Source organism: Entelurus aequoreus, linkage group LG11, assembly GCF_033978785.1.
Source record: "Entelurus aequoreus isolate RoL-2023_Sb linkage group LG11, RoL_Eaeq_v1.1, whole genome shotgun sequence".
Taxonomy (NCBI): domain Eukaryota; kingdom Metazoa; phylum Chordata; class Actinopteri; order Syngnathiformes; family Syngnathidae; genus Entelurus; species Entelurus aequoreus.
The window spans coordinates 45,653,015-45,906,657 of NC_084741.1; the positions used below are offsets into that span (position 1 = coordinate 45,653,015).

A 253,643-nucleotide genomic window follows, 5' to 3' on the forward strand; every position below is an offset into this window, starting at 1 on the left:
TATTTGCACAAACTCTCACTCCACAACAACACGTCATTTCTCCGTCGTTGCACCGGAAGTTCTGCCATTGGCTGGAACCTTGTAGCCAGCGGCTACACATGGAAAAAAAACTTGAATTGATCAATATGCATTGTTTAATCAGTTTTATACTGACATTAAAAAAATTACCACTTTGGCTCGAAAACAAAAACGGAATTCTGCTAAATAGCGGGCATGTATATATGTATATGTATATATATATATATATATATATATATATATATATATATATATATATATACGTACTTGCAGTGTGTATATAACATATTGAAGGAGGGTTTTGAAGTTGTTTTAGAGGGCTTCGAAGGCTTCAGTGGTGACTTCCATTAGCCGCATCTCACAAGCGTTTTTTGTCATCTTTAGAATCCTAAAAAAAAGATATGTGTTTTTCTGACAACAGGTTGCTTCCTCTGTAAGATAATGATTTAATTCCAAGACAATGCAAAACAGTTGTGAATAGCAAATAACAAAACCCGCGCCAAGTGAAGGGCGACACAGGTATTTGAAGGGGCGTGATTAGCGGCAAAAAACAGCTAGTGGGGACACTATTTACTAAACCAGTGTTTTTCAACCACTGTGCCGCGGCACACTAGCATGAGTGGGAAATTATGTATTTTCACCTAATTGGGTTTGAAATATTTTTTGCAAACCAGTAATTATAATCCACAAATAAAGTGCCGTTGTTGAGTGTCAGTGCTGTCGAGAGCTCGGCAGAGTAGCCATGTAATACTCTTCCATATCAGTAGGTGGCAGCAGGTAGCTAATTGCTTTGTAGATGTCAGGAACACGTCAGATGACAGCGGGAGGCAGTGTGCAGGTAAAAAGGTATCTAATGCTTAAACCAGAAATAAACAAAAGGCATTGAAGCTTAGGGATGGCTAGGCAAAACTAAACTAAAACTAAACTGGCTGTAAAGTAAACGAAAACAGAATGCTGGACGGCAGCAAATATTTACAGCGTGTGGAGCAGACGGCGTCCACAAAGTACATCCGTACATGACATGACAATCAACAACAAAATAGGACCGCAAGACAAGGCCTAAAACACTACACACAGGAAAACACCAAAAAACTCCAAATAAGTCAGGGCGTGATGTGACAGGTTGTGACAGTACACCTACTTTGAGACAAGAGCTATAGTGATGCATGGTTGGTTATGGTTTAAATTAATTATATTCTCGTTTTACTGTCAATATCGGCTGCTGAGTTTCATTTTTTAATGTTTTCTGTTGGTGGTGTGCCTCGAGATTTTTTCAATGAAAAAAAATGTGCCTTGGCTCAAAAAAGGTTGAAAAACATTGCACTGAAGGCAGGTGTGTCAAATCAACACACCTAGTAACAAGAAGGTAAACAAAACCAGCCAAATTGTGCTAGAAAAAAACTACTCTAAAACATAGGAAAAGGTTACCAAACATAAACTAAAACATGACCTGGGAAACGAATCATGACAGAGAAGAACACACGTCAGGAAGCAACCTGTTGTCCTCTGCATCTTTGGAAGCACAAGCATCATCACACCATGCCGAAACGTAACACTTGAATGACAGGCAAAAATCCCCAAAAAAGTGCAGTTGCCTTTTAAGCACATGTGCCTCACTTACCCGATGTGGGTGTGTCTGTAGGCTGCATGGGAGAATGTGAATAAGAGAAATATGCATTACTTCAAGCATGTAAAAAAAACAATTTTGAGCCCTAACTGCCATGATGCTATTGCCTTTTAATGTTATTTTTTCATACATAATTCATCATGTCCAAGGTGTACCTTAGGGGATGCTTAACTCAGCTGGGACAGGCTCTTGCATGTCTGACACAGCACAGGGTAAGCGATATATCCTCCTGAGAATCAGCATCCTTGCAGTGGACATTTGTTTTTGTTTTTTATTTCATCAGAGTTACAGATTTTGAGAACAATAGCCCAATTATCGCAAAACACAAATGTCCACTGCAGATGATGGTGGGGAAACATTTAAATGGAAACTGTGCATAATGTATGTATTTTGTATTAAAAGACAGTAACATAATTGACACACATATAATTACAGTAAAAGTACTACCGTATTTTCCGGACCATAGGGCACACCGGATTAAAAGGTGCACTGCCGATAAGCGGGTCTAGTCAGGTTTATTTTCATACAAAAGGTGCACGGGATTATAGGGCGCATAAAAGGATTCATATTATTGTTTTTTTTTCCAAATTGAAAACACCTCCTTGTGGTCTACATAACATGTAATGGTGGTTCTTTGGTCAACATGTTGCATAGATTATGTTTTACAGATCATCATCAAGCCACTTTCTGACAGTCGCTTCAGGATGCGGCGTTTTGCGGGCGGTCTTATTTATGTGGCTCACCTTCGGCAGCGTCTTTTCTCCGTCATCTTTGTTGTAGCGGTGTAGCGTGCAAGGACGGGCGTGAAGAAGTGTTAAAGATGGCGCTAACTGTTTTAATGATATTTAGACTTGACTTAAATCAATAACAGAGCAGCATCTCCTTATCTGAGGCTCACTAGTGCAATAACGTCGGAAATGTGTTTCGTGAAAAACCGACCGACCGGAACTCTAATAACTAATGTTCCTTGGGTGAGTAATGTAAACTCACTACACCGGTATGTTTTAACGCGTTCATGGTGAGTTTACTGCATACTTGCCAACCTTGAGACCTCCAAAATCGGGAGGTGGGGGGGGGGGGGGTGTTTGGGGGCGGGGGGCGTGGTTGGGGGCGTGGTTATTTACAGCTAGAATTCACCAACTCGAGTATTTCATATATATTTCATATATATATATATATATATATATATATATATATATATATATATATATATATATATATATATATATATATATATATGTATGAAATACTTGACTTTCAGTGAATTCTAGCTATAGATATATATTTAATTTTTTATTTTATTTACATAGATTTAATTTCAGTGTTCCAGTGGCTATCCATTAGATGGCAGTATTGTCCTGTTTAACTCTCCGTTCATGATGAGTATATCATTTCGGCCACCATCTGGGTGGCTCGGCCGTGCGAGGTCGCTGCTCCAGGGGTGTCCCCTCCGCGGCGCGAGTCGTCTGCGGGGTGCTGGGGTGGGCCTTTTGGCCGTCCTTGCGGTCGCCTATCGCTGGACCGCCAGGTGATCTTCCGCCAGATTTACTGCCGTCTTCACGTCCTGAAGACAGTGGTACCTCACCCATGCGGAGGTCCTGGCCGAGATAGCGTCAATAATCTGTTGGAGTACCATGTACTCCAACATCTTCGGGTCCAGTCCATTTGGTTGGAGCCACCTTGTTGCCGCGTCCCTCAGCTGCTGCGCCAACATGAAGGGCCGGTCATCCGGCCCCAACTTCATGGCTCGGAATTTTCGGCGGTGTTCTTCTGGGCTGCTGCCGACCCGATCCAGGATGGCGCGGCGTAGGTTGGGGTACTTCATCCGGGCGGCTGCCGGGAGACTCAACGACGCCCCATTCTTCTTCTGGCCACTTGCATGAAGTCCCACCACTCTGGCCTCAAAGACGTCCAGGAATGCATGGGGGTCCTCCGCCACCGCCATGCGGTGAATGGAGGCCGTCGCCCCCGCTCCCGATGTCTCTGCTCTGTCCATCATCATTTGCAGCACCTGGGTCTGCTGCTGGCTCGCTGCTGACACCTCGGCCAGAACTCGACCGAGCGCCTCCAGAGGGGTTGGGCCGACATTTCTTTTGTGGTCCTGCTTTTTTTTGGGCGCCACTTGTGAAGGTCTTCTTCACCCCGGGTTCTTTTGGACCGACAGTATCACGTCACCCCTCTGATGTGGAGTTACAATAGTCTTTTTATTTTGTTCTTCCTTTATTAAGTCCTTTTGCTCCTTTCTCTCCTGGTGCTTTTCAGCCGTCACTTAGCTCCTCTCACTCCCGGTCAGTCTCCCCCTCATGGTCTCCGACGCTGCTAATAAAGGAACAGGTGATTAGATAAATCGTTCCAGCTGAGATATCCACTCACCTTTCTGCTGCTTCATGGCCGGCACCTGCACACACCCTGCCCGTAGGGAACGCGTGGACCACGCCCCTTCCACAATACACTTTTGGTGTTGTTTACTTGAGTCATATTGCAGTCTACACATATCTCCTACGTGTGACTGCCATCATATGGCAGTCTACACGTATCTCTTATGTGTGACTACTGGTCACACTTATCATTTCACCCTGTACCAAATAAAATATATTTGAGGTCGGTAAGCACAACCAAAATTATTCCGTACATTAGGCGCATTGGGTTATAAGCCGCACTCTAGAGTTATGAGAAAATGAAAGGATTTTAAGTGCGCCTTATAGTCTGAAAAATATGTTAATAAAATTGGTTGGCAGGTGCTGGCTTTTTATGCTTTAATATGTAATTTTCTTCACAATAATTTTTATGGCATATTTGGGCATACCCACAGTCACCAAATTTGGCCAGAATATTGCAACGTTGGCCTTAAACATATTGTAATGTACTTATAATTGACTTATGATACACATTTCACATACAGTAGAGACGGTATTCATATGGCCCCATTCTTGGGTGGATCTTGCGTGAGAGGAAGGTGGTGTTTGTAATAATTTTGCAATGCAGTCTGCTGAAAATGTGCCACTATACATAGCAATTGATCCTGTGGCCAAAGTTGGAATTGCTACAAAACACATTTTAAGATATTCAACACTCTCCTGCCGTCTGGCGGCTAAAGTGGATAGTGCACCCCACAATTTGTCCCGTTTCATGTGTCAGGTAAACCGCGATGAATGGGGTCATATAAATCCCCTTCCTATTGTACATTTTATTAACTGCTGTATTCAGAGGGGGATGGCAGTACTGTTGCAAGTAATAGACAAGGACAAAACAGTGCTCTGATGCTTTAAGCTTCTACCCATATTCCACATAGCAGGCTCCAAAATAATTTTTAGTTTTCTTGGAAGAGAGCCTCCACCAGTGCGGAAATCCATAAATTCATGAGCATCCAGGATGCGCCCAAAACAGAATAGATTGATACCAGTGGAGAAAGAGAGAGATAGGTAGGAAGGCAAAATAGGTAAAAAAGAGGAGGAGAGAGGAGGAAAATGAATGGCGAGCAGCAGAGTGAGTGCTTGGAGGGACGCAGCATGAGTCTTACCCCTGAAAAACACAGATAGAAACGCAGTCGTGACAATATTATTTGTAACATGTGTGTATACAAACATAAACACACAGACTTCGCAACCATATGGGAAGTGTTTTTTTTAAAAAAATTTTAAACATTGGTCATTTAAGAGCTGAAGGATAGAACAAAACACCCAAGCCATGTCAATGACTCGTCCTTACATCATGTTTTGCAGTTTGGTCTGCCCAGATAAAAAAAAAAGAATCCATTTCCAAGAAGAATACATTAAATCAAATTGACTCAAATGATACTGTCTGGAAAAAGTGGAATAAAGGGCATTTTCTTGATATGGTTGTAACTGTAAATATTTATGTATGCCATGGCACAATATAAATCACATTTTATGTGTCTGATGGAAATCATTATTTAATTTGTATTCTAAGAATTATGGATGACCAAAACTGGGAATTGTGTCATTTTTTAAAGTACCATGCTGTGTATCAATATTAACATACTTGCATGAACATGGACAACATGTTTTTGAGGAGTGTACATTTTGGTACTTGTTGCCCTATTAGGTCTGGTAAATCAAAAAATGTTCTTCTGCCGTCCAGCCATCCATCCATTTTCTACCGCTTATTCCCTTCGGGGTCGGGGGGGGGCGCTGGAGCCTATCTCAGCTACAATCGGGCAGAAGGCGGGGTACATGTTAAATGATGACATGATGGTTTTACTGTAGCCATTCTCACAAAGGCCTTGCCTGCCTCCCTTAGGCTGGCAAGGAAATTACACTCCTCTTTGAAGTTAAATAGTTAGAAATCTTGTCTATTGTCTTGGTTTTAGGGGCACTGTCATCACAAATCACTGGTAGTTGGACAGGGGAGATTAATTCACTGTGTATCTCGTTCGATGACGTTGTTCTCCTGAGGGCTATTGTTGTCTTTTCGTGGTGGCTGAGATTTACAGAAAATATAAGGCGGCAGAACATTTTGTAAGTCGTAGAACTCCTCTGTATGTGTCTAGTACTTTTGACAAACTAAGACAATGTTTTTTAATTTTGTATCTGGTCTTGCGGAGGCACAGTTTTATTTGGTATTGTCTTGGGTAAAAACTAAAATGTTAACTTGTTTGTGACTGATGTCACAGAGATTCAAGATGGATGCTGGTTGATGATAAAACAGAAATCAAATCGATGCTAACGTAACCACATACTGATTGACTTCAGGCCAATGGTGTAAAATAACACTGGAAAATGAATGCTTACTAATGGGGAGGGGGAACCAAATTATGCAAATTAGCATTTCAACCATCAGTGTTACATTGTACAGTATTTTAATACATTAGGATTTATCTTTTGTATCAAGGCCATTTTGTCAAGAGTCTTAAATCTATAGGGGCAGTGAATGTATTTAGGTCAATTGCCCCACACTGTTATGTTTGGGCCCCAATGAGAAACTGTATACTGCAAACTCATAACAAAGATATTAGCGTCTTATGGGAGGACAAAGGAGTACATTGGGGACCCAGAGCATGATGTGACTGTGTAATTAGTTAATGTTATATGAAGGGCTTGTCTTGAAGTGCGGCCTACACTTTAATTTATAGAAAGACCATGTGGGGCCATACTGCTAGGCTCTGGTGGATTGGACAATGGATGGCTTGCAAATACCTTTTTTGTTTCAGTTTCACTTTAAAATAACCTAAAATATTGCCATTATAAAGTGTCAAATTGTAATATGGAGACATGGATATCAGCTGTTGAACACAAATGCATCAAACTGACAGAATCATTACAATGCACCATCCACAACATATGATGCACATTCAAATGAATGTGTCAAGCAATAAGTGACAAAATTTGCACATTTCCAGATTTGTTCGCTTTATTCCCTCCATCCTACTCACATCTGCCTCAATAGCATTTGGGCTCTTTGCACACATGGAGGAATATTCTGTTGACATGGGTTGGATTCAGCCTTTGCTACTGCAGACAGGCAGATAATCGGTCCATGGCACAACCAACCCTATTGGACTGTGGGAGGCAGAACATAAGCATCTGTAATCCTCCATCTAGCTGACAATCAATGCCTCCACTAACCTCTGGCTGACTCCCCTGAGAGCTCCCTCACCTTCTTTGTTGTTTGCAGTTTGTGCAAATTGGATATCCTAAGCAGATTTGTCAGGATATCTGTTTTGTGAGCTACATTTGTGTGAATTTAATATCTGCCATTGCAGTCAGTAAAATGCACAAAACACAGATATCCGTATGGTTACGAGAACCTCAAATACCTATAACACATCAATCTTAGCTTTTGAGACAATGTCATAGGTATGAATAGCTTACAAACCTTACGGGAAAGCAGTGTCAAGTTTTGAACTGTCTTCATCATCAATTATTCAGTAACAATTACAACATTTGCGGGTAAAGTGTTGTTAAAAGCTTTTAAACATGCAAAAAACTTTGTTAAGAAGGCCTCAACACCAGTGTTTGGTAAATTACTTTTAAACAAGTAATTAATTAGTTACTTTCCCAAAAACTAATTGAATTACTAACATAATTGCTCTTTAACAAATGTCATCAATTACTTGGGAAAGTATTGTTGCGTTGCCGTTGGTAAATGTTTCATGAGATTAGAGTGTATGCCTTTTTAAAAGCGGTGCCTGTTGTCAATTGATCAGCATTAGTTGTGTTAGCTCAGCCCTGGCAGTCTGCTGGGAGTGACTGGTACGAGATGTTGCCGGCGCCAGCTCCTGGTGAATGTGTTCACTGCACATTAGCGCTAGTTACCATTGATGGGCAAGCTACTTGGAAAAAATAGTAAGCTAAACTAAAAGTTACTCTAAATGTAGCTAAGCAACAGGGTAAGTTATCCTTAGAGAATTGTAGCAAGCTACACTCCAAGCTACACGGCAAAAGTAGCCTGCTACATCAAAGCTACATTATATAAATACATAACTTAATGCACAAGTTTCAAACAAATAAACATTAGCTAGAAATATGCTCTTCGTCTGGCTTTTCAACATTTATTTAATTTGCATACCATGTACAAAATGAGGGAAAAACACAGGAAAAAAATTCAATTAAAGACAGTAAAACAATAATAATAACAATAAGTAAACACCATAATTATTACTCTAATGGAGACTTTTCAGGACAGGATAAATTATTGCTTTAACAGAAACCACAGTGGCAAAGTGACAATAACCTGGCCAAAGGAACAAAACGTTGGTCTCACAAAAGAGACATAAAGGGTGAACTGCACTTTTTTTGGAATTTTGCCTATCGTTTACAATCATTATGTAAGACATGATGACTGATTGATTTTTTTCATTGCATTCTAACTCTTAAACCTAAATAAAGGTCTGCTTACAACGGAGCCAATGGGAGGTTCTCTATTCCGCCCATAAAACCCAATAAATAACCATCCAAAACGCGCCAAAAATACTGTATTTACATTACGTGAATTGAATGTTAACCAAGTATTAGTGATAGTGGTATAATAAGCGCTAACACAGACAAACTATTTATAGCGACAATTTGATCACCAGTTTATGCTGCTATGTTAACATCATCGAGTGGTCTACTGTTTCCTCACTTCCTTGCTTGTGGAAGTTTATTCTAGATCTTAAATCATGCATCTCACCTGGATAGAAGAAGGCTGAGGACATATTCCGACATGTTGGTACACTTTGGCATCCAATTTAGACTCGGAAATGGCGAGAAAGACACGGAAAGATGCTTGGCTCCCCACCCTGTTTCTGTGCAAAGATTAGATAGCTAGATAGATAGATAGTACTTTATTGACTCCTTCAGCAGAGGTGGGTAGTAACGCCATACATTTACTCTGTTACATCTACTTGAGTAACTTTTGGGATGAATTGTATTTCTAAGAGTAGTTTTAATACAACATACTTTTACTTTTACTTGAGTATATTTATATAGAAGAAATGCTACTTTTACTACGCTCCATTTATCTACATTCAGCTCACTACTCGCTACTGATTTTTATCGATCTGTTAGTGCACGCTTTGTTTGTTTTGGTTTGTCAGACAGACCTTCAAAGTAGGATCTATCGCATGCCTGCGTTTCACCAATCAAATGCAGTCACTGGTGACATTTGACTCCGTTTCCCCAATCAAACAGAGCCAGGCGGTCACATGATTAACTGCACATCAAGTTTCAGCTGCAAACAACAACAACAAGCTTAAGCTTACATGAACTCAACATCACATTTGAGGAAGCACATCGCGGTAAGTAACGTTAGTAGATATTTTGGCTGTCACCGTAGGCTGATGTTAGCTTCCCTGCTACGAATCACTGTCAAATGTACATCGTGTGGGGACATTTATTAACGCACTGCCGCCTCATAGACAGACAAAGACACACACACACACATGCACAGTCTCACACACACACTCACACGTGCATAGAAACACCAATTTGAAGTGCACAGTGTGTTCTCAGGTGCAGCCCACACCTATCAGTTTATGGTTTGTGTAAAGGCTAACTTGTTATTTTCCTTTGTAATCTCTGCCTACTGAGCCTATGGTGCTGTTAAGTTATTGTGGCTCAATTTGCCTTAATTTTTTTTTTATGTTAATGTATTATTATTTAATATATATTATTGTTTTTGTTGCTTAAGAGATATTCCTGGCTCTGAATTTGCTCATTGCTATTTTTATGTTTTTGTGCATTATTAAACGAACAGGTTACTCATCAGTTACTGAGTACTTGAGTAGTTTTTTTCACAACATACTTTTTACGTTTACTCAAGTAAATATTTGGGTGACTACTCCTTACTTTTACTTGAGTAATAAATCTCTAAAGTAACAGTACTCTTACTTTAGTACAATTTCTGGCTACTCTACCCACGTCTGTCCTTCAGTAGAGTTCCCTCAGGAAAATTTAAATTCCAGCAGCAGTGTACAGAATTGAGATAGAATTTTAAATATTTAAAAAAGTAAATAATGGAGGTATAAATGGAAATACAATAGAAAATATAACAATAAGAATGAAAATAGAAAGTAACAATAAGAATAAAAATTTAACAGTAAAAATAAAAATATAACAAGAGAAACTGTAATAATGTCGATTATATGAAATATGTGATGTATATATTGCACCGTTAAAATGAATTGCACTGTTATTGCTGTTTATTGCACTGTTAATTGCACTGTTTTTTGTTGCAGTTTATTTCAGTATTGTTATTGCCTTGCATCCCCTGTCATCCTAGTACCCCCTCCCCCCAGAGAGGAGTTGTACAGTCTGATAGCGTGTTGGATAAATTACTTTTTGAGTCATTCTTAATCTAAATGGGAATATAACAAGATTCTAGCAGCCGGTTTCCTAATGACAGTAGACATTGTACAGTAAGTGATCCATTGATCCAATCCAACACTTTGGCACTGTTATTAGATTATGGAACTGAAAATGTTTTTAGCAATTAAGTAAACTTTTATTTTTGTGCAATAGAAATGAATATGAATTTAATTGTTTTTTAAGTAAGCAAACTTTTATTGTTGTAAAATAAAATAAAGAGCGCTCCAAGATGCACTTTTAAGTGATAAGCATCATACATATTTAATAAAAGTCAATTGCACCTAGAAATTAAAAATGCCCTTGCTCAACTCAAAAGTGGTGTAAACAGCTTCACCCAAGTAGTGACAATACAAAATAATTTAATAAATCAACTTGAAAAATCGGGCACGACGGTGTAACAGGGGTTAGTGCATGTATCTCACAATAGGAAGGTCTGGGTTCAATCCCCGGGCTCGGAGTCTTTCTGTGGGGAATTTGCATGTTCTGCATGACTGCGTGGGCTCCCTCTGGCTTCCTCCCACTCCAAAGACATGCACCTGGGGATAGGTTGATTGACATCACTAAATTGGCCCGAGTGTGTGAATGTGAGTGTGAATGTTGTCTGTCTATCTGTCTTGGACCTGTGACTTGTCCAGGGTGTACTCTGCCTTCTGCCGAAATGCGGCTGGGATAGGCTCCGGCCAACACCGCAACCCCGAAAAGGACACGCGCTAGAAAATGGATGGATGGATGGAACTTGAAAAATGTCCATCCAACTCAAAAACAGTTGTAACAGGCTTCACTAAAACTGTAAAACAACAGAAGTTTACAAACATGTTTTAAAAAGGCCATTATGCGGCCCAAATCGTCCAGTGTCTTTTTCATGTTGATATTTCGCAAAAAGACATGTAGAAGTTGTGTATTCACCAAGTATCCAACATCTCTGCAATGGAATATTCACGTCTTCTGCTGTATGAGAGCCACGAGCATTCAAAACAACACGCTTTAAATTATAGCCTTAGGCATCAACCCAGTGTGCAGTGGGGCGCAGTAGCGACAGGGGCAAAACGCCAAAACGACCTCGGATAAGCGGAAGAAGATGGATGGATGGATGGATGGTGGCCCATAGCACAGAAAACCACACGACACCTCCGCTCCAAACAGGCTAACCTCCTCCAACCTCCAAGGACAAAGCTACGAACTATGGGGAACTATCGGGCTTTCTGCTCCGCTGCTCCCAGTCTGTGGAACGCTCTCCCTGACCACCTGAGGGCACCTCAGACTGTGGATGCTTTTAAAAAAGGCTTAAAAACCCATCTTTTTAAAAAAGCCTTTGTATAGATTTTTACAGATATGCATGCTGGTTCTAGCTATTGGGCTGTTTCTAGTTTTATATTTTATTTATTTTTATTATCTTTTATTATTATTATTATTATTACTATTTTCTTTTTCTTTTTACACTGTGGCACTTTGAGGTTGTTTGCTCAACGTAAAGTGCTTTTTACAAATAAAATCTATTTTTATTAAAACAAATAAATATGGCCCAATTTATGCAGGTGTCAGTCCTGGCGCATTTGTGGCAATTTCAAGGATTTAGTGCCGCCAGAGTCAATATTTTCTAACCACGTAGGGCATTAAGAAGGAAGAAGGCAAGATTTTTGGCAATGTTTGTGCTGCAATTGCTGCAACATCTGTGTCGAGGAGCGTGTGATGAGTAGTCATTGACGTGACTCAGTTCCAAAACATGTTTTTTGCCACTGATTGTTTTCTGCTCATTCATCCTTCACTGTTCTTGTAACATTTTTAGTGAAATATGGGTTGGATGAACACAACCTTCAAACTGTAGTCACATCAGACAGATATATCAGATTAATGACCACATACGAAAAAACCCTGGGTCAGATTTGAAGAAAATCGGTATCGTACTGTTGTACTAAAAAAAACAGATAGAGGTCTCAAATGTGCACAAATGTACCCGGAGTGTGACCATAGCCTTTGTGTAATATCTAATTATAAATCTCATTATTAATGAATGTTTTATTTTCAGAATATGCCGAGGGCCATTAAAAACCAAGCTGCAGGCTGAAAACTTTAGACACACAGGATTTACAGCATTTCTGTTTTTAGTTTTTGGTTACGAATAGATGGACTGTTACCCTTTCTTGGTGTAGTAGTTAGTACGGTAGCATTTAACTTGATGGATGTGGGAAATCCTGTCGCCTTTCGAATTATGTTTTGATGATGTAACATTTCTGTCATACTATGGATGTAGCTCAAATGATCAAATATACTGTACTTCTTCAGATGAAAACTACTTAAAGGCCTACTGAAATGAGATTTTCTTATTTAAACAGGGATAGCAGGTCCATTCTGTGTCATAATTGATCATTTTGCGATATTGCCATATTTTAGCTGAAAGGATTTAGTAGAGAACATCGACGATAAAGTTCGCAACTTTTGGTCGCTGATAAAAAAGCATTGCCTGTACCGGAAGTAGCGTGACGTCACAGGTTGTGGAGCTCCTCACATCTGCACATTGTTTACAATCATGGCCATCAGCAGCGAGAGCGATTCGGACCGAGAAAGCGACGATTACCCCATTAATTTGAGCGAGGATGAAAGATTTGTGGATGAGGAAAGTCAGAGTGAAGGATTAGAGGGCAGTGGAAGCGATTCAGATAGGGAAGATGCTGTGAGAGGCTGGTGGGACCTGATATTCAGCTGGGAATGACTAAAACAGCAAATAAACACAAGACATATACAGTATATACTCTATTAGCCACAACACAACCAGGTTTATATTTAATATGCCGCAAATTAATCCCGCATAACAAACACCTCCCCCCTCCCGTCCATATAACCCGCCAATACAAATCAAACACCCGCACAACACACTCAATCCCACAGCCCAAAGTACCGTTCACCTCCGCAAAGTTCATACAGCACATATATTTCCCCAAAGTTACATACGTGACATGCACATAGCGCCACGCACGTACGGGCAAGCGATCAAATGTGTGGAAGCCGCAGCTGCGTACTCACGGTAGTGCGTATCCAACTCAAAGTCCTCCTGGTAAGAGTCCTTGTTGTCCCAGTTCTCCACAGGCCAATGTGTATCCAACTCAAAGTCCTCCTGGTAAGAGTCTATGTTGTCCCAGTTCTCCACAGGCCAATGGTAAACTTGACTGTCATATTTCGGGAATGTAAACAATGCAACACCGGCTACGTGTTTGTGTTGCTGCAGCCGCTCGCTAATACACCGCTTCCCACCTACAGCTTTCTTTTTTGCTGTCTTCATTGTTCATTAAACAAATTGCAAAAGATTCACCAACACAGATGTCCAGAATACTGTGGAATTTTACGATGAAAACAGACGACTTAATAGCTGGCCACAATGCTGTCCCAAAATGTCCGCTACAATCCGTGATGTCACGCGCAAACGTCATCATACCGAGACGTTTTCAGCAGGATATTACGCGGGAAATTTAAAATTGCACTTTACTAATCTAACCCGGCCGTATTGGCATGTGTTGCAATGTTAAGATTTCATCATTGATTTATAAACTATCAGACTGCGTGGTCGGTAGTAGTGGGTTTCAGTAGGCCTTTAAGACACAATCAACAGCAACTCTACTCATTGCACCCTAGTAGTGTATCATATTCATATTGTATTATTTGTCACCTATCATCATAATCATCATCTATCAAGAAAGAGTGTGTGGCAGTTCTAAAGAGTGGAAGCTAACGGATAGTCAATTTCCCGCATCACTACAGCAGCAACAAATTCAAACAAATAGTTTCCATGTTCCAAGCATGTCAATAGTTAATTGTATTTTTCTTTCTTGAATCAAATTAGGCCAAGTACTAATTGATTGTAATGGAAATTAGTTGACCACTCTTGTTATAAAATGCCACTATTCTGTGGCCCCAATCTCACTGTCTTTATACTGATGGCTAATTGTTGGTCTGATTTGCTTGGCCCTGCGGTGCTGTGGTTCTCAATGCTAATAAGCTCATTATTGAGCAACAATGTAAGCCCGGATAATTCAATCACTGTAGACATAAATGAACACACTGTCCAATAATGACCGCTTGGTATTTTAATTGTGTTGCTTCTGTATGTGACAGAATTGAAGTCCAATACTAGGTTTGTACAGTCACCAACATTGCTTTTAAGGTGGAGGTTGCATGAATGTTTCACATTTTTTCTTTTGTTAAATGTGTAAGTTGAAGAAAAATGTTGTAGTATGTAACCTTTGTCTATGGGAGACACAAACTCAACAACACACAATAGGTTTTGTTCGTAAATGTTTTTCTTTTTATGTTGGCAGTACTCGTGACATTATGGAACCGAGTCTTGGTATCCATCCCAAATTGTCTCACAATAAATATAATATTTTTTTACTGAATCACCACAGGGCACAACCTTAAAATATAAAAGTCAATTTATTTATTTTGTCTCAATGTTGTTGGCTAACTTTACACATAACAGCAATTATAACCTCCGTCATCCGCCTCCTATATTTTCTCCATTGTCACTTCCATTATGTCGGCCGTGTCTTCTGTGGTTTAAAGTTGTGTTGCGGCTTTATCATTGTGTTGTTGTTGTAATTATTGAGGCTTTTGCAATCGTGTTGTAGCTGAAAGTTATGATATTGCCTGGCAGTTGAAAAGGATAGACGGTTAGAGATACACTCTCAGACGCTTTCTTAACAAGCGGTAACAACATTTTGAAGTTGTTTTAGAAGGCTTTGAAGGTTACTACGGTGACTTCCATTAGTCACATCTTCCAAGCAATTTGTATCATCTTTAAAATAAAAATTTAACAAAAGACATGTGCGTTCATGTCTGTCATAATGATTATAAACAATAGGCAAAATTCTAAAAAGCAGTTCAGTTTTCCCTCTAATGCAGATGGGGTATTGCTGTGAAAGGACAACGCAAAGTTCTAGTATGTAGTGTTCCATAATGTAACATGAAACATTGTGCTTGTGCAAAGGCATGTTTCATTGAAAAAAAAGACAACCATCTTGACAAAAAATACAAACATCCCATTGGAGTGCGCTTAAAACATATTCAAAACTGGATGTTCTGCAATGCTATTATGAATGAGTGTTTTGCCTACTGACTCAAAGGACAAATATCAACCGTAAATAAACATTTTCTTATAAATGGCATGATTCCATATTGTCATTATTGTGTAAAAAGCTCTCAAAATTCAGCATAACTAAAGCCACATTTCCAATAAAGATGATTAAATGTGCCAAATGTTCATTAGTGCCCATCCTTTTATCTATTTTTTTTTCCAATTCTTTACCGTTTTCTTTTTACTTTTCAAATGTGCTTGAATGTCTGTTCTTGCATCAGCTCTTCAAATTATGCATTGTACTGTCAAAAATGAAACATTAGAACTTTAGAAAACCATGTACACATATATCAGATCATCAACATAACACTATCCTTGGTTTAATATCACTGTTACCTTATTTAAATGTTTGCATTTTAGTGTTCATGTATCATTCAGATTATTTCTTAAATCATTTGCATGCATAAAATATTCTCTATTTTATAGGGCATTGGGGATGTTTGAAAAATGAGTTTTTATTACACCCATAGTCACATTTTGATTAACTCATAAAAAACATGTCTTACATAATGCTAACAAAGCTCAGGATGATAAACAGCATTGGAAGGTTATTAATCTTTGCATTAGACAAAAGTGATAAATATTACAGCAACAACAAAACAGAATGACATGGATGGCATACAGTGATGTGAATAACAAACAGTATTTTTAGAGCAGAGTACAATTATTAGCCCCAACAAGCAAGATTCAAATTGAAGATTCCCACTGTTTTGCTGTGCAAAGCAATATCAACACTACAAAACATATAAAGATTCGCTTGGGATGACCTAATAGAGGTCAATTCAATCTTCCGTTACCTCTCATTTTAACAAAATGCCAGATAACATTGCAAGATACCACCATCTGTGAGAACTCTGCCAATATGTGATCAGCACCAACGGAAAGATATGAAAAAAAATTGGAAGAGTGGAAATCATAAAAAAAAAATGACATACACGTACACACACTCACGCACACACACCAACACACACAGTCACACACAGTCGAACACGTTAAAAAAGACCTTCCTGACGATGCCATCATGGTTGTAGTGAGAGTCCACTACAGGTTTAAGGTTATCATTTTAAATGTCTTACATTTAACTCCAAAACCTTGGAAATTTGATTTCTCTGTTTATCTATTTTGGACGATGTTGAAAATATGTCACTGTCATATTATAAAGAAGTGCACCCATTGTTATTCTTCAGGATACGTGATGCAACCTGCAAGTTTTTGACATCCAATAGGAAATGGTTACTTGAAGAATGATTAATTAAATCAGGAGCTTTTTTTTGTTTGTTTTTGTTAGAACTTTGCAAAAAGACAAAGACATTGTGGAGGAAGATGCACCAATTTCAATTCACCAATTTATCTCGAACACAACAAATCAGCTACACAATTCATACAATTAAGCATCTCCAATACAACATGTTCATCTGCAAAACACTATACTAAACAATAGTACAATTAAAAGTAAAAAATAAACAAAGAAACATGGTGTGTGTCTGAAAAGGAGCAAGAAGAAGCAAAAATGTATATTCTCCTGCCCCATCACTCAGATAACCGGATTATTAATCACCAATACAACACAGTACTAAGTATATCAATACATATCATTCATCCCACATACAACACTGTCCTATCAACCATTCCTAAAATATTATGCAATTTAGACTCCAACAAATAACAGAAGTTAGAAACATTCTGGTCATAGAAGGTAACCAGAATGCCATTTGTGCCATTTTTTTTTTACAACTGAATGGAATGCTTACGTGGGGAATTCCGACTATGTTGGACTGTTCATTGTCGATCTACAGCGATCGTTCTGCCACACAATACCTCAATTCTAACGAGGGGAAATTACACTTCAACGACTGCCGTTGGGTTTGACAGTAGGATTGCTTGTTTGCATCTTAGCAGTCATTTTTCTCACTACGATAGGGCGAAACTATCCTTGCCCAGGCACACCCTCCTGGTTTTGGTGTATACCTATTTGGGGTTTTGGCACCAGTCGCTAGACTAGATCTGAACAGTCTAAGTCTACGAACATGAACTGATGAAGCCTACTGAAGTATTGGCTCTAGCCGCTGGACTAGATCTGACCAATCTAAGTCTATGAGCATGAACTGATGACACCTACTCGAATGAGAGGCGAAACGTCTTCTGAGACAAACCAAACAGTCCAGTTGCGATCTATTGAATGCCCTGAGATTGCACATGTTTCCCACTGTGTAAAGCTTTGAACCGGAAGTAGAAGTGACGTTCTGTCTTTTAATTGTCCATAGCGTTTTTACTCCTGTGGATTCTCAATCCACAGCAACGTTTGTAAGTTCCTACAGTATAACTAAAAAAGTTCTCACTTACTAAACTGTTCCATGTGTGATGTCTGTAGGCATGTTTTCATGCATATTTGTCTGTGCTATCGTAATATAATGAAGCTGGAGTTGTTAGCATTAGCTAATATGCTAACACATTTACAAGTGTCTGTGTTAGTATTTAAAGCTTACAATGGCATTATTTTTTTTTTTGTTTCAGTTTCACAAATTCATCAGCAATTTCACCAAGACGTGATCGGAGAACTAGCTTCCGCAGCTAGTGGGTCCATGACGATGACATCGGTTTTATTGGATCAGCTGTTTTACTGCCATGTTACAGACACCGCTTGGAAACAATTAAAGTATGTAAATAAACATTTATGAAATTGTTCTGTACAAATACCTAATTTCACGATGTATATATCTGCAGCTTATACTTAGGTGTGACTAATATATTGAAAATACATATTTTTTTCTAAAATTTAGTGCTGCTTATACCGGTGCGCTCTATAGTCCGGAAAATACAGTTCAGTGTACCACCAACTTCAGATATACATTAAAAGAACAACTGGACATAATGCATAATTGCCAACCCTCCCAATTTTCCCGGAAGACTCACGAATTTCAGTGCCCCTCCCGAAACCATTCTCCTGAATTTTTCCCGATTTCCACCCGAACAACAATATTGGGGGCGTGCCTTAAAGGCACTGCCTTTAGCGTCCTCTACAACATGTTGTCACGTCCTAATATGCCTTTACATATTCAGAGTTAATCCTCAAAATGATCCCGGACAAGAATTAATCCTGCTTTGTAGTACAAGCCTGTGGTCAAGATACAAGATGTGGTCTGACAAAAAACAATTTCAGTTCCTGGTTTTGTTTGTTTTACTTGTGTTTAGAGTTACTACTGAGCTGTTCTTGTTACCTCTTTTCCAAACTTAAAGGGGACCTATGATTCATTTAAATTACATCTAGAACACCTCTTTGTGGTCGAGATTAGTGATTCTCAAACTGATGTAGGCGGGCTGCATGTAGTGGTTTCACCAAATGATTACTTAATTAAATATTCAAACATAGTGTTACTGTTCAAACTTTATGTAATGTTACAGTGATGACAAATATATTTGTTTTAATGCATTTTAAATATAAAATAAACATAAATAAAAGTCTGCTTATAGCAGAGCCAACGGGAGCTCTTTTATTTCGACCATAAAATCCAATAAATAACTATTCAAAAATTGCCAACAATACTCCATTTACATTTTGTGATTTCAATATTAATCAAGTATTAGTAATATTGTTACCAGAAGCGCTAACGCACACAATCTATTTATAGCATCGTCGTGATTACTACCGTGTGTGCCTATGTTTACATCATCGAGTGGTCTGCTAGGTCCTTCCTTCCCTGCTTCCTGTAAGTTAATTGTAGTTCATAAATCATGCATCTCACCTGGACAAAAGAAGTCTGAGTAGGTATTCCGACAAGTGGGGACATTTTGACAGCCATTTTGAACTCGGAAATGGCCAGAACGACACGAAAGACAATTGCCCCCACCCTCGCTCTCCCACCCCGTTTCTTTACAGAGATTATGTAACATTCTTCATCTAAATGGGAATTATATGAAGATCCTAGCAGTCGGCATACTAATGAAAGCAGACAATGCACATTAAGTGATGTCTTAGTATGTTTATAGCAGTGGTTCTTAACCTGGGTTCGATCGAACCCTAGGGGTTCGGTGAGTCGGGCTCAGGGGTCCGGCGGAGGTCAAAACACACCTGACTCATCGTGTAAATAAAAACTTTTCCCTATCGGCGTATTACGGATATGGCAACAGCAGAAGTCACACTGATTTGCAAGTGTGTAATTTGTTGTGAGTTTATGCACTGTGTTGGTTTTGTTCTTTGAACAAGGTGATGTTCATACACGGTTCATTTTGTGCACCAGTAAAAAAACATGGTAACACTTTAGAATGGGGAACATATTCACCATTAATTAGTTGCTTATTAACATGCAAATTAGTAACATATTGGCTCGTAACTAGTCATTATTAAGTCCTTATTAATGCATTATTCTGCATGGCCTTATTATAACCCTAACCCTCTAATTCTGGCCCTAACCCTCTAACCCAGGGGTGGGCAATTAATTTTTACCGGGGGCCGCATGAGCAACCCGAGCACTGCTGGAGGGCCATATCGACAATATTTCAATAAAATTTTGCTCAATATTATTTTTGATATATACCGTAAGATAAATAATAATAATAATAATTATAATTAATAATAATAGTAATACTTCAACATAGTGTGTGTAACAGCATTCCATGACTAATATAAATAAATTAACATTAATAATAAATGACAGTAAAATAAGCACACGTATGACTGAGGAGTCATAGTGTAACTTTGTGTGGTGTTTGAGTTGTCCGACTTTTTGTGTGGCCATAAACGCACCAGTGGTTTAGTGCTATGCGTGTTGGTGACAGATGACAAGTTGGTTTTGGCCTGGTTTGTACGGCAGAAAATGACTAGTTTTTCGAGATAGAATTGTTTTACTCATGTTTTTGGTGTGGTTATGTCCGAATATAAACAGTTTTGCTCAATAAAGTGATTGATATAATTCCTGTCCTCGAAGCATCTCGATAGACGTTACAATAATTGAACGGTGTTCAATTGAACGGTGTTGACGAACACCGTTAGGGCCGCTTTTTGTCACTGTCACTCAAAGTTGCATTGCAAAATTACATAGAATAAATATGTTTATTTTGTTTAGAATTCAGATGGGATTTGATTTGGTGCGCGGCATGATTGGTACTTTAATCTTTAATATTTGCTGCGTGCAGCAGACGCTTGAGCAGTGCGCAATTGCGCAGGCACGCACCTTAGAGGGAACGTTGCTTTGCAGTCCATGTCTTGTTGGAAACACGCCATTCTTCATCAACTTTTCTCTTTTTAGCGTCTCGGGTGTAAACCGTGCATCACTTGTCGCTGCATGTGCACCTTCACTCGCAGGTTACACACGGACACACGGCCATAAATAATACTTTTCAAAATAAAAGCAGCACAGTTGTATTGCGCGCACGACATAGATGTTTTTTCAACTTTATTTTGTAACTAGTGATTGCAGCTGTTCACATTCACTCACAATCACGCACGTACACGCATACGTCCACACAGAAGTAATACAAATAACGATTTTCAAAACAAAAGCAGCACCGTTGTATTGCACACTCGACATAGATACTTTTTAAAATTTATTTTGTAATTTATAATTGGCCTCACGCGGGCCGGACAGGGACGCACAAAGGGCCGGAAGCGGCCTGCAGAATGCCCAGGTCTGCTCTAACCCTTACCCTAACCAAATAACTCTAAATTAAGTCTTTGTTACTTAGAATATGTTCCCCTAGTGTCCAAAAAACTCTAAATGAAGTATTTGTTACTTACAATATGTTCCTCATACTAAAATGCTACCAAAAACATATAACTTTGTCTTGAATTTGAAAAAAAAACATTTTATTTTTCACTAAAGAAGGGTTCGGTGAATGCGCATACACTGAAAAAAAAACCCATAAGATTTAATTAAAAAAATTATTGTAAGTATTTGCACGCAAATTATTTAAGTAAAATTTAATGCTGCAATATCAAGTAACACTCACTTGCCAGTATCAAGTAAATTCTACTTACCATATAACATAACAGTTGTGAAGATATTAAGTAACAGTTACTTAATTACATCCAAGTTTTAAGTTGTATTTATTTAAACAAATTAAGTAAAGTCTACTTGTTTTTCATCGGCAGGAACATCATTTTACTCAAAATTTTAAGTAAATTTTATATATCTGTATTATTTGCTGTTATGAAGTAATTCAGTAGATTTTAATTATGTTCTTGTGCTTGACATTTTAATTTACTTGGTTGCATTACGTTACATTACTCACTAAAATTAGGTAATCATTGCCAGTTTTCTTTTGATAAATGTTACCAAATAAATTTAACCAATACTCTATGCATTTAATATATATGTATCACATATCACACAACTAAATTACAATGCAATTAAACAGTTTATTTTTAATTCAATCTTACAACCCTCTGAAACAGAGTTTCTACATTCATTGCAGAAATATAATACTCAACAACTTCTGGGAGAGGGTCAGGACAGAAACCGCCTCTTAAACTTTGAGCAGTGGTGTATGGATTATGTATACCCCTATTTAAATGGGGGGAAAAACAGAATGTACAGTACAAGTACTGCGTTAATAGTAAAAGTGCATTATATTGTACTGCATTAGAATTTGTACTAACAGTAAATTAAAGATGTATCTCCAGCAAAAGGTATTCAAAGTAAATAGTAGTAATAGTATATTTTTTAAAGAAAATATCCAAAGGTTGGTATGACTGGTAAACAACAAATACACAGTATTACACATTATACACCAAATCCAACATAGATCTGGTAACATAGTCACTTCTCAAATATGCAATTAAAATCTTACAAACCTGCACACTGAAAAAGTGCAATTTCAACATTTAAACCAGTCTTCTGACTAGTGCACTTTTAAGTATGCAATTAAAACATTCATGAAATAAAATCAACAGAATCAACTAAAAATAAACAGCTTAAGGTGTCTAACCATTCTTGTTGAAGAATACAATCTTTACTGTCATTAACAGATACCTTATTTGACAAAAAATGAAAAACATTTATGACAGGCAACCCACTAGTAAGGATGGAGACATCGACTGGATCCTCATCAGTACCGTGGACGACGAGTATTTTGAGGATGTGGTTACTGACATCACTCCGGCTGTCCTCCTGCATACAATATACAACAAAAAAGAAGAATGTTATTGAGAAACAAATAATAGAACTGCATGAATCATTGAAAGTGACTTCATTATCAGGGAAGAATGAACACAAGAATATATGTTTCTTTGTCTGCTTTCCTCTTAACTTTAACATTAAACTAACCTGCGTCATTAAAAAATATTTTTAAATGATTAAAATAATGTATACCAAGCAGTCTTCAAAAAGTTCCTCTTCCTTCTCGCCAAGGTACAGTATAAGGCTGCGGATAATGGTTTCACGCCTCATCTCAATGCTCTGTTTCTGTGAACAGATTAAGAACATGAACATAACCATTATACATACACAATGAACTGTCAAGTGAAAACACAAGTGCATATATTTGCTCGTGTTTTAAGTGTATGGACCCAGAGCGTGCAAGGGCATGGAATCTACAGAGTGTGAGGCTTGTCCTGTATGTGTATACTGTATGTGTCTGTGAGTGAGAAAAAAAGTAGGACCAGCTCCCTGTAAAACATACTGTATGAACAAGCAAAACAAGCACACCTGATTTAGTCTGTCCAGGAGCGGCCTCATCTTGATCCCCACGGCACCTCCCTTGGCTTTCATCAGGGTAATACGTTTTGGTGTGTGTTCGTCCAGTTTGTGCATGAAGGTTCGCTCCAGGGGAATGGTAGTTATTCTCCTGAATTCCTCCTTGATCTGAATGGACAAAATATTCACAAGTACATCAATATTATTTTTATATAGATGTACATGTTTGAAAAGAAAATTCATTCATTAATTATTGTTACAGCTCAATAAAGCAAATTGTTAGGTTATCGGCAATCACAGAAAAAACAGTGCCCTTTATTATTTTTCCTAAACAGGGCACAAAAAGACCATCTTCCTCAAGTCTTTTCAAATCACTTAACCATGGACCAAATTTCTTAATGTCGTCTGCCTTGCACAAAACAGATAAGTAAATAGATGATAATGTAGACCTCAATACAGACGGAATATCAGCAAACACCCAGTAAACACCTGTTACCCTGTGCTTCTTACGAGATGTTCCTAATGGATTGCATATTTCAAAGTTATCACAGTAAAGTAGGAGTGAAAGCCTTAACTCTTCTCCACAAAGAAATGTGTTTTCCTTGAAGTGGGTACCATCATGAAAACTAGTGTACTGACATGAAGAACTACAATGTCTTACACTTTTCAAAACCTTCTCCTGGATGTCACTATTTTTCAGAACTTGTGACAAGGATTGCAAAATAGGTATATACTGAAAGGTCTTTCCTTCTTTCGCATCTAGTATATACTCAACAGGTTCAACAATAGAGAAATGTTCTTTTAAATAACTATTTCTCTTGTATGCCGTGCCAAGAGGGCCTTCTCCACTAAAGGCTACACTAAGAGGATTTAACTGGCAAAGGCTTTTTACTAAATCTGTGATCACCACTTCTTCAACAGTGCAGTTATGGTTTTGTAATGTACTATGGACAATATTTTTAATAACAGGTGCAGATGCTGAACAAGTAATAAATTGAAGCTCCTCTACAATCTCATCTATACATCTTCTAGGCACATTGAATATACAGTCTAGTTTAAGCAATAAGGAACCAAGCTCATCAACAATAGCCTGGACTAAATCTTCACCCTCTTGGACAAATGTTTCATCAGCAGTAACTTCACTTTCAATCAAACTACTACCCTCTGTTACCTCACTTGCCTGATTTAAATGTGTCTGGAATACAGCATTTTTAAAATCTTCAATGCAGTGAGGATTGTGCTTCCTACTTTTATGTGAAGCAAAAGTTGAATATATATTTGTACTGTAGTCACAATCTTTAAAAACACAATTAACAGTTTCGTGCTTTTTCAGATGAGTCCCAAGGTGTTCAAAATATTGTTTCTCTGTGTTAAAACTACATGAATTACATACAAGACACAAAAATTAAACTATCTGCCCTAACTGCTGAGTCTGTGTATGATTTCTAGACAAATGTGCATGAAGTGCCCCCCAACTTTTAAATAAACAAGGACAATCTGAGTACAAGCAGGATAGTGATCGCCCTTGACTAGTGTGTGGATGCTTCAATCTATAATGTTTTATAAGCTCTAAACGTTTTGATGACCTAAAATTGCATCGTTTGCACGACCATCTCATACCACAAGAGGTCTACTCTTTCTCCCTGATGAATTTCTCCTCGACCTCCTCTCCCTAGCCCTCAACTCCAACTGTCCACAAAGTCCACTGGCTCCTCCAAAGGGCACCCTGAAAAGGAAGAGACACAATTTGTGGTATTAAAACAATGGTCTAAAATAGTCAGCCACAATTTTAATATTACATTATGATGGATGAATAAGGGAAAATAACAAAGCAATATAATGCATACATTATTTTCTACTTGCCTGAATTATGAGAATAATGTTCTGTTCTGATTTGCTTCCTTAAAAATATTTTAATAAGAAATAAACTACATCATAAACATTAATGAACATTTTGTTTTGTCTAGCTAAATAAAACAATTAACACATGACAGATTTATTTGCGAGTAGAAGTTGTAATGAACAATCCATTCTTTCATTGAATTACAAAAACATGTTGCTGTGGGCTTCACACTGATAACTAGCTTCTTGTCAAAAAAAAAGAAAAGAAAGAAAACTGCCAGCGAAGTCTCTTTGTATAATTGCAAGCTGATGCTCTCAAAGACCTCTGGCGCTTCTGTCAGTAAATGTGTGTTTTAAAAACCTATTCTGGGGCATTTCTCCCAAACATTCAGCAGTATCGCCCCCTCATTCCCAATGCACATTAATTAACATGAATTCACTAACGTTAACGTTACTTCAGTGTCGCCGCCAAAAGTTTTACAGAGAACAATACCATGTTCTACTATGTTGACGTCAGTTGATAAAAGTTATACCGTTAGGTTGGTTGTTTTTTAATATCCTAACTTTATATTAGTTAACTTTAGTTTTTATCAGGAAAAACTGCAGCCCTCCCACTACAGGCCAGCACGGACCAATGTATACATTTGTATGTATTTGTATACAAATATGTATGTATTTGTATGTATACAAAAGTTAGCATAACGCTACAGCGTTATGCTAACTTTTTTACTTAACTTACTTACTTACTTACTTAACTTAACTTAATTAACTTATGAGCAGTTACATATCTTGCGTCAAACTACATGCAGACGTATATTATCACAAATTTAAAACATAACGTAATAACTTACCTGTGGAATGACTTGCGCGCGCTACACCTTGCAGTGCTCTGTGAAGTAGGGATGTGCGTATCGATCCTGTGGTATCGATATATCGATACTCACACGCTACTCATTTGGCATCACTTTTCTGAAAAAAGTATCGATATAAACCAAAAAACGGCGTGTGGGGGGTGCAAGCATCACTTTCAGATGTTTTTGATGACTTACTTAACTTACTATGTGCTGGGACACCCCTGTACCTGGCAGAGTATAGAGCTGGCCCAGTCACGTGACAGGAAACAGCGAATGAGCGTTGTCAACGTGCAACACACACACAGCCAGCCGACAGCGATCCAGCCAGGCATATCCAGTGTTGTCCAATTGTTGACTTAAAACAGGCATTGTTTTTTTGTTTTTTTAGTAATGTTTACTGAATATTTTTGTTTAAATGATTATCCTAAATTCAAATAATTTCCACACAGGGGAATTTACTGTTAGTTGAAAATTGCTTGAGTATTTAAAACAAGATAAGAAAGAGATACAATTTGGAGATTCTTCATCTTTGCATTACAGTTTTATTTTTTTCCAAGAAAATCTTGAATATATGATTGAATGTGATTTTGGTTTTAATCTGTTACATGATTTCTTACATTTCGAAAACATTAGCCTATTTCATATTTCATTAATTGCTAATTATATCACAAACTTTAAAAAATAACTGCAGCTTCTTGCAATTTGGATTTGACTGTTAATTGGAAAGCCCTAATATTTAATTATTATTATATATAATATATAGTTATTATTATATATAATATTGAATTTATTTTTCATATTTATGTTTTTTATTTTAATTTTACTTTTATTATATATTGACCATAGTAAATGTGGTATAAATGGTCTGTATTTGTCTTGTGATTTGTCTTAAATAATAACAATAGTAATAATATTTTTGACTGACAAAAAATTGCCAATAAGAAATTATTGGTATCGGTATCGATGAAAATGCAAGAAAAAGTATCGGTATCGTATCGAATCCTAAAAGTGTGGTATCGCCCATCCCTACTGTGAAGTCATCCTAACGGCCGGAGCAGAGCCAGTCGGCCAGAGCCTGTTGTGCTGTGCGCATGCGTCGTCGTGCATGCGTTTCAAAACACTAGATTTTCAGAGTAAATTTTATGTAATATTTTTAGGTTTATGTACGTACAACTATTAAACATTTAAACAATATGAGGAAACATAAGTAAAACTTACTCTTCCCCCATAATTCATGTATTACGTTAATTAAAAGGTTTAATTTTACTTAAAAAACTCTAGTTCTTACTGAATGTTAAAAATATTAGGTAAACATTATGACAGTTACTCTAATAGAGTTTACAGCACCAAAAAGTCACTTTTTTCAGTGTATGATGGATTAGATTTTATATAGTGCTTTTCTATTATTAGATACTCAAAGCACTCAGAGAAGTGGGAACCCATCATTCATTCAGACCTGGTGGTGGTACGCTACATTTGTAGCCACAGCTGCCCTGGGGTAGACTGACAGAAGTGAGGCTGCCAGTTTGCGCCTACGGCCCCTCCGACCACCACCTATCATTCATTCATCATTCATTCACCAGTTTAAGCGGCACCAGGGGCAAGGGTGAAGTGTCCTGCCCAAGGACACAACGGCAGCGATTTGGATGTCAAGAGGTGGGGAGCGAACCTGCAACCCTCAGGTTTATGGCACAGCCGCTCTACCCACTACGCCATAGTGCCGCATATGAAACTGATGGGGTTCGGTACCTCCAACAAGGTTAAGAACCACTGGTTTATAGGCTCTCATAAAGTCTGCAATGAGTAATAATAAGTGATGATAAAAAAAAAAAAATAAGCGAAGGTCGTACTGCGTTTTTAAAATCAATAAATATTATATGTTATTATAAATGTGCCCGTTACTACATTACATATATACTTACCGTTTTTTCCGGACCATAGGGCGCACTGCCAATGAGCGGGTCTATTAAGGTATTTTTTTCATACAAAAGGCGCACCAGATTATAAGGCGCAATAAAAGGGTCATATTATGATTTTTTTCTAAATTGAAAACCCTTCCTTGTGGTCTACATAACATGTAATGGTGGTTCTTTCGTCAAAATGTAGCATAGATTATGTTTTACAGACCATCTTCAAGTCGCTTTCTGACAGTCGCTTAAGGATGCGCCTTTTTGTGGGCGGTCTTATTTACGTGGCTCGTCTTCACCCCGTCATCTTTGTTGTAGCGGTGTAGCGTGCAAGGACGGGAGTGTAAGAAATGTCAAAAGATGGAGCTAACTGTTTTAATGACATTCAGACTTTACTTAAATCAACAACGGACCAGCATCTTCTCATCCATGGCTCAGTAGTGCAACAACGCCGGAAATGTGTCCCGTGAAAAAACATCCGACCGGAACTCTCTAATAACTAAAGTTCCATGGGTGACTTATGTAAACCCACTACACTGGTAGTTTTTATCGCTTCCATAGGAAGATATAAATTAGAACTTTACACTACTTTATATTAGAAATGGCAGAGGGTGAATGCCCCATAACAAGAAGATAGTGAAAAAGAAGAAGCTTATCGACTACAGTGTCTGCACGGACTACAGTGGCGGACGTGCGCAAATTTTCAGGACTTATGCAGATCTCAAATACACTTCAGCAGGTACCAGAAGGTAAGAAAAGATGGTTTTGCAAAATATTGTGAAACAAAACGCCAGATTAAATGGGTGCCATTTTGCGGTCCTTATACACACACCATAGTAATACTTGTATTTCTGACTACGGTAGCAGTAATGGGCCGGCAATCCATCAAGTGGTGCGGCTTCAAAGTCATACTAAAACATTTTGACACATTTTTGAGTGTCGTGTGTAATGTTCTTTATTTTCAATGGAACATTTAAAGTTTTGGTGTTGTTTACTGGCGTCATATTGCAGTCTACACATACCTCTTATGTCTGACTACCATCTACTGGTAACACTTATCATTACATCATGTACCAAATAAAATTGCTTCAAGGTCGGTAAGCACAACCAGAATTATTCCGTACATTAGGCGCACCGGGTTATAAGCTTTACTGTCGATTTTTGAGAAAATAAAATAATTTTAAGTCTGCCTTATAGTCTGAAAAATTACGGTACACCATGTACACTATATTGCCAAAAGTATTTGGACACCCATTCAAATGATGAGAATCAGGTGTCCTAATCACTTGGCCTGGTGTATAAAATCAAGCACTTAGGAATGGAGACTGTTTCTACAAACATTTGTGAAAGAATGGGCCTCTCTCAGTGATTTCCAGCTTGGAACTGTCATAGGATGCCACCTGTGCAACAAATCCAGTCGTGAAATTTCCTCGCTCCTAAATATTCAAAAGTCAATTTTATTATTTAAAAAAAAGTGAAGAGTTTGGGAACAGCAAGTCAGCCACCAAGTGGTAGGCCACGTAAACTGACAGAGAGGGGTCAGCAGATGCTGAAGCGCATAGTGCGAAGACTTTCTGCACAGTCAGTTGCTAAAGAGCTCTAAACTTCATGTGACCTTCCAATTAGCCCACGTACAGTACGCAGAGAACTTCATTGAATGGGTTTTCATGGCTGAGGAGCTGCATGTAAGCCATACATCACCAAGTCCAATGCAAAGCGTGGGATGCAGTGGTGTAAAGCACATCGCTACTGGACTCTAGAGCAGTGGAGACACGTTCTTTGGAGTAATGAATCACGCTTTTCCATCTGCCAATCTAATGAACGAGTCTGGGTTTGGAGGTTGCCAGGAGAACGTTACATTTTGGACTGCATTGTGCCGAGTGTGAAATTTGGTGGAGGAGGAATTATGGTGTGGGGTTGTTTTTCAGGAGGGCTTGGCCCCTGAGTTTCAGTGAAAGGAACTTTGAATGCTCCAGGATACCAAAACATTTTGGAAAATTCCATGGGATGGCACTTCAAGTTCATATGTGAGTAAAGGCAGGTGGCCAAATACGTTTGGCAATATAGTGTATATAAAACCTCAATGGAGGTGGTTGGATGTTTTTATAAGGACTTTGTAGGAGGAATTGCGCGGCTCCCATAGCCTCCATTGTAAGCAGACTTTTAAACGCATGTATTTCATATTCCATCCATCCATCCATCTTCTACCGCTTGTCCCTTTAATGCAAAAAAACCCCCAAAAAACATCGATTGTCATGTCTTTCATAATGATTGTGAAGGATAGGCAAAATTCCCTAAAAAGTGCAGTTCTCCTAAACTCCCTAAAAAGTGCAGTTCTCCTCTCAATTAAAAACCTCTATATATGTACGCCTACTCTGCTACTGTATTTTTTTGTTGGTCATTATGGTGGTACTTCGTCAAGTGTTTCCTTTGGTGGTACTTGGTGAAAAAAGTTTGAGAACCACTGTCTAGATACAAATGCAGTCGCTGCTCCCAGCCATTTTGTTTACACATCTAGAACATACCTAAAAGACATTGACACCATCTTAATTTGGTGCAAAGAACTGTCAGCCAAACTACATATTTTTCAGGATTCCAGGTCCCTGCACACCATTACAGGTGTGTAATGGTGTTGCTGAGAACGACACACAATATTTTTACCGTCCTGTGCCACAAGAAGAAGTTCGCAGTTGGATATCCTCCCACACACACTTTCATCTACTGTACATACACATACTCTCTTGAAATCACCCCACCTTTCCCCCAAACTACCCTGAAACACAATTTATTCATTCATTTATTCAGTCATCCAATCATTTTGGCCTCTTCACCGTATGAGAGGGGGTGAATAGACCCATTGTGCTGCAACCTGTGTACCCCAACCCCTCAAGCACTCTGGCCAATTTTTGCCTCCTTGCTGTCCCCTTCAGAGAGAAGAGCTAAAATGAAAAAGCCTTGTCTCCCCCTCCACCATCATCCTCCTCTCAACAAAACAACCCATAATGGGGGACTGGAGGCTGACTATCCATTTTTCTGCCAGAAGAGGAGGGAGCAAGAGAGAGAGAGAAAGTGAGAGATGGAGCGAGAGAGCGACCAACGGTGAGCTCATCATCCTTGATTAGGCCTGTCACCACCAGGTAGGAGGCAGCAATTAGCCTTGGCCGGGCCTGTTCCAGCGAGACACGCACATTGCACACATGCCCTCGCACACACATGCATAATTACGCCGACACAACTGACACTCGCACAGACACACACCCGTACTCTTGGGAGGCCGACTGAATGAGGCCGGCATCTGTTAGAGAGCGATTTGGCTGGTGAATTTAAGGAAAAAAAATGTCTGGATGGATGCGTGGTGAGCAATAGTGTGGCACCATGGCAGGGAGGGATGAGGAAGAGGAGGGAAAGTCATGGTGAAGGACAGACACAGAGGAAGGTGGGGAAAGTTTATCGTAAAAGGTGCAGACGAAGGGACATTTTGATTAATATGTGTTAATGAGTTAAAATAGTACTGAACATTGAGAAATGAGGAATGCTGCAACGGTAGATTTAATTGAATTGGGACAAAAAAGGAAATGATGAAGAAAGACAGGGTGGGGAATGAGTGATGAAGTGGTCGTTGAGAGAAAAATGCTGTTGAGCGATAACGGCATTTGAAAGGAGAATTTGAGAGGACAGATGGAGTAGGGAAAACAGTTTGGATTAAAAAAAAAAAAAAAGAAGAATCCAGGAGGCGAGGAGTGGGTGAAAGGGGGGAAAGAGCAGGGTGCTGAGATGGACAGCGGAGAGGAGATTGGTTGTTTGGTTTTGATAGCATGTGCCAAATCGATTGTAGCTGACTAATCCAGTTAGTTATGGCAGAGGCATGCAAAAGAGGCGCTTATGGGGGTGTTCGGTTTGGGGTGTGTGTGTGTGTCGGTTTGCCTGTCTTTGATTGTGTTATGTCTTCTGCCTGGAAGCGTTTGCATGTGTGTTTGCATGAAGCATGGCTAAAGCTGACATGAAGCAAACCTGCTGCCATGCTGCCATGTTTCTCTCATCTGTCATTGCAATCATTGCAGCCAGGGCCCGTAACTACGATTTGACTGATAAGGAGGTCAAAAATTGGTGGTTCAAGGGAAGGTTTGAACGGCTGAAACCATGTGTATCCCAGCACCATATAAATTGTATTACCTTGAGGAACACAATTCATTTCCAGGATAACAAAAGCTTTCAGTTAAGGTAGAACTATCAGTGCCTCAGACTGGAAGTCTCTGCAGAGAGTAGTGAGGACGGCGGAAAAGATCATCAGGACTCCTCTTCCTCCTATTCAGGAGATCGCAAAAAGCCGCTGCCTGACCAGGGCTCAGAAAATCTGCAGAGACTCCTCCCACCCCCACCAAGGACTGTTTTCACTGCTGGACTCTAGGAAGAGGTTCCGCAGCCTCCGTAGCAGAACCTCCAGGTTCTGTAACAGCTTCTTCCCTCAGGCCATAAGACTCTTGAATGCATCATTGTAATCCCCTCAATTCCCCCCCAAAAGGATTAACTCTCTAGAATATAAAGACAATATAACATACATCCATAAACATGGATGCATATGCAAAAGTGCAATATATTTATCCGAACAGTAATCTATTTATTTATATCTGCACCTTATTGCTATTTTATCCTGCACTACCATGAGCTAATGCAACACAACTGTGTTCTTATCTGTACTGTAAAGTTCAAATTTAAATAATAAAAAGGAAATCTAAGTCTAATTCTAAGTCTGTTATATTATCTACCATCTTTAACAATCAGCATGATTTTGTAACTGAAGTTCTGCGTAGTAAACATTTTTAACATCATTAAAAAAAACATGTAAAACCTTTCCATAGTTTCAACTATGACCGAGGATGGAACCCAGGACCTTTTGTTTTAGCAACTGGGTATTAATGACATGCGCCACGAAAGCTACCGGAAGTTTGAGAGGGTCAAATGTCCTCATTGTTGCGCATTCGCATGGCTGCGGTAGTAGTGACCCCAAGATGCATGAACCAGGAGAGTGACGATCAGGTAAAAGGATTTTAATATATTCAAACAAGGAGGAAGCAGTCATGCATAAAGAGGTTCTCAAACAATAATCAATCCTCGAGCACTGAGGAGCAGGCGAGGCAGGCATAAATAGCGGCCTGATTGGCAAACGCAGCCAGGTGTGCTAGGCTGCCAATCAGGGACAGGTGAGGGAAACGAGCGCCCAGGGAGAAAAGCAGGAAATGGAAAACAGCTGGCAGGAACTAAACACAAAACAAGTAAACACAAAACATAAGTGAAGTGCCAGATCGTCACACTCATATTATTATCAGTGACAGAGCATGACGTGCCCAAGAGTACATTTGGGCTAAAATGTTATATGAAGGGCCTTGTCATTCAATAATTCACATTTGACATGTGCTGTGTTTCTTTAGGCCAGGGGTGTCCAAAGTGCGGCCCGGGGGCCATTTGCGGCACGCAGGTAATTTTTTAACGGCCCCAGGGCACATTCTAAAAATACGATGAAAAAAAAATAAAAAACATAAAAACTGGTATAAAAGAGCAAACAGGTGAAATGTAACAAGAAAATGTTGCATAATTTACTCTAATAACACAAAGCTGCCATGCAGGCTTTTTTCTTTCTTTAAAAAATAATAATGAATCAAAATCAATGTCATTATGAATTAGTGACCTATTCAAGGCTCCATTTACTTCACATTAAATATTCCACTTTGAAATATTTTGGGGGGAAAATGTTGCATATTTTTTGGTTGCCATTTAAAAAACAACGTTTTTTAAAGAAGGGCCTAAAACAAACAAACAAAAAATATAAACAACAATACAACTTATAATTGACGGATAGATCTGAAGTTGATCTTGAGACTATTATGGTAAAAGTTTAAAAAAATGTTGGATTTATTTTTTTAAACTTTACTGAGCAGTACCCTTTTGGATCCCCAATAATTTTGGTGGGACTTTTTTTTTTTTTAAATGTCATTGCTCAAAAAAATAATGAATTAAATGGAATGTTGTTATGAGTTATTGACCTTTTTAAGACTCCAATTATTATATAATGTCAAATATTCCACTTTAAAATTTTATTGGGGGAAAATATTGCATATTTTGTGTTTTTTTCCATAAAAAAACACGATTTTCCTTGACAAAAATGGCATACAACTTAAATCTTTAAAAGCGTTTTATTGACAGATAGACCTAATGTTGATCTAGAGATTTAAACCTTGAATAATAATAATAATACTAAATAATGACACATTTGTAATATTTTTTTTGACCAAAACCTTTTGGGGTCCCCAGGATCAAGTCTGAGTGGAGGCCTAAATCTATCTTTTTTATACATATATTGTATTGGTTTTTAAAATAAAAAATATCAAAATGACCCCCGCTTGCTTTGATTTTTCAATGTGCGGCCCTCAGTGGAAAAAGTTTGGACACCCCTGCTTTAGGCAAAACGGGGCCCCCCCCCACAGATCGCGAAGACCTACGCGCAGCTAAGTTTAGGCCGGTTGGGATTGATTTCTGTGAACAGAACCTGGCTGACATAACAACGGTATTTACCCGACAGCATTTCACATTAATTTCATTTAGATGAAACCAACATTAGTTATGTCATAATAATTTCATGGTAATGTTTTGTTGACAGCACATTTCGGATCGGATGATGTTTATAGTAAAAGTGGATGTCATTGTGTTACGTTGCTGGAATTGCAGCCGGCAGTGCATGACCAAAGATTGAATATTGTAAGAAGATGATTGCATAATAATAATAATAATGGATTTTATTTGTAAAATGATGCTGTACAAGCGCGGTACAGTACAGCGCGCACAATGTCCTATGCCAAGTACATTTTGCGTCAGTCATATCGTCTTATTTTTGTTACTTAAAAAAATATAGAGGACAAGACCTCGGTGTCCTCAATTGTAGTTACGGTCCTTCTGACCACGGCGCAACCATTTGTGCGTTACTGTACCAGTTTGTGTGTACATTCCAAATGTGGTAAATACAGACGCTAAACAGTTTCAGCCTTGATAAATCACATTGTGAGCCCTAAATGATTATATTTGCATCTCCTCCTGCTACTATTGTGGGCATTTTAATAATCAGCATATATTCTGCATATTCATGAATACAGACACTAAATGGATTGCACTCTCTATTTTGCTAAATTTAGAGATGCAATCCTCTGCGCACAAGTTCAGTAAATCACTTTCAACAGACACAAACCCTTAGTAGAGCAGGCCCTTAGTGTTGTATTTTTCACGAAGCTTGTATTATGTATAATGTTGTATTTGAACTAAATGGCAGAATAACATAACACAATGGAAAACAATTTGTAAGGAACAAAAAAAAGTATGTGTTTTAGTGTAACCTGTAAAGGTGTACAGACTTGGAATAAAAAAAAACACCATCTCTATCGGTTTTCAAAATGCGATCAAATTTCAGAAAATGTTATCATCATTAGACTTTGAAATGTATCTGTATTTTGTTTTGTAAATAAATAAAAAATACATTATTGTTGGCAAGATGAAAAAGAGGTAGTACATGTGTGATGATGTGATCATTTCTGTGTCTTCTGATTGGTACATTACAAAAACAAAAGCTTGCATATGTCACGTTTAGGTTGAAGCTAAAATATTAAGGGCCTGATCTACTACACGTGCGAACTTGATGGCACAAGCAAAGCTGATCTGCTAAACTTGTGTGCAGAAGATTGCGTCTCTTAAATGAGCAAAATGAGGAGCACAATACATTGAGCGTTTTTGTCTCCGTGTGTATGCAGAATAAATGCTGATTATCAGAATGCCAACAACACTGAGAGGTGAAAATGCAAATCTAATAATTTAGCACGCACATTGTGATTCATCAAGACTAAAAACAGTTCTGCGACCACTGTTTTGCATCTTTATTTGGTATGTCTAGAAAGGACATGCAAACTGCCGGTCGCGCTGAAATGTCTGTGAGATGTAGCGATGTGATGTTCTTGAACGAATCCAGTCTTTTGAACAGCTTTTTTTAATGAACGATCAGAACCGATTCGCAGTTGCAAGCCCTTCTTGTTTTATGCACATGCAGATACAGCATCACGGACTGGCAATTCAGTCATCGTAAAAAAAGAACATAGCAACATTGGGGTTCACTTTTTTATCTTATTTTTACCTGTAATTGTTTGTATTTATTAATTTTTTATCCATTTTTCTGGTTCATTGCTGTGATATGTAAAGTAGTTCAAGCGTACACACATCTGGTAGGGTAGTACTGTACAGCTTTGTATTCACATTTTTTATTATGTCTTAATTTTGTATTCTACTGTTTATATCCATCCATCCATCTTCTTCCACTTATCCGAAGTTGGGTCGCAGGGGCATCGTAAGCAGAGAAGCCCAGACTTCCCTCTCCTCAGCCACTCCATCCAGTGAGGCGTTCCCAGGCCAGCTGGTAGACATAGACCCCCCGACGTGTCCTGGGTCTTACCAGTCCGACGTGCCCTAAACACCTCCCTGTGGAGATGTTTTCATTGTAATGAATAATAAAATAATGTTTATTTACATATATTATTTTATTCTCACTCATGTTTTTATGTATTGTTAAAATGATATTGTGCTAAACAAGTTTTTTTTTTTTAGGTGAGAAACAATTTCAGATGTCACTCTCAAATCATGTGTGGATATAACACCACCTCAAAGAATGTTTACAATGAAAAAATAACAACATAAAATTATAGCCAATTTCAGAATACTTTCCACAAATAAAGTAATGTTTGTGTAAATTTAAATTATTCCATATCACATTTTATCATACAACTGCTACTAATGATTGTCGCCTTGATAAAATAAAACATAATATATATATATATATATATATATATATATATATATATATATATATATATATATATATATATATATATATATATATATATATATATATATATATATATATATATATATATATATATATATATCAGTGGCGTGCGGTGAGGTTAATGTCTGGTGAGGCACGACTGCATCATCACAGTCAAATTTAAAAACATATGAACCTAATGTGTAAGGTGTGCCTAATGTTGTGTCCCTGCGGTCGTTCGCGGCTCCTGCAGCGCGAGCATTGTTGTTTTTGCACTTTTTGGCTTCTTGTTAAGTGACTTTTTTGGGTGGATTCGGTCTTGCACGTGGAGGGTTTGGGTGTGGGCTTTGGTTGGTGTGGCCGCGGTGCTCCCGTCGGGCGGTGCATTCTGCGGCGGAGGTGCTTGGCACCAGGAGGCGGGGTTATGATACGAGCCTCACACAGTGTGTCTCCGCAGCAGATTTATGATCTCTCAGCACTAAAAATACGTTACACACATACAGTTGTTGACAAAATACACTGTACATTATATACCTCAGCTAACTAAACTATGGAAATGTATAATATAATTCATATAGCAATACGGTCTCACTGCACAGCAGGCCAGCAGTTAGCCGAGTCGCAATCCATGGTGAGGCACAAGTGCCTCAACTGGCTGCTGATCACCGCACCGTCTCTTCTCAGTATTTGAACGGCAAATGTGAAAATAAAAATAAAAATATTCTAAAACTGGTGAAGTTAAATGGAAAAAAACTTTAGTATAATCACTGGATACATATAACAATTTAATTTTTTTTTTTTTCTTTTTCTTTTTTTTTTTTTCCATGATGGCAGGTGAGGCCCCGCCTCCCCTGCCTCTAGTGACCGCACGCCACTGATATATATATATATATATATATATATATATATATATATATATATATATATATATATATATATATATATATATATATATATATATATATATATATATATATATATATATATAACGAGCCAGTCTTTTGAAACTGTTCTTTCAAAGGAACCGCTCCTCAAGGTCCAACTCTCTTCAAAGAGCCATAAATCCCATCTCTAGTAAGAAAGGAGGGAATCACGTTGCTGCTCCATTATACTTGTGCTTTACAACATATATGGTCTGTCAAAAATAGAAATATTAGACGTATTGTCTATTCAACAAAAAAGATACCTGCTGGATGACTTAAGAGGCTGATTAAACCAAATTCAATTGATGCGTTTTAATTTCTGCTAACATTTACCTTTAGCGCTAGAGCTGAAACGATCCCTCGAGCAACTCGAGTAATTTGATTACAAAATATATTCGAGGAATTTTCGTTGCCCAGAGGCGGCGTTAAGTTTTTTTTTTACGGCATTTTGCCTCGTTTAGTAAACAGTAGTCAAAGCTCACGTTTCACACAGACTGTTTAGGTATTGCACAGCGTGTTTACGTCACAGATCATACACTGCACAACACCGCTCTTTTAAATACGCTTGAGTTTATAAAAATTTTTCGTCGACATAACGCGCAATGGCGAGGTAAGTCATATTATCAAATGTAAATGCAAGAGTTGTGTTAGTAAAATAAATGACATTCATTATGATAACCAGAATGTGTTCTGTCACTCCCGCGAGTGTCATCAAATGCCGCCAAAAGGTGTTAAAAACTAACAATGCTATCCGAGCTGTCGTGTTCAATTAGCCTTTCATTAGTAACCACACGAAAGTAGTCGTGCAAAGTAACTTGGGTTATTCAAGTCATGCAACCACATGCTACTTGGATAGCTCACTCTTGCAGCCACTATAGTCTCTGTAAAATGTAAGAATCCTTAGTCCTTTCGGCTACATGTTTCAAAACATAGCAAAATGGTGCATGGTAGGAGGAACACGATAACATGGATGTGCAGTAACTGAGTCTCTATAGTAAAAGCTGCATAGTACACACAAAAATGTAATTTAAATAAGGGGATCTGCATCACTTTTGCATTTGTTATGAATTGTACACACATTCTTAGTAGATCACACGTAACACACTAACTAATAGTACACACAATTTTACAGTTTGCACACGTTGTTTAGTGCATGGTGTTTGGATTTTAGTAGATCGGGCCCAAAAGGTTTAAGAATGTTTTAACATAATTTTGTTCAATGGCCAATCCTCGCTCAAATGTAACGAGATGTATCAAAAAAAACCTGCAAGTTCAATGTTTTATAGAGAATCATTTGAGGTGTGCTTGGCAGGAGTTTGATAATTGGCGTGGGTTTCACAGGTGGTGTGTATATATTGACGGTTGTGAACTTTCGTGAATATTTTTTTTAAATAGAAATTTGTTTTAATATGTTGTTGGAATGTCGATAAATAAATCCTTTATTTCATCAGAGTGAATTAATTATTGGTTCTCAGTTTTCACTTTTAAGTACTTTGAGTGTCTAGAAAAGTTATATTTGAAATGTATCTGTTATCAATATTAAATGATAATAAATGATAAATGGGTTACTTGTATAGCGCTTTTCTACCTTCAAGGTACTCAAAGCGCTTTGACAGTATTTCCACATTCACCCATTCACACACACATTCACACACTGATGGCGGGAGCTGCCATGCAAGGCGCTAACCAGCAGCCATCAGGAGCAAGGGTGAAGTGTCTTGCCCAAGGACACAACGGACGTGACTAGGATGGTAGAAGGTGGGGATTGAACCCCAGTAACCAGCAACCCTCCGATTGCTGGCACGGCCACTCTACCAACTTCGCCACGCCGTCCCGTTAATAGTAATAGTATTACTATTACTATTACTATTATTTTCCAGCATGAAGCTTATTTAATTTCCTTCATCTAAAGATAAGATTGTGAACATTTTTGGCCCTTACAGTCGTCGGGGTCGAGGGTTGCTGTGTTGCCTGTTCTTTCCGTGCGTGCATGGGTTTGGCTGACGACCAGTCCTGAGTGTACCGCCTCTCGCCCAAAGTCAGCTGGGATAGGCTCCAGCTCACACGTCACCATAATGAGGACCAGTGGTTTAGAAAATGGATGGATAGATGGATGTCCTTAAGAATCTATTACACTAAGGAGTTAGTTGAAGTAAGATCATAAAACAACGCTAATAAGTTATAAGTTTTATTATTGCGAATCAAGATATTTATTGCTATGTTAACATTGCAGTATGAACAGCTGTAGTGATGAAAATGGAAGGGGTACAAATGTGCTGTCTGCTGTAACATGCATGAAACAGAATGATGGTAAATGCATCCTTAGGAGGGTATCTTAAGGTCATCACCATTCCTTGCAGCTCACTGGAGCTATAAGTTGATAAATTCAGAGGGGCATTTGCCCTTCAACTTGTACAATTTGCTAGCAGTCACATACCTCTCTTAGGCCTGCCCTAATCTAATGCCAAATGTCTGCCTGTGAAGAAAAATGGAAAAATTGTTTGTGAAAAATGAGCGTCAAACCTTTTCTTCAGCTCCAAGACCCTAATCAGAAATATGGTCAGTGGTAGCATTTAGTAGGCCACTGAGGATTTCTTATGTTAGCCCTCTGAGGAGAAGTAAATGTAGGCAATTATAGATGAAGTGATTTAACGTGCCAGCATTCTTTGTTGCCACAAGTGGCTCATTGTAAAGAGGATGCTAAAGGAACAAAGCATGCCAGGGCTACTGTAGCAATATTTATGCCAAGAGTGGTTTTTGACAGCACATTTAAAAGTCAAATTAAATACATTAGTAATTATTGTTAACCATAATAATTATTAGTTATTTTTAAACAACATGTTGGGACTTCACTAGATTGCAGATTTTCTTTTCAAAACATTTTTTTTAAAGGTATACTGCACTTTTTTGGAATGTTGTATATCATTCACAATCCTTCTTTAGCGATATAAACACATGTAATGTTCCTTTTTTCATGTATTGTAACTCAAAAATAAACACTAGCCAGAGTCAGCTAACAATGGAGGTAATTGGGATTCGGTCTATTCCGCTTACAACACGCTCTAAAAAGCATCCAAAAACCTCCATCAACGATTTATATATATTCTGTAAATATACATGTAATGTAGTAACAGGCATATTCATAATAACATGTAATATTTACATATTTTGGTCATTTTAAACATTGTAGCAGAGCAATCATTTCAAAGACGCATCACAACGTTCGCTATTTTCTTAACAACATCTACTACTCATGAGAGCCAATGACGACTACTTTGGGACAGATGATCCAGAACCCTATATTTTTGAGCCTGGATATACGGAGGATGAGTTACAAGTTTTAAACAGAGTGATAAACAGATTAAACTTTAGTGAATCATTAAGCATCATGTAGCAGTATTGCTAAGTGCTAAACAAGAAATACAAAAACGATAAAACACTCACTCACTGTACAGTGTCTGCTTTCAGTGGGATGCCAACTGATGGGATGTTCATATCTTCCTGTTTAAATGAAGAATAAATCATAATCCTCACACAGGTAAAAAAAAAAAAAAGTGACTAATGAGCATCTTTTCATGTCTTTTTTTTAATGTCAAAGTTGACCAACTTCTCTGTTTATGGCCACAACTTTTTCCTATATAAGTGTAAGGTTTGCTTTATAATTTAGCACACATTTTCATTACGTCGAAGTGCACCACTAAAAGTAGTTCCTCTGCATTAGACTCTTAAATTCATCCAGCATCTCTAAAATTGAACTGCTAGACAACAAGTCTAATACTTTTTATTGGTAATTTAACTACAGTATGTTGAAACACATAAATGACTGTCTCTACACATTGTCTGTCATGAGCGTTCTAGTAATCAGCCTTTATTCTGCATATACATGAAGACGGATTTGCACTCACTATTTTGTTAATTTAAGAGACGTGATCCTTGGTGAACAAGTTTAGTCGATCAGCTTTGTGTGCGCTATCAAATTTGCATGTGTTTTAATAAACGCAACGCTTTAGCAGAACAGGTCCATAGTCTATATCAGTGGTCCCCAACCTTTTTGTCAAAAATTGTCCCACGGACCGGGGGGGGGCGGTTGTCATAAAAAAAATATCCCTGCAGACTGTATTGATCTGTATTGATGTATAGTGTAGGAACCAGAAATATTAATAACAGAAAGAAACAACCCTTTTGTGCGAATGAGTGTAAATGAGTGTAAATGGGGGAGGGTGGTTTTTTGGGTTGGTGCACTAATTGTAAGTGTATCTTGTGTTTTTTATGTTGATTTAATAAAAAAATACTATTTTTTTGTTTTTTTATTTGTATTTCTTGTGCGGCCCGGTACCAATCGATCCACGGACCGGTACCGGGCCACTGGTTTATATGAACAAAACACACCTTTTTTTTTTTTTTGATAAATGTTTTTATTGAACTTGACAGGCATTACAACATGCAATAGAACAGTAATCACATTTTCCCCCTTTTTTTCCCCACCCACTTCCAAGAACAGCAACCCAACACATACCCCATACACCCCACCCCCCAGGTCCTACATAAGTTAAAGGTACAGTCACAAATGGAAAATAATTAGTACATCACTTTCTTCTCAACATAGGCAGATAGTAAATATACACCCAGAATAAATATAAATACAAAATAAAAAAAGGAAGCTGGTTTATGAAAGGTGAACTTTTCATGTGTCCTATAGCGTCTTTAATTTAGCTATGTAGTCAACCACACCGCCCCAAACAGAATAAAACTTCCCAGGTGCCCCCCTAAGATTGAACTTTATTTTCTCCAGATCTAAATACATCATAAGGTCTTTAAGCCATAAGGAGGCTTTGGGGCAGACTGGTGACTTCCACTCCAGCAAAATTCTCCTACGTGCTAATACGGATGCAAAGGCGATACTATCCTTAAATTTTCTCCTTATTTGGGGATCTGATACCGTCCCAAAAATAGCCATTTATGCACATGGTGTCAGATTTAAATCCAATGCCTTAGCAAGGTGTTTGAAAATAGTTGTCCAATAATCCAGCAAATGGGGACAAGACCAAAACATTTGCGTCATGTTTGCAGGTGACATGTGACATCTGTTACAAGTATCCGAGATATTGGGGTATATTTTGGAGAGTTTGGAATTAGTGAAATAAATACGGTGGACAACCTTAAATTGTATTAAATTAAGCCTTGAACAGGATGTACTGTTGTTAATTCGGGTTAAGGCAGAATCCCAATCTCCATCATCTATAGATCTGCCAAGCTCTTCTTTCCAATTCCCTCTGATTTTATCAAGAGACATTTTACTAAACTGGGATATTAAGATGTAGATTTTGGAGATTAGGCCTTTCTGATTTGTGGGAATATCTCAAATTGAGTCAATTAGCGAATTAGGTGGAGTATTGGGGAAAAAGAGACTATTTCATTTAACAAAATTACGAACCTGAAAGTATCGAAATAGGTGAGATTTTGGTAGGTCAAATTTTTTACACAGTTCACTAAAACTAGCGAAGACATCACCAATATATAAATCCTTTAGCCTGCTAAGGCTTGACTGCTTCCATAGAGAAAACGCTACATCTTTGCTAGGAGGGAGGAAGAGGTGGTTATTATGAATGGGGCTGTGGTTGGATAAGCCCTGCAGGCCGAAAGTATTTCTAAATTGAGACCAGATTCTAAGGGTAGAAATGACGATTGGACTACAAGTAAATTGGGATGGTCGATAAGGTAATTTTGATGTAAGCAGATCCAAGAGAGAGGTAGAACAGGAACTAGCTTCAGACTTGCACCAGATTAATTCAGGTTCTTGGATCCAGAGAGTCACTTTGTGTATGTTAGCTGCCCAATACTAGTATTTTAGATTAGGGAGTGATAAACCACCTACGGACCTATGCCTTTGCAGAACTCTCTTCTAATCCTGGGAGTCTTGCCTTTCCATATAAAAGATGAAATTAGTTAGTTTATTATGCACAAATCACACCTTTTATTGAAAAAAACCCTCAAAACAACAATAACATTTTCCCTACTCAATAAGTACAATACTTATTTTAAATGATCATATATATGCATCAAACTGTTTTATTTCTTATTAGAGTTGCTTTTATTTATTTGTAGCAGGTTTATAGAAATTACATGTTTTATATTATCTATATTTACATGATTTACAGTAAGTCTAATAATTACTGTTATGATTAATGTTACTGTGATTGACATACAATCTAGGCCATTAAAACACAAATGAGATTTTAATATCCTAATAGTACACGAGGAAAAGTAATAACAGTAGGACTGTAAAGAGATTGAAATACTAATCAACATAATCACCCTACAATAATTAATTGTTTCCAAATGTACTCACATTTCCCAAGCTTTAATGCTCTTGTTAGAACTGGAGTGGAGACAAATTAACTTTTTACAGTGTTCTATTCATAACGTTTTAAGACACAGTGTTTGTCTTCAGGTTCAACGTTTCCGAATAAACCATCCCGTCGGATGCTGATTAGGTGATTAAACAGTTATTTTTAATGATTTGATAGAATGTGTTCTACAGTGTATTCAATTTTGGCTTTGATCCATTTTACACTTGTTGCAGCCTGGTGAAACAATCTGCATTCAGGTAGCCAGCATTTACATCCTGAAATCTGTCTTGTGATGGTTTACATGCCCTGATCGACCTACTAAAACCATTCATATATGCAAATGATTAATAACGGACAAGGAAAATCCATCTCTCTTTGTCAGCCTAATTTACCTGTGGTCCTTTTAACTTTTTCTACTGGGTTGGACAAGCTGCCTGTTGTTGTATTTGAGCACTATTACCACAGAGGCTTGTGTAGACCAGTGTTTTTCAACCTTTTTTGAGACAAGGCACATTTTTTGTGTTGAAAAAATCCAGAGGCACACCACCAGCAGAAATCATTAAAAACGAAACAGTAAGAAGTCATTGTCGCAATTGTTGGATACGACTTTATTTTTTTTTTATTTTAATTATTTATTTATTTATTTTTTAAATTTTTTTATTTTTTTTTATAATGTTGGATACGACTTTAAACCACAACCAACCGTGCATCACTACAGCTCTTAGGTAGGTGTACCGTCACGACCTGTCACATCACGCCGTGACTTATTTTGAAGTGTATGGTTGTTAGAATAATTATGTATATATTATCACACAATTCTTATGCTTAAGGGCTGTTGCTATAGTTATTATTAATTGTGCTGAAGTGGTATTTTTCTTCGTCTGTGCAAAGCTGGCAATCCAAAAGATTGCAAGCCAGTCTCGTATCAGTGCCTGTGTCCAGGAACGGCCTGCTGACTGCCAAGGCCGAACACCGCCGTGACGCAGACAGAACAGAGACAAGGCGATATCACCGGTGTCAACACATTTGCATTTCTTGTATAATCATATATTGTGTCTAACTGGAGCTGTCGAGATTACCCCCTTCCCTCAGCGACAGCTTCCGTGATGTAACCAGGAACCTCCCAAATAAATAGAGGAAGCACGTGGGCTAGACTTTAGAGCGAATTGATTGATTGATTGATTGAGACTTTTATTAGTAGGTTGCACAGTGAAGTACATATTCCGTACAATTGACCACTAAATGGTAACACCCGAATAAGTCTGCATGATTCCTTGCTTCTCGTCTGTTTTAATAGATGTTATCAGTGTTTGAACCTGACAATGGTGTTTTCCTTTGTGTAGTGGTTTAGTTCTTGTCTTACGCTACTATTTTGGTGGTTTTTCCTGTTGTGTAGATATTTTCCTGTAGCAGTTTCATGTCTTCCTTAAACGCTATTCCCCGCATCTGCTTTGTTTTAGCAATTAAGACTATTTAAGTTGTTGTTATCCTTCTTTCTGTAGACACTGTTGATTGTCATGTCATGTACGGATGTACTTTGTGGATGCCGTCTTTGCTCCACAGTAAGTATTTGCTGTCGTCCAGCATTCTGTTTTTGTTTACTTTGTAGACGGTTCAGTTTCAGTTTCGTTCTTCATAGCCTTCCCTAAGCTTCAATGCCTTTTCTTAGGGGCACTCACCTTTTGTTTATTTTTGGTTTAAGCATTAGACACGACGACAAACCCTTGTCGTCTCGCAAGACGTGTGCCCGACATCTACAAAGCAATTAGCTACTGGCTGCCACCTACTGATATGGAAGAGTATAACACGGTTACGCTGCCGAGCTCTAGACAGCACCGACACTCAATAACGGCAAATTATTTGCAGACTATAATTACTGGTTATCAAAAAATATTTTACCCCAAAAAGGTTGAAATTACATAATATCCCACGGCACACCAGACTGTATCTCACTGCTAAACTCCTCACTGTTGGTCTGACACCGGCACTCTGTGACTGGGTGCTGAACTTTCTCACAAACCGGCCCCAGTCAGTCACAGTCGGCAACCAGAGATCAGGCACAAAGGTTCTAAGCACAGGGACCCCCAACGCTGTGTGCTGAGCCCCCTGTTGTACACCCTCTTCACACACAACTGTGTGGCCTCCCACAACAACACCGGTATCATCAAGTTTGCAGATGATACTACGGTCGTCGGACTGATCACCGGGGGAGCTGAGGCAGCGTACAGAAGGGAGGTAGCGGAAATGGTGGCCTGTTGTCAGGATAATAATCTCTCCTTGAACACAGACAAGAACAAGGAGATGATTATTGACCCACGGAGAAGGAGTGTACAGTACACACCTCTGTACATAGGGGAGACAGAGGTGGACAGGGTGAAAACTTTTAAATTCCTCGGGACCCACATCAGCGAGGACCTTACCTGGGCTCACAACAAAAAAGCCCAACAGCCTTCCTAAGAAGGCTGAGAAAATTTGGCATGCCACCCAAAATTCTCAGCAACTTCTATGGAAATACGGTTGAGAGTGTCCTTACCAGCTCAATCACGGTCTGGTATGGAAACTGCGCTGCTAAGGACAGGAAGGCACTCCAGCGAGTGATTAAAACTGCTCAGTACATATCAGGAGCAGCCTTCCCCTCACTACAGGACCTGCACTCTACCAGGGCCACCAGGAGAGCACACAACATCATAAAGGACAGTACACACCCCCAGCACAGTCTCTTTAGCCTCCTACCATCAGGCAGACGATACAGGAGCCTGAAAGCCAGGACTACGAGACTGACAAACAGTTTCTACCCACAGGCCATCAGGCTTGTGAACGCTAACTTGTGAATGCTAGCTCCCCCAGCTAACTCCCCCCGCCCCCTTTTACTTTTATCTTTTGAACAAAAGACAGCTACCATGACCACCCCCGAACTGTGAACCATCAGTGTAGACCCTTTTCACCTTTGATCACTAAAGACACTTTAAACTGCTGCTGTGACCCAATGTCACCTCCATATTTATACTGTTGACTGTGAATCAGAATGTGCAATAATTTTATGTTACTCACTGTGCCTTGTATATAGCTTATACTTTTTTTTTATATACCTTATTTTTAAACAGCTAAACGGTACATTTTTAATTTTTATTTTAATTAAGTACCGTGTGACTTGTTGAAGGGTGGACTAGCAAAGTAAGATTTAAATTGTATGGCAAACTGTCTGTTTAACTGTGCATATGACAATAAACAACGCTTTGAGTTTAAACAGTTTCTTAAACTGTTTGAGTACTTAATCCATTTCATAATTGAATTCCACATACATATATATTAACATGTTTTAAGTGTTGTACGTGCACACACATGTTTTAAATTACATTTTTCCTCTAAGGTTATACAGTATTTCTCATCTTTTGTTGAGAAGAATTGTGGTATATATTTGGGTAGCATATTATAGTTTGCTTTGTACATACTTTTAGCTGTTTGCAAATTCACTATATTGTGTAAATAAAAGATTAGAATTTTCTCTATATCCAACATTAAGTATTATTCTAACTGATCTTTTTTGTAACACGGATAGTGACTAAAGCATACTTTTGTAGTTATTTGCCCATACTTCTGCACAATAACTCAGATATGGTAACACAAGCGAGCAGTAAAGGATATGAAGTAATTTTTGGTCCAATACATATTTAGCTTTATTCATTATTGACGTGTGTGGACGTCACTTCCTATCCGTTCCACTATTATACACGGCACAAGAGCCAAGCTTACAGTTTTTAACAATGTTTTAATGTCCATAGAATTGTCTCACACTTTTCTCTCCAGCAGGACGTGACTTTTCAGCCACACCCGTATCCTCCTCTCCTCCTGTTCTCGGCCGCTTACTGTTAAAGACAACAGATGATTAGATTAAAACGTACCACCTGTGAAATCTAATCACCTGCCAGCTGTGTCTCGCCGTCAGCACATGCCCCGCCCCTATCCGATGGTGCTCGTCCTCAGCACCATAGACAGAGGCGGTGACCTTTGCTCCTGCAAGTGCACTGGTCACCTCTCCCTCCACAATGTGTTTCTTGCCAGCTTATGTTGTATATTTTGTATATGAGAGGTGGCGACTTGTCCAGGATGTACCCCGCCTTCCGCCTGTAGCTGAGATAGGCTCCAGCGCCCCCCCGCGACCCCGAAGGGAATAAGCGGTAGAAAATGCATGGATGGATGGATATTTCCAGTTCATTTTATCATCAATCATTACAACTAGACATTTGATTTAATTCACTCTTTCAATTTCTATTCCGTCTATTTATATTTGTGTTTTACTTTCTCTTCTACTGTTACCGAATAGCATTATTTTAGCTTGATTGTATAAATTATGATTTTATTTTCTTATTTTAATTTGAATTATGATTATTTTTAGGAATATTTCATCTTTTCATTTTTTGCCTTCTTGTAATTTTTCTGTAAATCACTTTGACTTGCCTTGTGTACGAAATGTGCTCTATAAATAAACTTTCCTTGCCTTTTTATTGCCTTGCCGTTTATATCGTTCAAGCTAGAATAAAGACACAAAACTATAAGTCTTCCTGCTTCTCACACCCCACTAACACTTCACCAGGTGGACCCGCCCCACTGTTTGAGAAGTACTGGTGTAAGGGAACTCCCCAGGCATCCATTAACTTTATTATCACAGGGTTCCTCCAGAATAATTGCATAGCCATTAGTTTTTTGCATACATCATTAAACACTAGAGCTGAAATTATTATGAAATATTGCGAACGAACCGGACTATATGATATAATTTAAGTATGGATATAGTGCACAGCTGTTACAATGTTAGATTTGCCACAGTTGCACAATTTGCTTTTACATCATGCGTGTTGATGTTTCCGTCGCTGCATAAACATTCTGATTGTGTAAGATCAGGTTATAAATAAGACATTTAGTTATGGTATAATTATGCTCACAGCAAAATAGATACCTTTAAATGATAGCAAGGAAGTTTGCACACGCAGGCAGCTGGAGATGGTACGTAGTTCACAACTAAACAAGCATGCGGTGGCTTTTCAATGCTTCTCACAAGTGTATCTGCAAGTCAAAGCTGCTACAAACATTTTGTTACTGCTGCTGGTATTGAGTAAACCAATCCACCCAATTATGGTGGACAAAATGTGATACCCAAAATGGTGATAGTTTTGTCTGATTTAGTCACAATGATTGAAAGCAACACTAATGAATGGTAAATAAGGAAAAATGTGCTCCGCAGAATCACGCAACGGTGGAACCTCAACTTGTCAACTATTAAAGATATAATTAGGGCATTAGGTCATATTTTACGAGTTAATGAGGCCCTTTTATGTAAAACTTTTCTTACCTTTGATACCTGCTTATGTGTACTTGGGATCTGTATAAGTCTCATTTGAAATCAAACATTTGAAATCAAACCCTGGAGGCATTGCAGAGATATTTATAAAACAATCTTGCCTTCCTCCATACTTCCTCCAAACGGTTCATTTGTAATTTGCTCGGACTTGTGACTTTTTCTGACCTGTGACATCAGCGGATTATCCATTTATGTTAGAAATTTACCCAAACATCCTTGCATGATACAGCCATTTTCAATTTATTTAGGAATGGTTGTAGTCTACAACAGTGGTTCTCAAACTTTTTTCACCAAGTACCACCTCAGAAAAAACATGGCTCTCCAAGTACCACCATAATAACCGACGCGTAGTACGCCCAAGTATTTATCAATAATGATGCAAATGTTTTATTCAACAAGTATATTCAATATTTTTTGGCCACTGTAACATTACACATAGTTTTAACAGTAATACGGTGTGTAGGAAAAGAAAACACTGTACTTTATTCAAGTGATTTTTTTTGCTGTACCACTCGATGGAGCCCGCGTACCACTAGTGGTACACGTACTACAGTTTGAGAATCACTGATCTACAACATTTACACGAAGAAACTGCTCTGTTGTTGGTTGGTTTAACCAGTAAAAGTCACTATACAAACTTTTAGCCTAATCTAAAGTTAAAAAGTGCCTCACTTTTGTGCCATCAACTGTGAATAATTCGCTCAGAGTGTGTGCAAAGAAGAGTCCTGCTTCACCCACAAATCTTCACAAGAAGATGAATTTTCTGAAAAACTACTTTTAATTGCGGTCTCGTGCCTACTATTTATGGCAATAGAGGAGACAATGAAGCATTAAGTAATAACAATAGGTTAGAAATGTGTGAATAATACATTAGCAGGAAATACTACCTACCTGTTCATTAACTAGCAATGTTAGTTCGATTTGATGTGTAGCTAGTTTAGCCTTCTACTCTAAGACAATAGCGTCACCGTTCGCCGGCAAAATAAAGCCTGATTTTCCTAAAAAATAATTGTAATTGCATCACTGCCTACTGTGTTTGGCAGTGGACCAGTTTTTATTATAATCCTTTACGTACGCGATGTAGCTTGTAGTGTCTCTTACTGTATGACGATGTGAGCCTCTTTTCTTTACGAGTGGTCAAAGCAGCAGTGCAGTAAAAGTATTTACATTATATAGAATAGAAAAGCATTATATTGTCAATACACACATATGTATGTCCAGGTTTTAACATTGGAGAGATAAAGACTTGGTAGAAATTTAGCCTTAGCCAGTGTATTGTACCAGATTTGCAGCTAAGCTTCCTTCCTTTTTCCTTCCGCCCGCATAGTCTCCTCCTTGAGCCGACAACAAAACACGTTGAGCCGGCTGCCGGGGCGGGACGAAAGTCCTGCCAGCGCGAAGGGCTTCATTTGAATTGAACAACTATGCCTCTCCAAACGAACAATTTTTAGAGGCAGCCCTAAATATTGTTGTTTACAGCAAAATTGAGACCAAAGAACCTATATTACATAAAGTTAAAGTAACAATGATTGTCACACACACACTAGGTTTGGCAAAATTATTCTCTGCATTTGACCCATCACCCTTGATCACCCCCTGGGAGGTGAGGGGAGCAGTGAGCAGCAGCGGTGGCCACGCTCGGGAATCATTTGGTGATTTAACCCCCAATTCCAACCCTTGATTCTGAGTGCCAAGCAGGGAGGTAATGGGTCCCATTTTTATAGTCTTTGGTATGACTCGGCTGGGGTGTGAACTCACAACCTACCAATCTCAGGGTGGACACTCTAACCACTAGGCCACTGAGTAGGTGGCCTACATGTTATGCAGACCAAAATAAAAGTGTTTTAAAAATGAAAAAAATCATAATATGACCCCTTTAATGCATGCCAATTATTGCATTTATCATATATCAACGCAGATTAAACACTAGGGGTGTGGGAAAAAATCTATTCGAATTTGAATCGCGATTCTCACGTTGTGCAATTCAGAATCAATTCTCATTTTTAAAAAATCAATTTATTTTTTTATTTTTTATTTTTTAAATTAATCAATCCAACAAAACAATACACCGCAATACCATAACAATGCAATCCAATTCCAAAACCAAACCCGACCCAGCAACACTCAGAACTGCAATAAACAGAGCAGTTGAGAGGAGACACAAACACGACACAGAACAAACCAAAAGTAGTGAAACAAAAATGAATATTATCAACAACAGTATCAATATTAGTTACAATTCAACATAGCAGTGATTACAAATCCCTCGTTGACATTATCATTAGACATTTATAAAAAAAATTAAAAAAAAGAACAATAGTGTCCCAGTGGCTTACACTTGCATCACATCTCATAAGCTTGACAACACACTGTGTCCAATATTTTTACAAAGATAAAATAAGTCATATTTTTGGTTCATTTAATAGTTAAAACAAATTTACATTATTGCAATCAGTTGATAAAACATTGTCCTTTACAATTATAAAAGCTTTCTACAAAAATCTACTACTCTGCTTGCATGTCAGCAGCCTGGGGTAGATCCTGCTGAAATCCTATGTATTGAATGAACAGAGAATCGTTTTGAATCGGGAAAATATCATTTTTGAATCGAGAATCGCGTTGAATCGGAAAAAAATTGATTTTGAATCGAATTGTGACCCCAAGAATCGATATTGAATCGAATCGTGGGACACCCAAAGATTCGCAGCCCTACACCCAATGTATTATGACCGTGCATGTTCCTTTACTTTACTGTGAATGGTTATCTGAAAGGCGGTGTGGGTTGTTATATAGTCAGTGATCAGGGCGATGCATACGCCAGTGCAAAGGTGAGTGAGGAGACTGACTGGTGCGCTATGTAACAAATTATGCTTCAAAATACACCCCGATGGGACTTTAGATAATAATCTTACCATGTTTTCAGCAAATAAATTATGTATATTTCGTAACACATTTTAAGAAATGTTTGTGTGTGACATTCTGACAATAAAATTGCATTTGTGTCCAAATATTGTGGTATTCTTTCAAGTTACTTAAAATTTTGCAAGCAAAAAATGAACTTTGATAAATCATGATTACTTACATTTTAAAAGTTATGAATAATCTGATTAAAAATATAGAGTAATAATAAAAATATTATCAATTTAAATAATTTCTTACACTGTAATACCAGTGGAAAAATAAGGTAATCCATGTTAGAACGTAAAAAAAGTACAATAAATAAACCTATATTGTTGATCATTATCCATACATGTTCTACTGTATAACACAGGCGCTCATCCCAGATGATCTCAGGCGAGAGGAAGTCAATCACAGGACACATACAGTAAGAAAGGGATTCAAATGGCCCCATTTGTCACGGTTTACCTGACACACGAAACGTGATGAATTGGGAGGTGCGTGATCCACTTTAGCCGTCAGATGACAGTAGAGTGTTGAATATCTTAAAATGTGTTTTCAAGCAAATACCTACTTTGACAACACATCAGTTGCTATGTAGAGTGGTGCTTTTCATCATTTTCAACAGACTGCATTGCAAAATGATTAACATCCCTTCTTCCTCTCCTGCAAGTTCCACCCAGGAATGGGGCCATATGAATCATTTCCCTACTGTACAGGTGGAGAAAAAAAAAAGAATATCGTGGAAAAGTATATTCTTTTTTAGCAATTCAACTTCAAATGTGAAACTAAGAGGTGATTAAACTTCATTACAATCAAAAGTAAATGTGTCAAGCTTCTATTTGTTATATATATATAATGGACATGGTTTACAGTTTTTAAAAACCCATTTTTCAATTTGAGGTTTTCATAAGCTGTAAACAAGAATGATCACAATTATATGAAATTAAGTCCAGAAATGTCTTGAGTTGCATGTTGCATGAGCCTGTGTCCTATACTGTATTAGTTTCTCCTTGTACATATTATTGCTGGTATAAAGGAACCTTTGCAGAATGTTGTTTTTGTTTTAGTTTCACCTGCATAGCCAAGGAAGGATGTACACTCATATACACCAACACGGACAATTTAGAGTCACCAATTAACCCAACATGAGTGTTTTTGGGACAACGGAGTTAGTCAGAGAAAACCTGTGCATGCATGCAAAGATTCTGTGTAACTTTACATGTGTATCTTTTCTTAATATGTTATTGGAGAATTTACTTTAAAAGGTGAACTGTATCTTTGAGACTCAGTTAACACTTTATTTAAAAGGGGCGTGATAACCGCTATCATGATTGCTCAAGATAGCGGTCAGTGTCACCCCACAATGCAGGGACTGCAGGCAAAGTGCGGAACGTGAGTTATTTTAATTAAGTCTTGCCAAACAAAAATCTAAAGGCTCACCATCAACATTATTCAACATATCAGTATAGCAAGGAAGGCTACCCGAGCAGATAAACTCTCCTGATTAGTGATTAGGTATAGGTGAGCCACCTAATCATGAATCAAGAGTAAATAAGGACATACGTACATTTTATGTATATAGCACTTCTCACAGAGAGACCTCACAAAGTTCTTCGCATGGTTAACATACAAACAGTGCAATTAAAATATATCATATAGCATGATGCAACAACAAATACATTGCAAATAAAAGAATAACAGAGAAGCTGCTCTCACGCCAAAGGAAATATGGCTGAGAAAAGGAACATACAGGAAGTAAAACGAACAATAAGAGAGCTGGACAGACAATAATTGCAAAAAAACAGAGCAACATGAATCATAAATACATGAGCAATCATGACAGACCTATGATTAATTTAATCTTTTTTGCCTTATAAATGTTATTACAATGTTGGATACTTGTGTTAAACAATGCCAAAACGTCACGTCATAAAGTTCATGCATTTTGGTTTGAGCTTTCACAGTTTGTTCGTGGGGTTTTGCAGCCTGGCTACATTGTGAAGTCACAGCGAGGTGGACGTTCTTATATGGGTATTAAGTAAAAGGTCTCTGCTTCTGATGTAATGTAGGGTACTGTAATGTATTATTTTGATATGATCTTTGCATGCGCATGATAACACCGACATACGACATGCAGTAACATACATGCTGCTAAAAGCAGCTTTTTTTTAGTGCACAGGTGTACCTAATGGTGTGACCGAGTGAATCTGTTTAATTGCATTGATGCCTTCAAAATACATATTTAAACAGTGTACATTAAAAAAAAAAAACATTATCCTACTCTTGGAAAGGGTGGAGCGTGGTTTCATTTGCAATCTGGGAATGCCTCCAGAAATGAACAGCTTGCAGACAGAGTCAAAAAAAAGTTATACAAATGACTAAAGCTAACAATACGCATAATTTACTCAAAAACATATCCAATCTGTGTGAGCCAAATGTAAGTCTCGAGCTCACAAGTGCCTTTTGCTGTTGAAGCTGTAATGGCTGCATTAAATTATGAATCTCTCTTCAATAACCACAGGCATCACAAAGGCGAGCAAAGCCATGACTGATTCAATTCACTACATATAAAAACCTGTAACACAGGTCTGTAATCAATGGATACTTTCCACCTTTTCATGTCATGTGGCCTCCTGCGGTGTCAAATGCAATCAAAAGTGTCAAACCCAGTGTGTGTGTGTGTTTCTGTGTGAACGTGTACTTTATCCTGCCACTCAATATCCACACTTGCCGCTCACTCCATTGCACTGCACAACAAATTCAACCAACCACTGTGGTGAGAATCCAATTTTCAACACCCAGTAGGTGTCATTGTGTGCCTTATGTCAACCTCCGCTGAGCACCTTTAATTTGCAATAATATAATTAAAGCACTTTTACGATTTTGTTCATTAAATTGGAGGTTAAAAAGATGTCTTTGTCTCAAAGGGAAATTTTTAGCAATAGATTATTTGTTTATTAGATGTAAAACATTTTGAATGTCAAGTGTGGATATGGAAAACTCGCTTTGGCAGCTTGTTACGTGTCTCTACACTGCTTTACCAAAAAAAAAACAAAAAAAAAAGACAAAATAAGCCACACGTTTAATATTTTCCAGAATTTGTTATTTTTTGTTTTGTCGCTAATGACATGACATGTCTTTGTAATGCCTCGCCCGGGCAGACAGCAGTCCCTCAGTAATTAAGGACAAATGCTAGAGAGAGAAAGCGAGGGGGGGAAAAAGAGAGCGGAGCAGGCTCAGCTGGTTCCCTGAACATGAAAATAGGTCTAATTAACAGCACTGACTTCACACATGAGATTGACTCAAAGGGGAGTGAATTTCAGGCAATTACTTCTACAGCTGAATATCATTTAAAAACAATTCATTTGGAGACTTCTGCCAATTTAATGCCCTTTAGTGCTGGTCTAATTTAAAAACAAATATACATGTCCTACATTTCAGAAACGTTATTGATAAACACATTTTAGGTTATCTCCTGACATGAAATATTCTAAATTGTGGTTAATTTTCTAGTTTAAATCATGTAAAAAGTAGTGCTCTCAAACAATATATATTTTTTCTCATGTTAAGCCGACCATTGAATTTGGATTAATCCATGTTTGTCGCGCTTGCGGAGCCGCATGTTAGTGGTGGTTGTCGTGATTTCGAGATGCAAATGGAATGCACGAATGCAGCTCGCAGGTAAAATAATATTTAATTACACCAGAAGTCAAACTCCAAACAAACACTCCCGTGCAGGGATTTGCACGTAAAACAGAACAACAAAGAGACTATACGGAAACTCAAAACATAGCTACGCTTACGTAACCTGACTCTCGCCAGATGCTTGTAGTTCGCTGAGCTCCACAAAAGGATCTGGGACTTCTCCATAGGAGATGTATTTCAGAAGGCGGAGCCTGTAAAAAAAATCATTGTATGTGATTGGATAAACCACTTGTCCGTTATCTTGAATGACGTGCTACTTCAACCACTCACATTGAAATCAACCCGTGACGCTGATGAGAGCGACGCTGGGAAACAGACGACATATTGGATAACGACAGAGCGAAAAGTTCTCTGTTCATCTTTTAAATAATTAATATTCGATAGATTCGACAAAACAGTTGCAACAGCAGAATCAATGTCAGCACACGACTCCTCGCTGCGTGCCGCCTATTGTTGTTTGAATCAAACAGTCGCTTCGGTGCTACGTCACATCTATGGAATCCCGCCCGGCGATCCTGATTGGTTCATTATTTTTTTGCTATCTTGAATGAGTTTGCATTGCCCTCGAGCCCAGATCCTTGTGTGGAGCTCAGCGAACTACAAGGATCTGGCAAGAGTCAGGTTAACGCTTACGGTGAGGCGTGAATTGACCCAACAGCGTTCCACAGCAGTCCATTCCTGAGCGCTGACTAAAATGCGAGGCTGGCTTAAATAGGCTGTTGATTACTGACTCAACTCGTTAGGGGCTAGGGGCGGCGTGGCGAAGTTGGTAGAGTGGCCGTGCCAGCAATCGGAGGGTTGCTGGTTACTGGGGTTCAATCCCCACCTTCTACCATCCTAGTCACGTCCGTTGTGTCCTTGGGCAAGACACTTCACCCTTGCTCCTGATGGCTGCTGGTTAGCACCTTGCATGGCAGCTCCCGCCATCAGTGTGTGAATGTGTGTGTGAATGGGTGAATGTGGAAATACTGTCAAAGCGCTTTGAGTACCTTGAAGGTAGAAAAGCGCTATACAAGTATAACCCATTTATCATTTATCATTTATAACTCAGGTAGGCCTAACAGCGCTCTGAGGCAGGAGTCAAGTCACTTCAAGAAGGACAAACTAAAACCGGAAAAGGAACCAAAATAAGAGCGCTAGACCGGAACTAAATCCTCAAACTAGTGTTGTCCTGATACTAATATTTTGGTACCGGTACCGGTACCAAAATTATTTCGATACTTTTCTGTACTTTTTGATACTTTTCGATACTTTTCGATACGTTCGTAAATAAAGTATAAATTATTGGCTTTATTTTAACAAAAAATCTTAGGGTACATTAAGCATATGTTTCTTATTGCAAGTTTGTCCTTAAATAAAATAGTGAACATACTAGACAACTTGTCTTTTATTAGTAAGTAAACGAACAAAGTCTGCTGACATATGCAGTAACATATTGTGTCATTTTACATTCTATTATTTTGTCAAAATTATTAAGGACAAGTGGTAGAAAATGAATTATTAATCTGCTTGGTCATTTACTGTTAATATCTGGTTATTTTCTCTTTTAACACGTTCTATCTACACTTCTGTTAAAATGTAATAATAATTTATTATTCTATTGTTTGGATGCTTTACATTAGTTTGGATGATACCACAAATTTGGGTATCAATCTGATACCAAGTACCGGACCGGTAATTTTCACAGGCGGTATAGTACCGAATATGATTCCTTATACTAATACTAATACCGGTATACCATACAACCCTATTTCAAACACAGGAATATGCCATCAAACTCAAAAAAAGGCACGACCTGGTGTGACAAGCCATAACAATGATATTATAGTATATTATAGTATATATTATGTATATATTATTATAGTATATATTATACTATAATGATATTATAGTATATTATAGTATATATTATAGTACTCACTTGCATAACTTATATTGATTTAAAAAGACACCAATATTTGGATGCAAATACAATTTTATTGTCAGAATGTAGTCTACGAACATGCTTGAATGTTTTACTTGAATGCATATCGTTTTTTCGCTCAACACACAAAAGTTTAGTCGGGGTTTGTTTTGAAGTGAAATGTTCCAGTGATCACACTACTTGGAGGCTCCTCACTCATCTTTGTAGTGACGTATGCATTGATCTCATCCCTGAGCTTACAACAACCTGCTCCACCTTTCAGGTAACCCATCCACGGTTAAAGGGGTCCTATCATGCAAAACTTTTCTTACCTATTGGCACCAGTTTTATGTATTTGTGGTCCCCAAAAGTCCTGAAAATATGCAATCAAGCAATAGAGGAATGGTGGAGATATATATAAAACAAGCTTGGCATTTTTCAAACTTGCTCTAAATGAGCCGTTTGAAATTAAAGACTTAAGTGACATATTTAGCCTTCGTTATGTCAGCGTATATCTCCATATATGGTAGTGGTTTACCCGAAGACCTTTCCGCTTGTCTGCTGTATATATTTAGTTGTAGTCCAAAGTGGTAGTTAATAAATTATTTTATTTTTAGCATTTGCTACCGGGCCGAAGAGAAACATTAAATAGTTTATAGAGGACTGCATTTTCTCAGACTTAACTTTGGCCTGTCCCACTAGACCAGGGGTGTCAAACTTGTTTTCAGTGAGGGCCACACCGCAGTCATAGCTGCCAATAGAGGGCCGCTTGTAACAGGAAATAATTAATGAATTTGCCTATGAATTTAAATATTAAAAAAAAAAAGGTACGTAAAGGGTAAAACAAATCTGTGGATTTGACCACTGTTTTTTACAGAAAAAAACTGGCAGCTTAGTTGCCAGACTTTTACTCTAAAATATATGGTGTTATTTTATTATTATTATTATTTTTTACAACATATTACTGTAAATAGAAATACAGTACCACTGTTTAATTTTATTTTGGCAACTCAGCTGCCAGTTTTTTACCATAGTAAAATGTGGTACCATAAAATCATCAACCGTGGATTTAAAAAACAAACAAACTGACAGCTCAGTTGACAGAATTGTACTGTAAAAAAACAAACATTGGTCGTTTGTTTTTTTTCAACTTACAGTAATATGCTGTAAAAAACTCCCTAAATTTTACAGTAAAATCTATTGGTCATTTTTATAGTGTACAATTTGATGGATAACTTGCTTCGAAACCATAAGTTAAGCAGATATTTAAGTATTTATTTGGATTTTGACCAACAAAGTTAGATAATATAATATTTGTTGCAATATTGGACACTATTTTTTTCCCTGTCAAACTTGAAAAAACAACTAATACCTTTAGTAAGAAAATAAGAAAGTAAAAGAAAGAACATATAATATTTTATTGACACATATTATTTCCAAGCTTTTGCGGGCCATATAAAATGGCGTGGAGGGGCAGATCTGGCCCGCGGGCCTTGAGTTTGACACCAGTGCACTAGACACACCAATGATGTACAATAAAACTCCTCATATGAAGTTGCCATTTGTTATAACTTTGTGACATGATACAATGCACATTATTGAACATATAAAATATAAATGTGACAGATTGTATCCAAAGGCTGATTTCCATCAGCATTTCATTGCAAAGAAACAAGCCCAGGGCTCCCACTAATTCAGCGTTACAGTGAGTTGTATTTTTCAAAAGTGGGAAGCCGGTCCCTGAAAATAATGCCTACATTAAACCGGTCTGTGGTGCAAAAAAGGTTGGGGACCACTGGTCTATAAAACATAATGCATGTAAAACTTTGACTAAAGACCTACCATTACAAACAAAAAAATCATAAGCATGGTCAAAATAAATTGTGTGAATATTCTGCGTGTTGTTGTGCTTGTAGCATGAAAGCAAGACAACTTGAAGTATCGTTGACACACAAAAACGTGTGCGTCGTTTATTCATCAAGAACAAGCAAGAATGAACGCTTACATCACACACACTCCAAAATGGCGGGAACAACAAACCCCCACCTTTGTGAGAATCTCCTGACGGCCACTTAAAGGGGCCGCACCGAATTACTTGCTCTTAACTGCATATATGAATGCTAAACAGGAACAACATTGTCATGTGCACAAACGACAGTACAGTGAATGACGATGACAAAGTCAAGTAACAGTGGTGGTGAATTATGTCCTTAAATCAACCGCTACACACATCCCGCCAGAATTCGCCATCACAAAGAAAAATAAATGGTCACCAGACAGGGGCACGGACGGGCTCACCAGTCCGGGTGCGCCGGACTGGTACTAACGCCGGGGAGTCAGCAGGGGGGACCGGTAGGGTATCTGCACTGTCTAAGTTCCCGGGGGCCTGCTTAGAAGGATGCAAAACATTATCATGGGGCCTAGGCAGAGCGGGCGGACGACCCCGGCGCGGGGGTATGGCCGTGGTAACCGGCTGACTAAGATCCAAGTGGGCCGCTTTTAACTGGTCCACCGTGATTTTTTCAGACCGACCCCCGATATCCAATAGAAAATGTTTGTCCCCGCTCTCTAGGACGCAAAATGGCCCATCGTAAGGAGGCTGAAGGGGGCCGCGGTGGGCGTCGTGGCGGACAAAAACAAATGCTGCTCCCCTTAAAGAGGCGGGAACATGACAAGGCGTAAGGCCGTATTGAGAAGTGGGGATGGGGGGAAAAACCCTTGGTGGCATCGAGGAGAGCAGCTCGCTGCTCACCGGCGGACCAAGGTGCCGTTGTGCTAGGAATAAAGTCACCTGGCACTTGCAGGGGCTGGCCATACACCAACTCTGCAGAGGAAGATTGCAGGTCTTCCTTGGGGGCAGTCCGAAGCCCCAGCATCACCCAAGGGAGCTTGTCTGCCCAAGCGCTGTCTTTCAGGGACGCCCTGAGTGCTGCCTTCATGGACCTGTGAAATCGCTTACACATACCATTGGCCTGTTGGTGATACGCCTCTCGGCCACAGCGGCCCAGAGGTCAGAAGTGAACTGAGAGCCCCAGTCGGATGATATGTCCGACGGGGTACAAAAACGGGCAACCCACGTTCCAATGAACGTCCGCGTCAGAAGTACTGCCTCCGGCCAGCGGGTGGTCCTGTCGACCATCGTGAGGAGGTATGTGCAGCTGCGTGAAGATGGGACCAGGTCCACATTGACATTGTCAAAACGGCACTCCGGAACCATAAACGGTGCCAGTGGAGCCCGCGTGTGGCAGTGCACTTTTGAGCGCTGGCATGCCACGCATGTGGAAGCCCAGTCCCTAACGTCTTTTTTCAGTCCATGCCAGACAAATTTTGCAGCTACCAGCCGCTGGGAAGGTTTCCTCCCAGGGTGGGAAAGGCCGTGGATGGAGTCGAACACGAGCCACCTCCAAATGGCGGGCACAAGGGGCCGTGGCCGACCGGTAGCGACGTCACAAAGGAGCATAACCCCTGTGTCCTCAAATGGGACCTCAGACAACCGTAGCCCTGTGGCTGCAGCCTTCAGAGCTTGGATGTCCGGGTCGTCGGCCTGGTCAGCTGCCATTTGTGCAAAATCGAGTCCAACATGGACAGAGCCCGCGACGGCTCGGGAAAGGCAGTCAGCAACAACATTGCTCTTACCAGCAAGGTGCTGGATGTCCGTCGTGAACTCTGAGACGTAGGAGAGGTGCCTCCGTTGCCTAGCCGACCATGGTTCAGCCGTCTTGGCCATCGCGAAAGTGAGGGGTTTGCGGTCCACAAAAGCTGTGAAAGGCCGGCCTTTAAGCAACGAAAGAAAATGGCGTATGGCCAGATAGAGCCCAAGGAGCTCACGGTCAATTGTGCTATATTTCCCCTCGCAGGGGCGCAACTGTCTGCTAAAGAAAGCCAAAGGTTGCCAAGTGCCACCCACCCACTGCGCATGCACAGAATGAGCAGTCAGACTACAGCATAGTCTGACGCGTCCGTGGTGATTGCAATAGGAGCATCGGGTAATGGGTGTGCCAGCAGGGTAGCGTTAGCGAGAGCAGACTTGACCCCCACAAAAGCATTGTGCCGCACGTCAGACCAGTCCACCATGTGCTTGGGAGCAGTTCTTTTAAGAGCATCATACAGCGGCCGCATGAGGTCAGCTGCCCGGGGAATGAAACGATGGTAAAAATTTACCATGCCAAGGAACTCCTGAAGAGCCTTAACCGTGAGTGGGCGGGGTAAGTTTGCGATGGCAGCAACCTCCGCTGGGAGGGGAACTGCTCTGCACTCCGTGACACGATGTCCGATTAAGTTGATTACAGACAACCCGAACTGGCACTTAGCTGGGTTAACAATGAGCCTGTGTTGGCTAAGGCGCTGAAAAAGGGACCTGAGGTGGGTCATATGCCCGGCCTGAGAGGTGCTCACTAACAGGATATCGTCCAAGTAGACAAACAGAAACGGCAAATCACGTAAAACAGAGTACATCAACCGCTGGAAAGTCTGTGCGGCACCCTTAAGGCCAAAAGGCATTCGTAAAAATTCAAACAGTCCAAATGGGGTGATGACCGCTGTTTTCGGGATATCAGAGGGGTGGACCGGCACCTGATGATAGCCCCGGACAAGATCTACCTTAGAAAACACAGTTTTCCCAGCCAGTTTGGCGGAAAAATCTTGTATGTGGGGGACCGAATAACGGTCCGGGGTAGTCGCCTCGTTGAGTCTGCGGTAATCACCGCAAGGCCACCAACCACCTCCGGGCTTCTCCACCTGAGCGGCGAATGATCCCGAGGCGTTCCATGGTCTCGAATTAAGCTCTAGCGATGGAGAACTTAGCAGGGTCCAGGCGCCTGGCTCGTGCGTGCACAGGGGGATCCGTGGTGGCAACGTGGTGTTCCACACCATGCTTGGCGGTAGATGACGAGAGCGTGGGCTGCGCCAGGGTGGGGAACTCAGCGAGGAGGCGCAGAAAAACGTCTGCGGTGGGTAGCATGCTGGAAAGCCTGATTGAGACCGTCGCGCTGAGACTGCACTTGTACGAGCAGAACGTAATCGCATCCATCAAACGCCTGTTTTTTACATCCACAAGGAGGCCGAAAGCACCGAGAAAATCTGCACCGATGAGCAGCACCGTCACTTTAGCAGTCACAAAGTTCCAACTGAAACGCTGTCCATCAAAACATAGCTCCACGTACCGTATTCCGTAAGTGTGGAAATGGCTGCCATTGGCCGCTTCCATGTGAATCAGACAGCATGTCCAACCTTGATGCTGGCAGGACGCTCCTCTGCGCGCCGGTGTCACACAGGAAACGTCGTCCAGAGAGGGAGTCCTGGATTAAGAGTAGCCTGCCAGTACTGCCGACGCTCATGGCCACTGCTGAACGCCGGCCCTGGCATTTCCCGGGTTTAGTCCCGAACTTTGCGTGGAAAAAACATAGTCCAGAATCCGGTTGCCGCCTGGGGGGCGCAGCAGCAGCAGCAGCAGCAGCAGCAGCAGCAGCAGCGAGAGTGGAAGAATCTGCCATGGGTCTTTCTGTCTCAGCCTGCAGGAAAACAGCCACATAGGTCGGTTGGGAGGGTAAAAAGAACTTATCAGCTTCAGCAGCCAGTTCGCGGCAGTCCAAAATGGCGGTGTTGGCTAAAGCAGCCCGCACCTGAGAAGGCAGGAGTCTCAGGAAAAGCTGCACGAAGAGGAATCCTGGTCTGTGCTCACCTAAGAGGCCTAGCATTTTGTCCATTAGTTCAGAGGGCTTGCAATCGCCAAGCCCCTGCAACGAAAAAAGGCGGCTAGCTCTCTCCGCATCGGAAAGTTGAAATGTCTTTAAGAGGTGAGCCTTCAACGTGAGGTACTTGTTCCTCTCCGGTTGGTGCGTAAGGACGCTAACCCATACTTGCCAACCCTCCCAGTTTTACCGGGAGACTCCCGGAATTCAGTGCCTCTCCCGATAACCTCCCGGAAGAAATTTTCTCCCGATAAACTCCCGGAATTCAGCCGGAGCTGGAGGCCACGCCCCCTCCAGTTTAATGCGGACCTGAGTGGCGACAGCGGCGTCTGTTTTCATGTCCGCTTTCCCACGATATAAACAGCGTGCCTGCCCAATGACGTTATAACTGTAGAATGATCGAGGGCGAGTTCTTGGTTTCTTATGTGGGTTTATTGTTAGGCAGTTTCATTAACGTCCTACCAGCGCGGTAACAACACACATCAACAGCAGTCACGTTTTCGTCTACCGTAAAGCAGTTCGTCTGCCGTAAACAGCAATATTGTGACACTGTTAAACAGGACAATACTGCCATCTGCTGGATAGCCTCCGAAACACTGAAATTCAAGTATTTTTTTTTATGTATATGTATAATAAAATAAATATATATGTATATATATGTATATGTATATATATATATATATATATATATATATATATATATATATATATATATATATATATATATATATATATATATATATATATATATATATATATATATATATATATGTATATACTGTATATATATAGCTAGAATTCACTGAAAGTCAAGTATTTCATACACACATATATATATATATATATATATATATATATATATATATATATATATATATATATATATATATATATATATATATATATATATATATATATATATATATTTTATATATGAAATACTCGAGTTTGTGAATTCTAGCTATAAATATACTCCTCCCCTCTTAACCACGCCCCCAACCATGCCCCTCACCCCCAACCACAACCCTGCCCCGCCCCCGCCCCCGCCCCCGCCCCATCCCCGAAAAAAATGCCTGGTTAGGCCTTGTGTATGTCATGTGTGCCTTCCTTAGGTGAAGCCAGGTTTACAGCTATGTTGTTAGTATGCTGTTTGTTACTTATGTATGTTATGTTGCAGCTTTTTTTTAAATAGTTTTGTCAATTTGTTCTGGCCTGAAATAAATTTGCCCTTTGAAACATATCTTTGTGTTTGTGTGTTGTATGTTGTATGTAGACCACATTGCTTAGCAGAGTTCAGTGATTCCATTGCATGCCAAGTTGATCAACAGATTGTATTATTCTCCACTGCAATAACAGTACTGAAATGAAGGCTAAAAGGGCATTAATGGGAGGTTTAAAAAAAAAAAAGTAGAAGAAGTAACTAAATAGTTACTTTTCACAGTAACACATTACTTTTTGGTGTAAGTAACTGAGTTACTTTTGAAATAAAGTAACTAGTATTTGTAACTAGTTACTGTTTTCAGTAACTAATCCAACACTGGTGAGGTGTGATAAATGCATAGTCAGTGTCCCATCAGAGAATAATAGAACTTCAGTTTAGCTGTCTGTCCATGTATTGTCTCTCCATCAGTATATATATATATATATATATATATATATATATATATATATATATATATATATATATATATATATATATATATATATATATATATTTTAACTCTGGAGTCTATTCCTTTGCATTTTACCCCTATCTTCCATCAGTGTTGAACATTGTAGCTCACCTTTTTCCTTCTTCTCTCACACCTTGCATCTCCCTCAAGCCGACATTATTCCAGCAGAGGAAGCGATGAGGGTTAAAAGGCGACTACGGTCTAGTCTTCCAGGAATTAAAAGGAAAGAGCTTGGGGAAGCGGGGTATAAAGACGTGGCCTGTTTAAAATTCTGACACCTCTCCGCTATAAAGTAGGATTTCTGAGCCACTTGGGGCACAGGGAAGAGGAAAGAGACTTAAGCAGATGCAGAGGGTAAATGCAAGGCTTTGTTATTTTTGACAAGCACACAGAATAGAAATGTCATTAACTGACTGTAAATATTCAAACTCTATCGCTCAACCGCTGATGGAGTTTTTTTTTTCTTTCAACCATGTTTTGTCTTTAGGCGTAAGCATGGCAAATCCACGCTGCACGGGGAAGAAAGTCTTTGAGTCTTATATCAATAATTCAGGCATATAGGTAGAAAAAAATGAAAGACGAGTGTAAGCCTACCCACATAGAATTATTTATTCCCATGCTTGTTGTAAGTTTGAGCCTTTTAGAGGTACAGAACTTTCAAATGGGAACTATGTCTCTCATAGTGTAAACGGCACTATTAATGAAACTGCATTATGTTACGCTGAACATGTCGTATGAATGGTTAATATTTAAAATGCTGGTGAGTCGCCTTTAGGGTTTCTGTTAAATAATTTCAGCACGCTGTGGAAGTTATGATTATCAGTGTCTGGATTTTTTTTTGCTCTCTAGTAGTTGTTGCCTATTTCTTTGTTTCGTCCATTGAACAAAGAGAGCACATCCTATTTGGCCAAAAAAGCTGATTCTGATTCGGATGTCTTCCCATAATGATCGATTTTCTCCACAGAGTGTGTGTCTTTATTTTAACGCAATATTAAAGTGGTACCGTAATTTGTTTTTTTGCACTCCCAGTTCAGACTTCACGATGTACCTGAGTGTGAATGTCACAGTTCAGTAATCGACATTTAGGCTTCCAACTAGCTTAAGTCTTTCAACTGTGGTAAAACCATAAAGTTACGTTCTTAGTGAAAGCACCTGCGGCTCAGTCATCCTGATCATCCCCAGGAAGGAACAAGGTGTATTTTCACTATTTTGACATGATGGTATTACAGAATTTCAGGTGGTCTGACATTAGTATTTTTTTTTTACCGGGAAAAGATGATTGATGCACCCACCTCACATATTTTACATTGCATATCAGTGAAGGATTGGAAATGAAAGAGACTTTCTACTTTATTGGGGTATTGTAAGCATAAAAAAGGGTTCTGCATGCTGCTACTGTTTCCTTTTTGTCAGAGCACACACTGCTGATTACAGAAACCGGTGCTTACCACAATTTGATCAAACACTCTTTTTTTGATGAACTGAGTGCAAGTACAACATTGGGCCAAGGTAACTAATTACAAACGCCAAAGCCAGTGAAGTTGGCATGTTGTGTAAATCGTGAATAAACTATTTTGCAATATGTTGCTACCATTAAATTCTAAGTTAATGATTAATTGCACAAAAAATTGTAGTTTCTCAGTTCGGACATTAAATATCTTGTCTTTGCAGTCTATTCAATTGACTATAAGTTGAGTATTTTGTTTTTATTTACGATTTACACAATGTGCCAACTTCACTGGTTTTGGGTTTTGTATAATACGCCAATAACTGTTAGTCTAACCCAGTTCTTCTCAACTAGTGAAGTGGGCCGCCTTGGTGATCCTTCAAATCTTGCTTCGAAAAGCTCTGCACTACAAAACTTGCTCATTGTAGCCATTAATCCTAAATTCCTCATTTTGATAAAAAAAAATCTGCACAAATGGTTTTATTTATTTTTGTTTGGTAGGTTAATGTGTTTTATAGATTGTGCCCCTGAGTTAATGTTGCTAATCAATTTGAAATTATTAATGTTTTTGGAGTTTAATTAATTTCTTTTGTCAGTATCAAATGTTTCAAGTCACTCAAAAAAGGCTTATAGTTTGAATAAGGATGTATTTTTTATTTCGGGCCAATTGATACATTTTAAATATGTTCTGTTACAGATTAAAAACTATGTTACTAAAGTTATTATTTGTTGTAAGTTGATCTATATTTATTTATTTTTTGTTTTCTTTAATGTTATTAAGATTCACCAACAGTTGTATCCCCCCTTTCTGCCATAGGAACACGCAATATAACTTCAGACTAATGACGCTAGATACTAACTGGAAATACTTTCTGTTGTTGTGTGTTGTACGTTTGTTTGTTTGTAGACGTGAGCTATCAAAGCTGTACCGAATGTAAATTCCACCAATTATTTGCTTGGCCATTAATAAATATTCTCATTCTGAATAGGGATACAATGTTATGCAGAGGTGAACTTAGAAACATTTTATAGACAAATAATACTATTTATAGACACAGCAGAGAGTGTGGGATGAGGTGTGTGCCAAATTTTTTTTTTTCCTACAGGGGCCTAACAGAAAATACTTGAGAAGCACTGTTCTAACCATTGTTTAATATTATTTTGCAGACGAATATTTCAGGTGTGAAGTAGGCGATCGCTTAAAATCTATATTGTAATAATACAAACCCCAAAACCAGTGAAGTTGGCACATTGTGTAAATCGTAAATAAAAACAGAATACAATGATATGCAAATCCTTTTCAACCTATATTCAATTGAATAGAATGCAAAAACAAGATACTTAATGTTCGAACTGGAAAACTTTGTTATTTTTTGCAAATATTAGCTCATTTGGAATTTGATGCCTGCAACATGTTTAAAAAAAGCTGGCACAAGTGGCAAAAAGACTGAGAAAGTTGAGGAATGCTCATCAAACACTTATTTGGAACATTCCACAGGTGAACAGGCTAATTGGGAACAGGTGGGTGCCATGATTGGGTATAAAAACAGCTTCCATGAAATGCTCAGTCATTCACAAACAAGGATTGGGCGAAGGTCACTACTTTGGGAACAAATGCGTGAGCAAATTGTCGAACTATTTAAGAACAACATTTCTCAATTGCAAAGAATTTAGGGATTTCCCCATCTAAGGTCTGTAATAACATCAAAAGGTTCAGATAATCTGGAGAAATCACTGCACGTAACATTGAATGCCCATGACCTTGGATCTTGGATGTGATGGTACGGGGGTGTATTAATGCCCAAGGCAAAGGTAACTTCCACATCTGTGAAGGCACCATTAATGCTGAAAGATACATACAGGTTTTGGAGCAACATATGTTGCCATCCAAGCAATGTTACCATGGACGCCCCTGCTTATTTCAGCAAGACAATGCCAAGCCACGTGTTACAACAGCGTGGCTTCATAGTAAAATAATGTGGGTACTAGACTGGCCTGCCTGTAGTTCAGACCTGTCTCCCATTGAAAATGTGTGGCGCATTATGAAGCGTAAAATATGACAACAGAGACCCCAGACTGTTGAACAACTTAAGTTGTACATCAAGCAAGAATGGGAAAGAATTCCACCTGAAAAGCTTAAAAAATTGGTCTCCTCAGTTACCAAACGTTAACTGAGTGTTGTTAAAAGGAAAGGCCATGTAACATGCCCCTGTGCCAACTTTTTTGCAATGTGTTGCTGCCATTAAATTCTAAGTTAATGAATATTTGCAAAAATAAAATTAAGTTTCTCAGTTTGAACATTAAATACATTTTCTTTGTAGTCTATTCAATTGAATATAAGTTGAAAAGGATTTGCAAATCATTGTATTCTGTTTTTTTTTTTTACGATTTACACAACGTGCCAACTTCACTGGTTTTGGGTTTTGTATATATTGCTGCCTCCCCCAAAAATTATATATATGGGGATATATTATTTGCTATGTAATTATTAATATAAATATTTCAAAATGGGTTACAAAGGCATCTGATTTGGCTGCTGATATATGCGGTAACTTATGTGTCATTTCCGGTTGTATTATTTTCTCAAAGGTAATTTACTTGTTAATTTATCTGTTATTAGCTGGCTATTTTCTGTTGTAACATGGCTCCACATACACTTATGTTAAAAACACCTATTCTTCTCTTGTTTTGATACCTTACATTAGTTTTGGGTGATACCACACATTTGGGTATCGATCCAATACCAAATAGTTACAGGCCAGTATGCCAATGTTCATACTTAAAATGTTCAAGGCCATCGAATGTTTACATTTTTTATTTCTATTACAATATTGACAATTTGAACAACATAAATAAAATAATTAAATTATCTCCCTATTCTCTTTTATTACATACATTATTTTGAGCAAAATAAAATCAATAGTCCAACTAAAGATAAGCAAAACAATATTGGCTCTGATTTAAATGTAATTTTTACATGAAGTGGTTTATTCTTTTATTTTTCATGTTATCCCTTCTAATTAGCAATCCGTATTAGCATTGATTAGAGGACAAGAAGGTAAAGTTTGTGTCAAAATGTCAAATTGTGCAATACTGGTAACTAAAACTTCCACATGAACAATTCTTAATGTGAAATGTTCTAGTGCATGTGATCATACACAATCAAAGGTGGGAGCACAAAATACTTTATATGGTCATAAAGAGACAATTCAACAATATGTTGCAAATGCAACAAGAGTAGAGCAATTGGAAATGACTACTGTATACACGATAAACCAGGAACAAAGGAGACGATACGAGCAGATGACAACATTTTCAGCCAACATCTTCAAGGACAAATAGAATGGTGCTGGCAGCCACAGAACACCTGAGGGCAGCCAGCAGAATCACTCTCCACCACCAACAACATATATTTGTCATTTAGCCTGTAGCAATTCGGTTCCCACGAGACATTTGGAATGCCTCATCAAATGATGCCGATGTTCCCTTTCGCTGGCTTTGTGTTGTGTGCCCAAAAGCTGCAAGGCACATTCATCTTTGGAATAACCCAATCCCGTTTTTGCTTCCTCCCCTCTTGGCTACGTTGGGAGGTGTGGTGATGTGGGTTATTTGTCCCCTCATGCTGAACACACAGACTAAGTAAGTATTTGGGCTGTTATTGTGAGCACAAAATGGTAACTGGGATTATTAGATATATCATCATATTACAAATAAAACTCATGGATTAGAGTGGTAAATTAAGATGAAAATAACTCTATATCTAAAATGTGCTTGACAAACACACAATCTGAAAAAATACACTAAATTCTAATCCATTTGATGTGAGACATTTAGAGTACACTCGCCAATGGTATGCAGTCAGCTTGTTACGAAGAAACAAAAGTTACTTAACATCAATAGCATGCATGACTTCCTTTATGATCCTTGCACACAGTTAAATTGGTGACATTTGGCCTTTAATGGGCTTCATGAAAAATCAAATTATTTCTAAGTACTGAATGACGAATTCTAATGAATGTCCAACTAGCAGAGAAAGATAGTAGCCAGTACTCACTGGAGTGAGAAACCCGAAAAGGCAATTATCAAGGTCCCCAAACAGCAAGTGTTTCACATTATGAACTTGATTTTATAAGCATGGTTTTACACAGTAAATATGTTTATGTGTATGATCCATATTATCACATCAGTTCACATTCCAAAAAAAATTACAGTACAGTGGTACCTCAAGTTGCCCTAACTCAAGCCCCTAACTCAAAACGTTAAATATCTCAAATCAGTCCTGCCCATTTAAATGAATAGAAATCAATCTATTCCATGCTTGGCCTTCCCAAAACACCACCATTTTAATATGTAGCATTTCATTAAAAAGAAAAAACTAACTTTTAGATGTAAAACATTGTTTGCTAAAATTACTATAACATGTACTACAAATATTTACAGTCATTTTTTGCACCTATATTCCGGACTATAAGCCGCTACTTTTTTACTACCCTTTGATCCCTTTGCCTTATAATACAGTGCGGCTAATACATGGGTTTTTCTTCGATTACGATCATAAAGCTAACACGTTTCATTAAACGCATGCAAAGATACTTAAATGGTGTTATTTTTTGTGCTATAACGCCATCTTTTAGACAATTTTGTTCAGTGCAGCTGTTGCTGTGTGAATGCCTACAAGTGTTTCCTGCTGTTTAGGCTTTGAGCCGGAAGTAGAAGTGTCGTTTAGTTTTCTAATCGTCCGTAATGTTCCCAATCGTATCGATTCTTCAGTCATCACTCCAAGCAATGTGTGTAAGATTTACAGTATAACTAAAACCATTCATACTTACTAAACTGTCCAATGTGTGATGTGTGTAGAAGTGTTTTCATGCATATTTGTACGCGCTATCGTAATGTAATGAAGCTAACGTCGTTAGCATTAGCCAATATGCTAACACAATTAGGAGTGTCTGTGTTAGTATTATTAACTCACAATGACATTATGTTTCTATTGTTCCAGCTTCAAAAATTACTCAAAAAATTCACCAAGACCGTGGAGTTTTTGAGTCTGTTTAGCTGATTGGAGAGCTAGCTAATGGGTCCATGACGATGACAACTGTCTATAGTCCGGTGAGGCTAATATATGTTTTTTTTTTCCTAAAATTTAGTGGGTTCTATAGTCTATAGTTCGGAAAATATGGTAATAATATTGTTCAGCCTTTACCTTGAAGAGTATACTTTTGTAGGTGTCATTTACAGGCTGCTTCTCCGTCGTGTAACAATAGGAACTAGGACATTGTTGTTTATGTTGCACAAAGACATCTTTAAGTGGTGGTCAGTGTAGATTGACTGCAAGCTGTATTTGTGTACCAAAGGTGATGCTTGACCGTCGAGTTTGTTGAGCCCGGAGACAAAACCAAACGAAAAACATCTAAGACACCATGGTAAATGAGTTATATTTGTATAGCGCTTTTCTACCTTCAAGGTACTCAAAGCGCTTTGACACTATTTCCACATTCACCCATTCACACACACACTGATGGCGGGAGCAAGTGTGAAGTGTCTTGCTCAAGGACAAAACGGACGTGACGTGGTTGGTAGAAGGTGGGGATCGAACCAGGAACCCTCAGGTTGCTGGCACGGCCATTCTCCCAACTTCGCCACGCCATCCCCATAAACAGCTTCTCCATATGTGTATGGAAACATGTTCCGCGTTTAGATTTTTGTGGCTGCATTCCGCAGATGCTGACTGCAGTTTGTGTGATGCGGACTGACTAGCCGGTTTGACTGTTTCTGTGTCTGGAGGGTAGGATTGTGTCGATATCTGGCTGTGGGCTGTGGACAATTATAATTCAACCGGTGGATATACAGTAAAGCCGAGAGAGAGCTTGTATCTAAAATTACATGTAGGTTGAAGTAATCGTAAGTTGAAGTATCACTGTATTTTCTTATAATACAGCAATTCTTATGTACTTTTCATGAATTCCAATAATGATGACATTTAGGGCTTAACCCTAACTGCACCACACCATTTAAGTTGAACAGCAGTCATGTTCAATAAGGACTGATGCCACAGTATGACTGCACAGCGTCTGCAAAAACACAAACACAAAAGTTTGCCCCACTGAGACTTAAACATTAACACCAGTTTCAACTCTTTTAAGGTGTTGCTCATGTGAAACATGTTTTTATATTTTGGCATGACTTTTAATGCCTTCATTTTCTCCAGCATGGGACTTTGCTATTGATCTGGGCACAAACTGATTGAACGTTGCGATTAATGACCTAAGATGAAAAAAGTAATCCTCTGAGGTCCTTCCCCTGAAATGCCATGAGATTACATCCCTCCCTCGACCAGAGCTTTATCATCAGTACAGATGATACAGGGGCAGGAGGGCTGAACAACTGATGGCCCACTGAGTCGCAAGAGAGTTCTGTAAGTATAGATGTAAGGTAATTTTTTAAAAGAGCTAAAGCCCTCGCTCTCTTTTCCTGTCATCTATTCATTTCCTCCATCAGCCTCCATCCGGATCGGACTGTCCTGTGTCCTCACTCTCTCTCTTTACTCAGACCTCGCTCTTCTCCAGCTCAAGTCCTCAATTATTTTCAGAGTGCCAAGAAAGGCACTGCAGGGGGTACTGGGGACCATTTGGACTTAGTACATTAAAGAATTCATGATTTGAAACCACCGTAGCCCACCCTGACAACTTTATGATATGACTTTTTGGTGCCTGAAGCTCCTTCCTGTCCCCCCTTCTTTTTCCACCAGACCGGCTTTCATTCCCCCATGACGACTGACATTGATCTATCCTTGAGTCTGTTAGCTCCGGGACTTCCACATCGTAAACTTCTGACTCTTGACCATTAAAAGAAACAGAAGAGCTGATATTTATGAAACTGTCTGTAATGATTCCCTTGTCCGTTTCTTGTGTCACCGTTTGTAAATTGGCCTGTTGGTATCAGGCACAAATAGTGACATACATGACAACGGACTGCTGGAAAATAGATGGAATGTCCCAGAGTAACACTAAAAAATCAATCATAAAAAGTACAGGTAAGAGAAAAAAGCATTGTGCGCAAAACTGTGCATGTGTGTGTGTGCGTGTGTGTGTGTGTGTGTTTATGAGGTGTTGGGAGGACCAGGCCTATATTGTGTTTTGTTGTTTCGTGGTCAGATATCAGCCTTCCATCAAGGATGCACTAATTCAATTACTTGCTTTGTTAGAAATGATATTCCCCAAATTCATTACTTTGTATGCAGTTAAGCTAAAAAATATTAATATGTAGAGTTGTCCCTTGTCTCATTGCAGATTTTCTTTTTTTTTTGTTTCATTTTTTGGAGCATATTCTACAATTTTTGGGTCCTAAATAAAGCATTTTCAATCATAAACATGGCTAAATAAAGTAAACAGATTAATATTACAGTAGTATCAGCCACTAGAGGAGCTTGGATTAAAAAAGTGTAAAGGTGACTAAAGGGTGTTATTTCATGTCTAGAGGGCTTTCATTAAGTTGAAAAATATATTTAGAAGGTCGTAAACAGTGTTTTATGCTTTAGCTATGAACATATTTGATTTATTGTTAATTATTTCTACTTCGCAGAACTTAATTAATTGCAGTCATGTCCAGAACCAATTATCAGCAATAAACAAGGGATTATGGTACAATACAAGTGAAATTGTATTGGTTAGTGGGTATGTTTTTGCTGAAAATTACATGAAAAACAGGGAAAAGACAGTATCAATCACTCAATCAAAGTTTACTTGTATAGCCCTTAAACACAAATGTCTCAAAAGGCTGCACAAGCCACAACAACCTCGGCTCCCACATCAGGGCAAGAAAAAACTCAACCCAATGTGAAGAACGAGAAACCTTGGAAGTGACCACAGATGTGGGAAGGGACCGCAGATGTGGGGACATCTCAGAGCTCTGTGACAGGAGCCACAGTAAGGAGGCTGAAGAGTCAACGCATGTGGCTTCGTAGCCCTGAGTTGTCAACCTTTTGCAAAAGATCAGGGGTCTTTAATTATTTTTAGGCCAAGGACCCCAAAACTGATATATGTAGGTGTGGAGCAAACCCCTACAGTACTTATATTCATTGTATAAAATTGTGTTTTAAATTAAAATCATCCTACAAGGTGTTTTGTTAACCTTTGGTTTCAGCATGAGGTGGATGGTAGGCTTAGGTCTTTTCTATTTATTTTGTGTTTGTCCTGTCACAAAAAGATACATTTTTCCAAACCAAACACTGGGAACCTGACAGCAGCGATAGGGGTGGGCCCTCTTCGGTGAAGGGACAGGTGAAGAAACAGGTGCCCTATTTCCAAAGTTGGGACTAACGCGTTACAAAGTAACGCGTTACTGTAACGCCGTTATTTTCGGCGGTAACTAGTAGTCTAATGCATTATTCTTTATATTCAGTAACTCAGTTACCGTTACTACATGATGCGTTACAGTGTTATTTTACGTTATTTTTTATGTAGTATCGGCTAGAAACAGAATATCTGAGTGTGTTTAATTGGAGAGTTGCAGTGTCGTCCTTCTGAATCTTCTTGTGTCAAAACGGAGAGAAGAGAAGAGGTGCGCTCTGTGTGTGTCTGGGTGTGGGTGTGGGGAGGGGCGTGTCTGCGTTTACTAACAAGACATCATGGCGGAGCCGCAGTCCAGTTTCTTAACATGGAGATATTCTCACTACTTTTCTTTTGTCGAGCACAAAGAAAATAACATTTTAGTTAAATGTAAGTTGTGTCTTGGATCAAAGATCCCATCTACTGCCCAAAACAGCAATTCAAATCTGCTGAAACAGCTACAAAAGCAACATGCTTCGACGAAGCTAGTAAAAAGAGACACAGACGCCGATGCTACTTCACCTCCACCTAAGGATTTTAACGGAGGCACTGCTAGCCAGGACAACATTAATAGAGCCGTTGCAGCGTATGTGCTAGAACAGTGGTCCCCAACCTTTTTGTAACTGCGGACCGGTCAATGCTTGAAAATGTTTTTCTTTTTTTTTTTGTTATTAAAAAATATAATCATGCATGCTTACGGACTGTATCCCTGCAGACTGTATGGATCTATATTGATATATAATGTAGGAACCAGAAATATTAATAACAGAAAGAAACAACCCTTTTGTGCGAATGAGTGTGAATGAGTGTAAATGGGGGAGGGAGGTTTTTTGGGTTGGTGCACTAATAGTAAGTGTATCTTGTGTTTTTTTTATGTTGATTTAATAAAAAAAAAAATATATATATATTTTTATTTTTTATTTTTATTTTTTTTATTTCTTGTGCGGCCCGGTACCAATCGATCCACGGACAGGTACCGGGCCTCGGCCCGGTGGTTGGGGACCGCTGTGCTAGAAGACATGCAGGCTATTTCTACAGTGGAGTCACCCGCTTTCAGGCAGCTAATTAGCATGATACCGGCGTCAAACAGCAAATGGCACGGAAAACATGTTCCAAGTACCTGGACAGTGAGTACATAAACATGGAAAGCGAGTTAAAGAAAACACTCCAAACTCTGCCTCTGCTCATCATTCATCATTGAAGGTACACACTCTATGTCAATTATCTTATATACTCTTTCATTCTAGACTTCTAGAGTGTTTGATTATCACAACACTCTAAACGTATAGACTATAAAGTTCATAAACATAAAGAGGGATCCTAGTGGGCCAGGGCAATCTTTCCTTATCTCTAAACTAGAACTGGGGAAATGTGTAGAGTGTTCTGGGCATCAGTACAGTGTTGATATCCTGAATACATTTTATTTCCGAATTCCTTGAGAGAGAAAAAATGCCTGGTTAGGCTTTGTGTATGTCATGTATGCCTTCCTTAGGTGAAGCCAGGTTTACAGCTATGTTGTTATTATGCTGTTTGTTACTTATGTATGTTATGTTGCAGCTATTTAAAATAGTTTTGTCAATTTGTTCTGGCCTGAAACAAATTGGCCCTTTGAAACATATCTTTGTGTTTGTGTGTTGTATGTAGACCACATTGCTTAGCAGAGTTCAGTGATGCAAATGCATGTCAAGTTGATCAACTGATTATATTATTCTCCAGTGCTATAACAGTACTGAAATGAAGGCTAAAAGGGCAATAATGGGAGCTTTAAACAAAAAATAAGAAACAAATAAGTAACTAAGTAGTTACTTTTCACAGTAACGCATTAATTTTTGGTGTAAGTTACTGAGTTAGTTACTGAGTTACTTTTGAAATAAAGTAACTAGTAACTGTAACTAGTTACTGGTTTTCAGTAACTAACCCAACACTGCCTATTTCTGACTGATAGACGTCTTCTGCCTGCATTTGTCTGTTCACTACAGTGTCCCTTGGGGGTCGTGGATCCCCTATTGAAGAGGTGAGTGACAAAAAAAAAACTGTTCTTCTTTGTTAGTGTTATTTCACATTATTAGGTCAATAGTAAAACGTATTAATAATAAAATGAAAAACTGCATCAACATAAGGTTAAATAGTTGATGACACATGTTTAGTTCTGCATTACCAGTCAGTAATTTTTGTAAATGGCAACATCATATGGCAAAACAGTATGTCCCTGCTGAGATGCAGATGTCTGTGCTTCTCATGAGAGGAGGACATCATCAGTTCCATATTGATACTACAGTGCTTGCTTTCAGGTGCAGTAAAGTCAGTGCAGGCATGAACTTCATTCATAGGTTTGCATCGGCGTCAATAATGATTATATTATCAAAAAATATGTCCACCCACAGTTAAACTCCTGCTTTTTGCGTATCTTAGAGGAGAACACAACAACCGCACACTATTATTGACATTGTGCAGGGATATTCAACTGGCAGCCAGTTCAGTTCAATACTTGGGAGACGAACATTTTTTGCAGCAGAAAATTCCTCAAACCCCAGACTGCTCCTGTTGTGGAGAGGAACTTGGACCACTGGAAACACATTGGCAGATTATTGCATTGTTATATTTTAACCTTGCTAGCAAACATAGAACACTGGGGTCCAAATGTGTGATTTACATAACTGAGGCGTTCCTCAAGGCCCCCTTTTTTAGTCCTCTAATTTAAGGCCATTACATTGTTTTTTGTAATTTGATTTATTCAACTAAGATGTTGCTGTAGCTTATTTACTTCAGATTCAGTCAGTAGTCATTTGTTCACTTTAATTAGTTATACTTAATGGTGTTCCTCGAGGTTCCATTTTCGGTAGTCTCTTTTTCATCAATTCATCAAGCGAGTACAGGTCATCAAACCTTTTGCAGCAGATTCTTTAAAAAAAACAGCGTGCTTTCATAGAGATGATCTTCGAGCTTTTTGCAGAAAGTTCTCAAAGACGAAAGAGCGCTCATATAATAAATAGACCAAAATCAAATGTGTACTGTAGAGGATGTCGTTCTCAGGAATCTACAAAATAAGACTAATAGTAAAGGGAAAAGTTTGCTACTCCTGAGCTTTCTGGAAATGTGGTCCCTTGTTGAATAACCCTGACATAGTGGAACAGTGCACCGCTTTCCAGCACCTGCCTTGCTTAAGGAAAAAAAGGAATCAAACTATCGCATAAACTCTAAGAACAGTAATAAAAGAGGTAATTTGTTTATAAATGGATTGAATTAGTACAGTATACTATTAATTAAATCAATTCAATCACAAGTGTCTCAAAGGGCTGCACAAGCCACAACGACATCCTCGGCTCAGATCCCACTTCAAGGCAAGACAAAACTCAACCCAGTGGGATACAATGAGAAACCTTGGAGGGGATCGCAGATGTGGGGACAATCCCCCCCCCCCCCGGGCGACCGCTGCAATGGATGTCGAGTGGATCTAGTTGATAGTGTGAGAGTCCAGTCCATAGTAGGGCCAGCAGGGGATCATCTTGAGGGGAGACAAGTCAGCAGCGCAGAGATGTCATCAACTGATGCACAGAGGAGTGGTCCACCCCGGGTCCCGACTTTGGACAGCTAGCGCTTCATCTGTGGTCACCGAATCTCCCCCCCCCCCCTCCATGAAGGAGAGGGGGGCAGAGCAGAAAAGAGACGGCAGATCAACTGGTCTAAAAGGGGGGGTCTATTTAAAGGCTGGTGTATACTAATGAGTTTTAAGATGGGACTTAAATGCTTCTATACAATACAATACAATACAATACAACCAGTATTGTACCATATGTCCCGGCCAGAAATCTGCATTCAAAAACCTACGGCTTATTAGTGATTCCCAGAGCCCAAAAAATGTCTGCGGGTTATAGAGTGTTTTCTATTTGGGCTCCAGTCCTCTGGAATGCCCTCTCGATAACAGTTAGAGATTCTACCTAGCATTTAAGTCCCATCTTAAAACTCATTAGTATACGCTAGCCTTTAAATAGACCCCCCTTTTAGACCAGTTGATCTGCCGTTTCTTTTCTGCTCTGCCCCCCTCTCCTTCAAGGAGGGGGGGGGCACAGATTCGGTGACCACAGATGAGGCGCTAGCTGTCCAAAGTCGGGACCCAGGGTGGACCACTCATCTGTGCATCAGTTGGGGATGTGTCTGCGCTGCTGACCTGTCTCCGCTCGAGATGATCTCCTGCTGGCCCCACTATGGATTGGACTCTCACTATTATGTTATATCCACTATGGACTGGACCCTCAAAATATTATGCTAGATCCACTCGACGTCTATTGCGGTCCCCTCCGAGGTTTCTCATTGTCATCCCATTGGGTTTAGTTTTTTCTTGCCCTGATGTGAGATCTGAGCCGAGGATGTCGTTGTGGCTTGTGCAGCCCTTTGAGACACTCGTGATTTAGGGCTGTATAAGTAAACATTGATTGATTGATTGAATACAATCAGCAAGATAGGATGGAGCAAGACCGTTAAGTATTTTATACGTGAGTAGTAAAACCTTAAAGTCGCATCTTAAGTGCACAGGAAGCCATTGCAGGTGAGCCAGTATAGACGTAATATGATCAAACGTTCTTGTTCTTGTCAAAAGTCTAGCATCTAGAATTAATTGACACATTGTGCCTGTCTACAAACAATATTTATTACCCTAAATTTAAATAAATACACCCACATCCAATTCTAATTGTTTTCAAAGTTACCAATGGGTTTATACAGGTATGTCCAGATGATGGCATTAGAGATTACTGTAAACAGCATATAAATGCCAGAGGGTAAAAAGTGTCACACATTTAGGCAGTCAGTCATTTAGCATTTACCTTTTCATTCAAGTCTTATGGGGCATGTAATTTAAATGCCTCGTTTCTGAGGTTTGCTGCATTTCTATGATTAGGTTAGAACACTTGCTCTTTGCAATAGTATGGTAACATAGTGTCATCTCCTGGCCAAAGTGGGTACTTTCATGTCTATGGTTATAGACAGTCTGCTGCTTGGTGACATTTGGTTGCAGACACATTAAACCTTGGAGTCCTTGTCTATCGTCCAACATGATGTCTCAACTTCCATGTGACTGTGTGGAAAACGGAAGGGAAATTAGACATGCGGCTCAATGTTGTAGATAACATACCAAATTACCTAACATGTGTCTGAAATGTGGCAGACATTCTTTCATGGCTTGGCTGCAACGCCTCATGCAAAAACCAGCTCTCCGCACTGTGGGCGGCGTGCTACTCTCAGTGTGAGTTCCCTAATGGCCATAATGGAGGACAAGACCATTTATTATTACGGGAGGGGGGTGAGGTATGTATACCGCTACAATTAAGGAAAAAAACATTCTGGTGCTTGTAAAGGGCAGTAATGTGACTCTGGGAGTGATGGATGCTTGGGGAATGAGTCTAGCAGGCCAATGGGAGTATCTTATTATCTGAAGCAAGTGGGGGATCAGTCATTGAGGTAAATTAAAAAGGAGAGACAGAAAGAAGAAGGAAGGAGGAAATGGAGTGAAAAAAGAAGAGGATAGATGGATGTTTCAAAATAGAAATAAGCTATAAGAGTGTGAGTGGAAAGAAGTATTTGACATGTGTGTAACTATAAGGGAAAATAAGGCACACTTACTTCTAGGATCACAAATAATTAAATCTAAAACCCTACGGCGCAACGTGTCATTAACATAATGCTTTCCATATTACATTTGTTTTGCTCTATTGGGAATTTGGTGAAATTATTGTAGAAAAATGTCCTTCCAGCAGAGCTTGAGTGCTTGTTTAATACATTATGTACAGGATGTCTAGCCACTCGGGCCACAATCTACCACATAGTTATTAGATTACTATTACAGTATTGTTGTTTGGCTGCATGTGCTTACAGGTGTTTTGTTTATGGATGCATATATTATTCCATTATTTAATGAAATTGCTGGATCACTGCCGAACGTATGTTAATTAATGTGTCCCTGGAAACACATTTATACACATTTGATAGTTTTCCGCTTAAATCACTGCATCCAGCAGTATGTGCTGTCACTACTATACCCCAGGGAAGGGGTCAGATTGACGGTATGGGTGGTCAGTAGCAAGCAAATCTCAATTACCCTGACAGGTGACAGTGGACTGAATAAATTATTGTACCTTCTTGGGAAAACATAGAGGCGTGTGCGTTTGTGTATATGTTGTAAATGTTTGTGTGTGCAAGGATACACTTGCAGCCTGTATGAATTTATTCTGCAGGCCAGCAAATGCCAACGAGCTCCTTAATAGCACCATTAGGCTTTGACAAATGAAAACACTAAGTTACTTCAAAATGGAGATACAGTGCATTATGTTTCATGACTATTTCTACCAGGTCATTCTTATGATTATGTATGTCTGTGACATTCTGATCGGCAGTTGATTCAAATAGGACATTGATGTCTATAGGTCACAGTAATACACATCATACAGGCGGTGAGACTGTGAAATCTAAAATAGCCTGATTTTATTATCTCTATGTCTGCAGGTAGGCCACAGGGCAAAAAAAATAAATGTCTCGCCTTAATTTAACACAATATTTTGATCATAACAGATTACCAACAATTTTTGCTGAGTGTAAATACATGCAATGTTGTAGTCAAAATGTGTGATTTTGTATGAATACAGTATAACTGCACACAGTAATATTGTATACTATGTTATCAAATGTGTTGTTTTATTATTCTAAGTTAATGCATGTTAAGAATACATCCTAGAGGAAAGGAAAGCATGGAAATTATATGCATGAGGTACATCACATTTACACCATGCTGATATGATGTTTAGGCACCATGCAATGTGTTACCTTGATCCTTATCAGGATAATCCGGAATTCCAAAAATGCGAATGAAATGTCACGGTACTCTGGCCTATGTTCAGACCCGTGACATTTCTTGAGCATGAGGTATAATGTTAAACACGGTGCCTGTGTGTGTTAAATGCATGTGTTTGTGTAGATGTGTGTGTATTTACCATCTCGATAAACAAAATATGATTTAAAGCAGTCAGCCTCACATGTTTATTATGTGTTGTGTGTGTTGACTTCTAAATTTACCTGATTGGTAAATGTCCATCATTTGCAGTATCAGTGGAGTGCACTGTCTAGTGCACGGACCGTTTTTTTATGCGCAGATAGATAATCTGCATTCCTGTGGCGGATGCAGTGCGATAAGAAATGCATGGCTACACAATTGTGTTTCCATTTATACTGTTGCCATATTCCATACACAAGATGCTCAGGCAAGGAGACCAGGAGTCATCTGATAAAAACAAAAATCTGTTGCCTCATCGACATGTTTGGAATATCGTTCTTCCTAATGAAGAAGTGTCTAAACCACCACACATACAGTACACGTGAACATCAGATTACAACATGGAAGCAGAACATAATATGGTGGTATGTGTACCAGAGTTTGAAAATCACTGGCCTAGACCGAGGGTCTCGAACTCAATTAACCTGGGTCCCACTGTAGGTTGAGTCTGGGTCAGTCTGGGCCGCACAAAGTATTCACCTCAGAATCCTGTTTCAACCGTTTGTCTAAATCCACGCACTTCCTGTCACGCAGTACACTGATTCTGACTGAATATATTATTTCTGGATTATTACTTGGATTTTTTGGATTACAGACAGTGTTTTTTTTAAAGCCCTTTTTAGAGAACGACTCTTTTTCGTACTGGATTCTGATTTGGACTGGACTTGTATGCTTGTATTTGCCACCACCGGCAAACTAGCCCGGGGCTAGTGGTGCGGGGCCATGCAAACTCTCCTCAATGGACTGGACTGCCCCCCAAAAGAAGCCTTCCAACAGACGAGATCGAAGAGATCAATAAATCTCTTGACTTCTTGGCCGAAGATGTAACAACTGTCCGAACACATCAAAGGCAGCTCCTCGACCTGCTAGTGGAAGTCAAGGTGCTGTGGCTCAAGAACAAGGAGAAAGATCGGGGCATCTCAGATCTGGAGCAGCAAGTGAACGACTTGGAGCAATATTAAATGTGGTCATCACTGGACTGGAGATCAAGCCAATACCGTACGCGCTCGCTGTGGGGGGAACAACTGACAACGAGGACACTGCCATAGAGCTGGAGGAAGGATCAACTGAGAAACAGGTAACGTCCTTTCTGCAAAAAAGGGGAATATACATGGACTTGCAGTGCATTGAGGCATGTCACCCGGTGCCCAAAGGAGCAAATGAAAGACAAGGACATAAACTGAAAGGTACAAATGTATATATCAATGACCCATCCATCCCATCCATTTTCTACCGCTTGTCCCTATCGGGGTTGCTGACAGTGCAAAAAAGGCACAATACTTGAGATAGCAAGGTAAAATTCAGCACACTTGGGTCACACACTGTAAAATATTCATCAAGTTAAATGGCTCTCCAGATGAGGCAAAATTTATGGTTGTGAAAAAAATAGAAGACTCGGACAGATACACTTGAAAAATAACCTGATAAGTTGAAGGAGTTAGAAACTTATCAGCGGACAAAAGGAACTGTACTGTAAAATATAACATCATCCGACACACACCTATGATACACCCCGGCAGCACTCAATCCATTATGGAATTTGAGACCTTAGGTAATATGGAATATAAACATCTGGAATTGGAGAATAACATAGATCATTTTTTTCTCCCACATCAGGAATATATGTTTTTATTATACAGACAAACAATATAATGACAGTATCGAAGGGTGTAACCCGCCTTCCGCCCATGTGCAGCTGAGATAGGCTCTAGCACCCCCCGTGACCTTGAAAGGGACAAGCGGCAGAAAATGGATGGATGGATGGATGAATCCGACAACAAACTGTCAATCATCCATTTCAACAGCAGAAGTTTATAGGCAAACTACACCAACATCAAACAATGTTTTAGATCAATTCAACGATTCACTCACAGTGATCGCTATCTCAGAGACTTGGATTGAAGATAAGAAAGGAATAGACTTTGATCTACAAGAATATGAACTAAATTACTTCAACAAAACCAACAAGAATGTAGGAGGAGTAGCTGTGTATGTGATGAAGGACTTGCAATACCATGTGGTAAAAAACATGTACCCGTAATTTCCGGACTATAAGCCGCTACTTTTTCCCCTCGTTCTGGTCCCTGCTGCTTATACAAGGGTGCGGCTTATTTACGGCCTGTTCTTCTCCGCACCGACGAAGAGGATTTCGGTGGTTTTAGTACGCAGGAGGAAGACGATGACACAATGATTAAAGACTGAATTTTCATATACCGGTAGGCTGGTTATTTTGATAACGTACAGGCGAGCACTTTGTATTACTTTGCACCGTTGTATTATTTGTACTCTGCACGAATGCTGTTCGCCATGTCAAAGATGTGAAAGTTTGATTGAATGATTGAAAGATTTATTGTTAATAAATGGGACGCTTTGCGTTCCCAAACAGTCATCTCTGTCCCGACAATCCCCTCCGTGGTAGCAGGAACCCCTATATACTACGGTAATTACACATCAAAACCCTGCGGCTTATAGTCGGGTGCGGCTTATATATGGAGCAATCTGTATTTTCCCCTAAATTTAGCTGGTGCGGCTTATAGTCAGGTGCGGCTTATAGTTCGGAAATTACAGTAATTTACGATTGATGATATTTTGGAATGTATAACCATTGAAATATGTCATGGAAAGAGCAAAAACTTACCAATCAACTGTATATATAGGACACCTAAGTCAAGCATTGAAATATTTGAGGACTGGATTAAAACATTCACCAAAATCAACCATATTTTTTTTTTATGTGTTGACTTCAACATTGACGTCGTGAACCCCAATAAGAAAACTAACATTGACAATTTCATAGATACCATGTATAGAATGAGTTTCTATCCAAAAATCACAAAGCCAAGCAGAATCGCAATTCACTGTGCCACACTAAGTTATATTGATAATATTTGTATTATTGTTTTTGATAACAACTCTAAAAGTGGTCTGCTAATATTTGATATTAGTGATTATCTACCAGTTTTCACAATCTATGATGGAACCTACAAGAAGAGGAACATGGATGACAAACAAACATTTAAAAGATTGTGTACAGAGGACAGCATGGCCGTTTTAAAGAATGATCTAAAAGAACAACGATGGGACAGTACAGTGAAAATTATGTTAACAAAGCATACGGTCATTTTTTTCAGTACTTTCATGATGCTTTATGATAAACATTGCCCATGGAAACAATTAAGTAGGAAAAAGAAAAAGAACAATCAACCATGGATGACAAAAAGACTGAAAGATGCTTATATGAAAAAAAATCTATTATATAGAACATTTATAACACAAATCTAAGGGGCAGAAAAAGGGTCCAAAAAGTATGAAAAGAAGCTAACCATTTTACAAACAAAAATAAATAATATTACAGTCATTTACTAGACAAGAACAAAAATAACATGAGAGCTACGTGGGGCATACTCAATAGTATCATTAAAAACAGCGCTAAGAATGATTACCCTAAATACTTTATAGACAGAAACGTAACAAACGACAATATGAACAAAGCGGTGGAACTTTGTAAACTTTGTAAATATTGGAACCAACCTAGAGCAAAGGGTTCCAGTTACTGAGTCAGTTGAAGACAGGAATGACTCTATAGATGTAAATCCCAACTTTATGTTCCTCGTTTATGTAACAAAAGAGGACATAATCAAAATTGTAAAGAAATGCAAATCGAAGATTTCAACTGATTGTCATGGAATTGACATGAAAGCGATAAAAATTTATTGAAGAAATTTCAGAACCTTTTATGTATATTAGCTACCGGTATTTGTCATTTCAAACTGGACAATTACAACACACAATGAAAGACTGGAAACAAACTCCAAATCACAAACTATAGACCTGTTTCTTTACTGCCACAGTTTTCTAAAATCATTGAAAAAATATTCAACAGATTGGACAATTTCAAAAATAAAAGTGGAATACTCACAGACAACCACAGAGCTAACATTTCAACATTGATGCCATTTATTGAAATAACAGAGGAAATCACCAACGCAATAGATGGTAAACTGTGTGCAGCAGCAGTATTTATGGATCTAACAAAAGCATTAGACACAATTAATCTTAATTACAAAATTAGAACGATATGGTATCAGAGGCCTGGTCTCAATCTGGATAAGAAGGTACTTAACCAACAGGAAGCAATACGTGAAGCTAGGTGAAAATATATCAACAGAGCTAGAGGTATCTTACGGTGTACCCCAGACATCAATACTGGGACAAAAACTTCAATGTTCAATGTTTACACAAACAACATTTGTAAAGTTACAAAGGACTTAAAGTTAGTATTATTTGCAGACACCGCAACTGTGTTTTGTTCAGGAGAAAACACACAGAAGCTAATATACACAATAACAGAAGAAATTAACAAATTAAAGAGATGGTTTGACAAAAACAGACTATATTTGAATCTCAGTAAAACAAAAATAATGCGATTTGGTAACAGTAGAAGAGAAAGTCAAACAGACATAGTAGATATTGAAAGGGCATAATACATGATGAAATGAACTGGAAATCTCATATAAAAATATACAACATAAAGTGGCAAGAAATATTTCTGTAATGAATAAAGAAAAATATGTTCTGGACCAAAAATCACTTCATATTCTCTACTGCTCGCTAGTGTTACCATATCTGAGTTATTGTGCTGAACTATGGAGAAATAACTACACAAGTACACTTCATTCACTAGCTGTGTTACAAAAAAGACAAGTTAGAATAATACACAATGTTGGATATAGAGAGCATATAAACACTTTATTTATCAAAATCAAGAATATTGAAATTCAATGATTTGATGCATTTGCAAACATCTAAAATTATGCACAGAGCAAACTATAACCTGCTAGCCAAGAATGTACAACAATTATTCTCAACAATACAGGAGAAATATAACCTTACAAAAAAAATCTAACTTAAAACATTGTATGCACGTACAACACTTAAGACCTTTAGCATATCAGTATGTAGAATTAAATTATGGAATGGATTTAAGTAAAGAAATCAAACAATGTACTAACATGATCGAGTTTAAGAAGCTGTTCAAACTAAAAGTGTTTACAAAGTACAAAGGAGAAGAATTATGATAAACATCATGAATTTATTGAAAATTAAATGTTATCCATCTTATCAAGTGAATCATAACTGATTTACCTACTTATGAGAATAACTTTTATTTAGAACACATTGATGAAAATTGAGTACAACTTGACAACAGGAAGCATGTGCTAGTAATTGCTATGAAGAGAAAAAGGGGGAGGATTAGTTAAGCCTTGCTTCTCCCTACTCCTTTTTGGACATGTAATAAAGAAAATAGGTAAATTATGTGATATATCATATTGATACTGTATACATGTTCAAAATAAATTTCAAGCAACCAAATTCAACTAAACTGCACTAAACTACTTCTACCAGCAGCTATAGTGACCCAGAGCTATGGTAAGTCTTAAGTCATTCTAAATGTTAAAAACTTGATACTGTTAAGTTCCACAGGAGATGGTCAGAGACATTTCCGCTTGCTTACAGGAGGTTGTTCTTCGTGTTGCCCAATGTGTGTTTGTTTTGCTGTCATTGTTGTAGTAGTTACAGTTTTAACTGGTGGGGATTTGAGATTGGCACAATATATTTCACTTTAAAATGCCCACTCAATTACACTAAACTTTGAAGTTAAGTAAACGGCCACAAAAATACGGTTGTGCAGAGGTTGAGACTCTCGACCTAGGCCGACCGGTTCGTCTATTTGATTCAAATGTTGGTAAACTCCAATTGACTTCGCTTACCATTGGCAATTGCAATTGTTTTCCCTAGGTAATGGTCTATCCATTCAAACAAACCATATCATACCACATTTCAATGTCTACCGGTATGCTTTCACTGTAGTAATGCTGTACTGCAGACATGTTTTTTTCATATGTGCACAACATTACTTGTGTTGTTTGTTTAGACCTCACTAATAACTGAATTTGATGCCGGCAGGATCACATTGACTGGATAGATGTGGTTTGTCTATTCATACGGCAGTCATCGTAGCAGCTATTCAATTCACACCAAATTTGGATGCACATTTTGTTTGAAGAGACCTTATTTTTTAATTATGCCAACTTTGAAGCAAAACATCGGCTCTGCTGCCTTTCAGACATGTAGTGTGACACATCTCAGACTTGTTACATTAACACATTTAAATTATACAGTAGTACCTCACAGAGGTGTGGACTCGAGTCACATGACTTGGACTCGAGTTATTCAGGATCGCTGCGTATCTTTCATTTTGTACTTGTGTGTCTATCTAGCAGCGTGTGTGAAATTAGATCTACGTTGTTTTCATCCCACAGCTCTCATCCAATCAAATTGCAGGAAAACCAACGAAGAAGAATTGTCAAACAACGCAGCAGTGAGAAAAAAGGATGCCAAAGTTGGTTTCGTACAGGTATAAAAACTACGACTTGGTCAACAAAAAACAAATTGCCGTATGCAAAGCATGCAGTTCGAAGATTACAGACGGAGACGCAACAACTTCCAACTTTGTTCGACATTTGAAGTAGCACAAAGAAGGGTAAGTTTTGAATGTAAGCTAACGTTTATTGGCTAAGTAACGTGACTTTTATTTGCTGTGTAGTTAAATCAGTGAGGCTGTAAACTCACTGCTAACATTATAACCATAGACATCTTATAAGGGTTCGCAACATCGAGCGCTACTGCCTACTGGCGCAGACGAGACGCGGGGCCGCCATCTTGGAGTGGTGATCCGCTCCACTCAGTGCAATTCATTTGGCAGGAGCAATGAACTGTCAGCACGATTTAATTAATCTTACCTCACTGAATACCACTGATTTCCACGCGGTTTTTTGTCATACGTGTAGTTATGATAAAGGACACATGTTTTGGCCTGTTTTATTATTCATAGTTTGCTTAACAGTAATAAAATATTCTTATATGCTATAAGTGACCAGACGTCCGAGATCAAAACTGGGAATATACTGTAATCCCAGAGAAGGGGGAACAAAACGGTCAGCTATTTTTAAATTGAAGAAACAATATGATTAGGTTATATATACATGGGTATATCCTACATAAACAATGTATGAATACATTAGATATCTATATATCTTATAGACTGTATCTCTGTTGCTGCAGCAGCAGAGAGTTTATTCTGTCTTGACACTTTGTATTGGTATTTTGTATTACATTCTTCCCTTAAATCATCATGTTTACAGTGGTTTTTTTATATGTATTTTTTATGTATGTCGCTTTGGATAAAAGCGTCTGCCAAATACGTAAACATAAACATATTAAAACACCGGAAAGTCTTTATATCAGCTAAAACCATCAATCTGTTTCACTGGATTCAGAATAAAAACCAAATTCTGTTTTACCCAACAAGTATTTGAATATTGTTACTTGAAGACATATTCCTGGTTACAATTATACTGTTAAGAAAGTAGTGTTATATTTTGCCTAAAATGAGAATGCATCATAATCAGTGGCTGCTGATGAATGTTGTTTTAGGTGGGGCTGAAAGTTTGTAAACCAAACCCCTGTAGGGGGGTCATCCTCCCCCAGAAGATTTCTTTGTGATTTTCACATAAAAATATTGAATATCTTTGCTCCTTCTCAACTCTGGGCTAATATTCTTTTAAAAAAATACAACCAATAGTACGTTAATGTCAAATCTTACTTGTGAAAAGTAATCCCCCGATTCCTATTTTCAACAGTCCGCTCATTTGAGCAGGAAAACGCTGAAAACCATCTTTGTTTTCTACCGTTCAACTGTCAGTTTAGGCTGCTCGCCGGCTCCTCATCACCACTTCAAGATGGCGGCCAAATTGCTCGCATCACAGAAAAACAAAGTATTAGTTAAGAAATAGTGTTCAAAAAACAATATAATAGAATGTACTACAACAACTACAGTAGTTTTATTAATTAATGTAAGAACAATGCACAGCAGTTACCTTGGGGTGTGGACTTATGCGGTTTCTGCCTTTTGGGTTGCTTCTACATCATGTAACAATATAAATTGTTATTGTTGTTTGTGTTGCACACGAAGGTCTTTAAGTCAGAGTTGACAGCAAGGGATGTGTATGTATGTGTATCGTGATAAACAAAAAGACCCAGTGAGAAAGGGTAATGGCCAAGTTTGTAGAGTCAGAAAACAGATTGAACTGAAAGACACCGGGCACACAATCAGCAGCTTCTCCATAATTTAATGGATGAATGTGCACTGTTTATATGTTGTTTTGGTGCAGAGGCTGGCTTCTGCTTTGATGTGGTGCGGACTAACTGTGCTGTGATCAAGCTGCCTTGCTGGGTGGGCGGCACATTAAGGTTTTTGATGGTTTGTTTCTCTCATTCCGTTGGTGTCGTCTGGTTCTTGCTCTCCCTCACAGTCGCTTTCTTGAGTGGTTCTGTCCTGCTTGTGTCAACCTCTGGCTGTGGGCTGTTGCTGGCTAGTGGGATCGGATGTTTTGGGGCAGATTTTCTGACAATCACAACGCCAACTAGCAATAGGGAGGCGGGTAATGCATTGTTGAAGCAAAACAAAAAACAGTTTGTATCAGAAATACTCGTAAGTTGAGGTTCCTGTAAGTTTAGGTATTACTGTATATGTCTTAAAGACTCATATCTTATCTTGACTTAAAAAAAAAAGGGTCTATCTACACATGCGATGCATTTTTACTGACTGTTCTGTTGGACACAAATAAACATATCTTACAAATAGTCAGATTTGATACAATTCTGCAGGTAAAATTATTACTTCAGGCCCCAAAATGGTTAAAGTGAATTTAGGTCCAATAATTGTATCCGTCTCAATTTTTTCCTTTGCCCCTTGTCAGTGTTTTTTTTCTTTCACTGTTGTTGCCATCTATTCATCTAACTCTCCTGCTCAGCCGCCTCTCTAATATCCCCCCTGCAGCCATGTTTGGGACGCTACGGGGATAGAGGCAATCTTAGATTTATTTTACCTCCAATTTCCAATTTGAGAGGCCCCCCGCTGCTGGAGGCGAATCTTCAGAGGCCCTGATTGAGTGAGTTGTCCTGTTAAATTAAAATCGGTCTTAAAAAATGGCGAACAATTCCGTCGCACCCTATGTTCTCAAACAAATTAATAAGAGTACAACTTGGTCTGTGTAGGGCTAAATAAATCACTTCTTATCTGAAAGTTGGTTAATGACGCGTGGAAGTTAGCGACATATTTAGTTTTCTGTCATATATGCAGACATTCAACAGTTAATGTGGGCTTCATTCACAATACAGTAAAAAAAAAAACACTGTTGGGCTAATGTTACTTATCTGACCCCCTGTTAAACGAAACCCTACCATCTATTCCCCAAATGCCCTTTGATACCACATTACCGCTACAAAGAGTCCAGCCTCCCTTGTCCATATGTCCATTCTCAAATCCTCAAACAAAAGCGTCATACGGTTTGTTTTTTTGATCTTGTAGAAATACAAACTGGGCTGCCCCCACCCTACCCCCCACTCTTAAAAACACACATTTTCCATCTCACTTCATTTCCACATACACACACGCTGCACAGTACACTTGCATTCACAATTCACAAACACGCACTGCTCTCTATTTGCTGAATAAAGCCTGGAGACAGGTGTTGGATTAGCTTTCTGCAAGAAAAAAAAGAACCCAACTCCTTTGATAAGACTACTATGGCTGGCCTGCAGAGTGGGGAGGCAGGTGCACCATGAGAAGGGAGAAGGGAGGGGAGCTAGGCTTGTGTGCATGTGTGTGTGTGTGTGTGTGTGTGTGTGTGTGTGTGTGTGTGTGTGTGTGTGTGTGTGTGTGTGTGTGTGTGTGTGTGTGTGTGTGTGTGTGTGTGTGTGTGTGTGTGTGTGTGTGTGTGTGTGTGTGTGTGTGTGTGTGTCAGAGTCCAGACGTCCCATCTATTGAAAGGCAAAGAGGGGACTCTTGGCATAGTGAGCTTGTGTAATTGGAAGCGCTTTGGTGCGGCTAGAAGTGAAGCATGGTTGGCTGTTGCCACGTGGCGACAGTTGCTTGCCAGCCTGCCTGTCTGTCTACACACATGCACACACATGATATTAACATCCTGTGGACACACAAAAAAACACAAAGTACGGATTACGGTGCTCTCAACAGAACTGAAAGATGACTGTAGAATTAAAAAAACATTATTTTTTAATAAATCATCTGCTTGACATGAGTACAACAACACATGGCGGCTATAACCATAGTAACACACAACCAAAGAGCCCCCCCCATTACCACCCCCTTCCAGATGCTTTTGTTCTATCCCTTAGGGACACATGCATGCAACTCCAATCCCCAGTTTGATGCTTTTTCATTTAAATTACCAATTACAGGAAAGGGAGGAGACAGAGAAAAGAGAAGCAAATGGAACTTCGCAACATAAAAATAACAAAAGTGTGTGATGCTTATTCCGGACAAACACGCAGAACTAACTCCAGAAAAGCTACATTTTGAAAGGTTGTGTGATCTATCGTAGTATGCTAAGGATTTGTTCAGTTACGTTTGATTCATAAAACTTGGTTGAAGTCAAACAATGCTGATGTTTTACCCAGATCTGGCCTAATGTACATGACGGAACAGCAGTCATTTTGCACTAGGGTTGCACGGTATACCGGTATTAGTATAGTGCCGCGATACTCATTTTCGGTGCTATACCGCGTCTGAAAAGTACCGGTCCACCAAATTACACAATATGTTACTGCACTGCAAAAACTGAAATCTAAGTAAGATTAAATATCTCAAATAAGGGTGATATTTGCTAATTTTCTGTCTAATAAGATCATTATTCTCACTACGCAGATTTTATGTTAGAGTTTTTTACTTGTTTTAAGGGTTGTGGTCCTAAATTATCTCAGTAAGATATTACAGCTTGTTGCTGAGATTTTGTGACCTGTATTGATTAAAACATGCTTGAAACTAGAATATCAACTGTTGCAAAGCTGTGTCATCAACACTCACAAGTATAAAACTACTTTTTTAAAGTAATCATTTCTTATCTCAAGCATGAAAAAAAAAAAATCATAATTTTGACACAATTGTGTCTCATAATTAAAACAGATGACAGCCAAATTCACTTTGCTGTTTTATTTTCAATGAAACAAGAGATAATACGTACTCATATAGTAGTACAGTTGGAAATGCACAGTAAACTGACAGTTAATATTTAAACATTTAACAAGTGACATTTCAAACAATTTTGAACAGAAATAGTTCATGCACATTCAGGAAAATTCCTCAAAATTACAATAAAACATTTTTTGGCCGTTCCATTATGAACAATACATTTGTTTTTAGTATAAGTTTGCTGGTTTCAAGAAATGTAATGCCGAGCGCATATCATTATGTCAAAATAAAGGCACTACCATTTACTTAATTAAGAATATTTTTCAACATATTGAGCAAAAAGGTCTCTTTTTTTTCTACCAGGAAAAGTGCACTTGTTATTAGTGAGAATATACTTATTTTAAGGTATTTTTGGGTTCATTGAGGTTAGCTAATTTTATTTGTTTTGGAAAGTCTTGACAAGCCAAATGTTCTTGGCAGATATTTTTGCTTAGTTCAAATAAAATACCCCTAATTTTTTTATTTGTTTTTTCTTGTTTTTGAACACTGACTTTTTGCAGTGTGCATACGTCAGCAGCTAAATTAGGAGCCTTGGTTTGCTTATTTACTACTAAAAGACAAGTTGTCTAGTATGTTTACTATTTTATCTAAGGACAAACTTGCAATAAGAAACATACGTTTGATGTACTGTAAAATGTTTTGTTAAAATAAAGCCAAAAAATTATTATTTAGAAAAGTACCAAAAAATATCGAAATAATTTTGGTACCGGTACCAAAATATTGGTATCGGACAACGCTATTTTGCACTAACGAACCATGTAGCTACTCATGTATAGACACGTTCCCAAAAAACATGCTCGTTTTAAATCTAAAACTATAGTGCACCAAAATGAGTGTATTATTACTTAATATACTTTTGAGACAATTGAGTCTTGTGTGTGTGTATTTGTGAGATACAGAAAAACAATACTACCATATGTACAACAACATATGCACATTTTCCCGTCACTTATGACGTTATAACAGGGTTAATGGTAGCATATGTGCAGCTAAAACATGAAAAAAAAACATATATGACTTACCACAACATGTTTTGTCTAGTTGGAAGTGGAATTCTTATAGGCTGAAATGTGAACATATCTACTGACACAGATGACAGCGTATGATAGTGTGTTTTTTTCCCTACTTTTTTAAGTTAAACATTGAAGAGCCTTGTTTCTTCTGAATGCGAGTCACACACTGTCATGTCACTATTTACAGTCTGGGGCCTGGTAGTCATGTGACTGCCAGGCTACGTCGTTTGATTGGTGAAATGGAGCCAAGTGTCACTAATGCTTACGTTGGATTGATGAAACAGAGTTATGTGACAGAAGTGTGTCTGACGAACCAAAACAATCTGCCTTTACAAACAGAAATCGTAAATTATGAATAAATAAAATGTTGATATAAATGAATGTAGCGATCGGAATGAAGCTTGATGTAACAAAATAAAAGTAACTTTTCTTCTTCACAAAAATTCTCATGTAAAAGTAAAGTATGCTCGAGTAAAAACTACTCTGACAAGTACAGTATATGTAGCCTAAACTTAAGTACATGTAACAGAAGGAACGTAGCACGTTACTACCCACCTCTGGTTTTTGGATATAACAAGAGTACCAGCACTATACGACCAATAATGTGAGAAACATTATCAAATTCAAGAAAGAGGTCATAGAACAGTACGCAGGTATAGGGTTAGTCTGACTCTCCTCCTTTATCTGTACTTAACATGTAGAACTATAAATATTCTCTCTAAGAGTTGTTTTGTTTGTGTCTATAGAACATATTTATTGGATTAGCATTGTTACCTATGGGAAAATTGTGTCAGTTTTCAACGTACCCTTTCAACCGGATTAATATCTAACACCAAGGTACCACTACTAGTGCATACCAAGAGACGACACATCTAATTTAGCTGCAATAACAAGTATAACATCAATATTTTAGCCCAATAAGCAGATAAATTAGACACAATGTCCAAAACGCCCATTCAATAATATCAGTTGATTGATTTTTTTATTTTTTTATTTATGTATTGTACTGTTCTTTAAACAAATTATAATAAAAAAATACACTTTTTGCATAATGTAAGTGGAATTGCAAACTTTAAAAGAAAAACACCTAAGAGTGAGAGACTGGCTATTTCAAATGGTTTGTGGAGGATGTAGAGGGCGTCTGACTTACGTGGTGTGATTTAATGTGATTAATTGCCGTTAAGTGTGTCTCATAAGTAATGTTGTGCCTGGAGAGCAAAGCAGAGAATATTACAGGACTGAGCCATACATCAACTCTACAGGCCTACGAGTGATGACAACTCAGTGCAAATGTTCAAATGATAAGATTAAAACATGGGGGTAGCTGAGCATCACTGTATGTGTGTGAGTGTGTTTGTGTTTGAGTGTACGTGTGTGTGCATGTGCATGGCCTCTGTTATAAACAGTTTACTTGCCTTCAGGTATGAATGATGAATGTTTTTTCATTGTATTTCCTAATAGGCCTGCATGCTGCACAATAATAAAAAAAAGCAATATGTATTATTGTAAATACATTAGATATTGTCATTATAGGATATGTTTCAAAGAAAATAACAATGTACACAATGACCAATTTATACTAGTTGGATTATTTCAAATAAATCATAATAACTACATTACAGCTACTTTTATTTGGCCCATTTTATTTACATTATTTTGTTTTTACATAGCAATTTGTATCTGATGTTTAATTTAACGTGGCTTTAGCACTCCAAATTTAAGTATTTATTATAAACTTCAAAAGCCCAATACTTATCTAAGACCTGTTAAACTAATGTTGTATATTATTGTATGTATAGTTTCAGAAATTATCTTAACTCAGGTCAGTGCTGTCAAAATATTTAAATCCGATTAATCACATGTTTTCATTGTGATTCATTACGATTAATCACAGTTGACAACAATGTTGCAGGTGTACGATACAACAGTACTATTAGTACTAGTAGTACAGTAGTGGCTGCCTCAAAACTGTTTTGTAATAAGATGATATTTTAAACTGGTCTTGCTTCGATGATAAGAGAATTAATTGCTGCTTAATATGCAAGTTATTATTATGTCCTGTCGTGGTGTACATTTTTTTAAGGCAAAATATGCCACATAGCATTGACTTGATCACTAACACAGAATCCCCCGCCGCCATTCAGGTAACTAACAAGGTAAAGGAGCATGTGTACAGTTTGCTCAAAATGAATTGTGTGATTAATCTGCATTTATACATGATTAATGCGATACATTTGTGTAATTAATCACATGCATTAATGCGTTTATTCTGTCAGCCCTACTTTAGATATAATTTATTTCAAATTCTGAACATTTCCGCAGAGGGTGTACATATTGCAACAGCTTGATTACTATAACTTTTGCCAGCATTGTCCCTCATAAAATGATCACTTTCATTGGAGCGGCACAGTTTTGTCCCCTCCAGTCAGTGGAATATAAAATACTAGGGAAGTCTGAGTTTCCTTCTTTGGCAAGATGACAAAGGAATCAATAAGATGAAGAATGGACACCATTGTCAAGGATTAGGTTTTCCAGATGGACAGATAGCTTCGGCCGAGATCACATTTATCACGAGACGACAAGTGATTGGAAGTACTGCAGTGTGCTTAGGTTAACTTTTGTGGCTTTTCGATCTGGAAAGAAATATTCCAAAAACAGTTTAAAAGAAGGTTAAAGGGGAACTACACTTTTATTGGAATTGTGCCTATCATCCACAATCCTTATGTAAGACAAGAAGACATATGTTTTTCTTTTTTTATGCATTCTAACTGGTAAATAAACATTAGCAAAAGTCAGCCAACAATGGATCGATAAAGCACTCTAAAAATATCCAAAAACCTCCATGAACATTTTATCTACATGCTTTAAGTATATATGTATTGTAGTATCAGACACATTCATAATAACATGTAATATTTAAGTAATTTTGGTCATTCTAAGCCAGGGGTCGGCAACCCGCGGCTCCGGAGCCGCATGCGGCTCCTTGACCACTCTGATGCGGCTCAGCTACATGCATGCCGACCCCCTCGATTTTCCCAGGAGACTTATGGATGTCAGTGTCTCTCATAGACTACTCCCAGGGAAAAATAATCCCATTAACACTCTAATTACTAAATAAAGGGTGTGCCCTAATTGCACTGCAGTAATTGTCCTCTATAGCATTTACTTACAGCATGCCAGGCCAGCCACATGTTGTATGTTGTTATTACTTGCTCACACAGGAGACAGCAAAGCATAGTTACTCATCAGCCACACAGCTTACACTGACGGTAGCCGTATCAAACAACTTCAACATTGTTACGTTACAAATATGCGCCACACTGTGAACCCACACCAAAAAAGAATGAAAAACACATTTCTGGAGAACATCCCACTGTAACACAACATAAACACAACACAACCATTACCCAGAATCCCATGCAGTCCTAACTCTTCCGGTCTACATTATACACCCCGCTACCACCAAATCCCCCCACACATCAACCCCCCCCCCCCCCCCCCCCTCTTCGTGGTTGGTTGAGCGGAAGAGTTAGGGCTGCATGGGATTCTGGGTATTGGTACCATCAGTGTAAGATGTGTGGCTGCTGAGTTACTAGCCTTGCTGTCTCTTACGTGAGCAAGCTAAAGCTGCATTCCACTTGTGGCCGAGCAGGTACACTGATTGGGCAGACTGTAGAGGGCTCTGATATTCGGGAGTCTCCCGGGAAAAATGAGAGGGTTGGCAAGTGTGACGCAAGCGACATTCATCCAAAACTCGCGGGCTGCACTAACATCCAATTCCCACATTAAAGTGCGTGCCGGTGCGTGTGTCTGAGACCCCTGGTTAACATAGCACAAAGCATGTAAGCTTTGTATGCGGTGTTTTTCATTTTAAATTTTAAAAACATTTTTGTGGCTCCCATTACTTTCTTTAATGTGTGAAACTTGCCAAAATGGCTCTTTGAGTGGTAAAGGTTGCCGACCCCTGTTCTAAGCACACGGCAGAGTAGTAATTTCACAGATTCATCACAACGTTCACGTTTTCCTTTAACAACAACAACACTAATAACACTACTAATCATGGAGACTTCATGAGAGCCAATAAACATAATAAAACAATCACTTACTGTACAATGTCTGCTCTCACTGGGAATCTGACTAATGGGATGTTCGTATCTTCCAGTTTAGATACAGAATTATTCATAATCATCACAAAGGGTTTTGATTGATTGATTGAAACTTGTATTAGTAGATTGCACAGTACAGTACATATTCCGTACAATTGACCACTAAATGGTAACACCCGAATAATTTTGCAACTTATTTAAGTCGGGGTCCATGTTAATCAATACATGGTAAATTCATGGTTTAAAAAAGGTGTCTCAAACGAGCATCTTTCTGTGTTTTTCTCGCCATCTCTGGGTCTAAGTTGAATGTCCAAGTTGACCAACTTCTTAAGTTTATGGCAACAACCTTCTACTATCCAGGTGAGAAACATGATTTAAAATCTAGAATAACTGTCACCAGCTCAGAGGCGATGCAGCAGCTCACCTGCTCAATATGTCAATATAGCAGCATAAGCTTGTTAGCTTTCTGTGATCATGGCACTGCTAAAAGTAGTTTGTTTGTGTTAGAACTTATAATAACAATGTCAGTAACACTTGGTTAATATTCAGGTCACAAAATTTAGTATTTTTGTCAATTTTTGGATGTTTTGTTAGAGAAATGTATGGGCACAATGGTGGACTCCCAATAGCTTCATTATTAACCAGCTTTTACTTGCTGTATAATACAAATTAGAATGCATAAAAAAGGTATATATGTGCGTTCTTGACATACTTAGTGAGTGATAGGCAAAATTTAAAAAAGGTGCCGTTCCCCTTTAAAGACACACATTGTGTTATGTACGTGAGGGTTGGAAGGAGACGACACCACGAAGAGCTTAAGGTTACCAGGTTTATTGTAACCTTTGATGATTGTGTGGGATGTGTATGCTACTCTAAGTGTTGGTTGCAGGATTAAGTGTAGAATTAACCATGTAAATAATTCAAGAGGATGTTGTACATGCGTGATGGATGAAAAGTTTGTCTGACCAAGAGGGTAGGCACAAGGGAGATCCGGGGACAGGCAGGTGGTCGAAGGCAGGCGGCAAGCAACAATGTCCAAGTCCAAAACGAGTGATCGAGGATTGAGAGAGGCAACTGCAAGGAGAACAAGGGACATAAGTCAACAAGACAAAAAGGGGCAAAAGACAAAAGCAAGGCGAGGACAACGAGAGGTAGTGATGGGTTGATGAGGCCTCATGAAGCGTTTCGACACATTGCAAAACTGTATTGATACTGTGTCGATACTGTGTCACTAAATACTGCCATCTGCTGGACATTAAAAATCCCTACAGGCAACCTATGGACCGACTCAACTGACACTGATATTATGACCTAGTATATACAATAATATAAACCAAGTCATTGTATTTCATTTAGGATTATTTCATATCTTCATTTAAATAAAAATATATTTTTTAGATACAGTCAAATAATGTGAACATGTATCATGACTAGGATGGTAGAAGGTGGGGATTGAACCCCAGTAACCAATTGCTGGCACAGCCACGCTACCAACTTCGCCACGCCGTCATTCCTGTACCTTCTCTAGTAACAGTAGTGATGGGTCCACACAGATGCATCGGCGCATGCGTCGAGCTCATAGAGCGAAACCCTGTGTCGGTGCGCGTACCGCTTTTAGAAAGTCACGTGACCGATCATGAGCTGCTTTGGTCACGTGACCGATACGCGAACTGTATCGCACTGACGCCTCCTCTGTGCCCTGTGAGCAACATTCCCTCTAAGGTGCGCGCCTGCGCAATCAGTGCTCAAGCGTCCTCCGCGCACACCGTGCGCCGCACAGCCAATATATGCCGCGCACCAAATCAAACCCATCTGAATTCTAAACAAAATAAACACATTTATTCTGTGTAATTTTGAAATGCAACTTTGAGTGACAGTGACAACAAGCGGCCCTAATGGTGTTCGTCAACAACACGCATTGCGCCGCTTCCTAATAAACACAGTTTGGCGCGCAGGCGTCAGTGCGATACAGTTCATGAGCGGTCACGTGACCAGAACAGCTCATGAGCGGTCACGTGACCAAAACAGCTCGTGTTCGGTCACGTGACTTTCTAAAAGCGATACGCGCACCGACACAGGGTATCGCTCTATGAGCTCGACGCATGCGCCGATGCATCGGTGTTGCCGGACCCATCACTAACGAGAGGGAAGCCAGAGACGTAATGCTTACTACAAGAGTTAACGACGTTCCGGCGTAGGTCCCAATGAGTGACTGGTTCTTATGCTGTCCTCCTGATTACTGCCAGGTGTGCTGATGACTAACCGCCTGCAGCTGCGGCGAAGAGAGGGCGTGATGCAATCGGTGGGGGCGTGTCCTGACATGCTGCCAGACAGGGAGTGTGATCTTGCTGAGGGAAAATCTTGGGTTCGAATCCGCGCTGCAACACATTGTATTTTATTTTTTTTAACCTGTGTGAGAATTATAATTAATTATTGAACTAAACAGTAAGAAGTTGTTTGTATTTCTTGTTTAGCACTTAGCAATACTGCTACATGCTGGATCTGTTTTTGACTCAGCTTCTAGAACTTGTAGATTATACTACTTATATTGAGGCTCAAAATGATATGGTTCTGGATCATCATCTGTCCCAGAGTAGTCGTTGTTGGCTCCCATGATGTTTGTCATGATTGCTAATTGTTCCTGTAAAGGAAAGGACAAACGTTGTGAAATTAATGCGCCAATGTAATGCTTAAAATGACCCAAAATCATAAATATTATTTATTACTATGAATGTGCTTGTTACTATATTACACATTTATTTACAGCATGTAAATAAAATGTCGATGGAGGTTTTTGCACGTTTCTTAGAGCGCTATAGATCGAATCCCATTACCTCCATTGTTAGCTGACTCTTGCTAGCGTTTATTACCTAGTTATTTATTCATACGAAAAACATACGTCTAAGTGCTTGTCTCACATAAGGATTGTGAATAATAGACAAAATTACGAAAAAAGGCAGTTTCCGTTTAAAGGCACACCTTATCATTTAGGCTTTTTACTGATTATTTTAAACTTGTCTAAGGTTCTTAATTTGTATTCTGTTATGTTCTGTTTATAAATTGCTATTAATACTACTATTTTCTAAATATTGTATGTTTTTTTTAATAATGATTTACTCTATTTTGACATATACTGTATTTTGAAATATATTCTATTTGATATTTTATATTGGGTACATTTTTGTAATTTTCCAGTGTGGACACCTCAAAAGTGGTATTTTTTCTCAGAGCCATGCCATGTTTTGTTATGGTCTACAGTGCTGTGTGTACGTGTGCATGGATGTGTGAGTGTGTGTGTGTGAGTGTGAGTGTGTGTGTGTGTGTGTGTGTGTGTGTGTGTGTGTGTGTGTGTGTGTGTGTGTGTGTGTATGTGTGTGTGTGTGTGTGTGTGTGTGTGTGCGTGTGTGTGTGTGTGTGTGTGTGTGTGTGTGTGTGTGTGTGTGTGTGTGTGTGTGTGTGTGTGTGTGTGTGTGTGTGTGTGTGTGTGTGTGTGTGTGTGTGTGTGTGTGTGTGTGTGTGTGTGTGTGTGTGTGTGCGTGTGTGTTTTCTTCTCTTCTTATTTTTTTTAATTTTCTGGTGAAAAGCACTTTGAGTTGCAACTATCCTGTGCATGACAAGTGCTATAAAAACTAAATTTAAAAATAAGCATGTGGTATTAGAGTCTTCACAAGACACATTGCTTTGCTATGTATTTTGCTATGCTATTGTTTTGATTTAAGTCAAAATTAGTTCAGGAGCTTAATACTTTAATATAACCATTCATTATTCAAAAAGAAACTGTGTAATCAAATCAATAGGTAGCAAAATTACATGATCAGGGGATTTTCTTTTTTCTTGTTTTTCTTCTTCCTACATTTCAAAAACATACATTTTAGGGTAGTGTGAACTATACTGTATGCTCTGTTATTGACTGGCATCCACTCCACTCTCAATTAAAGTGGGATGTGAGGAACTTCAGCTTACCTGCTGTGATCATAATATGGATGCTATAGAACAGTGGTTCTCAACCTTTTTTCAGTGATGTACCCCCTGTGAACATTTTTTTAATTCAAGTACCCCCTAATCAGAGCAAAGCATTTTTGGTTGAGAAAAAGAGATAAAGAAGTAAAATACAGCACTATGTCATCAGTTTCTGATTTATTAAATTGTATAACAGTGCAAAATATTGCTCATTTGTTGTGGTCTTTCTTGAACTATTTGGAAATAAAGATATAAAAATAACTAAAAGCTTGTTGAAAAATAAACAAGTGATTCATTTATAAATAAATATTTCTACACATAGAAGTAATCATCAACTTAAAGTGCCCTCTTTGGGGATTGTAATAGAGATCCATCTGGATTCATGAACTTAATTCTAAACATTTCTTCACAAAAAAAGAAATCTTTAACATCAATATTTATGGAACATGTCCATAAAAAATCTAGCTGTCAACACTGAATATTGCATTGTTGCATTTCTTTTCACAGTTCTTTTTGACAGACATATCCCTTGGCATACCTTCAAGTACCCCCAGGGGTACGCATACCCCCATTTGAGAACCACTGCTATTGAATATAGATGGCTAGATCATATCATTACAGTTGTTTTGCTTGCGCAGTACTTGCGTTTTCCAGTAGATGTCAGCATTGTTACCGAGAAATATATGCTTCAGTTTCCATGTACATTACAATATCCACATGTTTTTAACAAATAGCTGACAAATACATTTTAAGTGCACTAGCTTAAACATTTTAGACACATTTTATTGAAATGGTTGCAATGTTTTTTTTATCAAATGATAAAATATCATTGGAACTATAATTAATTATTTAGTAATTGAGTATAAGGCACATCCTTCAAATAACTACTTTAGGAAACAAGATTATGTTTTATATAAACATACATTTACGACAGAGTGGTAAACAACATGGCAAATTATCTACATCCTCTTAAAATGCATCCAATTAGCAAATTTGTATCATGACTGGCAACCAGATTTGTTTTTCCTCCTTTTGGAAAAAGTAATTCAATAGGTCAGTGTGTTTGTGCTCAGTTGTTTTTTACTACTATACTCGTACAATATTTTTTTCAGTAGAGCATATTTGAAATATTTTGTATTGTTTTCACCACTAGAAGGTGGAGGAAATGTTACAATTGACTGTTTTGAATATTGTTGTTTCTTAGTGATCACTCTAAATCTTAGGAGTTATGTATTTTTGTCCATAACAACATTGTTGACATCTAACAGGTTGTTATATCTAGTGACATAGTGTAACTAATATGCAATTATCAAACCTAACCAAAAGTGTTACATACATGGAATACAAGTGAAAGCATGCCTTTAGAGTAAATTGTTTCTTTGCTCAGATGTTAATATATTTTCTAAAAGCCCTCAGCCATCTATTATTTCCAGTCTCTGTAAAGAGCTGTGGTCTGTTATCAGTCATTACAGGAAGCCTGATTATTCGACTGGCAGTCTGCACACGCTCACAGAGAGCTCCCTGAAGGTGACCTTTTCAAGTCGCCATAGAAACCGCCTCACTCTCCACTGAGATGCTGGCTGTGTACACACAGAGGGAGAGAGAGAGCAGGAGGAGGAAATGAGTTATCAGAATAATTCCTTCCCAACAAAATGGTATTAGTATACTGCAACGTGCACAAATGCCTTTTAAAATGGCAATTCACATTTATTGATTCGAAACGATATGTAAACATGAATCAAACTGTTATTCGTAGCTTCCATTTATTGTCGATTATGAATAAAACCTATGGGGCCTGATTTACCAAAGGTTTGTGTGTCTTAACCACGTGCCGACTTTATAGCACAGGCAAAGCTGACCTACTAAACATATGCAAAGTGGATTGCATCTGTCAAAGGGGAACTGCACTTTTTTTGGAATGTTGCTTATCATTCACAATCCTTATGAGAGGCAAGAATATGTTTTTTTTTGCATTCTAATTTGTAATAATTGGCTCGTTCTAGTTGGCTAGAAATGCCGCTAATGGAAGAAATCCATTCTGCCTCTAAATCATTCAAAAAATGCATCCAAAAACCACCAACTATACTTAATTTATGTTTCGTAACCTGTATAATAACCAAGCTGTAGCGTCTTTGTTATTGTAAGAGCAAACAGTGAGGTACTGTTTGACTAGCGTGGTAACACAGGTATTAGCCATACGCTTACTTCTGCGTCTGAATGGATTTTGAGTTTGTAATGCGATAGGATATGAATCTGTACTAACTGAAAAATATGAACAATCATATTACAGTATCTGTAAAGCATTAGCCCACATTTTTTGCTAGCTCGACAGTGGATGTAGTTGTAATAAGCATGGTGTGCTGCATGTATCGTGATCAATATTATAGTGACTCACTCGTTGGAGCGGCAAGTCACGCCAACCTCACTCTCTCGGCTTCTGTCTGCTCCGACGTTTCACCCTTTCTTTGTGCTCGCTTCTATAAGCAGCAGTTCATAAGGTTGTGAATCTACATTACTCCAAAAATAGCCATCTTTGTCATCTACTACGAGGTCTGCCATGATTAGAACTTTGTTGCCGTAAGTAGGAAGTGTTGCTATGGTCACTGAAATAAATGCGCCCAGGAATTAAAATCACCAAAATATGGTACATATTGTACATATTGCATATTTTTATGAACGCGTCTGTTAGTACATTATATATATATATACTTGCAGTGTGTATAATATACCTTGATGGAGGGTGTTGAAGTTGGGCTTAGAAGGCTACAACGGCCACATCTTGCAAGCATTTTTTTTTTACTTCAGAATCCTAAAAAAAAAGACTTGTGTTTTTGTCTTTCATAATAATGGTAATGGTTTATAATAATAATGGAAAGACACGCTATCTGACTGAGATGCACACAGCTGTGAGAAAAGAGGTGCTCGTGCTGCAAAGACATAGAATGGACAGATGTGTGTGTCAACATTTTTGGACTGACAGAAATAAAACATATTTGATATACCATCCATTCCTATTATAATTGTATAGCTGCTAGATATATTTTGGTGTCTACTGGCGTTTTTGTTTTTTTATGTTGTTAATTTTATTTATTTATTGAGGAAATATATTAGTATAATATATCACCTACATGAAAATACATCTTTCATTATGCATTTTCTTGTGTTTGAGTCATTCCAGACGTACGAATGCGCCAGTGATGCGATCCACTGCCTCGCGCACAGAATTAACTATCAGTGTGCATATGTTTCTGTTGTCTAGATTGCGATTAAGAAAAGGTGTTACATATTATAGATGTGTACTACTGATTCAACATATCGCACACAGGCAGGAGCATGATAATATGAATGTGCAGAAAATTATTGTCTCCATGGTAAAAGTCCTGTATGCACGCAAAATCCTAAAAAAGGCAGTTTGCACCATTTTTCAATTGCACAGGCTTTGTTAGTAGATCACATGCAACAGTACACGCTATTTAATTGTTTGCACACGCTGTTTAGGGTGTGGTATTTGGATCTTAATAAATCAGGCCCATGATGTCCTATTTCTGGCTATACCACTAGAAGACAAGAGAATGCCTTTTATTGTCACTATACACAGGTACAATGAGATTAAAAGCATTGTTTTGTGCAAAGCAAACTTTCACTTCCTACCCAAAAATGTACAATGCTTCTCCTCAACAAAAGAGAAGAAATATAACCTAATGGAAAAATATAACTTACATTTTTTGTACGCACGTACAACACTTAAATCATTTAGCATATCAGTTTGTGGAATTGAATCATGTAATGGATTAAACAAAGAAGTCAAACAAAGTATCCAATATGAGCCACTGTAAGGAACTGATCAAACTCAAAGTGTTTACAAAGTACAAAGAAAAATAATTGTGATAAACATCTTGAACCTTATTGAAAATAAGATAATCTTATTCATCCCACCATGTGAATCATAATTTACTTAACTATTTATTTATGTATTTAATGTTTATTTACTTACTCATTAATTTACTATTTATTTACTCACTCATTTATTTATGTTTTTATTTATTTACTGATGTGTTACAAATTGAGTACAAACAAATGTGTGACAAATTGCGATGACACGAAAAGTGGTAGGATTATAAAAGAATGAAGAATGAAAAATAAATGTATGCATGTTCAAAATGAACTAACCATAACCATAATCATAACCTTAGTAATAAACACATTGTTACATAAATACCTACCTTACAGCATCTCAAGCCAAAACTTTATCGTTATCTATTTTATGTGAATGGATGGGATGGATGTTATATTGTCAATATTCATTGTAAGTCATATTTTACTGTATGTATGATATTGTCTGTAAATGTGTATCTGTTTTCATGATGCCTGCCTTAGGACAACAGATGAAATTTAGTTATTGTAGGTAATTATGGCAAATTTACTGTGATGCTTTGCTCATATGTTGATCAATATGTATTGTCCTAATCAAATAAAGTTATTCAATGTAAATTTGCATTGTATTGGATGGAATAAATATATTGCATACATTGGTAAACCTAATAGAATGTACAGAAAGGGTATACTGTTTACTGTATCTCTATATACTATACCTCTATATTCGGTATGTAACCGATAATACATATAGAAATGATATATACTGCATTTGATTAAAACCACACTTGTTGGTATTACAAATGACAGGTTGCTATGACGCTGACCTATTGATCACAATGAACACGGCACAACATTTGTTCCTATTCTGTTCTATATGTGGGGCTTACTGAATGAGCATCATGCTTTATCAATAAGCGCTTAGCTGAAGCATCAAAAAGACATAAGCAGGTTTCACACATTTCTCCTTAGAGACCCAAATTCCCATGTGAGCAATCACTAAGCAACCGTCTGAGGAACAAAAATAAAAACCTCCCTGTCAACAAATGGGGAAAAAGTCGTCTAACACAATGGATGAGTTAGTAGGAAATGCAGGGAGTCAAATGACACCATATTGTTTCATAAATATTATAGTTGGAGAGGAATTGACTATTTCCTGGTGTAGGAGGCAGGCTTAGAGAGAGAAGACGCTGAGTTATAAAACAACAGACAGGATATGAATGTAAACATAGGCTGCAGTTAAATCAGATTAAGGCCATAGTTTATGACAAGCCTGAGTCAGCTCTTAATATTGAGCTTCAGCCAAAAGGATAATTTAAAGATAGTTCTGGAATAGAGATTGTGCTACCTAGCGTGGTTTGGAGAAAGAAAAAAGAAAAAAGCATTTCAGGTAAAACGCCACCTTTAAGGTGTCCACACTAGAGAATAACTCAAATGTACGCAAATTAATATATATATGTGTAAATATATATATTTATATACATATTTTATTAATTTTATTTAATTTATGTATTTATTTGACAGGGACAATTAAACATTGCTACCCACAGGTAACCGATGTCAAAGTACATAGGACTTTTAGCCACAGGCTAATTTGCAACCCTTGTCCTGGTTAGGCTTTTTTTTTTAAAGATGAGAAAAGTGTAAAACACATACAAAGGGATTAAGACAAGTACAAATATAAAAACACGTTGAAAATAATTGTCCCCATTTGTCCATACTACATCCAGTTCTAGTGCTCACACTTTTGATTTTCCTTAAAACACTTTTTCAGTTTTGTGGAGAAAAGTTTGACTGTGACTTTAACTCCAGTGGCAAAGAGTTCCACAGATGTGAGGCCTTCACTGAGAACGCAGACTGACCCGGAGTCGTCCGGCACCTTTTCACTCTACAGCTCCCCCCGACTGCAGCTCAGTCTGCACACCTTCACTACTGTGTCTTTGTATTTCTTGACACATCACATCAGGGGCTAATCCATTAAGACACTTAAAAATAGCTTTTAAAAAGGAGAAATGTATAAAATTATCTAAAGTCATCATCTTATATTTTTGAGTAATAAGGCAGTAATGATGCTTCATTGGTTTTTGATCAAATGTCTTTAGTGCTTGTTCATATAACGACAACAGAGGCTTCACTACACGTTTCGTGGCCTGTCCCCAAACCATGGCACACTAAGACATATGGGATACAATCATTGCATGCATGTAAACTTGTGCAGCTTGAACAGATAAACACGGTCTAATAAGCCTGAAACAGTTTATATTTGTTTTATTGGTCTTAGTCATTTTAATAATATGGCCATCAAATTTTAGCTTAGGGTCCAAAATAACACCCAGATATTTACATTCCTTTACCTGCTCTATTTTATTCGGATTAATTAATTGACTTAAGTGACTTAATTTACTTAAGTGGGACGGCGTGGCGAAGTTGGTAGAGTGGCTGTGCCAGCAATCGGAGTGTTGCTGGTTACTGGGGTTCAATTCCCACCTTCTACCTTCCTAGTCACGTCCGTTGTGTCCTTGGGCAAGACACTTCACCCTTTGCCTCTGATGGCTGCTGGTTAGCGCCTTGCATGGCAGCTCCCGCCATCAGTGTGTGAATGTGTGTGTGAATGGGTGAATGTGGAAATACTGTCAAAGCGCTTTGAGTACCTTGAAGGTAGAAAAGCGCTATACAAGTACAACCCATTTATCATTTAATTGACAATTAATCAATTGATTGACCTGAATTTCACTTAATGATTGTTTCTTTAAAGAGAAACACATTGAGACTGTGTTGTTATAATTTAGGGTTAAACAGTTATTTTGAAGCCATGTTAATACTTCAGCAAGCTGTCTGTTTAATATCTCTGAAGCCTGTTTTAATTGGTTTTACCCTTTAAAATCGTTTTTAATCATATTTATTTTTTATATTGTTTTTATATTGGTTTTCTGTTCATTTATTTTTTGTTTTTATTCAGTCATTGGTGGAGCATAATATTGTTTTTAATATTGTTTTTGATATTGTTTTTAATATTGTTTTTAACATGGCTGTGCAGCACTTTGGAAACATTCTTGTTGTGTAAATGTGCTATATAAATAAAGTGGATTGGATTGGATTGTTGAGGAGTGTCGGCTGCCACATAAATGATTGTATAATCTGCATACATTTTGCATATGGTATTTGTGCAAATATTGGGGAGGTCATTAATATATATACTGAAAAGCAGCGGGCCCAAAATAGATTCTTGTTTATATAGTATATAGTATAAAACATAATGAAATCTTTGTAAAAATAAAATATGAATAATATAAATATTACATTAATAAGTTAATAAAAACATAACATTCAGAGAATAATAGTAGAAATATTAATGATTAGGATAAAAAACAACACAATAAAATAAAAAACAAATAATTTGTGAAAAGGCTTATTAAAAAGGTGTGTCTTTAGAATTGTTTTTAAATCAACGCTCTCTGCATACCCGAGGCCTCTCTGGCAAGCTGTTCCACAGGTGGGGGCCATAGTGGCTAAATGCCTCACAGTAGGTATTTGTTCTTGTATTTGGTAAAGCTAAAAGGCCAGTGTCAGAGGACCTCAGGATTGGCGAGGGTTGATACGGTAAAAGCAGGTAGGATAGATAAGGCGCAAGGCTAATAAGACATTTAAAAACGAATAATAGAACTCTAAAACTGACCCTGAAGCAGACAGGGAGCTAATGCAGCGACTTTAAAACTGGTGAAATGTGCTCCCTCCCTATGGTCCTTGTCAGCACGAGTTCAGCTGAGTTTTGTAATATTTACATAATTCTTATATTATTTTTGGGGAGGCCAGAGAGCAGGGCATTACAATAGTCCAAACAACAGGAAATGTAAGCATGCATTAGCACCTCTGTGTTGGCCTGAGTAAGAAACGGGCGGACTCTGGATCTTAAGAAGATACAGAATTTTGTAATATTTTTAATATGGAGGATAAAAATCAGCGCAGAGGAAAAAAATCAGGCCCAAATTTTTCATAGACTGTGTTGGTTTAAAATCTTGTAAATTTTGATTAAAGTTCCTTCTTCTGGTCTTCAGAGCCTATAACTAAAACCTCTGTTTAGTCCTGGTTGAGCTGTAGGAAATCCACTGCCATCCATGACTTGATGTCTACAATGCAGTTAAAACGGCTATCTACTGGTCCTGTGTCGTCAGGAGACACGGCGATATACAACTGTGTATCATTAGCGTGTGTCTCCTAAGCCAGCAGGAGCACATCATTTTCAAAAAGCAGAGACCTAATCCTTCAACCACAAAACCGGGTCCCCTCAACACCCTGACCGACCCTATAAATTATGTCCATAAATGTTATGAACAGAATCTGTGACAAAGGGCAGTCGTGGCGGAGTCCAACCCTCTCCTAAAACTATTCAAAACTGGTTTAGAACTGTCCAACAACTTAAAACACCAATACTGTGGACAGTGTGGCTCAGATGGTAAACCCGCCGTGCCAGCAACTTGAGGATTCCAGGTTCGATTCCAGCTTCCACCATCATAGTCACGGCCAATGTGTCCTTGGGCAAGACACTTCACCCACTTTTCTGCCAGTGCCGTTCACACTGTTGTATGAATGTGAACGAATGTTTGTGTTACCTGTACAGGGGAAGGAGATGGCACAGACAGGAGGGACGTTGTTTAAACTGTATTTATTTATATATATGCACAATATATATACTGTATATATAAATAATAAATGAAGTGTGTGTATTTATCCAAGATGTGTATAATGTGCGACTATGTGTAGGAATTAAATGAGTGTTACCGGGAGTGTTGAGCGAGAGGTGCGGAAGTCGAAGGGGGGACAAGACAAGCTTGAAGGTCCGTGAGCAGGCAGTAAGTCGGGGGCTGTAGCGAGGCGTCGAAGGTCCGTGTCCAGGCGGGAGGTCGAGATCCAAGAGGCAGTCAGGGAAGCAGAGTGAACAAGGGGAGACGAGACACACAGCTCGTCACGTGGGAACAGAGGTCTGCTGTTGGAACGACAAGGAGGGCACGAGTCAACACGACGGGGGAGAAAACACAGAGAGAGCAAATTTGCATAGTGTATGATATACGGCTTACTGTACAGGACAGGTAGCTACGTTCTGGCGCGGGATAGCAGGTTGTGCAGGCTTATGAAGGCAGGTCCTCTGATCAGTGACAGGTGCGCTGATTGCAGCTGCTTGCTGCAGCCGGACTGACACGCATCTGGCACGCTCCTTAAGATGCGCCCAGCGCAGCGCACACATGAATGCGCTCGGGCTGTGACAGTTTGGTAGTGGTCTGTGGGGCCATCACACTTCTGTCAGTCTGTGGCTATAAATGTAACTTATCACCATCAACGTGGGAATGTGGAGTAAATGAATGATGGGATCTTAGTTCTCTGTGAAGCACTTTTAATGTTGAGAAAAGTGCTATACAAATTTAATTAATTGTTATTATTTTTATTATCATTAAAACATGGAAGGTCAGTGCAGGGAAACAGTGCAATAGTGAGAATCTGTCATCATTAAACCTCAATATTGGCGAAAAATTAATGCAACGTTGGACAAAAAATAAACATTATGACACAGCAAATGTGTGCCATAATCAAAGTAAAGGCGTTCAAACAAAGTAATATTATGACCTTCTTTCCTCATTGATTGATTGGGTTATCATTACGTATATGTTTACTTTTTCTTTTCTTTTTTTTCTTATACAATTAACCACCTTCAGTTACAAATCATAAAAATGTATTACTCAATATGATACTGGTGAGAAAGCATGAGACCATTTTTTATTGTCTGCCTGACAATTGTACATGTTATTTATAATGTGACTTTGGTGTTACAGGTACTTGCAATCAGTGTTGGGACTAACGCGTTACAAAGTAACTAGTAATCTAACGTTTTATTTTTTATATTCAGTAACTCAGTTATCGTTACTACATAATGCGTTACTGCGTTATTTTACGTTATTTTTTATGTAGTATCGGCTAGAAACAGAAGATCTGAGTGTGCTTTATTGGAGCGCTGCAGTGTCGTCCTTCTGATTCTTCCTGTGTCACAAGCTGGAGGCGCGCTCTGTGTGTGTCTGGGTGTGGGTGTGGGGAGGGGAGGGGAGGGGAGGGTTGTTTTACTAACAACGGAGCCGCAGCTCTCGACACTCGACTCGAGTGTCTTAACATGGAGATATACTCACTTCTTTTTTTTGTCGTGCACAAAGAAAAGAACATTTTAGATAAATGTAAGTTGTGTCTTAGATCAAAGATCCCGTGTACTGCCCAAAACAACAATTCAAATCTGCCTGGTTAGGCTTTGTGTATGTCACATGTGCCTTCCTTAGGTGAAGCCAGGTTTACAACTATGTTGTTATTATGCCGTTTGTTACTTATGGAATTGATGTTGCAGCTATTTAAAATAGTTGTGTCAATTTGTTCTGGCCTGAAACAAATTGGCCCTTTGAAACATATCTTTTTCTTTTTGTGTTGACGAAGATGGTCCTGTGAATTGGAAACACGTGTAATTCAACTTCTGGGCTACAAAGGAAAGAAGTTGGGTGGGATTGTCAACAGGATGGTACACACTAGCCAACAATGCTCAAAAATAGTGCAGGAAGTTCAGTACAGTTCAGTACAGTTTAAGTTTATATCGAACATGCATAGGATACAATGTAATGCATCACACAATTCCAGTTGTTTCATTACAGCACGTTCGAAAAGGAGTAGGAAGAAGCAGAGCTTATTTAATCCTACCTCTTTTCATACCATAGCAGTTTTATCCAATTTCCCTGTTCTCTGTAACAGAACAGTGAACAAATAAATAATAAATAAATAACATACCATAGTAAGCAAAGAAATATTAAATACATAAATAATCGTAATAAAATAAAAAAACAAGGAAAAAAAAAAAGGGTTCAAGATGTTCATCATAATTCTTGTTCTTTGTACTTTGTGAACACTTGTAGTTTGAACAGTCTCTTAATATTGGTGCTTTGTTTGATTTATTTGGTTAATCCGTTCCATAATTTAATTCCACATACTGATATACTAAAGGTTTTAACTGTAGTATGAGCAGACAAATGTTTTAAAATTAGATTTTCCTCTTAGGTTATATTTTTCCTCTTTTGTTGAGAAGAATTGTTGTACATTCTTGGGTAGCAGGGTATAGTTTGCTTTACACATAATTGTAGCTGTTTGCAAATCTTTTTTGTAACACATTTAGTGAATGAAGCACAGTTTTGTAGTTGTTTCCCCATAGTTCTACACTTACAAGTAGTGCAAAAGCCAACTAAATGAGTAAATGTTCCTGGGAATGTAATGAATGGACAAAAAAACCACAATTGACACAATATAGTAATTAAAACATGACGTGTGTTTGATTTTTTCTATCTATCTATCTATCTATCTAAGCCTTATTCATGCACCCTCTTGTTGAATTTTGAATGAGCTCTGCCTGGTTATTTATATACAGCTCTGAATCGTGATGTCATGGAGCTGGCACATGCGCAGTACGAGAGGGACTGTGAATCATCCACAGAGAGAGAGAGAGAGAGAGAGAGAGAGAGAGAGAGAGAGAGAGAGAGAGAGAGAGAGAGACTTCAGAGTGATGGGAGCGGGCTGAGCAAGCAGCAGCGAGTCATCACTCTCCGAGCTGCTAATGACAGGTAAATTGCGGCTTCAGTTTATTTTGTATATATATTTTTAAGCTCATTTGATTGCTAGTCTTGTAAACAACATCGTCGTTTTGTTGTCACGATGTACAATCACGGTTTTCACATATCTCGCGATTATCGTGCATTGAGCGGGAAAGGGAGCAATGGCGGAAGCATTTTTGGATTACAGCGGTGTGCGTGTATTTATGTTATTATGTTAATTATGAAATACACAACCTAAATAAACTACATGAACTGCTGCTAGTTGTTTGAACGGATTGCATTTTGGCCAGGAGGTCACTCGACTGGATTTTGTTCGGATGCAATTAGAGTAAATATAATTTATGAACATATTGTGTGTCTATTTGTGTCTCATGGGGGGTAGGGGATGACTGGTGCTTGCGGTATGACACACGTCACTTGTGACGTAAGCATGTTTTCATGCTGGGGTCGTACACGGTGTTTAGCACCAAGGCCAGCTCGTAGTACTTTATTTAAACATACTTAACAAAGTTACATTAATAGACGTCACATTCCCACACTTGCACAATCCAACATGTCTAAAAAGTAGAAGGAAGAAGCCGAGCTCAATAATCCTTGCCCTTTCACTTGTCAGTAAATGTCTCAACAATTGTTCACTTCATGTCAGGGCTGTCTTCTATCAACCTCACAGTCAAATCATCCCATTTTAAAACCCCCCAAGCCTCTCCGTGGATGTAAGGCAGGTTAAGTTCCCGCTGAGGCCCCCTGCGTACAGCAGGTATGTTGCAGGATAAATCGATTGCATGTCTGCTCTAAATATTAGTAACAGACACTTGCTTGCAGACAAATTGTTTTTCAAAAGTAAGAGGACATTCATATCTGCTTTCAAGGTCGGCTGTCAAAAGAAAGCGATCGAACAAAACTAACATTTTTCAATATGATCAAATGATTTTGTGAGCAGAACACCACTAGAAACACATACAGTTGTGAAAATAAATGCAGAAGAGGACTAATATAGTATTGACGTGCTACTGATATTGCCATTGGTATCGGTACGCTAACAATCAGGATCAATAAGCCCACCCCTAACATTTTGAAAAAATCCTGAACATCCTAAACACTTTCCTATTAATTTGGATTATGTATCGGGGGTTGTTATTTTTCTAAGTTGGCACAGAGTGTTTTGTATCTGTCACAGTTCTCAGGTACAGGGATACATTAGGCAGTAATGTAATTAACGGTGCGGAAGAAACAATGTTCATTGTTTTAACGGGGTCTTTATTATTGTTTTTGCGTACTATAGGACCTGGTTGTTATCCAAACATACAGTTTGCCATTTAATGAAAACATTACTCATCCTACAATAAGAAGCATGTTGGCAAAGTATTGATGTGGCATTCCTGGAACTTGAAAAATGACCATGAAGTATCAGTGAATACATACTCTGTCAAATACTGAATAAATAAAAATCAAGTTTATGAGTGTAATACTGTTGGGGTATATAAACTCTAGTTACAGATCATTACAAAATAGATTATGATATATTGTATATATATATATATCATTTTATTGCTTGTGACTAACATCTGATCATCGTCATTCATATTAACATAAAAAAAAATGCTCTGCCAGTTTGGTCAAATTCTAGCCGCACAATACTTAATTCAGGATGCCAATATGGAATTGGTGTGATATAGTTGTATTGTATTATAATTTACAGAACACATTCATTTGAAGTGTTGGCTCATGTTTAAATTGACAACGACAAGAAGCGGCCATCAAAACTTCCATCATGCCCAATCACTGTGTCTTGCAATTATTGATTACAAATAGACTGACATGCTTAGTGGCCATTCCTTATTTACTTACATTTTGACATGTTGTTTTGTGGTAAGAAATTATGAATGATTTCAAAATAATAAAAGAAAATGATACCATGAAACATTTGTTTTGCTTCTTTTGACGTGACCAATAAAAATATTTCCATATCCATATTTCATTGCATTCAGTTAATATGTTCAGTGGAGACAGCAGATACAATTTTCTTCTAGCTGACAAAAGCATATAACATCATTATGGTCGTTAATACAGGGGCAGTGAGTTATGAACTATATTGAGGTTATGGCTGTGTACTATTGTGTGTGTGTGTGAACTTTATTTTTATATTCACTTCTTGCAGAAATAATAGAAAGATAGACCCTTCTAGTCCCATACTGAGGAAATGTATTATTGTGGCAACTGGCGCTCCTTATTATATTATGCACAGTGAAACCTTTAAAGCTGAATGACCCTAAGTCTTACAATTCGGAATTTGTCCAAAATTTAAAAAAGAAAATGTTTAATGATACCTTAGTGAGCATAAAATGTTTAACTGTGGGCTTGGTTTGCCTTTTGACAACTTTATCCTGTAACAGACTAAATCAATTTACAATATTTCCTATGGGAAATTGTATTTTGAAATACAAAGTGGTCGACCTGCATCTTTAAACAGTCTCAGCAAAGGTTTTACTGTATACAAGGGGAAACCACCTGGAAATATTCAAAGTGAGGGTGTCTTTTTAAAGCAGTTGAATGGTCAGTATTTTGCTCAAAGGTATTCCCATTCCCATTTGTACGCTTAATCCATAGTGAGTCCCAAGCCTGTAAATCTCTACCAACTGAGCTACTGCTACACTTTTTCTTCAAATATATTTCAACTGGTCCAAAGGGATGTGGAAGGTCAAGCCTGCAATATTCCTTCCCTCCCTCTCTCACTCTCTGTAGGAACTGTTACTATCAGGAAGGCACTACAGATCAATCAAAGCAAGAACTAACAAATTAAAAATATATATATTTTAATTGTAATCTCAATCATCTGTAACTATTTAATAATTTGAAAATGACTTTGTTGGAATTTGTAGATTGATTTACAATTATTTTAACTATTTTTATGTCTGGATTTTAGAAATTTTTGAATACATTGTTGAATATGTTTTTGCTGCTCTGAACTTACACACATTGACTGTTTGACACTTTTTCATCTTGTTGTACATGAAACATGTTGCAATGACAACACATACAGCTATTTATTTATCTATCGATCTATCGATCGATCGATTGATTGGTCTGTCTGTCTGTCTATCCTATTTGCTAGAAACCCCACGACACCTGTTAACAACTTTTACTCACACAAAGCTCAATAACACGAACGGTTTTGTTGGTGAATAAACAGAATGTTATATTGCACTGTACTGTGCGTTGATGTAAGAGGGAAGGGTTAATGTGCATCAACAACAATGTTATGATGTTGCTATAAAAACACACACTTCCTAGCACATCATTTATTTTTTATTTTAACAATTGCCTACATTTTTGTCGCTAACAGCATGATTAAAGGGGACCTATGACAATTTAAATCCACATTTAAAACACTTTATTATGGCACAAGAATAAGTCTTTTCCCAAACCTAAAGGTTGTAGGAACGGTATTCTATAGTAATTTAGTCCAACCCCTGACTGCCTTCTTTTGTCATTGGTACAGTTAAATGTTTTTGAATAAAACAAATGAATAGATAAGTGTGTGTCACACCTCTCCTGACAAAAGTGCATCAAATGAGTATAATATTGGTTAATGGGATTTTACAAAACAATAGCAAATACAGAATATTAACAATATATATTATACCCTTTGCCAGTGAGTTGGGGGCAAATGTGTTTCCTGATGCGTTGATATATATGATATAAGGATGCTTATCATGCGATGAGTGCAAATCTGCGTGAGTGGCTTCAGTCATGCGTTACACTCTGTTTGCTCAAGCAGGCAGACAGATGTGAAGGATGGCGTCTTGCTCAGAGATCTGTGGGTCTGAGTACGGCGAGCAAGCCCAAGTCAGCGGGAACTACCAGCAGTATGGTGTCCGCTCCTACTTACACCAGGTAGAACAAAGCCATAAAACTGCACTCCATAGAGCATGAGAGAACAATATAAAAGAATGATAAAATAATAAAATGTCTTTGTTATTCAGTTTTATGAGGAGTGCACAGCTACCATCTGGGAACGTGATGAAGATTTTCAGATTCAGAGATCGCCTAGCAGGTGGAGCTCTTTATTCTGGAAGGTGAGGTTATCCTTCAGCATGCTGAAACAACATTTTAACTGTAAATATTCCAAAACATTTCATTATTTTCCTGCCTCAGGTCTGTCTCGTGTTTGGCACTGTGATCCTTTTTTCTGGCCTGATTGTCATCATGGTGGGCTATGCTACTCCGGCTAGGATTGAAGCATTTGGTGAAGAGGATCTCTTATTTGTGGACAGGTACCTGATAGAGAAAACATTTTTAATTAAAGGGTATTGGAGTAAAGGTAGTATTTGTTACACACACACTTCTGCCACACCATTGGGGACTGTTGTACAAAAAGTTATCAGGACATTTAAGTTATACTGACTTCTTAACAAGATTGTGCAGCGTTAAAGACTCTCATTGACTGACTCTCATTTGTGGTTAATGTTTTTATATTCTTTATGCTGACATGACTCATATCCAAACTGAGCTATTTAGAAACATTAAATTGAATGGTCTCACTTGAGCCATATAGGAATGGATACTTTTCACATTTGAACCAATACGGTACCATTTCCCGGTACCTGGGAATCGGTAGTAGTACTCAACTGTATCAATTTTCAGTACTTTTCTGTGTGTTCATGTGGTAATGAATGTTAATTTGTTCAATAATGAAATATTATTTTTTAAATTTAACATTTACCATCAACCTGATAATGATAATATGTTTTCCTATTGCATTAATTTCATTCATCCATCCATTTTCTACCTCTTGTCCCTCACGGAGTCGCGGGCGGTGCTGGGGCCTATCCCAGCTTCACTCGGGCAAAAGGCAGGGTACACCCTGGACAAGTCGTCACCTCATCGCAGGGCCAACACAGATTGACAGACAACATTCCCACTCACTTTCACACACTAAGGTTGATTTAGTGTTGTCAATTAATCTATCCTCAGGTGCAATTGCATTCTGTTCTATTGTAAGTGTGTTGCCATAGCTCGGAAGTAGTCTGTTGGCATTAAAGTTGTATGTGTCATTCTTGTCTTTTTGTTGAGCACTACAAAGTGTTTGGCTGTGAGCATTGTACAAATTACTCACTAGCTGTTTCATTGTAACATGCATTTTAGTTGTATTTTTCATTGCCAAAATTGAAGGTGTTAAGATTGGCATGTAAAATCGCTAATGCTAATCAGTACTCAACGACGTCGCGGCTCGAATGGTGCAACGGTCGTCCAGAAAATAGAGCCAGTCCAGTATGAATATGCCTGTTGTACCACTAAGGGTTTGAGCTGGTGCAGAGTCTGCAACTGTACGTGATGTCATGTTCAAACTGGGGCTGTCAAACGATTAAAGTATATAATTGTGATTAAGCACATCAAAATTAATTGCGATTAATTGCAGATGAATAAAATTGTTCGTCATTAATAAGTGTACCCTACAGAGATACTTTTTAAGTTCTTACTACCTTGACTGGACAATTAGTTTGCTTTAATTAAAATGTTTTTCAAACATTATACATTTTTAAACAGCTCAACAGAAAATGGACATAAATGTGCTTTTAACGAGAATAATTAAAAAAAAAAAAATTACCTGCAGTGCGTTGGGGTCGTGTCAGATTTGGTATTTTGTAGGAATACATCATTTGTATTCCTGCTGTAGGAGCACTTGCATTCAGAGGAGGAGCGATACCATGTTTAGATACCAAGTTCATGCATTAATAACATAAAATGTGGATTGTTACAATCTTGGTCTGATTGTCAAAGACGTTAGGTAATGTAAAATGTGATATTGCTACCTGAATACATGCTTCTGCTATTCTGTACATTACATTTTGTACATGTTAATGATATTCAAATATCTGCATGACAATGTTTTAACCTTCTCTATTAATAAAATAAAATATTCAGTCTGCTAAACATTCTGTAATTGCGGACTATTAAGCAGAACAGGTTATAAAATAAGGAATAAATTATATTACAAAGCATCTTTGACAAAGCATGATCGTAATGTAAGACAATTTTTCATTTAGTTATGTAGTTAGACCGGATGTGACTCATAGCGCTAGTATTGTGAAGCCGGAAGTATGTGGTTGGTATGACAAGAGGTGTCTTGACATGTTTTGACTAAAGTCTCAGATTTAACAGTGACTTTAGACTTCCTGTCTACTGTATTTTTTTTGCTAAGCTTTTATTCTATCTTACTAAAGCAGTTAGTGTAACATTCTACATTTCATAAAATCAATCTACTCAACTGTAATGTAATGGCGGACGTGAAGCTCCTCCTCTTTACATTCGGCAACGTTCGCCAACAGACGTTCGCTCCATAATGTTGTCTCACTGCGATCAAAGATAAAATTATCTTTTATTGTCAAGTGAACGACTTGCCATGGATGATACAGCTTGTCAGAGCAAACTATGTGTCACAATGGGTGACCACCGGGGACGATCCCTTTCAGGCGATCAGGCGCTTAATTGATACACCTCTCCCACCTAGATGCCTTAATCAAAAGTTAATCAATTATACTAATCTACTAAGACTCAAACTAGCGTCTACTGTGATTGCAGGATCATGATGTACTCTACTCCATCATCCTTAGTTACCCTAATTACAGTACCTTTTTGTTACCCATCAACAACATACCTAATACCTTTCTCTTTTTTCAACAGCCAGGCAGTCAGTTTCAACCATGCACTGGATGTTTGCAAACTGACTGGGGCTGTACTATTCTGTGTGGGAGGCACGTCAATGGCTGTTGGTCTCTTGCTGTCTGCTTTTGCCAAAAGCTACTCCAAAGAGGAATTATATCTACAACAAAAGTTTAAAGAAAGGCTGGCAGATTTGCATTCAACAGTTGGTAGGGTTAAATTATTTACCTGTTAAAAAGGTTCTCCCACTGTTTTGCATGACTAGCAAACACAACACTTGTGTTTTTGTCACAGGTACACCCATAATGAGAGCACCAACTCCCGGGGAAGGAAAGGTGCCAGTTACACTTTCCAAAGTCCAGAACATCCAGCCGGTAACCCCAAAAACAGAGACCTGACAACAGTCTGGCTCAAAGGGGTTTACAATTAGTGTGTGACTTATGAGTAGTGGGATACAGATTATTGGTGAGTGCATACCACAGGTCCATAAATGCAGAGATGCATAAATGCTCCTAAAAGGTCAGCTTACGTGACTGATAATGTCACTTTCCTCATTATGTTTGACGTATTTCAATTTCAGGATTAGAGGCAGAACAGACAAAACAAGGGAAGTTTAATGTGCGCCGGCTCTCAGACATCCTTACACAACACATAAAGGTTGTGAGCACTACCCAGGCAAAAAAAAATAAGAAGACAAACAAAGCAACCCAAGAACAAATCAATAGAACACAGCCGCTGAACAAGCTAACATTTTTCTTTTAAGTGGCGTCACATCGTGTAGAGCTGCTGCTGGGGCGGGGGAGCAGAATAGCAGCAGGCATTATTGACGATTAGCTTTCATTTTAACAATGGTCACTAAACACATAAAAACGTCAGAGCTGCACAACATTCAGTAGAAGACTACCCAGGCATTCGACTCATTAAATCACTGGCATTAAATGTTTTACATTTAAAAAATAAGGTATGCAGGTCTTACTGTATGTTAGCTCATTTAGAACAGGGGTGTCAAACTTGCGGCCCGCAGGCCTTTTGCGGCTGATAGATATATTATGAATATTTCGTAGGTGATTTGAGTTTGAGACCCTTGACTTAGAATCATTGGAGCAAATTAGAAAAGCTAAACATAACATCACCCTTACAGTACAATTCTCACATTTCCATTATTTTCTTCAGTAATACCTGACTGGATTAGTAAAACCAGGCAACCTGATGAAAGACATAGCAGATGAGACCAAACATGCACAGCAGCACAGATTGTCAATAAAAAAAACACAGATTTCAACATATCTCTCTAGATTAAGCAAAAACATTCAATAACATTTTTGAGAAAAGTTTTTATTTAGCATACACTTTGTTGCGCCCGATTGCACACAATTCGGGGGTTAATCAAAACAGCTTTAGGGTTCTAAAATAAAAGCAATAGTCATGGACCACCAACGCAAAATGAATCTCAAGCTGGTAGAAAACATATGTTCCTTTGAAGAGCAGAAAATAAAGTACACCTGGCATGGTGTTGAGTTGTGTGCATTGCTTGAAAACACACACATTCACATGGACAATTGTTTGAGATTTGATGAACAGATTCAGATGAGCAGCTAATTACAATAATCTGTGGCATACATTTTGAATACATTTGTCTTATTAATCATCAAAAAATGTCCAGACATACAAAACCTTTAAAATACAAGTAGAGTGGAAAAATAAATTGCCTCTATATTAAAGCTATTGTCATATATATATCTTATTTTTGACACCAAAAGACTTCTAAGGTTTGCGAATAAATAGATATGATCAAAATAATCTCACAGAGATCCCAGAACCATTTTCAGAGTTAATAAGCAAGCCAGTTACGTGATCCGTGACGTAGCGTTAGGAACTACAGATCCCTTCCCTATCAACAACAATGCTAATCAAGCAGACGTTGTGAGAGCCAACAACAATTACTTTGAGAAATTTTATGATCCAGAATCTTATATTTTTGAGCTCGAACACAAAAAGGATGAGCAATAAGTTTAAGAAGGCAAGTGCTGGACTAATTAAGTTAAAGTTAAAGTACCAATGATTGTCACACACACACTAGGTGTGGTGAGATTATCCTCTGCATTTGACCCATCACTTTTTAGAAACACTTTAGCATCAATAAAATTGCTCTGCGCTAAACATACAAACTAACCATATTAAACCAAAATAAAACAAAACACGTATTGTAATATTTCCACTCTCGCTGGGATGCCGACCGACAGGACGCATGCATAATCCCGTTTGGATGAAGACTTTATCACATTCCTCACAAAAGGTTAAGAAAGTTGCAGTAACTAGCATCTTTTTGTGTCTTTTTTAACATCTCGTGGGCTGTCAAAGTTGTCCAGCCTCTTGGTTCATGGCCATATGTGTCTACTACCAAGTGAGAGATGCATGAAACATAATCTTTGTCACAAACATGCTAAAGGTTTGAGATGAAGCAGAAGCAGCCGCCGGCTCGGTGTGTGAACAATAGCAGCGCAAACTAGCATTAGCTCACTGCTATCAATGCACCGCTAAAATAGGCGGTCTGGATTGACGCTTTTAATGACAACATCACTCATATTTGGTCAATTTTCATGTCGCTATGTATAAATGGAATATTGTTAGCGGTTTCTGGCTGTTTTCTTGAGGGTATAATGGTCGCAAAAGAGGACCCTCGCTCTGTTGACTCACTTATTAGCTATTTATTCATGATTTCAAATGCATTAAAACAAGCCAAACGTATGTGTTCTTGTCTTACATCAGGATTGTGAATGATAAACAGCACATTTCTTTCCAATTTGTGTGTATGTCCAGTATGACTGATCTGATAATATGGTGAGAGTGCAGAAGCGTTTCTATCATCACATAGAATTTACGGAATTTGTCGAAGATATTTGGAGCGGAATATTAAAAATGGCCGACTGAATTTGTGGCATTTTGTAATGTTTATACAGTATTTTCACATTCTTTGCGGGTTGTAAATAACATTGGATATGGTTTAATAGATACAATGAAATATAATTAAGTATATGAAGTCAACTTGTTTTCCCACTCTACTAGTACTTTAAAGTTGAATGCCTCTAAAGTCGTACAATTTAGAAATGACTAAGACTGTCTTGAATTATTTCACACACACCTCTAATATATCATACAAAGAGTCAAATTATACATTGACCATCTTTTGTAAAAAAACATGTGTTTGGCTTTAGAGTTTCCAAATAAGTTGCTCTTAATTATAAGAGGTTCCACTGTTTAATATTGATAGGAAATGCAAGAATATACGTGTTACATGTTTTCTGTGAGTTGTTGGCAAATGCTAAATTACGCTATTTTTAGAACAGATTGAGCAATACTGCTTTATAGTAAAGAAAAACAGTGTTCTCTTTTGCTTGTTTTCATCTTTCGCATCACTGGTGCAGGTCCCTCCAGCAAACCTTCATTAGCAATGAAAATGTCCATGTAAGTTGACCTTTTACTAACAATCCTGCTGCTACTTCCACCCTTTCTTTTTCACTCACTAAACTGCTGCCCACTGCTCCCCAAGGGGATGGGACAAATGCAGAGGACAAATTTCACCACATCTAGTGTGTGTGTGACAATCATTGGTACTTTAATCTTTAAAGATTAAAGATTAATCTTTAATCTTTAAAGTCAATGTTGTTTTCACACAGAACACAAAGCTAATGATATTAAATATGCCAATGTTTAATATTTCAAATGTTACCCAATCACACATAAACTGCAATTCTACTGTTCAAGACCATAAACTAAGGGTTGTTCTAACACCTTCCCATTGTAGTCAAAGTGTTAGCGTGTGATCAATAAATGTGCTCTCTAGTAGTTCCATGCTGTGCATTGTGTTTGGTTTTATCCGTTCATTGACCAAATCTGAATTCCACATTAAACATATTTTTGCTCCTACTATCAACAAATATATTATTCCAGGTTTATTCTTGTAATTTACTTAGACATTCAGAGAGTCTCATGATGTACTATAACTGTGCATTTTCCATTTGGGAATTTAAAATGCATAAATAACAACTGAAATTAAGAAAAGTTTACAAATATCCATAATGCAGTACAGTATGTCTATTTTCAAACATAATAAAGGTGGAATATTTGCTGACCAATACTGTGTGAAGCTTTTGTCAACCTATTAAAAACCGGCTGTATCACACACTCCATATTGTTAGGAATATATTCTGATGAGCAAAGTATTTCAAACTTTGAATTACCGGTATGTTCCAGCACACCCAAGCCTTCATTACAATCCATCAAAAAAGTCATTTAGTAAGGGGAGGTGTAGGAACGATAAGTGTATTATTCGTGGTCTCATTAACACAGCCAAACACACACTTACACAGGCGCACACACACACACATGCACGCACACACACACACACACACACACACACACACACACACACACACACACACACACACACACACACACACACACACACACACACATACACTAAAAGAGACCTCCACACTAGATAAGACAAAATTGATGGCATATCCGGAAATAGCACCCATAGGACTATCACCTTGAGCAGTCAGAAGTGACTCATGGAGACGCACGCATACACACATTCACAGATGATGACTCACAGATACCAAGACTGCATGGATGCCAAGTTAATAAGAAAAGTTGCTGGTGAGAGAAAGTGAGGCAATCACCACATAGAATCTAATAACAGTGGCGGATAGTCCGAAATATGTTTTTTTTCAGAATTACAATTAGAAGGCAACTATCTTTCTATCCCTATTTTATATTATGTTTCTGGTCACAAAAAAAGCAGGAATCTATTCCACAATCCGTGGACAATATTATGGAATCACAAGTCTTGGAAGACGTTTGTTTAGTTGTAGTTGTAAAATTGCAGAAAAAAAGCGGATACAAAAAATTTGAATTTTTAATGGCAACTTTCTGGCCTTAAAAGAAACAGTGAATTAAACCAAGATTAAGATTAATCAATTGTGAATTGTGTTAGCAACAGTTTAATTTTTTGATCAAGCAGAGTGGAAACATTATGGAATCACTCAACTCTGAGGAAAATATTATGGAATCATTGAAAGCAAACATACAAAAAACACTACAACACAGCAGTAGTACTTTGTTACAACGCCTCTGGCTTGTATAAAATCTTGCATTCTCTGAAAAAAAAGATGGTTTGACCAAAACAGACTATCTTTGAATCTCAGTAAAACTAAAATAATGCTATTCGGTAACAATAGAAGAGAAAGTCCAACACAAATCAATCAATCATCAATCAATGTTTATTTATACAGCCTAAATCACAAGTGTCTCAAAGGGCTGCACAAGCCACAATGACATCCTCGGTACAGAGCCCACATACGGGCAAGGAAAAACTCACCCCAGTGGGACGTCGATGTGAATGACTATGAGAAACCTTGGAGAGGACCGCATATGTGGGTAAACCCCCCCCCCCCCCCCCCCCCTCTAGGGGAGACCGATAGCAATGCAAATAATACAAAAAGACGAAGTAGACATCGACAGGGTAAAAAAAAATCACATTTTGGGGTGTAATAACAGATGATAAAATGAACTGGAAACCTCATGTCAAAAATATACAACATAAAGGAGCAAGAAACACGTCAATAAGGAATGACGCAAAATATGTTCTGGACATAAAATCTCTTCATATTCTCTACTGCTCACTAGTGTTACAATATCTGAGTTATTGTGTAGAAATATGGGGAAACAACTACAAATGTGCGCTTCATTCACTAACAGTGTTACAAAAAAGATCAATTACAATAATGCATAATGTTGGATGTAGAGAACATACAAACCCTTTATTTATTGAATACAAAATATTGATATTCAACAATTTGGTGCATTTACAAACAGCTCAAATGGTGTACAAAGCAAACTGTACCCTGCTACCCAAGAATGTTCAACAATTTTTTTCAACAAAAGAGGAGAAATATAACTTTAGAGGAAAATCTAATTTAAAACATTTGTATGCGTGTACAACACTTAAAACCTTTAGCATATCCTTATGTGGAATACAATTATGGAATGGATTAAGCAAAGAAAACAAACAAAGCACCAAAATGATTCAGTTTAAAGTTAAAGTTAAAGTACCACTGATAGTCACACACACACTAGGTGTGGTGAAATTACTCTCTGCGTTTGACCCATCCCCTTGTTCCACCCCCTGGGAGCTGAGGGGAGCAGTGAGCAGCAGCGGTGGCCGCACTCAGGAATCATTTTGGTGATTTGATGATAAGAAACTGTTCAAACTACAAGTGTTCACAAAGTATAAAGAAAAACAATTATGATGAACATCCTGAACCTTTTTTTTTTTAGATACTGATTATTTATGTAATTAATATTTGTTTAGTTACCTACGGTATATTATTTATTTATTCACTGTTCTGTTACAAACAGAGAACAAAATGGAATACAATTGCTATGATATGAAAAGGGTTAGGATTAAATAAGATATTCTTCTTCCTACTCCTTTTTGGACATACTGGAATCAAACAACTGGAAATATGCATACTTGCCAACCTTGAGACCTCCGAATTCAGGAGATTTGAGGTGGGCAGGGTTGGGGGGCGGGGCCAGGGGGCGGTGTTAAGGGGGGAGGAGTCTATTTATAGCTAGAATTCACTGAAATCCAAGTATTTCTTATATGTATGTATATATATATATATACTTGAATTTCAGTGTTCATTTATTTACACATATACACACACACATAACACTCCTCTATTCATTGTTGTATTTGAAAGTGCAATGCTTTGCAGCCAGTAGCACAGCCTTTGAAGGAGCATAGGTAAGGGCAGTGTAATATTCTGGCTTGGAGTCAATAACCAGGCGAGGTGATGAAGTTATGTCTCTTTACTTCATACTTCAGAACCGACTCCCACACTCGCCGTCAGGGTGCGCAATACAACGTAAACCGTTGCCAACCAAAAAGTAACCACAGAACACTATACACAACATTCACCAGGAGATTGCAACAAACAACTTAGATCACTCTATTACAGGCAGCTTCTGTGAAATGTATTTGCAGGAAAGGAGTGAGTTTAGGGTTGAATTGTCCATCCTCGTTCTATTCTCTGTCACTCGTCCTCGCCATGACCGTCTCTTCTTCGTCTCGTTCTTGTTGTATGTGCAGTTGTGCACTCGCCAAAAGCCGTAGATATTATAACGTGACTGGGCCGGCAGCTGTTTATATGAAGAAAATGTGGACGTGACGACAGGCTGTCCTCACTCAGATCTGCACTGACCTGGAGGGGGCGTGCCTTAAGTCCGGCTGAAAATCGGGAGACATTGGGGAGAATGTTTGTCCCAGTAGATTTTCGGGAGAGGCACTGAAATTGAGATCTATACTATTTGCAGGCTATAACTTTGAACTTATGTATCTTTCTTCATCAAAAGTATTCAGTTTTAGCTCTATGGCAAGATGCATCGTCATACTTGCCAACCCTCCCGAATTTTCCGGGAGACTCCCGAAAACTCTCCCGAAAATCTCCCGGGACAAGCATTCTCTCGAAAATCTCCCGATTTCCAGCCGGACAACTCTATTGGGGGCGTGCCTTAAAGGCACTGCCTTTAGCGTCGTTTCTCACCTGAAAAGGAGACTATTATATATGTCTCCGTTATCCATAGGTTTATCTATAACCCATAAAGTAGGCAGGCATGGAACTATTTCTCAGCGTATGTTTATTCCAGCCGGCACGTTAATACTGTAGCGGCTGGCTACGGGGTGTTAGCCAATGACTTTGGCTGGGGGGCGGGACTTCCGGGAGAGATAGGGAAGTGACGTTGTTAATAGGAAGTGGGTGTTCGAGTTTTGCCGGGAAAAGGGATAGACACACATTGGAGCTGTTGTGTGGTTGAATTACATCTTGTGCAATAAAGACAAGACAAACAAAGAAGTCGTATGAGCCTACATTCCTGGGATTATGCCAGTACTCAAATGGTAGAACAAAAGCAACTCAAATAGTAAAATGTAAGTGTTATTTTTTATTTTTTTAAGTAAGCAGCAAGTACAGTACATTTAGTAGAACATATATATATATATATATATATATATATATATATATATATATATATATATATATATATATATATATATATATATATATATATATAAGAAATACTTTAATTTCAGTGAATTCTAGCTATAAATATACCCCTCCCCCATAACCCGCCCCCCGGTACCCCCCCACAATCTCCTGAATTCGGAGGTCTCAAGGTTGGCAAGTATGTGCATTGTCATCTTGAAAAATGATGTCATCTTCCCCAAACATCATTTTGATTGATGGAATAGGAAAAGTGTCCAAAATGTAAACGTAAACTGGTGCATTTATTGAAGATATAATGGCAGCCATCTCCACGATACCATTACTTGACATGCAGCCCCATATGATCAATGACTGTGGAAATGTGCATGAATTCTTCAGGCAGTCGTCTTCATAAATCTCATTGAAACGGCGCCAAAAAAAAAATTGCAGCATCATCATCTTGCCCGATGCAGATTTGTGATTAATCACTGAATATTAATCTAGTCATCCATAGTTCACAATTACTTTTCCTTAGCCCATTTTAACCTTGTTGTTTTCTGTGTTAGATGTTAATTGTTTTTCTGTATTTAAATCACATTTTCTTCAGACAGTTTCTTACAGTTCCATCACAGACGATGACTCCAATTTGCTATTTTGTTTTGCATTTGTTTTGCTGTTAATTTTCTGTCCTGACACTTTGATGTTGTCCTTGGTCTACCAGTATGCTTGGCTTTTACAATCTTCCCATGTTGTTTGCACTTGGTCCAGATTTTAGACACAGCTGACTGTGAACAATCAACATCTTTTGAAACACCGCAATACTTACCGTCTTGAAGAAGTTCTATAATCGCCTCCTTTGTTTCTATTGACATCTCTCATGTTGGAGCCATGATTCATTTCAATCCAGTTCTCCAAGGTGTAAACACTCCTTTTTAGCTGCAGACTAATGAACATATTTAATATGATGCAGGTGTTAGCTTTGGAAATTAACATTTACAGGGTTTCTCCTCATAATTGAGTGATTTCATTTTTTTTTCACTCTGCTTGATCCAACAATTTAACTGTTACTGACTGCCATAATTTGTATTCTTGTTTTCGTTTAATGTATATTAAAGCAAATAAGTCACCATTTGAAATGGCTATAGTTTTGCTTCATGAATGGTATCTACTTTTTTGCAACCAAATGAACATCCGCCAAGACTGGTGATTCCATAATTTAATTTTTTAAGGGATGTAGAATCCAACAGCTGGTAGCTGATAGTCCCAAATATTATTGTTTTCCTAGTTAAAATGAAAAGGAAACTATCCCTATGTTCATATTCCTATATTTTATATCATTTCATTTTTCTTTTTTTTTTCATTTATTTATTTATTTCAGGCAATGACAAAGATGTACAAGTTGACAAAACATAATAATATAAATTAATATAGTGCATTATTGTCCAGTTTTGCCTGAAAGGGAGTGGGAAGAAGATAACTTATTTAATCCCACCCCCAGTTCTCCATTCAGTGATTATTCACATGAGTTTCACTCTCACTTTGTTTAAGGATTATAATACAGATGTTGTATCATAGTGGCATTACCACAGGTAACAATAATTATTACACTGTAACAATCATTTGTATCAACAATGTAGGAATAATGAATATACCAACAATGGTAATAGACATCATAGCAATAATGGTAATAGACAACATAGCAATAATGGTAAGGAAACATTGAGCACATGTTAACACTTTGAGACAGAGTACAGCAGCAGGTCAAATTAAAGACCCTCATCTCTATATTTGAACCAGACCCGATGTTTGTATAATAGTTTAAATTGATTAATAGTTTGGCATTGCTTGTGTTGTAAGTCCAGTTTGTTCCATAGTTTTACTCCGCATACAGACACACAAAAACGTTTACGAGTGGTTTGAGCTCTCGGCAATAAGAAATATCCAAAGCCTCTCAAGTTATGAGCTTGCACTCGTCTTATAAAAAAACGTTGTAGATTAGGTGGCAATAATTTGTTAAAAGCTTTATATAAGATTATTAATGTATTATATTTAACAAAGTCATCAAATTTGAGCAACTTTGATTGCATAAACAGATTATGAGTATGTTCTAAATAACCAACGTTGTGAATGATCCGCACTGCTCTTTTCTGTAATATGATCAGAGGATGAATTGTGTTTTGGTAAGTATTCCCCCATACTTCAACACAGTATGTAAGGTATGGCAGTACCAAGGTGCAGTATAGAGTACAAAGTGCATTTTCATTGAGGTATAGTTTTGCTTTGTTTATAATTGAGAGGCTTTTGGAGATGTTTGTTTTAATGTGTCTGACATGAGGTTTCCATGATAGTTTACTATCAATTATTACTCCCAAAAATGTATTCTCATTTACGATTTCAATTTGGGTACCATCTATACTTATTTTCTGTTCAGACGTTATGTTGCGATTTCCAAACATTACTATCTTAGTTTTATTTATATTCAAAGATAATTTATTTGTGTCCATCCATTTTTTTACTATGTTTAGTTCTGTGTTTACTGTATTTATGAGCTCATTATAGTCATCACTACTGTAGAATAAATGTGTGTCGTCTGCAAAAAGTATGAATTTCAGTATTTTGGATGTATTAAACATATCATTAATATATACATTAAACAGTTTTGGCCCCAACACGGACCCTTGGGGGACACCACAAGCAATGCCAAGAGTATCAGATAAAAATTGACCCATTTTAACAAACTGTACCCTTCCTGTTAAATAACTTTTTAACCAGTCACCAGCCAGCCCCCTAATTCCATATCTTCCCATTTTATCTAGTAGAATTGAATGATTAATGGTATCAAAGGCTTTCTCTAGGTCAATAAAAATACCAACTGCATATCTTTTATGCTCCAGTGCATTAGTAATTTCCTCAACAGCTTCAGTTATTGCCATTGAAGTTGTTCTTTTGGACCTAAAGCCATACTGACCGTCATTGATTATATGATGCTTCTCAAGAAAAGATTCAAGTCGAGAGTTAAATAGTTTCTCTAAGATTTTTGAGAACTGAGGCAAAAGAGAGATTGGTCTGTAATTGGTGAAAGCGTGTTTGCTGTCGCTTTTGAAGAGCGGAGTTACTTTAGCGATTTTCATTTGACTTGGAAAGCAGCCAGTCTGGAATGATAAATTACATATATAAGTTGATGGTTTTACAATATTCAGGATAACCTTTTGAACCAATATCATGTTGATATCATGGCAGTCAGTGGAGCACTTACTTTTACACTTCCGCACAATGTTTGTCACTTCCTGCTCATTTGTAGCTGAGAGGAAGAATGACGAAGAATTCTGTTCAATAGTTGATTTTGTAACTCCATTGTCTGGGATATCAACAGCCAATTTAGGACCAACATTTACAAAAAAACTATTGAACTTGTTTACTACTTTACTCATATTATAATCTTCACCGTTTTCATCAATAAAGTAATCAGGATATGTCAACTTGGAATATCCTTGTTTTATTAGACTATTCAAAACATCCCAAGTTCCTTTTATATTATTTTTGTTTTCATATAGTTTTTTTTGATAATATAACCGTGTTCTTGTTCTTATAATATCAGTTAATTTATTTTTATACTTCTTGTATCGTTGTTCGACTTCTTTTGTTTTTATTTTGATGAAAAGTTTGTAGAGATTGTTTTTCTTTTTACAGGCATTAATTATCCCTTTTGTGATCCAAGGGCTATTTTTATTTTTTCCTTTTATAAAATATTCTTTTACGGGGCAATGTTTATTATGCAGAGAAGTAAAGATGTCTAAAAAATTACAGTAAGCACTGTCCACATTAGGTTCTCTGTATACTGAAGTCCAATCCTGAACTGCTAAACTATTGTTTAGGGCACAGATTGTTTCCTTCGTTGTTATTCGTTTAGAGATTTTTGCCATAGTGTCTTTGGTTTTCTTGAGATGACAGTCATATAAAGTAAAAAACAGGTAAATGGTCAGTGATGTCACATTTAAATAGGCCACTGGTGACTTGATTTCCCATAATGTTTGTAAAAATGTTGTCAATGATTGTGGCACTATGTGTTGTTATTCTGCTTGGTTTGGTTATGGTTGGATATAGAGACAGGCTGTACATTGTGTCAATGAAGTCATCAACATGTTTTTGCTTGGTTGAGTTTAACAAATCAATGTTAAAATCACCACTGATAAATATGGTTTTTTGGTTCACAGAGGAAAATAGTTTACCCATCCACTCATTGAAAGTTTCTATGCTTGAACCAGGTGCCCGGTATACACAGCTCATGAAGATATTTGTCTTTTTGTCATTTAGGATTTCCACTGTTAAACATTCAAATAATCCATCGACTGCTATGGTCATGTTTGTTAAAACTTTAAATGTAACAGATTTATGAATGTACAATGCGACCCCTCCTCCTATTTTATTTATTCTGTTTATGTATGTTAATTCATAGTCATTCAGACTAAAATCAATACCTTTATCATTGTTGAACCAGGTTTCAGTGATTGCAACAATGGTAAATGGATGACTAAATTATTTCAAGTAATCCTTGATAGCCTCAAAGTTAGTGTACATGCTTCAACTATTGAAATGTATTATACATAGACTATCTTCTGATTTTACACTGTTTTCATATTGTTCGCGGGTAAAATAATTACAGTTTTTAACAATCGCAGAGAAAAAATTATTATCAGGGTCTATGTCCATATCAGTCTCTGTTGTGGTGTGCTCTTGATACTCACACATGTCCAGTTCTTTTTGTTGATGTTGGAGGATCTTCTGTAACATGTCCATATTAATACTTGGTGTGGTCTGTGTTCTTGGTGTGGGTAGCATTGAGATTATGTAAAAGTCACAAGCTACATTGATACCAAGTACTGCATCAATGTCAATACTTATCAAGATCTTCTATTTTCCTTATCACCAAGATTTTTGCTTCCTCCGGCATCCCATTTAGTTTGATGAAGATCTTACAGTTCGTTACCCAGGTTTGTTGAATCTTGCTTTGCCTTTTAAGTTGTCGTGCGACCCTCGCGATGTCAGCATTTTTCTTGGTCAAGTGTTCATTGATGAAAACATCTGTTCCTTTGAGTTTGCGTCCTTGCCTTAATAGTGCGATCTTCTTCTTTCTGCTGGCGAATCTCATGATGACAGCGGGTGGTCTCTGGTTCCTCATGGGCAGTGGGTGACACGCCTCGATGTGCTCCAGGTCCATCTCTATCCCCCTGCTTTGGAGATAGGAGCCCACCTGCTGCTCCACCGACTGTGCCTCCTGCACGCTGGGCTCCCCGCTGTCCGCGGCCACCGCACGCGCGTAGTTGCGTGGCTTGATCTTGATCCCGGTGATGACCACATCATTCATGCGGGAGTAGTGCTCCAGCTCGTCCACTCGCTGCTCTAGGTCCACAATGTGCCGGTCTTTTTCCACGTTCTGGAGGCGTAGTTGTTTCACCTCCTCCAGCAGGCCCAAAAGCTGGTCCTGGTGCTCCCTCAACGCAGTCACATCACCGCACAGGGAAAGGAGTGTGAGCCTCATCTCCTCGAACTCCTCCGATGTGGGGCTTTTCCTCGGTGCAGGCATCACGGTCTATCTGCCGACGCATCCAGCAACAGAAGGAAAAATCCCCCTCCGTATCTCAGGCCGGTAATGCTAGCCGGCTCCGGTGTGCCAGCTCTCAGCACCGATCGACACAAGCTACAAAGTGTCACGGCACAGTGACACAGCGAAGGCAAAAAAGCACAAAAAGTACAAAAAAGTAGAAAAAGTTGTACTAGCTTTGCACAAGGCAATTGCCAAACTCGACAGCCCCACTTCGAAAACAGCCAGACGCGCGCAAACTCCAAACCGGAAGTGACATCTATCCTGTTCAGGGTCACAGGAAAGCAGGAGTCTCTTCCAGCAGAAAGCACATGTCTTTCTCTATACAGTAGAGTATGTGCCCTGTGATTAACTAGGGACCCATCCAGGGTATAGTCTTCCTTTTATATAGTCCACTGGAATAGGTTCCACAGTTAGTGATGAGAATCGAAAACCGGTTTCCAGTGTATCAATTCATTGGAATTGCTTGGCATTCATTCAAACAGTTCTTTTACTGATACTTCATGGTGAGGATGACGTCGCGTAGTGACGTCAGATCAAAAAATGGCTACATTTTACAAGAAAAGATAGCAATAGCGCTACTTGTAATACATTTAAGGCTGCTAGTTCTTTAAGAGGAAAACATGCGACCAATATGCTGAATAATTTGAACACACAGCAGGCAATATTTATAAATTAAAGTCAAGTTTTCTCCTATATTATCCCAGCAGCAGTAACGCTAGCACGTCATCTGTCTACAGCAGGTACTAACTAACGCCTCCTATCATGTTAGCGCTATTGTTTGTTAATTTGAAAGAAATGCCCTCTCACACAGATGAGCATGACGAAAGACAGATTCTGACTGGGTCCGAGGCGTGCAGTCCCAGTTCACGTCTACCTCTAGACCATGCAGGGGTGGGCAATTAATTTTTACCAGGGGCCCCATGAGCAACCTGAGCACTGCTGGAGGGCCACACCGACAATATTTCAATTAAATGTTGCTCAAATTATTTTTGATATAACGTAAGATAAATAATAATAATAATAATCATTTCATTTAACATAACTTAACTTTATATAAAAGCAGATTGCTTTTGATGGTTTTATTTTTAACACTGTCTTACACAACACTTCCTGATGTATAATACAATGCAAAAATGTTAATTACTGTCACTTTATCCTGCATCCTCTTTAAAAGTCCAACATTTTTCCCCCTCAGATTTGGACAACCATCTGTTGTCACACGTGCCAGCTTGTCCCATTTCAGTCCTAACATGTCCAAACACGCGTTTACCTATGTGAACAAGTCATTACCTGTGGTTGTCTCTTTAATTGACTGCATGGCTGCCAGCTCCTCCGTGATTTGAAAGTATGCAGTTATCCCACGTGAGAAGACGAGCAGCTGGGCGATGTTACGTACATCGCAGCTTTCATCCAAAGCCAGCCAAAAACAGTCAAAGTCGGCCGTTCTGTTCTTCAGCTGAAGCTCCAAGTTTCCAGCTCAGCATAAGTTTCTGTGTATTTGTATGTTGTATTAATGTTATTAGCTAAAACCTCTACAATTTACCAACAGGAACCATTGTTCAGATAGTCTACTACACTGATGCAGAAGTCCAATTGTTGCATGGCCCATATAGCTACACTATAGGAAAATTGATTTGGTAAGTTTTGTGTAATGCTGCCTATTAACAACTAACATTTAAATTAAATAAACATCAATCCACATATAACTAATTAACTTATAATGATACAAAAAAGAATACTATTAACCTTGATTTTCTTTTGTCCTAACCATTCACACAAGTCATCAAACTTGTAGTTAGTTTGGATCACCAACAATTGTAAGATACTAAAAGTGAGGCATAAAATAAAGGTTTATTTTTACTAATTTAAACAACGGTGATAGAACAACTGCAGTGGTAAATCAAGCAATCAGTCAATTAACCGAACCAAAAGATAATTTAATGTCACCATCAACACATTTATGTAAACAGTGGTTCAACAGTTTTACAAAGAAGACATTAAATTACATTATCATATCCTATCCTATTTTGTAATGTAAATCAAAATGTTTATGCTTACAGTTCATGTCATTAGTGTCTTAAGTTCCCTGAAATAGCACGCATAACCAGATTATAGCTTAATTTACTAAAAGGGGAACTGCACTTTTTTGGATTTTTGCCTAGTGTTCACAATCATGAAATACATGACGATTGATGCTATTTTAATTAATGTTTTTATGCATTCTAAATATTAAATACATGTAATAAAAAATGTGCTCACAATGGAGCCTATGGGAGCAGCGCAATTCCGCCTATAAAGCCCTTAAAAATCCAAACACCTCTCTTAAGGTTTATTTATTATCATTTATAGTAATGAGCACATTATAATAACATGTAATATTTACATTATTTTGATCAGGTAGAGCATTAAATTCACAACGTATGCTTTTTTTCCCCTTCATCACTGATTATTACTCATTGCAGACTTCATGAGAGCCAACAAACATAATAAAACATCACTTACTGTGCAATGTCTGCAGTCATTAGGATGACAACTGCTCGGATGTTCATATATTTTCCCATTTAGTTGAAGATTGACTCATAATCCTCACAAAGAAAAAGGGTGTCTTTTTGTGTTGTTCTTGACAGTTTCGGGTCTTAAATGGCTGTCAAAGTGTACCAACTTGTCGGAGTACCTACTGAGACTTGCATTATTTATGATCTACAATAAACTTCCAGGGAGCAAGAAAGAAAGAAAGCAGCAGACCACTCGATGATGTAAACATAGGCACACACGATAGTGATCACGGCGCCGCTATAAATAGTTTGTCTGCGTTAGCGCTTAAAATAACAATATCACTAATACTTAATAATTCAAATCATGAAATGTAAATGGAGTATTGTTGGCGGTTTTTGAATGGTTATTTATTGGAGTTTATGGGCAAAATGGAGGATAATTTGAACTTTTAACTTTTATTTACAAGTTAGAATTCCTTAAAAAAAAATCCATCTGTTGTCATGTCTTTCGTAATGATTGTGAACGATAGGCAAAATTCCCAAAAGTGCAGTTCCTCTTTTGACACTACCGTGCCGATTTATAGGTAAACATCAGTGACTGTAGTCAGAAGAGGCAGGTGAGGCTCACGGAAATGACAACATGAAATAAACATTGATATTTGTCAATTGAACTGTGTTATATGCATATTGTGCTGTATTTTAATTGTTTAGCACGTTCATCAGTAAGGACTTTTACAACAAAGTAAGAGAGCACAGCCTCATGGACTTTGTACACAAATGAAGGTAAGCCCACAAATGGTTTTCAGTTCTAAATAAAAATAAACAAATAGATGGGAACATTTTAATGTATTAACTAGTTTTACATTGAATATAACTCAATAATTACAAGTTTGAAAAAAGTCCTCACAACCTGTCACTAATTATTGGTTAACATACAGTATTTTAAAATTGGAGTATATCACCAAATGAAATATCAGTAGGAAAGTACTCACTGCAATGAATGCACATTTGCAATAACAAATTATAGGAAGATATAGGAAGATATTGCTGATGGTTATCAAGAATATATTTTTCATGGTATCACACTGAGTTTTTTCCTAACATCAAACATCCAAAATGAAAACAATCTGAACGTAAACCAAGGTTGTCGCGAAGTATTGACTTCCTTTCTATCTATATATATGTGTTTAATTTTACAGTAAAAACTAATATTATTGTTAAGATAATAAGGGCTTATTTTGTCATTATTTCCTACTTTCCAACCTTACTGTTTTGTTTTGATTAAATTATTATTCCACTCTGTATATCTGATCATAATCTTCACTTTTTAGTTGCACTTCTATTTCCAGTATTTTGGTATTCCATGTAGGCCTCGTAGTTATTGATTCTTCTGCTATTGACTCTTTCAATTTTCATTGTGGTGTATGCTCTCTTTCTCATCCTCATCACCATCTTTTCTGACATGATCTTCGGTCTCTTTCTCCTTTTGATTGTCTTTGGTGTTGCTGTTAATATTTGTGTCACACTCATTATTTAGGGCCTCAGCAGATACAACTGACTTATTATCATCTTCAGCCTCATCCTTACTCTCATCTGGTACCTCATCCTTACCCTTATAAGTGACTTCCTCTTTACTCTCATCTACAGCCTCATCCTTACTCTCATCTGGTACCTCATCTTTACCCTTATAAGTGACTTCCTCTTTACTCTCATCTTCAGCCTCATCCTTACTCTCATAAGTGACTTTACTCTCATCTTCAGCCTCATCCTTACTCTCATAAGTGACTTTACTCTTATCTTCAGCCTCATCCTTACTCTCATAAGTGACTTTACTCTCATCTTCAGCCTCATCCTTACTCTCATAAGTGACTTTACTCTCATCTTCAGCCTCATCCTTACTCTCATAAGTGACTTCCTCTTTACTTTCATCTTCAGCTACATCCTTACTCTCAACTGGTACCTCATCCTTACCATTATAAGTGACTCCCTCTTTCCGCTCATCTTCAGCCTCATTTTTACTCTCATAAGTGACCTCCTCTTTACTCTCATCTTTAGCCTCATCCTTACTCTCATCGGGTGCCTCATTCTTACTCTCATAAGTGACTTCTTCTTTACTCTCATATTCAGCCTCATCCTTATTTATCATCCCCTTACTCTCATTATTAGTTTCATCTTTTTTCTCTAAAGTGTCTTCCTCATTGCAGTCATCCGCAAGATCTTCCTTTTTTTTTTTTGCAGCCTCCTCCTTTTTCTCATCTGCACACTCCTGTTTACTCTCATCAGCAATGTCTTGCTTACTCTCACCTGAAATCTTACTTTCATCTGCTACCTCCTCACTGATATCTGCATTATTTTCCTCACTCTCGTGTGCACCCGTCTCCTTACTATCACCTGAGACCTCCTTATTATCATCTGACACATCAATTATCTCAACTGGGGCCTCCGCATTCTCATCCAAAACCTTGTTTTTCCCTTCTGAAACCTCCTTACACTCATCTAAGACATCCCTACCCTCATCCAAAGCCTCTTTACTCTTAGTGTCACCATCCTTCTTCACTTCTTTTACCTTTTCTGCCTGCTCCTCTGACACTTCTCGCTCATTGTTGCTCTTTGCAGATTCATTTTCTTCCTCTGTGTCTCCTTTTCTTTGAAGATTCATCTCCTTATCTGCTTGCTCCTCTTTGCTAACTGAAGTGTTCTTGTCAGTGGTATTTTCGACAAAGTCCTCCTCCTTCTCTTCAGGCTTTTCACCATTGTCCTCTGAGGATTTTGTATCATCTGATGTATGTTCCTGCAACACATTACCACAAAGACTTGTTAATATTTTATGGGAGCATATTGGTTATTTACTGCTGGATACTTGCATTACATAATCTCATAGAATCTCTAATGGAACACAATTCTTCCAAGATACACTAGATCATTGAATAAAAATAAAAGTTCAAGCAGTTATACTGTAATAATACTAATATGAGAAAATATTTACACCCATTCTAAAACTTTGGAAGAAAGGCTACACACATCAGCTGATTACTGCAAAAACAATTGGCACAGATGCCTATATTAACAATTAGGGATGGGTATTAACTGTATTACTTTTAAGGGCACCAACCGAATTCTCTCGGTGCTACCAGGTATCGATTCACTTAAAATCAAACGGTGCCATATTTTAAAACCTTTGTCGCATGTGATGTTGCAGACTAAGCCGGCTCAAACACTTGACGGGCAAACAAGCACTCAGCAGCACTCAGAATGGAATCGGTCGGACTGCCTCTAGGTAATGTTGCAATTTTCCGTGTCAAAAAAGGAAGTATGTGTCAGGGCGTGGACTTTGGCGTGGTTTGTTTTCCCATGGTGCAAAGGATTTGGACCGGCCATGGCGTGAAGATAAATACATTTGTAATTTTAACACTCAAAAAAGGAACAAACAAAAGGCGCTCACAGTGGAGGCACAAAACTTAACGCAGGGAACAAAAACTTGGACTACGCATAACTATGAACATGGCAAAACAAAAGACACTAACTGTGGCATAAATAAACACAACTTACTTGCAGAAGCAAAGAGCAGCATGAACGATGGTATCAAGAGTGTCAGGGGTATATCGAGAGTGTGATGTCGCCAGGCTAATTGCCTGGCAACTACGGGCTTAAATAGTGACTACATTATTAAAGACAGGTGCGTGAGTCGTGAGGACAGGTGAATACTAATGGGTTGCTATGGTGACAAAACAAACAAGTGTGCACAATGAGTCCAAACGTGGAACAGGTGAAACTAATGGGTTACCATGGAAACAAGCAGGAACTAAAAAGAGTCCAAAAACCAAGCAGAACATAACTTAAAGAAAATATGATCCCAGACATGACAGTATGCCTGATAGAAAACACTCTAACGTGCAATAAGGCTCCACTTTTCAAAATCAACTGTCCATGGACATGCTACTGATTAGCAATAAAGATTTTACTAATATGAATTTTATATATATTTGATATGGACATAACAGTTACATTGGACAAACCAGATGCACTGCCTTTAAGTGTTATAGCAAGAACATGCTAATTTTCAACACCTGTCCATAGGATGCTCATAGGATATAGAATGTTAAAATGTAAAATGTTACAAAATATACAATGAATCAAATTTACAATACATAATGTGTACAACAAGAATAATGTGTACAACTTTGATCTGATTTCTGCCACAGTTTCAGACACCTGGTGAAGAGGTTGAGATCGGTTTGCAGTGTTAATTCAGTGGAAAGAATGTTCCACAGTTTGGCTTTGTTAGAGGCAAAGGTGGATTGTCCAAAAAAAATTCTGAATTTAGGAACCACACAGTCCCCACTGACTGAGGATCTGGCGTTAGGTCTGCGAGAGCCTTGACGTTGGACAGCCAGACATGAGACCAGCGGTGGCACGTGATTAGTTAGACATTTAAAAAACATCTTCAGTTTGCTAAAATGTACACCCTTTTTTCAAATGTAAAAAGCTTGTGTTTCTTAATGACATCACAATGATGCCACCTCACAGGTTTTCTGTCAAATACCTTGATTGCCTGGTTGTACAGGGAAATGACTAGCTTCAGGGCTGTAGGTGAAGTTTGCGAACATGAGGTTAGACAATAGGAGAAATGAGAGAATATAACTGCGTGTAAATACAACAGAGCAGCTTGACAAGACAGTTCCCTTCAAATGAAACGAAAGCAGTTCAAATTTGACTTGACCTTTTTACACACACTTTTTATCTGGCTTTGGAATTTTTGGATTATTCTCAAGAATTATTCCTAAGTACTTTGTCTTTTTAACTTCTTGGATAATTTCATCATTTATACATACCTTAAAATAAATTGTTTGAAGGTTGTGCTATAATTGAGAAACAAATTGTGATTGTTTTCTTAGCATTCAGTGTTAATTGAGATTGAAATGTTAACTAGAGATTCTGTCAACTGCTGCACAGCTCGAGTGGAATTATTTGCAGGCACATGAATAACTGTGTCGTATGCATAAAGCTCACAGTTGACACCCTGGCAACAGTTTGGAAGGTCATTTATATACATGGCAAACAACAATGGCCCTAGTACGGAGCTTTGTGGCACTCCCATGTCATTAGAGCGAAGACTAGATTTAATACCATTGACCTTATCATATATGTATTTGATAGTTCATGCACTGAATCAATTAAAAAAAACTGTTCAAGGCATTAGCCATAGACTCATTTTCAATAACTATGCCTTCTTGTACTTTTAAAGAGTGAATGTTTTGGTGTTTGTCTTACTTGGATTAGTTAAGACATTTATATGTTGCCAAAGATTAGAGCTACTTCCCTTTACCTCTTCAATGTTTTAGTAAGATAATTAGTTGCGCTTCTTTGTAGTTGATTAATAACTGGATTTCTGAGGCCAGTATATGCCAAATGATCAATTGCATTTTTTGTTTTTAGGGATTTTTTAAGTGCCTTATAACGTTTTTTCATTGTTTGTTCACATGTCGATTTCAACACCTCCAAATTTGGTAATGAAAACTACATCTGAGATGCCCGTTACAATCAAATGGCTGGCCTTTAATAAGTACAAGACTTACAGTTTAAACACATTTTTAAATACTTTTAAATTTTTTATTTCAGTGAAGTGTACATTAACATAAGTGAGAGGGATCCTAAGACAAAATACGTACAACATAAAACAAGAAACAAAGGCGTACAAGAGGAAAGGGAAAGTGTACATTGTCAAAAAGTATCATATGCATTCTGAAAATGTTTATGTCAGATATTAAAGATGAAAAGTAAAAAATAAGACAGTGATAGTAAATGATACTAGCCGTAACGTTTGTTCAACATTGTTGCTATGTTAAATAGGAAAAGAAAAGAGCCACAGAAAAAAGGGTGTAATATTATGTATTTTTTTAGTGAGGTGGAGTTTATTTACCACTTATCCCTGAACGAGCTCATTCCGTTGTAAGCAGGCAGGGCCCGAGGGTTTACCTAGTGTTTAACACGTGTTAGGGCTCAAAAAAGACTAGATTAAGCCTAATGGCAAAGACTACTTTCTGACTAGGCAACACACCATAGTCTATACACTACTGTAATATAACGTCTTGAAATTGCAACTGAAAGCAGAATCTAGTGTAAAACACTTGCAAATGAGACTCAGAAGTGTACAAAAACAAGATATAACAACTGGACTGCACAGTTATCATTATCAGCTCACGGTCAAACATTAAAGCAGCAATAAGTAACTTTTCAACCTTCATAAAATATTTTCATAACTTTTGGGATGATACATCGACTTTCAACCAGTTGAATGACATCTCTGTCGTGGCCTGAGGGGGTCTGTATCGCTTTCACTAACAGTAAGCAACTTTGAGGAGGGTGGCAGGAACCCTGCCACACACAAAACTACAAATGTACTGACTTGCTTTACAGCATATGTCACTCCCCATTTCACCATTCGTTACAAAGACGAAAGTCGATGCGAACGCCTACGTGCAATTATGGCTATCATGGCCGAAGCTGTAAAACAACAACAAAAAAACCTAATTGTTTTGTCTGAGAAGACAAAAAAAGAAAATTGAGAATACCCAGGTAAAAAAACAATCAAGGATCAGCATTGCCCCTGCTTTTACTCACTCGCATGACCTCAAAGACGAGGAGGGATTTTCGACCGATGCTGCCTTGGCTCTGTTCCTGCTGGACTAGTAAGTGCCTTTCAATGCTCCACTCAAAATGACAATGCTAACGGAAATGTGCGTGTTAGCAATAAATAGCCACCAGCTTGATAATTTGCAGTTCCACACTGAAACGACCAGCCACGCAACAAACTCAAAAGTACTGTATAAAGCACATGTGTCAAACTCAAGGCCCGGGGGCCAAATTTGGCCCGGCACTTAATTTTATGTGGACCGCAAAAGCCTGGAAATAATATGCGTTAATAAATATTTTCTTACTAAATATATTCGTTATTTCCCTTTTGACATTAAAAATCATGTACCACATGCAAGTGCATATCTTTTAAAATTCGATATTATCAAAATCTAAATATTATCATACCATGTATTCCAAAAAATGTTTTTGCTAAAATAAAGATAAATACTGTACTTGAATATATCTGATTGACTTATGGTTTCAAAACAAATTATCAATAAAATTGTAGACTGTAAAATTGACAATAGATTTTATGGTTACATTTTGCTGACTGAGTTTTTTACCTTAAAATCAACTTTGGTACTGTTTTTTTCCATATACAGTAAGATAGCAGAACATTAAAAAATGGGACGGCGTGGCGAAGTTGGTAGAGTGGCTGTGCCAGCAATCGGAGTGTTGCTGGTTACTGGGGTTCAATCCCCACCTTCTACCTTCCTAGTCACGTCCGTTGTGTCCTTGGGCAAGACACTTCACCCTTTGCCTCTGATGGCTGCTGGTTAGCGCCTTGCATGGCAGCTCCCGCCATCAGTGTGTGAATGTGTGTGTGAATGGGTGAATGTGGAAATAGTGTCAAAGCGCTTTGAGTACCTTGAAGGTAGAAAAGCGCTATACAAGTATAAACCATTTATCATTTATTATTTATAAAAAACAAACAAAAAATACATTAAAACAAGATTTTACGGTTACTCTGTAGCATGAATTTTACCGCTAAAAACAGTGGTATTGTTTTTCCATTCCAATCCATTTATTATTATTTTTTTATATACTGTAAAAGACCCACTGCTTTTACTGTAAAATTTTGGTGAGTGAGCTGCCAGTTTTTAAAAGTAAAATTGTATTATATCTTTTGCAGCTTATGTAAAAAAAAAAAAAACGTTAATGTATTTTCTATACATGTATGTTCATATATTACTCATTGTTAAAAGCTGCCCTCAGAGGGCAACCATAACTGCGATGTGCCCCTCATTGAAAACGAGTTTGACACCCCTGGTATAAAGCAATAACAAGGCAATGACTGCAAACAGCAAATATAACGTTTGAGTAAAAGATGTAGGTTCTTACAGTAGAAAGATCATTGTTGTGGTATCATTATGTCAGTTTGTATGTACGTGACAGTAGTTTCTGACGATTTACAACACTATGCGCTTGTCCTCATGGGAAATGTGGTCTTCCTTCAGGCAAAACACTACCGCTTTGGTCTACTAGCCCCGCCAAAATCAAACAAAACTGAAAGTTCTTCCAGTAAATGGGACTTTAAATAATAAAAAATAAGAATTTCCTTTTTTTTAACAAATGAACACACACACAGAAGTACCAACAATTGGTACAGTATCGGTTCAAATGTGAAAGATACTCATCACTATATGACAATATTGCAAAAATATCCTTCCAACAGTCTTTTATGATCACTACTGTACCTCTTCAGTTGTCTGGTTTTCTGGAGATTGACTATCAGCATCATCCGTCTTTGAATCCAAGTTATCTGAGAAAGGAGGAAGAGACAAAATAAGAGAGGGGGTCAGGGGTTAAACCTCATTTGCATTTTGGTTTCTAAGCACAACAAACAAGTGACTTCAGATAAATGTGATTGAAAACCATCATTTACACAAAACTAACTTTCATCTATTTCATTGATCATTCCACGGACTAAACAATCAGCAAACAGCCCAACTGTTGTTTTTAAGTCTCATACCCTTAGTTATCTAATCTGACTGCTGTTCATGATATTAAAACATAATAGCTGAAAGTTCCCCTAAATTGTGACAATTATCTCTTCTCAAGTTGAATGAAACATGGATGTTTTGTCCTCTATTATTTACACAGCTCTCAGGCTTAGATAAACACAGCCCAAGAGGGACGCCTGGTGGTCACAAAGAAAAACACACCCCGACTTCATTGCATGAAAGTAAACAACATGCCCAGACAATGAAATTGTTCCAAAGAGAGCCAGTAGACATTTTAAAAGCTCCCAGGGGAAGGATCACGACAGGAAAGCCAAAAGTCGGAGGCGGATGAAAACAGTAAATGTCATATGAACACTGCCATCATTATATTCACCAATGCGGAATGAGTCAAGAATATTAAATTATAATGTTACGCTTGCTTTTTTAAAGAGGTAATTCACATATCTTTAAAAAAAACAACATATATTTTCTTACATGAAACCAGGGGTCCCGAAACTACGGCCCGCGGGAAGTACCTTGTTTAAAAAAAAAAAAAGTTTTTTCATTAAACTATAATTTTTTAAAATCTGTCCTTTCTATTATTTTTTTTACTGCTTGTTACTCCCTGTGTCTCCTAGCCGCTCAGGCAAATCATATTGTCTAAAAATGAATTTTCCCATCGATAACGTGACATCATCGTGCTCGCAATATATATATATATATATATATATATATATATATATATATATATATATATATATATCCATCCATCCATCCATTTTCTACCGCTTATTCCCTTCGGGGTCGCGGGAGGTGCTGGAGCCTATCTCAACTACAATCGGGCGGAAGGCGGGTTACACCCTGGACAAGTCGCCACCTCATCACAGAGCCAACTCAGGTAGACAGACAACATTCACACTCACATTCACACACTAAGGCCAAATTTAGTGTTGCCAATCAACCTATCCCCAGGTGCATGTCTTTGGAGGTGGGAGGAAGCCGGAATACCCGGAGGGAACCCACGCAGTCACGAGGAGAACATGCAAACTCCACGCAGAAAGATCCCAGGACTAGTCTCTGCAGAGAGTGGGGAGGACGGTGAAAAAGATCTTCAGGACTCCTCTTCCTCCTATCCAGGAAATCGCAAAAAGCCGCTGCCTGACCAGGGCTCAGAAAATCTGCAGAGACTCCTCCCACCCCCACCAAGGACTGTATTCACTGCTAGACTCTAGAAAGAAGTTTTGCAGCCTCTGTAGCAGAACCTCCAGGTTCTGTAACCGCTTCTTCCCTCAGGCCATAAGACTCTTGAACGCATCATAATAATCCCCTCAATTCCCTCCTCAAAAACGGATTAACTCGCTGGTATATAAAGACAATATAACATACATCCATAAACGTGGATGCATATGAAAAACTGCAATATATTTATCTGTACAGTAATCTATTTATTTATATCTGCACCTTATTGCTCTTTTATCCTGCACTACAACGAGCTAATGCGACAAAATTGTGTTCTTATCTGTACTGTAAAGTTCAAATTTGAATGACAATAAAAGGAAGTCTAAGTCTAAGTCTAAAAATTATATATATATATATATATATATATACAGCCCGCCCCGGCCAATTTTTTTTAACCCAATGCGGCCCCCGAGTCAAAAGGTTTAGGGACCCCTGCATTAAACAGACAATATGTAATAGTTCTGCATTGAAATATAACCTCTAAATTCATACTGGCTTGAAAAATGTAAAATCATAATTTGTGTCATTGCCCGAATCATGTCCTTTAGTCAGAGTCTTTTATGTGAATTTGTTACGTCTTGATCATGCAAATTCTACCATCCATCCATCCATTTCCTACCGCTTGTCCCTTTTGGAGTCGCGGGGGGTCGCTGGAGCCTATATCAGCTGCATTTGGGCGGTAGGCGGGGTACACCCTGGACAAGTCGCCACCTCCATCCATCCATCCATTTTCTACCGCTTATTCCCTTTGGGGTCGTGGGGGCGCTGGAGCCTATCTCAGCTACAATCGGGCGGAAGGCGGGGTACACCCTGGACAAGTCACCACGTCATCGCAACAAATTCTACCAATTCTCATAAATTATTGTCCGATGTCCTCGACATTTGAGGCAATCTTCCTCATTTTGGCCCATCCAATGTGTCCCTGCATTGCCCCGTCCACATTCTCATTTCCTTTGTTTACACAGATATGTAGACATGTGAAGAGAATCTCTCATCGTTTCTCATCTATAAACAAAAATCACCTCTTTAGATTGCACTTAACAGTTCCTTATGTCTAAAGCAGGGGTGTCAAACGTACGGCCCGAGGGCCGGATTAGGCCGATGATCAGGTTATATCCGGCCCGCGGGATGAATTTGCTAAGTATAAGAATTAACCTGAAATGTTTTAATTTAAAAAACAGCAGTTCTAAATGTGTTCACTGGATGTCGCAATAGCAATTCTTTGTATCTTTGTAGATGATGCTACATATTTAAAAAAATAGCCACATGACGTTAGTACATCAGTCGAGGAAAATGATCAAACTACATAAATAACATATTGTAATTTGATTTTGATATTTTTTTTTTATTTGATAGATTGAAAATTCACACCAATGAGTTGACTGATGAACATTATCACATAATTTACTCAGAAAATATAAATAACAACAAATAAATAATATATGCTATTATCTATTAAAAAAAATCATGAAAGGAAAGACATGTTGGAACAGTCAAGACAACTCTCATCATATTATCATTAGTCTCTGCAGTAGTATTAATGTTTCTGCTGCACACAAAATGCCAATTTTTGTACATTGTTTTTAATTATCTACTAATGATTTATTAACTGTCCCACCTTCCGTTTATCTCGAAAATCCTCGAAAAAATTGTAGCACAGCAGCTAAATGAACACTTAGCGTCTAACAATCTCTGTGAACCTTTTCAGTCCGGTTTCAGGGCAAATCACTCTACGGAGACAGCCCTCGCAAAAATGACTAATGATCTATTGCTAACGATGGATTCTGATGCGTCATCTATGTTGCTGCTTCTTGATCTTAGCGCCGCTTTCGATACTGTTGATCATAATATTTTATTAGAGCGTATCAAAACGCGTATTGGGATGACAGACTTAGCCTTGTCTTGGTTTAACTCTTATCTTACTGACAGGATGCAGTGTGTCTCCCATAACAATGTGACCTCGGACTATGTTAAGGTAACGTGCGGAGTTCCCTAGGGTTCGGTTCTTGGCCCTGCACTCTTTAGTATTTACATGCTGCCGCTAGGTGACATCATACGCAAATACGGTGTTAGCTTTCACTGTTATGCTGATGACACCCAACTCTACATGCCCCTAAAGCGGACTAACACGCCGGATTGTAGTCAACTGGAGGGGTGTCTTAATGAAATTAAACAATGGATGTCCGCTAACTTTTTGCAACTCAACGCTAAGAAAACGGAAATGCTGATTATCGGTCCTGCTCAACACCGACATCTATTTAATAATACCACCTTAACATTTGACAACCAAACAATTAAACAAGGTGACTCGGTAAAGAATCTGGGTATTATCTTCGACCCAACTCTCTCGTTTGAGTCGCACATTAAGAGTGTTACTAAAATGGCCTTCTTTCATCTCCGTAATATCGCTAAAATTCGTCCCATTTTGTCCACAAGCGATGCTGAGATCATTATCCATGCGTTTGTTACATCTCGTCTCGATTACTGTAACGTTTTATTTTCAGGCCTCCCTATGTCTAGCATTAAAAGATTACAGTTGGTACAAAATGCGGCTGCTAGACTTTTGACAAAAACAAGAAAGTTTGATCATATTACGCCTATACTGGCTCACCTGCACTGGCTTCCTGTGCACCTAAGATGCGACTTTAAGGTTTTACTACTTACGTATAAAATACTACACGGTCAAGCTCCTGCCTATCTTGCAGATTGTATTGTACCATATGTCCCGGCAAGAAATCTGCGTTCAAAGAACTCCGGCTTATTAGTGATTCCCAGAGCCCAAAAAAAGTCTGCGGGCTACAGAGCGTTTTCTATTCGGGCTCCAATACTATGGAATGCCCTCCCGGTAAAAGTTAGAGATGCTACCTCAGTAGAAGCATTTAAGTCTCATCTTAAAACTCATTTGTATACTCTAGCCTTTAAATAGACTCCCTTTTTAGACCAGTTGATCTGCCATTTCTTTTCTTTTCTTTTCTACTCTGCTCCCAACCCGGGGTGGACCGCTAGCCTGTCCATCAGATGGGGACATCTCTACGCTGCTGACCACCGCTTGGCATGGTTCCTGCTGGCCCCACTATGGACTGGACTTTCGCTGATGTGTTGGACTTTCACAATATTATGTCAGACCCACTCGACATCCATTGCTTTCGGTCTCCCCTAGAGGGGGGGGGGGGGGGGGGGGGTTACCCACATATGCGGTCCTCTCCAAGGTTTCTCATAGTCATTCACATTGACGTCCCACTGGGGTGAGTTTTCCTTGACTGTATGTGGGCTCTGTACCGAGGATGTCGTTGTGGCTTGTACAGCCCTTTGAGACACTTGTGATTTAGGACTATATAAATAAACATTGATTGATTGATTGATTGAACTATACATATAAATATTTAGTATTGAACATCTATTATCATTTTGTTTGTTCGAATGGGACAAGCGGTATACAATGGATGGATGGACTTTTTTAAATTCATTTTATATAGTTTACTTTATTCACTTTATTTTATTGTGATACTGTACATGCTTATTCAGCAGAGAAGTCAGCCCATGTTTGCAATAATTGTACTATTTTTTTTTTTTAATCTCTGAATGATGCGACTTAAAATGTTACTGAGCAGTTTTCTTACTTTTTTTTGGTGTGGATTGCTATCATACAAATACTGTAAAATGCTCACCGAAGTACTGTGGGCTAACAGAAGAGCGTTCAACATTGGAGAATACAGAGAAAAAACGTCCTGCAAAGACCTCCAGATAAATCTGTAGTCAATAGTGCATCATTGTGGGTACATCTAGTATAAAAGCAACATTCTACAACACCAGAGCAGTAAATGATTGGCTTGTTCATTTAAAGCAATCAATAAGGGAAGGCAGGTTTGGTGAAGTGCAAAATGAATACACAATATTCAGCTTCTATATAAACATCAAAGACCTGACTGTAATTACACTTAAACACCAGTCAAAGAATGCAACTTTTCGCTCTGATAAACACTGTAATTACACACTTGTTTGGAAACATGAATGTGGAATTTCAAATCCGAAATAAACAACACAAGACTAGAAAGGCAAAAGGGAGTAATTAATGTCGGTAGTTTTGCTTTTTCCATCTAGCTTATAAGGCACACATGTACTCAATGGAGATGAGAAGAGTTTAGGAAGTAATTTAATGCATTTCAATTGCAAAACTGATCAATATAACAAGCTACACTGCAAGATGTAACGTTATGGTAATAACAACAGACCTATTTAAGAATACTTCATTGAAGTAACTCCCACCAAGGTACCCGTGGGGTCTTAAAAAGTCTTAAATTCAACTGTTTGAATTTAAGACCTTAAAATGTCTAAAATGTACCCAACATTTCATAAAAGGACTTGATTACGATTTTGAAAGGTCTCAAAAATCTTATAACGTTACTTATATTTAAAACATGCACAAACTTCAGTCTTGCTTTTAAATGTTTCGATTTATGCGGACGCTATAACATAACTACGAAACGGAACTAAAGTCGGCTTCCTGTGCTGCCAGGTTGGACTTTTATCGGTAACTACCCTCCGGCAACCCCAAAAAAAGAACCAAAAAAACCTTTGATAATATGTACATTTCGTACACTGACGACACATTTTCTGGGCGCACATACACATTGCTGAAATAATGTGTATGTAATATGAAATAGAGGTGTAAAAAAAAAAAGTATTTTCAGATTAATCACAATTCTTATTTGTAACAATTATTAATTGATTAAAGACAAATCAAAAATCCATTTTTTTTTCTTCAATCTGTCCTGTCCAGCCATTCAGGCAAATCATATTGTTGATGTAGATGCCCGTATTTGCTGTACATACTTACATGAGAAAAGAGAAGTGTTGAATACTTCTCTTGTTGCCTTCTTTGAATTAGACTTTATTGAATGTTTGGAAAAACATTTTTATAGGTGATATAGAAATTAACCAGAGCTGTTTATCTATTTTATGGAGGAATATAGTTGATCATAGAACTGGCCTTCAATGTTATTAAAAAAGTATACATTTTGAATAGAGAATCACATTGAATCGAGAATCGATTCTGAATCGAATCGTTACCCCCAAGAACCGAATTTAAATTAATTGTGTGGTGCCTGATTATGTACAAAATAACCACATGTTGTTAGTACATCAGTTGAAGAAAATTACTAAGTTACATTAAAATAATCCTCTAATTTGATATTTATATTATTATTCATTTCACCTTCTGATAGATTAAAAATTAACACCAATGGAAACATTTTACAACTATGCTGGGCTCAGTTCCACCTATTTGACTGATGAACAGTATCAGATCATTTATTCAGGAAGTATAAATAACGACAAATGAAGATAGAAAACTAATAACCCCAACATGTAAGCGTTAAAAAATAGAATAAATAAACATTTTCAGAATGTGCTTGGTCTATTTTTAAACAAAGAAAACAATCTGAAGTTGTTTTTGTTTTTCAAGTTAACATACCACGATTTTACCAGTCCGGCCCACTTGGGGATACATTTTCCTCCATGTGGCCCCTAAGCTAAAATGAGTTTGATGCCCCTTTTCTTGAGTATTTATCAGTAGCCAGCGAGAAGGTATCTTTTTGACATGACAAGGGTAAACAGAGGTCACCACACCGCACGTATATTACATGAGGGGGCGTGGCTATAGGATACAGTTTCCAAATGGGAAACGTTTTCTGAGTTATAGAATTTTACATGGGAAGGGAAAACATCTTTTGTGTTCGATTTATCTTAAGAGTTGAAATGGTGGTTTAAGGTCGCAAAATAGTGCAACATTTTAAGAATTTAGGACATTGTAGAACTATGAATATATCCATTAATTTCAATAGGAATGTCCTGGAAATTTGGAGAATTTCTGGAAAAACAGGAATTTTTGAAAATATTGATACTAGTTCAATTGTCCTAGATCAGGGGTCACCAACATTTTTGAAACCAAGAGCTACTTCTTGGGTACTGATTAATGCAAAGGGCTACCAGTTTGATACACACTTAAATAAATTGCCAGAAATAACCAATTTGCTCAATTTACCTTTAACTCTATGTTATTATTAATAATTAATGATATTTACACTTAATTAATCGATTTAAAAGAGGAGAAAACACGAAAAAAATGACTATTAAATTTTGAAACATAGTTTATCTTCAATTTTGACTCTGTAAAATTCAAAATTCAACCGAAAAAAAGAAGAGAAAAACTAGCTAATTTGAATATTTTGGAAAAAATTAAAAAAAGAATTTATGGAACATCATTAGTAATTTTTCCTGATTAAGATTAATTTTAGAATTTTGATGACATGTTTTAAATACGTTACAATCCAATCTGCATTTTGTTAGAATGTATAACAAATTGGACCAAGCTATATTTCTAACAAAGACAAATCATTATTTCTTCTAGATTTTCCAGAACAAACATTTTAAAAGAAATTCAAAAGACTTTGAAATAAGATTTAAATTTGATTCTACAGATTTTCTAGATTTTCCAGAATAGTTTTTTTGAATTTTAATCATAATAAGTTTGAAGAAATATTTCACAAATATTCTTTGTCGAAAAAACAGAAGCTAAAATGAAGAATTAAATTAAAAAGTATTTATTATTCTTTACAATAAAAAAAAATGTTTTACTTGAACATTGATTTAAATTGTCAGGAAAGAAGAGGAAGGAATTTAAAAGGTAAAAAGGTATATTTGTTTAAAAATCCTAAAATCATTTTTAAGGTTGTATTTTTTCTCTAAAATTGTCTTTATGAAAGTTATAAGAAGCAAAGTAAAACAATTTATGAATTTATTTAAACAAGTGAAGACCAAGTCTTTCAAATATTTTCTTGGATTTTCAAATTCTATTTGAGTTTTGTCTCTCTTAGAATTAAAAATGTCGGGCAAAGCGAGACCAGCTTGCTAGTAAATAAATAAAATTTAAAAAATAGAGGCAGCTCACTGGTAAGTGCTGCTATTTGAGCTATTTTTAGAACAGGCCAGCGGGCTACTCATCTGGTCCTTACGGGCTACCTGGTGCCCGCGGGCACCGCGTTGGTGACCCCTGTCCTAGATAATATGAATGGGTTGGTGTTGGAATTTTTCGAATTGGTTGACAAATGTTGACGTAGTAACAGTTTGAATTGAGAATAGGTATTTCGGAATTCCTGGAATCTCGGGAAAACTGTGAATTTGAAAAAGCGTTTTTTGTCCCAACTAAGAGAAATGTTTTGAAGGCGTAATGGTGAAAAACGGTTGAAAAATGTAGACTGTAAAAACTAAAAAAAAAGAGGTGAAAATAGGACTTTGGAAACCCGGGAATTGTGGGAATTCCTGGCTTTTTTCCAACTTGTTGAGTCGAGTGTGTGGATGATAGAACGGTTCGAATTGGGTGAGAAATGTGGGCGTTGTGCATGTTTGAAAATTGGCCCGTTCATTTTCAATGGGCAAAATGTTCCAGAAAACCGTAAATTCTGGGTAATCTGGCATATTTTATTTTGAGGGGAACTCACCATTCCAGGTCAAGCCGAACGTTTTGATACTCAAACGGTTACGATCGGATGAAAACTGTGAGCTGTGGAGCACTTTAAACTCTTGCGGCGGATTAATCATAAATAGATGATTTTTTTGTGTAGAATCTCATATGTGTGAATGCTTGGACATTCACACATACAGTATATAATGTAGAAATGCACCCAATTGCAGGTAATATAGTCTTGATTATCTAAATATTATTTGTGGGCTGCCGTTGCAGCACTTAGTGCTTGTGTAGAAACGTTCCTTTTTTTTTTCCCGTCTGTTTTCCTAATTTTTCCTCAAAGGGTGCCTGCATTTGATTCTGCTATTGAAGGAACGCCCTGTTTGAAATTTAAGAGACAAAGAAAACAAACACAAAAACATGGCAATATATCAATAGCGGAGTTCATTTTCACTTATCGTTCAATTAATTGACTTATTGGCCCAGGCCTAACCACTGGTTAAAAAAGGGGAACTGTACTTTTGTTTTTGGAATTTTGCAAGTCATTCACAATCATTACATAAGACAATAATTCAGATGTATTTTTTTTTTTAATGCTTTTTAACTCGTAAAAAAATGCGAGCAAAAGTGTGCTTACAATGGAGTCTATGGGAGGTCCTCTGTAAGCCCTCTGAATAGCCACCCAAAAACTGCCAACAATATTCCATTTACATTTGGTGACTATTAATTATATTATTATTATACATACATGATTATTATGTATACTAGTGATATTGTTATTATAAACTCTAAGGCAGACAAACTATTTATTGCGGCGCGGTGATCACAGGGAGCTAACCAGGTTGTGTGGCTATGTTGACATCACCCTGGATTGTTCTTCCAGGGTGCAGACGGAACGACAGGAAACGGCGTGCAGGAAAGAGTATGATTTATTCTCTTAAATCAGGCCAGAACAAACAAACACAAGAAAACAAACAAAACAAGCGTGCATTTTGCACTGGAAGCTAACGGGATAGCTACACAGGAAAAACGGAGGCGGAATTTAACGCAAGAAACACAAGGATTAAACGTAACAGTTGCACGAGAGCAAACAAAAGCACCAAAATGAGTGAGGCGAAAAGGCAGGACTAAATAGCTCTCTGGTTAGTGCCCAGGAACAGGTGAGCGTCCCGAACACTAATCAGAGGCAGGTGAACACAATGAATAACTATAACAACCAAGAAGACACAAAGCCAGGGTGCTGAAACAAAACTTAAACAACAAGGGAATCAAAACGTAAATAAACTATGATCCGGGCAATGGATCATAACAGTTGATTCTAGATCATAAATAATGCCACTCACGTATCAATGTGAAATGGGTCTTAAATTGTATTCCTGATGGTCTTAAAAAAAGTCTTAAGTCTTATTTTAACTTGTTGAAACCTGCAGAGACCCTGTCACACTCAGTTAGCTTATGAGTTTAATTGACTGTGGGCCTGATCAACTAAAGGTTTGCGTGTACTAAAACACTTACAAACTTGAAGCACATGTTTGCAACGCTGATCTACTAAATTCGATTGAGCAAAAATCTTAAATGCGCAAAATAGAAAGTGCAATCCATTTAGCGTGGCTGTCTTTATGAAGATGCAGAATATATGCTGATTATCAGAATGCCCTCAATACTGAGAAGAGGAGATACAAATATTATAATTTAGCACCCACAGTGTGACATATAAAGATGAAAACTGTTCTCTGGGCGGTATTTTCCATCAGTAATTAGCACGTTTGAAATGTGCGTGCAAACTGGCCAGTTACTTACAATTGGCTGTGAGAAAGTAGGGTATCGGGCTGCAAAGACAGACGATTGTGAAAAAAAAAATAGTCCGTCTGTGTATGTGTCAATATATTTGAACAGTCAGGAGAAAAAACATTAAACATATCGTCTATTCAGCAATATCAATATATTATTTATTAGCTGCTGGATGACTTAAGGGGCTGATTAATACAAATTTGAACGATTTGTTTTGGCGTCTCTGACTAATCTTTAAAAATTGTGTTTGTTTTATTATATAGGAAATATATTATTGCAAAAACCTTATCAATCTGGCGGTCTGCACCATTTTTGCACTTGTTATCAATTGTAGATCACTCGCAACATACCCACTAGTAGTACATGCAATTATAGGGGCCGATCCCGTGGGTGCTTTGCGGCCCGAGCACGCACCCACGGACAATACGGAGCACCCACGTGGGATTGATGACAACTTTCTATCTTTAACTTAATTTTTTAACAAACCATTTTGTTATGTTTAATTTTGTGGCAAGTTTGGTCTGTTTTACATGGCAAATTGTCACAAATCATATAATCTTTAATTAAAGAAGTCTAACCAAGATTTCACTGCACCCGATAAAGAACTAATGACACAATCATGTTGAATTTGACCACACTACACACAAGTGAATGAAGGTCATACTTATTCAACAGCCATACATGTCACACTAAGAGTGGGAGTATGAACAATGTCAACACTGTCATAAACATGTGCCATATAGTGAAACCACACTAAACAACAACGACAAACACATTTTGGAAGAATATTTGCACCGTAACACAACATAAACACTACAGAACATATTCCCAGAAGTCCCTGCAGCACCAACTCTTCCGGGACGCTACAATATAAACAAACACCATTGGTGGATTTACACCTAACATCCACTGTAATGATACCACGTACAATAGCATATCTAGGCGATACTACTATGATTACATCACACAATCTTCTTTTGTTTTTTTATTTATTTGTATTATGTTTATAAACTCAGGAATTTAAAGTTAAAGTTAAAGTTAAAAGTTAAAGTTAAAGTTAAAGTTAAAGTTACAGATAAAGTTAAAGTTAAAGTTAAAGTTAAAGTTTAAAGTTAAAGTTAAAGTAAAGTTAAAGTTAAAGTATCGATGATTGTCACACACACAATAGGTGTGGCGAAATTATTCTCTGCATTTGACCCATCACCCTTGATCTCCCCCTGGGAAGTGAGGGGAGACGGGTCAACAGCGCAGAGATGTCCCCAACCGATGCACAGGCTAGCAGTCCACCCCGGGTCCCGACTCTGGACAGCCAGCACTTCATCCATGGCCACCGGACCTGTGTAACTCCCCCTCCACAAGGGAGAGGGGAGCAGAGGAGAAAAGAAAGGAAACGGCAGATCAACTGGTCTAAAAAGGGGGTCTATTTAAAGGCTAGAGTATACAAATGAGTTTTAAGATGGGACTTAAATGCTTCTACTGAGGTAGCATCTCTAACTGTTACCGGGAGGGCATTCCATAGTACTGGAGCCCGAATAGAAAACGCTCTATAGCCCACAGACTTTTTTTGGGCTCTGGGAATCACTAATAAGCCGGAGTTCTTTGAACGCAGATATCTTGCGGGGACATATGGTACAATACAATCGGCAAGATAGGCTGGAGCTAGACCGTGTAGTATTTTATAAGTAAGTAGTAAAACCTTAAAGTCACATCTTAAGTGCACAGGAAGCCAGTGCAGGTGAGCCAGTATATATAATTTATGATCCTGCAACTACTTGGTATCGGATTGATACCCAAATTTGTGGTATCATCCAAAACTAATGTAAAGTATCAAACAACAGAAGATTAAGTGATTATTCCTTTTTAACAGAAGTGTAGATAGAACATGTTGAAACAGAAAATAAGCAGATATTAACAGGAAATGAACAAGTAGATTAATAATTCATTTTCTACCACTTGTCCTTAATAATTTTGACCAAATATTAGAATGATAAATGACACAATATGTTACTGCATATGTTAGCAGCTAAATTAGGAGCCTTTGTTCGTTTACGTACAACTAAAAGACATGTTGTCTTGTATGTTCACTATTTTATTTAAGGACAAAATTGCAATAAAAAACGTATGTTTAATGTACCGTAAGATTTTTTTGTTAAAATAAAGCCAATAATGACATTTTTTGTGGTCCCGAAATACTTTTGGTACCCATACCGGTACCAAAATATTGGTCTCGGGACAACACTAATACACACACACACCGAGCACCCGCTGGCAGAAATGTAGATTGGCGCCTATGCATGCAATAGTTGTTACAATAGTTTATACACATTCTTTAGCACGTGTTATTTGATCATTAGGAGACCAAACCTAATTGTGTTTAAGAGATGCCTCACAGTGCTTTTATTAGCAGTGATGTAACTTTATTGAGAGAAACAAAACCCGCACACACGCAAAAGCCAATTCTACATTTATGACTTTAGTTTACACGGCCATGTCTTCATGTACCACTTAATGAACCTAAATCACTCCGCACAGCCCATCATCATGCGGCACAACGTAGATGTCTTGTTTACACCCGGTTGGATTACTCCACCAAGCACGTGGCTGAGTTATGGTGGTGTGTAAAACAACACGAGCGCTAACTCTGAATGGCAATTAAGAAATGTTGCCACTCAGCAAGTGAGGATCCAATCACTGACCAGGGTCCTGTTAAAACATTTAATGAGAGTATAGCCTGAATCCGCAAGAGACTCTTAGCTTGTTTATGGCAATTTGACACATTAAGAAAAAAACAAATCCATCTGCTGGATATATACCCGGAAGGATTTGCTGCTCCATCTGTTATACTCTATTTACACACACACACACACACACACACACACATAAACGCACACAAACGCGCCCGCATGCACACACTCAATTTTATTACAGTATATGTACTTCATAGGATTGCAGTACATATAATGAGCACAGCGTGTCACTACATTTAGGGTTACACACTCTCTGCATAGATCATTCTTAAACATAAAATTAGCTCTGAAAAATCACAAATCATCATCTTCACAACATATTATTTGCAATGTCTCATGTTAATAATACCTTTGGCATTTCATCTCGTAAACATAGAAGCTGGTCAGAATGGTAATCATTTCTCTTAATTTTAAGTATTTATCGAACATGTTTATTATTGCTACCTCAGCCAAGAGTTAAGGCAGAGGAGTAATGTTTTGATCACCATTTGTTATTGGCAGCTTATGCAAAAGCAACACCATCTTTCTATATACAACTATATACAATGTAGTCAGCAACAACCCGATATATTTCAGTGAGGATCTGAATAAATGTGTGAATACAATACTTTTGTAGGATATCTTTAGGCATGTTCGTAAAGATGGGTACCGGCTAAAAAGAAGCTATCAGTACTTACTAATGTGCTCAATTAATGCAGACTTAGCCACCTGCAACAACATTTTTAAGGCGATATTGTGCAAGAAGCATCTAGGAAGTATTAAAGCATCCTAAAAGAGGCACGCAGAGTCTGATGCTCTTTTTTAAATGTATTGCCGACCTTAACACGCCGACTGCAGTGTTCGGATCCAACATGGCACACACTGTACATTTTGATGTAGCACTCGCCACAATAGCAACACCAGACTTCCTGACCATTCACTAGTCCCGGCGAGCGAAGTGCATTCACATAACCCAAAATGGGTTAACAATAAAATAGGCATTCTTTGTTAAAGGGGACCTATGATGATTTTAATGTACATTTAACACACTGAAAAGTACCAATTTTACACCGTAAACTCATTTTAGATCGGGGGACACATGGAGAAAAATCTACTCCCAAGTGGGCCAGACTGGTAAAATCACGGCACGATAACTTAAAAATAAAGACAACTTCAGATTGTTTTCTTTGTTTGAAAATAGAACAAGCACATTCTGAAAATGTACATATCATGAATTGAATTTAATTGAAGTATGTATTTCAAACCTGCACAGTACAACACATTTCTTCTTCTTTTTTTTTTTTTACATTTTAGCAGAGACATTTATGCAAGGCTTGAAAAGGGGTTGGATGAAGCAGATGCTTATAATATTCCAACCCCTCTCACTCACTCCACATTTAACATAAACCATATAATACAAGAACAATACCATACAAACAAAAACAAGAAAAACTCCTGCACACTAACAATATAGTAGTACCAATGTTGGTATAAGACAAGACAAGACGAGACAAAACACACACACACACACACACACACACATACACACACACACACACACACACACACACACACACACACACACACACACACACACACACACACACACACACAGGTCCAAACACTCTCTGACATACACCTCTCTCCCATCGCTCTGTGCTGAGGGTATCACTCTCTTTCCTCCTCGTACTTCTTCAGTACTTCTTTTTTCATAATGTTGTTTTTTGGGTTTTTTTACACTTACAAGTTGCGATTAATAGTATTCTATCTTTATTTGTCGTTATTCATACTTTCCGAAAACATTATGTAATAATGTTCATCAGTCAACTCATTGGTGTTAATGTTCAATCTATCATGATAAAAAAATTATATCAAAATCAAATTACAAGATGTAGTTTGATCATTTTCCTCGACTGATGTACAAACATTATGTGGTTTATTTTTTTTACACATGTAGCATAATCTACAAAGATACAAAGAATTGCTATTGTGCCATCTCGTGGACACATTTATAACAGCAGTTTCATTCAAAACATTTCGGCTCATTTTTATACTTAGCAAACTCATCCGCGTGCCGGATACATCCTGTTTGCGGGCCTGATTCGGCCCGCGGCTCGTACGTTTGATACCGTTGGTATAAACAATACACATATTTAGTTGTTTGGCCTTTGCGATGGTCTGAGCTCTATCGAATGCTGTTCTAGCTATTGTTCTAGGCGTAGAACTGTTCTGCATCACACAGGTAACATTTTGGTTAGCTTTTATATCAGTCATTACACCTTGTACTCTGTACACATAACATATACCCACAAAATATGGAGCCAAAATTCAGTTACCAGAGCAAAAACCGGTCTGTTCTTGCATTCAAAAAGTTAACTCTTCATTTTGGTTATGCATTTTATGCATTTTAGCTGCTTGAGCATTCTAGACAGATATGAACAAACCTTGTAGAGCCTGTGTGTCTCAGTGCAAAGCAACCAGGCAGATTAAACATGACAGACATGAAGAGAATGTCTGTCAGACCCAACACTCTGCATGTCACAGTTAGCTGAGTTATGTGTCGCATCTGAAACACTTGTTAACAGATTAATGTGGCAGATTAGCGCTGCCACCCCGCACTTTAAACCCCTAATCCTGCATCAAAGGGTCATGAAGAACCTTTTCCCTGCTGCAGTGAAAAGGGGAGATGTAAGAACCAAAAGAAAGGAACAGATTGGGAAAGATGGACATTTTTACTTAAACACTTACACAGATTTTCTAAGAACGATCCGTGCAACAGGACAAATAATCCTGTTCCTCTTTTTAACACAGCCACACCATATTTGTCTTTGTGCACATGCTTCATGTCTGCCAATGCTGTTTTCAACCCTGTTCCTCTCTGTCAGGCATTATAGATACATATGCTAACATGGATAATTCCCTCTGGCAGCATCGCCTTTTATGACACCAGAAGCATTTGGCTGATCTGGCGGGATGACTTAAGCATTAGAGAAGGCACGCACGTACAGTTCATGCATATACAGACTCCCACACAGCGGCTTTCCTTATCTTAGATTTGAATTACCATTACATCCAGAATGATGGATTTTTTGTCAAACTACAACAAATACGCCTGAGGTCTTACCATTCATTCAGAATTCGACCAAAATATTTAGAAACGACATTATTTTACATGCTCCTCAAACACTATCAATTAACAACAATATCAAATTTAAACTTGGATATGCTAAGTAATCAGTGTACAGCTTGTATATAAATGTAGACATACTAGTTATTAAATATAAATTGACACACACACTGGAAAAAATATGTATTTCAGTGGCCCCCGCCTGTTATAAAGCGCCCGCACACCCGTCAAAATGAAACGAGGACTATTACGTAAATAACTTCATGTTCTGGTATCACATAAGGGTTAGAAAACCTGGTATAATGTTGCACTTTTCTTATTACACAAACCAAAAAGTCTTGCTTGTTAAAGGTGTGTCATTAGCTGGAGGCCCGACCAAAATCCAAAAGAAGAAGAGTATTTCAAAAGAACTCGGGACTGTAGCAGAAGCAGCTTGTTTTGACGCGTCTTTTTAAAAATGTGTAGTCCAAGTATCAGTATGTTTATGTTTAAACATACTATATGTCCTATTAATGTGTTATTAAATCCAACTAATCAGTGTTGTCTGTATTTTGGAAATGAGAGTGGACAATTGTGGGGTGCCGAATGTATAAGTCCAGTCACACTTTTCTAGCAGATACTGTATATTTCTCAGATTTAACTCCCTTTTCTCAGATTTAGCTAATTTCCATCACATTTAAGTTTAAATTAATTAGAAGCTAAATCTAAACCTAAATCTTAAATACAAATCTTAATTCTAAAACTAAGTCTTAAATGTAAACCTAAATGTTAAATGTAATAATAATAATAATAATAATAAAACATTTTATTTGGTATAGCGCTTTTCAGGGTACTCAAAGACGCTTTACCGGATACAAATTAAAAGATAAAACAGTTCAAAGTAACAATACATAATACAGGAAATATATAAAGCAGTACATAGTAAAATACATAATAACACTGGACATTGCAAGACGGGACATTACAAGACACAGAACACTAATCACAGGTTAACAGCAGATCTGAAGAGATGTGTTTTGAGAAGGCTTTTGAAGGTAGGAAGGTCTGAGCAGTCACAGATGGGTTTGGGGAGAGAGTTCCAGAGGGTGGGAGCAGCGGTGGAGAAGGTTCTGTCACCGCAGGTCCGGAGCTTGGTTCTGAGTTGTGGGGAGAGGAGGTCGGCGTGGGAGGAGCGGGAAGGGGTATGGCGGTGAAGCAGGTTGGTGAGGTAGCAGGGGGTTGTGGAGGGCTTTGTGGGTGACACAAAGCGCCAAACAATCATCCATGCCACACCCACTTCAAGTCCACTACTTTTTTATAAAGTAGTGGACTTGAGTGTGGCACTCTTCCGCCTGTGGCGGAAGAGTGCCACACTCTTCCGCCTGTGGCACTCTTCCACAGGCGGAAGAGTGCCACAGAAAGGTCACTGCACACATAGTCAAAAGACTGCATCCCTTTTCAGAGGTGGAATCTCCAACATTTAGGTTAGTTAAGCAATAACGTTAGAGCTAAGCTAATTGATACTGGGCTAAACAGTAACAGCAACATTACATGTTTGTTTATGTTTGCAGGGATATGGTGAAAACTCTCAACCCAAAATACCAGTGGCGTGCGGTGAGGTTAATGTCTGGTGAGGCACGACTGCATCATCACAGTCAAATTTAAAAACATATGAACCTGCAGTGCAGGTGTACCTAATGTTGTGTCCCTGCGGTCGTTCGCGGCTCCTGCAGCGCGAGCATTGTTGTTTTTGCACTTTTTGGCTTCTTGTTAAGTGACTTTTTTGGGTGGATTCGGTCTTGCACGTGGAGGGTTTGGGTGTGGGCTTTGGTTGGTTAAATGGAAAATAACTTTAGTATAATCACTGGATACATATAACAATTTAATTATTTTTTTTTTCTTTTTCTTTTTTTTTTCTTTCCATGATGGCAGGTGAGGCCGTGCCTCCCCTGCCTCTACTGACTGCACGCCACTGCAAAATACATACCACCTTCCAGGGACTACCTGTCAAACACATTGATCCCGGCATGGCACAAGAAGAATCTGAATCGAGAATCGTCAGGAATCGGAATCGAAACAAAGAATCGGAATCGGAATCGTTCGAAATCAAACGATACCCAACCCTAGCTTTGAGTCACTAGAGAAAAACGCTATATAAATATAATTCACTTCACTTCACAAATTTGAACCTAAATCTTTAATATAAATCATAAATATAAATGTGAGCGCTAAATGTTAAATCTAAACCTAAATCTTAAATCTAAATAATAAATTCTAAATCTAAATGTGAGCCCTAAATCTCTCTCCAAGTGTAAAGATGAATATTTATAGGGTGTCAGTATTCCACCAATCCGACGCCTCGCAGCTGCAAAACCACGGCCACATCTCTGCCTATCTACACCTTTCTTACTGCGGAAGAAGGAAACATGACATATGCTTAAAGACAAATATTGCCAATAAAGTTGTATATTTAAAAACAAATGTTTGTCTCAAACGTATGAGTGTGCAAGATGTGTTGCATTAAGATAATTAGATACTCAAACATGTCGATGCTGCACTCCTGCGTTTGACAATTAATTGAATTGCTTCTTAATGCACCGACGCATGCAGTGTGCATGAATACATCTATTTCTAATTGAATGTGTCTTTCATCATTTCGCTGTGCTCTTACTTCGTGATGGTGTCACATACAAACTGTACATTGCTGTAAACAACGGGGTCACTATCATATAAGTTTGCTGCAGCAGCCAGCTGACATGCTCGGTTAATAATAATATCTCCTGATGATGAGCTAAGTGGTAAATATATGATATATAGTGAGTTTGAACTAAAGTCATTTTTCAATCATCTAACTTCCTTTTAAATCACGTTTCTCGGCGAGCCGAGGGGCACCCATTAATCAGACAGTGGTGCTGCGAGGAGCAGGAAGATGGAAAATATGCATATTAAAAGGGGCATATCAGCATGCGCCAGATCCGAACCTCTGACCAAATGATGATTCCACACTCACTTTGCACGTCCTTTGTAGGTGTACTAAATAATGACTCAAAACAGCACCCACAGAACAGTTTTAGCCTTGATAAATCATGCTGCGTGTGCTAAATAACAACATGTGCATCTTCTCCTCCATGTATAGTGGGCATTCCTATAATTGACATATATTCTGCATATTTAAAAAGACAGACACGCCATATAGTTTGTGCTCCTCAGTTTGCTCATTTAAGAGACAAAAGGTGATCAAAAGTTTTGTGTGCTATTAGGTTTGCACATGTTTTAATTATGGCTGTCAGCGCTAGTGGATGTGATTTATAAAAATAAATTACCGCGTTATCAAATATGAATGAAGATTCATCACATCCGGTTTCGGGCTTAACCCGGAAGACGCACAAATTGTTACATGGTCTGTGATCGCGATGCGAGGCAGCCAATTTCGCGTCAACACAGAACTTTAGATAAAACTGATGTAACTTGTTGGTATTACAGCGACAAACAATCAATGGCGCACATTAAGTTTAAAATACCATCTTAAAGCAAAACACGTACGTAAAGATGGCACAGATAGCATGAATGCTAGCTACATCAACAACAAGCAGAGGAGAACGCTACACTGGCAGTTTACTTGCGTCACTGTTGTCAACAAAAGCAGCACAGTTAAGTTAAACACATGCCTTTGCTAAACGAACAGCCACCACGTGTAAACCACCTAACATCTGTGAAAACCAAGTTCTGCAAGAAGATGTCCTTCATATCACCACAGCTGATCTGACGGACAATACCTTGCAGAGGCACAATTACAGCAAGGATAAACCAACTGTTCTACACAATAAAAAGCATCAAGTTGCATCTACTGGCTGAATGTGAATGTGAATGTATTTTGCTTACTGGAGAACATTGGACATCTGTAGTCACAACAAACTGGGGTCACATTGTACCAAAAAAATACCAGCATTGTCATCTGAAGAAGTAAAGAAGCTTGTTTGTTTAAAGAACTGGTTAAACTGCCCTATGTTAAGCTGTTTATAAGTGTTTACTACATTATCTATTAGTAGTCGTACCTTGTTTGCAATATTATTGCTAAGACTTTCAAACGTTGCACTTAATTGTTGCTATACTTACTGTCACCAGGTTTTGAGCAAATCAATGACAACCTGTATGACATTCCGACTACCAAATTGAATGTGTATCCAAATATAGTGGTATTTTCTTAAGCAAATGTTATATATGCAAGCAAATAGTAACACGTGAATAATCACGATTAAACACAGTTCTAGAGTGTGATTGATCTGATTAAAAATGTTAATCAATTGACAGCATTAGTTTTAAAACATGCAAACCTTTAGTAAATTGGGCTCATAGTAAATATGCAATAACTGTACTATTACCACCATCATTTACATCATTGGCAGTGTTAAGTGTTTTTTAGATGTGGAAAACACACCAAAAAAAACATTTTACATTTTTAAAAAGAATGTGTTAACGTAAATTTAATCCCACTCGTCTGTCCTTGAAATGGAAAAGGAAACAAGACTACTGGATGCATTGTCTCTCAATCACACAACCTACAGTAAATTGAATTGGGGCCTGTCGCATTAAAAAAAGGAGCCTCGTTCATGAAAAGGAGGTAGAGGCCTTTTCAGAATGGATTTTGTGTAGATTAAATGTCCTTGAGGCTTCAGAACTAGCCCTATACGACTGCCTTTATTTGAAAATCACTCTACACCTCCACTACTTCCAAGAGGTCTGACACAAAAGGGATGTAATCCTTGAGAAACACTTTTGCAGAAAAAGACCTTGGTCCATTAGGGACCAGATTTCCAGCAGCTTTAAATTTATATTAGTAGTGTTGTACACCGATACATCTCTGAATAAAATAGATTTTTACAATGTGAAGAGAAGTGTGTGATAATGGGATTCGTGTTGCTTTTCACTGTGAGCAGGCACAATTTTAGAAAATGTCTCACAAAAGGTAAAGAAGAAGGAAGAAAGACCACAAAAGAGTAAGAACCCTGATTCAAAGGAGTAATGTAATGGATTTTGTGTTGAATTTAGATTAGCCAATGAACTCTGATGGAAAAGACAGTGACATTATGACTTGTTTGAGGAAACACAAGATAAGGTAAGATAAAGTATTATTTTCACCTAATCTTGGCATGAGCATGATAACACCAACGTGCCACATGCAGTGAGACAAATGCTACTAAAATATACATTTGTATGCAGCCCAGTATCAATCCAATTGTGGGCAGGTGTACCTAATGTGATGACTGGCAAATCTATATATAACAATTGTATTTTTGATAATAGAGGTAATTATTATTATTATTCATTATCAATGGTGTTATTTCTATTGTTTTTTTTATTGCTCCATTTTGTAGTGCAATAATGTTTATTGTAATTTCTGTGTTATTACTGTCGACTTCACTAACTGGTTCTTTGATATTATTTTCCGTATCATATTCATACATATCGTATTTGCTGATGTTGATCTGTTGTTGTTGTTTTTGTTGCCAACCAACCTGTCCCCAGGTGCATGTCTTTTGTGTTGGGAGGAAGACTCAGCTATTTATATCTTTTAAATATACAAATAATTTGAGTTAACTACACATCCTTTTGTCAAGAATGTCCCTCATTGATTGATTGGCTTCCATCTCTGTAAACTCGTGTTTCTTCTTTTTACTTTGGCCTCCACCCTCTGGAAGCCATGGACTCTTTGACCAATTGGACTTGTCTGCTCTTCTATTGCAAACGTATAAAGAGAGTGAATAATTCTTGATTGAGCTCACTCCTGGCAGGGAATTGCTTGTGGAGATACCCGCCTAAATACGCAATCGACAGAATTGTGCGGGAGTGAGACCAACGCTGTAATGTTTACCTGTGACCTGTTTTAATACATGCTTGTGAACACTTCCAAAAGACCCGAAACCCGGACGTTGTGACAAGGTCCAGCCGGCGGGATGAACACAGCGTGACAGGTTAAGTTGTCCGCATTTAATTAAGTTGTATTGAATGGTGGGAAAAGAGGGGAAATGACATTACTTGTGTTCCTAAAATAATGGCCTTGACAGCAGGGAAGACGTGCGAGGGAATGAAAGACAAGTGTGGGTGGGTGTGCATGTTTGTGTGTTTGTGTGTATGTGCTGCCGCTCTTCAGGGACGGATGTGCTCTGCGAAAACTAGAAAAAAACATAAATTATCCGCAACATTGTTTAAAGCGCAGGATTTAAAGCGTTGGAAAAAAGTAGCACCTATCTCCCAAAAAAACTGTAACGCTGTTGTTTTCTTCAGAAAAACCTGCATATGAAATGAATGAATTAATTCAAATATATGGTCTATTAGACGTGCTCATATAGATCAATTGCACCAATTTTAAGCCTCTGGAATAGGTCCACTTCAACATACGATCCATTTTCATCCAGTTTATTGCTCCCTCTCTCACAGTACAGCCATGTAAACAAAGGTTTTAGCCATCACAAATGGCGACCGTGACCCCAGAATGCATTGCAAGACCACCTGCACTTTTGGGTCCAATAGTGTAATTGGCATGTGCCATTTTATAAAATAATGACCCATATGACAAACTTTTGCCAATCAACAAGTGGAGGTAAAAACATCAGACCCGACCAGGCCTGTCATGAAATTGCATTTTAACCAATGCATGTCATGTTCGGAACAGACTTCCATTAAGATTACGGTTAAGCCTGTCAAACAATAGACAGCATCCTCGCTTTTATACCTCATTTTGGTCATATCTGCTGGCCTCGCCTTCCTGGACTACCAGGTTCTTTTGCTGATTTTCAGAGCAGCAATTTGAGGTACTGGCAAATTCGCTTCTGCTTTGATGACTCTAAATGGAGAGATTAACCAAATGATTTGCAATTATCCAAACTACTTTAGCATATTCTGGCCTTCTTAATGTCCATGCATTTTCCATTCTGCAACACATCTCAGACTATTCATCATATTTAAATGCACATGCACTCTCTCCCTCCATCTTCCCTCTCCTTTAAGTTCAGTTTACATAACATCCCTTTTTACCTCATCTTGTAATAATAATTATTGAAAACCAGCCACAAAAAATTAAAAAAAACGACATCAAGAGTGCTTTTCTATTTCTGGCATAGGAGTTTGTCTCTAGAATGAAAAAGTGTTTCTAGTTTTTTATTTTTTTGAGAAAGAGAAAAACACACTCAATGACCTTTGCTGCATGAGTTGTTGCACAACCCCCCCCATCATCCCGCTCCCTTGTCTTCACTGTCACTTGCATCTGTGTTCACTCTAATGAAGCAGAAAAGTCTGAAGCTTTACAAGACATCCCGCAGAAACCGCTGGATTTTTTTTTTCTTCTTCCCTTGGCTCCCACCAGCTGATAGACAGTGAATAATGGCGGCACGCACAAAACGTGACCCCGCTGTCACATAGCCAACACAGAACACACATACAGTAATCTTAAAATTCAGGGTCGCTGTATCTTATTTGTCATTTTTCACATTACTATTTTTATGGCGACTCCTTCTTTTTCTTTTGTCACCCATACATTTCTAATGACTTTTACGATGGGAACTTTTGCTTGTCAGGTTCTGTTTTCTGCTGTGTTACTTCTACAATCTCTGCCAGTCAGACATTTTTTTTGGCTTTGTGTTTACATCTGAGAGAGCCAAGGTACGGTTTCTGAAAGAGAAACTATCGCCTCTGAAAAGTTGACATATGTTGCAGCTCACCAAACATCATCGATATTGAACACAATGCTTCCTGGGGAACTAAAATGTACTAGACATAACTGCTAAAGAAATAACAACAAAGTTATTTATTTTGTGTAATCTAATAGTGATATAAAGTCATTTTTTATATGTTGTATAATAATTGTTTTAGTATTTTCTATTTTTTGCTAGTTATTTTACCCAAGTGTGTTTGTGGCACGGACAGAGACAGGAGCGTAGCACTAAAACCTGGGCCCCCATACACAAGACTCCTAAAGGGCCCCTTATAACACCCGAAACCCAACATTGCCGCCCATACACTTGGTATGTTTGCGTGCACTAAAAAATTAAGTATTGCATTGAGTTGTTTAAAACCAGCTTTTTAAAACGCATGTAAAAACTTTATTTAGGTTTTGGACTTTTTTTTAAATGGGATTACCCTATCTAGAAAAAATATCTAGATAAACCCCCTAATAATGTGGTAATACGTAGTAAAGAAAGTGTTTTTTGTCTCTACAAATCCAAATGTAAAGTGGTCGGAATATGATTTTAGATAATCATATACCCTATTATTATTCGCTTAAATATGAAGAAAAATCTGTAAAATTTTCCTTTACTTCAGCGTGTACAATAGAGATTATTTGACACAGGATTATCATCAATTGTTAATACAAACATGATAAAAAAAAAATGGTGATAATGAAATTTGGTTGTACTTGTGCAATGACAAACGCCGAGCTGAAGTCCAGAAACAACATCTGCACGTGTGTGTCCTTTCCTTCCAGATGTTCTAAGCTCAGGTGGAGTGCAGAGGAGATGGCGTCCTCTGTGGAGTGGTTAGGGCGATAAGCAAACTGATATGGGTCGAATGTGGGGGGAAGTCTGGAGACAATGTATTCCTTTACCAGCCTCTCAAAGTACTTCATTATGATGGGGGTGAGTGCCACGGGGCGATAATCATTGAGGGAGGAGATTGTGGGGTTTTTAGGCACTGGAATGATTGTGGCCGTCTTAAAACATGATGGTACCACAGCCTGGGTCAGCGAGGTGTTGAAGATGTCTGTGAGAACCCCAGCCAGCTGGTCTGCACATCCCTTAGGCACCCTGCCTGGAATGTCATCAGGTCCCGCTGCTTTCACTCTCTTCAGGGTTTTCCACTGCTTTACAGGCCGCTGGATGTAGCCGGCGTAGTATTCCCATGCTACCGATGAGGTCCAGCGTATACGCATCTTTTGGTCTGAAACGGTTTGATTTATTTACATCTAAAATTGTCTGGCGGTCGTGGAGTGACTATGCTGGAAGTTAACTTTGAAATTTACAGAATTTACCAATATATTTGCCAAAAAAGTTCCATTACTACCACGAGCCTCTGCAGCCGCCATCTTGAGACATATCATATGCATGTATCACATATGATACATGCATATGTGATACACTAATTCACATTATTATGATACAATCATACATTATTATTATTATGATTGTATAATTATTAGTGCATCTCCGGGGAGCTAGGTCCCCCATCTTTAAAACACGGTGCTGCCTCAGTTTCTAATTTTAATAGAGGGTCTTTGAACGCACCACAGTTATGGGAAATGATTTGCGAAAGTGGAACGTATAACACAACTTTTTTCTATGCACCATAGATTTATTTACTGACTTCTGGAACAACAAGGTGAACTTAATATACTTTCATTTTCTCAAAAATCGACAGTGCGCCTTAAATATGTATTAATTCTGGTTGTACTTACTGACCTCAAACCAATTTTATGTGGTACATGGTGTAATGATAAGTGTGACCAGAAGATGGCAGTCCCACATAACAAATAAGTGTGGTTTGCAGGTGGACGCCTGTTCAATAAGCTACACCAAAGATTTGATGTTTCATTGAGAATATAGACCATTAATAGTGCTCAAAAATCTGTCAAAATGTTTTAGTACGACTTTAGTAAACTACGAAAACACACCGCTTATGGATTGTTGCATGAATGAATGAATTAATTAATTAATTAATGAATGATCTTTATTGTCATTGTGCATGTACAGGTACAGGTCCAACGAAATTTAGATTGCTTCCCTGAGGTGCTTTGCTTTTTTTAAAAAAAAAAAGAAGAAACCACACAATATACAAAAACAACACGGTATACACAATATGCAATATACAATGTGGCCTAAGACCACTCTAAGAGGCAATGTAAAAGAAAACGAGACAGTAAAAAGTATAAAGTGACTAGAGAGGAGTAATGCTGAATCCCAGTGTGCTAAGGGGGTGGGAGTCAGCATTTCCTACCTCCTATGCTGTGCAGGCTTTTTATTGTGGATTAATTGTGTGAATAAATATGATAAATATTGTCCAGTTGGCATGTAATCGCTGATTGCACAGTCCCGGATCGTGATTGACCGGTGGCTTCCTCATGTTGCACGTGAGGGAGTTTTTTTTGTTTGTTTGTTTGTTTTTTTTTACAATTTAGCTGCGTTTAGTGCAGTTATGGCCCAGGGGTAGAAACTGTTCCTGAGTCTAGCTGTGCGGGTTCGCATGGTTCTGAAACGTCTGCCGGAAGGCAGCCGATCGAAGTGGCTGTTGCCGGGGTGGGACGGGTCCTTGAGTATGTTGGCTGCCTTCTTCAGGCAGCGGGAGTTATACAGTTCTTCCAGGGAGGGGAGGGGGCACCCAATGATTTTTTGGGCCGAGTTGACGACCCTCTGGAGAGCTTTCCTCTCTGCTGCTGTGCAGCTGCAGAACCATACACAGATGCAGTATGTGAGGATTCTCTCCACAGAACAGCGGTAGAAGGACACCAGCAGATCCAGATGGAGATTCCTTAGTACTCTCAAGAAGTAGAGCCTCTGCTGTGCCCTCTTGACGATGGCCGTGGTGTTGGTCCTCCAGGACAGGTCCTCATCCAGGTGAACTCCCAGGAAGCGTAGGGATGAGACTCTTTCCACACAGCCCCCGTCAATGTACAGGGGCTGTATGGTAGTTTTTCTCCTCCTGCTGTCCAAGATCACTTCCTGGGTCTTGAGCTGGTTCAGCTTCAGGTTGTTCACCCTGCTCAACACTGCCAGCTGCTCCACCTCGTCCCGGTATGCCGTCTCGTCGACTCCAGAGATGCAGCCCACCACCGTTGTGTCATCGGCAAACTTTATGATGTGGTTGCCGGGGTGGGTGGCTGTGAAGTCGTGGGTGTAGAGTGAGTAGAGCAGGGGGCTCAGCACGCAGCCCTGAGGTGAGCCGGTGCTGAGGCTGAGGGCTGTGGAGGTGTGGGTACCCATCCTCACCCTCTGATGGCGGTCAGTCAGGAAGTCTTTAATCCAGAGACAGGTGGGGTTGGATATTCCGAGGTCTGCTAGCTTGGTCACCAGTCTGTCAGGTAAGATGGTATTAAATGCAGAGCTGAAGTCTACAAAGAGCAGCCGTACATAGCTCCCCCCCCCCCCCTCCATGTGGGACATGGCGGAGTGGAGAGCCGTAGCGATGGCGTCCTCCGTAGACCTGTTGGCTCGGTAGGCAAACTGATGGGGGTCCAATGCGGGCGGTAGGGATGAGAGGATGTGGGTCCGGACCAGTTTCTCGAAACACTTCATTGTGATGGAAGTGAGTGCCACTGGCCGGTAGTCGTTCAGACAGCTGACAGTGTTTTTCTTTTTGGGGACCGGGATGATGGTGGAGGTTTTCAGGCAGGATGGGACGGTGGCCTGGAACAGGGACCGTTTGAAGATGTCGGTGAGGACACCAGCCAGCTGATCAGCGCAGTCTCTCAGCACCCGTCCGGAGACGCCGTCCGGTCCCGCAGCCTTCCTCTGGTTCACGGCTTTCAGTGTGCGTCTGACCTCGTGCTCCGTCACTGAAAGGGTGAGGCTGCTGTGGTCTGCCGAGTGAGGTGTGACTGCTGATTGAGGTGTGGCTGTTGGGTGAGGTGTTGGTACTGAGTGAAGTGTGACTGCTTCCGATGGTGTTACCTCAAAGCGGGCGTAGAAGGAGTTCAGCTCCTCTGCCAGCCGGGGATCTCCCCTGCCGGCCGGGAGGTTGCTGGGCCTGTAGTTGGTCATGTGCTGGACCCCTGCCATACCCTCCTGGAGTCGTTGCTTTGGAAGCAGTCCTCAATCTTCGTTTTGTAGTCCTCCTTAGCCTCCCTGATACCACGCTTCAGGCTGGCTCTGGCAGTGCTGTAGAGCTCCCCGTCGCCAGATCTGAACGCGGTGTCCCTCTCCCTCAGCAGCCTCTGCACCTCTCTCGTCATCCATGGCTTTGTGTTGGAATAGACTCGGACGCGCTTATCCACAGTAACAGAGTCTGTGCAGTGTTTTATGTAGCTCAGTACTCCTGATGTGTATTTCTCCAGGTCCTCGTCTACAAAGACCTCCCACGCAGTGGTGTTAAAGCAGTCTTGCAGCTTTTCAGTGGCACCTTCAGGCCAGGTATTGATGGTCTTTGTTGTGGTGGGAGCACTTATCCAGGTGGGGGTGTATGCTGGGATGAGTAGCAGGGATATGTGGTCTGACTGGCCCATGTGTGCTAAAGGTTTAGCTCTGTAGCCCAGTTTAATATTGGAGTAAACCTTGTCCAGTGTGTTTTTGCCTCTTGTGGCACATTTTACATGCTGGTGTAGTTTGGGGAGCACTACCTTCCGATTAGCATGGTTAAAGTCTCCTGCGATGATATGAGCAGCCTCCGGATACATGCTTTGTTGCTGGTTGATTGTATCATGCAGCTGACCTAGCGCCGTGCTAGCGTTAGCATCTGGCGCTATGTACACTGCGGTTAGCAACACAACATTGTATTCCCTCGGCAGGTAAAAGGGTCGACATTTAATAGTCAGATATTCTAGATTAGGGGAACAGTGGCTACTCACAATGCTTGTGTGTGTTCCCCATGTGTCCTTTGTGAATATTAATAGTCCTCCTCCACGCGATTTCCCTGTAGCCTCTTTTGTCCTGTCCAGGCGGTGTAGAGTGTAGCCTGTTAGCTCGATAGCTAGGTCCGGGATGGATGAATGGAGCCAGGTTTCTGTGACTATTAGCACGCAGCTATTCTTCACGGTGGTGTTCGTTGCTACCTGTAGCCTCAGTTCGTCCATCTTGTTTGCAAGTGATCTTGCATTTGTGAGAAATATACTCGGCAGTGGTGGTCTGTTCGGTCGTTGTCTTAGCCTCTCCAGCAGACCAGCTCTGCAGCCTCGTTTCTGTTTACGTTCTCTACGCCGCCTGCGGCGCTTTGTTCCGGGTATGATGTCCCATGGAGATCCAGGTTGTCTCGCAATTTCTTCCGGGATGTTGTTTACACGGATAAACTCGGCCGTGACGGCGCTTTCTCCGGGAGATCCGACTTCTATGAGATCCTGCCTGGTGTAGACGTTGTTTGCCCGACAGGATGTAAAAAGTAAAATAACAAAGACGTACATAAATAACATAAAAAAGCACCGAACGGGAGAGCGTTGAGCCTCTGCGACTAGTCGCAACGCCATCTTGAACACATACGGGTAATATTATTGTGTGTGTATAAGGACCCCAAAATGGCACCTATTAGGAGAAACATTGTCTGGTGTTTTGATTCGCCCTATGATGCAAAAGCAACTTTTCTTACCTATTGGTACCTGCTGATGTGTATTTGGGATTTGCATAAGTCCTGAAAATGTGTGCCATCCGCCATTGTAGTCCGCGCCGTAGTCAGTAAGTTTCTTCTTTTCCTCTATCCTCTTGTTGTGAGACATTAATGCTCCACTGTTGCCATTTCTAATATAAAGTAGCGTACAGTTCTAAATTGTATCTGTCAGTAGACTCGCGATGGAAATGCTAAAAAACTACAACATGGATGACGGGGAGAAAACGCAGTCAAAGTGGAACCACGTAAATAAGACCGCCCACAAAACTGCCTGAAGAGATGCTCAGAAAGCGACTTAAAAACGGTCTGTAAAACATAATCCATGCTAAATGTTGACCAAGGAACCACTATTACATGTTATGCAGACCACAAGGAAGTGTTTTAAACATAGAAAAAAGATCGTAATATGACCCCTTTAATGCGCCTTATAATCCGGGGGCGTCCTATGGTCTGAAATATACGGTATTACAAAACCCAAAACCAGTGAAGTTGGCACGTTGTGTAATTCATAAATAAAAACAGAATACAATGATTTGCAAATCCTTTTCAACTTATACTCAATTGAATAGACTGCAAAGACAAGATATTTAATGTTTTGTTTTTTTTTTGCAAATAATCAATAACTTAAAATTTAATGGCAGCAACACATTGCAAAAAAGTTGGCACAGGGGTATTTTTACCACTGTGTTACATGGCCTTTCCTTTTAACAACACTCAGTGAACGTTTGGGAGCTGAGGAGGCCAATTTATGAAGCTTTTCGGGTATAATTATTTCCCAATTTTGCTTGATGTACAGCTTAAGTTGTTCAACAGTCCGGGGTCTCTTATTTTAGGCTTCATATTGTGCCACACATTTTCAATAGGAGACAGGTCTGGACTACAGGCCGGCCAGTCTGGTTCCTGCACTATTTTACTATGAAACCACGCTGTTGTAACGCGTGGCTTGGCATTTTCTTGCTGAAATAAGCAGGGGCGTCCATGATAACGTTACTTGGATGGCAAAATATGTTGCTCCAAAACCTGTATGTACCTTTCAGCATTAATGGTGCCTTCACAGATGTTTAAGTTAATAGCACAGATGTTTAAGTTAATAGCACTAATACACCCCTATACCATCACAGATGTTGGCTTTTGAACTTTGCGCCTATAACAATCCGGATGGTTCTTTTCCGCTTTGTTCCAGAGGACACAACGTCCACAGTTTCCAAAAACAATTTGAAATGTGGACTCGTCAGACCACAAAACACTTTTCCACTTTGCATCAGTCCATCTTAGATGAGCTCGGGCTCAGCGAAGCTGGCAGTGTTTCTGGGTGTTGTTGATAAATGGCTTTCGCTTTGTATACTAGAGTTTTAACTTGCATACATAGAAGTAGCGACAAACTGTAGTTACTGACAGTGGTTTTCTGAAGTGTTACTGAGCCCATGTGGTGATATCCCTTACACACTGATGTCACTTTTTGATGCAGTACCGCCTGAGGGATCGAAGGTCCGTAATATCATTGCTTACGTGTAGGGATTTCTCCCGATTATCTGAACCTTTTGATGATATTACCGACCGTAAACAGTGAAATCCCTAAATTCCTTGCAATAGCTTGTTGAGAAATGTTGTTCTTAAACTGTTCGACAATTTGCTCACGCATTTATTCACAAAGTGGTGACCCTTGCCCATCCTTGTTTGTGAATGACTGAGCATTTCACGGACGCTGCTTTTATACCCAATCATAGTACCAACCAATGGCACCCAATTCGCCTGTTCACCTGTGGGATGTCCCAAATAAGTGTTTAATGACCATTACTAAACTTTCTCAGTCTTTTTTGCCACTTGTGCCAGCTTTTTGAAATATGTTGCAGGCATCAAATTCCAAATGAGCTAATAAGTATGCAAAAAAAAACAAAGTTTTCGAACGTTAAGTATCTTGTCTTTGCAGTCTATTCAATTGAATATAATTTGAAAAGGATTTGCAAATCATTGTATTCTTTTTTTATTTATAAATAAATAATGATAAATGGGTTATACTTGTATAGCGCTTTTCTACCTTCAAGGTACTCAAAGCGCTATGACAGTATTTCCACATTCACCCATTCACACACACATTCACACACTGATGGCGGGAGCTGCCATGCAAGGCGCTAACCAGCACCCATCAGGAGCAAGGGTGAAGTGTCTTGCCCAAGGACACAACGTACGTGACTAGGATGGTAGAAGGTGGGGATTGAACCCCAGTAACAAGCAACCCTCCGATTGCTGGCACGGCCACTCTACCAACTTCGCCACGCCATCCCCATTTTTTATTTTTTTTTCATATTTACGAATTACACAACGTGCCAACTTCACAGGTTTTGGGTTTTGTATATGTTTACCTTGCTTATATCACCTCATCCTTGGTCCAAAATGCTGGTGTTGTGAGTGAATGCTTAAAGGTGAGCTTTGATGATGTTATGACGTCCATGTTGAGTGAAATGTTCCATGTTAAGTTGTCCGCTATCCAGGTGGAGTAAACCATTTTTTATAGTGGCTATAGGTAACCATAGACGTTAATTTAATTCAAGCAACCTTGGTATCAAATTTTCATGGTATATTGAAAACATGTTTACAAAAGCTTTGGGGGAAGTGGTAGAACATCCCCACTTCACATGCTGCAGTATATGTAATGCACATTACTTACAGTATATTCAAATCACCATGAGCGCATGAAATATAACTCCCCAAAAAACTGAAAATAATGAAGATATAGGCCTAAATTAAAAAAAAATATATATATAATCTCTTTAGTTTGTGTTGCTTTCTTAGCGGTCTGTTTGTCTTTCTTTGTTGAAACTATGGTCAATATCAACCAAGGAGGGTATTATTAGACACATAATATCAAGATAGGCTGCCTGAGGAAACCCGTGGCGCAACGCACAGGGCCAGTACCTTGTACGGCCCTGATGACACGGAGGAGGACCCAGGCCCGGACACTCCCCACACTGCCTGGAACCTCCAAGCACCACCGGCGCAACCCCGGGGCAGACCGTCGGAGGGGGGACGCGTGGCGTGGAGCGCTACCTGGACACAAGTCGAGGGACTGATCACCCTCGGCTGGGTCGCCCGGGAGAGGGTGTTTGATTAAGACCCGAAACACCCTATGACCCCGGGAGAATCACTGATGATGTGTCCAGGTTGCACCGTAAGGTGTATTTATGAAATGGTTCATGGTTTTCTACAGCTATAATACGACAGGTCTAGCAATCAGGTGCATCAAATGCATTTGTTTTAAAGCTATTTGCACACATTCTTGACAAAAAAAGAAAAAGAAACACGCACACATGCCTTTGTCTAAATGTCAAAAGCCTGATGGAAGTTGAAAACACAGCCAGCGATGATGTCATGCGACTTACGCTGCAAGAGTGGTCACATTGGAGGTCAGCCATAACCTGTCGAGTCCTCTTATCTGTAAACTTCAAATGAGTGCGCTTTAACCGGAAATTGTGGGTATATTTACTATATGGGTGCAAAGTGAAAATGACGTAATGTGTTTCTTGTAAAAGTGGTGAATGTCATCATGCCAGCCAGAACCTACTTTTACAAGGTACCGCAGAGCAACAGCGCCTCTTAGTGGCCCTCTACGAAGGCAGCAGGTTACGTAAGATTGAAAGGTATAAGCATTACGTCATCAGACCGGTGGTTGTTTACACAAAATGTTGAGGTCCATTTAATGCAAGTGGAAGAAAATAAATAAATGACAAATCGATGGACAGGTGGATTGCATCACCTCATTTAGCTACTATATGAAAGAATCAAAGCATTAATATACAAATGTTTTGGTGTATTACCATTGTCACTGAGGCCCAGCGTCATGCTCTGTCCGCTCCTCTTCTTCCTGAGGGATAGGAGTCTGGCCTGCGAGATCTCTCTTACGATGGAGGACAGGTGCTCCTTGTTGTGGTTTGGAGGCGAGGCCTTCCATTCGCTACCTCCACTGTCACTGCACCGGACCATGGACTTACTCTGGTGGGAGATTAGGAATGATCAGATTGTGTGCTGTATGTATGATGATCAGGAGCAACTATGGTCAACAGTGTGCCTGAGATTTCACATTAGGTTTAATTTAATTTAAATGTGAATACAGTATGTTGAAAAGTGCTTTATATTGGTAAGTCAAAAACATTGTTATATTGCTGTAATTAACCGATACAAACAAAGTAAATAATACTTAAATACATAAAGTCTTCACCAAGTATAGGTCAAATAATATCACCTCAAGTTGTGGTGATAGTGGTTGCTAAGAAAAAAAAGAGCTCATTCTTACGTTTCCATTCTGCTTTGAGAATCTGTATATTGGCGGCAGTGTGCACATTTTCATTCTGCACACAAACAAATACATCACTTTAGTGATAGTTCATTAAGATGTAGATTAGTTCTTAGGGCTTCGTTTTTCCCATTTCCCCCCCAAAAATTCCCTACAACTATTTGTGTCGGTTAAGTCTCTACTCTTCAACCACTGCACACTAAAGGGAAAACTATTTGGCAAACCATGCACGCTTACTGGTATATTTTTCAGACAAATACACAGAGTTTATATATAGAGCACACTTTGTACTCAGGGCAATTCAAAGTGCGTAACAGAAATTACAAGAAAGATTATACAATCATGAATGAAAATAAAATCATCATAAAAATGATCATCCATCCATCCATTTTCTACCGCTTGTCCCTTTTGGGGTTGTGGGGGGTGCTGGAGCCTATCTCAGCTGCACTCGGGCGGAAGGCAGGGTACACCCTGGACAAGTCGCCACCTCATCACAGGGCCAACACAGATAGACAGACAACATTCACAGTCACATTCACACACTAGGGCCAATTTAGTGTTGCCAATCAACCTATCCCCAGGTGCATGTTTTTGGAGGTGGGAGGACGCCGGAGTACCCGGAGGGAACCCACACAGTCACAGGGAATCAAAAGATTAAATACTTTTATTTGTCACATCTACAGTTAAATAAAAGTGTTTTCAGCCTGGATTTGAACAATACCAAAATGTTGGCCCCATCAGTCGGTTTGACTTGAAATTCATCAGGTAGCGCAATGATGCCCGACTAAACACCTACAGTAACTTGCAGTAGTGTCAAACTCAAGATGCAATTACATGCATTGTTTTCTGTCAAAATGGATTAAAAACAAATACATTTAGTAACAAAGAAGAAGTACTTTATTGACACACATAATTTCCAGGCTTTAGCAGGCCATATAAAATGATGTGGCTGGCCAGATCTGGTCTCCGGCCTGGAGTTTGACACCTGGGCTTTAGTGTGTTGAAGTTGTAAAATGGCTGCAATAAATCAAGTACTTATAAAACTTCGAGCATGATTCTATCCCAGCTGACTATGGGTGAGAAGTGGGTACATCTGAGGTCAACAGTCAAAAACAGAACACAGACACACAACCGTTCACACTCTTGTTCACACCTATGGACAATTTAAACTCTCCAATTAATTGTGATGCTGACCCTGAAACAGGTTTTTTATAATAATGAGATTCCTTTACTAAAAGGAACACATCCATAGTAAAATTTGGTTTGACTTCTGGCTTTGCGGCGTAGGTTACAGTTCATAGTGTTATATAGTGCGTACCCATTGACCCTCCGTGTCCCTCGGGTTTTGTTGAAGAGGAGGTCACTGTAAGAGAGCTTCTTAAATCTCTCTCTGCCCACGGCCACATAGAGCTGACCGCTTTCCAGCTGAGTGCCATCAGTCACCTGCTGGCCCTCATAAGTGAAAAGACTACAGCAGAGAAAGCGGGAAAAAACAAATATTCCATGTTTGCACCAATAACAACATAAACAATACAAAACTTAGAACATTAACGGGGAACTGCAATTTTGGGGGGATTTTTTTTTCCTATCATTCACAATCATTATGATAGACAAGAAGACAGATGTATTTTTTGAATGCATTCTAACTCGTAAATAAACGTAAATAAAAACATCTAAAAAAAAACATCCAAAAAGCGACACCAACTCTCCAATTACCTGTCGTGACCTAAATATTAATCAAACATTTAGCAATATTGTTGTTATAAGCGCTAACACAGACAAACTAGTGTTGCCATGATCACAGAGAGCCAACTAGCTTGTGCAGCTATATTGACATCATCAGCTGGTGAGCTGCTTTCTCGCCTCGGAGCTCGTGAAAGTTTGTTCTATCCATCCATCCATCCATTTTCTACCGCTTATCCCTTTTGGGGTCGCGGGGGTTCTAGATCATAAATAATGCCTCTCACCTTGACAGTTGAAGGATGAGGACATAATCCGACAAATTGGTAAATTTTGGCATCCAATTTAGACCCGGACGGCGAGAAAGACACAAAAAGACGCTTGGTTCAACCCCCCTTTTTCTTTGTGAGGATATATTCGTCATCTAAACAAGAATATATCAACATTCCATTAGTCGGCATCCAAGTGAAAACAGACATTGTACAGTAAGTGATGTTTTATGTTGTTTGTTGTCTCTCATGTAGTCTGGAGTGAATAATAATCAGTGACGTTGTCAAAGGAAAAAGTGAATGTTGTGATGTGTTTTTGAAATAAATGGGCTCTGTATGCCTAAAATGAACAAAATACATAAATATTAAATGTTTTGATGAATGTGCCTGTTACTATACTACATACATACTTACAGCATGTAAAACAGAGGTATTAGGATGTTTTTTATGGTGCTCTATAGGCCAAATAGAGCGAATACAATTGGCTCAATTGTTATCTGACTTTTGCTAGTGTTTATTTACAAGTCAGAATGCATTAAAAAATGAAAAACATATGTGTCCTTGTCTTGTATAAGAATTGCATACAATAGGCAACATTTTAAGAAAAGTGCAGTTCCCCTTTAATCATACACAATTACAATACATGCTCAACGACAGTGTTCTCCAACTTTTATCAAAAATGCTGTATGAATAACAATATGTAGATACACAGGTTAATTATATATTAACGTTGTATTAATTATGCCCTCAGCAGAGCATTTAATTGTTCTGTCTATATTACTATACGTCGCTGGCACACAAAAGTGAACAAAGACATTATTTGTAATGAATAAGTAATAATAATAATGTGAGATTATGTTGAATTATATGAAAAATTGATCATTTTAGTGGCACACTTGATTATCTCTTACACAGTGGTTGGGTATTACTGCCATAAAGGATACCATATGCAGAAAGTTAACATGAAATAAAATATGAATGCCACATTGACCAAGTAATTGATTTTAAGGTGTGCCCAATGTGTTTGTAATCTTTTTTTATTCAGTTTGAAAACTGAGCATAGTAATAACTGTAAGCTCTCTGTGGTCAGATTTAATAGCAAGTAAAATAAACAGATAAACCTTTGGTGGATGATTGAAAAACAAACAATTTGTATTTAATACCTTCTCACACCGCCGAGGACTCTCAAACCCATCTTCTCTGTGATCATCTCGAGAATTCTTTCAAACTGGCTCAGCATCCTCTGGTGGATCAGCAGCCTTATTGCAGGGTTCAGAGTGTCCCCGTTTGCCACCACGCTGGGTAGGAAGAATACCATAATGGTGAAGAAATGTCATTAGCGGAGACTGGTTCACTCACTCAGCAGTTCATGCAGTGCATTAGCAGTTAGTGACGTTGAAGTCGGCTGCTTGCTGTCATAATACATCTAGAATGAATTAGAATTACTTTTCAATTCAACTGACTCATGCATATCTAACGGCTTACTAACATATGCAAGATATGCATGGATATCTAATTATCTTAAGATATTGCGGCACAAACGTGTCATTTGTATGAGAGAGTCACCAAACTCACAAGATTGGACATGGCTCCTTAATTGGTTTCAGGAATCTGGCTGATACGGATAGCCGATTTGGTGGAAGTGGTTTGACCTGGAAAATTCACAAAAATTTAAATAGTTGTGAACAACCTAACATATTTGCCGATAATGCAAAATTATTGATGTCTTGCTTTTTTTATGTAGTGCAGGGAAGCACCAGCAACTAGACCTGTGACAAAAACATCCAACGGAAACATCAAAATAATGTTGTTGTTGTTGAACTCAATACATGCTATGCATGCAATTTAAAGCTAACGTCAAAATATTGAAATTGGACAAATGGTTTATGGCTTTACTTAATTTTCAGCATGTATACAGTTTGAGTTTGAGTTTGAGTTTGTGTTTATTTCGAACATGCAAGCATACAACATGATACATCACAATTGCCAGTTTGTCTATTCAACATGTTCGAAAAGGAGTAAGAAGAAGCAAAGCTTATTTAATCCTACCCCCTTTTCCTTTACATAACAGTTGCTAAAACTTTTGTTCACTTCCTGTTCTCAATGTATTCACAATATACTCCATAAGTAATAACAATAAAAATAAATACATAAATAAATAATAATTAGTGAAGTAAGTTATATATTTCATATGGTGAGATAAGTAAGATTATCCAGAAAATGAATGGATGGATTAAATAAATTCAGAATATTTGTCATGGTTTTTCTTCTTTGTACTTTGTAAACACTTTAAGTTTGAAGAGTTTTTGAAGTCGATCATATAAGTAGATTGTTTGATTTCTTTGCTTAATCCATTCCATGATTTAATTCCACATACTGATATACTGAAGGTCTTAAGTGTTGTACGTGCGTACAAATGTTTTAAATTAAATTTTTCTCTAAGATTATATTTCTCCTCTTTTGTTGAGAATAATTGTTGTATATCTTGGGGAGCAGGTTATAGTTTGCTTTGTGCATCTTTTTAGCTGTTTGCAAATTCACTATGTCGTGGAATTTTAGTATTTTCGATTCAATGAATAAAGAGTTTGAATGTTCTCTATATCCAACATTATGTATTATTCTAACTGATCTTTTTTGTAACACAGTTAATGAATGAAGTGTACTTTTGTAGTTATTTCCCCGTATTTCTGCACAAGAACTCCAATATAGTAACACTAGCCAGCAGTAGAGAACATGGAGTGTATTTTGGTCTAACATGTTTTGCTTTATTCATTATTGACGTGTTTCTTGCTACTTTATGTTGTGTATTTTTTACATGAGATTTCCAGTTCATTATATCACCAATCATTATACCTAGAAATGTGGTTTCATTTACTCTTTCAATTTCTAGTCCGTCTATTTGTATTTGTGTTTGACTTTCCCTTCTACTGTTGCCAAATAGCATTATTTTGGTTTTACTGAGGTTTAAGGAAAGATAGTCTGTTATTTTCAAACCATCTTTTTAATTTGTTCATATCTTCTGTTATTATTTGTATTAGCTTCTGTGTGTTCAGTTACAATATGATACATCACAAATTTCCAGTTTGTCATTACAACGTGTCTGAAAAGGAGTAGGAAGAAGCAGAGCTTATTTATTCCTACCCCTTTTCCATTTCATAGTGATTACTAACACGTGTTCACTTCCTGTTCTCAATTTGTACAAAATTTAAATCCATAAATAATAAAGTTCTCAATAAATAGTTACAAAAAAATGTAATTCAAATAAGTGATAATTCAGATAATCTAATTGTTCAATAAAGTTTAAAATGTTTATCAGGATTCTTCGTCTTTGTGCTTTGTAAGGACTTTGAGCAGTTTGAACAGTTTCTTAAAATGGATCATACCAGTACTTAATTTGACTTCTCTGCCTAATCCATTCCATAATTTAATTTCACATGCTGATCTTCTAATTGTCTTAAGTGCTGCATGTGCAAACAAATATTTTAAGTTACATTTTTCCCTGAGGTTGTTTTTCTCATAATTTGTTGAGAATACTTGCTGTACATTTTGTACTTATAGTTTGATTTGTACATATTTTTAGCTGTTTGCAAATGTACCAAATCCTTGAATTTCAATATTTTGATTCAATAAATAAATAAAGGTTTTTTTGTAACACAGTAAGTGAATGAAGAATACTTTCGAAGTTATTACCCCATATTTCTACACAATAACTCAGATATGGTAACAATACCAAACAGCAGTTACAATTAAGTGATTTTTGGTCCCGTACATAACTTGTTTTGTTCAATATTGAAGTATTTCTTGCTCTCATATATTGTATGTTTTTACATGAGATTTCCAGTTCAATTTACTGTCTGTTATTACACCCAAACATTCTATTTTTTCACCCTTACAATGTCGAGTCCGTCTTTTTGTGTTTGTGTTTGACTTTCTCTTCCACTCTGACCGAATAGCATTAATTTAGTTTTACTGAGATTCAAAGATAGTGTGTTTTTGTGAAACAATCTTTTTAATTTGTTATTTTCTTATTTTATAAAGATTGAACAATTTTGGTCCCAGTATTGATCCCTGTTGATCAATGAGTTAAAACAATTAGCTGTCACAAGCCTCAAATGTGATCATGGTATTTTGGTCCATGACATCATGGATGTTTTGTATTTCAATTTTATGAACATGTCAGTTGCCAAAGGTTGGCTATTATTTTTGGTGTTGACAAAAAGTATTTAACAAGCTTATTACATGTGCCTGTTGTTTCAATACCTACATACATACTTACTGCATGTATATACAACGGTCTTGGGGTTATTTGTTTATACTTTATAAGCTGAATAAATCATATTGCAGACTCTTAGTAGTAGTTTTTCACTATTTATGATGTACAAAAAATGGAAAGATATGTGTAATATTTTCTCACATAGGGATTGTGGATAATAGCCAAAAATGTACAGTTCTCCTTTAACATGTTAGCCGTCTGTTCTGCCTTCAGCTCGACAGATTTCATCTTGATTTACTGTAATTTGAATTATCATTTCAATCTGTGTCTGTGTGTATGTGGTGGAGCTCACTTTTCATTTGTTCTTCTCCAGAAATTTAAAGAAGAAAAACAATAGAAGTTCAGCAGATCAAGTGTTAAGATTGTTTTTCCTTTCTGAATTTAGAGGATTATTCTGAATTACAGCCAAAGAAAGCAGTCTACTGTAAAATAATGTAGTGGTTGCTTAGAGAAAACACAGCCGGTCCCAAAACACAGAGCCCAGTGTAACGCTACATTTGGCTCTTATGAGGGACACAGATAAGGAAAATGGCATATTAAAAGCCTTTATGAGTCCTCTTGAGTTTCTGAATTCACCATAGAAACATATGTCTACATACTGTAACTTAAACTGTGATTTTTAAGGAAATCTCGCACAAAACCTAATAACAAATGTAAACAGTAATGAACATATGTTATATACACTGTTGATTATTTAGTAGTATAATCTTTACAACAGGTGTCTCTGAGTTATTTGTACTTCACAAGCTATTTGTTACAGATCCCTGCTTAGGATAAAAACAAGTATTTGTCACATAGAGAACATTTTGGATTTATTTGTGGCAAGTGCCTAATGTGAATATCCATTAACTAACAAAAACTATGTCAATGCACTTTTTAAAGTGGCTTCACTCCAGCATGTACAAAAGAAAACAGAAAGAATAAAACATTGCACAGTGATATTTTCATGTTGACCCTATTTTTCTCATAAAAAGTAAGGATAAGAATTATGCTGCCACCTATTCAGGCAGCTAAGAGTTCTTGACACTGATTGAGTCAATCAGCCAGGTTAAAAGGGATGGCGGTCCTTTTAGAGGATTGGCTCCATTAATGTTAACAGGTAATCAAGTACCACAAAAGTCATTTTTGCTGGCTGAGGAAAGACCAAATCAAGAACATGAAGAACATTTTCCTTTCAGTTGCGATGGTAGGTAAACAAATTACTTAGTCGTGGTGCTCAGACCTGAACAAGAACCTGCTCTGACTACGTGTTTCCTCCAATCACCCAATTTGACCACAATGCAAAAACAGTTAATCTAACTTGTCAACACATCATTAATACATTGATAATCATAACCAGGCCTGGGCAATATGGCCTAAAAAAAACAAAAACTCAGATTTTTTCCCAAAAAATTTGATTTACGATTTTGATCTGATTTTTTTTTTAACCTACTTTTTAAAGAACCGGTTTAATACACATTACAAAAATAATTCTAAAAAAGTGTTTTCTTTTATTTGATCAAAAACTGCTAGTTTTAAATTACAGTGCATACACTACATCTAACTTTGAGAACAATTCTAATTTGAATCATGTTGTTCTTCTTAAACCGGATATGAATTGTATTTCTTATGCAATCATTTTTAAATAACTAAATTAAGAGCTTCCTCTGGGAAGCAATATTTATGTATTGAATATAAAGTGCTACGTGTCTGCTGCATGTTTGAAAACATAGCAAAACAATACAGGTAACATATATGTACTTTAAATGATCGAGTGAGAAATCCGCCCGTATAGTACACGCAAAAACTTCATTTAAATAAGGCGGTCTGCACTACCTCTCAATTCTACATGCAGTAATAGAAGATTACAGGCCCACTAATAGTACACACAAGTTTATTGTTTGCACATGCTGTTTAGCGCATGGTATTTGGATCTTAGAATATCAGGCTCTTAGTGTTGGCGTCTCCCGGAAAACAGCTTTTGCATGCCAAACAGTTGGTTCCCTTGTCTGGATCTTACTGAAGGAGCGCCCCTAAATTGCCCAGTAAAAGTTGCATGCTTCATGTCCCACAACATAGCAAACCACCAAAAAGTTAGAACACGACACCTTGGATGTGAGGACATGAGTGTTCCCACGGTTACAGTTAGTAATACGTGCAAAATCCTCTTTTAAAAAGGGCGGGCCATACCACTTTTCCACTTGTTATGAACGGTGCACTTAATAGTACACCCACAACATATTCACTAGTAGTACATGCATTTTAGTTTATATTTGATACTTAACAGTTTTTACTTAGGATCTTAGTATATTAAGCTCTACGTGTTTAAGGACGGTATGGTATGGTTTATTTCCAGCATGATGAATAAGTTACGTTAAGGAACATCACATGGTTACATTTGCATCATTCAACATATTAAAAAAAAAAGTAGGAAGAAGTACATCTTATTCAATCATATGCCTTCTCAATATTTGTTACCCTCAGTTTATACAGACCATATATTTTACAGGTTGACACTTATAATATTTTGTTTGCTTACATTTAACATGATTTTCATTTACTTTCTGTGGTTTTTTTCCCGTTTTTTTTATAATTTGTTTTATAATTAAAGAGAAAAGAACAATGATAGCTTGTGCGGTGATCAAGGATCGACTGCAAAATAAAAAATAAATAAATTTAAAAAAACATTACTCATAGTTGGAAAAGTTACTTTTAGACTTGCAGGTTTGAACAAAACTGATTTGCAGGACGGGCTAAGTTTTTTTAATTTTTTTGGCAGTAGTTGGCTCGTAAGGTGCCAGTTCAAAAGGACTGTCTTACACCAGGAGTAGGCCATTAGAGTAGGAAAGTGAGGCATGATGAACAATATAAAGAAAATAATCACAACATTAAATACAAATTGTTGAATTAACACATTTTTCTGATCAAATACAGACATGCGGCAATTTTTTTCAGCATATCGCAAGTATGTTTAGTTTGCAGAAATGTACAGCCTGTGTAATGTATTTAATGTAATCGTGATATCAATATTCTTGCTAATCAGAGAATAAAATACAGAGAAACCACACAGAGAGAAGTTTCTCTTCCTCAAAGTGCTTGTTGCTGCCATCTTTCTACAATGAAGCACACAGCTGCAATGGGCGGGGACTTTGAGCATAACAATATGACAAGCAACTGACAGTTTTAAAACTAAAAGAAAATAAGGAGGACTTTTACAACGTATCAGCTGATTCCCGGAGAAGGATATAGCTGCATGGACTTCTTATACAAATAAAGGTAGAACCACATATAATGTTCAGTATTATTAAAAAATATATATATATATATATATTTTTTTTAACCTGTGGGGAAGTATTCTCTTCTTGTTGTCGTTCTCTTCAAAATTACCAGACTTTGTTAAAACTGATTACCATACAATAAATTAAAATGACAAATAATAAAAAATGCAGTGGAAACTCAAGGGAGAAACATATGTGAGGTTGTACAATTTGAGAGCTGAACAACCTGAATTTGAACGTCATGTGTGATGTCAGGTGACACCTTAGTGAGCATCAAAAGATTAACTATGTAACCAACTCCAGTCTTTTGTCATCACTTGCCAATGCTAAGGTGTTAATTAATGTTTAATATCATAATGTTGCTGATTGTTTCAGTTCAACCCTGGAACTGATCATTTCCTATTTATAATTCCATTTAGACCTTATTCTTTTATTGAAGGATGTACTTGAAAATGTACCTTCAATTACTTGCATCATTGGACAGTACTTGGACATAGTACTACATTTGAAAATTACTGAAGTAACATTAGTAAAAACATTAAAAATAATGTAGGTTTTCTTCATCATATTGTATTATACTATTACATTACACCGTAAAATACATGTTGCAAAAATGTTACTCGAATACGCTTATTCAGAGAAAAAAATATACACTAAGTATAATTGAATACATGCAGTTTTTAACGTAATTAAATGGACAGTTGCATTACCTGGATTGCTGGTTTGAACTAGATAATATAGTATGTTTAATTAAAGACATCAACCATAACATAACATAATGACTGATGACATTATTAAAGTTGGGATTTCCATCCATTAAAATTTGAAGTGGCGCTGATGATTGGACCTGCAATGTTCATGTAGACATGACCTTTGAGACAAGTTGAGTGTGTGCTTGTCGCTGCATTTAATAAACAAAGACAAACACAAAATAAGTTACTTAAACAATACTTTTTGGCTGTACCTGAAATGGAAGATTTTTCAACATCCTCTTCTTTCTGGAACCAATCTGTAAATAACTATAGACAAGAGATACTAATAATTAGCACAATAACCATAGTATTTGTTTTTATTTTTCTCAAGTATTTTCATTTTCGGTGTAAATATGGTGACAAACTCAATAATTAATCATAAATAGGGTGCCTGCAGAACATAAGGATAAGATAGAGCTGTGCAGTAAAAGCATAATATATTATTCAAGTTAAATTGTCATCTGAGTGTATTCTGCCTTGGGCTTAAAATCTTCATTTACAGTGAAAGAAGCCTGGTATGCAGAAAGAAAGATAATGCATTGCATCGACACTGCAGGTGAGATAACCTTACGAACCTGTTGGCCACATCATTAGGTACACATGCACTGACGATTAAGAGCTGTATTAAAAAATATGGCTTTACAAAAAGGATGCAATAGTCATTGGTTGCCACTGTGTGTGGTTTGCGGTGGCAGCTGTTTATTGTGATCACTGTAAACATTTGTTTACCGCTGTTTAGGGGTGTAACGGTACGTGTATTTGTATTGAACCGTTTTGGTACGGGGGTTCCGGTTCGGTTCGGAGGTGTACCGAACGAGTTTCCACACGTAAGTAGCGTAACGCATGTTGTGTAAACAATGCACACCGAGGCACAACACACGGCATGCTAGCAGCTAACGGGCTACGATAGACTGACCATACGTCCTCTTTTCACCGGACATGTCCACTTTTGCGGAGCTGTCAGGGCGGAGTTTCTTAAATGCCTCAAATGTCCGGCATTTTGAGTTAGGGTTGCGTGTATTTTCAATGTACGTTCAGGGTTAAGAAGGGGTTAAAAACAAAACAAATTGTGTGCGCAGCAGCATTGGTGAGGGAGGGGCAGAGACAGAGAGAGCGAGAGAGTTATGATAAACGCACATGCGTCGCCAGGCTCTGCTTTTTATCAATAGATTTATCAGATTTAATTTTTTATTATCTATAGCAGGGGTGTCAAAAGTGTGCCCCGGAGGCCATTTGCGGCCCACAGCTAATGTTTTAAAGGCCCACGGCCAGTGTTGGGACTAACGCATTACAAAGTAACACGTTACTGTAACGCCGTTAGTTTCGGCGGTAACTAGTAATCTAGCTATTTTTTATGTTCAGTAACTCAGTTACCGTTACTACATGATGTGTTACTGCGTTATTTTACGTTATTTTTTATGTAGTATCGGCTAGAAACAGAAGATCTTGTTGGCCAAGCGGACGTGACGACAGGCTGTCCTCACTCAGGTCCGCACGGACCTGGAGGGGGCGTGCCTTAAGTCCAGCTGGAAATCGGGAGAAATTCGGGAGAATGGCTGTCCCGGGGAGAGGCACTGAAATTCGGGAGGGTTGGCAAGTATGAGATATTCTCACTTCTTTTCTTTTGTCGAGCACAAAGAAAAGAACATTTTAGTTAAATGTAAGTTGTGTCTTGGATCAAAGATCCCGTCTACTGCCCAAAACAACAATTCAAATCTGCCTGGTTAGGCGTTGTGTATGTCACGTGTGCCTTCCTTAGGTGAAGCCAGGTTTATAGCTATGTTGTTATTATGCTGCTTGTTACTTATGTATGTTATGTTGCAGCTATTTAAAATAGTTTTGTCAATTTGTTCTGGTCTGAAATAAATTGGCCCTTTGAAACATATCTTTGTGTTTGTGTGTTGTATGTAGACCACATTGCTTAGCAGAGTTCAGTGATGCAAATGCATGTCAAGTTGATTAACACATTGTATTATTCTCCAGTGCAATAACAGTACTGAAATGAAGGCTAAAAGGCCATTAATGGGAGTTTAAAAAAATAAAAAGAAGAAAAAAAGTAACTAAATAGTTACTTTTCACAGTAACACATTACTTTTTGGTGTAAGTAACTGAGTTACTAACTCAGTTACTTTTGAAATAAAGTAACTAGTAACTGTAACTAGTTACTGGTTTTCAGTAACTAACCCAACACTGCCCACGGCACATTCTAAAAATACTATTAAAATAAACAAAAACATAAGAAAAGTGAAATAAAAAAGCTTAAAGGTTAAATGTAATTTAGAAAAAGTTGCAATGTTGACTAACAAAACAAAGCTGGGTTTTTTTCTGTCATTGCTCAAAACATAATATTGAATCAAAATCAATGTTATTATGAATTATTGACCTATCCAAGGTTCCAATTACGTCACATACATACATACATACATACATACATACATACATACATACATACATACATACATACATACATACATACATACATACACACATACATACATACATATATACTAAGAAAAATATTTTTGGTGTAAGATTTTGCAAATTTGGTCAATAAATAACCCAAAAATGTATATTTTGTTGTTTTCTTACTGTACGGAAAATGAACTGAACCATGACCTCTAAACTGACGTACCGAACCAAAATTTTTGTGTACCGTTACACCCCTACCGCTGTTAATTGGTTCCGGTTCTGACTGTGGTAAATTATAAAACCCAAAACCAGTGAAATTGGCACGTTGTGTAAATCGTAAATACAAACAGAATACAATGATTTGCAAATCCTTTTCAACTTATACACAATTGAATTCACTGCAAAAACAAGATATTTCATGTTCGAACTGAGAAACATTTTTTTTTTTTTGCAAATAATCATTAACTTAGAATGTAATGGCAGCAACACATTGTAAAAAAGTTGGCACAGGGATATTTTACCACTGTGTTACATGGCCTTTCCTTTTAACAACACTCAGCAAACATTTGGGAACTGAGGAGACCAATTTTTGAAGCTTTTCAGGTGGAATTATTTCCCATTGTTGCTTGATGTACAGCTTAAGTCGTTCCACAGCCCGGGGTCTCCATTGTCGTATTTTATACTTCATAATGCGCCACACATTTTCAATAGGAGACAGGTCTGGACTACAGGCAGGCCAGTCTAGTACCCGCACTCTTTTACTACGAAACCACGCTGTTGTAACACGTGCAGAATGTGGCTTGGCATTGTCTTGCTGAAATAAGCAGGGACGTCCATGAAAAAGACTTTGCTCCAAAATCTGTTGGTACTTTTCACTATTGCCTTCACAGATGTTTAAGTTACCCATGCCATGGGCACTAATACACCCCCATACCATCACAGATGCTGGCTTTTGAACGTTGCACCTAGAGAAGTCCGGGTGGTTATTTCCCTCTTTGGTCCACAGTTTCCAAAACAATTTGAAACGTGGACTCGTCAGACCACAGAACACTTTTCCACTTTGCATCAGTCCATCTTAGATGGACAAATCCGGCGTCATTTGTGGGTGTTGTTGATAAATGGCTTTCGTTTTGCATAGTACATTTTCAACTTGCACTTACAGATGTAGCGACAAACTGTAGTTACTGACAGTGGTTTTCTGAATTGTTCCTGAGCCAATGTGGTGATATCCTTTACATACAATGTCACTTTTTGATGCAGTACCGCCTGAGGGATCGAAAGTCATGGGCATTCAATGTTGGTTTTCGTCCTTACGGGCAGTGATTTCTCCAGATTCTCTGAACCTTTTGATGATATTTCGGACTGTAGATGGTGAAATCCCAAAATTCCTTGCAATAGCTCGTTGAGAAATGTTGTTCTTAAACTGTTCGACAATTTGCTCACACATTTGTTCACAAAGTGGTGACCCTCGCTCCATCCTTGTTTGTGAATGACTGAGCATTTCATGGAAGCTGTTTTTATACCCAATCATGGCACCCGCCTGTTCCCAATGAGCCTGTTCACCTGTGGGATGTTCCTAATAAGTGTTTGATGAGCATTCCTGAACTTTCTAAGTCGTGTTTGCCACTTGTGCCAGCTTTTTTGAAACGTGTTGCAGGCATCAAATTCCAAATGAGCTAATATTGGTAAAAAATAACAAAGTTTACCAGTTGGAACGGTAAGTATCTTGTCTTTGCAGTCTATTCAATTGATTATAGGTGGAAAAGGATTTGCAAATCATTGTATTCTGTTTTTATTTACGATTTATACAACGTGCCAACTTCACTGGTTTTGGGTTTTGTAAAGTCCGTGAAGTCGAAAATTTAATAGCTTCTTAGCTGAAAAAAAAGCCTGTTTACAACCTTCTAAACACATTTTTACCGTTATGAGAACCTGCTAAACCAGGTGGTGTCCTAAGTGCAGCCCAGGGGCCATTTGTAGCTTAAGACCACATTTTTTTGGCCCGCAGCATAAACTGATACTGATTACTAATACTAATACTTGTGTCACCATTATTTTAATAGAGAGCTGATAAAACTTTAGGTTTTGTCTTTATATATTATATATAATGTCTGTTTTTAGCAACTTTTTACAATATAAAAACATGAAAATGACTCCTGCATACATTCAGTACGTGGCCCTTGGTGGAAAATGTTTGGACAGCCCTGCTCCAGACATGAATAAATAGGAATGTGAATCTACAACAACTCACAACTCACCTAGTCGCCTAGTATGGAGGGCCAAATGGAACAATATTAAATAAGTACATATTTTTTTTAGATAACTACAATTCTTTCTATTTATTGTTTCTTTTAATATTACTATTGTTCATTGCAGAAGATATTGCATTGGATATGCTCTTTTTGTTTGAATAGTATAGATCAGGGGTTCACAAACTTTTTTTTTACTAAGTACCACCACAGAAAACACTTGGCTCTCCAAGTACCCCCATAATGACCAACATTAAAATACAGTAGCATAGTAGGCCTAAATATTCATTAAAAACATGGCAGAGGTTTTATTTAACAAACATATTTAATATTCTGTCTACTGTAACATTACACAGTTTGAACAGTAACACTGTGTTTGAGTATTTGGATTCTTTGGCGTACCTCTAGATCAGGGGTGTCAAACGTTAGGCCTGCGGGTTGGATCAGGCCCGTGAGCAGGTTTTATCCGCCCCTCGGGATGAGTTTGCTAAGTATAAAAATGAGCCAACATTTTGGAATGAAAGAAACTGCTGTTCTAAATGTGTCCACTAGATGTCGCAATAGCAATTCTTTGTATCTTTGTAGATTATGCAACATATGTAAAAACATATAAACCACATGATGTTAGTGCACCAGTTGAGGAAAATGAGCAAACCACATAAATAACATCCTGTAATTTGATTTTGATATTATTGTTTTATCTTGCGTAATGTTCTTCAGTCAACATTGAGTTGACTGAAGAACATTATCACATAATTTATTTAGAAAGTATAAATTACGACAAATAAAGATATAATACTATTAACCGCAGTGACGTGCAGTCAGGGGAGGCAGGTGTGGTGGGAAAAAATGTAAAAAGAAAAATAAATAATTAAATTGTTATATGTATCCAGTGATTATACTATGAAGTTATTTTCCATTTAACTTCACCAGTTTTAGATTATTTTTATTCAAAATCACTGAATTTTCACATTTGCCGTTCAAATACTGAGAAGAGACTTGCTGTGATCAGCAGCCAGTTGAGGCACGTCACTGAGTTGAGCCTCACCACGGATTGCGCAATGGCTCGGCTAACTGCTGGCCTGCTGTGCAGTGAGACCGTATTGCTATATGAATTATATTATACATTTCCATAGTTTAGTTAGCTGAGGTATATAATGTACAGTGTATTTTGTCAACAACTGTATGTGTGTAACGTATTTCTTGTGCTGAGCATTCATAAAACGGCTGCAAAAGACGCACTGTGTGAGGCTCGCAGTCAACCCGCCTCCTGGTGGTAAAGGGCGGTAGTGATCGCAGAGATCATTCTTGCGACTACTCTGCTGCAGAAGAAGTGACAACAAGCAGCAACAGTTAGCAGCGATCGTTTATTTTTTCCTCTTGCCTGGACTTTTAACATGGAGGATTACATATCTAAAATAAAACAGTTTTCTAAACTGGACTTTCAATCAAAGCAGGAGGTAATAATTAAAGGATCATCTCCATCGAGACAGAGAGACTTTTAAAACTGAAGAAAGATAAGGAAGACTTCTATAAACAAGTTATCGATGCTTTTGTTCAAAAGGAGCTGCACATGGACTTCATTTATAAGTAAAGGTAAGACCATTATAACGTTTTTTTTTATTAAATGTGCTTTTTTGTGTGCTACAGTTTGTATGTGTAAAGTTAAAGTTAAGTTAAAGTACCAATGATTGTCACACACACACTAGGTGTGGTGAAATGTGTCCTCTGCATTTGACCCATCCCCTTGCTCACCCCCTGGGAGGTGAGGGGAGCAGTGGGCAGCAGCGGCGCCGCGCCCGGGAATCATTTTTGGTGATTTAACCCCCAATTCCAACCCTTGATGCTGAGTGCCAAGCAGGGAAGAATGCTGGCATGAGCTTTTAAACATAAGCCGTTAACTGCTGCCAATCAAATGGTGAATAAGATACTCTTTAGGGTTCATATGTTTGTAAATTTGACTGTGATGAAGTCAGTGCCTCACCAGCTATGAACCTCACCGCACGTCACTGATTAACCGCAAGATGCAAGTGTAAACAGAAAAAACAACCACATTATCATTTGTACATTTTCAGAATGTGCTTGTTCTATTTTTAAACAAAGAAAACAATCTGAAGTTGTCTTTATTTTTAAGTTATCGTGCCGTGATTTTACCAGTCCGGCCCACTTGGGAGTAGATTGTTGGTCCCCGATCTAAAACGAGTTTGACACCCCTGCTCTAGATGGAGCCCACATATGCGGTATGCGTACCACAGTTTGACAATCTTTAGAGTAGATGTTTTTTCGTGTGTTTTAAATACTTTGGAGGAACAAATCAAATCTTTAAATAGTTCATTCAATCATGAAATTAAATTATTAAAGAATGAATTAAATCATGAAATAAATAAATTAAATTATGAAATAATTAAATCTACTTTTACATGAAATAAATTAATAACACATTTACGTAAGGAAAAAATGTGTGTAATGATTTAACGAGGGATTTATTTATTTAATTGTGTCCCATTTGGCCCTCGGGATAAAACATGCCTGCAAAGTTGATTTACTGCTGCAGCACCAGTGGCACAAATCTCATTATCTACTGCAAAAGCTATCTTATTTTTAGGCCATCGCAAAGCACGCGTCTCTCCTGATCTTATTTGCCCAAAGCTGCGACTCACTTGCACGGATGCGACTGAAGCCAGAAGACGCGCGCATATGTTATGGGCAGCTCAGAATATTACTTACTCTAACTTTTTAAACCTCTCCCGGCCAGCGGCGACGTACTGCTCCCCGCTGTGAAGGCTGTCCAAACAGTCCACTTTGTGTCCTCCGCGCGGCGTGTAGATGTTCCTCACCGCGCCAAAAGGCGCCTGGATGCCGCCCGTCACTTCTCTCAGCAAAGTCTCAAAGGTGCACACTCTCTTCTGGTTAATAACAACCCTTCGAGCCTCGTAGAAAGGGTCACCATTGCGGTACATGAAGACGTTCTTCACCACAGGCTGGGACAGAAAGTTGGGCTTCTCCGACCCCATCCTTTGGTGCGTAAACGTATTACGCACGGTTTTAAAGCGAGTTTCTTTATGATCAAGTGTGATGCAAAGCACAGAGTAAGGGATTCCAAGCCATCAGAAGAGCAATTAGAAAACTTCCATCTTTACCAAACAAAAAATGTGGTCTCTTCTCAGAGCTCCGTGTCCTGGCACTGCTGCGCCAAAAAAGGAGCTCTACTTAAGAGGCTGCCTCTCATGGGAGCTCGCCTATCGGGATGTATCTATGGGAACACGCTGTATATTTCCCAGACGCAATCAACAGGTAGCTGCAATGATTTAACTCGACTATAGCGACATTAATTGTTTGCATCCTTTAATATACGTGCAGCAAAGTAAAAAAAACAAAAACAAAAAATACAAAAAAAACTGTCGTGCACGCTGCGGAAGCAGCCAAAAACGCACAAACACAATCAGCATGTGTGATGTTTAGATTGCTTCCCTGCAGTTTTAATTGGGCATCAGGAGACCCAGTGGAAAGCATAGGTGCTAGGGACATCGTAAAAGTAGAACAAAAACATGTTTGCAGCACAGCTACAATTAGATATGCACATTATGTTCTTTAATGTTGCCAAGTAGCGCATTTCAATTCAAGCACCCAAGACTCCCCCTTATAGATGTCCTCCCACACCTTATTTAGACCACGACCTCGTTTAGCATCCATATATGGATGTATGTCCTTGTGCCACACTGATGAAATCACCCACTTAAATGCAATTACTACATTCGGACAACAGGAATTGATTATTGCATACTAACCTTATTGGTCAAGGAACACATGCAGTTCTAGCCTGTAGCCACTTGGTGGAGCCAGAGTTGTGTAAATATGTTTTAAGATGCAGCTGCCATATATTCTACTGGCAAAATTACAAATAAAAACAAATATACAATTACATTGTTAAATGAGATCAATACGTGAAAAACAGAAAACTCACTAAGGTGAAATATCTCATTATTTACAATGTTTATTTTCACTTGATATCAGAAAAGGTTATATACTTACAGGTTTTGGAAAACCTACTTACAATATTAAATATATATACACATTTTACTAATATATACAGTATAGTTGTATCATTATAATAACCAGCCTATCTTATTAAAACAAATGTTGCTAAAAAGTCAACTGTAGGTTTTCCCTTTAACTTTTATTATGTCTGCAACTGAAGAATATTTTAATAGTCCACTTTTATTATTATTTTTTCGATTATTCGAATAGCCTAACAAATATTGTTTACAATCTCATGTAAATCTTTGAGTTTAATGTTATTTGCCTCTTGATTTTGAATTAAAACCAATAGTGACTTCAATTGTAACAAAATAAACTAATTACTGAGGAACTCATTATTTTACTTTATTACACAAACTATATAACCACAGTAAACAAAGTAGTAGATGTTCTGCATTACATTCAATGTAAAACAAATATTTGTATCCAGTACTGCGATGAGGTGGTGACCTGTCACGGGTGAACCCAGCCTACCACCCAAATGCAGCCGGGACTAGGCTCCAGCACCCGCCACGGCCCCAAAAATGGGACAAGCGGTAGAAAATGGATGGATACTAACCTTATTGGTCGAGGAACACACGCAGTTCTAACCTGTAGCCACTTGATGAAGCCAGAGTCGTGTAAAAAATGTCTTGAGAAACTGCTACCACATATTCTACTGGCAAAATTACAAATAAAAAAAAACACAAAAAAAAGAAAACACATATACAATTACATTACTACATTAGATCAAGACTTGAAAAACTGAAAACTCACGAAGGTGAAATCTCATTATTCACAATGTTTATTTTCACTTGATATTATAAAGGTCATATATTTACAAGTTTTGGAAAACCTACTTAAAAGATTAAATATCATTTTTTTAATAATCTAAGTAGGCTACATGGTTTACTAATATATATGTTTTATCATTATAATAACCAGCTCATTTTATTAAAAAACATTTTGCTAAAAAGTCAACTGTAGGTTTTCCCTTTAACTTGTATTATGTCTGCAACTGAAGAATATTTTAATAGTCCACTATTATTTTATTTTTTTCGATTATTCAAATAGCCAAACAAATATCGTTTACGATCTCGTGTGCATGTTTGAGTTTGATGTTGTCCGCAACTTGATTTTGAATTAAAACCTATAGTGACTTCAATTCTAATAAACTAATTACTGAGAAATTGATTATTTTTACTTTATTACACAAATTATATAACCACAGTAAACAAAGTAATAGATGTCCGGCATTACATTCAATGTAAAAAATATATTTGTACCCAGTATTGCTAGTGATGAGGTGGCGACCTGTCCAGGGTGTACACCGCCTTCCGCCCGAATGCAGCTGTGATAGGCTCCAGCCACCCCCGCGACCCCGAGAGGGACAAGCGGTAGAAGATGGATGGATAGACTGCTAGGGTCATTTACAGTGCATCCGGAAAGTATTCACATAGTGCGTCACTTTTTTTCCCACATTTTGTTGTGCTGTATAGCCCTATTCCAAAATTGACTATGTACATTTTTGTTCTCAAAATTCCACAGACAATACCCCATAATGGCAATGTGAAAATGTTTTTCAAAATTGTTTTTGCAAAATAATAAAAATAAATTTAAAAAAATAAAAAATCACATGTACATGAGTATTCAATATACTTTGTTGACACACCTTTTGCAGCAATTTAAAAAAAAAAAAGCACAGTGTTTTAAACACATTTCATTCAAGAAAACTAATTGTCCAGTCACAGTGTTGAAACTTGAAAATTATATTTCCAGGGTACACTTATTAATGATGAAATATTATATCTATCTGTGATTAATGGTGATTAATTTTGAGTTAACTATAAACAAACTGTGATTAATTGCGATTAAATATATAAATCGTTTGACAACCCTAAAAAAATATTTTTCACATTGTCATTATGGGGTATTGTCTGTAGAATTGTGAGAGGAAAAAAACAATTCATTCCATTTTGGAAGAAGGCTGTAACATAACAAAATGTGTAAAAAGTGAAGCGCTTTGAATACTTTACAGATGCAAGGTGGCTGCAATTATTTACCTAAACGGACAACGGGGTGGATGGCGTGGCTCGGTTGTTAGAGCGGCTCTGTTCGATCCCCGGCTTCCGCCGTCTTAGTTGCCTCCGTTGTGTCCTTGAGCAAGACACTTCACCCTTGCTCCTGATGGGTCGTGGTTAGGGCCTTACATGGTAGCTCCCGCCATCAATGTGTGAATGTGTGTGTGAATGGGTGAATGTGGAAATAGTGTCAAAGCGCTTTGAGTACTTTAATAGTAGAAAAGCGCTATACAAGTATAACCCAACTACCATTTAACAAAAGCCTAAACATTACCATTTCTGACGGGCTATTAATTTTTATAATCAAGCTTGTCGTAGATATCTGTGCAGCCCTAATTTGTTGCTATTTAATTCATCCATCCATCCATCTTCGCGGGGGCAGCAGCCTAAGCAGAGAAGCCCAGACTTTCCTTTCTCCAGCCACTTCGTCCAGCTCCTTCCGAGGGATTCTGAGGCGTACCCAGGCCAGCCGGGAGACATAGTCCTCCCAACGTGTCTTGGGTCTTCCCCGTGGCCTCCTACCAGTCAGACGTGCCCTAAACACCTCCCTAGGGAGGTGTTCTGGTGGCATCCTGACCAGATGCCCAAACCACCTCATCTGGCTCCTCTCGATGTGGAGGAGCAGCGGCTTAACTTTGAGCTCCTCCCGGATGGCAGAGCTTCTCACCCTATCTCTAAGGGAGAGCCCCGCCACCCGGCGGAGGAAACTCATTTCGGCCGCTTGTACCTGTGATCTTGTCCTTTCGGTCATAACCCAAAACTCATGACCATAGGTGAGGATGGGAACGTAGATCGACCGGTAAATTGAGAGCTTTGCCTTCCGGCTCAGCTCCTTCTTCAAAACAACGGATCGATACAGTGTCCGCTTTACTGAAGACGCCGCACCGATCCACCTGTCGATCTCACGATCCACTCTTCCCTCACTCGTGAACAAGACTCCGAGGTACTTGAACTCCTCCACTTGGGGCAGGGTCTCCTCCCCAACCCGGATATGGCACTCCACCCTTTTCCGGGTGAGAACCATGGACTCGGACTTGGAAGCGCTGATTCTCATCCCAGTCGCTTCACACTCAGCTACGAACCGATCCAGTGAGAGCTGAAGATCCTGCCCAGATGAAGCCATCAGGACCACATCAACTGCAAAAAGCAGAGACCTAATCCTGCAGAGACCTAATCCTGCAGCCACCAAACCAGATCCCCTCAATGCCCTGACTACGCCTAGAAATTCTGTCCATAAAAGTTATGAACAGAATCGGTGACACAGGGCAGCCTTGGCGGAGTCCATCCATCCATCCATCCATTTTCTACCGCTTATTCCCTTCGGGGTCGCGGGGGGCGCTGGAGCCTATCTCAGCTACAATCTGGCGGAAGGCAGGGTACACTCTGGACAAGTCGTCACCTCATCGCAGGGCCAGTCCAACCCTATTTAATTAATACTTTTTATTATTAGTTTTTCATCACATTTTGATTGTCTCTTGCTCCTCCCCTATGTTGCTCTTTGTGATTCCAGAAATATAAAGTGTGTTATGAATACAATTCACTGGTATCTAACTCTGAAACATAAAAAAAAAAATAATAAAAAGATAGGGCTGTCAAATGCGATACATTAACTAATGTGGTCAATCAAAAAAGTTCTCAAAATAATAATGTATAAATGCAGATTAATCACGCAATTTATTTAGAAGGTATATGATTCGTTACCTTAACCACGTATGGTTACCTCACAGGTGAAGCAGGTTGTTATACGGTCAGTGATCAGGCCAATGCATATGTCAGTGCAAAGATGAGTGGGGAAACTCTGACTCTCAGAATATATAGCTTCAAAATAAACCCTGACCGTACTTTTGATAAAAGTGTTGCTAAATTTTGAGCAATTTAAAAAATATTTGTTTATGACATCTTCCATCCATCCATCTTCTTCCGCTTATCCGAGGTCGGGTCGCGGGGGCAGCAGCTTAAGCAGGGAAGCCCAGACTTCCCTCTCCCCAGCCACTTCGTCCAGCTCCTCCCGGGGGATCCCGAGGCGTTCCCAGGCCAGCCGGGAGACATAGTCTTCCCAACGTGTCCTGGGTATTCCCCGTGGCCTCCTACCGGTCGGACATGCCCTAAACACCTCCCTAGGGAGGCGTTCGGGTGGCATCCTGACCAGATGCCCGAACCACCTCATCTGGCTCCTCTCGATGTGGAGGAGCAGCGGCTTTACTTTGAGCTCCCCCCGGATGGCAGAGCTTCTCACCCTATCTCTAAGGGAGAGCCCCGCCACCCCGGTCTGCCAATCCAGAGGTACCGCCCCCGATGTCCACGCGATGCTGCAGAGTCTTGTCAACCAAGACAGCCCCACAGCATCCAGAGCCTTAAGGAACTCTGGGCGGATCTCATCCACCCCCGAGGCCTTGCCACCGAGGAGCTTTTTAACTACCTCAGCAACCTCAGCCCCAGAAATAGGAGAGCCCACCACAGATTCCCCAGGCACTACTTCCTCATAGGAAGACGTGTTGGTGGGATTGAGGAGGTCTTCGAAGTATTCCCTCCACCGATCCACAACATCCGCAGTCGAGGTCAGCAGAACACCATCCTCACCATACACGGTGTTGATAGTGCACTGCTTCCCCTTCCTGAGGCGGCGGCTGGTGGTCCAGAATCGCTTCGAAGCCGTCCGGAAGTCGTTTTCCATGGCTTCCCCGAACTCCTCCCATGTCCGAGTTTTTGCCTCCGCGACCGCCGAAGCCGCACACCGCTTGGCCTGTCGGTACCTGTCCGCTGCCTCAGGAGTCCTATGAGCCAAAAGAACCCGATAGGACTCCTTCTTCAGCTTGACGGCATCCCTCACCGCCGGTGTCCACCAACGGGTTCTAGGATTACCGCCACGACAGGCACCAACTACCTTGCGACCACAGCTCCAATCAGCCGCCTCGACAATAGAGGTGCGGAACATGGTCCATTCGGACTCAATGTCCAGCACCTCCCTCGTGACATGTTCAAAGTTCTTCCGGAGGTGGGAATTGAAACTCTCTCTGACAGGAGACTCTGCCAGACGTTCCCAGCAAACCCTCACAATGCGTTTGGGCCTGCCAGGTCTGTCCGGCATCCTCCCCCACCATCGCAGCCAACTCACCACAAGGTGGTGATCGGTAGAAAGCTCCGCCCCTCTCTTCACCCGAGTGTCCAAAACATGAGGCCGCAAATCCGACGACACAACTACAAAGTCGATCATGGAACTGCGGCCTAGAGTGTCCTGGTGCCAAGTGCACATATGGACACCCTTATGTTTGAACATGGTGTTTGTTATGGACAATCTGTGATGGGCACAAAAGTCCAATAACAAAACACCGCTCGGGTTCAGATCCGGGCAGCCATTCTTCCCAATCACGCCTCTCCAGGTTTCACTGTCGCTGCCAACATGAGCATTAAAGTCCCCCAGTAGAACGAGGGAATCACCCGGGGGAGCACTCTCAAGTACTCCCTCGAGTGAATCCAAAAAGGGTGGGTACTCTGAGCTGCGGTTTGGCGCGTAAGCGCAAACCACAGTCAGGACCCGTTCCCCCACCCGAAGGCGGAGGGAAACTACCCTCTCGTCCACCGGGTTGAACTCCAACATGCAGGCTCTGAGCCGGGGGGCAACAAGAATTGCCACCCCAGCCCGTCGCCTCTCACTGCCGGCAACGCCAGAGTAGAAGAGAGTCCAGCCCCTCTCGAGAGAACTGGTTCCAGAGCCCTTGCTGTGCGTCGAAGTGAGTCCGACTATGTCTAGTCGGAACTTCTCCACCTCGCGCACTAGCTCAGGCTCCTTCCCCCCCAGCGAGGTGACGTTCCACGTCCCAAGAGCTAGCTTCTGTAGCCGAGGATCGGACCGCCAAGTGCCCTGCCTTCGGCTGCCGCCCAGCTCACATCGCACCCGACCTCTATGACCCCTGCTATGGGTGGTGAGCCCATTGGAGGGGGAACCCACGTTGCCTCTTCGGGCTGTGCCCGGCCGGGCACAGCTCCAGAGGGGGACCCCGGTGACCCGCGTCCGGGTGAGGGAAATCTGGGTCCATAGGTTTTATTTTTCATTGAGGTCTTCGAGCTGCTCTTTGTCTGATGCCTCACTTAGGACCAGTTTGTCTTGGGAGACCCTACCAGGGGGCATAAAGCCCCCAGACATCATAGCTCCTAGGATCATTGGGACACGCAAACTCCTCTACCACGGTAAAGTGGCAGCTCAGAGAGGAGGTTTATGACATCTTAAAAAATAAAATGTAATTTGTGTCAACATATAGGGGTATTTTTAAGGTGTTTTTAAAATTTGCAAGCAAGTAGTTTATTGTGATTAATTACGAATAATCAAAATCTGTGTGTATAATCTAATTTTAAAATGCATAGTTTGACAGAACTGCATATACACAATACATTTTAGTAATTAATTTTATAATAAACATATTTTCCCTCACAATCTCAATATTAATTTAGAAAACTATGAGATAGTATAAATAATCATAGGTCAACAAAGTTAGTAAGTGTACATTACAGTACATTAGTGGTAATTAGCATATGGAAACACTTGCCTTACTTTTCAAACAGTCTGTCTCTTTTATTGTGTTGTAACTCATTTGCATACACAAGGTGTATAGGAGGTCCATGTTGAAATAAAGAGTACACATTATGTACTTTTGTACGTAATTGTACTTTATATGCCATTATTGTGAAAGTCATACAGTCAGAAACATCACAAGGCACAATACAGAGGCACAGGCGTACAGTTTGGGACTATTCAAACCCTTTAAAATGTTGAACGCACCACAATGTTGAAGCACATGTCATGATCGACTCATCTGAAAAGGGCTTTTATGATATGGGGTCGGACAAAAGTTTATGTGGTTATATTCATGTAATAGAATGTCATGAACATCCTTAAGGCTAATAAGTATCAACTTCACATAGTAGTTACTGTACACTGTAATTTTGTTTGACTTGTTAACTTGCATAACATACAATACAACCTCTACAATACACAAACTCACACACATTTATATGTTTTAATTTACTTCATAATTTACATACACACTACATACCTTTGTGAATAGCAAAGAGCAGCTTTAAAACAGTCTTGAGTGATACTTGATAAGTATACAAGTAAAGCTTTATGCTTTTTAAAAAAAAATATTGAACCAGATTTAACATGTGTCGAGTCAGTATATGCAAACAAAAACAATAGAAAGGACAATTTTGCAGTTTAAGTTAGATTTCAGTGAAAATTGTCTTGTATAAGGAGAAATAAATCAATTAATTACGGAGTCTTTGGTTGTGCAACCCAACAACAGTCAGTTGTTATTAATCACTTGTTATGGTGACTGAAAAATCAATGCAGATTAAATAATTAATGCCACTGTAAATTATTTTATATGAATGAAAAAGTCAGTTATGGCTTTTGTATAGGATATATATTTGTACATTGAACTGTTCATATGCTACATTGAACATACTGTACTGTATATATTCTTCAGTTATGAATTATTCTGTTAATATTTGGACTACAGTACTCTTTCAGAAAATTACTATATTTTCATAATATTGTTACTTTATTCTAGTAATTTCAGCTTTATAGTTTCTTTTTCTTTTTCTTTTAATGTAGTCCTCCCTCGACACTTTCATATTGATGACTATGGTTTTTTGTCATTAATCAAACCAGCTCTTTTAGAGTAAAACTTGACCAAATATCACTGTTTAGCATATCTATATAACATATATAATAGCTTTCCTGTAAATACTTCATATGTAAACAAAGGTACATTTTTGGACGTTGTGGCATTTGCAGGAAATGCATGTGTCTTAACAGTCATTTAAAGAAGATATTTACATTAACGGAATACATATTGGCATTGTTAAAAGTATGTCATTACAAGACTGATTGCTGAACATTTGACACGTTTTGACTCCATACAACACGGTGCAAATACATTTTAGACTTAAAAAAAATAAAATTAAAAAAAGACTTCAAAACATCCTTCCTTAACTTAAATCATTGATCAAAACAAATCATTCTCATCACAAATCAATGTTTTTTTCTCCAATAAAAGCTTTTTATGCATATACAAATCTACGCTTTTATTGTACATGGTACCATACATCCAGTCATGCCAAATGTAATCTAGTGTGTCACTGCATTGTCAGGTGTTCCCCCTTTAATAGGTTTTAAATATTAGATAACATAAATTAAATTATTACAAGTGCAAAATCAAGATGACCAACATACTAGTAAGTTACACCGTGTCTTCTTGAAGAGAACTTTTGTATTTAGAGAAGTTGCAGGTTAAAATACCACAGTACCATTTGCCAGTTCACTGCTGTCAAACCAAAGTAGGTCTACTCACAGCTTCACACAGTAGAAATTAAAATCACACTACATTTTCTCACAACTTTTTTTTTTTCGACACTCCTAAATTCCCCCCGGCTTCTTCGTACTTCTTCAGACCTTTGCTGTGCAAGCATTGAAACACACTCCTACCCTTCATACAGATGTCCACTTCCTGTCTTACTTATTTCAGCATTCAGACAACCAGCCAGTGATGAAGCTATGGAATAAGACAAAAACAATGCAGTTAAATAAACCGTCCGACAACAGCAAACACACCAATTTGTCAATTGAACGCCCTTTTTTTGAAACATGAACTATGCACTTACTGTGAACTGACGGACCTCCCCATTGTCAACCAAATGGTGTTCTGTCTCTGGGGTGATGGCATAAGCCAGTCTCTGTTCCAGTAGAAAGGCGCACAATTATTTTTTTAAAAATATATATAAATTAAATGATGCAAGATTGAGTTTGAATACAGTCGTCCCTCGCGGCGTCACTACAACGCAGATTTAATATACTGTGTGTATATATATATATATATATATATATATATATATATATATATATATATATATATATATATATATATATATATATATATATATATATATATATATATATATATTATTGTTCTATCTTTTATGGCCTAAATTTAAGTTAATTAATGTTTTACAGTGCAGTATTGGTAGTATTTTCTATTATTGCATTGAATTGTGGCGGTCGACAAAGATGTTCAGCAGGCAGGAGTCGCAAGATTTCCGTATCCTGGTTAAAAGAGAACCTTTTTTTATTCCCTATATGCTAGCAGTTATTTACATTGTTTTTGACGAGTTTGTCTTATTGTTTGTATTGTTGTGTCATATTCATGTTAATCGTAATTTCTGCTTTTGCTGGGGCCTATTGGCAAGTCATCATTGTAAACTAGTTGCTGTTCTCATTTGATTTTTCTGGTAAAATAAAAGTGAAATAAAAAAATATAATAAAAAAAAAAACATGCTAACAACAATGTGTGGCTAATCTTGGCGTGACATTCTCAAGTTGATCAGCTTTTGTCAGAACAACTTTTTGATGGACTCCCTCTTCAACAGCTGCCTCGTCAATAACACATCTTCACATTGGGAGACTTTGACACGAGCGATATCAAAAGACAGCAGCGAGACACAGCACAGCTCAAACATTCGGCACGGTACTTCATGCTAACTGAGACTGCTATCAGCTAACAGCTATCAACAGCAAAGTTGAGATAAACTCGCTTGATTCAAGATGCACCTTATTTTTGACATTAATGACAAAGCTTTGGCGTGAGCTACATTATGTGGAATGATAAAGCAGCACACGTAATGCCAACAAGATGAAATGCCAACAATCCATCCATCCATCCATCCATGTACGTCATGGCTGTGTTTTAGTGGCCGGGTGACAGCCCTAGCAATGACGTTTGGAGGATCCTCGGTGAGTACTATAATCTACAGTAAAACACACTCAGGGCTATTATATTTAATGAAACGTGTGTAAAGGTGACCATGTGGGTATTATTTCTAGTTAAGAGGGCCTTTATTAATGTTCAAGAAACATATTTAGAAGGTTGTTATAGCTGTTTTTTATGCTTTAACTATGAACATGTTCAATTTATTGATACAAATCCTACCTCGCGGAATTTCATTTATCAATTTATCAATTATTACCAATTAACTGCCATAAACGAGAGAAGACTGTACTTGTTGTTAGGCAAACACTCTTGATCATGAGCCATGTAGTAGCACAGACTTACATCACAAAACTTTCCGGGCAGAGTACAAAGTTTATAGAAGGCGTAAAGTGGCACCATGGACATCGATGAAATGGCCAGACCCCATCCCAGCACATTGGCCCAGGGAGGGAAGGTGTAGGAGCCATAACTGGGAGGGTTGAATGTCGCAAAGCTGACTACCACCATAAACTGAGAGAGAGAGTTGTTTGAAGAAAACAATTTAGTTCAATTGACATTTTTCATATGTCTGCTGATGCCACTGCAATAATTCAGTGGTCTGATATTGAATCACACTAATATCAAGACCTTAGCCTTTTGTACAACATTTATTAATGGTAAATGCATATTTTGAGTATAGTATAGTACAGTACTAGTAGTAGTAGTAGTCTTAATATTGCATATACTTTCACTGTGCTTTTTTTCAAGATAAATGGGTAACATGAGTAAAAAGCAACACATCGTGGCATACAGTGGAACCTCGATTTAAGAACCTCTCATTGTACCAATGTTTCCCTTTAGGAACCACAACCTGAATATAATTATATGGTGTATGAAACATCGAACGGAGCCAGATGAGGTGGATCAGGCATCTTGTCAGGATACCCTCCGGTCGCCTCCCTGGGAGGTGTTTAAGGCACATCCAAGCGGTAGGAGGCCATGGGGAAGACCCAGGCACGTTGGGGAGAATATGTCTTCCAGCTGGCCTAAGGAATGCCTTGGGATCCCCCGGGAGGAGCTGGATGAAGGGGCAGCAGAGAAGGAAGTCTAGGGTTCTCTGCTTAGGCTTCTGCCCCGGTGCTCCAACGACACAATCTTGAATAAGTGAAAAAAGATGGCTGCACGGATGTCGAAACCTGTCTTAGTGTACGAATGTTTCATCCACTCATTGTGCACCTTTCAGTGCAGCCATTATGTGCCCGGCGGCACAGCCATTGTGGACAGGCTAATCGATCACAGGTGCTCATTGTTTGTCAGCTCAGGGGTGCTTCTGTTACTTACTGTGCTACTTTGTGTGCATTGTATGTGTTGTTTAGCCTTTCTACAACCTTTTTCTAGTTTTGCTAGCTCCAAAGAAAGCAATGGACAAGTGATGTGTGGTTTGAATCATTCAGGAAGACTATTTACAGTGACACTGCCGCGCTGTTAAAGATAAGGAGTTTTGTGATTTCAAACTGTGAAAGCTAGTGACAGAGTGTGTGTGTGTGTGTGTGTGTGTGTGTGTGTGTGTGTGTGTGTGTGTGTGTGTGTGTGTGTGTGTGTGTGTGTGTGTGTGTGTGTATGTCTGTGTGTGTGTGTGTGTGTGTGTGTGTGTGTGTGTGTATGTCTGTGTGTGTGTGTGTGTGTGTGTGTGTGTGTGTGTGTATGTCTGTGTGTGTGTGTGTGTGTGTGTGTGTGTGTGTGTGTGTGTGTGTGTGTGTGTGTGTGTGTGTGTGTGTGTGTGTGTGTGTGTGTGTGTGTGTGTGTGTGTGTGTGTGTGTGTGTGTGTGTGTGTGTGTGTCTGTCTGTGTCGGCAGGGCGGCTGCATTTAAGGATGACAGTTCAGCTAGTTGTTGTTGTTTTGACTTTGTTATTAAAGAGAAAGTTGATCCATCACCCCCTTGTTGTGTTAGTTTCATGTGCAGTACTGTATAGCACTTTATCAGAATCAGAAGTACTTCATTAATCCCCTCATATTGTTTTCAAAGTGTACAAACGTTTACCAAAATATTGACACCCATTATTATTTTTGTTTACATTGTTTCTTCTGAAGAAATTTGCTTCAATTTATAAACTTTTCGATTTACGAACCCTGTTCAAGCACCAATTAGGTTTGTGAATTGAGGTTCCACTGTAGCTGTTTTTTCTTCTTTTAGTTATGAGACTATATTTTGGTAAAAGGAGGATGATGAAACAATGCTTGGATGTCAGTCATTGCGATTAAATGGTAAATAAATGGTAGATGGATTATACTTTGGCTACCCCTGTGGTACATTTTTAATGTGCTTTATAAATAAAGTTGATTTGATTTGATTTGTATAGCACTTTTCTACCTTCAAGGTACTCAAAGCGCTTTGACACTATTTCCACATTCACACACATATTCACACACTGATGGCGGGAGCTGCCATGCAAGGCCCTAACCACGACCCATCAGGAGCAAGGGTGAAGTGTCTTGCTCAAGGACACAATGGACGTGACTAGGTTGGTAGAAGGTGCTGATCGAACCAGGAACCCTCAGGTTGCTGGCACAGCCACTCTCCCAACCGCGCCACGCCGTCCTGTTCTAGAGTAGACACTTACATTTGTGTCCAAGTTACTCAAATGCTGCACCTTTATGGACAGGTAGATCTTTTGAGAATTAGGTTTGGATGTTCTCTATTTGTGCTACATTGCACTGTGAAAAACAAAAATGCTATCAGGATTTTGCACAGACCAATTTATCAATTTTTATTTTCCTAATATTAAATAGTTACTTACCAGGAGGAAGCAGGGGCTTACAAACTTCCAGCACAACCTCCAGTATCTGCCTGGCCTTTGACCAATCATCTCCTCGATGTCATCACTGAAACGGTCCACTCCTGGGATAACAACACACAAAACACTGTGAGATTAAAACTAGAGAGCCACCTTTCATTTGAAAAATAATGACTCCATAGTCAACTTGATCATTTATTCACAATTTCTTAGGAAAGCCTCCAACATTGTTTTTTTAACCCCCATTACTCACAAGGCAATTTGTATGCATATACACTTAGAGACAAAAACATCAAAGCCATTTCCACAGAAAGTGTCATATATTTAATTGAAAAATTGCAATTTAACTTTAGCTTCTTGATTTACTCCCAAATTTCAGTGCCCCTCCCGAAAATCGTCACATCCGCTTTTCATCCAGTCCAACGAGTGCTGGCCCAGTCACATAATATGTGCGGCTTCTGCACGCACACACAAGTGAATGCAACGCATATTTGATCAACAGCGATATAGGTTACACTGAGGGCGGACGTATAAACAACTTTAACACTGTTGGAAATATACGCCACACTGTGAACCCACACCAAACAAGAATGACAAACACATTTCGGGAGAACATCCGCACCGTAACACAACATAAACACAACAGAACAAATACCCAGAACCCTTTGCAGCACTAACTCTTCCGGGACGCTACAAGGTGGGGTTGGGGGGGTTTGGTGGTAGTGGGGGGTGTATTTTGTAGCGTCCCGGAAGAGTTAGTGCTGCAAAGGGTTCTGGGTATTTGTTCTGTTGTGTTTATGTTGTGTTACGGTGCGGATGTTCTCCCGAAATGTGTTTGTCATTCTTGTTTGGTGTGATACCCCTTTCAGACTAAAGGAATCATGAATCATTTTGAATTAAGAACCACAACCAAGACGGCAGGCAGTTTAAAAACTACAAAATTGAAACGGTGGCCGGATATGGTGTTTACTTCCTGTTTCTGGTTTAGGCCATGCCCTATGAGTGTGACATCATACCCCTAATAGCACCCCCCCAAGAGGTGCTATGTGGAAGCCATACCCACTTCCTGGGGGGTCATGACCCCCCCCCCCCTACTTTTGAAGTGAATTGAAGTGAATTATATTTATATAGCGCTTTTCTCTAGTGACTCAAAGCGCTTTTACATAGTGAAACCCAATATCTAAGTTACATTTAAACCAGTGTGGGTGGCACTGGGAGCAGGTGGGTAAAGTGTCTTGCCCAAGGACACAACGGCAGTAACTAGGATGGCGGATGCGGGGATCAAACCTGCAACCCTCAAGTTGCTGGCACAGCCGCTCTACCAACCAAGCTACACCGCCCCATTTGGGTCATGACCCCTCTTTTTTGGTTCTACATCATTCTTCTATTATATCTTATCATGTCACAATTGTCCAATTGTAAAGTATTATACGGTTCCTATAATGTAAAAAGAAAACCTACCAAATTCCAAAAGATAATGTTTGGATTTAATATGGTCAATGTTGGCTGGTAAGACCATTTTAATGTGTTCTTAAGCAAAGTAAAATGTAAAGAGAATTTGCTTTCCTACCCAGAAGTTATATCTCACTGCTAAGATTTGTATTGCGAAGGACAGCAGAACGAAAGACCAATATGGGCAGGGATTGGAAAGGTCCTTGTCAAAAACTATGAGAAAAGAAAAAAAAGGCTCATAGTGGCCGTAGGCTTGATTTATGAGGCCTGCCAAGGTCAAGATCCGTCAAAGTGGGGCAATATACAGACTCCACCGCCTGAGGGCGAGTTAGTATTGAACCCACCCGGTGAGGCTTAGTGGACATGTGAAAAGGAACCCAGGACAGAAGTTCAGGTCAGTTTTTTTCTGACATTCACATCATATTCTTTGATTATGTTGCTGTTTTAAAATGTGTCAGTCATTACCACACATACTAAAAGTGTCCTGATCCAATACTCATATAGGCCCAATATTCCCAAAAAATCAGTATCAGATTATATCGGCTTGCATATCAACTCTCAAAAATAGGCTACGATACAAGCAGTCTTGCTTGTGCAATGCTGGACACCAAGTTAACAGCTAAATGTCCTCCAATAAGTACACAAAGTTGATATTTGATTCTATTTTAATGAAAGGCCAAGCTACAAGAAGCCAGCAGCTATAGGACAAATAACCTCATACGCTAGAGATTCATAATAAGTGTCGTTAATTGAACAATATTGCAGTCTAAAACACCACTTTTGTAAATGAAAAACAAGTATCAGATAATTATAGTTGCGTATTACTTACACATACAAAGTCTCCAAGGCAAAAACATATTTAATAAGTATCCAGTAACAAATGTGTCCGCATCATTCGACTTACTGCATCATTAACTCAACTCCACTTGGTGTGATTCAAAAACAAATTACCACACCACTTCAATTCAAAGACAGCTTTAGTTAATTCCAAACGGTTATTAATAAATACGTCAGTGTTTTTCATATCTACCATTGTTCTGTGTTCGACTCATTTCTAAGTATGTATGATTCCTGCTAACATCGTATCGTATCAATATCGGTATTGGCCAATAGTCAAGGCTCCAATATCGGTATTGTACCAGAAGTGAAAAATTGTATCGGCACACCCCTTGCACGTGCTATGTAAATGTTCCTAGCTGGTTGCACAGTGGGTTAAAACTACACACCATCCATTTATAATGGCAAAATTCACAAAACCAGAATGCATTTCCATATGATTTAAAATGTATCTGCGACATTAAGGTTTGTTGACGAAAATATTTTTTAGAAAAAGGCTTAAAGTAACAATTTTCAAGTAGAGTGAAATGTACTTGAGAAACCTTTGGTAGCAATATAGATGCAAATTGTACAAATCAAGCTAAACAACATGTAACAATGTAGGAGACCTGTGCAAAAGGGAGTGCCAAAGGTGAAATGAGGTCACCGCAGTTGTCAACCGTGACAACATGGCTATCAGCCAGTTGAGTAGTTCATGACAAACAGAAATTCCCTGTATCCCACATGCAGTTATCTCCAAGACCTGGACCACAACGGCTAAGTAACACAAATGTCACACTGTTTTTGCACCACAACAAAGCACACAATGTGTAGCCACTCATTACTGCAGTAGTGGGGAGAGTTAGGACCACAATAATCTTCAATTTTCTATTGAAAACATTGTGTTTAGTTAAAGTTCCTCACCTATATTAACTATCTATTATGTATGCATTTTACCTGTTGGGTATGTAAATATACAGCATTTCTTATTTAATATTATTGAATTATTTCCACTTTTTGTTTTTTTCTGTCAGGTGTTGCCACGACAAGTTAATTGCATGAATATTTCTTAATTAATTTTAACTCAGAATGCCCTTTGTGGTGCAACCCTGGCCTGGAATCAAACGCATGCCCTTTGTCATGAAAGGCAGAACATTCTACCATTAAACCACCAGGGATAGTTTTTTTTTATTATTATTGATTCATATCATTGGTGAATTCAAGTCAAACTTTGCTTGTAGAGCGCATTCAAACAATGCATATTTAATATCATATTATAGTAGAATTAGAATTATCATTGCTAATGTTATTATTAGCAGTATACAGTATTGTTATCATAGCATTGCATATATTAATGGTCGTGGTGGTGTATTAGTTATTTTGCTTTTCTTTATTGTTTTTAACTACTTTTTGCTTGCAGTATATTGCAGTTACATACTTAAAGAACGCTATCCTGTTCATTTTAGGGGCTTTCAAAATTATATTGTACCCCAGTGGGGCACCATTTGTAAAAGTATTGTAATGAAATACTCCCTGGATATCAAGTTGCGTAAAAACTGTACATAGTAAATCTGCATTCTTTTCATTTTTGCCGATATGCTCGGATTATGCCACCTCCTCCTTGTTGCGCTTGGTTAGGGGTCAAGGGTGAACTCCAACTTGTTAGGAGGAGTTCCTGAATTTGTGATGTGAGAAGTGCAAAAGATCTTGTGGAAATCTTGTGAAGTTAATTATATATTTATTTATTTTAAAGTTAAATACACACCTTTTTAATAATTTTTTTTTTCCTGATCATTTTAAACTCTTCTTTAGTTCTTTAGTTTTATTCTGTTAATTTCTATTGTATTGCTTTTATTGCCACTAATATTGTTTATTCTCACATGTTTTTATTAATGTATATTTTATTTTTACATATATTTTAAAACCTATTTTAAAATATATTTTTTAAAATGTATTCTCCAGTGTGGACACCCCAAAAGTGGCATTTTTCCTCAATCATCAGTGTTATGCCATGTTTTGTTAATGTCAATAGTCCTGTGTTTTAATATTTTTCTTTTTAAATGCTGTAAAGCAGTAAAGTTACAACTTGCCTGTGCATGAAAAGTGATACATAAATAAAGTTTGATTGATTGATTGAACTTAACGTACCCGAGACGGTTCACAAGATTTATTATTGCCATAAAAATGAAACTAGGGATAACTCACAGACACATGATCCTTATTGTATGGCACTTCCACATCATGCAAGAGTAGAACATTAGTTACAGCAGTTAAACATTTTTAAAAGTCTGAAAAGTTGAAAAATTATTTTGCATAGTATAGCAAAATGGACACAATGGTTGGACATACTGCAGTATTGGCGAACTGTACCAGACAACTTTATGACAACATGGTCAATCAGCAAAATAGTAGGCTGAAAAATGTTGACTGATGGCCAACTATTTATGGAACTTATTTAAGAAGTAAGAAGAGCCATGTGTAGATCTTGTCATCTATGTCAAGGAAATTCTGCGACCTCAATAGTCAACATGTAGGGAATACTTGATTACATAGAAAGTCATGAAATCAGGCCCCTTTAAAGGTAAGTGAACAATCAACCAATCAATTTTCATTTACATTTTCTGCAGCACTACAAAGTTCAATGAAATGTGAAAATATTATGATGTGCATCTAATGGACAGATGATGTCCAAAGCAGGTGGCACATTTAGGTGGCCAGAGACTGAAGAGGAAAAAAAACATTAATATTTGTTGATATGTTCGTAGCGCTACACTTGGGCTTAATAGAAGTAGGTCATATTGAGTCACAGCACAACCATAAAGACATTTTTCATCAGGGCTCTAATAAAACAGCAGCATTGCTGGCCACGGCCACATGAATCATCCTTTTTTCACTCTTTTCATCTCTCAATTTCTCTCACCGTAAAACCACGCAATCCCGATGGCTTCAATAAGCACTCCAAAGAGAATCGATGTCCCAGCTGCAAAGTGGTCCAACAGAGTAAACACGTACATCCCGCCCTAGAGTGACATAGAAAGAGTCATCCACCATATATATATATATATATATATATATATATATATATATATATATATATATATATATATATATATATATATATATGTATATATATATATATATATATATATATATATATATATATATATATATATATATATATATATATATATATATATACGTGTGTGTGTGTGTGTCAAGTGCTTATGAAAGTAACTCTCACTAATGGTGCAAAACTTACATTTGTAACACAGAAGAGTGAGATGAGGAAGGTGACGACCACAATGAAGAGGGTAAACAGTTCTCTGTGCTTGTGAAGGAATTTGAACTCATCAATCAGCCCCGTGATGACAGACTCCATCCCACCCATCTACAAGACAAAGGACAGCATAAAGTCAATAAAATGCACATTTAAACTACCACAACCACCATGTAACCCAGTGGTCCCCAACCTTTTTGTAACTGCGGACCGGTCAACGCTTGAAAATGTGTCCCACGGACAAAATACAATCATGTGTGCTTACGGACTGTATCACTGCAGACTGTATTGATATATAATGTAGGAACCAGAAACATTAAAAACAGAAAGAAACCACCCTTTTGTACGAATGAGTGTAAATGGGGGAGGGAGGTTTTTTGGGTTGGTGCACTCATTGTAAGTGTATCTTGTGTTTTATATGTGGATTTAACAAAATAAATAAAAAAAATAAAAACATTTTTTTATTTTTTTATTTTTTTTATTTCTTGTGCGGCCCGGTACCAATCGATCCACAGACCGGTACCGGGCCGCGGCCCGGTGGTTGGGGACCACTGATGTAACCCATTCAGCATCCTCCAATTAATGATATGGTATAGAGTATGTATATGTATCACAACATGTGTAAAACAATCTGATTAAAGAAAAAGCTCAGCAACAGTTTCTAAATGTGACTAATTGGCTAACAATTACAAATGTATGTAAGTGCAAAATTACAAGTATGTTACCTTATATTGCTGGTTGCATATGACATCATATACATTTTTATTTTTCTCAGCTTTATTCACACAATGGTCAAGCAGCTTGAGCGTACCTTTAAAACAAGTGAGAGTGAGTGAAGACGTATTGCTGTTCTGTTCTTGGGTGTTCCAGTCGTTCATATAGAGAGTTAGGAAATAACTTTCATAGAATCCCAAAAGAAGTGGTTCATAGAGGTAATAAAGTCAGGGAAAAAGCGAAATTGCGTCAAAGGAACTGGCTCTTAAAAATATCACTTTCATCATCTTATGGAATACAATCGAGCCATGCTTGTGTCTGCAGTGATTACTTTGTAAAATATTTGTATGAACATTTGATTGGTTTGAGAAACTTTTTGTGATGCAATCAAGTTTATTCTCTACTGTATTTATGTATGCTATGGCTATGATGTTTTTTTCCTTGTCCTCAGTCTGGACCCCCTTTCCAGGGGCTCAGGCTTAGGCCCCGTCTACATTAAGCCGGATAACTCCTTAAACAAATAATTATTTAGCTTAAACCCAATGTCAGCCATACTAAGCCATCGTTTAAGGTTCCCCTCCTTGGATCATTTTTTACACGGGTAAGTGCGCCGTGTATTTCTTGAAACTCCAGCTCTTAGCTTTGTGGGGACTCATCGATCGTTTGCAAACTGAGTTCAGAGAGGAAGTGACGTCGGAAAGAACGCGCCACAGCCAGTTTCATAACAAGCGGTTTCGTAACGCAGAGGTAACCACTAGAAAGTTGGAGGCGAGCCATCCAGACATGCCCGTGTTTGTCCTTCTTCTACATGTACACACATGAATACCTTAAGAGAAGGAAACGGGCGATTGCAGCTATTTCAGATACAACACATCTCAAACAACAACATAGCAATGTTGAGCGACGGTTTTGAATAAGCCCTGGAAGAACGGCAGCCTAGTGAGATATGTTTGTCACCGAGTGTGTTGTGCCAGAGGAATGGCAAGAGAACCTTCGAATGTCCAGGTGAGCTGTGATTCTACTTAGTAAAAAACTTTGTCCATTTGTCGAAGGGGAGACAACGAGAATGCGGGCTCCCGTGGATGAGGGAAGACTACGGAAAACAGCAAATGCATTTGGACTGGCAAAGCAGACTGTCAGTTATTGTCCGTGATGTATGTCGAGCGATTACTCAACGTCTAGTTTTGTACTCCGTAACTATTGTGAAGCCATGAAGTGGTTGCGGCCGTCAAGTTCGACCGCCAATTTCAGCCTACAAGCACAGGCAGGATTGCAAAAATGGACAATGAAGGTAAAAGAGTGAGGAGTGTCCTGACCAGATACCTAGATCCCTAGATTTATTGTTGTAAAATGTTCTTTATCACATTGTTTACTTTTACACATCCATTAAAGATATGATTTATGTAGGATGGCTCAGGTGTGATTCACTACAATAGTCTAACAGCTGCTGATGGTGAGGCAAGCAAGGTTTACCGTTAAAAGAAATGTGGCAATAGGCTACATTGAAACACAGGGTAAGGATACACTTCCAGGTCAGAGGTGACTATGACCTAATATATATGCGCGTCCGCCATTTTCCGTGTATACGTACTAGGTCACGTTGCGCCGGCAGATGGAGGGGGGGTGGGGGTATTAAACGATGGCACTGTGTGTATGTGGACAGGGATAAGGTTAGGTGGGATATACCCTGTATAACCTTGGCCTTAGACTGAATATTGTTTTACTCACTCAAATGGTTTAAATCTTTCAAAAAATATTTTTCTTAAGAGTGTTTAAATCCACTCCATCCCATTTCAAATGATCGCTTGTCATACTTGCCAACCCTCCCGGTTTTACCGGGAGACTCCCGGTATTCAGTGCCTCTCCCAATAACCTCCCGGCAGAAATTTTCTCCCGACAAACTCCCGGTATTCAGCCGGAGCTGGAGGCCACGCCCACTCCAGCTCAATGCGGACCTGAGTGGGGACAGCCTGTTCTCACGTCCGCTTTCCCACAATACAAACAGCTTGCCTGCCCAATGACGTCATAACATCTACGGCTTTTAGAGAGTAGAGTGCACAACTGCGCACACAACAAGGAGACGAAGCAGCTGAACGAGGAAGTTACAGACATGGCGATGCCGTCGACGAGCAAGATGAAGAAATACGCTTGCAAGTTCCAAAACGAATGGAAACAAGAATTTCAGTTCATCCAGGACAGTACGAAGGGGAAGGGGTATGTTGCATGTACATTTTGTAGAACAGACTTCTCCATTGAACACGGTGGCCGAAATGATATACTCAGTCATGAACGGAGAAGTTAAAACAGGACAATACTGCCATCTACTGGATAGCCTCCCGGAACACTGAAATTCAAGTATTTATTTTATTTATTTGTATAATAAAAAAAAAATATATATATATATATATATATATATATATATATATATATATATATATATATATATATATATATATATATATATAGCTAGAATTCACTGAAAGTCAACTATTTCATACATATATATATATATATATATATATATATATATATATATATATATATATATATATATATATATATATATATATATATATATATATATATATATATATATATGAAATACTTCAGTTGGTGAATTCTAGCTGTAAATGTACTCCCCTATTAACCACGCCCTGAACCACACCCCCAATCACGCCCCCCTCCCCACCTCAGACCACGCCCCCCACCCCCCACCTCCCCGTATCGGAGGTCTCAAGGTTGGCAAGTATGTCGCTTGTATAGTTACCTTTCAAACTATGTCTAAATCTGCACTGATGCAGGTAGATAAACAGTAGCCTAATGATCATCGCCTGAAACCCGGAAGTGCCTCGAGGTCACGTGATTGCAACCCAGCAATAGCAAGTGTCGTCAACCTTCATTTCCTGTGAGAGTTATTTCTACAAATTGAAAATAGCTCAGTGCTACTCATTGTAGTAACACTTATAATAGTTTATTTCAACCCAAACAGTGACAAACCTTGTTTTTTTTCAGAATATGAACACAGCTCATAGTTTCTATTAAATATATATATATATATATATATATATATATATCTGCATCTTTTAATTCTTTATGGCGTATTTACCAATATGAAGTGAAAACGTGAATGCTGTGAAATGATGCTCAATATTACAAGTTTTACTCACTGACGTTTACATTTGTCAAACAACAATTTGACTCGTATTAGTGGGGCATTCTACCGAATTAATGCAAGGTGCTGCCCCATTACCAAAAAAAATGGTTCAACAAAACAATTAAGTATTCTGACATGCATTTTACTGAGATGATATAATAATCTGTTCATACCCAGGCCATTAATTGAGATAGTGATACGATAAATATAATACATACTAAATCATCTTTCATAAGGTACTTTCTATTGAGAAGTAGCTGTCCTTCAACGTGACCCCTAAATTTTAATTTATGAAAATACCACTTAAAACATTTTTTTGACTTGTTTCAATGGTGACAATTTAAAGTTCAAACAGAGGATGAAAGACATATAGATTTATTGTAAAATACATTTTTTAATAAAAAATCATTGCTCCAAAAATCATGTCCCCAGTTTTTATGTCACTACCGAAACACAAGAGTTTTAGAGGTGTAGCTAATTCTGGATTTAAGCCACACCCCTACATTTTTGACCAGGAAGTGACATTACATTACTGCCCCTCATGACTGCATGGTTAGTAGCTTAATCCTATATTTTTTTAAATAAATGTCTTCCAAAGTGGAAAAAATCAGTGTTTTTTCAATTATGTAAACTTTTTCAGTTTATATGCAAAATATGATGTTTTTATGAGTGTACACATCTTCAAAGATGTGTTTACTAGCCATATGCTTGCTAGCATTATTTAGTTATGGTCAAAATTAGCTAGAATTGTCACACCGGAAACATATAACATTTCAGTGGTGACATGATTATTTCGGTAGGTAGTGACAAAATAGAATGCAAAGTAAAGTGTTAATGTTGGACATATTAAAAAACACATACATTTTGTGGTCAATAAAATCATTTATTTTTGGAGAAAACTGTTATTATTAGGTCACTACCAAAACACTGTGTGTGTACAAATAAAATAAGGTATATTGAGTTATCAACTAAAATATTATGATACTGTATGGTTAAATGTATGTTCAATTTCATAAATCGTTAATTCTGAAATCAATCTGATCAGTGTTATTAATTTTAGAAAGACATTTTTGAAGAATTTCATAAAATGAAGTATATTTGGTAAGAAAATAATTTTTATGGATTTTATTGTAAAAATCTTCAACAATTATTTCTAAAGATAACCTGTACACAAGGGAAATAAGCATAGTTTTAACAGGGTAACATCATATGTTTTATTCATTATTGAAGGCTATGTTTGGGGAGAGGAAAAAACATTCCCAAATATTCTGAAATTACCAAAGAAAAGTTGACTGTTCTTTTTTTAGAAATGTGTACTTTAATGTTGTACTATTATATAATGACAACCTCACTTTGAACCAATTGGGTTGAATGGCCCATATGTGAACCTTGTTACACACACATCTTATTATTTACATAGTACATATGTATAATATCATGGCTGTAATCTACCTCATCAAATAAAGCTTTAAAATGCATTGTATTAGATACCTAACTCACTTTTCTAACTTCTGTATTAACTTTTGTGGCAGTGCCAAAAACTAGAGGGTTCCAGGTTCGCTCCCCGCCTCTTGCCATCGAAATAACCCTCACCCCCTCACTGGTGAATGAATGATAGGTGGTGGTTGGAGGGGCCGTAGGCCCAAATTGGCAGTCAAGCTTCTGTCAGTCTACCCCACGGCAGAGTGAATGTGAGCGTTTTGAGTATCTAGTCGATAGAAAAGTGCTATGTACAGTAAATATAATCCATTATTATTGTTATTATGTTTCAATAAAACATAATATTGTTCCATATTATTTTACAATTGACATTAAAACTGCAAATTTCTGTGTCATACTTATTATTTATTTCAACTTAATGACATTTTCAAAACTGTAGACCTCAACATAAATGTGAGAACTTAAGTTTTTTATTCTTGATTGACTTAAAATATTTACCATAATTAAGGTGGTTTGAAGTGGCAAACATTACAGAACATGTTCAAATAATTTTGGATCAAAACAACTATATTTTACATGCTCATATTTCAATAAAAATGTAACGTCAGCACTGCTAGCCCTGATAAATAGATAAGTAATAATCAATGCTTCTGTATTTACATCCTGATTGCAACGCCGTAAATCGCACCTGCTCACCATTGTTCCCTTGAAGCGGTTGATTGCTGTGACGTTCACGTAGGAACTCGTTTTTGAGCTTTGAGAACCGATTCACATACTATTATTTGAATTAGTACTCATTGTCTACGTAGATTAGTCGTCCAAAATATTTGATCGTTTGGCTAGTGTTTAGACCATGCATATATATCAATAAGACTGTAAAACTAAATGATGTTCTGCTGTTTGATGGAATAGATCAAACAACTGCATACTCACAGCACTGTCAATGCCCAGTGTCAGCAACATGATGAAGAAGATTACTGCCCACACCGATGACCCAGGCAGTGTTGCAATGGCTTCTGGGTAAATAACAAAGACCAAGCCAGCCCCTAAAAAAAAAAAATGAAAACTGCATCAAACAATGAAAAACCCAATTTGTGTTCTGACTTCACTTTGTAAATGGTTCACATTCAATGACAATTCGGTTTAGGGTATATTTTAGTCATGTGTGCATTATTACATAGCGGACTACAAAAAAGCTTGCCATGTTGGATTGGTATTGCTTTTACAGTAAGCATAGAGCAGGGCTCTCCTTCAAATGTCGGCCAAAGGGCCAGATCTGGCTCGTGTTTAGTTCAAAACTTTGTAGACAAACATATTTGGAGCAAATTTTTAAAAACACTCGAGTGCGCCTTTTTTTTATAAAGAAACTTGTACAACTTATTGGCAGATTGGCAACACATTACGGTCCAAAAATGTGATTCACACAACTACGGCATTCCTCAAGGCACCTCTTTAAATCCTCTTCTTTTTGGCAGTTACATACTGTTTTCGTAATGTTATAGCTTGTCTATTTTAGATCCAGTCCGTAATCATTTAGTCAACACATTTAGTTATACTAGTAGTGTTCCTAAATGTTCCAATTTAGGTTCTCTCTTTTTCATCACTTGGGATATTCCACTGCTGGCCCATGAGTTCAGTTCAAAAACTGACTCACATTTTTGCAGCAGATTCTTAAAAAACACGAGAGCGCTGTCAAAGATGATCGACCTATCTTTTTTTAATTGTTTTTTTGCATAAGGACAATAATAAGAGAAGAGCGCCTCTGTAACTGACCGAAAAAAGAAAAATAGACCAAAACCAAATGTCTACTGTAGAGGATGCTGGTTCTCCGGAATATCCAAAGTGAGACCAATAGTTAAGCGAGAAGTCCGGTCCCTATAGCTTTCTGTAAATGTGAACCCCAACACAATTTAAATGAATATCTCTGTGTATGTTAAAATATTTAATCCAGTTTTACTGGCCATTAGACAATTTAAACACAATTATAGTAGAATGTTGGTATAGATCAATGTTGTTAGAGATCAGTTTTTCTCAAATAGTGGGGAGTCGCGGTGCGATGCCAGTGGGGAGCATGTGACCCCGGGAAACATGCTTTATCAGTACCATACAGTATCATGCTTCAAACCCTGCTTCAAAAAACTGTGCACTTCAAAACGTGTTCATTGTAGCCATTAATCTTGACTTTACATTTTGATTAAAAAAAAAATTTTTTATTCATTTTTTTTAATAGTATACATTGTGCTCCTAAATTGTTGTTGCTAATCGAATTTGAACAAATTATTCATTGAGTTTATTTAATAAAACATTTCGGTATCAAATGGTTCAAGTCGGTCAAAAAAAATGTATAGTTTAAATAAGGATTTCTGTTGTAAGCTCATCTATAGGTCTTTAATTTTGGTTGTATTCAATGTTAGTAGGTTTACAATGTTATGCAGAGGTGTGCTTTTTTGTGGGCAGATTATTTGCGGCAAAGAATGGGGGGGGCACAAAGTATTTTCTTCTTCCTATAGGGGGCGTAACAGAAAATAATGGTGAAGCACTGATACAGATACTGTAGCTGTCTGTTGTTTCAGCACCATAGGCAGTGCACCAGGCTTCTCAATACAAGACAGCGACTGACATTTAACAGTCACATTGGTAATTAATGCATGATTGTAAGTTGCACAGAGCTCAGACAGATACCAGATCAATAAGTCAAGCAGACTAAATTTGACTATTCAGCCCAACAAACCCTCTGTACCTAAACTCCACATCACATCGCTGAAAAAAAGGGTGCAGTGATGGCAAATGGGATTGATTCTGTATGAGAGGGACATTTATGGAGAACCATACCATCCCTTACAACCTTGTCCAGGGGGACGTTGTGCTTGTAGGACATATAGCCAAGGAAGGAGAAGACCACGAAGCCAGAGAAGAAGCTGGTTAAAGAGTTGATGGAGGTGGTGATGATGGCATCCCTGCATTATGATAACCAAATAAGGTGAAGATTAGAACGTCAAAAAGAGAACATTTGAAAAGGTTGAGATTACACATTCCTAAAAGCAACACAGCAGTCCATGAAATCAGAGTCTGATAGATATACTGTAGATGCATATTAATGTGTAAGCATTTATGACATGTAGTGTATTGCCTCTTTATATTGGGTGAAAAAAAATTGTATGTATGTATATATATATATATATATATATATATATACATACATACATACATACATACATACATACATACATACATACATACATACATACATACATACATACATATACATACATACATACATACATACGTATATATATATATATATATATATATATATATATATATATATATATATATATATATATATATATATATATATATACTGTATATATTTAGATACATATATGTAAATATGTATATATATATGTATATATATATATCTCCTCTCTGAGCTGCCACCTTACCGTGGTAGAGGAGTTTGCGTGTCCCAATGATCCTAGGAGCTATGTTGTCCGGGGGCTTTATGCCCCCTGGTAGGGTCTCCCAAGACAAACTGATCCTAGGTGAGGGATCAGACAAAGAGCAGCTCGAAGACCTCAATGAAAAATAAAACCTATGGACCCAGATTTCCCTCGCCCGGACGCAGGTCACCGGGGCCCCCCTCTTGAGCCAGGCCCGGAGGTGGGGCCCGGAGGTGGGGCACGATGGCGAGCGCCTGGTGGCCGGGCCTGTCCCCATGGGGCCCGGCCAGGCACAGCCCGAAGAGGCAACGTGGGTTCCCCCTCCAATGGGCTCACCACCCATAGCAGGGGTCATAGAGGTCAGGTGCGATGTGAGCTGGGCGGAAGCCGAAGGCAGGGCACTTGGCGGTCCGATCCTCGGCTACAGAAGCTAGCTCTTGGGACGTGGAACGTCACCTCGCTGGGGGGGAAGGAGCCTGAGCTAGTGCGCGAGGTGGAGAAGTTCCGACTAGACATAGTCGGACTCACTTCGACGCACAGCAAGGGCTCTGGAACCAGTTCTCTCGAGAGGGGCTGGACTCTCTTCTACTCTGGCGTTGCCGGCAGTGAGAGGCGACGGGCTGGGGTGGCAATTCTTGTTGCCCCCCGGCTCAGAGCCTGCATGTTGGAGTTCAACCCGGTGGGCGAGAGGGTAGCTTCCCTCCGCCTTCGGGTGGGGGAACGGGTCCTGACTGTGGTTTGCGCTTACGCGCCAAACCGCAGCTCAGAGTACCCACCCTTTTTGGATTCACTCGAGGGAGTACTTGAGAGTGCTCCCCCGGGTGATTCCCTCGTTCTACTGGGGGACTTCAATGCTCATGTTGGCAGCGACAGTGAAACCTGGAGAGGCGTGATTGGGAAGAATGGCTGCCCGGATCTGAACCCGAGCGGTGTTTTGTTATTGGACTTTTGTGCCCGTCACAGATTGTCCATAACAAACACCATGTTCAAACATAAGGGTGTCCATATGTGCACTTGGCACCAGGACACCCTAGGCCGCAGTTCCATGATCGACTTTGTAGTTGTGTCGTCGGATTTGCGGCCTCATGTTTTGGACACTCGGGTGAAGAGAGGGGCGGAGCTTTCTACCGATCACCACCTGGTGGTGAGTTGGCTGCGATGGTGGGGGAGGATGCCGGACAGACCTGGCAGGCCCAAACGCATTGTGAGGGTTTGCTGGGAACGTCTGGCAGAGTCTCCTGTCAGAGAGAGTTTCAATTCCCACCTCCGGAAGAACTTTGAACATGTCACGAGGGAGGTGCTGGACATTGAGTCCGAATGGACCATGTTCCGCACCTCTATTGTCGAGGCGGCTGATTGGAGCTGTGGCCGCAAGGTAGTTGGTGCCTGTCGTGGCGGTAATCCTAGAACCCGTTGGTGGACACCGGCGGTGAGGGATGCCGTCAAGCTGAAGAAGGAGTCCTATCGGGTTCTTTTGGCTCATAGGACTCCTGAGGCAGCGGACAGGTACCGACAGGCCAAGCGGTGTGCGGCTTCGGCGGTCGCAGAGGCAAAAACTCGGACATGGGAGGAGTCCGGGGAAGCCATGGAAAACGACTTCCGGACGGCTTCGAAGCGATTCTGGACCACCATCCGCCGCCTCAGGAAGGGCTAGCAGTGCACTATCAACACCGTGTATGGTGAGGATGGTGTTCTGCTGACCTCGACTGCGGATGTTGTGGATCGGTGGAGGGAATACTTCGAAGACCTCCTCAATCCCACCAACACGTCTTCCTATGAGGAAGTAGTGCCTGGGGAATCTGTGGTGGGCTCTCCTATTTCTGGGGCTGAGGTTGCTGAGGTAGTTAAAAAGCTCCTCGGTGGCAAGGCCCCGGGGGTGGATGAGATCCGCCCAGAGTTCCTTAAGGCTCTGGATGCTGTGGGGCTGTCTTGGTTGACAAGACTCTGCAGCATCGCGTGGACATCGGGGGCGGTACCTCTGGATTGGCAGACCGGGGTGGTGGTTCCTCTCTTTAAGAAGGGGAACCGGAGGGTGTGTTGTAACTATCGTGGGATCACACTCCTCAGCCTTCCCGGTAAGGTCTATTCAGGTGTGCTGGAGAGGAGGCTACGCCGGATAGTCGAACCTCGGATTCAGGAGGAACAGTGTGGTTTCCGTCCTGGTCGTGGAACTGTGGACCAGCTCTATACTCTCGGCAGGGTCCTTGAGGGTGCATGGGAGTTTGCCCAACCAGTCTACATGTGTTTTGTGGACTTGGAGAAGGCATTCGACCGTGTCCCTCGGGAAGTCCTGTGGGGAGTGCTCAGAGAGTATGGGGTATCGGACTGTCTGATTGTGGCGGTCGGCTCCCTGTATGATCAGTGCCAGAGTTTGGTCCGCATTGCCGGCAGTAAGTCGGACACGTTTCCAGTGAGAGTTGGACTCCGCCAAGGCTGCCCTTTGTCACCGATTCTGTTCATAACTTTTATGGACAGAATTTCTAGGCGCAGTCAAGGCGTTGAGGGGATCTGGTTTGGTGGCTGCAGGATTAGGTCTCTGCTTTTTGCAGATGATGTGATCCTGATGGCTTCATCTGGCCAGGATCTGGACGAAGTGGCTGGGGAGAGGGAAGTCTGGGCTTCTCTGCTTAAGCTGCTGCCCCCGCGACCCGACCTCGGATAAGCGGAAGAAGATGGATGGATGGATGGATGGATATATATATATGTTTAGATACATATATACATATATGTAAATATATACATTTATAAAGTTTATAAAGTACATACATATAGATATAGATATATATCTATATATTGATCTCTCTCTCTCTATATATATATTTATATATATATATATATATATATATATATATATATATATATATATATATATATATATATATATATATATATATATATATATATATATATATATATATATATATATATATATAGATATATAGATATAGATGTATATATAGATCTCTATATATATATATATATATATATATATATATATATATATATATATATATATATATATATATATATATATATATATATATATATATATATCCATCCATCCATCCATCCATTTTCTACCGCTTATTCCCTTCGGGGTCGCGGGGGGCGCTGGAGCCTATCTCAGCTACACTCGGGCGGAATGTATTGTGATATGGAGTAATGGACAATGTGTCAATTTTTAAACAAAGCATAAAAAGCAAACAAACAAGCCTGCTCAGGGGTGCTGATGATGTTTTAAAGAGCAGAAACATTTTTACTTGTGCTCCTGCTGTCTGTCGCACAGTGGGGTGTCAAAGACATGTCAGGTTTCAAGGAGCTTCAAAGGTTATTGTAATTCACCTACTGCACGTGTGTGTGTGTGTGTGTGTGTGTGTGTGTGTGTGTGTGTGTGTGTGCGCGCCTTGGCAACTCCCCACCTGCATGTCTCTTTACCTGTAACAGTTGTTGCTGAATTTGTTGTAGCTGGAAAAGGCAATTAGCACACCAAACCCAACTCCTAGCGAGAAACAGATCTGCGTGGCGGCATCGATCCAAACCTGGGGGGCGACAGAACAGACGCACTTGTGTGAAGCAGCAAACAAAAGGCACAGGAGAGGAAAAAAGCCATTATGAGGGATAATTGCAGGAAACTCTTTCAAAGGCAATAGATGAAAGACGCTTGTGAATACGGGAGGTAATTTTGCAAATTACTGCGCCATGTATCTATTTAATCTAATTCTCCAATCCCCTGGGATGCATATCTCGCTTATTCTTACTCCCTTTTTTTTTTGTCCATAACTGAGTGTTTAGTTATGGGTACTTGTTGAGCTTCTTTGCAAGAAAATGTAAATAAGATCTGAAACATTTAAAGGCGATAGTAAAGAGATATGCAGAAACACAGTGATTAATTTATTGCTCTGCATTGTAAATGTAATGCACACATTTTAGCGTATCTTAGTCCCCATTTTCCTATAAAATTGGAAGAGTTTGGGAACAACAGCAACTCAGCCACGAAGTGGTAGGCCACGTAAAATGACAGAGAGGATTCAGTGGATGCTGAAGCGCATAGTGCAAAGAGATTGCGAACTTTCTGCACAGTCAGTTGCGACAGAGCTCCAAACTTCATGTGACCTTCCAATTAGCCCACATCCAGAATGCAGAGAGCTTCATGGAATCGGTTTCCATGGCCATACATCACCAAGTCCAATGCAAAGGTCGGATGCAGTACTGTATAGCAGTGGAGACGCGTTCTCTGGAGTGATGAATCACGCTTTTCCATCTGGCAATCTGATGGACGAGTTTGAGTTTGGAGGTTGCTAGGAGAACGATACATTTCGGACTGCATTGCGCCGAGTGTGAAATTTGGTGGAGGAGGAATTATGGTGTGAAGTTGTTTTTCAGGAGTTGGGCTTGGCCCCTTAGTTCCAGTGAAAGGAACTTTGAATGCTCCAGGATGCCAAAACATTTTGGACAATTCAATGCTCCCAACCTTGTGGGAACAGTTTGGGGGGGGCCCTTCCTCTTCCAACATGACTGTGCACTAGAGTCTGGTGTGGATGAACTTGACTGGCCTGCACAGACTCCTGACCTGAACCAGATAGAACCCCTTTGGGATGATTTAGAACGGAGACTGAGAGCCAGGCCTTCTCGACCAACATCAGTGTGTGACCTCACCAATGCACTTTTGAAACAATGGTCGAAAAATCCTATAAACACACTCCGCAACCTTGTGGACAGCCTTCCCAGAAGAGTTGAAGCTGTAATAGCTGCAAAAGGTGGACCGACATCATATTGAACCCTATGGGTTAGGAATGGGATGGCACTTCAAGTTCATATGTAAGTCAAGGCAGGTGGCCAAATACATTTTGCAATATAGTTTATGTTCACTTCCTGTTCTAAATTAGTACACAACTTACATCAATGTGTTCAAAATACATCAGTTCTTCTCATTAATAGTTATATCCGTTATGATTCACCTAATGAGATGTATAATATCTTATTTTCAATAAGTTCATGACGTTAATCATAATTCTTCTTCTTGTACTTTGTAAACACTTGTTGTTTGAACAGCCTCTTAAACTGGATCATATTAGTACATTGTTTGATTTCTTTGCTTAATTCATTCCATAATTTATGTTCACATTCTAAAATACTAAAGGTGTTAAGTGTTGTACATGCAAACAAATGTTTTAATTAGATTTGAACATTATTGGGTATCAGGTTATAGTTTGCTTTGTTTACAAATTTAGCTGTTTGCAAATCCACCAAATCATTACATTTCCATATTTTAGATTTAATAAATACAAGGTTTGTATGTTCTCTATATCCAACATTATGTATTACTCTAACTGACCTTTTTTGTAACACGGTTATTAAAGTAAGCACACTTACGTAATTATTTCCTCATATATTTCTGCACAATAAATCAGATGTGGTAACACTAGCGGGCAGTAAATAATATAAAGTGATTTTTGGTCTCGGATATATTTTGCTTTATTTATTATAGAAATATTTCTTGCCACATTATGTTGCATATTTTTTCTATATGAGATTTCCATTTTATTTTCCATCCATCCATCTTCAACCGCTTATCCGGAATCGGGTCGCGGGGACAACAGCTCCAGCAGAGACCCCCATACTTCCCTCTCCAGAGCAACATTAGCAACTTCCTCCTGGGGAATGACGAAGCGTTCCCAGGCCAGAAAGGAGATGTAATCCCCCCATCTGGTCCTTGGCCTACCGCGGGGTCTCCTCCCAGTGGGACGTGCAACAAGGACCTCCCTAGGGAGATGCTCGTGAGGCATCCACACGAAATGCCCGAACCACCTAAGCTGGCTCCTTTCCAAGCGAAGGAGCAGCGGCTCTACTCCGAGTCTCTTTCGGGTGACTGAACTTCTCACCCAATCTCTAAGGGAGATGCCAGCCACCCTTCTGAGGAAACTAATTTTGGCCGCTTGTATCCGCGATCTTATTCTTTCGGTCATGACCCACACTTCATGACCATAGGTGAGAGTAGTAATGTAGATCTATAATTACACCGAAAAATGTGATTTCCTTTAGTTTTCAATATCTACTCTGTCTATTTATATTTGTGTTTGACTTTCTCTTCTACTGTTACAAAATAGCATTATTTTAGTTTTACTGAGATGCAAAGATAGTCTGTTTTAGTTAAATCATCTCTTTAATTTGTTCATTTTTCTGTTTTTATTTGTGTTACTACTCACAATCTTTTTGGGTGGCACTCAGCATATATGGTAATGTACCATATGTCCATCCATCCATTGTCTATACCGTTTGTTCCTCTCGGCATTGCAGGGGAGCTAGAGCCTATCCCAGCTGCACTCGGGCGAAAGGCAGTATTTTACTCATTACACATACATTAGGTTAATGGAGACTCTAAATTATGTGAATAATGTAATAAATGTGAATGGCTATGTCCTGTGATTGACTGGCGACTGGTCAGCGAGGATTGGCTTTAGCACACACTAAGCCAGGGGTCCCCAAACTTTTTGACTGGGGGGCCTCATTGGGTTAAAACAATTTGGCCGGGGGCCGGGCTGTATATATCTATATATATATATATATATATATATATATATATATATATATATATATATATATATATATATATATATATATATATATATATATATATATATATATATATATATATATGTATATACATATAGATATATGTAAATAGATATATATATATTAGATATATATAGCGCACTTTCTGCGCGCGCGATGATGTCACGTTTTCGATGAGAAAATGCATTTTTAGACAATATGATTTGTCTGAGCGGCTAGGAGACACCGTGAGTAGCAAGCGGTACAAAGTGGATAAGAAAAGACAGAAAAAAATATATATATATATATTTTTATTTTTATTTTTATTTTTATTTTTTATACTTGGGACTTCCCGCGTGCCTGATTTTGGACGCTGGCGGGCTGGATCCGGCCCGCGGGCCATAGTTTGGGAACCCCTGCACTAAGCCATAAAACATTTTGTTTAGTTTTTTGCTGTATTTGCTTTATTCATTCAGCTCATCTTCTCCTTGTTTACACTTCCACCCCTACTTCACATGCATGTCCTTACTATCCAGTTGGCTCCTACCTTGGCATCACAGAGTTTCAGGAAGTCTACAGACAGGTAGGCCTTAATGCCATCTATGGCTCCCGGCAGGGTGACTCCTCGGAGCAGCAGCACAGTCAAGACCACATAGGGCATAGTGGCTGTGATCCACACAACCTGAGAGGGTCACAGAAGGCAAACACACACACATACACACAAACACACACGCAATTAGAACAGGTGCATGTTTGAAACAGTGAGATAGCCACGTGAGAAATATGTCTCTCATCAAGTGATACACACACTATTAATGCTTTGTGTACTTGAATTTGCAAGCATATTTAAAATACCAGGTATTCAGGAAGAAGCGGGGCCTTCCTTTTCATGTATCACAAATCCGGCCCAGAAATGACGCCATTCAAAACTTGGGAGACAAACAACTTTGCAGCATATTCTTAAAAACATGAGAGTGCTCCTGTCGTATAGAGGACCTTGGGCCACTCTAACTGAGGCGTTCCTCAAGGCACCCTTTTAAGTCCTCTACTTTTTGGCCATTTTTATTTTTGTAATGTGATTAATGTAATTAGCCTGTTTACTTCAGATGCAGTCAGTAGTCATTTGTTCAACTTCTTTAGTTATACTAAGGGTGTTCCTCAAGGTTCTATTCCAGGTCCTCTCTTTTCCATCATTTGGGCTATTCACTTGGTGGCCTGTAATTTCAGTTCAACAAAACTTGTGAAAGACTCACATTTTTGCAGCAGACTCTTAAAAACACTAGAGTGCTGTCATACAGATGATCTTTGACTAGCTTTTTTTGCAGAAGGTCCTTAAAAATACCAGAGCGATCATGTAACTGACAAAATAAATCAATCCAAACCAAATGTCTATTGTAGAGGATGTTGGTTCTCCAGAAAATACACTAATACACGACTAATAGTGAAGGGAGAAGTCCGGTCTCCTGGTCCTTAGCTTTCTGGAAATGTGATCCCAAAAACAATTTAGTTAAATATCCCTGATGTACGATAACAAAAACAATTGGGTTGCCATTCTCTACCTTGCCAGAAGTCTTGACTCCCTTCCACAGACTGAAGTAAAGCACAACAATGACCACAGCCAGACAGGAAGTTAGCTGCCAACGTGGACGACCTAGGTTGTCTATACCATTGCTGTCTTGAATGTGGAGCACCCCTCGCCTATGGGGAAGAAAAACGTCTGATGAGAATCAAGTCCGTTTATTGATCCATCTTATATAACATAATTCTTTTAACAAATGGAATGACACGATCTTCTAATGGCAGAGGTGATTATGCAATAACTTACAACAGACAATTTTAAAAACAATGTGTTCTTTAAAAAAGAAATACAGACGGCTGATTCCATAATTTCCATTGATTAAAAGAAGGTCTGACAGATAAGACGTAATAAGATATTTAGCACACAAAGTCAAATTGTCTGCAGGTGATTCAATGTAAATAGCACACTGCCATTCCAACCAAGATGTATGAAAAGCTTCGACTGTCACAACAAAACCACCCCCTCTCACGGGAATAGAAGACACCTGGCCAGCATCTGGTCACAAAGAATGGGTAACTACAGTACATTCACTAGATGCTCAAACATCTTTGAGGATTAAATGTTGAAAATTGTATGAATATTTTACATTTAAGTACTTTCACAATAAATGACGGTAAAATGGATTCATCAAAAATGAATGTTTACTTCTGTGACTGACCACAACCTCAGCACGGTACCTCATGTTCTGTCACACAACTTTTAGGTTATAGGGGTTACTATATGCGGTTGTTGAACACTTTTAACATGCTAAACCCTGATACACGAGAGATCCTGATAAGTAGTATACAAATATAAATTATGTTGTATAGCAACACCCAGTATTTATTCATATTAGTGGTCTCAAACAATTACAATATTTAATTAGATTAACTAAAGGGTTGCTGTGGATTAATTTATTTTAACCACAATAAATATAATAATTTTTACAATCGTGTTTCATTTTGCAAGAGCAAAGACAAACAAGAAAGAAGGATATATATGCGCTTTACATATTCATGAAAGGCCTTAAACATCATATTCATGTTTTTCTAAACACACATACATTTATCTACATTAACGAGGAAAAAACTGCCTAACTAAATTGGGCACCAAAGCAGGATGTTTTGTACCAAAATGAATTCATGGGAAATTGTTCAATAATAATTTTTTTTAGTGCAAAAAAATTCAACATAATTCAAAAATATATTCCTGACACATTTCCAGCCAGTACTCAATATTTACCAGCCTAGCAATAACACTTCCCGCCACAAGGGGACAATGCGAATAACCAGAGAAATTTGCCATTATAGTCTTAACAGTGACGAAGCAGGATGGGGCTAGAAATACATTTGCGATAACATTTCACATAAAGTACCTTGTCATTAATGAATTGACAGTTTACATCCGGTTATTTTTGGAAAATGAGGGCTGCCACGGCTCGCAGGGCTCTGAGTATAGAAGGGGCGACCCCGCCTGTACCCCACACATCATCCAACAATGTTATACATTTTCCCCTTTGGAAAACAACCTCTGGCTCGTACCGATGGTGATGTTGTACTCATCTTTGTTTAACACATATTACATAAAGAATAAATAGCATTAGATTACTAAATAGTATAATGTCAATGCCCCCTGGGTCCACTGTGGGATTGCAAGCGCGAGTGTAAATCTTCGGATGTAGAACCAAGATACGGGTTGACTTACTCAAAGTACTCTTGAGCCGGAGTGGCCTTGTAAATGTCACTGATGGTGCTGTTGTCAGTCCAGTCAGAGCAGTTTGGACTGTTCCATGTGTTGTTACAATGCACCCACGGGAGCTCGCCAGTGAACGAGGAGAAGAGGTAGAAGAGAGCCCAGGAGATGATGACGTTGTAGTAAAAGCCAACATAGAGAGAAATGAGGATCACTGTAAATCCGACACCTGTTAAGAGGAATATGAAATATCAAATGGACATTGTAACAGGGAGTTTTTAATTTGATTAATCACTCAAAATCATTGCATTAATCATGTATATATGCAGAGTAATCACCCAATTTATTTTGATCGCACATAATAATACCTTCGAGACAGTGCGATTGTTATTTGGTGGGCTCAGGTCAATGCCTACATTAGTGCAAAGATGAGTGAAGAGACTCCAACTGGTGGTGTTTCTGGCAAATTACTTCAAAATAAACCCAAACGGGACTTTAAAAAAAAATGTTCCCATGGTTTGTGAAAATAAATGTAGTTCATTCAAGTAAAATAAAATGTTCCTTATGACATTCTGACAATAGAATTGCATTTGTGTCCAAAAACTGGAGTCTTTTTAAAGTTCATTCAAAGTATGCACGCAAGAAATAACCTGTGATTAATCCTGAGTAATCTATATTCAAAAGTGTAATAAAATAAATCATTTGACAGCACAAAAAATATACACCATACAAGCTGGCATCTGTTACATTTGATCAAAAACAAACTTCAGAAATCCATTTGATCAGATTAATATGAAACGGAACACTAGCACACCTGAAGACTTACTTATCAACACATCTACCCTTTTTGTATGACTAACATCTACAACTAAACATAAGTGTCAACCTTTGCTAGGAAGCCGTGACTCCAGCCGTGACTTATTGATTATTTCCTTGCCTGGCTGTGATATTTGTGCGAGAACGATGCCTGTTATTAGCGCCACATGGCGTCTTGGTGTGCTTCCATCCCCGCCCGATTCTGCTCCTTGCTCCCTTTTCTTTGGATGCATTGATCTCGAGAGGAAACCAGCTTGTTGATCAGAATAATTACTGTCAATATGGGCATGTGTATGTGTGCATTTGAATAATTACTGTTATCCCCCCACTGAGAGGCAGAGAATGACAGTGTGTGGACCGTGTGATTAGAACGTCAATGTCTTCTCCCTGACAGACGGCACATGTTCACACGCTGAAGGCCCACGCTTGCATATACACACTCTCGAGAAGCATATGCACAACTGTGAGACACCTTCAGCCTTACAGGGACATGTTTGGACACCCGATAGAAGTATGGTTGCATGCTGAGATGCAACAGATGGTCTTTTCATAACATTTTAGGAGGTATTTAATGCATAATCACTGTGAAATGTTAGGAAATGTTACACAAGATATAAAGCAACTTAATGCAAATGGATGACATCCTTGGAAACTAGTATGTGCTTTTTGAAGAGTACCTGTAGATTGCAACCTAATGTCCGGAAAAAAAAGGTATATATATATTCAGACAATCTTGAGTCTAAAAGCCTAATTTTCATTTGCTTTCCATCTGAGTGCCACCGGAACCTGATGTTCTGGGAGGATAAACAATGCCTGTCGCGGCTCGACACAGACGAGCGAACAAAAGAGCGACTGACATGTGGATGGGCAAGCAAATGGGCAGGCGAGCAGACACACCGACATGTAGATATCAAAGGCAAGTCAACTCGCTGACAATTTAGTGGGAAGGTAGATGGACAAATGGACAGGGGGGTGACATTGATTGATTAAGTGGGAATAATAAATGCAAAACATGCACACGCACTGACAGGCCATGATATTACATACACCTACACGGTATGATAAGATACAATACAATACATTAAATGCATGTAGAGATGTGCTGATTGATCAATATCAGACGATTTTCTTGAAAAAGTATGGAGATAGCCATTGCCAATTAATGTCTTTCAATGCCTATCACCTCTGGCTAAAACTGTATTTATTTTTAGTCCACTGGCTGACAAGTGTGTCTTAATGCACAGTGTGGAGCCGCTCCTCTAACTTAATAATAATCACCCCCATTACTTTAGAGACCTAGACTTAGACTTACACTTAGACTTCCTTTTATTGTCATTCAAATTTGAACTTTACAGTAGAGATAAGAACAAAAGTTTGTTGCATTAGCTCGTTGTAGTGCAGGATAAAAGAGCAATAAGGTGCAGATATAAATAGATTACTGTACAGCTAAATATATTGCACTTTTGCATATGCATCCACGTTTATGGATGTATATTATATTGTCTTTATATTCCAGCGAGTTAATCCGTTTTTGGGGGGAACTGAGGGGATTGTAATGATGCGTTCAAGATGGCCTGAGGGAAGAAGCATTTACAGAACCTGGAGGTTCTGCTACGGAGGCTGCGGAAGCTCTTTCTAGAGTCCAGCAGTGAAAACAGTCTTTGGTGGGGGTGGGAGGAGTCTCTGCAGATTTTCTGAGCCCTGGTCAGGCAGCAGCTTTTTGCGATTTCCATTATGGCAAATTAACTGCATTTATTAATATCAAAATTAACATTATCACTGGAGGACAAGGCTAAACATGTTACACATCAAAAACAAGCAGAAGCAGGCATGCTAATTGCTAAGCGAGATGCTAAGTTAGCGAGACACAGCAGAAGAAATAAGTGCTAAGTAAAGTTGAAGAAGTGTAGATGGATCTAGCTTACAGCAGAAAGTAAGCATCTATTAACAGGAAATTAATAATTAGATTGATAAGAGTCTAGAGAGAGGATATTATGACAACAACTGTTTGTGTGTCAGCATTGTCACAGTCAGTACACAACAATTGGTGGAGTCGACACCAAGGGTAGTATCAATATATGATCAAAACAAGAGTGATTGGGCCAAAAGTGGTATTTTCTCAACATCATTGTTTTGTTATTTTTGTTCATGTTTACATATACAGAGAATACAGAAAAGTCCCGAGAGACAAGAGAACTTTGAGGGCAAAAATTATTTCAATGAGTGGTTGATAGTAGTTTATGATTTTGTTCATACTGACTGGGTTTATTAAAACAATTGCATGTATTAAGATAGTAGAATAAACTAGCGTAAGTTTTGAGCTGATTTTGTCAATCTGTCAATAGCACTAAAAAAACATTGGAGAACATTACATTTAGTACATACTGTATAACAGTAGTCCCCAACCTTTTTTGCACCACGGACTGGTTTAATGTAGGCATTTTTTCAGGGACCGGCGTTCCACTTGTGCCAGATAAATACAGCAAAAATAAGTGCATGAATAATGCAAGTCCCTACAATGCTGAATTAGTGGGAGCTTGTTCCTTTGCAATGAGATTCAGATGGAGATCAGCCTTCGGCTACAATCTGTCACATTTGTATTTGATATGTTCATGAATGTGCATTGTATCATGGTACACAGTTATAACAAATATAACAACTTCCTATGAGAAGTTTTATCGTACATCTATAAACAAGCTTATTGGTGTGTCTAGTGGGACAGGCCGAAGTTAAGTCGGAGAAAATGCAGTCCTTTATAAATTATTTCATGTTTCTCTGCGGCCCGGTAGCAAATGCGTTACCTACCGGTACTGGTCCCTGGACCGGTGGTTGGGGACCACTGCTGTATAATATGTATTGCATTGGTATCGACCAAGCTCACTCACTGAAGAACGGTATTGAAATCTGCATCATAAAACCCTGATTGGAATATCCCTATATACAGTAATAGAAAATCTGAATGAACAAGGACAGCGTTATGTTTATTATTATTGGCATTGTTGGTATTTGTGGTTAAATACAGAAAACAACATCAGTCTGATTTAGTAAATCACAAAACTGAGCATTGCACTTAAAATAAAGGTTACTGTAAAACAGTAAATCTATGTTTGTGTGCGTTGTTGTTGTCCTACCTTTGAATATGGGACATATTTTCCAGACCCCTGCTGCCCCTTCTCTGTTGTACTGTCCCAAAGCCAGCTCCATGTAAAAGAGAGGCATGCCTGCTATCACCATGAAGAACAGGTACGGCACCAAGAATGCACCTGCACACAACAAACACACACAAGTATGTTTGTCTAATTCTTAGATGCAAAATGCAAGGCTATGCTCATTTATCTCTAAAAATGCATTGTCGTTCTTTTTCTAGAATACAAATGCATTACAAACTATTTTGATAAATGATATTTTGGAAAATCAGGACACGTTTAGCAGCATGCAGCGTCCTTCAGGACAGAGTGTAAACCTAATGAGAGCTCTATGTTAAACAGCCATAATTAGTGGCCATGATTGTTAGAGCTAATCTATTCACAACAGCTGTGGTTGCTTTTTTATCCTTATTTTGATCTCTGTAAAGGCTTGGAAGATTCTTAATGCATATAAGAAGCTGGTGCACACGCACACGCACACACACACACACACACACACACACACACACACACACACACACACACACACACACACACACACACACGCACACGCACGCGCAAGCGCACGCACACACACACACAGTTGCATGTATGAGTGAAGAGTACAAACACAGCTCAAACATTTGAAACTTTAACATTCAATTCACCTTTTCAATAAAATCATAAACATAGACGTGTCATCGTTCCTTCAATTCCACTTCAGCTATTCTAATAGAGGCGGATTATCTCACACAGCCCTCTCCCCCACCCCACACCCCCAAGCATCAACCTCACCTCCTCCATTTTTGTAGCACAGGTGAGGGAACCTCCAGACATTGGCGAGGTCCACCGCAAATCCGATCACGGACAGCAGGAAGTCAATTTTCTTCCCCCAGGTCTCTCTTTCAGCCTCACCACTGGGGTTGGTCTGAGTTGAGGATGGAGCCACAAGGGTGGTGGAGGTGAACTGGACCCCATTCTGCTCCTTTACAAGGACCAGCTCCACCTGGAGGGTTAGAATCACACACAACAGTCGTCATGTTTGATCACACTCAATTGCAAGCACTTTGTCTTTTGACCTCAGTTGGTATTTCCACCAAAAGCCAGTTGTTGGGTTTTCTTTTTTTATATTTACTAGTGATGTCAACCGATTACATTTGTTCATCCGATTAATCACACTTTTGCATTTTGATTAATCGCGATTAATCACAGTGAATTACTTGCATGCATAATTTAAATTACCTTTAAAAAGACTCCAATATTTGGAAACAAATGCAATTAAATTTTCAGAATGTCATGTGGGAATTGTTTTTAAATGTTTTACTTGTTATTTATTTGCTCAAAACTTGGGAACAGTTTCATCTAAAATCCCGTTTGGGTTTATTTGGAAGTAATTCGCCAGCAAGCCCACAAGTTGGAGTCTCCTCACTCATCTTTACACTGACGTATGCATTGACCTGATCACTGAGAGTAAACAACCTGCTCCGCCTTTCAGGTAACCATCCACAGTTAAGGAGAATGTGCGGTCAAAATAAATTACGCAATTTCTATCTGCGTTTTAATGTTTTGTGATTAATCACATGAGTAAACGTGTTATAGGGAATCTATGATGAATTGTGTCTTTTCTGACTTATAAATGTTCTCACGGTTTGACAAAAACGTCACAGCGTCTAATCCAATGATTCTTACACTGTGGTACATCTACCACTAATGGTACGCCGGCTTCATCTAGTGGTACGCCAATGAATAATTCAACTTTTAAGTACATTTTCATTTAATCTTTAAAAACATATATTCACTTTAGTCCAATGATTATTTAACTTTTATGAATCATTGATTTTATTTGATAAGTACAGTTGTATTTTCCTATATTCAAACACAGTGTTGCAGTTTAAACCATGTGTAATGTTACAGTAGCCAAAAATATTAAATCTACTTGTTAAATAGAACCTCTGGCTTTTTTTTAATGAATACTTAGGCCTACCACACTACTGTATTTTAATGCTGGCCATTTTGGTGGTACTTGAAGAGCCAAAAGTTTTCTGAGGTGGTACTTGGTGGAAAAACGTTTGAGAACCACTTGTCGAAACACGAAGTTCATGTATTTTGGCCTGAGCTTGCATGCAGTTTGGGTGCTTTGGTTCGCAAAATAGTGGTGATGACTTCGACATACATATTCAAATAGTGTACATTTTCAAAAGATAAATTACAAGACATTTGAAAAGGGTGGGATGTGGTTTCATTTGCAATCCGGGAACACCTCCACAATTGAACATCTTGCAGACGGACTCAAAAAATAAAAGTTAATGCGAAACAAAATGTATGATTTTAACTTTGACACCACCAATATAGCCTAGTAGACTCAACTCATCTCATTAATAATATTTTTGAAAAGTTAAGTGACCAAATATGAAAACTAAATCTAATATTTTAGTCCTATATTAATGCAAACTACAACCACACTAATACACCATGTTGAATATCAATATATCAATAAATCAATCAATCAAATGATATTTGTATAGCACCTTACAACATCAACATGGTGGCTTCACAGGCCAATCAAGCTAAAAACAAATAAGAAAAAGGTAAAAGCAAATAAACTAAATGCATGAATATAGATTTATAAGTGTCAATCAAAACTCAGTATTTACTGTAAATGCAAAAATATTACAATATTGTACTGAATGTTACTGGACTGTGTGAGTGTACTAATGCTGTGTAAAACAATGAACTTGTTACTTGAAGACGTTTACTATTGTTTAAAAAATTTTCAACAGTCAATACATAAAGCAGTTAATACGCACCACATGTGTACTGTACTGACCTCTTTGGGACCCATTGCATTAGATGGGCTTTTTTCTGGGGCTACAACTGACGACATCAGGCTAATGGGGACTTTCTCCTTCAGCATGGAGAGATGCACCGCTTTCAGAAGGTAAATGACACTGGTTGTGGAAGACAGGTAATGTAAGGTATTAAATGTGAACACATTTACTTGTTTTGTCTGAATGATTTGTTACATACGTAAGTGTGATTTTTTTTTATTTTTTTTCACTTAATACTTTGTTGCCTGCTTGGCACACAAAAACAAAAAGAGTGGCAAAAAGCAACAGGAGCGAGGTAATGTGGACAAGGACATGCATGGGGAGAAAGGGGGGGCTCGTCTCTCAAGGCCATCACTGCATGCTCATTACACTTCACACTTGTTGATCGCCATTTTGCTCATCATGATAAGCGCAATACACCATTCACCGTATTAAATCAAAATTGCACCTTTGACTAAAATAAACTTTGCGTGTGGCATTCCATATAAACGTAATGTAGTGCACAGATTAACACTAGTGTTAATTACATTATAAATATTTAAATAAAGCATGCTTAAAATAATATCCTATTTTAAATGATTTCACCTGAAAAAGCATCCTCTCAACATGAAATATGGCAGAAAAAAATTGTTACTTCATGTCTGCATTTCTTTAAGTTGCAAAATCAAAAGCCGTTTTTTTTCCATCCTCATGTTTTTGGGGGTTGCAAAACTCACCTTTGCCAAAGAACAAGTGATAAGCTCCTTACAATGTGAACAGTCTACTTCCAGCTGTTTTGAGGTTCTTCGGTATGGTGCAAAATAGTTTTCACCATATTTACCTAAAAACATAAAAAGTTAGAAAACCAAATGCAACAAAAATAAGAGGAACATTAAGTGTGAATATTTGGGATAAAGACTGCTAGTCTGATGAAGTGCCAGCCTCCTTGGTTACAGTTCAGACCCACGGACACCAGAGGACCATGTGGTCTGCTGTGGTGATCTGTCTGCAGGACCACTCTTGAAATATGAGAAACAATCAACAACACTCCCCTACATCGTCACTCTCACCCCTCCCAACTCCCTCCCTTGTCTGTTCCTCCTCTTTTCTATCCAAGTCAGTGTAAATTCACTCATTTGATGATATTCATCATGCCTGTCTTTGGAAATTAAGGGTATGTAGGCTCCTATAAGGGAAACAATTTGAACTAATTATAATGTATTTATATTTACATTATCATAGTACAGCACAAAAAGCATTTTTCAACATTTCTTAGTTAGTATTTTGAAATTAAATCCATTTTATTTGCTTTAATTATTTGTATGGGAATTTATTCAACCAAGAACAATATCTAATTGTTGCACTTTACAATATATATATATATATATATATATATATATATATATATATATATATATATATATATATATATATATATATATATATATATATATATATATATATATATATATATATATATATATATTTGGAATTCAGTTTTACATACAGTACAGACAAATATGATGGCTGATAGAGGCTAACGTCCGAATGCTCAAAATTATCCAAAACCAAAAACACACAAGTATAAAAAAATTTTAAAAAAAATGCAGTGGGAAAATTTTACAAATTAACATTTTTGCAATCATGCTTCAAAATGAAAAACACATTCTGAAAATGCTGAAACATAACACAAACCTCTAAAATAACTGTGTGAAATAAATACTGTGAGTACACATGATACAACTTAAATTTTCCAGATTATAGGTGAGCCAAATGTGGGCAAAGGCTTTATTTAGGGGGGGGACATGTCCCCTGTACTTTTCAAAAAGCAGTTTTTGTTCTCTGCACTTTTTAACGTACAAATATAATGTTACGCTATTGAATGTAGACAAGTCAAACACCAACACCAGGTGGAAAAACGACGCTCAGGTTGATGCTTGACACTTGTCAAGCTCATCGATTGGCTTTTTGGGGATGCCTTCTGACCAACATGCGATGACAGCAGCTGACCAATCAGAGGCGAGCAAGTTGGCCTCCACACGGCAATATGAAACACGAACAAGTAAGACAAATCCAAATTCAAACAAGAGGAGTCTATTAATAAGTGCTTGTGGTTCCTGGTTGCACAATGGCTTATATCAATCAATCAATCAATCAATGTTTATTTATATAGCCCTAAATCACAAGTGTCTCAATATATCAGTCTTATGTTCCAGAGGACATGTATTTTATTGCCAGCCAGGACATACACGGTAAACATTGAACTAAATCTAAATGAAATCTTGAAAAAAGTTAATTATTCAATTAATTATATTAATTGTGTTACTTTAAACACAAAATGAATTACTATACATGTTTTCCCATTCATAATTCTCCAAAACATGCATCCAATCCCTTCACACCATGCACGCAAGCCAGTTGAGCACCCCGACCCGACAAACTTGTAAAATCTAAATTTCGTCCCTGGATTTGAGAAATGTCCATTTTTAAAATAGATAACCGACACACCCACAAGAAAGTTGAAGAGGCGTAACATAAAAAAAATGTTGCTATGTCTTTGGTAAACACTTTCCTATAATATTTTACAATAAAGTGGTACCTCGGTATTTGTAAGTAACCAATCTCATAAAAAACAAATCAATATTTCCCACAGTTAAAAAAAAATATGTGAATCCAATAGTAACAAAAATATTAACACACAAAATACTTTGTCATACATCAGGATTATCAAAGATTTGTAGCCTATAGGCCCATATTTTGTGACCCTTTACTTGACTTCATTGTTTGATGTAATTTCTACCCCATCCCCTTGTTATATTTAAAAATATGATGGCAATTTTGCATCCCACAGGACCAAGGGTCTTCAATGTTTTCCAGACCAAGGACACCCAAACTAAAGGGATAAATAGAGCGGGGACCCCCTACCTATACAGTACATCTGTAAAGTATTCACAGCGCTTCACCTTTTCCACATGTTGTTATCGTACAGCCTTATTCCTAAATAGTCTTTTTGTCTTCAAAATTCTACACACAATAACCCAATGTAAAAACATTTTTTTTAGCTTTTTGCAAATGTATTAAAAATAAAAAAATAAGAAATAACATACACATAACTCTTCACAGCCTTTGCCATGAAGCTCAAACGTGAGGTCAGGTGCATCCTGTTTCTTTGAGATGTTGCTGCAGATCAATTGTTGTCCGTCTGTGATAAATTCAGTTGATTGGACACAATTTTTAAAGGCACACACCTGTCTATATATAAGGTCCCACACTTGATAATGCATGGCAGAGCAAAAACCAAGCATGAAGTCGAAGGAATTTTCCATAGACCTCCGAGACAGGATTGTCTTGAGGCACAAATCTGGGGGAAAACTACAAAAAAATATGCGCATTGACCTCCATCATCCGTAAATGGAAGACGTTTGGAACGACCAAGACTCTTCCTAAAGCTGGTCGGCAGTCTAAACTGAACGATCAGAGGATAAGAGCCCTAGTCAGGGAGGTGTTCAAGAACCCGATGGCCACTCTGTCAGAGCTACAGCATTTCTCTGTGGGGAGAAAATAACCTTCCAGAAGAACAACCATGTCTGAAGCAATCCACCAATCAAGCCTGTATGGTTTAGTGGCAGACAAAAGCCGATTTGCAGCTGAAAGACTCTCAGATCATGAGAAACAAAATTATCTGGTCTGAGATGAGGTGAGACAAAAATCGAACTATTTTGCGTGAATGGTAGACGTCATGTTTGGATGAAACCAGGCACCACTCATCACCAGGCCAATACCATCCCTACAGTGAAGCATGGTTGTGGCAGCATCATGCTGTGGGGATGGTTTTCAGCGGCAGGAACTGGGATACAAGTCAGGATAGAGGGAAAGATGAGAGATTCTGGATGAAAACCTGCTCCAGAGCGCTTTTGAACTCAGACTGGGGTGACGGTTCATTTTTCAGCAGGACAACGACCCTAAACACACAGCCAACATATCAAAGGAATGAAGTGGTCCAGCCAGAGCCCAGAATTTAATCTGATTCAACATCTCTGGGGAGATCTGAAAATGGCAATGCACCAACCTGATGGAGCTGGAGAGGTGCTGCAAAGAAGAATAGGCCAAATTGCCCAAAGATAGGTGCGAAAGCTTGTGGCATCGTATTTAAAAAGAGTTGAGGCTGTCATTACTACCAATGGTGCATCAACAAAGTATTGAGCGAAGACTGTGAATACTTATTTACATGTAATTTCCATCCATCCATTTTCTACCCCACGTCTCTCTCGGGGTCGCGGGGTGCTGGAGCCTATCCCAGCTGCATTCAGGTGAAGAGGGATACACCCTGGAAAAGTCACCACCTCCTCGCAGGGCCAACACAGATAGACAGACAACGTTCACACTCACATTCACACAATAGGGACAATTTAGTGTTGCCAATCGACCTATCCCCAGGTGCATGTCTTTGGAGGTGGGAGGAAGCTGGAGTACCCGGAGGGAACCCACGCAGTCACAGGGAGAACATGCAAACTCCACATACTCCACACACACAACACTCCACCGTGCTGCCCCACATGTGACTTCTTAGTTTTTTTATTTTACATACATTTGCAAAAAACTATGAAAAAAATGTTTTCACATTGTCATATGAAGACCTCTGCACTAGGCATTAACTACAATAATGGTGAAAACACAAACATTACAGGGAAACCGGGAACACAAAAAGCAACTCCCGCTAAGCGAGCAGAATTTTCTCTGGTCATCTCCTGAGGAAAGGAATTGTGTCAAAATATACCTTTTTACATTCATAATGACTTTCTACCATAGCTCAAGGTAACTATAGTTGCGTATTTAAAATGTGATCCTTGGGTGACTACTGTGTGTGGCCCAGCCTCAGCCAGACTCTACCTGCAGGTAAATTGAGATTGAGACCCCTGAAATAGATAAATACACATTTTTCATCACTTTTACATTTATTGAAGCCTCTTCTTGGCAAAGATGAGCAGATGTCACCTTTGTACTTTAAGTTCTTTGTTGTTCTTGTTTTATTTTTTATCAAAGTTCTAGCACTTACAACTTTCTTTGGACCCATTGTGGCTTATTTTGCAGCCATACTTAATAAAAGAAAGCATAGACTGAGTCACAAATGTGTGACATCCTTTGTTTCGCTACTCAATTCCACTGAATGATACGTGGACGAATAAAGTAGTGTGCTACACGGAATGTTTGGCTGTATGATAAGGCATACATAAAATGGGTCACCATGTTTGTGTAATTTACAAAAAGTGCAGTGTATGAAAACTTAGGTAACATTGTATTATAGAGCAGCTAATTTACATAGCTAATATTAGCGTAGTGAAGGTCTGGCTCCCCTGATAGTGTCACGGCCAGGAATGCGCCCTCATCTGTGCGCTCTGCTGATTGCGCCTCCAAGAGCGCACCTGTGCGTGTCAGTCCTGCTGCAGCCGGCAGCTGCAGTCAGTCAGCGGTAATCAGCACACCTGAAGTTGATCAGAGGTCCTGCCTTCAAAAGCCTGCACAACCTGCTATGCCGGGCCGGAACGTAGCCATCCGTTCGTGTACCGTAAGCCGACTAACCCTGCTATATGCACACTTTGCTCTCTTGTGTTTTTCTTCCCCGTGTTATTGATTGTCTCATGTCCTCCTTGTCGATCCTACTGCAGACCTCCGTTCCCGCGTTGACGTGCTGTGTGTCTCGTCATTCCTAGTTACCTTTGCTTCCCGGACTGCCTCTTGGATCTCGACCTACCGCTTGGACACGGACCTCCTACGCACCGCTATAGCCCCCCCCCCCCCCCCCGACTTCCTGCTTGCCTCACGGACATTCGAGCCAGCCTTTCCCCGCCGGGACTTCCTGATTTTCACTCAACATTATGGTAACACTCAACAGCTAATCTCCACACATAGTCTTACACACACACACACACACACACACACACACACACACACACACACACACACACACACACACACACACACACACACACACACACACACACACACACTCATTCTTGGATTGTTGTCACACTCCATTCTCTAGTTTACATTATATTATTGTTTGCTATATATATATATATATATATATATATATATATATATATATATATATATATATATATATATATATATATATGTTAGAGCCATAGTACTCCCCTTTGTGGTCTGTGCCGTCTACTCCCCCTGTACACAACAACTGGAAAACTTCAGTCTTGTTCCGTGAACTTGCAGCTTTTCTCTCACTCAGTTATCTGTGGGGTTTGTGTGTGTATTTTTGTGTCAATTAGTTTTTGGTCTTGTAGTGTTTAAGTGATTTGACTATTTTGAATTTGCGGCATTTTCATGTTACATTCCTGAGTCTGGAGCTTTTTGACATTGCTGACACGACACCCATTACTAGTTTATGGTGTTTTATTTCCTGTCCAGTGCTATTATTTTTGTTCCATTTCCCATTTGCCTCCGCTGGACTGGGCTGTATTATTTTGCTGTGTTTGCTTCCATGCTGCATAGCTTTGCAGAAGCTTCCGGTGCACTTCCCTGCTGCACTATTTTTTAAATTTTTTAATGAACAAATGCATGTTACCTACTTTTTGCCTGCCGTCTCTGGATCTGCGCTCTACAGTTGCTTGGTGTGATGACCAGATGTCGAAACGATCAAACTACTGCTGCACCACTACGTGAATATGTAAAACTACTAATACCAATACAATTAAATATGTAACAAAAACACATCCACTCATCTTGTCAATTGAAAATCGTATTTCTTGCAATGCCCAACTGACCCACAGCCAGTTCTGACACCTCGGCCTCACACATTACAGGCTGAACCATAGGAGACCGGAGGCAGCAAATAACACAATCATCCAGCTCCCCACGGACAGATTTATGATCTTCATGTTCAGCCTGTTTGCAAGTCAATCATGATGATCAATCAGCCACTAAACGGCCACTAAAACACCCACACGCCCTCAACGTGGAATTATCCATCAAGACTCCGGCCTCGTATCGGAAATCATTGGGTCCATATAAGCCGAGCTGGATGGGTGAGTTTTTTCCCCCATGACAACGAGGTGACAATAATCGAGTGTCTTGTTTTCATAAATGCAACAGCTGTGACCCAGAGAGAGAAAAGGCAAGGTGGAGGAGAGAAAGGGCAAGGAATGAGGTGAAGACAGAAGAGGTACAAGAGGAATGGGCAGAGGGTGAAATGCACAAACTTTAGCACAATATGCTATCTCAGGGTCTCCTCATCATATACAGTATATTAACAACTATTCTCAAAGATTTGTATTGGCTCAATATTAAAGCAGCTGACATAAAGCTTGCCTACACTGAAAGTGTTTTTTCCCCATTCCAACCAAGTGGATACACAATTCACTTAGTTGGATCTGGATCTTAGAAGAAAGTAAATAGAGGATAACAGCACAAAAAAGGAATGGGGACACATTCCTTGTCTATTGAGGCCATCACTGCCGATTCCAGACAATTAAAATGTTGCCCCCAAATCCAAACGACCAGATTACCTGCTGAGCATCACAGTGGGGGGTCTTAATGCAGTCTAAGAGGGTAATAAAAGGGGATGAATAAAATCAAATCATTCATGGTGAAGAGTGGACATTAACCGAGTGAATAAAACTCACTAGACTGCGTATGTCTGCATAAACACACATGGGCCAACTTGCTTTATGATATGCATTTTTTGATATTTGATACAGATTAGTGGTTTAATGTTTGCATATTTAATTAAACTGTCTCGCGATCCTGTTTATTTAGAAAACAGTGGGTGTGAATGACAAAGGGACATTAAAAGTGAGCCCTTTGAAATGTATATGGCCATGGATGTTTGATATGTTAAGACAATACACTGTTCTTAAAATAACGGTATGGAAACTTGGTACATAAGTTGCTCTCCAACTTCTGTTGTGTTGACCTGCAATGTTTAGAATTTTAGTTTATTGCCATTGTGTCCAACGGACACCATGTGACTGTTTATATTTTGTTACTCAATCTCTTTGGCTTGTTTATCTGTGACGCCGGAACATGTATATAAGATTGTTTAAAAAAAAAAAAAAAAGTAAACATAATTGGAAAAAAATGTGTGTTACAATAGCAGTAATCATGTTTACATGGCCTGTTCAAATAATATTTGTGTGATTTATAGTTTCTTGTAAATTAATTGATTATTTAGCATAGCTTTCTCTGCAGCCAACAGAACGATGTTCATTACGATTGCAGTGGATATTAACGTTTCATACTCCAAACTGCTGAATCATCGTATCATGCCGGTCAACAGTAGACAGTGAACATTTAATCAACCCGAGCATGTTGGTGTGAATTTCAATAATCACTGAAATATACTGACTTGTATTTTACTAAACTGTGAAATACTGTTGGTCTGTCATGAATGATCCCACATGACAGTTTAGACCAGGGGTCGGGAACCTTTTTGGCTGAGAGAGCCATGAAAGCCAAATTTTTTAAAATGTATTTCCGTGAGAGCCATATAATATTTTTTAACACTTAATACAACTAAATGCGTTTCAGTAAGACCAACATTTTTAGAGTATAATAAGTCTCTTATTCTTTTTAATAACATTGTTATTCTGAAGCTAACCAATAATAAATAAAATACTTCTTACCATTAATGCAATTTCTTGAACAGGTGCTGTAGAAAACGGATGGATGGATTAAAATGCATGAGAATGTTTTATATTTTGAATGTTATTTTTAACACTGTGATTGCCAGTGTAATTATTCATTAATTATCATGTTAAGCAATGTCAGCTAAGATTTATCTGAGAGCCAGATGCGGTCACCAAAAGAGCCACATCTGGCTCGACAGCCGTAGGTTCCCTACCCCTGGTTTAGACTGTTAGTTATTTTTCTTGTGTATCATTTCCTGTCCTGGTGCTCTTATTTTGGTTCTACTTCCTTTTGGAATTATTGTTGCACTGCACTTTCACACCTGTTATCTATTTCTAATTAAGTCTATTTAGCTTCACCTGTTGCTCTTTGCTGGATGATTGCTTTTTGTTAATGTGCATGAGTTACCCTGCTACGTGCTTTGCAGTAGCTTTGTTTCTGAATTTTTTTTCTCTTTACCTGAAGAATTACAGTTGTTTTTTTGTCTCTGCAATCTGAGAAGCTTTTTGAAAGAAGGACCAATTTATTCTATAATTGATAAATGGAATTAATATGAACTAACAGCTAATTGACCTCGCTCTAGAGCTCAATGCAATATTTCACCTTTTTGTGTGAGGAAGGTGAGAGGACCAGCCCAGAATTACAAGGGAGGATCTGGTTAATGATCCCAAAGGAGTTGGAACACATGTAGCCACCAACAAAAGGATATAGTAAGACATTGCAGTAGTGGATTTATATCTTGCATTTTATATAGTACTGCTTTATTTAATGTTACGCAGAGTTACGATACAACTGCCATTCAAATGCTAAACTTTTCATAATGTACACACTAAAAAATGTTGGGTTAAAAAATAACCCAATTTTAACCCAACAGCTGGTTCAAAAAAGGACGAGCCCCTTGTTTGAGTTATTTTAACTCAACATTTTGGGTAAATTTTTTCCACCCAACTTTTGCGTTTAATTGTTTAACCCAAAAGTTGAGTTATGCTAACTCAATGTTGGTTGATTCATAATCCAACTATTGGGTTTAATGTATTTAACACAAAAAGCTGAGTTATGCTCACTACAATGTTTGGTTGCGCAATTTAGCGGTCCTTGGTCCAATAGTTGGTTAAAAAGTATACATTTCACTGCTAGTTGGTCCTACTCCTTCCCAACTACTGATCACAATTATTTTTATTCCATTAAAATATACTTAATAGCAAAATATGAGTGACATTTTTTTTTTTTTTTTACAAGAATTGCCGTGTATGGTCATAGTAGTCCTATATAGCAGTGGTCCCCAACCTTTTTGTAACTGCGGACCGGTCAACGCTTGAAAATTTGTCCCACGGACCGGGGGATGGGATGGTATTTTATTTTTATTTTTTTTGTCATAAAAAAATACAATCATGTGTGCTTACGGACTGTATCCCTGCTGACTGTATTGATCTATAGTGATATATAATGTAGGGACCAGAAATATTAATAACAGAAAGAAACAACCCTTTTGTGCGAATGAGTGTGAATGAGTGTAAATGGGGGAGGGAGGTTTTTTGGGTTGGTGCACTAATTGTAAGTGTATCTTCTGTTTTTTATGTTGATTTAATAAAAAAAAATAAAAAAATTGTTTTTTATTTATTTATTTATTTATTTATTTCTTGTGCGGCCCGGTACCAATCGATCCACGGACCGGTACCGGGCCGCGGCCCGGTGGTTGGGGACCACTGCTATATAGCATGCTCAAATATGTTCATGTACATAAGATGTGTGATTGTAAATAAAGTTAATGAGATGAATCCTTAATAAAATTCCCTTCAAGAAAAGAGTAACATTTTAATACATAAAAAAGCCTTTTACCCAAAAATGCGTTACTCATTGAAAAACAACCCAAAAAGGTTCATCATTTTGAAAACCCAGAAATGTAGTTAAAATAATACCCTTATAACCCCAAAAATGGATTGCCCTCCATAAAAATAACTCCAAAATGTAACCCAACATTCGCAACTCATAAATTGGGTTATCAAAATAACCCCGCATTTTTTAGTGTGTTTGGGGGCAAACTGACAAATATAATAATATATTTCCGCCATTCTATCTCAGTTATTAATTGTTTTGATCAATCAGACGTTATATGTTGTCTCTCAGACTAGCTTAAGATAAAGTAGAAACAAACACATTTGGAAACCTTAAGTAAAACAAAACTATTTATAGCCTAAATTCAAATTCACTATTGAAGAATGAGAATGTTTTCTAACTGACCGCTAGAGGGAGACAGATAATGACAGTATTATTTCCTAGGACCTGTCGTCCATATGTGAACATCACATTTTTGGTTGTGCAAACCACAATACCACATTTTTCTCTACAAGACCCTGGTTTCCACTTACGAGGACATTATCAGTGGTGGAAGAAAAGTACATCACATCACGTTAGTTTCAAGATGGCTGAAAAGACTAGATCCTAAAGTTCAGATAGAAACTTTAAACTTTTTTTTTTATACTCGAAAAAATCCATGCCTTACAAGAGTTTGGGTCCTTGGAAGCCACAAGCTTTGCTCAGTTATTCCACAATTAATGCATAATACTGTATATGCATTTGAAATAAAATCTAGACAAGAAAATGTGTTTGTGTATATGTATGTACAGTATGAACTGTATGTATATATAATATATATACATACAGTTCATACACCCAAAGATTTGCAGCCCTAATATATATATAATATATATATATGTATATTATATATAATTAAAACGATTCTCTATTCATTCCATACATAGGATTTCAGCAGGATCTACCCCAGTCTGCTGACATGCAAGCAGAGTAGTAGATTTTTGTAAAAAGCTTTTATAATTGTAAAGGACAATGTTTTATCAACTGATTGCAATAATGTACATTTGTTTTAACTATTAAATGAACCAAAAATATGACTTATTTGATCTTGGTGAAAATATTGGACACAGTGTGTTGTCAAGCTTATGAGATGCGATGCAAGTGTAAGCAACTATTGATCTTTTTTTTTTTATATATATATAAATGTCTAATGATAATGTCAATGAGGGATTTTTAATCACTGCTATGTTGAAACTGTAACTAATATTGATACTGTTGTTGATAATATTCATTTTTGTTTCACTACTTTTGGTTTGTTTTGTGTCGTGTTTGTGTCTCCTCAATTGCTCTGTTTATTGCAGTTCTGAGTGTTGCTGGGTCGGGTTTGGTTTTGGAATTGGATTGCATTGTTATGGTTTTGCTGTGTATTGTTTTGTTGGATTGATTAATTAAAAAATAAAATACAATTAAAAAAATAAAATAATAAATAATTTAAAAAAAAAAAAAATCGATTTTTTTAAAATGAGAATTGTTTCTGAATCGCACGTGAGAATCGCGATTCAAATTCGAATCCATTTTTTCCCACACCCCTAATATAAACATATATTAGGGGTGTGGGAGAAAATCACACATTTATTAGTGGTGTTTTTTCCCACACCCCTAATATATACATATATTAGGTGTGTGGAAGAAAATCGATTCGAATTTGAATCGCGATTCTCACGCTGCGCGATTCAGAATCGATTCCCATTTTTAAAAAATCTATTTTTTTTTTTAAATTTATTTATTTATTTTTTCCTTTTTTTATTTATTTTTTTTATTAATCAATC

At 38.4% G+C, this 253,643-nt stretch overlaps 3 protein-coding genes across 5 annotated transcripts; 1 reads left to right on the forward strand and 2 right to left on the reverse strand.

Moving 5' to 3' along the window:
• Window positions 1–113,594: 113,594 nt before the first annotated feature.
• On the forward strand, window positions 113,595–124,784 carry nrsn1 (neurensin 1). 2 transcript variants are annotated; one of them, XM_062063409.1, is made up of 6 exons: window positions 113,595–113,687; window positions 117,457–117,572; window positions 117,662–117,754; window positions 117,834–117,952; window positions 120,363–120,550; window positions 120,636–124,784. In XM_062063409.1, exons 2-6 carry the CDS (start codon window positions 117,474–117,476, stop codon window positions 120,737–120,739), a joined length of 603 nt encoding a protein of 200 aa, XP_061919393.1. In that variant the 5' UTR covers window positions 113,595–113,687; window positions 117,457–117,473; the 3' UTR covers window positions 120,740–124,784. The 2 variants fall into 2 exon arrangements, with proteins under 2 accessions (XP_061919393.1, XP_061919394.1); XM_062063410.1 differs by having other exon boundaries at window positions 113,596–113,687; window positions 117,454–117,572.
• Window positions 124,785–137,897: 13,113 nt separating this feature from the next.
• Window positions 137,898–197,057, reverse strand: LOC133659654 (doublecortin domain-containing protein 2-like). Its single transcript, XM_062062238.1, has 9 exons — window positions 196,605–197,057; window positions 189,432–189,486; window positions 182,513–182,589; window positions 182,101–182,235; window positions 180,307–180,456; window positions 178,989–179,043; window positions 178,513–178,687; window positions 144,826–144,890; window positions 137,898–139,283 (listed from the first exon to the last, which is right to left on the reverse strand). Exons 1-9 carry the CDS (start codon window positions 196,889–196,891, stop codon window positions 137,898–137,900), a joined length of 2,385 nt encoding a protein of 794 aa, XP_061918222.1. The 5' UTR covers window positions 196,892–197,057.
• A 7,557-nt stretch (window positions 197,058–204,614) lies between these two features.
• On the reverse strand, window positions 204,615–242,348 carry slc6a3 (solute carrier family 6 member 3). Of its 2 annotated transcripts, XM_062063412.1 has the most exons (16): window positions 242,094–242,226; window positions 241,377–241,497; window positions 239,345–239,555; window positions 238,556–238,687; window positions 234,621–234,837; window positions 232,918–233,056; window positions 231,906–232,040; window positions 228,242–228,345; window positions 224,199–224,323; window positions 222,300–222,412; window positions 216,041–216,169; window positions 215,702–215,801; window positions 210,517–210,617; window positions 208,081–208,248; window positions 206,636–206,707; window positions 204,615–206,526 (listed from the first exon to the last, which is right to left on the reverse strand). In XM_062063412.1, the coding sequence occupies exons 2-16, from the start codon at window positions 241,461–241,463 to the stop codon at window positions 206,503–206,505; spliced, it is 1,857 nt and encodes a 618-aa protein (XP_061919396.1). In that variant the 5' UTR covers window positions 241,464–241,497; window positions 242,094–242,226; the 3' UTR covers window positions 204,615–206,502. The 2 variants fall into 2 exon arrangements, with proteins under 2 accessions (XP_061919396.1, XP_061919395.1); XM_062063411.1 differs by lacking the exon at window positions 241,377–241,497 and having other exon boundaries at window positions 242,094–242,348.
• Window positions 242,349–253,643: the final 11,295 nt, after the last annotated feature.

Excerpts from the sequence above, each read along its gene's own strand:
- slc6a3 (XM_062063411.1), bottom strand. The coding sequence starts at position 242,207 with ATGTTTTTAGGTAAATATGGTGAAAACTATTTTGCACCATACCGAAGA. Across the intron at positions 238,688-239,344 it reads GTGCTACAAAAATGGAGGAG|GTGCATTCTTGGTGCCGTAC; the intron begins GTGAGGTTGATG and ends TGTTGTGTGCAG. Across the intron at positions 206,708-208,080 it reads TGCCCGGAAAGTTTTGTGAT|AGACTGGCTTATGCCATCAC; the intron begins GTAAGTCTGTGC and ends CTACTGGAACAG.
- LOC133659654 (XM_062062238.1), bottom strand. The coding sequence starts at position 196,891 with ATGGGGTCGGAGAAGCCCAACTTTCTGTCCCAGCCTGTGGTGAAGAAC. Across the intron at positions 182,236-182,512 it reads AAGGAGCCATGTCCAATCTT|CGTGGTGGCAAACGGGGACA; the intron begins GTGAGTTTGGTG and ends CTTCCTACCCAG. Across the intron at positions 144,891-178,512 it reads GCTGGGCCTCAGTGACAATG|ATAACTTGGATTCAAAGACG; the intron begins GTAATACACCAA and ends CTCCTTTCTCAG.
- nrsn1 (XM_062063409.1), top strand. The coding sequence starts at position 117,474 with ATGGCGTCTTGCTCAGAGATCTGTGGGTCTGAGTACGGCGAGCAAGCC. Across the intron at positions 117,573-117,661 it reads TCCGCTCCTACTTACACCAG|TTTTATGAGGAGTGCACAGC; the intron begins GTAGAACAAAGC and ends TTTGTTATTCAG. Across the intron at positions 120,551-120,635 it reads AGATTTGCATTCAACAGTTG|GTACACCCATAATGAGAGCA; the intron begins GTAGGGTTAAAT and ends TTTTTGTCACAG.